The following is a 288,358-nucleotide window of genomic DNA, read 5'->3' as shown; positions in this document are numbered from 1 at the left end:
CCACTCGGTACTTCGAAAAATTCTTCTCAGTAACCACTTCACACACCTTCCCTGGCACATGAGCAATCTCCAACCCCATGCTCAACTGCTTGCTCAAATTCTTCTCCACAATCTCTATCCCAAGCCTCCTCGCAAGGGATTAGTGCCAAGAAAAATCTCTCTCCTCCTCTACGCAATTTTCTGCTCTACTCCGATAAATTGGTCCAACATCATCTTTGCCCACTTTATTCGCTATAAAAAATTCTAGCATCTTCTTTTTGGGTGTTTTATAACTCCCATTTTAAAATTCTTCAAGGTCCCCCTTCAAAATGAAGTTATCCTCTATCTCAAGCAGATCCTCAATACTACTTCCTTCAATCCAAGGTCCCTGCACACTGCCAACCACGGCTCTGACGAAGCAGATCCCTCATCCGAATTCGATTACCTTTCTGCAATCATGGATGTCCAACAAACTCAGGATCTTATACTTCGGAATCAAGCCTCGATGCAGCAGACCCTACAAACCCTCCAGCAGGATCATGACGCCCGAACACCAATCATCTCCACCTTCGGAGTAAACTTATTATTTTGGAATGTAATAACTTTATATTATTTTGGCCTGTAATAACTCTGCTTACTCTGATCCCCTTCTTTTTGTCCATGACAAAGGGGGAGAAACATTTGTCTCCATTATTGGAGAACAATACTCTCTTTGACATTTTTCAATAATTTTATGATATTATGCATAATGTCTTTTTGACAGGGGGAGCATATTTTGTCATCATCAAAAAGGGGGAGAATGTTGAGAAACTACATTTTGATGACACATAATATGATACACTGTCATATTTGATTTTATATGATATGATAATATGTCTTCTTGAAAAATGTTATATTATGACTGGATATGTTTTGTCATAAATCTAACGAGTATTTGATGCAAAGATATCTCACCCAAAAAGGATGAAGACCTCCTCTTCAAGTACAACCGTGGTGCAATCATACTCCTTGAAGAAAAAGCTTGATGAGCCATGCATTCCTAAAGATCATCTAAAGAGATCGGCTTCCTCAAGATGAAGATTTTTTTCTTCTTTAGAGTCATATGTAACAGAACCTTCAGAAGCATGCATATTGCATATTACATAAAAGTCTCTCATTCTCAAAATCTATATTTCATAAAAGTATACGATAGTTTCAAAAAGCTCCTTTTTGAAAACAAATAATTGTACCTTCTTACAACCCTTTATGAAAAAGGTATTTTGACATGATTTCAAAAAGTAATAATTGTACCTTCTATCATATACAAGACAACTTGAAAAGTAATGATTTTAAATAAGTACGAAAAAGACAAAACATGGAAATCGGCTAGACAAAGAAAAACAAATGTAATATGTTTTGAAAAGACTTTAGTTACCTTTTTACAACTCAAAGATGTCGACTTACTTGAAGTCATCATTCTCTTTGTAAAACATTAAATACCTCCTCTAAAGATCTTTTTAAATAACTAGTTTAATCCTACTCAAGAATGTCGACTTGCTTAGAGTCTTCATTCTCTCTGTAGACATTGAAAAACACATCATAAATAAAACTCTTGATATGACTATGTACAAATAAAGATCTCAAAGCATTTATTGTACTTACACTCATTTAAGTAAAGAAGTGACAATTTTTAAATAAAATACTTTAGTACTACAAAACATTAATTAGTATAAAGACAAAACTACATGATGGCCTACAAATCCAACGTTCAATGTACTATTGTAAGAAATAGACTTTTTACATAAAATATATCATACCTAAGAGGTTACAACGACTAGTGTACCCCAAATATTACTTTTATGGAAAGAAGACTTTTTCGTAAATCCATAAAGATGTTTTTTGAAATGACTTGACATCTCACATCCCAAAAAGACTATAATTTCAAAAAGGCAACGACTATTTTTCTAAAGGCTATATAAACACAAATCAAATAACTTATTTGACATAGATATGTGAGCTTACAACGAGAAAAATTCCTATTCGATATTTGAAAGAGAGCCTAGAAAAAGAAAGAGAAAAAGTCAAGAATAGCTCTTTGACAAAGATTATCTTCTGAGTGAAAAGAACAGAACATTCTGAGAATCCTTCATTCATGCATTCATATCATTCTGAAGGTTCTATAGGAAGTATTGTAACTTTCTGTTATTCACTGTATTTCTTCTTTGTTGAAAGAAGTAGACCTCTGAGAAAGAGGGTGTTGTCCTTCTCTGTTGAGAGAAGAAGACCTCTGTGAAAGAGGGTGTTTCCCTTCTCTGTTGAGAGAAGAAGACCTCTGTGGAAGAGGGTGTGCCCCTTCTCTGTTGAGAGAAGAAGACCTCTGAGGAAGAGGGTGTTGTACTATTTATCCGGTAACTCGGATGTTATAGTGGAAAGCCTAAGTGATTTGCTTGGGGACTGGATGTAGGTCAGGGTTTTGACCGAACCAGTATAAATTCTGTGTTTATGTGTTGTGCCTTTATCGCATTATATTTTTAATTTATCGATCTATTTAGTATTTCACTATTCACCCGCCCTCTAGTGGAATTTCAATAGTGCCCCAGGCCTAAAAGATTTCCTTTGTTTTTTCAGAAATACTGAGATATAATTGGAAAGGATGTATGCACAACAGTTACAATTTTTCAAAATAAAAAAAAAATGCTTAAAAGAGATTCTCAAGGTAAAAGGGAGCCAACAAATTCTCCCAATTCAGACCGATAAGTATATGTAACTTCGTGTATAAGGTCATATAGGATGCGAGAGACCTTGGAGAGGATAATAAGCTGAAATCAATGGCCCTTTTTTAAAGGGAGGCCTATCCAGGACAACATCCTTCTTATATATTGGACGAGTTGTTTCCATCTTTCCAGTAATACAATTTAAGAAGTAGACAGCAATCAACAGGTTCTTATGAAATAAAGACAAGTCTCACAAGCGATCACATCTTCAAAACTGAAATTAAGTTTACAAATAGGGATGGCAGTGGACCGGGGGAAAGCGGGGCTCCGCCCCACCTCGCCCCGTTTGGACCGGGGATGAAGGGTATGAAATGAGGATGAAGGCGGGGACGAAGGTTAAAATCCATCCCCGTTTGGGGATGGAGGCAGGGATGGACTTAGACTTTTCCCTGCCCCGCCCCGCCCCATCCCGGTTAAAAAAATTACTAACTTACTAAGTTACTAACCCTAAATCATGTGCAGCAGTAGCATCACGTTCGTCTGCCCTCTCTCTCTCTCCACCATCGATGACCATCATCGTCGAAGTCCGTCGAGGGATGAGGGAAGCGATGTCAGACAGTAGCAAGAAGGCGTTGCTTTTGAGGATAGAGGACGATCGCGACTGCAAGGAGTTGCCGACTTCCACTTTGTCCGTCGACAGTGGCAATGGCCACCAATCACCATGTCCCGAAACGGGTGCCACCATTCTAGAGACTCGTTCTTGGGCGTTTCGATCGTGGCCCGGCGATGCGAGCTCCAATGAAAATCACCCTGCCCTAATGACATCTACGATGACACCTCTCGACAAATCCTACCCACCGGCACCTGGTAAAAGGGAAACTAAAAAAGGGTAATCTCTATTTTTTTTAATATTAGAAACAGAAATACAGACGGGATGGTACAAGGATAATTTGTTTGAGACGGGGCGGGGGTGGAGACCTTGTCCCCCGCCCCGATCCACTGCCATCCCTATTTACAAACCAAAGGCAGCGGAAACATCCTGTGGGTGGAAAGGTGTGCCTTGGCATTAAGAGAAGGGATAACATGAGCTATTGGAGAAGGAAAAATTATAGAATTTTGGTTTGATTGATGGATGTCTCGTGGACTTCTGATTCTACAACTACCCTTCAATTCTCAGTAGGTATTTTACCATACCTTTCGCAACATTCAACTCATGGATGTCATTGACAAGTCTCTCACCTTCATATCTATATAGTTGGTGTGACAATACATCTTTTTAAGGAAAGTGCGAGGGAAATTGAGATGCAATAGTGGCAACCTGAGGAAGACAATAAGCTTCAGTGGATGCCAACGAAAGAATACTCCATGAAAAGTGTCTAGGATCTCATAAGAGAAAAGGGTCTACAAGACAAACTATTCAAATAGGTCTGGAACAACAAAACCCTCCAAAAATAGTAATTACCCTACGGTTTGTTATTGGAGGAAAGCTGCTCACTCAAAGCAGAGTACAAAAACTGGGTTTTCAAATGCCAAGTAGGTATGAACTGTATAAACATTAAGAAGAAACAAATGCTCACCTATTCCTAATGTGTACTTGGGCTACCCACATATGAAAATCAGTATCCAGTTTTTTTGGAAAGGTCTGAAAACCAACTATCAATTTAAAGGACAACTTGGTCACGTGAACATAAAGAAATTAAAAAAAAAGGGATATTCAAACAAGCTGGAAAATAGCCTGTCATGTGGTAATTTCAATGATATGGTGGAAAATAAATACGGCTATTTTTAAAAAGGTTGCCAAAACCTTGTAAGAGGTAACGAGGGATATGATTCAAGGAGTGCAAGAGTAGGTGATGTGCACTCTCAAGCACTTAGAACACCTCGTGACTGCACGATGGAGGCATCTACAACATTGGGATCCCCTTCAAGGGGGTGGGTAAAGCTCAACATTGAAGCATATTCTAAGATAAATTGTATATGGGATACAAGGTGCACACTCAAGCAAGTTATATAGTGGGCAATCCTACAAATGTGAGAGGGGAAATGACCAAGACTTGTAAAGATCACCCCCCAAGACACCCATTGACAGAAGGGTGAATTTTTTTGGTGTACAAATCTCCGTAAGTGTTGCATCAATGAAGAGGTAGGGGTCTGCCTAAACCTAGCTTGACTATAAAAAAAGAGCCTGTTGTGAAATTAGTCATGTTCAAGTCACTAATCATGTCATGCTAGGCCTTTGATCAATCAACTTAAGCTTAAGTCAGTTGACTTATCAGATTAAATTTGGCTTCCTAATTGAGATCACGACAGCAAAGAGAATAGTGAATTAAGTGACTTACAACCAATTGCTTTTTTTTATTAGTCGACCTAGCCCACATTTATTCAATAACATTTCCAAAAGAATTCAAAGATTAAGACCCATAGATGCGCGCAAGGGCTTTTCCTACCTAGTTATGATGCAGAGCATCGAGAAGATCCAAACCTTGAATATGAATTAAATCCAAATCCAATTCATCAGACCTGATCCAATATGCGATCTGTTGCAGATCCAATCATGGAAGACTATCCGAGTCCAATTAAATCTTTGAGCGAAATCCATTTTGATTATTGTATTTTAATTTCTGAGATTTTTGTGTTTACCTTCTAAAAAATTGCATTTTGTAGTGTCGATTCTATTTTGTCAAAGTAAGGAATCATATTAGATATTTTATTATTTTATTATTTTATTATTTTATTTTTTTTAGGTACCGAATTCTACAAATCCAGATAGTTCTAGTGCCTTGTAGGATCTTTTTGTGGTACTAGAGGGTGCATGGGGTTTAAAGGTAGTTTTTATTTTTTTTGCATTTTAATTTTTAATGCATTTTTGCCTATGGGTCTGGAGCTTTAAACGTTGTTTGGATCTTGCCCAAGATCCAAACTACTATTGAACCCCCCATGGGTGGCGCCACCTTGTGTAAGACCTGCAATTTTTCAGACAAGTTCTGAATAAAATTCATGAGGCATTTTCATCTGGAAACAACATATTCAATTGATATGTGAATCGAATCAATTTCAACGAACCAGATATACTTAGAATATTCGTCGCTTCACAAATATATGCTCAAACACTCTGAAAGTCATAACTTCCTACCTGAACGAAATAAAAAAAAATCTCACGAGCCAACTTTCTTAGTCACGTCGATACGAAGAGAATGGCGTATTAAAAAATTTTCAGAAAAAAAATTACCGAAAACTCAAAATTTTTGTGGGACCCGCGGGAATCTTGGTGGGACCCACGAAAATATTCCTCAGAAAATATCTAAAGAATATTCCACAACATATTTCATACAATATTCCTTTTGAAAAAGCATATTCTATGAAATATTTCTTTTGAAAAGGGCAAAATAGTAAAAAGGGAAACTTGGGGCTCAAGTTTCATGGGCTATAAATAGAGGTGCCCTCTCTCTCTCCTTTTATAAAAATTGCCCCCCCCTCTCTCTGGAACCTCTCTCAGTGAGCCTAGCCCACCTGACTTGGTCTGAGCCTGCCTGACCTGGTCTGAGCCTGCTTGACCTGGTCATAGCCTACCTGACCTGGTCTGAACCCACTTGACCTGGTTCAAACTCAGTTGACTTGACTTAAACCTAGTGGGTTTAAAGTCAAAGTCAAAGTCCATTTTTGTCCTGAATCTTGGTTTGATTTTTTAAACCCAGACCTAACCTGCTTGGGCTAAGTCTGAACCTACTGAACCTAGTTGACTTGGACCAAACCCAGTTTGGTTCAAACCACTTGGGTTGAGCAGCTTGACCTGCTCTACCTCTTTCTCAACTAAGTCAACCTCATCTGACCTAGTTTGACCGTTCGAAAGGAGGATCAAAGCCTTCAAAGCAGTTAGAACCTTTCAGAGTCATTTCTTCCACGATATGAAGTAAGTTCGCTTCATTGATCTATCTTTCTCAAGTATTTCCTTGTTTGTATATAGCATATACTTTCTAAAGTAGTATTTGATCCTAATTCTTGGTTGAGCCCTTTGGGACACTTCGGTGTTCAACCGCTCGCCTCGTAACTATCGTCGGATATATATGTTGAATACGCAGTATATGTGTTCTTAAAAATGGTATCTCACCCTAGTTTTTGGTTGAGCCCTTTAGGACACTTTGGTGTTCACTCGCTCACCTTATAACTATCGTTGGATATCAAACTTTGTATATATCATCTGAAAATGATCATCGCGTCTTATATCGTCAAGGCTCGTATAATTTATCATTTGTCATTGCGTTGTATGATGCCAAGGCTCCCTGTTTTTTGTAATTTTTGATTATGCACTTCCAATTACGCATTTAACTTACGCCATCGCGTTGAATGACGCCAAGGCTCCTGCTTTCTGCAAATATATATGTAGAATATTTTATTCGGTTACACACCCCAAACAATAAGTATATGCATTTCCTTTATGCCGCCGCCATATAAAGCACAAGCTTCTGCTTATATTACATATATGGCACGTAAATGAGCGTTCAAATGAAGATCAATTCCAAATCACCGATGTGATTCCCTTACCGCTCCTCGATCAAGAATTTGCTTGACAAATGAAGCCCTTATTGGAAAGGTTTTGTTTTTGCGCAAAACTATTTTTTTGTAAAGACTAAGTTATTTGCGTATGGCCTGGCTATGGCTCAAGGTTCCAATCAACCTTGATAGATGTAGGGTAAACACGTTGGTGTGTATCCATCCTCGAGTTAAGCGTAGCGATTTTTCCGCCAAAGAGGGGAGATGCCGCTGAAATTGTTAAAAGAAACACACGCTTTATCCATCAAAGAGAGAAAGTGCTGCTGAAATTTCTGAAGAAGCTAGAAATAGCCCAGAAAGAACGTAGCAGGTTACTCTGTCATACAGAGGAGTTGCTACCCAATTCATTGAATACTTTCTACAACGTAGAAATGATCGTCGTACTTTTGCCGTTGAAGCAAAGAAGGTGCTGGCGAAATGGTTGGCAAAAGAGCTGTCGAAATCAGTTAAATGGCACAACGATGCCCGTTGTTGGAACAATACCAGAATGACTCATCTCCCTGATACCTGTAAGAGCACCTTACTCGTAAGGGCCACTGCGTCAGAGTAGTGGATGCGCCTTGACTAAGTTATGAGCTCGTTGCGTAAAAATACACTGAGCGGCGGATCTATGGAGATCGAGTCATATACATGCTCATTGAGAACTGTTATGCAACCATACTCGTAAGGGCCATAGAGCTAGAGTGTGTTGTTTCCACCCGAAAGAGGTAAGATACTCGTGATGGTCGTAGTGTCGAGAGTAGAGTTAAGCATGCATATGAATAAAACTTAAGGTTGCATATACCCTACGGTTGATGATCATGTTAGGGGTATCCCCCTCGGTTGATGACCATGATTGGGGCATACTGAATGGGGTCGGGTACATATCTCTATAGTGCTGAGGCACAGGCTGCCTAAAATGGCATGCAATATTTGACCAAGTAATCGTAAGACGGACAGACCCCTTCAGGAATTATGCTCACTGTGGAATGACAGTGATGGTACAGCCTTGAGTAACACGTATTGACTTTGGACCTGATAGAGTCCACGATGGCCTCAGTCACTCATGGGTTTTGAGGTTGTGGTTATCCTTAAGATCTAAGGATTGAAGCCAACTACTGCAAGTAGAGGATGCATTCGAATATGGGCCTAGTAGGGTTCCCCCGGTACGAGAATACCGCCCTACTATGGATAGGGTCAATAGACCTCTGAGGTATCTAAAATACATGGAATAATCAACCCCCAGAACATCGAGTTGATGCTCGGACAATGCTTCACCCATGTACCAAGGGTGGTAGAAGTTAAATATCGAAACAATGTATTAGCTCTAGGTTCAACGATGCTTGAATGTATGAGTAGATGGACATTGTTAAATCAAGTCTTGCATAACCTTTGTGAAGGTATCATGATCGGTATACGACTGGACCGACTGTGCAAAGACCCGTGTTGTATTCGCACGACTAAGCGAAGCTCGAGAAGTTGTCCTTAGATGCATGAGGTACGGATGTACCAAGTATAAAGACTTGAGCACGACATTCAGCTAGAAAAAGGCTTGCGCTAAGTCATGAAGACTTGAGCGAGAGATTCAAATCACAACCGTGAAGAGGCTTGCGCTAAGTCATGAAGACTCGAGCGGATGTTTAACTCATAGCCCTAAGGAGGCTCTTGCGATATACGCTAAGTCATGGAGACTTGAGCATCGTTATTGTGAACTACGACCCTGAGTGGTCAACACATTTACTTGAATTGAATAGATGTTTGATTGCTTGCTTACCAGACCATCAGTGGTTTTGACCCCGTTTTATGGAGATTTCAGGTGTTGGACCTGCATTGCGATATACGAAGCAAGACGACATTGAGTCCCAGGGTTTCTCTAGACAGAGTTATAATTCTTCCTTTTATTGAACCTATATTGCTTTCTCAAGCAGTGATGTTGTAATAAACATGTGGTTTTCGATAAAATAGAACACTTTGGTGGTCAATGAGTTGCTTGGCCACATACCTGTAATGTGCCTAGAGTTTTCTAAAACTGACGACTCATTATCATCTGATTCCGCTGTTAAAAGCTTTCTAAAGTTTTGCTGCAAAGAAAAAAAAAAGAAATTCATGAAAATTTTAACGTAGCTTTGTTTTGAAAATTTTGGGGCGTTACAGAATTGGTATCAGAGCATGTGTTTAAAGAACCTGGTTCAAGATCCATCATGTTCACGGTATCTCACTGTAAGTATAAATTTTATACTTTTTCTAATCTGGGTGCATCTTTGTATAGATGGCAACTCACGACTCGCGCGGTTATTGCTATCGTTGCAAGTTTATGCACGATGAGTGGATATGCCCGTATGAGGTCCAAAACTGCCAGTATTGTGGCAAAGATGGGCATTCCACCAACGAATGCTAAAGGAGATATACTGTCAATATGGGTCGGCGAAGATCGAATGGTCTTAAGGATGAGACCTCACACATCAGTGGACCACATTACTCAAGTATTAGGAGTAACAGTACCCCTAACAACTTCTGATGGATCACCAAGTCTGAGAGACTTTGATTTGAACTTCTTTGGAGAATTCAATCGCTCACCAAGCTACCACCCGGCATCACATACGCTGAGCTTGTATGATCCGAATGAAAGAGGGGATTCCTTTCATTCACCAATCATGATTTCAGACTCTCTGAGTCATAGTGCTATTATTTGAGAGAATGAAGCGGCATCACAAACATCGAGCCTGAATGGTCAGGGAGAGGGATACAACTCCTATTATCCCAGTATGATCTCGAACTCCCTGAGTCATAATGCTACTATGTGGGATAGTGGACTGGCATCACTGATCTATCCACAGGATTCGCTTGAGAGTGCGGAAGTGTCACCCAAGCCAACTCTAGTTGTGCCTAAGCCAAGGTAATGTGACACTCGACGATATTTTGGGTTGTTTGCGTCGAAAAAGAAATCAAGTTCTTAGGAAGCTGGTGGTGCTTTGAAGTTAATAGACTCATGTATATAGTTTCCCGCCGTCTATGTCTGTCGGTGCGGTATGACACTTATATATAATGGTGATGCTTGTGTAATAAATGTATATAAGTAAATAAAGTTTTACTTCTCCATATACATTGAGAAACTAAAACAAGTGCTTATGTGTAAATAGATAAATGGCTCCTATGACGAGGAGAATCATGTCATGCGAGGAGTCTCATACACAGGGGTTCCTACTAGAGACACTCAACAACCTAGTGACAGCCATCTGTGAGACGAGGCCATAACCAGTCGCTTCACGAAACAAGAACCTTGGAGGAGTAACTTATGAGAAGTTTCTCAAACTTGACCCACAAGTTTTCATCAGAAGAGCTGATCCAGAACTCGCAGAAAGCTGGATCAAAGAGATAGAACGTGCCTTCCTGGTATTGGGGGTATCAGAGAAGAAAAAGACAAATTTTGGCACGTACAGACTGAAGGACAATGCACGGAAGTGGTGGGATAGCACTAAGTTGATCCAGTTTTCACAAATCAAAGTCATCTCATGGACTGACTTTCAGAAAACTTTTATAGATAACTACTTTCCGTTGCACTCCAGAAATAAAAAAAGATAGAATTTCTGGAATTGGAATAGGGTGGTATGAGTCTTACCGACTATACTACCAAATTTCAAAATCTTGAGTGGTATTGCTCCTGATTGTTTAAGACAGACTAGGAAAGGGCCGACAAGTACGTAAATGGTCTACGAAAAAGGAATTTGAATAACTCTGCCTATCTAATGTGGATACCACACTCGGCTTGAAGCTCCCTGTTTAAGTGAAACAACATGTGCAGGCACCAAACAAGCCAAAGCCCTTCATGGACAGCATGTGTTGTTCATTTGTTGTTCATATGTAAAGATAGAATATACTACAAAATGAAAACCCTATTCTAGCTCAAAAAAATGGAAATCAGAACTCAACCGCAAGATGGTCACCCTTCTGATGCACTTTAATAAATCAAATACCCTCACTTTCCCAACCAGTCCGACCACCTCATCAAAAACATATCCAAATGGATCACTGACCAGAATTTTAAGGTGAGCAGTGGCATATGTTGCTCAACCATTGCCATAAAATCAGGCATAACAATTCGTTTTCAATCAACCGTCTCCTAAAACCTTTTCACCCAAAAGGATGGCCACAAAGTGGTGGCCATGGTGCCAAGGAAAGATGGCAATGCAAAGCCACATCCCTGCAACCACCATGTGCAAAATGAAGGAGAGAATACACTGTGGTCATGTTTCACTCTACTGCTTCCTTTAGAAGGAAGACAATTGGTATGAAAAGTTTCAGTTGACAGCAATCAGTGCTCAACTAAAATGCACCAGGGAAAGCTCATACTCCCCTCGTAGCAAAGAGGGCCGTAGTTGATGGTGAAAACCGTAAGAGAATGTTCCCAAGTGGCCAAGGTTCACGACAACCCTTTCGAAAGAGGAAATTTCAAGGTGGGAACAAAACTCAACAAGTCATGAGGCCAAGGCAGAACACGACTCCGAATAGTCAGCAGTCCAATTTTAGCTGCCCGAAATGTCGTGTGAACCACCCTAGGAGACCATGTCCTCGTGACATTGGTGGTTTCCTTTATTGTGGCAAAGTGGGCTACTTTGTAAGGGATTGCACCAAGAAGGCTGCAGATGAGCAGAGGGGAAATACCGGATCTGTTGGACCCTCTCAACAAGCGCCACAACGTCCACAGTTTCAACGACCACCCCATAGAGTAGAACAAAGGCCTGCAGCAGGTCGTGTATATGCTGTAACCACTGAAGAAGTAAAAAATGGTGACCTAATTCAAGGCACCGTACCTGTTAATGGACATGTTGCTTACATCTTGTTTGATTATGGTGCTACTTATACCTTTATCTCCAATGATTTTACCAAACAACTCCACGTTTTGGTACAACCAATTGATAAAATGATTGAAGTATACAATCTGTTGGGTTCACGCACCAAATCTATTCGGTGTGTGAAGAACCTGGATATAGAAATAGCAGGGCAACACTTTCCTACTGATGCCATCCTAATCGATATGGTGCAGTACGATATCATTCTGAGGATGAATTGGTTGGCCCAGAACAATGTCAGAATTTTATGCCGCGAGGGTAGGGTGATTCTATCTCGACTGGGATTGCCTAAGGTGGAATACCAGTTATCCAAACCTGTCCTGCAGAAATGGCTCATATCAGCTCTTAAGGAAGAAAAAAACCTTAGAATGGGTTGTGTAGCCTTCCTATTGATCCTCTTATTGGAAAATTCAAATATTCAGTCCCTTGAGAGTTTGGAAGTAGTGTGGGAGTTTCTCGATGTGTTTCCTGAGGAATCGCCAAGACTTCTGCCACTTCGTGAGGTTGAATTTGGAATTCAGTCCTTACCTAGAACAACACCAATATCAAAGGCCCCTTATCGAATGACACCAGCTGAGCATGTGAATTACTGGAAAAGTCTGTCGATAGTGCATGTATCGTAACGAGAGTATTTCTCGCAAACGAGAGAAAATGTTTCAAAGGAGCTTTGAACATTTTATGGCATTTGCGAGATTGTGAGGGAATCTGTCATGTTGTGGCAATAATTAATATTTTATATATATATATATATATATTTTGCGAGCATTTTATTGATTAAATCATGTTTTGGGTTGGATCCGAGCAAGGGCGATCCAAACCCATGGGGCGAGTTTCTTTGTGGATGGTTGTGGCCATGAGGACCAGCTGGTCAAGGGCTGACCAGTCCGGGTGGTGGCATGGAGGTAATACTCCAACCTTGTGTGAAGTGTCGGCCATGGGTTGGCCAAGTGAGCGGCAGCCCATGGCACTTTTGTGAATTTCATTATGTGGCTTATATGGCGCACATCGTTTGGCTAGAGTGGGCGGCAGCCTAAGGGCTCCCCACATAAATTAATTAAACTTTGATGGCATTTGTGTAGGCCCTTGAGTGGCATTTTAGAAAGAACTTTAGAAATTTTGAAATGAAGGACATGCATTGGCTGAATGGGGCGGCCATTCATTACTCCTTCAGAGCTTGGTGGGGCGTGTTTGACCCCAACCACCCATCTTTTGAAGCCACGATCCCAGCCTTTGGTTATTTTGAGTCCTTGACTTAAAAGGTTTGAAGTGGAGGAGAGAGAGAGAGAGCTAATGGCGAGTTTGGAGGTCTCTCTCTCACTCCCTTCCTCACTTGCGCCCATCCTCTTCCTCTCGTTCTTTCACTCTCCAGCCATGGATTTCGTTTTGCCACCATTTGCGTGGAGCTAGTGCATCTTAGCCTCACTTCCAACCGAAAGCAAGGTGAAGATAACAACTCCCTTCCTCATTTTTCATGAAGCTGGGCTTATAGATCGAACATGAACCTAAGGGTACCGGATGCATCTAAGGCATGCTCGACTCTTGGGGGATTAGTATGCATGGATGCTAATGAAAGTGCACTAGGATCGAGGCAATGAGCACTAGAGGGGGGGTGAATAGTGCTTTTAAAAATTGTCTGCGGAATATTTAATGATTTTGCAAATCTCAAAGCAAACACACAAAGAACACAAATTTTTATCCTCGTTCGGTCTAACCCGACCTACATCCAGTCCCCAAGCAAAACTCGCTTGAGATATCCACTATCAACCTTGTAAACTACAAGATCACACAAACCATAACTGGTCTCACTTTCAGTAACAACCCTACTGAAAGCAAACAACTCCTTTACACCAAAGAGTCCTTCTTTTTACAGAAAATAAGTAACAACTTACAAAACAACCTATGAGCCTTCATTTTGAATGCAAATGATATGCAATTGGCTTTTGAGGTTGTTGAAATACTCTACTCATGAATTCACTATCTCTCAAAGTGATTTGAGTGAAAATATCATGTGAGTGAGAAAACAAATACTTGAATGAATAGAAGTGAAAAGCAATAAGTAAATGATTCAAATCGATTGAATTCTTGTTGTTTTTTAGTGTACAATGCACTCATATTTATAGTTAAAGTTTTCCATACGTTGAGGGTATGAAAGGGTATCAAAACTGTTCATTTCGAACGATCAAAACGTTTGAAAAATGAAAAGACACGACTTTTTGAAGTTTCAGGAAAACGGCAAAATTAGTCGACTGAAACATCAGTTAGTCGACTAATAGTTAGTTATTAGTAGACTGACAGTTATCGTCAGTCGACTGATCTGTTAATCGAGCTGTTTGAAAATCTGAACTTTTGAAACTTAGTCGACTTGAGAAAAGTTAGTCGACTGATAATATCATCAGTAGACTGAAAAACCTTTTAGTCAACTGCTGCTAAAATCTTCTGTAAAACAAACATTCTGTTCGGTCGACTGCTGCTAATTTTCCAGAAAACAGACATTTTGTCCAGTCGACTGATAAAACCTTCGGTCGACTAATTTGACAAAAATGACTTTTTAGAAAATATGGCGCGAAAGGATTAGTCGACTGGTAAGTCTATTGGTCGACTAATAAACATGAAAATTTAAGAAAAGAGTTTTCTAAAAAGATTTTCATGAGAGTTCTTTTTAGAAAAGTTTTTCTAAAGACTTTTAATGTGAAATACAACCTAAATATGCACTCTAAGTAAGGCTCTTACAAGAATCTAGGACTTTTAATGAATTAAACATTTGCACACTAGTCTTCAAAGATTCTTCATCGAATTCTTCAATTTCTTCCTAGCCTTAACTGAAATGCAGTTGATTCCACTTGCTCATCATCAAAACCTTGTACTTGAAGTATCATGTATGGCTTCATTGTCGTAACAATCTCCCCCTTTTTGATGATGACAAACTTAATCAAAGATGAAGCATTTAGATGCATAGATGGAGATTTTACTCCCCCTATCAATATGCTGCAAAACATTAAAAATTAGCACATTTAAAGCACATATATCACATATTGATTGGTTTGCATTTTCATTCATCATTTCTTCATGCATTTAGAAATACATTCATTCAAAGCTTTTTGTTTCTCTTAATTTTGCATTTCTCATGCAAGATCTCTAGCAATTTCAATGTAATTGCTATCATCTTTTTCTCCCCCTTTGTCAGAATAAAAAAGAGTAAGGGCAGAAATAGCATAAGCAAAATAGAGATACAAGTTTAAAATATTACAACCCATAAAGTATGAAAGTTCAGACAACAAAGATTAGAAAAGTGAGTTGAGCAAATCCTTGATTGAAGTAATCTCTTTCTGAATCGAAGATAGTTGTTAAGTCACATCTTCACGAAAAGTATGTTGATGCAGCTCTAAAGCTTCCAGTCTCTGCATAACTTCATCATGGTCTTGACTTGTCGAAAATTTCTTTCTTTTTGCATGAGATGAAGGTGTCGCAGAAGGTGAAGGTTCAGAAATTGATGGTTCATTAGGATCAGATGGTTCAGTTTGATCAACATTTAAAGGAGGCAGATATTTAATTTTCATTCTTTTAAAAATTGTTTGATCAAAGAACTCTTTTTGCTCAATGTATTTTTCATTTGATAAAGGAACTTTGAAACGTCTAAAAATACGGGTTAAAAGACAACCACAAGGAAGAAATGGTTTTTGTTTCCACAAGTTTGTAAAATACACATTGGCCCAGTTGACAGAAATATTTCCAAATAAAACATAAAGAGTCGTAGATAGATCTGTGGAATAATAATCAAAAGAACCAGTTTTGGGTAGAACGTTGTGGGCAAGGATTCGTCCAGCAATGCGTGCACGAGTTTGAAGATTAGTATTTTTGAAAGGAGGGCAGTGAGGTGCTTCTGGAAGAAGAATTTGTTCAAAAACTCTTTCATCATTCAATTCAATAGTGTTGAAAAGAGTGTCTGAAGGTGGATCTTCAAGAATTTCTCCAAGTAATTTCGAATCAAACTTGATTTCAACATCACGAACAAGAGAGGACAAAACTCCAGTTTCATGATCCATTTGTAAATTCGTGTAAAATAAGTGAATAAGAAACGGATAGTGAAGGGTATCTGCACAAGCATCAAAAAGATGTGAAATTCCAGAAAATAATTCTCTTATTTTGTAACGAGAAAATAAGTGAAATAGAACATTTCGGCCTGGTAAAATAGGTAGTGCAGAAATTGATCCAAAAGTATCGTACAAAAGAGGATTGCGAAGTAATCTTAGTGAAAAACCATGTCTTGAAGTAGGTGTAGGAGGAGGAGAACCTAAACCTTTTGCAGATGTAGACTTCGTACGAGGCATGGTTAAAAAAATAGAGTTACCAAAAACAATGACGACTTCCAAATGATTTCCGGCAGAAGTAGAACGTTGTCCGGCGATGTGAAACAGAACCAGAGGAGGATACAATGGCTAACAGTGAGTGAGAAGTCGGCCACAAGGGGATTCCGGAAATGCACTGTCACACAAGAGGGTTCCAGCGTTTTAAGATCACGGCCAGAAGATTCCAACGTTTCCCTGTCACGGCAAGAAAATCCCGGCAAAAATGAGATCGAACGACACTCCGAGGGTTTTTCGGAAGAGAGAGAGAGGAAAGAGACCAAAAGGGGTTTTCGTTTTTAAGGGTTTCGAAAAGATACAAAAACGAAGTGAAACGATGCTTTATTTTAAAAAAAACAAATGTTTTAAAAATCCAAGGGGTATCGGGTCCCTTCATTTAAAAATTTAAAAAATTTTAGTCGACTAAATCTTTATCGGTCGACTAAGAATGTGCGACTCATTAAAAATATCATCAGTCGACTAGAAATATATCGGTCGACTAATATGGTGCGATACATTCCAAAATTTAAAACACCAGTCGACTAGAATTTTATCGGTCGACTAATATAGTGTGATTTTGAGATTTTGTTCAAAAATCAGCATTTTTATAAATCCAAAAATGAGCAAATACCTAATTCTCTCCTAATTCTCATAAAATTTTCATTTTTAAGAGGTTTAGTGAAGATATCAGCATGTTGTTCTTTAGTGGAAATAAAATTTAACGAAATATCTCCTTTTAACACATGATCTCTTAAAAAATGACGTCTAACTTCAATATGCTTAGTTCTTGAGTGCTGAATAGGATTTTTCGAAAGATTTATAGCACTAGTGTTATCACAATAAGTAGTTGTTGTGAAGTAATTCAAACCAAAATCTTTTAAGGTCTGTTTCATCCAAAGTACTTGTGAACATGCTAAACTAGCCGCTATATATTCTGCTTCAGTTGTTGAGAGTGATACTGAATTTTGCTTTTTACTAAACCAAGAGACTAAGGAATTTCCTAAGAAATGACAAGTTTCACTAGTACTCTTGCGATCAGATTTACTTCCTGCAAAATCTACATCACTATATAAAACCAAATCAAAGGAAGATGATTTTGGGTAAAACAATCCGAAATCTGAAGTATCTTTCAAATAACGAAGAATTTGTTTTACTGCAGTTAAATGAGATTCCTTTGGATTAGCTTGAAATCTTGCACACATGCAAACACTAAACATAATATCAGGTCGACTAGCAGTTAAGTATAATAGAGATCCGATCATACCTCTGTAGAGCTTAATATCTACATTTTTACCATTTTCATCTTTATCAAGAGAAGTAGTTGTACTCATAGGATTCCTTCTTGATTTCGATGAGTCCATCCCAAATCTCTTGAGAAGTTCTTTTGTATACTTAGCCTGATTGATGAAGATTCCTTCTTCAGTTTGCTTTATTTGAAGTCCAAGGAAGTAGTTTAATTCGCCCATCAAGCTCATTTCAAACTCTTCTTGCATAGCTTTAGCAAATTCTTTACAGAGAGAATCATTAGTAGAACCAAATATTATGTCATCAACATAAATTTGCACAATAAGAATATCTGAATTAAGATTTTTAATAAATAAAGTGGAGTCTACCCGACCAATGGAAAAACCAGATTGTTCTAGAAAATTTCGTAGTCTTTCATACCACGCTCTTGGTGCTTGTTTGATTCCATACAAAGATCTTTTCAATTTGTAGACTTTTTCTGGATATTTCTCATTTTCAAAGCCTGGAGGTTGCTCTACATAAACTTCTTCATTGATGTGTCCATTTAAGAATGCACTCTTCACATCAATTTGATATAACTTGAAGTTCATGTAACTAGCAAAAGCAAGCATCATTCGAATTGACTCTAATCGAGCCACTGGTGCATAGGTTTCATCAAAATCTATGCCTTCTTGATTATAACCTTGTGCCACTAGCCTTGCTTTGTTACGAATGACTTCACCATTTTCATCCAGCTTATTTTGGAAGACCCATCTTGTTCCAATTACCGGATGATCCTTTGGTCTATCAACTAGATCCCAAACATCATTCTTAGTAAATTGGTTAAGTTCTTCATACATGGCCAAAAGCCAAAATTCATCAACACAAGCCTCATTGATATTCTTTGATTCTAATTTAGATATGAAAGCAACATTTGCAATATATTTTTCTAACTGCCTTCTAGTTTGGACACCACTCTTTATTTCACCAATAACTTGTTCATGTGGATGATTAGGAACTTCTTTCCAAACCGGTTGAAGAGGAATATTTTCTTGAGAAGTACTCTCTATCAAGGGTTCTTCTTGAAGTATTACTTCTTCTCCTTCGCTTAGAGGTATAACCTGCTCACAATTCTCATCAAATGCAACATGTAAAGATTCTTCAATACAAGATGTTCTTTTATTGAAAATACGATATACTTTACTTCTAAAAGAATATCCAAGAAATATTGATTCATCTGATTTTGAATCAAACTTATCAAGATTATCTTTGGTATTTAACAAGAAACATTTACTACCAAAATTTTTGAAATATGAGATCTTTGGTATACGATCATAATACAATTCAAAACATGTTTTATGTAAAATTGGTCGAATAAGAACACGATTTAAGACATAACATGCTGTATTAATTGCTTCAGCCCAAAAGTATTTTGGTAAATTTTTATCTTGAAGCATGGTTCTAGCACATTCTTGCAAAGTTCTATTCTTTCTTTCAACAACTCCATTTTGTGGAGCCGCTCTAGGAAAAGCAAAGTTGTGAGATATACCATGTAAATCACAAAACTTTAGAAAAGATTCATTTTCAAATTCACCACCATGATCACTACGAATTTTAATAATAGATGTAGATTTTTCATTTGTAATTCTTCTACAAAGTTTAGAAAATTTTGAAAAAGCATCATTTTTGCTTTTTAGAAAAATCACCCATGTAAACCGAGAATAATCATCTACTATAACAAAAGCATACTTGCTACCATTCAAACTTTGAATTCTAGATGGTCCAAATAGATCTAAATATAAAAGTTCAAGAGGACGTTTTGTTGAAACTATATCTTTTGCTTTAAAAGAACTCTTGATTTGTTTACCCCTTTGACAAGCATCACATAAGTGATCCTTTTTATATGGTATTCTAGGTAGGCCTCTTACAAGATCATTCTTGGATAACTTTGAAATAATTTTAAAGTTAACATGTCTAAGTCTCTTGTGCCATAACCATTGAATTTCATTTGAAACAATAAGACATTTTTCATTAAAAGAGGGTAATTCATCTAGATATAGTTCATACACATTGTTTCTTCTTTTACCTTTAAAAATGATCTTTTTAGATTGAAAATAAAAAATTAAGCATAAATCATTTTCAAAAAAAACATGAAAACCTTTATCACATAATTGACTGATAGATATTAAATTATGCATTAAACCATCTACTAAAAGAACATTTTCTATCAAGGGAAATTTTGGATTACCAATATTACCAATACCTATCACTTTTCCCTTGTTATTGTCACCAAAGGTGATGGTTCCTCCATCCTTATTTTGGAGGGTGGAAAATAACTCTGGCCTTCCAGTCATATGTTTGGAACAGCCGCTGTCCAATATCCATTTGCTCCTTATGTTGTGTACCTACAACAAAATCAGAAAACAGAGCATTTGACCCCTTTCTATTTTCGGGTCCATGAGAGTTAGTCTTAGGAACCCATATCCATTTGGATTTTGGTTTCCTTTGATAATAAATATTCTTTCTATAAAAGGATTTAGAATAAACATGTCTAGAATAATCATATCTAGATGCATTTCTATTAGAATTAGAAAGTTTAGTTCTATGAACAAAAGGTTGAGAATAATGTCTTTGATTTTTCACCACATAGTTTGGTCTATTTTGAGTATCAAAGAAGCTATATCCCAATCCAGTTTTATTAACCGAGCATCTTTGAGAACCAAAAAGTTTTTCTAGATTCTCTTGACCATTTGTGAATTTGGTCACTATAGAAAGAAGATCATTTGACTTTTCTTTAAGACTAAATATTTCTTTTTGTAAGAGATTGGTTCTAACTCCAATTTCTTTTATCTCAATTGCTTGGCAAGAATTTTCCTTCTTGAAATCTTCTATTTCTTGAAGTAACACTTTATTTTGAGAGTCAAGAGTTAAATTTTCAGTTTTAACTCTTTATTTTTAGAACTAAGACTCTTAAATTTAGCATATAAATCATTAAATGCTTCAAATAACTCATCATAGTCAAATTGACTTACCGAATCCTCTTGTGCTACAAAACACATGTTGACGACTTCTTCATTTGATTCTTCATCAGAAGAGCAGTCACTATCATCCCAACATGCTTGAAATGCTTTTTTCTTCTTGAATTGGTCCTTGGGCTTGAATTTGAGAAGAGGACAATCTTTCTTGATATGTCCTGCCTTTTTGCAGTTAAAGCACTTTACTTCATTGGGAATGAAAGAATCTGCTTTCTTTGCCTTTCTTTGAAATCTTTCCTTTTTGATGAATCTTCTGAATTGCCTTATGATGAGGGCAATATCTTCATCTTCATCTTCTTCTGAATTTTCTGAGTGAGAAGTAGCCTTAAAAGCAAGAGATTTCTTCTTAGGCTCTTCTTCTTGTCTGTCTTGAAGTTGGACCTCATATGCCATTAGGTTACCAACTAAGTCTTCAAGAGTAAGAGTATTGAGATCATTTGCTTCTTCAATAGCAGTGGTTTTTCTCTCCCATTCAGGAGTTAAACACCTTAGAATCTTTCTGACTAAATCCACTTGTGAATATTCTTTTCTAAGGGATTTCAAAGTGTTAGTTATATCGGTCATTCTAGTTACCATGTCCGATATAGATTCATTTTGCTTCATTTTGAACAATTCAAATTTATGAACTAAAGAAGCAATTTTAGATTCCTTTACCTTTGACGTACCTTCGTGAGTTACCTGAAGAGTATGCCAAATTTCATTTGCTATAGAGCATTGAGAGATGCGATTGAATTCTACCTTGTCAACGCTACAATATAATGCATTCATGGCTTTGGCATTCAGTGAAGCAGTCTTCTTTTCATCATCGGTCCATCGGCTGAAATCAGTTGATGGAGTTTGGTACTTTTCTGAAACAACTCTCCAGATATTGAGATCCATGGATTGCAAAAATATTGTCATTCTTACTTTCCAGTATCCATAGTTTGTTCCGTCGAAGAGAGGAGGACGAACATAGGAGCTTCTTTCTTTGTGCTGAGATGTTGTAGTTTCCATGCTAGATGATGGTCAAATCAAAGTAATAGCAAACCTGTGCTCTAATACCAAATGAAAGTGCACTAGGATCGAGGCAACGAGCACTAGAGGGGGGGTGAATAGTGCTTTTAAAAATTGTCTGCGGAATATTTAATGATTTTGCAAATCTCAAAGCAAACACACAAAGAACACAATATTTTATCCTGGTTCGGTCTAACCTGACCTACATCTAGTCCCCAAGCAAAACCCACTTGAGATATCCACTATCAACCCTGTAAACTACAAGATCACACAGACCATAACTGGTCCCACTTTCAGTAACAACCCTACTGAAAGCAAACAACTCATTTACACCAAGGAGTCCTTTTTTTTACAGAAAATAAGTAACAACTTACAAAACAACCTATGAGCCTTCCTTTTGAATGCAAATGAGATGCAATTGACTTTTGAGGTTGTTGAAATACTCTACTCACGAATTCACTATCTCTCAAAGTGATTTGAGTGAAAAACTGAAGTGAAAATATCACGTGAGTGAGAAAACAAATACTTGAATGAATAGGAGTGAAAAGCAATAAGTAAATGATTCAAATCGATTGAATTCTTCTTGTTTTTGAGTGTACAATGCACTCATATTTATAGTTAAAGTTTTCCATACGTTGAGGGTATGAAAGGGTATCAAAACTGTTCATTTCGAACGATCAAAACGTTTGAAAAATGAAAAGACACGCTTTTTTGAAGTTTCAGGAAAACGGCAAAATTAGTCGACTGAAACATCAGTTAGTCGACTAATAGTTAGTTATTAGTAGACTGACAGTTATCGTCAGTCGACTGATCTGTTAATCGAGCTGTTTGAAAATCTGAACTTTTGAAACTTAGTCGACTTGAGAAAAGTTAGTCGACTGATAATATCATCAGTAGACTGAAAAACCTTTTAGTCGACTGCTGCTAAAATCTTCTGTAAAACAAACATTCTGTTCGGTCGACTGATAAAAAGCATTAGTCGACTGCTGCTAATTTTCCAGAAAACAGACATTCTGTCCAGTCGACTGATAAAACCTTCGGTCGACTAATTTGACAAAAATGACTTTTTAGAAAATATGGCGCGAAAGGATTAGTCGACTGGTAAGTCTATTGGTCGACTAATAAACATGAAAATTTAAGAAAAGAGTTTTCTAAAAAGATTTTCATGAGGGTTCTTTTTAGAAAAGTTTTTCTAAAGACTTTTAATGTGAAATACAACCTAAATATGCACTCTAAGTAAGGCTCTTACAAGAATCTAAGACTTTTAATGAATTAAACATTTGCACACTAGTCTTCAAAGATTCTTCATCGAATTCTTTAATTTCTTCATAGCCTTAGCTAAAATGCAGTTGATTCCACTTGCTCATCATCAAAACCTTGTACTTGAAGTATCATGTATGGCTTCATTGTCGTAACAGCTAATCTTTTTTTTTCATACATATTATCTAGTTAATTTGGCTCATTTCATATTTCGGTATGGTATCATGTTATCTTGCAAAAAAAAAAGGAGAAAGAACATTGTTTTCTTTTCTTACGTTTTTCCTCTTTTCATTTTCGGTTGGCCTTCTCTCTTGCATGCATGAGCAAACCATGTTGGGTGTTCATGCCATGGCCTCAGCCCCTCCCATAGTCATGGGGATGGCTGAGGTGCTTCTTGAGCCTTTGGGTGAGTCCGGATTAGGCGCACCCATAGCCAAGTATAGGCGTTGCAACCCCTTTCTCATATTCGTTTCCTTCCAACCCCTTTATGTAGTTAATCTTTCATTTATGTAAGTTTTTTTTTAGTACCTTTCGATTGGCCTGTCCACCTGTTGAGACAGACCCGACCAGGTGCACCCAGTCACCTTCGCCCTTTTCTCTTGTGGCGCGCCAGTCGTCGAGTGTTGGACACACTCGGGTAGCCCAACCGGGCTAAGCGCCCAGCCGGGCTAAGCGCCCAGCCGGGCTAAGCGCCCAGCCCTGGTCACTGTCACACGATAGTGCCTGGTCTGAACCAAGGGTTCAGACCAGGTTGTCTTGTTGGGACGAATGGCCTGGTCCATGGGACCAGAGTCGAGGCCCAACTCTGTCTGTTCTGGCCTTAGCACTTAACAGACCAACGGGTGCTAGGCACACCTGGGTCACTTCATTCCGGGACCAATGTCCCCTTATCCTGAATGTCTAGACTGAACCATGGGCTCAGTCCAGAGCCTACCCAGATGCTTATGGCCTGGTCTAGGGGACCAGACCCATGGCCCATTTCGTTTCTGTTGGCCATAGCGCCATGGTGGTTGTCGGGCGTTATCTGTACCCGGGTAACCTCGTTTCGAGCCACCATATTTGCATGCCTGGTCTGAACCGTGGGTTCAGACCAGTGTCTTGGCAGAGCTGCATGGTCTGACCCAGAAGACCAGACCCATGCATTTTCCCTTTTTGTTTGGCCTGGGTTCCATTGTGGTCGTCGGGTATTAGGCATAACCGGGTAACCTTTGGACACACTGTTTTACAATGGTATGACTGATCTAAACTGTGGGTTCAGACCAGATTTGTTATCAGACATTGAGGTCTGGTATGGAGGACCAAACCTGTGCATTCTCGCCCTGGCCATTGGCCCTTAGGGCAAGGTGTTGTCGAGTGTTAGCCCCACCCGAGCATATTAGCTTTTGGGTGCCTCTTTGTGGCTGTCTCCATGGTCAATTTCTTGGTCTGATTGTAAGGTTCAAACCAGGATTTGGCAGTTCCTTTGCAGGTCTGGTCCAAGGGACCAAACCACAACCCTTGTTGGGTTGTTTTAGGTCGGTTCGGGGTACTGAGAGATGGTGTACACCGGGCAGCTTCGCTAAGCCAGTATGCTCCCTGTACCAGGTGGCACACTGGGCTGAACCTAGTGCTCTTGAGGCGACCTAAGGTCTCGATCACTATGATATGTGTTGAAATCTTATATAAGAAATCTCCATGTTTATGCTTGGTAACGGATAGGAATTTCCGCGATTTATTAGGGCATCAAACCTAGTGTCGGTCAATTTGGTAAGTTCGGGTTCACTGACCGACAGTCCCTTTTTGCCTTACGGCAGGCACTGAAGGAGTGTGTATGGAGTGGCCTCGTGGCCATAGTCGGGTATTTTAAGCACAGTGGCACTTTATGCCTTGATGCTCTGAATTTTTGGATGACCGATTGTGGGGTGAGCCCACAGTAGTCCCTGTAGTACCCTGTTGCCTTTTGGGTAAATTCGCGATGGATTTTTTGCGAGTAATATGTCACTTGGTTACGTCGACTTTTCCACCAACGTAGGGTTTGGCTATAGTTGGTGTTGTTGATCTGTGGTGCGCGGTGCCCAAAACCATGGAAATGCTATTGTTATTCCCATAAGTTGGGAATATCCTAGATTCCATCCTTGACACGTAAGTGTGTCAAACTACGTAACCTAGAAAGGTGAAATGCTTACACCTATCCTTCGTGACTTTAAATACATTGGTTCTCCTGCAAGAGCGGCGACACACCGTGTGCGATAAGGTGATTCATATACGTATGGGAATCACTTATATTTCCATCTCAGCACTTGAATGGACGAAGATCGTGAAATTTTTTGATGTGAGTGGCCTCTCTGCGTAAGAATTGCCAAAATTATGACATCGTAGTTCTGACTACTTAAATGGTAAAGGCTTGCAATACCTTTTCCAACTTAATGAACCTGTAAATATGTTCACATTATGTAATTATGGAATTGTACACTCACACACACATTATCATGTAATTGCATCATGTTTTGCAGTTATGCAGTTGTATCATGCCTTTGTTTCTTATATTGTGCAATTGACTTAAAAGCATGTGGTACCTAGTTGCACCTCGCACGTAACACATCTTGACACTCATACTGTTTAGTGTATACCCTGACTGGTACATTGTGAGACTCGTGCTTGAGGCATTGATGAGTGCATGAAGTGCACCTTATTCATGTAATGAAAAGATTGACACACAAAAACTTGAACACCATTGGGTATGAGTAGCACTGTTATGGTTTGGACTCTGTCGGAGTCTCTGGGCGATGGCCCCTTGTTCGTGAGTGAACTCACTTATGACTATACCCTAATTATGAAAGAAAATAATATGGTGTTATGATCGCTTTCATGAGCTATGTGCTTCTGTTAGTCGTGTGAGGCTGAGCACGTGGATGGGCAGGCTAAGTCCTCTTTTGCGTACCCCGTGGGGACCACGAGGCATAAATACCTCGAAAGGAGGTATGACTGAATTATGAGCCTAAGAAAGATAAACCTGCTTCGCCCCATTCACAGACGGTTCACCTTGGAAAGGGTGGATGGTACAACCCTGAGTGACTTGTTGTTACTACGACACTTGTTTTGATAGGAGCTGTAGCGTCTTTTGACCTCTAGTCACTCGGAGTCAGGGAGGTCGAGGTTACCTTTTCAGGACCTCACTACTACAGTAGTACGGATTGCAATCCTTACCTATGCGAGAATCTCTCTTAGTTGCATGCTACTCGCATAAGGTTTACTTGGTTTGTAGCATCCCCGGTTACCACCTTATAATTTGAATAACAGACGCCAGGTGCATGACTCACAGAATGCGAGGTTCTTTCACATACCTGAAGGAGTAATAAGAAGAACTTAAAGACTAACCAATCACAACTGACGTACTGTACTTGTTGCTTTACTTGTTTTACTGTTTCAGTACCTGTTACATTCCTTTACTTTCCCTTAGCTGCTTATGTTTAGTAGTTGTTCAGTTCTGTTCGTTGTTTTACCTTGTTATCACTTGTTACATGTGCACTTACTTGACACAGACACATATATCTATTGCTCACCTGTTTCCTATTCTTGCTTCTTGTTTTTCCTTGAGATATATGAAATGTTGTTGATTCTTTACCACCTCGCAAGAGTGTTGACCCCGTTTTATGGGGATGCAGGTGATGAATAGGTACAACAGCGATGCGACGGCACACGGTGGAGGCTTGGGGATCAACACTTAGATGCAGATCCTGCTCCTGTTTGGTTTTGGGTTTTTGAGGGGGATATTCTCCCTATTTTTGAGACTGACGAACTTGTAGCACCTTTCTCATTTTGGAATTTTTAAACTGATGGGTTGTATACCCCTTTAAACTTGAGTTTTGTACCCTTCCTTAGTATAGTAGACATGTATGCTTTACTCACCTGTGGTCCGCTCAGACTTGCGACCTTGTTACCTAGCTACCCTTTTCCTTGCTTTTCGCTGTTTATTGTAAAACCATTTCAAAAAAAAAATCCATGAAAATTCAAAGGTTTTTCCAAGGTTGGGGTTTGGGGCGCCACAGATGTGGGGTAAGCACGATGGTGTGGATCCATCCTTGAGTTAAGCGTAGCGATTTTCCTGCAAAAGTGGGGAGATGTCGCTAAAATGGTTAAAAGAAACATATGTTTTTTCCATCAAAGAGAGGAAGTGCTGCTGAAATTTCTGAAGAAGCTAGAAATAGCCCAGAAAGAATGTAGCAGGTTACTTCGTCATACAGAGGAGTTGCTACCCAGTTCATTGAATACTTTCTACAATGTAGAAAGGATCGTCGCACTCTTGCCGTTGGAGCAGGGGAGGTGCTGGCGAAATGGTTGGCAGAAGATTTGCCAAAATTGGTTAAACGACACAACGATGCCCATTGTTGGAACAATACCAGAATAGCTCGTCTCCCTGATACCTGTAAGGGCACCTTACTCGTAATGGCCGTTGCACCAGAGTAGTGGTTGTGCCTTGACTAGGTTATGAGCTCGTTGCATAAAAATACGTCGAGCGGCCGATTTGTGGAGATCGAGTCATATGCATGCTCATTGAGAACTGTTATGCAACCAGACTCGTAAGGGCTGCAGAGCCAGAGTGTGTTGTTTCCACCTGGAAGAGATGAGATGTTCCTGATGGTCGCAGTGCCGAGAGCAGAGTTAAGCATGCATATGAATAAAACTTAAGGTCGCATATACCCAGCGGTTCATGATCGTATTAGGGGTATCCCCCTCGGTTGATGACCATAATTGGAGCATACTAAATGGGGTCGGGTACATATCTCCATAGTGTCGAGGCACGAGCTGCCTAAAATGGCATGCAATATCTGACCAAGTAATTGTAAGACTGACAGACCCCTTCAGGAATTATGCTCACTATAGAATGACAGTGATGGTACAGCCTTGAGTGACACGTATTGACTTTGGATCTGATAGAGTCAACGATGGCCTTAGTCACTCATGGGTTTTGAGGTCGTGGTTATCCTTAAGATCTAAGGATTGAAGCCAACTACTGCAAGTAGAGGATGCATCCAAATATGGGCCTAGTAGAGTTCTCCTGGTACGAGAATACCGCCCTACTATGGATAGGGTCAACAGGCCTTTGGGGTATCTAAAATACATGGAATAATCAACCTCCAGAACATCGAGTTGATGTTCGGATAATGCTTCGCTCGCGTACCAAGGGTGGAAGAGGTTAAATATCAAAAAATGCATTAGCTCTAGGTTCAGCGATGCTTAAATGTATGAGTAGATGGACGTTGTTGAGTCAAGTCCTGCATAACCTTTGTGAAGGTGTCATGATCGATATACGATTGGACCAACTAGGCAAAGACCCGTGTTGTATCCGTATGACTAAGCGAAGCTCGAGGAGCTGTCCTTAGATGTGTGGGGTACATATGTGCCAAGTATAAAGACTTGAGCATGGCATTCAGCCCGAAAGTGGCTTGCGCTAAGTCATGAAGACTTGAGCAGATGTTCAACTCATAGCCCTGAGGAGGCTCTTGCGATATACGTTAAGTCATGGAGACTTGAGCATCGTTATTGCGAACTACGACCCTGAGTGGTCAACTCATTTACTTGAGTTGAATGGATGTCTAATTGCTTGCTTACCAGACCATCAGTGGTTCTGACCCCATTTTATGGGGATTTCAGGTGTTAGACCTACGTTGCAATATACGGAGCAAGGCGGCATCGAGCCCTAGGGTTTCTCTAGACAAAGTTGTACTGTTTTCTTTTATTAAACCTATACTACTTTCCCAAGCAGTGATGTTGTAATAAACATGTGGTTTTTGATAAAACATAACACTTTTGTGGTCAATAAGTTGCTTGGCCACATACTTGTAATGTGCCTGGAGTTTTCTAAAACTGACGGCTCATTATCGTCTGATTCCGCTGCTAAAAGCTTTCTAAAGTTCCGCTGCAAAGAAAAAGAAAAATAAATTCATGAAAATTTTAACGTAGCTTTGTTTTGGAAAATCTAGGGCGTTACACCTAGTGTGGATATCCATGTCCATTGATTTGAATTCTATTTGACTCAAACTCAAATACAGTTGTTGGAAGGGCTTTAATATCTTTTGTGTTATTTTTGGCTTAGTCAAGCCTTGGAAGAGCCATTGCTTGAGGAAAGGGATTTCTCTCTTTAATGAGACCCCTTTCCCATATGTGTTAAAGAGGGTAGGTCGACCATGGTGGAGGAGACTTGCTTTTGATTCCAGAAAAATTGTCATTTTAAAAGAATGTGGTTCTTGCTGTGTGTTTCCGTCATTTTTTGGCATTCTGGACTGTTAGACACAGTCTCAGTATTTGGGTTGTATCGCTCAAGATACAAGGCCAATTGATGCGAGCTTTGGATCATTGAAAATCCAAGACACCAATATACAACTTTTTTGTTGAATATTTGACCGAAATCCATGCCTGAGAGTTGTTCTTGTTGTGTGAGGAAGAGAGAGACACTTGTTTATGAGGTGTGAGGATTCATTTGGAGAAGAAAGGCTTGTGTGTTGGTTCAAGGTTCTCGTCGGTGAACATCTGTTGGTTGATCTTTCATTGGTGTTTTCGTTTGCCTTGGTGAAGGCTGTTGAACATCATCTTCACTGTGCTTGTTGTTGCAAACTAGATAACATCTTTCAACTTGTTGTCTTTGGTTATTTTGTGTATTGCATAGTTGTTGGTCTTTGTATGATAGATTGCTTGTTAAGGTTTATGAGATTATTTCTCAGAATATTAGTGAAATTGTTCTTGTGATTCTGTTATTCCAAATCTCATTTTTGGCTGATGCATGTTTGCATTTTGATTGAACCTCGTTTCTGCGGAAGAAACTCATTTTTGTACTCGGGTCTGTCTGATACAGTCCCAGTGTTTGGGCTGTATCTCCCTTGATACTTGGCCAAATCATGTGATCTTTGACTTGTTGAAAAGATAAGATCTTATCCTACAACATTTCTATTTACGTTTTTTTGTGAATCATCCTTATTTTCTCATGAAAATTATTAGAAAATCCCTGTCAGTTGAACAAGACTCGAGTCATGTCGTGTGCAACATATCTGTGTTACTGTTCTATACTTTCATCATATCTTTTTTATTAGTAAATAAAAAATTGTCAATCATATTTTGTTGGAAAGATAACTCTCTGATCTACATCTTTTATGTTTATGAATTTTCCTAAATCAAATCCATTGATAGCCTAAAATAGCCGACAATCTCTGCTTGCCAATTGCTATTTATGAACTAACCTGTCTGTTCTTTGCTTGAAAGCCTAGCATATTGATTATGTATCTTCATCTTGCATGCTTAGTTTTTCAAATCGAAACCTGATCTAAAAAGATAGTTGTTTGCTTGAGAATATTCATGTTTTGAGTTTTTGTTGATTCAATCGTCTGATATATCGAAAAGTTGCTTGTTAGTTTTATGTTTATTTTCCTATTCTGCAATTTGAAACCATTAGAATAGAAAATACACCAACTTCAAATATACGTAGAAATCGATTTACTAAATCAAAATTCACAAATTTTAGTTCTTTGGAAAATAGATAGACTAAGCTATAGATTTCCCATTTGAAGTTTTCCCAAACTTTTTCGTTTGAGGGCTTGAAAACCCTCTCAAAGACGACTGACTATTTTTGAGTCAGCCTGTCGATGACCAGTCTTACTAGTCAAGAGATCCATTCGTAAATTGGATAATCCATATTTGATTTCTATGATTTTACCTTCGCTGAAAACGCGTGTCTGTCACGCATATTTTCGGTGTTTATTATTTCTAACGAAACAGAGGTTTACTACCTCAAATCACTCTTTGACTGAGTCCATATTTAGACTCAACTGTCATCATTTTTAGCTTTCGTGTGTGGAGATCCATTTGGATCTCAGATCATGGATCGGCTACAATGCCGACACCGCCATCATTTTGGTATCAAAACAAGGTTGTTGGATTTTTTAATCTGACACGGTCTCTAAATTTTGACTGTCATTAGGATTTTTTTTTAGGGTGTTGTTTCATCATGGCTGGGAGAATGAGCGATAAAGGTCGAAACGAATTTAACTTTGAAAATGAAAAGTGTGATCTTAGGTACAAAAATTGAGATATACAATATCAACTCAAAGAGTCTAATAGGAGAATAGAATATTTAAATCGAAGGATGAAAGATCTTAACAGAAATTGGGAGAGACAATCCAAAGACAGTTGGCACGGATCTTGAGGACATCACAAATTGAAGACCTATGATTTTGATAGTGAATTTGAGTCGTATAGGCAGGGTTAGGATAATAGAGATTTTCATCAGCCTAGGAGATCTCATTAGGATTCTGGGTTGCGATTTGAAATCCTTGAATTCAAGGGAATAGAAACTTCTGAGAAATTCCTGGACTGGATTAGCGAAGTTTGAGAGATCCTTGAGTTTAAGGAAGTCCCTGAAGATCGTCGAGTGGGGTTAATCTCCCTAAAGCTTAAGGTCGAGCTGCAGCCTAGTGGCACCAGCTCAAGCAGACACGTAAACATTAAGGACGTGCTCTGATTGAGCAATGGGAGCACATGGAGCAGAAATTATGTGCTTAATTTATATCTTTGAACTATCACTGAGAGTTATATCAGAAATATCAGAATTTGAGGCAAAGAACCAAGTCGATGGATCAGTACACCAAAGAATTTCATGACTTAATTGCACAAAACAACATTCGTGAGAGCGAAGAGCAATTGGTGTCAAAGTATATTGGGGGATTAAACTTTCAATTACAGGATATGCTAAACTTCATTGAGTGTTGGACTGTGTCCGAGGCTCATCAGAAAGTGTGCCAATGAGAAAGGTCTACTCAGCAAAAGACCTTAATTAAATCTAGTCAGACTAGTAGACCCCCAAATGTGGCGCCCCAAACCCCAACCTTGGGAAAACCTTGAAATTTTTTGAGGAATTCATAGTATTCCCATACGTATGGGAATTACATTTGCATTACCTAGGGTGGATCGCCGCACTTGCAGGAAAATGCTATAAATATGTCACGAGGACAAAAATACGTATATGCGTCACTGGGTTACTAATATTCGCAAAACATCTAGCTCTAAGGCTGGTGAAGTGGAACCAGTTCCATACAGGGATTCATGATTTTGACACACTTACGTGACGAGGATGAAATCTAGGATATTCCCAACTTATAGGAATAACATTAGCATTACCACGGTTTCGGGCGCCATGCCTGCAAAACCTGATAATGTTATGACGAAAATTTCAAGTCTTATAATAGATAAAAAGGCTTTAGGTATGAGTGGTTGGCACAAGGCTTTCCCGACTCATCGTACCAAATCATCCATACGGAAATCAAGGAGGGTACGAGGTTCACTACGTGTTCATATTCACATTGGGTTATCCGACTGTACAAGTACAAGGTACAAAACACCTATGTGACAAAAACTCCAATTTGAGTCTAAGGGATTACAGTTGGAACATTTGGGCTAGGCATAAGAGTGCCATGTGTTCGACTAGGTTCATCTAGGCAGCGGACCTACGATGTTTGTCACACACACACACACACACACACACACACACACACACACATATATATATATATATATATATATATATATATATATATATATGCACAAAATTCTGGGTCTGAACTCTGGGTTCAGACCTGACACAGCTATCACCGGACAGCGTGTCCAGGGTATGGAACTGACCTGGGTGCGGCTAGCACCCGATGGCCAAACAAGGGCCGGACTCAAACTGGCGGGTCTGGTCCTTTGGAGCAGACCACTAAGGTCTGCTTGAGAAAACTGGTCTGGACCCAAGGTCCAGACCGGTCATACTGCCGTAAAATGGTGGGTCATACGACTAACCCAGAGCAGCCAATACTTGGTTGCTACCATGGCGCCATGGCCATAACAGGGTGGAATGGGTCTAGTCCTCTGGACCAGACCACGCGTGTCCAAGAAGGCTCTGGACTGAACCCAGGGTTCAGTCCAGACATGCAAGACAACCCAAAAAGAAAGGGTCAGTGGTCCCGGAACCGGGTGATTTGAGTGTGTCTAAGACTCGATGGGTCGTTATGCGCTTAGGCTAAATAGTTGGGCTGAGACATGGGTCTGGTCTTTTGAGCCAGACCACTCGGTCTAATCAGACATCCTGGTCTGAACCCTTGGCTCAGACCAGGCACCATCATGAGACGGTGGCCAGGATTGGGCGCTCGGCCCGGTTGGGCCACCCGAGTGTGGCTAACACCCAACGCCTTAGCACGCCAAGAGGGAGGAGTGCAAAACTGACCAGGTGCGCCAGGCCGAGCTCTGCTCGGACCCGGATGCACCTGGTCGGGTCTGTCCCAGTAGGTGAATAGGCCGACCAAAACACCCTGCAACAGAAAAAAAATCAGAAGCATGCAGAAGAACAAAGTGGAAAAGAAATAAGGGGAAATAATGGGTCATTCCCAGCGAGAAAAAAAATAAACAATGACATGACAAAACGCAAGGCTTTCACAAATTCGAGCCTTTTTCCAAAACTGCAACGCATAGACCAAGTGCAACAAGAGGGGAAAGAATTTGCTTAAACCATATGTAAAATAACAAAAAAAAAAGACAAATGAAACGCGCAAAATAACGATCAACTCGTTTGGAGCACCCTCTTGTTTCCATGCGTCGAGAATTGAGGAGGCACTTGACCAATCTAAAAAAAAAATAGGAAGAAGAAGAACACCACTAAATCCACTGGTAAAACTTGCATACACGGATGCATTGGCTTCACAGATTCGTGGTTCGATTACATGTAATTTCTAAGAGAAGTAAAACAAGGTAAATATTATCGAGTCTTCACCTTGACACGGTAGGGAGAGGGACTTGGATGCACGAGCTTCACAAGGGTGGTGGCTGAGCCACAGTCCATGGCTAGAGGAGACTGAAGAGAGTGAGAGAAAGTGGGAGTGAGAGAGAGAGAGTCTAAAAAAAAGTCGCCCTCTTGGGCTTCTCATTTTTTTCCAAGAGGCTTAAGTAGGTAGGTGAGGTGGAATGGATTGCTGGGATTACTCCAGAAGGATGAAGGGCTGAGAGTGAATCACGACTTCCCACAACCGCCCAGCCCTCCACTAAAAAATCGAGATTCAAAAGGTCTTAGGGATATTGCAAAGGTGCCATGGGGCTGCCGCCTCATGCACCTAATGAGGCATTGAGACCTCCCATTGTGGCTCTTCCTTGGAAAGAGCCATAGGGATCTCATGAATCCCAAGGTTCACAGCCCCCTCCCCCAAACGTCATGATGGTGCCCCACTTGCACCATTCATGAAAAGAAATATGGACTTTTATTTTTTTTTCTATATATTTTTTTTGTTGTGGGTAGGGCCAATCGTGGCCCTCCCTTTAAAATTCGGCCCACATATATTACAAACATGCCATTACCCCAGCTGGTCAACTTGACCAACTGGTTTTATGGCCAAAATCGTCTCATAGCAGCCTAGAGTGGTCGACCAAGGGCTTGGTCGACCCTTGACTAACTATCTCAAGGAAAGAAAGAAAAAAAATGTTTTATAATCCATTCATTAATTTTGTTAAGTAGGATCAAAATGTACCATGCCATATATATTCATTTTATTTTAATTTTCCAATACAATTATCTTTCCAAAGCCTATCCAAGAGGAAAATTCCCTCTTCTTATGAAATGGCTCTCGTGTAGGCCCTTATTCCATTGCTATGTGATCTCCCATAAATCACATGCACTGATGGGATTTTTCCATTGTCTGGATCCCAATTTTGGGGACAAACCAAAAATACAAACTTACCCTTAAAATTTCAAAGGTTAATCCGTCATGGATTTCTCTCAAATGTCGTTTACATTCTACCTACGTGATTTTCAACTTCGTATATTCACAAAGGTACAAAATGAAAAGCTCGTGAATCACACAAGAAATTTCCATACGATGTATCACTTCGCATAATATTACCTTAAAAATATTATGGACCTTACACCCAATGCGGGCCCCCTAGTCCCAAGTGCTAAAGTTGACCCACCCTATCGACATCCCAATGCGACTAAGATAATAAAGATTTTGGAGAAAGAAGTGAAGATGAGGAGACTGTGGAAGATTTGTTGCCCAATAAAGGAGATGCACTCATCTCAAGAAGAGTGTGTTTAGCCCCGCGATAAGAGGCGAGTGACAAATGGCTTAGGACCCACATCTTTGAGTCTGCTTGTACTATTAGTGGAAAGGTGTGTAGGTTTACCCATCGATTCTGGTTATTGCGAAAATGTTATATCCGTCAAAGCCATGACCAAATTGAACCTGAGTTGTAGGGCATACCCCCGTCCTTACCAGATGTCATGGCTCCAAAAGTGCATTGACGTCCACGTTGACCGACAGTGTTTGGTCAAAAATTTTATTAGAAACATATATTTTGACCAAGTGTGGTGTGATGTACTCCCTATGGATGAGAGCCATTTGATTTTGGGTAGACCCTAGCAGTATGATAGAAATGTTATGCATAATGGTAAGACCAACGTTTATTCTTTCACTTTTGAGGGCAGAAAGATAAAGTTTCTTCCTTCAAAAGATCTACCACTGTTATCTTCTGCATCATTATCCATTGTTCAATCCACTGTTACACCTCTATCTCCATATGTTATCCCCATTTCTTCTCATGCTTTCCTTAAGATTGCAGCATCTTAGATAAAAGGGTCTGGTGCATTCATCACCAGACAAGAACTTCAGAATCAACAAAAATCTAATATTGTCATGAAGGAATCTCTAGAAGACCCTTCTTCTGCAATCTGTGATGATCCAATATTCATCGGGGCCAATGAAGAAAATAAAGAGGAACCCATCATCGATAGAGAGTCTGATGAGTTATCTGACATTTCTTCACTTTCTGATAGAATATCGTGAAGAATTGTCTCATCTCATTTTTGACAACCCTTTGTTTGTTGAAAATCTCGAAGGTTGTCTATCCTTGTTTGAGGACAAATTCATCTTTGACAATCCGATTTATCAAGATGTTGATGAAAACATTGAAGATGAAGAATCAGTTGTCTGTGAGGATGTCGGCAATGACCTCACATGTTTTTTAATAATCTCATCTTCGAGGAAAATGTCCAGATAGAAAAGTCCTCCCAAAGTATTAAAAATTCTACTGAAATGCATGTCAATGAGCGCTAAGACATTAAACATTCTCTTGTTGAATCGCTTGAGATTTTAGAGACTCATTCTAGTCTAAAAAAATGAGTCGACCACATTAGGTTTAGTTAGCATTAAAGCCCCAAATCTTATTTGTATCCATAGGGGTTAACTTATCATCTTACCCATACTTCTTTGAATAATCCTCATAGTAAGTTTAATATGTTACTATATTGTATTGCTTATGAATTACCTTGTGATTGTCAACATCGTAGTGCAAAATTTAAAATTTTGAGGTATATGATACATGATCAATTGTTATATGTTTCTCACTTGCATTTTGTTGCAATCAATAGAACTCTAATGCAAGGTAAAGTTGTTAAATACAATGTTTTAGATGCTTTTGAGCTTCAATCATATTATTCTGAATTACATTTTGTAAAGAATGATGATTTGCATTGCGTAAATTACTATTTCCGTTCTTATATCAAGTTGACTACCTTGCTTAACCTATTTCTTATCCCTGTGGACAAATATTGCGTTGATTTTATTTTGAATTTTTGCAGGAATTATGGAGTTTTATATAAAAAGAAGGCTCCAAGGACGAAGCCTTTCGACCCAGAGGGGAATGATGCAGAGCATCCTGAAGATCTGAACCTTAAAGATGAATTGGATCCAAATCCAATTCACTAAACCCGATCTAGGATGTGATCCATTGCAGATCCAATCATGCAAAACTATCTGAGTCCAATTAGATCTTTGAGTGAAATCCATTTTGATTATTGTATTTTAATTTATGAGATTTTTGCATTTACCTTATCAGAAATTATATTTTGTAGTGTCGATTCCATTTTGTCAAAGGAATCATATTACATATTTTATTTTTTTATTTTTTTTAGGTGCTAGATTCTATGGATCCAGATAATTCTAGTGCTCTGTAGAATCTTTTTGTGGTACTAGAGGGTACATGGGGTTTAAGGATAGTTTTTTTCTTTTTGTATTTTAATTTTTAATGCAATTTTGCCTATGGGTTTGGAGCTTTAAACGTTGTTTGGATCTTACCCAAGATCCAAACTACTATTGGACCCCCCATGGGTGGCACCACCTAGTGTGGACAGCCATGTCCATTGATTTGAATTCTATTTGACTCAAAGTCAAATAAAGTTGTTGGAAGGGCTTTAATATCTCTTGTGCTATTTTTGGCTTAGTCGAGCCTTGGAAGAGCCATTGCTTGGGAAAAGGGTTTTCTCTCTTTAATGAGACCCCTTTCTCATATGTGTTAAAGAGGGGAGGTCAACCATGGTGGAGGAGGCATGCTTTTGATTCCAGAAAAATCATCATTTTGAAATAATGTGGTTCTTGTTGTGTGTTTCCATCATTTTTTGGTATTCTGGATTGTTAGACATAGTCTTAGTATTTGGGCTGTATCTCTCAAGATACAAAGCCGATTAATGCAAACTTTAGCTTGTTGGAAAGCAAAGACACCAAGCTACAAGTTTGTTCTTGGATGTTTGACCAGAATCTTTGCTTGAGAGTGGTTAAAATTCCTAGTTGTTCTTGTTGTGTGAGGAAGAGAGAGACACTTGTTTCTGAGGTGTGAGGATTCATTTGTGAAATTAAGGCTTGTGCGCAGATTTGAGGTTCTCGCCAGTGAACATCCGTTGGTTGATCTTTCATTGGTGCTTTTGTTTTCCTTGGTGAAGGTTGATGAACACCATCTTTGTCGAGCTTGTTGTTGCAAACTAGATAACATCTTTCAACTTGTTGTCTTTAGTTATTTCGTGTATTGCATAGTTGTTGGTCTTCGTATGATAGATTGCTTGTTAATGTTTATGAGATTATTTTTTAAAATATTAGTGAAATTGTTCTTATGATTCTGTTATTCCAAATCTCATTTTTGGCTTATGCATGTTTGTGTTTTGATTGAACCTCATTTCTGCAGTTAGATCTGTCTGATATAGTCTCAGTGTTCGAACGGTATCTCCCTAGATACTTGGCCAAATTGTGTGATCTTTAGCTTGTTGAAAAGCTAAGATCTTATCCTACAACTTTGTTGTTTACGGTTTTTTGTAAATAATCCTTATTGTCCAATGAAAATTACTATAAAATCCATGTCAGTCAGACAAGACTCGAGTCCTATCCTGTGCAACATATCTGTGTTACTGTTCTGTATTTTCAGCATATCCTTTTTATTACTAAATAAAAAATTGCCAATCATATCTTGTTGGAAAGATAACTATCTGATCTATATCTTCCATGTTTATGAATTTTCCTAAAGTGAATCCATTGATAGCTTAAAATAGTCGACAATCTCTGCTTGCCAATAGCTATTTATGAACTGACCTGTTTGTTCTTTGCTTGAAAGCCTGCCGTATTGGTTATGTATCTTCATCTTGCATGCTTAGTTTTTCAAATCAAAACTTGATATGAAAAGATAGTTGTTTGCTTGAGAATATTCATGTTCTGAGTTTTTGTTGATTCAATCGTCTGATATATCGAAAAGTTGCTTGTTAGTTGCATGTTTATTTTCTCATTATGCAATTTGAAACCATTAGAACAGAAAATACACCAATTTTAAATAGGCATAGAAATTGATTTACTAAATCAAAATTCACAAATTTTAGTTCTTTAGAAACTAGACAGACTAAGCTACAGATTTCCTGTTTGGAGTTTTCCCAAACTCCTTCGTCCGAGGGCTTGAAAACCCTCTCGAAGATGACTGACTGTTTTCCAGTCAGCCTGTCGATGACCAGTCTGACTAGTCTAGAGATTCATTCGTAAATTGGATAATCCATATTCATTTTTTGTGATGTTATCTTCGTTGAAAACACATGTCTGTCATGCATATTTCTTGTGTTTATCATTTCTGACGAAACAGAGGTATGTTACCTCAAACCACTCTTTGACTTAGTCTATGTTCAGACTCAATTGTCAACCTTTTTAGCTTCCGCGTTTGAAGATTCATTTTGATCTCGGATCATGGATCGGCTCTAGTGCCGACTCCGCCATCAGGTTAGCTGGGTCGAATTTAAACCTCCAAGTTTGTACAAGGTTGAGAGTTCGATACTTGAGATGTATGTCTTTTGCCACAATACTTCACTGTCAATGTGACACCTCCCGCCCCATAATGGGACGTCCAAACCCATAGCCGTGTTTCTTCATGCTAATAAAAAAAATGTGGAACTCTACATTCTTTTTTTCATGAACTCTCGTCAAAGCAAGGAAAACCTCGGGTTGGGCCCCACGACCACTACCTTACTTGGCCTACCTCTCAAAGCTTATATTCATTGTTTTTTATCCTTGTTAATGATCATCTATTGTAGCCATGGGTGTTGTAAACACCCCAAAATTTCACTCACATCCCCGACACTTTCACCAGTCACCATGACCTGTCCTCTAAGATCACCAGAGGGCAAAATGGTCATTTTCTGAGCCTAGACCCCGCAAGAGTCCAGATTTCACCCCTAATTCTCAAAATTTTCCTATTTTGGCCAGGAATTCACCTCTAGTTGCGAATTTTAAAGTCCTATTCGTATCAGGAGATTGAAATCCCCAATTCTCCATGCAGCATTGAATTCTCTGAGACATGTCATTGCATATCATCACATAAGCATTTCATATCATTTCACTGCACAACATGTCATTTCGAGTTCCAAAACTCTTGATTTTCAAAACTTTTAATCTAGATTCGAGTTTTTAACTCTTTCAAAATTGATTTCAAACCCCTGGGTATTCAAATTGCCAATTTCTCTCATTTTAACCCTCAGGACCCCGGATTTCAAAAAAGTTCTCTCAGGAAAAACAATTTGGATACTTTTTAAATTTGATTTTTTTCAAATTTTATCAACTGGACCGGCTCTGCCTGAAAAAGGGAACGAAGCTTTGAATTTAGAAATTTTATCTCAGATTTTGCAAAATGACTTTGAATTTTATAAAATCTCTTTATTTTATCCTTTCATCGGCAATTTCAATATCATTTTTACAAAATTGCTCTGAAGGGACACCTCTTTTCAAGATTTTCGTAATTAGGCCAAGTTTTATTTCTTATTTGCCAGTTCGCATAGGTTTTTATAAAAAAATTCCAAAAAGAGGTCTTACTTTTTTACTTTTAAGACTTCAAATTTGCTTTTATTTCAATAAAAAGTAATGTGGGACCCACCCTGAGGTGGCGCCACACCTGAATTTTCCTTTATTTCCTTTAGTTAGTATTTTTATTCACGTGGGGTCCACCTAAGGTGGCGCCACACAAAATTAAACATTTATTCCATTTTGAAAAACCAGAAATATAGCAACAGCCCCCTGAGATGGCGTCATCTGGCGCTTCTCAACCTTCTTTAGCCACATGGCAGTGTGGGGTCACCCTGAGGTAGCATCACATGTGCCCTTCTGTAGAAAAGTTTGAAATTCAAAATCCCAGAAATTAGGAGCCTTGCCCCTGAGGTGGCATCATCTGGTGCTCCTCACCTTCACTAGCCACATGGCAATGTGGGGCCACCCTGAGGTGGTGCCACATATGCTCTCTTCAAGAAAAAAAAGCAAATGTAATGTTTGAATTTCAAATCACTCAGAGAGAAGAAGGGGCACCCCACACTAAGGTGGCGTCATTCTGGAAGTTCCTTAAAAGTAGCCCTGTGGCTTGATTTTAGGAAAAGCAAAAGAAACAAGAATTTGAAAATTTTCAAATCCCCCCCCCCTCTGAGGTGGCGCCTCTCTAGAGCACCTTTTTATTTTTTTATTTTTGTTTTATTAAATAAAAAATGTGACTCACCATGAGGTGGCACCACATTTGGAGCCTCTTTAGAAAAAGTAAAAATAAAAAAAATCAAAAATCAAATCTCCCCTTTTGCCTTTCCTACAAATTAGGAAAAGCAAACTTACCTTTGGCTTTTCCTAAGTTTTAGCTCCTTCTCTTTAAAAAACCCTCACACGCCCCTAGAGGGGGCTATCTATCATTTCTTTTGAAGTCTCTTTAGCCATTGACCAGCCACTATCCATCCATCATTTTGCAAACCTTCTAGTTGTTCCCTTGGGAGCATCCAAATCTCACCTTTGCCAACTCTCTCTCTTGACCCCTCCACCACACGCCATCCTCTAAAGAAACCAACATCCGCTTCCTTCATCTTTCATCTTTCATCCTACACCTCCTGCTACATCCCTGAGGAGCGGCTCGAAGACCAAGTAAAGTCGTTCGTTGCACCTTCCAAGTTGCGTGTCCCGAAGCTCCAAAATAGTCAGAAGAATACAAGGTGAGTCTGCATATGAACTACTTTCATTACTTCATTTGAGATCTCATATGCAATATGAAATCATATTCATGTGCATATTATGATTCTAAGAATGCCATATGATTATGTTATATCGCCATTTTAAAGGAACGATTCATCCGATCGATGGACTGAATCCCTCTCGTAAATGGCACATAGCAAATGGTCAATCAACTTCCTTGATTTATTTTCTATATCATTCCATTTAAATATGCATTTCTTAGGTTTGATGCATATTTCATTTCATTAGTAATAATTTTTCATGATTTAGTTTGATATATCATGCATTTTACATAATTCTGTTTCATTTTTGTAGTTCTCTGTTTTTAGCAGTCAGTCCACACATCATTTCATGTTCATATTTTCTTCGTAAAATTCTAAAAAATTTATATTACATGTGCATAGATCTCCCCAACATCCTTCAAAAATTTTGGGTCATTTTAATTTGTTTGCTATAATTTAAAATTCAAATACAGAGATGGATTTTTAGCTCTGTTAGGCACTCTGGATCTCAGAGCCCAATTTGTAAAATCGATATCTCCCTCATGAGAGATCCAATTACTGATCCAAAAAATGCAGTGGTCTTAAGATTTAATCTAATATTTAACCTGATTTAATCAGATTTTTCTGAAATGTTTTACTGCATTCCAAAAATCCGAGACCAGATGACACATGTCAGAGCCTGATACAAGCTCTTGAGACTCTGGATCAACTTGAGTCGATTGTTTCTCTCTGGGTATAGCTCAAAATCTAGGCTTGTAAAAAATGAATTTCATGTTCGGAATGTCCCCTGTTTGGGTTTTAAATTTCATAATTTTTGAAACAGATTTAATCCCTTTTTCATAATTTTAGAATAAATCTGTAATTTTTGGACTCATACCTGTCTCTCTGATCTGTGTGCCTTTTAGAGTATTTTAATTCTTCTGCCAGTGGGTCAAATGCCAAATATATAAACATGAAAGTTATTCATTTGCATGTCAGTAGTTTTCTTTTTAAATTTTGGAAATTTTGGTGGCATATTATTGGTTTCCTTCATTTTTATAGAAATTCCTATTGAATTCTTGTGTGTCAGAATTGGATCTCTGCTACCGAATTCATCATAGATCAAATTCTGGGGCTGTAAAAGCCAAAGTTGTTCATTTTTATGTCTGTCAGTAGCCTGCAAAATATCAAACATTTCTAAGGTGTATTGTTTTGCTATTATGTCTAAATACTATATTTGGTTCGCGCCCGCAGGCAAAATTTGCATGTTTTAGGATTTTATTCAAAATTTTGCATTTAGATGATATCATTTCATGCATTTTTTTAGTCTGTTCTGTTTTTAAAAGTAGAGGGACATTCCATGTTGAATTTGGCATGATTTAAAGATCATTTGATATTCGGTTTAACCATATCATCAAAACAGGGCTCCCATAGGACCCTGACCCAGGCCAGAAATAAGTGAAATTCACTATTGCGGCCAAAATTTCAAAATTATTTCTAATTTTATAGTCCCATCATGGTTAGCATCATGTCATCATACTTCTTTAATTTTATCAGCATTTGATTTCATTTGAATTTCAAAATTCCTAAATTTTATCAAAATTTCCTTTAAAAACCCTAATTTCAAAGCTATAACTTTGTTATTAAGAGCATTTTGGTAAATTTAACCCCAATCCCGAATTTCAAACTCTTTATTATCCTATTTTTCTGCATTTGCATCATTTCAAATCATTTTTGTATCAAGGAAGCATAAGATTAGGTTTATATCCAGTTAAATCCAATGATTTCAAGATATTGTTGGAAATTCTGGAAAAACCTACATGCTTGAGCTAACCCAATTTCAAGCTTTTACAGGGATATTCAAATGGAGGAGCTCAGTCTGCTTGCTTTCCTTTTTTCCTTTATTTTATTTATGTTATTGATAAAAAAAAAATCAATGTAAATTTAGAATAAGAGTTAATTTTCTGCTTAGTTTAGGAAGCATTGCATATAGTTTACATTTTTATATTATCTTGATATTGGTTCACGCATTTTATTGGAAAATCACATGGACACGAATAGCACATGCACCAGCTCTTAGGGAGTTGAAAAACTTGGTGGAGTCTGTATTTATGGCCATAGTCGGAATATGGACAAGACCCAGATTTGTCATCTCCCTACTAGTCACACTGAACCTACATGCTTAGGATATTTTCCCAAAATTCACAATATATTCTCCATTTTATAAAATATTTTAGAATTAACTAAGTAAATTATAAGCATATTTACGGTCATAGTCAGAATATGTGGTAATTTTGCCTTAGTCTCATTCTAAAAATGCATATTTTTCTCAAAATATCTTCATAAAAGGGCATTCATTCATCCAGGATAGCTTGCATCATTTCTTTTTGACAAAAAAAAAATCAAGAAAATCTCATTTCAAGAAAATCAATTTCTCAAGGATACACCAAAAACTTTCCAAAATTCGATTTTCTCAAGATTTTGAAATCTTCCTTCTTAAAAGGCTTTCTTTCTAATTTCCCACGATTTTCCTGGAAAATATCCCGTTCTTAGAATTCAATTTCAATTTTTCAAAGGAAGTTTTTCATCATTTTCAAAAGTCAAAATCGATTTTCAACTCCTCAAGGCTAGGATTCTCAGAATTTTAATTTCTTAAGATTTGATTTCCTTTCTTAAAAGAGTTTTCCTATGAATTTTTAATCATTTTCCAAACATAATTTTCAAAGTTGGAGTTTTCCTGACAAGTATTGTCCCTTCAAGTGCTTGTCTTTTCTCAAAAATTCATTCTATTTTCCAAGGGATTTCATGTTAGTCCAACCTTGTGAAAAAATGGATTTCAGAAAAGAGATCTCAAGCCTAGAGGCACGTTCTTAAGATCGCTATCTTTAGAACTTCAATCGCCCCACTCCGAGAAGTCCAAAGAAGCGAAAAGGGCTTTGTTGCGACTGAGTTCCCAGGATACAACTAGGCTTGAACCTCAAGAGAGTCATTGCTTCCCAAGGACAGATGATCTCTACCACACTTGTACTCAGCAAGCCAAATCAAGAAGAAGGAAGAAGAAGATTGGAGAGTCAGAAAATTCTTGTGTTTTCAAAAGACGAAAATAGAAGATATTTATAGACTTTTAGAGAGGCCAAAACGTTTTGCGATAAATGAGATTAATGGCCATAAATCTGACGGTTTAAAAATAGGATGAAAAGGTACCTGAACGGTCACCCACCTTTGACTGTCAATTAAAGGCCTTCAAAATCGTCCAACGGTCACAATGCAACATTAACTCGATATACATGCAACTTAAAGCCTTTCAAACGGCCAGATAACTCAAAATCGAAAAGTCAAAACGGACATTTGCACCTCACACCGTTGTAAGCATGCGAAGTGCGCCATCAAAATGCCACATTGCGCCTCAAGCGCCCTTGCGCACACACACACGTGCGCGTGCGTGCGTGCACGCGAACGGCGTGTTCGTTGTTGCACGATGCACAACAACGTTCGCAAGCCACCCAAAGACTCAAGGCTTACCAAAGTAAAGAATAGAGAACAAAGCCTGTATTTAAACCACTAGAAAAACTGATTTCTCTTATATATGGGACTAAACCTTTTAAAGTACTTTTGGTGGAAAGAAATCACCAATTTTAAAACTTTCCTAACAATCCCCCACTAGTTTTAAAATATATTTGGCTTACATAGAAACTTATGCATCAGTGAGAGTGTTTGCATGACTTGAACCCCCACTATTTGAAAGAAAACCTAAATTAACCAAGGTGCTAAGTGGACTTACCTTGAACTTAGCTCCTTATATTGTTAACGGAGTTTTCAATCATACATAGGTTTCCAAAAGTTCGATTTTGTGGATTTCATGTTGGCACATTTAGAGCCTTGTGCTTTCCTGGATTCATGAGTGCTCTAGAGAATTGCCAATTCTCATAAGAAACGGCTCATGTTTCTACACTCATATAGGTGAGTTTGTCTAGGTGTACTGTAACACACACCCTAGCCTTAAGGCCTACAAACTCATTAAGAGCTATTAGCTCAACCCTCATATTAGTTACAGCTCATGAGCACACATCAGTAACGAGCTTACATAAATATGCTCAATATCTGTCATTTACCAATTTGTTTCTCATTAAACCTATGCATGTGAGAACTCCAGCGCTCTAGGTTGGGTATCCATAGGCGATGACTTAATTGGCTTAATTTCCATTCCCCTCGATGTTTTATTGATGACATCTCTCGAAAGGCCTTTCGTAAATGGGTCTGCCAAATTTTGACATGACTTCACATATTTCAATGAAATAATATTGTCATCAATCATTTGTCTTATAAAACTGTGTCTTAGACTAATATGTCTAGACTTCCCATTGTATTTCATATTACCTGCTTTACATATAGCTGATTGGCTATCACAAAACATTGAAATAGCATGTATAGGCTTCTCACCTAATGGAATATCCACTAGCATATTCTTAATCCATTCAGCTTCTCTACAAGCAGATGCCAAAGCAATAAACTCAAATTCCATTGTAGAATGAGTTATACAAGTCTGTTTCTTAGACCCCCATGCAACTGCTCCTCTACTAAGGGTAAAAACCCAACCACTCGTAGACTTGGAATCTTCAAAGTCGGTATTCCAACTTGCATCACTATACCTTTCAATAATAGCAGGAAACTCGGTATAGTGAATTCCATAGTCTAAAGTATGTTTTAGATATCTAAGAATCATGTTCACTGCATTCTAGTGTTGATGACTAGGATTATTAGTGTATCTACACACTTTACTCATTGCACAGGCAATATCAGGCCTTGTGCAATTCATTGCATACATAAGGTTACCTACAACACTGACATATTTTAATTGTTGAACACTTGCACCAACATTAGGAGTGAATTTCATATTTGGATCATATGGAGTGCATGCCAGTGAACTATTCATATATCCATACTTTGTAAGAATTTTTTCAATATAATGTGATTGACATAGTGCAATGCTATTATTATTTCTTACAATTTTGATTCCTAAAATAACATCTGCCACACCCAAATCTTTCATACAAAACACTGAAGATAAAATTCTTTTTGTTTGATTTATGCATTCACTATTGGAACCCAAAATAAGCATATCATCAACATATAAACAAATAATGATAATTGAGTTACAATCTACTTTACTGTAAACACATTTATTAGCATTATGAATTTTAAAACCATTATGTACCAGAGAACTATCAAATTTTTTATGCCATTGCTTAGGGGCTTGCTTTAATCTATATAAGGATTTCTCAAGTTTGCAAACTTTGCGCTCTTGCCCTAGCACTACAAAACCTTCAGGTTGCTCCATATATATCTCTTCATCTAATTCTCCATTCAAAAAGGTCATTTTCACGTCCATTTGATGGATTTGAAGCTTATATATGGCAATCATGGTAATCAGAATTCTAATAGTAGATATTTTGGTTACAAGAGCAAAAGTATTAAAATAATCAATACCTTCTTTTTGTTTAAAGCCTTTTGCAACCAAACGAGCTTTAAATTTATCAATTGTACCATCAACTTTTAATTTCTTTTTGAAAATCCATTTGCAGTCAATAGTTTTGCAACCAATAGGTAAATCCACTAATTTTCAAACATTGTTAGACATAATTGATTCTATTTCATCATTAATAGCTTCTCTCCAAAAGGCAGCATCTTGAGAAGACATTGCCTCTTGAGAAGACATTGCCTCTTGAAAAGACACAGAATCATTCTCAATTAGAAATGTATAAAAGTTAGAACCAAAATTAATTGGTTTTCTAATGCGTTTATTGTGTCTAACTTCAGTTTCTGGTTCATAAACATAATCATTAGAATATTCAATCATGTCATTAACAGGATGTTCATCTACTGTAATGCGATTGCCATCAAGAAGAGAAACAAATGCATTTTTATGTTCTATAAAAGATGCATCTCTAGATTCTATAATAACATCATTGACAATGTTCATAAATCTATATGCTTTACTATGTTCAGCATACCCAACAAAAGCATATTTTATTGCTTTAGGTCCAACCTTCTTCCTTTTATTTTCTGGAATTTTAACATATGCTAAACAACCCCAAACACGAAAATAACTAAGATTAGGTTTCTTACCAAAACATAATTCATAAGGTGATTTTTCAGATTTGGAATAAAGAACTCAGTTAAGAATATAACAAGCAGAAAGTATAGCCTCTCCCCATAAGTTGGAATGCAAACCCGTATTAAGAAGCATAGCATTCATCATTTCTACAAGTGTTCTATTTTTCCTTTCTGCTACTCCATTTTGTTCAAGAGTTCTAGGTGCTAAAGTTTGATGAATAATACCATTATCTCCACAGAATTTATCAAATTCTCCTCCTAAGTATTCACCTCCTCTATCTGTTCTTAAATGCACAATCTTTGTTTTAAACCTATTTTGTACTTAAGCAAGATAAAGAAGAAATTTGGAAAATGCTTCAGATTTATGTTTCAACAAATAAACATAACAGAATTTCGAGTAATCATCTATAAAGGTAATAAAGTACCTATTGCCACCACGACTTAAAACATTATCCATCGTACACACATCAGAATGCACTAATTCAAGCAATTTATAATTCTTTTCTACACTAGGAAACGAGAGTCTAGTTAGCTTAGTTTGAATGCATGTCTCACACTTATGTTTATGTTTTATTCTAACATGATAAAGAAGAAGATCAAAGTTATTCATATTATGAATGCAACGAGAATTTATATGTCCTAATCTTGAATGCCAAAGAAAATAGGAGTCAACCATATAAACAGAAGTAGTAACTTCATTTATGCTCATCTTGAACATACCACCAGTGGCAAACCCTTTTCCTACAAAGATTTTTCCTTTGGTCACAGTTACAATCCCAGACTCAATAGCAATCTTAAAACCATTTCGTGACAGGAGATCTGCAGAGATTAAATTTTTCCGAACTTCTGGAGCATAGTGGACATTCTTAAGTGTTAGGACTTTCCTGAAGGTGAACTTAATTTCCACACTCCCTTTTCTCAGCACTTTAGTTGAGGAAGAGTTTCTCATAAAGAGATTGCATCCCTCCCCCACTACTTCATACGACTTGAACAAGTTCCTGTCGTTTGCCACATGAACAGTGCTTCCAGTATCCAGGTACCAGTCCTTATTTTCAGTCACCATAAAGGTTTCAGAGATTACAGCAACAAGCCTCTCTTCTGACTCATTTGGCTTAGGACCAGTCCTCTTTCGTTCTCTGCATTCTCTAGCAAAATGGCCAAACTTGCTACAAACATAGCAACTAATTTTCTTTTTATCAGTTGGCTCTTTCCCTTTCACGAAATTCTTTTTGATTTTCTGGGTTTTCATGATTTTGCCACCCTTGTTACTAACAAAGTTCATTTTAGGATAACTTTCTTTAGGACTCGAATTCTTTTTGTCACGAAGACGAGTCTCCTCCTCAATTCGGATGTCCTTAAGAAGACCATCTAAAGTGATTTTCTCATTTTTATGTTTTAGGTGATTCCTATATTTTTTCAGGAATCTGGTAGTTTCCCAATGATGACAACAACTTGGAAGTCATCATCAAGATACATACCTTCTCATTTGATCTTATAGGCCAAAATTTGCATCTCATGAATTTGAGCAAGTATAGGCTTATCATCAATAATAGAAAAATTAACATACTGATCTACGATAAACCTTTTATTACCAGCATCTTCTGCATTGTACTTGATCTCGAGAGCATTCCATAACTCTCCAGCCGACTCCAATGGTGAATACAGGTCAAAGAGAGAATTGGCTAAAGTGTCCAGGATATGCCCTTTGCATCGGTAGTTGTCGGTATGCCACTTCTCTCGCTCTTTCTTCTGTTCTTCTGTCTCAACTTCTCCACCAACAACAGTGGGACAGGGCTTTTTGAGGACATAGTCGATATGCAGCTCGGACAACAAGAAAGAGACCTTTGATTGCCACCGCTTGAAGTTTGACCCATCAAATCGATCAAGTTTTTCAAGGTCACGGCTAAGCAGATTGATGGAGTTGGATGTCGAACCAGAGGCCATATTGAAGTTCTAAAATTGTTATTCCAACCTTGTGAAAAATGGATTTCAGAAAAGAGATCTCAAGCCTACAGGCACGTTCTTAAGATCTCTATCTTTAGAACTTCAATCGCCCCACTCCAGGAAGTCCGAAGAAGCGAAAAGGGGTTTGTTGTGACTGAGTTCCCAGGATACAACTAGGCTTGAACCTCAAGAGAGTCACTGCTTCACAAGGACAGATGATCTCTACCACACTTGTACTCAACAAGCCAAATCGAGAAGAAGGAAGAAGAAGATTGGAGAGTCAAAAAATTCTTGTGTTTTCAAAAGACGAAAATAGAAGATATTTATAGACTTTTAGAGAGGCCAAAATGTTTTGCGATAAATGAGATTAATGGCCATAAATCTGACGGTTTGAAAATAGGATGAAAAGGTACCTGAACGGTCACCCACCTTTGACTGTCAATCAAAGGCCTTCAAAATCGTCCAACAGTCACAATGCAACATTAACTTAATATACATGCAACTTAAAGCCTTTCAAACAACCAGATAACTCAAAACCGAAAAGTCAAAATGGACATTTGCACCTCGCACCGCTGCGAGCATGCGAAGTGCGCCATCAAAATGCCACATTGCGCCTCAAGCGCCCTTGCGCATACACACATGTTGAGAAACTACATTTTGATGACACATAATATGATACACTGTCATATTTGATTTTATATGATATGATGATATGTCTTCTTGAAAAATATTATATTATGACTGGATATGTTTTGCCATAAATCTAACGAGTATTTGATGCAAGAATATCTCACCCAAAAAGGATGGAGACATCCTGTTCAAGTACAACCGTGGTGCAATCATACTCCTTGAAGAAAAAGCTTGATGAGCCATGCATTCCTAAAGATCATCTAAAGAGATCGGCTTCCTCAAGATGAAGATTTTTTTCTTCTTTAGAGTCATATGTAACAGAACCTTCAGAAGCATGCATGTTGTATATTACATAAAAGTCACTCATTCTCAAAATCTATATTTCATAAAAGTATATGATAGTTTCAAAAAGCTCCTTTTTTAAAACAAATAATTGTACCTTCTTACAACCCTTTATGAAAAACGTATTTTGACATGATTTCAAAAAGTAATAATTGTACCTTCTATCATATACAAGACAACTTGAAAAGTAATGATTTTAAATAAGTAGGAAAAAGACAAAACATGGAAATCGGCTAGACAAAGAAAAACAAATGTAATATGTTTTGAAAAGACTTTAGTTACATTTTTACAACTCAAAGATGTCGACTTACTTGAAGTCATCATTCTCTTTGTAAAACATTAAATACCTCCTCTAAAGATCTTTTTAAATAACTAGTTTAATCCTACTCAAGAATGTCGACTTGCTTAGAGTCTTCATTCTCTCTGTAGACATTGAAAAACACATCATAAAGAAAACTCTTGATATGACTATGTACAAATAAAGATCTCAAAGCATTTATTGTACTTACACTCATTTAAGTAAAGAAGTGACAATTTCTAAATAAAATACTTTAGTACTACAAAACATTAATTAGTATAAAGACAAAACTACATGATGGCCTACAAATCCAATGTTCAATGTACTATTGTAAGAAATAGACTTTTTATATAAAATATATCATACCTAAGAGGTTACAACGACTAGTGTACCCCAAATATTACTTTTATGGAAAGAAGACTTTTTCGTAAATCCATAAAGATGTTTTTTGAAATGACTTGACATCTCACATCCCAAAAAGACTATCATTTCAAAAAGGCAATGACTATTTTTCTAAAGGCTATATAAACACAAATCAAATAACTTATTTGACATGGATATGTGAGCTTACAACGAGAAAATTCCTATTCGATATTTGAAAGAGAGCCTAGAAAAAGAAAGAGAAAAAATCAAGAATAGCTCTTTGACAAAGAGTATCTTCTGAGTGAAAAGAACAGAACATTCTGAGAATCCTTCATTCGTGCATTCATATCATTCTGAAGGTTCTATAGGAAGTATTGTAACTTTCTGTTATTCACTGTATTCCTTCTTTGTTGAAAGAAGTAGACCTCTGAGAAAGAGGGTGTTGTCCTTCTCTGTTGAGAGAAGAAGACCTCTGTGAAAGAGGGTGTTCTCCTTCTCTGTTGAGAGAAGAAGACCTTTGTGGAAGAGGGTGTGCCCCTTCTCTGTTGAGAGAAGAAGACCTCTGAGGAAGAGGTGTTGTACTATTTATCCGGTAACTCGGATGTTATAGTGGAAAGCCTAAGTGGTTTGCTTGGGTACTGGATGTAGGTCAGGGTTTTGACCGAACCAGTATAAATTCTGTGTTTATGTGTTATGCCTTTATCGCATTATATTTTTAATTTATCGATCTATTTAGTATTTCACTATTCACCCCCCTCTAGTGGAATTTCATTTGGTATCAGAGCAGGTTTGCTGGTTTCGACATAACAAGTCTTCCTGCATAAATGGCATCTACCTCTTAGACTCGTGATATTGAAAGTCAACACGCATCTCGTCCTCCTTTCTTCAACGACTCCAACTATGGATACTGGAAATGCAGAATGACTATATTTCTCAAATCCATAGATTTTGCTGTATGAAAAATTGTTGAGCATCCATACACATCTCCATCCACAGACTATAGCTTATGGTTTGATGAAGAAAAGAAAATGGCAAATCTAAATGCAAAGGCTATGAATGCCTTATATTGTGCCATTGATCAAAATGAATTCAATAGAATATCTATATGTGAATCTGCATATGACATTTGGCATTCTCTGGAGGTTATTCATGAAGGAACCAACAAAGTGAAAGAAGCCAAAATCTTATCTCTTGTTAGAAAATATGAGTTGTTCAAAATGAACAAAGATGAACCCATCACAGATATGTTCACCAGATTCACCAACATCACCAACGATCTGAAATCTCTGGGTGTAACTCATTCTGAGACAGATAAGGTGAAGAAAATCTTGAGATCTCTCACAACTGATTGGGAGAAAAAGACTACTGCTATTGAAGAAGCTCAAGATTTATCCAAGCTGACCCTGAATGACTTAATAGGCAATCTTATGGCCTATGAAGTCCATATGAAGGAAAGAAGGGAAGAGGAACAACCTTTAAAGAAAACTCTAGCCTTCCCAGCTCTTTCTGAGAATGAGGACTCAGAAAAAGAAACTGAAATTGCGCTACTCACCAGAAAATTCCAGCGCTTCATGAGAAGGAACCGGCTTCCAAATAAGCACAAGGAAAGAAAAGACCCTAAGGAAGATTCCATGTGCTATCAGTGTAATAAGCCAGGTCACTTGAGATGTGACTGTCCTCTTCTCAAAAGAAAATCCAAGACTGAGGAACCAAAGAAGAAGTTCTTCAAGAAAAAGGCTTTGCATGCTCAATGGGATGATTCAGAACCATCCACAAGTGAAGAGTCAAGCGATGATGAAGCAGAAATTGCCAACATGTGCTTCATGGCAGAAAGCTCTGTAAGTGAATCCCTTGATTTCTCCTTTGAAGAACTTCAAAATGCTTTTCAGGAACTTTTTGAAGAATCAAGGAAAACGATTCTCAAAACTAGACATTTGAAATCTGAAAATCTAGAGCTTATCTTAAAAAATGAAAAACTCAGTATTGAAAATTCTGAGTTACAAAAGAAAAATTTTCTGATTACTTCTGAAATCTCCTCTACTAGCTCCAAGACTAAAAATCTGCAAGTAGAAATTTCAGAATTAAAAAGTAAAACTGAGAACCTTATGAAAACGGTTTTCAAGTTTACTAAAGGAAAAGAGAACTTGGATAAACTCCTATCCTCTCAAAAAGTCTCTTTCTACAAGAATGGTATTGGCTACTCTCATTTCAACAAACCTTCTTGTATGAATCAAAAGACCACTTTTGTCAAAGGTTCTTCTGAACCTAAAAAGGAGTATTATATTTTTAATTCCTTAAACTCCTCTTAGACAAACCCAAATCCAAATTGACATGGGTTCCAAAGTCTAACAAAAAGGGACCCGACTGGGTACCAAAAAGAAGTTTTACTTAATGTTTTGCAGGCTTCAAAAAAGAAGAACAGATGGATACTAGACAGTGGATGTTAAAAACACATGACAGGACATCCAGACCTTTTTGCTGTTCTTCATCATAAAGAAGGAGGAACTGTCACCTTTGGAGATAACAACAAAGGTTTGATAATCGGTATTGGTAATATTGGCAATATTGATAAACCTCTTATCAAAAACGTTCTCCTTGTTAAAGGCTTAAAACATAACCTTCTAAGTATTAGTCAAATGTGTGACACAGGTTATAATGTTAGCTTTAATCATGATGCATGCCTCATAGCAGACACTAACGAAAACATCATCTTAAAAGGTATAAGAAGAAATAATATATATGAATTATACCTAGAAAACATTACTGAACATTGCCTTATAGCTAATAATGACACTCAACATTTATGGCACATGAGAATGGGTCATGTCAACTCCAAATACATGTCTAAATTAGCTAAAAACAAGTTAGTATGTGGGTTACCTAAAATATCTTTTAAAAAAGCTTATTTTTGTGATGCATGTCAACTAGGAAAACTGTCTAAATCATCTTTCAAATCAAAAAATATCATTTCAAGTAAAAGACCTTTAGAGCTTCTCCACCTGGATCTTTTTGGTCCTTCTAGAGTATCAAGTCTTAATCATAATAAATATGCTTTTGTCATTGTAGATGATTACTCAAGATTTACTTGGGTAATATTCTTGAAAAACAAAAGTGACACGTTTTATCAATTTGAAATTTTATGTAAACAATTATAAAATGAAAAATCTTGTTCTATTGTGAAAATCCGTAGTGACCATGGAGGAGAATTTGATAATGAACTTTTTGTAAATTTCTGTAACTTGCATGGCATTTCTCATAACTTTGCCTTTCCTAGAGCTGCACCTCAAAATGGTGTTGTGGAAAGAAAAAAAAGAACCCTACAGGAATCTGCTAGAACTATGCTCCAACATAATAATCTTGCTAAATCTTTTTGGGCAGAAGCTGTTAATACTGCATGCTATATAACAAATAGAGTTCTTATCAGACCCTTATTAAATAAAACTCCCTATGAATTATTCTATGACAGGACTCCAAGAATAGACTATTTTAAAGTCTTTGGATGTAAATGCTTTATCCTTAACACAAAAGATAGCCTGGATAAATTTGATGTTAAATCTATTGAAGGCATATTCTTAGGATATTCAAGTTATAGTAAAGCATACAGAGTTTTTAATAAGAGTTCATATACTATTGAAGAATCTATGCATGTCAGTTTTTGTGAATCTATTGATCAATCTATTCTTAAGCAGACTAACGATGATGATGTTGAAAGTACAGATTTATTCCTAGATAACATAGCTAAACCTAATGAAGATGATCATCAAAGAACATTTGTTGAAATCAGAGATCATCCTCAAAAGCAGATTTTGAGAGACCTGACCAAGGGGGTTCAGACTAGAGCTCAGCTGGAACGTATTGCAAACATGGCATTCATTTCTCAACTTGAACCAAAGAAAATTGATGAAGCCATCATTGACGAGTTCTGGATGCTAGCCATGACTGAAAAACTAAATCAGTTCCAAAGAAATGATGTGTGGGATCTTGTACCGAGACCAAAAGATCATCAAATCATTGGGACAAGATGGATCTTCATAAACAAGCTGGATGAAACAGGTAATGTCATAAGAAACAAAGCAAGGCTATTGGCTCAAGGATACAACCAGGATGAAGGTATTGATTTTGATGAAACATTTGCTCATGTTGCTAGACTTGAATCTATTAGGATGTTTTTAGCATATGCAAGCTATATGGATTTTAAACTGTATCAAATGGATGTTAAAAGTGCCTTTCTAAATGGTTTTATAAATGAAGAAGTTTATGTAAAACAACCTCCAGGCTTTGAAAATGAACAATATCCAGATCATGTTTTCAAACTAAAACATGCCTTATATGGATTAAAACAAGCTCCTCGTGCTTGGTATGATAGACTCAAAACCTTTTTATTAAAAACTGGTTTTTCTGTAGGCAAAGCAGACTCTACTCTATTTGTGAAAATAGTGAAAAATCATACCTTAATTGTTCAAATTTATGTGGACGATATCATCTTTGGATCTACTAACAACACTCTCTGTGAAGAATTTTCTAAGTCCATGCAGAAAGAATTTGAAATGAGTATGATGGGAGAACTCACCTACTTTCTTGGACTGCATATTAAGCAAACCAAGGATGGAGTTTTCATCAATCAATCCAAGTATGCTCATGAACTTCTAAAGAGGTTCAACATGAACTCAACTGCTTCAAAAAATACTCCTATGAGCACAACTACTGTTTTGGACAAAAATGAAGATGGTAAGTCTGTAGACACAAAGGTATACCGAGGTATGATAGGATCACTACTCTATTTAACTGCTAGCCGTCCAGATATTATGTTCAGTGTTTGCTTGTGTGCTAGATTTCAGTCAAATCCAAAAGAATCACATCTTAAAGCTGTAAAAAGAATAATGAGATATTTAAAAGACACAGTTGATTTTGGATTATTCTATTCAAAATCTTCTACATTTGATCTAATCTCATACAGCGATGCTGACTTTGCTTGAAGTAAATCTGACAGAAAAAGCACAAGTGGAACATGTCATATGCTAGGGCACTCACTAGTTTCATGGTTCAGTAATAAACAAAATTGTGTATCCTTATCTACTACTGAAGTTGAATACATAGCTGCTAGCCTAGCATGCACTCAAGTCATCTGGATGAAACAAACTTTAAAAGACTTCGGTTTAAATTTTGAAAATACAACTATTTTCTGTGATAATACTAGTGCTATAAATCTATCTAAAAATCTTATTTTACACTCACGAACTAAGCATATTCAAATAAGACACCACCTTCTTCAAAAGTTAAGTTGTTATATTTCACGTATAGTTTTACTATATCATCTGTTACATCATATCTTAAGTACAATCTATTTTTATCTTGTCATCCTTCACACCTTTTTATAAAAAAATTATTATAACAACTCTTTTTCAAAAACTTGTCCTCCATTCTTTCTTTTTCTCTCTCTCCATCTAATTCGAAGTGAGCCTCCATCCGTGACCACTACATATTTTAAGCTTATGTACTCCCTCTATTAAAACTATGTCCTCTAAACAAAACATCAAGTCATATCAATCATAACTTTACTTTATGTCATACATCAAGTGATTGTTGTCCTTTATGACCTCTATGATCTCTCTCTACAAATTCGTATATTAGATCACCCTTCTTTATGACTATTCACACTCCTTCCACCCATACTTATAAAAATACTTCTTAAATAAGAAATTATTGCTTTTCACTCATATGTCCTTGTTTGTCTTATTCACATCTCATTCTTCACGTATTTAGAATGCTTTTTCATAAAGTAAAATTTTGTATAAAAAGTTGCTTGTTTTATTAGGCCATTATTTTTTTCACTCCATAACTATTCTTACATCTCTTCACTTCACGAAAATCTTTAAAGTATTCACCTTCTTGACTTTATTCATTCATCACACGTGAAGTCCAATAGGACACTCCATACTCAATACATGACACATCTCACAATTCGATAACTTCTCCCATAGAAAAGTTTTTCTCTTTATAGAAAAGTTATTCAAAACTATGTCCTTCTTACACTAATATAATACACTATCTTCCAAAATTTGATTTGATTTATCATTCACAAGCTTCTCAATCCACAACTCACGTATTTCTTTATTCAACTACAATCTAAAAATCATTCACTTCAATTGTCATTCATTTCTTATCACAATTATTTCCTTCCTTCTATTTAATAGATTGGTTCACCCCTCACCAAATTCCCTACGAATTTCTCTATCTTCTTACAAAGTACTACTCCTTCCAAGCTCTTCTTTCTTAGTCTCTTTTTCCTAAAGCTCTTGTAATGGCTTCTTCCTCAAACTATGTGATCACTGCCGCCGATCTAAGGTTTCCAGATCTATTTCATCACTACAACTCACTTTGCTCACGTCCAATTCATGAAGGTGAATTGGTTCACTACGAAGACTTCGCATCATTTGACCTCGAAAGATCTCTCCCCGAATTTAAACACTTACAAGGATCTTCATCCCAAGCTGCCTACTATCCCGAACTTGTTCGACTCTTCTACACAAATCTTTCCACCAATCATAACCAAACTACCATCACCACCAAAGTCCGAGGACGCATGATTTTCTTCAATGCTTCCTCACTAGGCAACATTCTCAACCTTCCTTCCACCGGCACAGATCTAACTAACATAGTATCACTCGACCACTCGGTACTTCGAAAAAATATTCTCTGTAACCACTTCACACACCTTCACTAGCACATGAGCAATCTCCAACCCCATGCTCAACTGCTTGCTTAAATTCTTCTCCACAATCTCTATCCCAAGCCTCCTCGCAAGGGATTAGTGCCAAGAAAAATCTCTCTCATCCTCTATGCAATTTTCTGCTCTACTCCGATAAATTGGTCCAACATCATCTTCGCCCACTTTATTCGCTATCAAAAATTCCAGCATCTTCTTTTCGAGTGTTTTATAACTCCCATTTTAAAATTCTTCAAGGTCCCCCTTCAAAATGAAGTTATCCTCTATCCCAAGCAGATCCTCAATACTACTTCCTTCAATCCAAGGTCCCCGCACACTGCCAACCACGGCTCTGACGAAGCAGATCCCTCATCCGAATTTGATTACCTTTCTGCAATCATGGATGTCCAGCAAACTCAAGATCTTATACTTCGGAATCAAGCCTCGATGCAGCAGACCCTACAAACCCTCCAGCAGGATCACGATGCCTGAACACCTCAATCATCTCCACCTTCGGAGTAAACTTATTATTTTGGAATGTAATAACTTTATATTATTTTGGCCTGTAATAACTCTGCTTACTCTGATCCCCTCCTTTTTGTCCATGACAAAGGGGGAGAAACATCTATCTCCATTATTGGAGAACAATACTCTCTTTGACATTTTTCAATAATTTTATGATATTATGCATAATGTCTTTTTGACAAGGGGAGCATATTTTGTCATCATCAAAAAGGGGGAGAATGTTGAGAAACTATATTTTGATGACACATAATATGATACACTGTCATATTTGATTTTATATGATATGATAATATGTCTTCTTGAAAAATGTTATATTATGACTGGATATGTTTTTCCATAAATCTAACGAGTATTTGATGAAAGGATATCTCACCCAAAAAGGATGGAGACCTCCTGTTCAAGTACAACCGTGGTGCAATCATATTCCTTGAAGAAAAAGCTTGATGAGCCATGCATTCCTAAAGATCATCTAAAGAGATCGGCTTCCTCAAGATGAAGATTTTTTTCTTCTTTAGAGTCATATGTAACAGAACCTTTAGAAGCATGCATATTGCATATTACATAAAAGTCACTCATTCTCAAAAACTATATTTCATAAAAGTATACGATAGTTTCAAAAAGCTCCTTTTTGAAAACAAATAATTGTACCTTCTTACAACCCTTTATGAAAAAGGTATTTTGACATGATTTCAAAAAGTAATAATTGTACCTTCTATCATATACAAGACAACTTGAAAAGTAATGATTTTAAATAAGTAGGAAAAAGACAAAACATGGAAATCGGCTAGACAAAGAAAAACAAATGTAATATGTTTTGAAAAGACTTTAGTTACCTTTTTACAACTCAAAGATGTCGACTTACTTGAAGTCATCATTCTCTTTGTAAAACATTAAATACCTCATCTAAAGATCTTTTTAAATAACTAGTTTAATCCTACTCAAGAATGTCGACTTGCTTAGAGTCTTCATTCTCTCTGTAGACAATGAAAAACACATCATAAAGAAAACTCTTGATATGACTATGTACAAATAAAGATCTCAAAGCATTTATTGTACTTACACTCATTTAAGTAAAGAAGTGACAATTTCTAAATAAAATACTTTAGTACTACAAAACATTAATTAGTATAAAGACAAAACTACATGATGGCCTACAAATCCAACGTTCAATGTACTATTGTAAGAAATATACTTTTTACATAAAATATATCATACCTAAGAGGTTACAACGACTAGTGTACCCCAAATATTACTTTTATGAAAAGAAGACTTTTTCGTAAATCCATAAAGATGTTTTTTGAAATGACTTGACATCTCACATCCCAAAAAGACTATCATTTCAAAAAGGCAACGACTATTTTTCTAAAGGCTATATAAATACAAATCAAATAACTTATTTGACATGGATATGTGAGCTTACAACGAGAAAAATTCTTATTCGATATTTGAAAGAGAGCCTAAAAAAAGAAAGAGAAAAAGTCAAGAATAGCTCTTTGACAAAGAGTATCTTCTGAGTGAAAAGAACAGAACATTATGAGAATCCTTCATTCGTGCATTCATATCATTCTGAAGGTTCTATAAGAAGTATTGTAACTTTCTGTTATTCATTGTATTCCTTCTTTGTTGAAAGAAGTAGAGCTCTGAGAAAGAGGGTGTTGTCCTTCTCTGTTGAGAGAAGAAGACCTCTGTGAAAGAGGGTGTTGTCCTTCTCTGTTGAGAGAAGAAGACCTCTGTGAAAGAGGGTGTTTCCCTTCTCTGTTGAGAGAAGAAGACCTCTGTGGAAGAGGGTGTGCCCCTTCTCTGTTGAGAGAAGAAGACCTCTGAGGAAGAGGGTGTTGTATTATTTATCCGGTAACTCGGATGTTATAGTGGAAAGTCTAAGTGGTTTGCTTGGGGACTGGATGTAGGTCAGGGTTTTGACCGAACCAGTATAAATTTTGTGTTTATGTGTTGTGCCTTTATCGCATTATATTTTTAATTTATCGATCTATTTAGTATTTCACTATTCACCCCCCCCCCCCGCTCTAGTGGAATTTCAACACACGTGCGCGTGCGCGCGTGCACGCGAACGGCGCGTTCGTTGTTGCACGATGCACAACAATGTCCGCAAGCCACCCAAAGACTCAAGGCTTACCAAAGTAAAGAATAGAGAACAAAGCCTGTATTTAAACCACTAGAAAAACTGATTTCTCTTAGATATGGGACTAAACCTTTTAAAGTACTTTTGGTGGAAAGAAATCACCAATTTTAAAACTTTCCTAACAATCCCCCACTAGTTTTAAAATATATTTGGCTTGCATAGAAACTTATGCATCAGTGAGAGTGTCTACATGACTTGAACCCCCACTATTTGAAAGAAAACCTAAATTAACCAAGGTGCTAAGTGGACTTACCTTGAACTTAGCTCCTTATATTGTTAACAGAGTTTTCAATCATACATAGGTTTCCAAAAGTTCGATTTTGTGGATTTCATGTTGGCACATTTAGAGCATTGTGCTTTCCTGGATTCATGAGTGCTCATTCATGATTTTTCCAAATCTTTAGAAACTTTCATCCAGGTTTTCCTGAGAAATCGATTTCTATCTTTGCCTTAGAAACATTTTCTATTCCAAGACATTTTCAAAGCATACATCATGTTTTCCAACCTGCATTTTACAAAATTTCATAGCATAGGCCTGAATTCTCTATGCATTTAGGATGAAATATGAATTTTGATAATTTAGCTAAGCTAGGCACACATTTGACCCTTAGTTCGATCACCCCTGGTAAAGGCGCCATGAACGGTCGAACCTCGTACCGACAGGTCGAGTCCCACTCTACGGAATTTTTCCGCTATTTTCAAAATGGAGGCGAGTTATTTCAAAACAATTTTCAAACTTAAGTCGAGTTTGACTCGCGGAATGTTTCCCCTCTCTCCCGCAGGGAAGGAAAAATTTTTGCGACGATAACAATGCATCCCTTGGAGCAATGTCCCCCAGTGGGTAGGGTACCTCAAGGGTTTTACCTACCGGAGGCCAGCCAATGTGCGGTCCATGATGGGAGACTTTTCCCTTTAGGCCAGCCAAATTCATTGCCATCCCTAGCGGTCAGGTGCAGCACTAGGCTTTTGATGTGGAATGTGAATGCACGTAATCTGCGCTCCCCAAGTTGGCGAGAATCTAAATTGAATTGTTCCCATCAACTGGGCAAACGGGGGCCTTGGTTTAAGTTTGGAAATTAGCGAATGCATCAGGTTTGGCAGTATGTGGCCAAATGAATGAAAACTCTGGTCAAACCTGGTCTGGACCCAGGTAGGACAAAGTCCAGGTCTGAGGGTAATACAAAAATCGTGTGCTGCTAAGCATAGCGGTGGAATACTGCACCCAAGATGGCAAGAGTCTAAACTGAATTGTTCCCATCACATGGGCAAATGAAGGGATTGGTCTCGCCATTTGGAAATTAGTGGTCTATCAGGTTCAGCAGTATGCGGCTGAATCACTGAAAACATTGGTCAAACCTGGCCTAGACCCAGGTGGGCCCTGGTCCAGGTCTGATCAGATCTACTATGGTCAGATAGATCCATGTCTGGGCTGGGACTGAATCAAGACATATTAAGTAAATCTAACATTCAGTAAAATTTTGCTGCTTTTAGATATGTGCCAGGTCAGATATGCAAAGAGCAGGTTCTGCAATCCAGTGAAGAAACAACAAGATCGACTTGGGTTGGTCCAAATCCGGATGCTGCTCAGCTCAGAGGGTTGTGTATGTTCGCCCCCGATGATTCACTGAATCCCACGTCCGTGTTCGGGGGATCGAATGAGCGCCACGTATTCATGCACATGGGGCTCGTATTCCCGTGTATGTTGACATAACTTTGCATCGGACTCTGGTGCTGTTGCAAAGACTTAATCACCCTTACTTGCTTTTCTTGCCCTGAAATGACGGTTCGAGGAAATGACAAAAATATCCTCCATTCAAAAGTTGTGAAACGACGGGTGGGGAAAAGGACAAAAAAGTCCTCCATCCAGAAAGTTTGATGTTAACCATTTAAAGTGGAGACGTTCGCCTACGCCATCTGCTGTAACAGTTGCTCCCATTATCAACGCAAACTTTGCCTTTGTCTCCAGTCGAGCTTTTCGCCTTGTTTTTTATCCTGTTGTACAACACATTGTCGCCTTCTCGTGCCTGCCTTGTGTTACAAAACATTCCAGTGTCTTCTCTTCATTTCTGCTGTCGTTAGGCATCATGGAAGAAAGCAATGATTTACAAACATTCCAACTAGTGCCATTAAGGCACCGTGAGTAGCTTTTCATCTCATCATGCTATCGATGAAGAAGGCATGTCGTCTTGTGTGCCATTAAGGCATTGTTTGGTTATTGCAGGTAGATCTTGTTATTACGAAGGTTGGAAACTTATCGATATTTGTAAGACGCTGAGACCTGTTGACAAGAACGCTTGTTTGCAGATGCTAGGAAGGGCCTCTACCCCATCAGGTATCCTACAGTCACTCATCATATGCATTGTATCTCAAACCGCTGTATTAGTAACAGACTCTCATTTTTGTGAGATACATTTTTGTTAGTTAATATCGATTTGTTTGCTATTATGTTCAAGTTCTTCCTTATCGATTTGTAATTTATTGTGCGATATATTTATCGACCTTTTAGATAGTATGTTTTTGTATCGTCGAGTTATAAGTTATAAATACTGAACTGCCGTATCGATTTTCAATATCTGACAAATCGCTATACATATCATTTTGTAAGATATTATATGTTTTATAATATGTATTTGTAAGATATTTGTACACAGACTTTGAAAACGTTTGTGTGCAGAAACACATCTTGACACGCATGGCATATCGTTGCTCTCTCAGCGACTTCTATTGAACTCGCTTTAGAGCCTCGTGGATATTATGAGAGCGTTATCGTCAACACACATGTACGACATGTTTATTTTATTGGCATGGTAAGCGACACGTCAATGCTCAACATAAGCAAACATCAAACCACACTTGCTTTGATACTTTCATTCATTAAATCATTGCTTTGACTTGCGTAACCCTAGTGGTATCCGTTCTTATATGCATCCTGATTAAATCGTAGTAAACCTATGCCGCTTGCTAACGGAAATTGATATATTGCTTACAAAACATTTCACTGTCTTCTTTTATTTGTCGTTGTTGTTAGGCATTAAGGAAGAAAGCAATGATGCACAAACATTCCAACCAGTTCCATCAAGGCGGCGTGAGTAGCTTCCCAGCATCATGCTATCGATGAAGAAGGCATGTCGTCTTGTGTGTCATTAAGGCTTTGTTTGGTTATTGCAGGTAGATCTTGTTCTTACGAAGGTTGTAAACTTATCGATATTTGTAAGACGCTGGGACCTGTTGACAGGAATGCTTGTTTGCAGATGCTAGAAAGGGCCTCTACCCCATCAGGTATCCTACATTCACTCATCATATGCATTGTATCTCAAACTGCTGTATTAGTAACAGACTCTCATTTTTATGAGATAATATCGACTTGTTTGCCATGTTGCTGCAAACACAAATTGATATATTGCTTAAAACATTATTGTGCTTATCATCAGGTTGTAATAAAGACGATGTAGCTCAATCAATAGAAAGATCTGGAGAATTGAATATCTATACTTATGACCCAACTGAAGAATTTAACATCTGCACTAATGATGCACATGAAAAGAAGGGTGCAGGCATTAGACCCACTATTGACTTGAATGTTCCAGTGGAAGAATTGCAATTTAATGATGAGGTAGACTACCATGACAGCGCACATAATAAAAGTGTATGCACCGGGAATGTACACGGAAGTACACCTGACTTCAATGTTCCAGGAGAAGAAATGCAATTCAATAATGATCCTGATTTTGATGTCAGTACACTTAATAAAACCGTAGGAACTGAGAATGTACATAGAATTGCACTTGACTATGTTCCTGTAGAAGGAATGCATTTTAATAACGAAGAAGATGCATATAAATTTTACAATGATTATGCCTTAAAAGTTGGCTTCAGTGTGAGAAGGTTTTCTTGGTCAAAAAATGCACAAGGTGTCTTGGTTAGAAAGACATATGTCTGTTCCAAGCAAGGTTGGAAGAAATCAATGGGAAATCCAACTAGGAGCACGCCAGAATCAAGATGTGGATGTCAGGTGAGATTGGTTTTGAGAAGACATCCGAATGGGAAATTTGTCGTGCGTACTTTAATCAGTGATCATAATCATGATTTATCTGCATCATTTATGACTCCTATGCTAAGGTCACATCGTAAAGTAACTGTAGCTCATGCTGCAATGGCTGAAATAGCCGATAGCGCCGGCATTGCACCAAGGAAGACATACAATTTGTTTACCCGCATAGATGGTGGTCGCGAAAATGTGTCATTCACACCTTTGGATCTTAGAAACCACTTGAGCAGGAAGAGGACAGATAACATGAAGAACGGAGAAATATGTTGTTTGGTTCGTTACTTACAGAATAAATCAAGCAATGAACATGGTTTCTTTAGTGCAATGCAAGTGGACGCAGATGGATATGCCGTGAATATGTTTTGGTCAGATTCAAGGTCTAGATTAGATTATGAATGCTTCAATGATGTGCTTGTGTTTGATACTACAGTAAAGATTAACACTGAACAGTGGCCATTTGCGCAGTTTGTAGGAGTGAACCATCACGCACAGAGTTGTATATTAGGCGGTGCTTTTGTGTATGACCAGACCAAGGAAACCTTTGAGTGGTTGTTCAGAGTATTTACACAGGCAATGAACGGGAAGCATCCTGAAACTGTACTTACAGATGGTGATCACGCAATTGCGGCTGCAGTGCTTCATGTGTGGCCAGATGCACATCATCGCCTGTGTTTGTGGCATATCTTTCAAAATGCAGCAAAGAACATAGGACACATATTTAATCAAAATACAGGGTTTGACAAACATTTTACAAGGTGTGTACTTCATAGCGTAAACGAGGTCACCTTTAAGTCAGATTGGGACAAAATGATTAAGACATACGACCTTGCTGATTGTCTGTGGTTACAAAATTTATATGCAGAAAAAGAGAAGTGGGCATTGGCATATGGAAGACAATACTTTTGTGCAGGTATGATAAGCACACAAAGAGCCGAATCTATGCATGCCACGCTGAAGAAAACCCTATATTCATGTTTAACAATGTTTCGTTTCATGGAACAATATGAATTATTTGTAGACGGTCTAAGACATAATGAGCTTGAACAAGACGTGAAATGCTTCAATACACGACCTCTAACTTTTGGCATGAAAATATTGATGCGACCTGCAGCTCTGTATACACTAACTGTATTTGAATGGATCAAGAAAGAGGTGTTGCATGTCATGAATTGCAAAATAGAAGAACTGGTGCAAACCGAGAATATGCACAAATACCATATTTTTTGTCAGGGCGAAAAGCATCAGGAAAGGCAAGAAGCGCATGTCACGTACAATGTCGATAACGGAAGGGTAGAATGTTCGTGCAAAATGTATGAATTCAAAGGTATCCTATGCTGTCATGCATTAAAGGCACTCAATCAAGAGAAGATACAAGAAATACCTGAGTCTTACGTAATGCGAAGATGGACGAGACGCGTGAAGATTGAAATGCTCGTTATAGACAATACAAGTAAATATGGTGTTGACGAGAAGTGCCACATAGCCTCCCGTTACCAACAACTGTGTAGGTCATTCATGCATGTTGTTGATTTGGCATCGAGAAGCGAAGAAGGCTATGCATGTGTGAGAAAAGCTGCAACGAAGTTACTTGAAAACGTGGAGTTAATTCACATTAAGTCTGTTGCAGCGAATGAATACCAGCCGAAGATAATGGGATCGAACAACGTAGGTCAAAATCATGTCTCGCTTGATACTCCCGAGAAGTTACGCCGAAGCGTAAACATTATCTTCAACAAGTCAGTAGTGAACGTTGTTGATTATGATGGACATATTCATGAAGCGCAGGGTATCAAAAGAAAACTTGCCTCTGATCGCAGTCGTCGGAGGGCAAAGGGTGCACTAGAATTGGTTGGCAAGAAAAGGACTAAGAAACAACCAACCTGTAATAAAAAACAACAAAGCCCTTCGAATGAACAGGTATGTAAAACATTATATTGCTTCCCATTGCGTGAAGCTTGTCAAATAGCTAACTCGTGTAATGTCCATCATGCAGCAATACCCTGCAGAAGTACCGGCAAACGTTCAAACCTACATTCCTCCCGACCAGATTTCCGGCAACGATCGCTACAGTTTTACAAGGCTTTTGGTATGTAATCGATGTTGCGAGGAGGTATGCATTTCTTGTGAAACTTAATTCAGTGTCTAATATTTTCTCTTTCATGACAGGCTATGATGCAGTCGACAGATAGGTTTGGGACACAGGAATCTCGTGTGTGCTATTAAATTAGTTGTCATGCCTCTTTGCATGACCCGATCTCCACAATGCCGAATTTTTTGAGAGTTTATAGTCGTTTGTCATTGACGACTTGCGGTTCGTGGTTGAATTTGTTCAAATCGATAGATAGCGTGTTTTTGCTTCTGCAGGAAGGCGAATGATGACATCACTGTATGGCGATTTGTGGTTATCGTTGAATAGCGATATGTGGCATCGCAGCGTAGAACGTTGTTGATTATTGTTGGACTGTCAATCTTAGCGTGATGCGAAGGATTGTTCAAGTGTGCTGCGATGTGTGGCATCGCAGCGTAGGACTGTCAATCACTGTGCTGCGATGCCACAGATCGCTATTCAACGATAACCACAAATCGCCATACACCTCCAGTCAACTTCTTCTCCAGCAAATCTTTCGCGTTCCCGACACCTCCACTTGCCTTTTGAAATCATTATTGTTATCTTGTGAAAAGTTGTATCCATATATTATAAATAAAAGGCTACTCAATGTGTATTTTCCAACGGATACCCATAAATGTTTGAGTTGTCGTACAGTATTCATTGATCATGTTGGTTGAGCAGTACATCTTTTAGGTCATAAATAGTCGCACAAGCACTGGAAGGTGTGTTTGTCTTCTACTTCGTGAACCAGCAACAACCAAACCGACGGTTCCTTCATAAACCTGGAGATCCGCCCTCGAACATAGAAAATTATAGTCGGTGAGGCAGACGAAGACAGCTACACGACCAACAATGGCGAATCATGGGTATATTGTCTACACATAGTCTACATGTTCAGCAAAATCCGTCTCTTTCATGCGTTTTTTGCGATTTGTTTTTGTGTACTATATAATGTAATTTAAATGTCGGTCGTTGCAATGTCCGCATTCATTTCAGTCGAACATCCACCGACAAAGTTGGGCGAAAACTTAGTCAATCACTCCTGGAGGACATCAACCGAATGCGCAGTGAATTCGCACAATGCAACATGATCAGTAATTTTGTTAGTATGAAACTAGTAGTAGTTGTCTATAAACGTAAGCCATGTGTACGTATGATCAATACAACACCATATTTCAGCCCATATTTTATGGTATATCGGTTGTATTTTATGTTGCTTTTCATTATTGATTTAGTCCAATTGATTCGTATGTTAACATTGGTGTTAGCAATGTTTCTTTCGGTTTGCAGACTATATTACGCCGTTTGCCATACTCCAGTGGATTTCAAGATGGCAAACCTTATTGGGTTAACGGTAATCACTGCAGAGACCTTATGACAAGTGAAAAGGTAAGCAAACAAACCTACAGTGCAATATTACAGCGTGACAGTGGTAACAACATTTTTTCGATCTATTTGCAGATATTGATTCCTACACTCTGACAGTCTGAAAAGCATTGGGTCTTATACGTGATGGATTTATGCGAAAAACAACTCTGGTGTTACAATTCGTTGGAAGTTGACAGTGGTTTACGGCTAGACATTTCCCATCTCGTAAGATTTCATCTATATGAGTATCGTGTAGTGTACTGGGGTCATGAATTTACTTTCGGTCGCATTATTCTCAGATCGGTTTCCTCATAGCCATTTTGGGAGTCGATGTCAGCGAGTGGATCTATCGCACGGCATACCATGCTCCTTTACAAGATAATGGCGTTGATTGCGGCGTATTTGTAATGAAGTACATTGAAGCGATATACAATGGTGCAGAACCCTGTTTCGACGCTGTATGCCATTCATTGGCCTCTGTTATTGGGAATTAAGGGCATGTCTATTGCTTCTAGTTTACAATCTGTTTTTGCAAGTTGATATACCCGGATTCCGCGAAGAACTCTGCAAAAAGTTGACGTCCTTTCTAATTTCGGAGGAGAAACTGACGGAGGCGAGGATCTAAAAGGCTTGTAATTGATAAAAGATGTGCGCTCAACCCGCGTGATTGACAGTCGCAGGGTGAGACTGCGATGTGTGCAATGAACAAAGACTTCTAATCTTCGAAATGATAATATTCAACATCGCTATGAAATGTTATATGCTTAAACATCGCTTTAATGTCGCGTTCGTATTTTACGAATAGTACAAAGCGATACGCTTGGTGGTCTAACGTCAAACTACACTGCTACAACCATGAAAACATGTGTCAGCATTTGAAAATTGCTTGAATTTTAAACGACGGTTTCTTCAATTATGATCTTACAGACCTATGAAAAAAGGTATAGACGGATACGACAACTGCGTCGAAGCCGCCTATGCACTCGATTCAAGAATAAGTCATTTATGCAGGAATTGTCGATTATGTCGGTTCCTTATTCGCGAAGCAAAGTGGAACTGTGTGTTGTGTCATTCAAATATTAATGAAAAGTCCTATCACCCTCCGTCAGTTTTCGAGTATATACGTCAGTTTCATTAAACCAAAAGCAAATCTTAAATAAAAAAACACTCCGCATTAATGAAAACAATGTCATGCCAGAGGGCTATTCTGAATCGTAGTCAATGCGATTGGACCGAATCTTTGGGTCTCAAATAAATCCACAAGTACGTCTCAAGAAATCGCCTTAGGTGTACATTACCGTCGGTTCATCAATACAGCGATTTCTAAGAACAAACATTTCTTATTGATAAGTTCACGTAATGCGATATTTAGAAATATCTTTCGTCGTACAGTATTCTTCATTGCTTAAGAACAACTTTACCAGCATTGGTTATGCGTATACAACACAAAACTATTTCTGAATACAATTTACTTTTCATAGAACACCCGTCACCGGAACGAGATGAACACCCATCACCGGAACGACAAATCCGCTTAGACCTCGCTAGGGAGAGGAAGAGGACTTGGCGGAGCTCTTGCTGGCCACCCTCAGCGCGACTGCACCGACTGGGTTGCTGTCGAGGAGGACGGCGAGAATGGTGATAGAGGGGCTCGTTAGGTTGTACAGACAGAGCAATCGATAGGTTTCACTTTATACTATTCTGTCTGTCGTTCGTTTTAAACTCAATCAATTTTCCGCATATTTCGTCGCGTATTACCGGCATATGTTCCTGCAACAAAACAGGTAATGTGAAACCAATATATAACAGGAATACCTAATAACATTGGATACGAAGCTCATACAGCGTGGAAACAAGGTTCTTCTCCATTGTATATTGCTTCAATATGCTTCATTACGAATATGCCACAATCGACCCCATTACTTTGTAACGGAGCATCGTCAGCACAGAGCAACATCCACTTACCAATGTCGACACCCATTTGCCCGTTAAGGAATCCCGCCTGTGAAAAAGGAATAATATATTACAGTCCGGTCCACCTCAAATAACTACTTCACTTTTGGGTACAAGCTTACCAAATGCATAGCATCGCGTTCTACGCCACTGTGGCAGTCCAATGAGTTGTAGCACCACAGTTGTTTTAGCTGAAAATTCATCTCGTATAGGACCCAATGGTCTGGATGTTGCTAGAGTGTAGGAAGTAAAATCTGCGAATCGATAAAATCATTTTTCGTTCTAGAGACTTATCGTGATGGGGATGTTACGAATAAACCTTGGATAAGAGGTTTGTTCACTTACCTTTCCAAATTTCGAAATGTCTACGCACTCATCATCGTTGTTCCAACAAGGTAGTGCATCTTCGAATCTTATGCCGTATGGCTTTCGCCGGACGTACATCTGTTGCATGAAATAGCAAGGTTTAACCACCAAGAAACGTGAGTACGTCATGAAAGCAAACAGAACAACAGCGGCCCAGACATACCATGAAATACGGGCTGATGATGCGTACTGTATTGCTCGTTGGGTTGCTCTGAATGTAATTGACAAAATCATACATTGTCTGGTTGCACAAAGTTACGAACTTCAGAACATGCAAACCGATGACCTAGAAATTGATAGTGGACAAATACTTACAAAATTACTGATAGTGTTCCCATCTGCAAATTCATCTTGCATCTGCTCGATGTCATCTACGAACTCGTCAGGGCGTTGCCGCCCACCCGAGACTGTGGATGTTGCACTGAGTGCACCATGAGCGTGGTATTCAGGATTGGACATTGAAATTATTGTCTACAGTAAACAACACTAGTCCAAATACGACATGAAAAGGCAAATGTTCACTAAACCGCTCAGGCGTTTCAAAAAATATACCTCTTAAGCGCTAGTCCTGGTACTGTGGATGTGGTTGTTTTCTTGTTCAGGGTCGTGCGTGGCCGTTTTGCTCTTATCGTCCACTCCATTGGCGCCGTGCCTGGTCGTTTAGCTCTCATCCTCCTATCCGTTTGCTCTGTGCCTGGTCGTTTTTCTCCCCTCGTCCACTCCTCTGGCGCCGTGCCTGGTCGTTTTGCTACCATAGTCCTCTCCGTTGCCGCCGTGCCCGGTCGTAGTGCTCCCATCGTCTTTGGCGTCGTGCCGGGTCGTATTGCTCCACTCGTCCTCTTCTTGTCCACCATGGCTGGTCGTACTGCTCCGATTGTCCCCTTCTTTGGCGCCATGCCTGGACGAAGATATCGATGGCACCTTTGCAACGCAGATACTGAAACGCCGTCCTCACCTACAAAGGTAAAGTCCTTTAACGTGCAGCCATTTTTTGAAAACAGCCCGCTAATTAATTGATTGCGTTTAAAAAAAATATAAATACGGCTTTTCGCATGCCGCCTTTTTTTTATAACCGCCGCCAAATTAAATGCTTGCGTTCGAAGTATTCAAAAATACGTCTTTCCATGCCGCTCATTAAGTTTTAAATATTCAAAAATACGTTTTCCACGTGTGATTTGACATTCGAACAATACCCACAAATCACTATGCTGCGATGCCACAGATCGCTCTCCGACTCAAAGCACGAAGTATCCAGCGATGGCAACAAATCCTTTCCTTATCTATTGATTATTTAACACAAATACCTTTTCACGATTATCGTATATGGATACAAACCTTTGTGCCGTCAGAACTCGTTAAATTATTATTCATGGCTTAGATCGCCAATACTTTGTGCGCTATTCTTTCGAGGCAAAGACAAATACAGCGATTGCTAAACAGAAATGCTATATCTTAGCGATGCCAAAGAGGTTAGGCAATGCCACGATTTCTGAAGAAACATCTATTTTCGTTTAAAGTTTATTTATTACCGAGACCCAAAGTCGGAAAGATGTAATAATAAAGAATTAAACAGTAAAAGAATTTCACGTTACCGCAACTCATTATACAATTACAACAAATGTATAGCGTGATAAAAATGAAAATCTAGGATTTATTCCGAGTCACTGGACGAATCTGATGAAATTTCATAGACTTGTCTCTCACTTTTTATTGGTGGACTGTCTATCCTAGGTGGCCTCTTCGTTGCGAAACCTTGCCTAAGAAGACTGGTCATCATGTTCACCACTGCATTCAATTGAATGCCCATAGTGCTTACTTCTGTCCTTAATTTCTTATTCTCCCTCTCAATAAGTTCGAACCTTGCGGCAGAGACAGTCTTCTCTTTTGGAGCAAGTGTTCGGTCTTCCTCGTGATTTGTTACTGATGGACTAGTCGTATTAACCAGAGCGAAACGATGTTTTGGTTGTAGAGGCTGGGCTACAACATGAGAAGGGACAGTTGGGAGGCATGGGTTGACAATTTTCTCAATCTTCCGATTTTGCCGCATTGGTTCCCAATAGCTTTCGAAATAGAAGGGATCAAATTGTCGTTCTTCATGATCATACGGTACGGCAGGGAAACCACCCGAGTTCCAATTTAATAATTCGTCCCTGTAGCGATCGCTCCAATTCACGTGCCTGCCCCCACCAATATTCATCTTCCTTCTCACCTCCAAAGGCTTATTTGGGATAGACTGCCCCAAGCCAGATTGTAGGAGAACTCGACTACCTTGCTGCAACTTGGCTTCAAAATTGCAGAATAGCCACAAATCGCGGTCAGACAATCTGGCAGCCTCCGCAACAACGTCTTCATCATCGCCCCCATCTCCATAAGGTCTCCACAAAACCTGTACATTAGTAATTCTTTTTAATAACGAATGACAAATATATTAAAATTTATTTACGCATGATATGGCAACAACGATATGCACTACGGAAGACAATCCTGCAGCGATGTATACTTAAGAATGCTGAACATTACAACGATTTATAATACTCAATGGTAAATGCTGACGCGATTGTAAACAATTTTAGAACGTTTACCTCGTTTAATTGCAGCCCATCTAAAATGGACTTAGCATTATAAACTGCGACGTTTATTCTGGCCCAGCGACCGATCTTTGGAAAACCACAAATCGGAGGGCCACACCGTGGACGCAATGGGATAATATGTTTCAACGCCCAGGCCTAACAAAAAAAAAATTATTAGCAACGCCACAGACCGCAATGAGATTTGTCTACAAATACTAAGTATGTAATCAACAAATACCTGAACAAATGGCCAAAATCCGCCAACTATTTTCGTACCATTACTCGCACGGTGGAGTTGACTGTACAGGTGTGCGAGCATAGCAGCACCCCAGGCATAGTTGTCGACTTCGTCTAAGTCTGTCAGGTACTGCAGCCACATGGAACTTATTCTTGAACCAGAACAATCGGAAAATAATGTAAGAGCAAAAAAATATAGAAGGAAGCCGCGCAACTTTTGGTCAGCTGTTTCAGATGCACAAGTAGCGGAGTGGCCTTCCCATTTATTACGAAAAACTGAGACCTTCATTGATGTGGAATTGCTTCCACCAGAAATACATTGACTCCATTCGTCCATCGACATTCCTAGAAGGGCAGTGCAGTTTTCCCTTGCGTTATAGTTTGAATGTCGTAATAGGACAGCACTGTCATCGCACTTAAGGCCAGTGATCCTCGCCACATCTTCTAGAGTCATGGTGATCTCAAAAGAATCAAACTGGAATGTGTTAGTCTTATCATTCCACTTATTTACCAGGTGAGTCATGGTATTCCAGCAAGTTTCAAAATATTGCTGGTCCAAAAGACCACCGAAGTGCATATTTCGTAGTCGGTCCTTCTGATATGCACTCAGTTGACCATACCAAGACAGAACTACAGGCCATTGACAACGACCTCCGAGCTTTTCACCTGGTGCTCTACTTCTCCTGTGACCTCCCTGTAACACAAAATAACATATTATTCCTATAAATTATAAATTACTTTCATTTGTACTTATAAATACTATTCTACTAACCGCTATAAATAATATCGGTTGCAGACATACTATCGCAGTAATCACTATAAATATCAATACCTAACACAGTAATCGCTATACCAAAATCGCTAAACATATTATTAAATCTTCAAAGATAGGACGGATATATTTACCTTGGTCGCTATTTTCTGTTGTTCTCCCTCCAACCTGGGACTTTCTGGTGGGTCCACTGCCTCCAACTGCCTTTCGATCTCCATCTCTACCGGCTCCACCGTCGCATGCCTTTCTCTCGCCTTTCTTTCTCTCGCCTTCCTTTTCTCATCCTCCTTCTGCTTCCTTTCTCTGTCCCTATTCTCCTCCTCCTCCTTCTGCTTCCTTTCTCTCTCCTTTTCCGCCTGCTCCTTCTGATTCCTTTCTCTCTCGCGTTTCTCCTCCTCTTTCTCTCTCCCTTTTCTCCTCCTCCTCCTTCTGCTTCCTTTCTCTCTGCCTTTTCTCCTCCTCCTTCTCCTTCCTTTCTCTCTCCCTTTTCTCCTCCTCCTCCTTCTGCTTCCTTTCTCTCTGCCTTTTCTCCTCCTCCTTCTCCTTTCTTTCTCTCTCCCTTTTCTCCTCCTGCATCCTTTCTCTCTCCTTTTTCGCATCCTCCTCCTTCTCCTTCCTTTCTCTCTCCTTTATCTCCTCCTCCTTCTGCTTCCTTTGTCTCTCCCTTTTCGCCTCTTCCTTCTGCTTCTTCCTTTCCCTTTCCCTTTCCTTTTCTTCCTCCTCCTTCTCCTTCAGCCGCCTTTCTTTCTCTTCGATTTCTTGTTTCCTTCTTTGCCGCAGTTCTTCCACCTGCTTCTTCCTTTCCCTTTCCTTTTCTTCCTCCTCCTTCCGCCGCCTTTCTTTCTCTTGCAGTTGCTGTTTCTTTCTTTCCTGCAATTCTTCCTCCTGCTTTTTCCTTTCTCTTTCCATCTCTACCTCCTCCTCCTTCTCCTTTCGTTGCCTTTCCTTCTTTTCCTCATTCTCCTTCTGCTGCCTTTGCATTTTCTTAGCTTCCTCAAACTCCAACTTCCTCCTTCGCCTTTCCTTTTCTTCCTCAAACTGAGGAATATTCTGTTCCTTCTCTTCCTCCTCCTTATTCATTTGCCTTCGCCTCTCCTCCGCCTCCTTCAGTAGCCTTGCCTTGTGTCGCATTGCTCTACTCTCCAAGTTTCTCCTATGAGCCTACGCCAGCATATTGCTAACATCCCTTTCTCACTCCTCCGCCTTCTTCTTCCTCTTTTCCATCTGCTGTGCGTTAATCCTCCGCCTTCTATTTATATTCTCATCAATATTTCTGGCCTTTGCCTTCTCTTCATCATCCTTGTTCTGTATCTTTCGTTCTTCAGAGTTCTTCCTTTGGTCCGCAGCCTCGATATCTGATGGATAATCCTCCGCATAATACGATTCCAAGGCTTTTTCCCTGTCTTCATCGTTCTCAATCTTAAGTATATTTTGGTATCTTTCAAAAACTTTAGATAGATGGGACTGGCGGATCACTTCTCTAATAGACAACCCATAGAACGACGGGGTATCTCTAATCTGATGAGGCGCAGACATTGCTAACCTGCACAACACAATACACGATCATCATCATTAGAAATCGTCGGAATATTTGGGTTCATAATACAAATCCTTGTATAAGAACCAATCTTCAGATTGAAGAAAGAAAACTTACACGAAACTCACCGAAACGATGGGAATTTGGATATTCCAACTGTAGAGTAAGCAACAGTAACAACTAATACGCAACAGAAGGTGGCAACGATGCTGCGACTGCGCGTAAGACGGAAACAGATGCTCTGGTAAAAAGGAAAGGATGCTCCGGCAACTCGAGATGAAAGCAAAGAATCTCCGGTAGAGTGCTTAGAGCGAGAAAGGATTTTTTTGAACTATTTGTATCATACAACATAACGCTTGCTACATACGCAAACTCTGCGAAACGTTTTCCCGCGATATCGATGGAGGGCAGTTTTGTCATTTTCACGAACCGACGATTCAGTTTTCTAGAAGGAGGGCATTTATGTCCGTCCGAGGAAGAGGAACCGACGATTCAGTTTTCTAGAAGGAGGGCATTTATTTCTGTAAATTTTCAGTGATTTCTATTGTCATTTCATTCCCCATTTTAACTTCAACGATACATTACAACCACAATCATCAAAAGAAAGATTGCCCAAGCTAAGAGTCTTGAGAGAGTAGAGGAGGGCCTCACCACCCACCGAATAACAAAAAATACAACGACTCAACTTCAAGTACAGTAAGGACCCAGAGTCAAATAAATTTAGAGGCAGCTCATCAGTAAGGACCCACAACAGTCAATGTGCAGGTCAGTCGGTGCTTGATGGAGCAATATAGGATCTTGTGATGGATGTGCACAGAAGCAGAAATAGAAGGGAGAGAGAGCGAGAGAGGGTTGATGAGCCCCCGAACCCCCCTCCTGTAAGGGCAAAAGGCCATGAACACGCTGGGAGGAGCCCTCAGACCCCCCTTCTATAAGGGTAAAAGCTCTGAATCAGACTACATAACTCTTCAAGTTGAATGATGCTACCCACACTGAGAGGAGCCCCCAGACCCTCCTCCTGTAAGGGTAAAAACTCTGAATCAGGCTCCACAACAGTAAATGTGCAGGTCAGTCGGTGCTTGATGGAGCAATGTATGATCTTCTAATGGATGTGCACAGAAGCAGAAATAGAAGGGAGAGAGAGAGAGTAAGAGGGTTGATGTTCATGGCCTCCTCCAGGGGAGATTTCTTTCTCGGATAATCCTGCAGTGCAGAGACTGGGTCTTAAATAATCATCTTCGGGGCACTTAAGTCTTTACAACCACTCCTTTTCAAGAACCGTCATTTTTTTTGCACCAATGGAGGAGAGGGTACTTAAGTCTTTGCAATCGCATCAAACTCCAACGCTAATTAATGCTGACAAACATGGGGATACGATACACACATGCTTAGATACGTGGTGCTCTTTGGGACCTCCGATCATGAGATGTAGCTAACTGCCCTGTTCGGGGGGGGGGGGGAACATATAACCTGCTTCGGGAATTCTGAACCACTGACATGATGGCATCCAGCTCTAAGTGGCTCGCCACTAAACTCAAAACACCATGATTAGTGCCTCATGAGCCATGCCACAAAAGATACGGGCACGACTCAACTTGTGACACGAGTTCAACAAGTGAGTTCGATTTTTTTTTTGTGAAACAGGACATGCGGAATCAATTTTTAATATTTATTTTTATTAAAATATTTTTAAAATCATCAAAAATTATTAAATAGTATTAAAACAATATCTATGCGTTTTAGCGTCTGAGTGTCATAGGAACACGCAGCCAAAATGTTGTGTCCATGTGGGAAAGCCCGTGAAATGGCAAATAATGGCGACCAAATTCTCGTGATTAATTCAAGATTTCTATTTTTTTTGTATTTTTATGAAAAAAGTGAATTAATTAAAAAAAATATGTTTGTATGAAAATGATACATAAATTTTCTGTTAAATAGCAGATATAATGGTAAAATTTTCCATAAAATCATGACATATTAGTATAAACAATAATATTCCGATGTCCTGAAAATACCACAATGTTTTAGCCGCTTCAAATAACATGTCTTTTTCTCAGATAATTTCAAAATAACACCAATATTTGTCACATGCTCATGAGCCCAACCATGAGGGCTGTGCCATTTGATAGAATGGCTCAAGAAGGTCCTCATAATTTTGATAGGGCACCACCATTGGAAACATGGCGCTGTTAATGGGATGTGCGAAGAGCAGCATTTCCCTGGTGCCCTCGTATAGCAGATAGGCAGTGAAGTTGGATCTGGATATAAGGAACTTGTTGATCAGTTCCTCTTTTTTTTTGGGATAATCCAAGGAAAAACCCTAATCACCTGCCGCACCTTGGCTGGTGGCTGGCCTCCTATTAGTAACATCTTGGTCACATTCAAAAGTCGCCCGTACCAGATGAGCGGGGAGCCATTGTGAGCCCTTTTTTTTCTACTATACCTCTCTTTTTTTCTCTCTTGAGTGTACTTTGGATTCCATCAAGGTTATGGTTAAATAAAGAGCTAGTGAAGTCAAGCTTACGGCCTGAGATTTTAAATAAGAAATGGAGATGACCCACGGTTAACCTAGGCCAAGTCTGACACATACCTCAAATCGAAATCTAATTAGGGAAGGTTGCTCCAAATTTGGCTCATTCACATAATCCTAGCTCTTAACAGAAATGCAGGTCATGGGTCGGTATGACCAATTTGGACCCATTTTAGATGATTAAAAGTGTTGTTAACTCATGCATAAATCTATCAATTTTTTCCTTTGAAGAGGTTTCCAATAATTAGCCATTTTATTGTTCATTAATGCAAATTATACATGGTAGAGAAAGTTGAACTTATCTGTTCCATCTGAGGCCTTGCCCGTTTTTTCATTCTGAATCGAGTTTTGTAGAAGCTATGCATCTCTCTCTCTCTCTCTCTCTCTCTCATTGTTTATTGTAGGCACGGTGTAGACGTAAATTAGACCAATGATATTTTTGGGACACCCTTTTAGTGCCACCTTTTGCTTTGTCTTTGTTCATATTCTGCTAATCTTAGCACCCAGAATTTTATGGTTTTATGGCAGTACCTAGACCCATAATTAGCAACCATATCTCAAAGGAGTGTTTGAATGTCTCTCTCACATATGCATGAAATTGTGTACTACCATGCCCATGATACTGTCATACATTACATGTATACAAAAATGCAGCTATAGCTTGACGCAGAATGCATTATTCATCATGTGAATGCATGCATGTCATCGTATGCTGATTTTTTTTTTTGAGAAAACATTGTACGCTGATAATTAGATCACTATGTTCAAGCTTGAAGACTCCCTGGGGTCGAGGGGTAAGCCCTCACAGTTTTACTGCTGACAGGACAACGGCAGTAAGTATGGAAGGCTAAGCCAACGTGGCTAGGTCTCTTCGCATGGAGCGAATTTTCTGAGTAAAAATTAAAAAAAAAAATAGATCACTATGTTCATTTTGGCTTGAGATTCAATCTCCGAGCTATGTCACATGTAAAGTATTGGCCATAAAAGGACCGTTGGGATAATTTATACTAGGATACGGTTACAGAGATTTGTCTCTTGGGCTAAAGGGATTTTTCTTAAGGATGTGTCCCAAAATCAATCCCTTACAGATTTTAAAAAAGGGCTCTCTGAATCTAAGATTGTAAATGAAAATCATATGATAATCAAGATAGTGCAAAGACATTGAGTTCTCTGGATTCACAAAGAATTACTGTACAATGTAAGAGGGTGAAAGACTGACCATCCATGGCGATTCTGAGCGTAATTGTGCACCCTTCAGCCCATAAAATATATACTTCAGCATAAGCAAGTCCCTAGGTATCAGAGCTAGGCGGTTCCCTCTTGCGGCGGTGAATGCATGCACAAAAAAATTAACCTTGCCAAAACAAACAGGGATTTTAAGCGAAAAGAGGTCAATCACTTTCTAATTTTTGCGTTGACAAACAGTGAACAGAAATAAAAATCACTTCGTAAAAACAGAAAAAAAGGGATTTGGGTACGACACACACCCGGTTTTCGGTGGCCGGCAACCTTCGGTGACCACCACTAGAAAAGTTTGGTGAAGAAACATTTCCCGACGACCGGTGTTCAATTTTTTCCTACAAACAAAACCTAAAACAAACAAGCATGGAAGTGCGAAAAGAAAAAATAAAATAAAATAAATAACATAAATATATAGTGATCGCCGGAGGCCGCCGTGAATACCCGACATGCAAAACCTCCAAACACTACTCTAAGGCAGTGAGAATCACTGGAAAACAACCCTAAAAATCCGAACAGGGTTCATCTGTCCAAAAGAAGAAAACCCTCTGAAACAGAGAGAAAGAAATCCGAGAAGAGGGTCAAGCGCATAGCTGCCTCCGACGTGTCAGGGGTGGTTAAATCCCTCGATAGAAACCGTCCTCCGACCGAAGCTGTAGCATTCCCATGTCTCGCCGAAAAAATCTTTTTCCCATAGTTGGAAAACAGCGGAGGAGGCGCAATAAACCCGAACTGAGTTGTGATGACGCCATTCTCCACTTTCTCGAAAGTGCGCCACCGCCGAACAGACGGAGTTCTATCGCCGGAAAAGGGAAGTCGAAAAAATCGTCCTCTTCCATTGCAGGTGTAGGGCTTGGTCGTCCATTTTGCTGCGGGTGAAGATAACACCGCCACCAGTTCCTTTCGTTGCTCGGTTGGACTTCGCGATCAGCCGCCAGAATAGTCGCTTTCCCAGAAAAGAGAGAAAGAGGGACGGGTTTAGGTGTTTCCCATTTTTCGGTTTTTGGAAGAAGAAGGTTCGAGACCCTTTTTCGGTTTCTTTAAATTGTTTATAAACATTTATTTAATTTATATATTATAATCTGTTTCTTTTCATTTTAAGTTCACATAATTATGATAATTTCATTTTAATAACCTTGTATACTTCAAAACAGAAAACAGAGGTTCTATTTCTGAAAATTCCAAAAACAAAATTATACACTGAATTTTGCCTAGACATGGTCGTTGTCTGTCATTTTTCTAGAAACTACTTACTATTTTTATAAAATTACAAAAAAATCTTTGAACTTTTTGTTTAACTCGAAAAGATTCAAAAATTATGTTTCAAGGGTTCTATTTTAATTTTTACTCCAAACAAGCTTTTGACTTTTTTGATATTGCAGAAAAGTAATTTTATCTTGCAAAAAGCCTCTTATTCAATGTATTGAGTTAATATTGCTTAAAAATTGCATGTTCTAAAACTATTCTTGCACATTTTGTGATAGAATTGCATGCTAAACTAGTTTAGAAAGAATGAAACTAGTTACACTTACAAATATTAGTTGGGAAAAAATATTAATTTTATTATTTGTTTATGATTAAGCTAATAGCAAAACAAATAGTCATGTCTGAGTTATCTAAAATTGAAAAACATAGTGAAATGAATTTTGGAATGTGAAGGAGGAAGATAAAGAACACGACTTTGCATGTGTTAATAAAAATAAAACCTTCACTAATTGATAAATCTAGTGAAGAAAAAAAGAAAGCATGTAATAAGTTTGTAGAAGACGATCAACTTTCTTAATCTACTCTCCTCACATTCATGAAAGATGACTTCATATGGGTATTTGAAGACTATAACACTGCCAAGAAGATGATGAAGATAGTTAAGAAATACGATATGACTTCAAAAACTCATATCTGGCTTCTCCTCGAGCAGTATAATTCATGCAGGATGAAGGAGTTGAATAACATAATTGACCATGTCAATCACATGCTGGTAATAGTCAAAGATCTGGCCATAGCTAGAAATGATATTCCTCAACGAATACAAATCTCCACCATACTAAATATGTAAGGCTCACAAATTTTCTGAGAAAATTTAATACATAATGAGAACTTTTAGATATTTTGAATACCTACGTGAACCTTGCATACTCACATATATATATATATATATATATATATATATACATGTGAAACCCTAGTACGAACATATATATATATGTGTATATATATATATTGAAACAAATGCATATGTATGCATATTGTAATGCATTTTTCATCAAAACCCTAAGTTTTATTCAAATTGCATAAGATCAATCAAATTGCAAATCAAGAAGTTAAACCCCTTTAATTGTACGTAATTCAGAAAAAAATGTATTTCAAAGAAGTATGAGTCTTACCGAAATTGAAACAAAGCACTTCAAATATATATATATATATATATATATATATATATATATATATATATATATATATATATATATATATATATATATATATATATATATATATAAACACTAAGTTTAAAATGCTAATGAAAAAAAAATTGTTTATTTTGTTTAAGGGTTTGGTTGGGCTCGACCAAAGGGTTAAACCTAGCCCTGGCTCGACCTCATTGGGCATCACTCTGGTGAGGAGGACCAGCTGGTCATGTTTGACCATGCTGGGCGGTGGCAAGAAGGTAAGAAATGAGGAAGATTTTGAAAAAAAAGGATCTGATTGGCCATAGAGGTGGCAACCCTATGGCACCCTTGTAATTTACAAGGGGGTGATTATGAGGGAGGTAAGCTCCCATTGGGTGCATGGGGCGGCAGCCCCATGGCACTTTTGAAATGCTAAAAAGGAAATTTAAATAGAGGTTAACTATTGGGGGTGTGGGCGGCCATGCAAGAATATTGCATTCTTGCCCATGCCTAGAGGGGTGTGAAACACACCATGGCCCTTGGATCATCCGAATTCATCCTAGCCCTTCATCTACCATGCATCCATATAAAAGATTTTAGAAAAAAAGAGAGAGCCCAAAATAGATGTTTTTGGAGCTCTCTCTCTCTCTCTCTCTCTCTCTCTCTCTCTCTCTCTCTCTCTCTCTCTCTCTCTCCTCTACTCTCTCTACCGAATTTTTGGTTGGTGTTAGTGGTTGTGTGTGTGCGGTTGAGCATTCGTTGCAAGAAAGAGAATAACATCTTCTTCTCCTTCCTTCATCCAATCAAGGTGAGATTCTCCTTTCCTTTTTCCATTTGTTTTCTTTCAGAAAATATAGGTAAGCATTTGTCTTGAAGGCTTGCATTTCTATTATCACCATCGTTTTCGAGCATTCATACACTCATTTGTTAGTGTAGATGCATTTCTCATCCGCGGTTTCTTGTTTCTTGTTGAAAATGGGTTCATTTTGATTTTCGAAATGGTTAGAATCCGGAACCCCCTTCTTTCATTTCGTGAATACAAGGGGTTCTAGGAAATCCATGATGGAAGGCCATTTTCTTTTATGCATATAGTGGAACCTCATTTTCTCCTTATGTTATATTCGTTCTTGCAAGCATTTAAGTTTTCGTTTTTATTTCTTCTCCTTTCTTTAATTTTTTCTTTCGGTTTACACTCTTTTGAAGGGAATAGGGTGGATGCATGCATGACCGAACTGGGCTCACTCACAGCCCAGCCCAATCACTATCTTCTTTTCTCCCCCCTCGCAATTGAGCTATAGCAACCCTCGGTTCAGGGCTCTGCTGTAGCTCCTCGGCCTCTGATCTGGCTGATCTAAACCATTCTGGTTCAGACCCTGCCAGGGGCTCCCCGTCGTGAAGCCTTGCAAAGGTTGGTAACCGGGTGTAGGCTGCACCCGGGTCTTGGTGTTGGTTGTGTGCCTTCCCAACGCAGGCCACAACCTGTAATAGTAGAGCCTGGTCTGAACCACCCTGGTTCAGACCAGGGTCTCCCCGTCTCATTTTTGGCCAACGAGGTCTGGTCCCACATGGACCGGACCCGGCTGGTGTGTGTGGCATTGGAGCGCCCGGACTGACGCAATCTGGGGCTGCTGACCTTGGGTTGTACCGCACCCCTCTGGTCTGAACCACCCTGGTTCAAACTAGGGCGTCAATGTGGTTCAAGCTGGTCTGGTCCTGCATATACCAGACTCTTTTTCATTGGCGTTAGAGCTTGGACGCCCAGACTAACGCAGTCCGCGGCAAGCTGGCCTTATAGCCTTGACCTTTGTTGTTGTCGGCGTCAGTAGCAGGGCTGCTTTTGGTCGTTCCCTAGTGTGCGTGCAGGGCCGCAGCCTTGCCGCGTTAGTAGTGTGTATGTTGTTATGTGTCGTAGTCTCGTGGACTGACGCGATGGGTGGCTCAAGGAAATGGGTTGCGAGCTACCTTGGGACCCTTTTCCCTTGCACACTCGCGCTATGTGCATGGTTGTTGAATGCAGTCCCTTATTTCCAGCATTTCAGTGTTGAGTCATGGTGGTTTCATAGTTTTCCCTTGTGTGCGATAATGCAAGCAAAGCCGTATGTGTGTAAGCACTCGTCATAGCATGATAGTTGTTGATAACTCCTTGGTGAATTGGTTTCAAAATATCACATGCATATATGTATATTCATGTTTTAAATGTTTAGAACATCGCACACCACTCACACATGAAAACGTGCATGGAATTGTTACAATAAAATGTGTTTAGTGTCATAGTTGCAAGAAAATCGGTGAAATCACATATTTGATTCGTGTATCGCATATGGTTGCCAAATTACACCTCACACTTGAACATGATTGCACATTGTAATGTGGATTGAATGTGATAATATAGATGGAATGTGATATGCGTAATTGCCTTTGCAGATATATGTGTGAAAATATGGAAAATATGATATATGCCTTTGCACTCGCACTTTGGCACACCAAGATACTAAACTAGATCGTCTTTTGTTTATATCGAGTGTCGTATTTAGGTTTTGTGCACTATCACTACACTGATGCATTATCGCGCACTACGCACTTGATGTATCCCAACAAAAGGTTGGAAAGTTAGCACCACATAGGGTATTGGCACAATTTGCTAGTTGAGGTTATGCGACTCCATCGGAGTCATGTTGGGCGATGGTCCCATGTTCGTAAGAGAGCTCACGTGTTGTGATACCCTAAGAATAAAATGGTGTTGTAACGCCTTCACAGGTGATGTACTCTTTCTTTGGCCGTGTGAGGCTCGAGCACATGAATAGGCGAGCAAATATCTCATATGTGTGACCCTGCGGGGACCATGAGGTATGTGTGCCAAAATGCCTCGGAAGGAGATGTGTTGTCAAACCAGCTTAAGAAAGATAAACCGCCTGGTTACCCATTCACAAGACGGTTCACCTTGGAGAGGGTGGATGGTACAAATCTTGAGTGACAGGTTGTTACTATGATACATTAATAGGAGCAAAGGCGTCCTCTTGGCCTCCAGTCACTCGGAGTTAGGGAGGTTGAGGTTACCTTTTGAGGTACCACCACTACTGTAGTAATGAGGATTACAATCCATTACCTATACGTGGTTTCTCTCAGCCTTGGGTTGTCATGATGCATGAAATACACATCATGTTATTAATATATTTATGCATTTTTAGATGATTTTAAGGTTTAGAACCCATGATTGGATGCATTTTGACATAAAGGAGTCATGGTTCGAATTTCAGAAAAATCGAAGTTAAATTGAGTGAGATATGGCCATTTTAGTGTTTGGACACGGATTTCAAGGTGATTCGGATCAAGATCCAACCCAAGTAGACCTTTTTGGACATTGGATCAATGTTTAAAACATCATAATTCATATCTAACGTGACCCAAGAACCATTTAGAAAAAGTTTTCAGAAAACCCCTTCAAAAGAGGCGCCTAGGAATAATTTTTTTTATAAACCTCTTTCTGAAATGAGCCTTAAGTATAAAATCAAGTTTTCTGAAAGCCCTAGATGTTTTTGCCAAGGGATTTGTGCCTCCTCTTCTGAGTCTTGCTCCATCCATCTCCTTCCTCAACCATTCCACGCCATTACCATCGTTCCTTTGGGTTTTGCTTGAGATTCAAGCATTGCTCTTTGTTATCTCTCATTGGTTTCACATCTATCGTTTATTTCTTCTCATCCTTGCTGGTTGCTGAACATATTTGTTGTATTTTGTAGGTGTAGCAGAGGTTGAAGACACTCTTCTTGCGTGGGGTGCCATCTACTCTAACAAGAAAGATCGGCCTTACCTCCATCCGATCCTCTACTCCACCCGATCGCGAATCGGTTCACTTTCTGCCCTCGATGTACTTCAAACGTGGTGCAGCTGCAAGAGAGAGTTCTATTGTGACGTTCCAGCATCCTTGAAGAAGAAGAAACACATCTCCATAGGCTGATTCCGCTTTTTCCACCCCCACAGTCGTAGGATCGCCCTTGAGGTAGGTCTTGCCTTTCTCCCTTCTTTTAGATAAAGTCATGTCCACCTATAGTCGTCTCCCTTATCTTCAGCCCATTTTCTGAGTTTTCTCTTTCTTTGACAGCAAACCACTGTCATATTTAAGTCTTTGTGATATTTAAAGGTTGAGTCTAGTCATAGGTGTCGTTAAGTCTTGTTCTAAAAATTAGTTTTAGCCAAAAAGTTAAAATTGGCTAGATTTATTCTAGCCGATTTCAACGTTTTATCATCTTTTGTTTTCTGGATTTTTGTAGCAGTAAATGGTGTTAAAAGAGTTTTGTTTCCAGTAGTTGAGGTTTAAATTAGTTTGCTTTCACGTTGAATGTATGATCGAGTGTCCTATGCGTCATCTTGTGTCAATCGGCTAGTGTGAGTCTAGTTCAATTTTAGCGATTTTTGAGATTCCAATTTAGATTAGTTATTTAATTTTTAGTTGTAATTCAGTAGCTGGGCATTATTTACTGTGCGTTTAGTGGATATTAGGTTGAATTTGCATTTGCACTTTGCTTGAAAGTCGTTTCAAAAAGAAAAAGAAAAAGAAAAAGAAAAAAAAATTATCGTTTTTTATAGTTTATGTAATGTCAATTTTTTTTAGTGTAGTGTGGCTTTCTTCTCCAAAGGGACGTCTGCCATTAAAGTGCAGCTTAGTTTTAGATTTCATTTGGTAGGTTATTAGGATTAGGTAGATTAGTTAAAGTGTCTACATTCAACGAATTAGGAGTTAATGTCCAAAAACGTTTTAGTGTACTTGTTTAGGTAGTTTTGATTTTTGGTTTATTGTCTAATTTAGTTCTTTTCAAAAATCATGATTTATATGTCATTCATACCCCTGGTATTAGTTGTGTAGGCTAGATTAGTTAGGTTAAGTTAATTAATTAAGTAGTGTTGAATTTTAGAAGAAGGGCATTAGAGTAATTGTAGTTGCAAAACGATTTTGGTATGATTGGACTCCTTCAATTTCGTGAGACCCCTTTAAGGAAAGCTTTGAATTTTTGATCCAGCCAAGAGGGAAAGATTTCTCTCATTTACACGTTTGGAAACAAAGTTTAATTTTCAAATCCATTTCCAAAATCGTGTTTTGGGAAAAAATTTCAAAAAGGATCTCTTGTTGTTAATGCAAAACCAAAAACGTGTGGGACACCCCAGCTCGACGGTTTCACCTTCTCAAGCTTTCTAATTTGGTTTCTAAGACAATTATGGAGAATGGTCTTCCTTCCAAATTCGTTAATTTTCATTTATGAACCCTTTTTTCTAACTTTCTATCTTGACCTAGCATAAGTTTAGGATTAATTATTTTAGTAAGTTTGAATTAGCCTTAGGTTTTAGTAAGTGATTCCTCACTTAGGTAGCCTTCATTAGTGTAATTAACTCTCATTTAGGCGTGTACTTAATTAGATTCATTTAAATAATTTTTCTTAATTTTCGGTTTTACATAATTAGTTTTAACTTCTTAGGTTTCTATTTTTATTAATTTTCTAATTTAGCCAAACTAGTGTGTGCATAGGGTGGCATGAACCTAAGTCAAAGTCCATCTTACACCGTCCCCCTTATTAACCCTAGTTCCCTCCTAACCCTCTCTAGTCAATAACCCTAGTTAAATTACTTAGTTAATTTTGAGTTAATATCTTGTTCTTACTAACGATTAATTTAATTTTTGGATTGACATTCGTGTTGATTAGTTAATTGTTAATTTATATTCAGATTAGTTATTAGAATTAGTCCATTAATATAGGTCTTTTACTTAGTGAATGCATCTTAATTTACAATGGTCTAAGTGTAGTATCAATTAGATTGAATTACGAAGTAGGTTGTTTAGCTCATTCATAAGTTGGTGTAATTACTTTAAGTGTTTTTATTTCTGTTGTTTTTGTTAGTTTAATAGTCAATTATCAGTGTGTAGAACTGTATTTACAGAGCATTTAATACTATAGTGCAACTAGATGATTTTCCCAAGTGAATAGTGCATTGATTCTAAAACTCGATTTTTCCCATATCTTGCACTCGTCATTTTATGTGCAAATTTTTAGAGTTTTTCAAGAATTTTTGTTCTATTCTCTTCATCAAAGTGTTCACTATCAGCGGACCAAAAATCGGCTCATTTCGAGTTGATTTGGTCTGATTTTTAAGCGTTTTCCAAAATCAGTTTTTTCGGGTTTTTCAATTTCGGGACCTGCGATTTCCAGAATTTTCACAAATTTGAAACACTTATATCTGAAGTTTCAGAATGAATTTTTCAAATCCGTAAAGTCTGTCAGATTTTTGAATCTATCAAAAACAGAACAGAAGAAATTTTGTGAAACTTGAACTTTGTTTGCCCCTTCAAACTCTCTGTTTGCGAAAAGCTATCAGAATCCACTTTTGCACTAGTTAGGGGTAAAACAGTCATTTCACTGGTAAATTAATTTTCGGTAGTTTTCAGTATTTTCTGCATTTTAGTTAGTGTATCTGCATCAATTAATGTAGTTAGACATAGCCTAATTAGTAGTAGAATTAACTTTGATATTTTAGTTGATTTTTAGTTTTAATTAGAATTTAATTTAGTTAATTTTTGTAGAATTAGGTTTAACATGAATTCTAGATTTATTTATTATAACTGTATACTGACTTGTTATCTTTTTGTGCTTTAGGTTGATAAAGTTTCCAGTAGATCATCAGGTTGATTCAGAAAAAAATTGCTCTTGCAACTGTGGTGAAAAGACGATATTGCCCCTAGCGATCTAGAGGAGATTTTAGAAATTTGTTTGTTAGTTGCTTATAATTTAAAGTTTGTTTATTCTTACAAGTTGTGTTATTTAACTTTGATATTAATAAATTGAAGTGTTTAGAAATAATTTGGATATTTCCCGTTCCCTGTGGATTCGACTCGTACTTGCCACATCTATGGAAAGTCGGTTTTATTACTTTTGGTTGACAATTTTCCAACTGTTTTCCTGAAAAATATCTTTTAAAAATATCATTACAAAAACTCAACCAAATTTTGGCACTGTTGTCGGGGAACGGCGAATATATTCTGTTATTTCTTAAATTTCAGTTTATTAATCTGTGTTTAGTGTAATTAGCTGTTCTTATTTTTTCTAGTTAGTAGGATTAACATAGTTAGTAAACATAGGATTCACTTACTGTTTTTCTAGGATTCACTGAATTACATTATGCAAGGAACGATTAGACAAGTGGGTTTTAGAGAACATAGTTTGTGATTTCCTGCATTTCTTTTTGTTAGTAATTTAGATTAGATTTTGTTCTGTTATTTCATTTAGCATAGTTAGTTAATTCTGGCATAGTTAACTTAATATTATTAGTTATTCTTTACTTTTGTCATTTGCATTGTAGTATTTAGCTTAGTTTAGTTTAGATTTAGGTCGTTCCATACATCTGGTCTTAGTACCAGTGTATGCAGGGGCGAAGAGCTTTGGGCACCCCATTGCATCCGTTTGTTGACAACCCAGAGAGAATTTTACATTCTCCTTGAAGTTCGACAACAGTGGGTGATATGGATCCTCCACCGCCAGCTCCAGTTCCTTCACGTGCTCTGAGGGAGTACTTCACTCTCACAAACTATGTTCAGGCATCTTGCATTTGGAGACCCGATGTAGGAGCGCTTCATTACGAGATTAAGGCCAGTATCATTCAGATGCTTCCATCATTCTATGGTCTTAGTCACGAGGATCCCTATAAGCATTTAGATGAATTCCTCGAAATCTGTTCTATAGTAAAGATACAGAATTTTGATGATGATGCATTGAGATTGACCCTGTTCCCATTCTCATTGAAGGACAAGGCTAAGTATTGGCTAAAGTCCTTAGATTCAGTAGAAATAGGGTTTTGGGATCAGTTACAGCAGGAGTTTCTGAGGAAATACTTTCCCGTCGATAGGAAGAACCGGTATAGGCGAGCCATCACTAGCTTTTCAGAGCTAGATGGTGAGCAGTTTCATGAGACTTGGGAGAGGATGAAGGATCTCCTGAAGAAGTGTCCCCATTATCAGGTGCCGAGATGGCAGCTGGTGCAGAGCTTCTACGATGGATTGTCTGACAGAAATCGTCAGATGATTGATTCTTCATGCGGAGGAACCTTCATGTTGAAGAGCGAAGATGAAGCATGGAGACTGTTTGACACGTTAGTAGAAAATTCTCTCCATCATGCTTCTAGTTCTCATTCAGATAGAACCATACCTAGCATTCGGAAGAAGGGTGGTGTCCTCGAGTTTGGTCCATCTACTGCATTACAATGCAAGGTGGATATGATTGCTTAGAAGTTGGATCAACTTCTCACGGGCACATCTACCAGTCAGCAGGTGTGTACTCTCTATGCCAGTCTGGCACATGCGATCACTGAGTGCCCTTCGGCAGCTCAGTATCCTGAATTTGTGCAAGAGCAAGTTCAGGCTGCTCAGGGTTACGTCAGACCCCTAAATAATCCATATTCACCAACATATAATCCGGGGTGGCGTAACCATCCTAATTTTTCATGGAAGAATCCTCAGCCTTCCACTCAGATTCCATCTTCTCAGCGTGCTCGGCCGCCATCATTCACTCAGACATTTCAGAGGCCGAGCTATCTTCAGAACACTTCTTCTTTTCCTCATCCGATCTCACAAGAGTCTGCCCCACAGACCTCTTTCGAGGAGAGACTTCTCCAAGCATTCCAAGAGGTGAAAATCTCTAATCAGAATGCTTTCGAGAAGTGTAGTCAGATTTTGAGCTCGCATACCCAGTCCATTGCGAAGTTGGAATCACAGATGGAACAATTAGCAGAAGCGATCAGTAGGAGACCTGAGGGTAGTTTGCCGAGTCAGGCAGTGATGAACCCGAAGGGCAATGAACAAATGACGGAAGGCCTGTACGTTACTGAGTCACAGCAACAAGCCAAATCTGTTATGACCCTTAGGAGTGGACGTGAGTATCACATCGAGAGTAGAGAGAGTAGATCGATGAGCCAGATTCGAGTATATCATCTTCTGCGGCTCAATCATCCCCCACCCCAGTTCATGAGCAGGATAGGAGTGAGCCTTCTCACAAAGAGGAGGACCCCCAGATGTATATCCCCAAACCACCATATCCCAAAGTGTTAGAATCTCTCAGTGTTAAGAGGAAAGCAAGGCACGAAGGTCCAGGACATGCTTGAGATCTTCAAGCATGTGCAGATCAACCTACCTCTGCTAGATGTCATTCAGCAGGTGTCGGCTTATGCCAAATTCCTGAAGGAACTATGTACCCAAAAGAGGAAATCTAGAGGAAAAGTTCCTACCAAGGTTCATCTAACTGAGCAGGTGAGTTCAATGATTCAGCATCAGACCCCACCAAAGCTCAAGGACCCTGGAGCCTCTATCATTGCATGTACCATAGGAAACATTCGGATAGAACGCGCTTTGCTCGACCTTGGAGCAAGCGTGAACATTCTGCCTGGATATTTCTATGATTCATTTGGACTAAGAAAAATGAGATCGACTCCGATTACACTTTAGTTAGCAGATCGTTTTGTCAAGGTACCGAGAGGTGTCTTGGAAGACGTGCTAGTTAAAGTGGATGAGTTCTACTTTTCAGTTGATTTCATTATCCTCGATATGGAAGGAGTGGATAGCCAGCACCAGACTCCGATCATTTTGGGCAGACCATTCTTGGTGACTGCCAATGCGTGCATCAATTATAGAACCGGAGCTATGGACTTGTCATTCGGCAATAGAAAAGTCAGGCTGAACATTTTCAAAGCCGCGATGGGTCCAGTGAGAGATATGGAGTGCTTCCAGATTGATATAGCACAGAATTTAGTGGAAGCACAACCAGAGTTGTACATGACAGAGGATTCCCTAGATTTGTATCATACAAGAGAGGATAGTTGTAGAGTTAGTGTAGATGTGTCTGTAGTTTCGTCAGGATTCCCTCCTTGGAGAGGAAACATTGAGCCTCTTCCACCATTTGCTGAGACCCCCGCCAAATCATCGATAGAGTCTCCACCGAAACTTGAGCTGAAACCCTTACTGGATTCACTCAAGTATGTATATCTCGGAGTTGGTGAGACTCTGTCTGTGATCATCTCATCATTGCTCACAAAGGAGAAGGAGCAGAGACTGCTTGACATTTTATGAGAGTGATCATGCATATATTTTAGGGATATTTCATATAAAAATATGCATGATTTCATGAGAAAATGATTTAAAAACCCAATTTTATGTTAGTTTCGAGTAAATGTGCTAAAATGATTTAAAAATAGAAAATGCATGAAAAATAGTTTTATTTTACATTTTAATGCCTAATTTAGTGATTGACATAATTGTAGTAGTTTAGTTTTTGAAAATCATAAAAAATTAGAGTTAAAATAGACTTAGTTTTGTATTTTCTAAAACATAGTCATTTTGAGTTGTTTTGTAAATAATTTTTTGAAGAGAGGTTTTTGAAATGCAATTTTACAAAGAAGAGGGACTTATGGAGAAAAGTTAAAAATTATAAATATCATACGTAGGGGGAAGAGAGGCTTGTCTTCTCTCTTTTGTCCAAGCCCTCTCTTCTTCCCCTTCTTCTCCACCTCTTCTTACCTCTTCTTCTCCTTCTCCCTATTTTTCCCTCTTTTTCTCATCCTCTTTCCGGTGGAGAATTCCGACAACGGTTGAAGCAAGAGAGAGGATTCCAACCTCTCTTCTAACCCTTCCAATTCGGTAAGTTCTTTTTCTTCTCCTTCTTCTTCTCCTTCTTTTCTTCTTCTTCTTCTTCTTCTTCTTCTTCTTCTTCTTCTTTTTCTTTTTCTGAAATTTTCATTTTAATTTCTGTTAAGCATTCATAACTCATGATTAAAGAAATTTGAGTTGATTTCCTGTTTTTGTTTCAGTAATCGTTAGAATAGATTTTAATTGTAGTTCATATAGATCGTATTATTTTTTTTCTGTTTTAATAAAAATAAAAAGATGTTAAAACATCAAATGTTTTTTTTCATCGATCGGATGTTTGATCAACTTCCATTGTTGTGATGTTAACATCAGAGATCAGAGAAAAAATCATATATCTGGATCAAGCACTTTATCCTATTGATTATCGTAATGAAATTTGAGTATCGGGAATTAATTTTTTCCACAGCAGATCGATACTGATTATTTCAATCCGATTGGAGGCTTGGATCGATTTCAACTTATCAGAATCCTGTGAGGCTGTGATCTGAATGAATTGAATCAGATACTTCTGAATCAATCATCCGATCGGATATCATTTGACTCCCGACGATTGAAGCGTGGTCTGTATGAGTCGTCCGGTGATTATTGATGATTTGTTTTTTTTTTTCCGGCGACTAAATATGAAAATCTGATTGATTGATCGATCAGATGCCTAATTTTGATCCACTGAATGACTAAATCAATTCCAGTTTGCTAGAATTGTGTTGAGGCTTGATTTAGCTGAAGATCATTGGAAGTTCAATCAATTGAAATCAAATTATCGGATATCTTAGTGTTTATCGGCTGTTTACAGATCTCCGGCAAGTTTTGTGATTGTTTTGATTTCCGGTGAGAGATACATACTGTTTTCCAGCAATGATCTAAATCATCTAGATCATCTGGATATGCAGTAAACAGTTTTTTTTTAACTGACCGGAATCTATTTCAAAATATCTGGAATCATTTACTGATTCTGATATTTACTCGCCGGAAAATTCTTCGTTAAAGAGGAAACCTGTTTCACGGTGGAACAAGATCTGATTGATCGATTTTTTTTTTTAAGTTCCTAGTTTGATTAATATCTCTGGAAATTTCATTATCCGGCAGCATAACTCCACCTGAACTTTAAGTTCACCTGAATTTCATTATCCGGTAGAGTCAAATGAGCGGAATTGGATATTCCGGCTGAGTCATTTGAACCGAAATTGAAAATTCTGTTATATATCCAGTGAATGTCAATTGAAATAATAATTTTTCTGGATTCATCAGAAACTGAAATATTATCTGAATGTGAATCAATTTGACATCCGATATTGAATGAGCCATGATTTGATTCTATTGAATAATATCATGAATCCATATTTTTCATCGGATTGACAATGTGATTTCTGAATTGACAAATGAATTTTACAGTTAATTGGATATCTGGATCTGGTTTGAGATGTCAAATTATCGGATGATAATGCTTTGCTGAATTTTTTTAGATATTACTTAATACTTAGATTACTTAGTGTTTTGATATTAGATCACTTAGTTAATTGATTAACTGATTCGTTGATATTAGTAATAGTTGCTAGTCATTTTGATATTAAAAATAGTTTAGCTAAGGAAGATAATCGGAGTTGTTAATTACTTTGCAATTAGTTAGTTAGATGTAATAAAAGAAAAAAAATATATATCATTTGCATTTAAAATTGTCATTTAGATTTCTTTAATGATTTCTTTCATATTCTTAGCCTTTAGTTAGTATTTTTTTTAGTACATTCTATTTCTTCTTTCTTTGGTACTGCTTGTGTTCATTTGATTTGTGCAGGATTGCACGAGATTGGAGCAGAAGAGACTACGTGACACGAAGTACGAAGATAGAAGATTTTTACTTTTCAGTTTAGACTTAGAATTTTAATTGGGTTTGTAAATATTGCACTTTACGCCCTCTGCGAAGGGTATTCATTTGTTGTAATAGCTAGTTGTTTTTACTTTTCTGAACATTTTATATTTCAATAATTCGGCAATAAAGATTAGTTTAGATTTGTGTGCTTGAATACGATATATTCCCGTTCCCTGAGTTCGACCCGGTCTCATCCACTAGTGAGAACCGGTTTTTATTATTTGATGTCTGGTTTTCACATGTTTTACACTTAAAAATCTTTTCAAAATTTACAACGATTGCAAAAAGACATCAAATTTTTGGCGCCGTTGCCGGGGAACGGCGTAATATTAGTATTCGCTTTATTGCCTAGTGTTTGTGTTGCATTTAGGTTTAGAACCACGTATGTGCATAGCTTAGAGAAGAGCTTACTTTTCTGCACAGCCCACCTATTAGGATCCCCTTAGAGGTGACTGTGTACGATTGGTACCGTACACATAGATTTTATATTTCTTTGCATCATCTATGTTATGTTTACTTGCGTGGTGATTGTTTAGTTTTTGTTGTTTTTAGTTTACTCGCTTTGTGGTTTGCGTGGTTTGGCCGCTTAGTGCGTTAGTTAGGTAGAAAACCCAAAAGTTAGGACGTGTGCTACACCGGTCTATTCCAAGGTGTATGCAATGTCTGACGATCATCATTTGATCCGTCCTTTGAGGGAGTACTTCATGCCAAATACGTATACTCCCACCTCCTGCATCACGAGACCTGATGTAGGAGCGAGCCATTGAGATTAAGGCCAGTGTAATTCAAATGTTACCCTCGTTTTATGGCCTTAGCAATGAAGACCCATATCGTCATCTCGACGAATTCCGTGAGATTTGCTCGATTGTGCGAATCAATAACTTTGGAGATGATGTTATGAGGTTAACTTTGTTTCCGTTCTCTCTCAAAGATAAAGCAAGCACTGGTTAAAATCTCTTGAGACAGTTCGTATTACTACTTGGGAAGGAATGCAAAAAGAATTTTTAAAAAAATATTTCCCAATTGGTAAGACGAACCAGTTTCGTAAAGCTCTAACCAGTTTTTCTCAAATTGAGGGAGAACAATTTCACGAGTCTTGGGAGAGATTGAAAGATCTTCTCCGCAAGTGTCCCCATCACCAAGTGCCTCATTGGCAGTTGGTGCAGTATTTTTATGACGGGCTTACTGAAAAGCATCGTCAAATGGTTGATTCGTCTTGCGGGGGCACTTTTATGCTCAAAAGTGAGGACGAGGCATGGTCTCTATTCGAGACCTTAAGTGAAAACACGATGCATCATACCTTGTCTTCACGGCTCGATAGGACTACATCTCTGTCTAGTGGTCCTAGGAAGGTTGGGATTTTCGAAGTTGGGTCCGAATTAGAATTGCGTACCAAGGTTGACCAGTTGACTAGGAAGTTATATCAATTCCTAGCCAATTCTTCGAGAAATCAAGTAGAAAGAGTGTGCGAGATATGTGCTAGCCCTGCACACTGTGTTTCAAATTGTCCGGCAGCACCATTATATCCTGAATTCGTTCAGGAGCAGGTGAATGCTGCCCAAGGTTTCGCTACACCCATGCCCGATTCATTTACATCTTCATATAACCCAGGTTGGCGAAACCAGTCTATTTCCCCATCCCATCAGCCCTCTCAGACACAGTATAGACCCAGTAACCCTTCACAAGGTTACTCGCACCCCATTTTTTCACAGGTTCATCCCCCAGCCCAACCTGCTTATACTCAACCCCATCCTCATGAGCCTTCATTTAGTCAATCCTTCCAAGATAGGATATTACAAGTTTTGAGCTCCCATACGCAGTTAATAGCCAAGCTAGAGACTCAAATGGGACAATTGGTTGAGACCTTCAGTAGGCAAAGAGAGGGGAACCCATCTAGTCAGTCTGTTGTCACATCCAAGGGAGAGGATTCCATGTTATTTGACTTGCAACCTACTTCACATCATGAGCCAGTCAAATCTGTTACATCCCTTCAGTATGGGAAGGCGTGTCACTCTACTCAGGAATCGACTCATGAACCTCATATCATTTCTACTGACGAGTCGATCTCCATGATACCTCAGCAGAAGGGGCCTGACCTACAACATGCATTATCATATAGAGCCCCATTTTCTCAGCCTTTAGGATCACCAATTTTTAGTAAGCAAGAGGTACAGATGCAGAAGGTGCTTGACCAAGTCAAGCCTGATCATATTCACCACTTGTCTGAAGTAGCATTCATTGGTACTCGGTCGGTCCTAGACTCTCATTTCCTGAACAGTCTCTCACATGAGTCTAATCTCAGTTCTTCATGTCAAGAGAGTCATGATACTACATTTAGAGGTAGAAGGGATGGAAACACAGTGCGTAGTGTCACAGATGACACTCTTTTCTTCATAGAGCCCGGTTGAGTCTGACTTCATGTCCATTGATCTCATGGACGATGAAGGATTTTTCCAGGGATCCGTCTGGCTGGGGACGTGAAACTTAGCGCTTTATGGGAGGCAACCCATATTTTGTACAGTATTACAGTTGTTGTTAGGATTTGTAGATTTCATTTGGTTTTATTTTTCGTTTTCTATCTTTTCTATGAGTTTCATGTTTTGTCATGTATACATTGCATTCATTACATTCATTACATTTATAGAACGTGTATTTTTAATTCATGTCAGGTTATTCTACTCTTTTCCCTCATTTATTTCTCTCATGTGCATTCACTTAGTTTCATTCAAGCATGGGGGAGTGCCACTGGGACAGTGTCATTCAAGCATAGGGGAGGGTGTAGTTTGCACACATTGATATTTCTGTTTACGTTCTTGCACATGTTTACACATCTCTCATGAAAAGTAGATTTTCAAAGAAAGAGTTTGAACTTATATGAATGTTATTTCAAATCTAATGTTTTTAGAGGATTTTTAAGCCCCACGAAAATTTTTTCTGACATAGATCTAAAAATTATGGTTGTTTATGCGGATTTCGAAGAAATGATGATAGATACATGTTAGAATTTATTTTGAATCATAAATATGAATATGCACAGTGCTATTTTTGAAAAACTAAGCAAATGAACAAAAGCGTAAAAAATGAGCTCAAAAGAAAAAATATAGCATGCGTTAGGTTGTTTGGATAATTCCACAATCCTTAGTAGATGGAACTTAGATGTAAGTTGAAACTTTTAATTCCATTTTCGAAAAGGAGAATGGAAAACTTTGTGATCCTAAGTAACTGAGAACAGATACAAGTTGAAATATTTGACTCTCATGTTATAAGGGTGAATGAAGGAAGTCACTTTTATGTCTTAGTTGATATCTTTTGGTATGTATTGAAAAAGTATAGAAGATATTAACATTGCACAAGGCATAAAAGCAGACCACACGCAAGCTATAAGAGAAAAATAAGTACGCAAAAAGAAAAAGCGTGAAAAAAATGAAAAAATCGAGAAAAGAGCTGAAAAAGAGAGAAAAGTTCAGTGCTTAGAAGTGTGATTGAGAAAACCTGTGCAGAAAACATATGAGTGAGGATAAGTAAATAATAATATGTTTTTATTGGATTTTCTAAGAATAAAACATAAATAATTGTGATTTTTAGAAAAGTGAAAGAAATTCTTTTTCTGTGGTGGTATATAAAAGATTCTAATTATATTGTGATTTTGAAATAACAAGAAATATTTGCGAAAATAAAGTCTTTGATTATCTACTGATTGTGAGGATGTGTAATATTATGCATACATGACAGAGATGTTTGTGGGTAGCATCACTGCAAACCCTCACGAGACCTTACTCGTCCACTGGGGTAACCCAGGGGTTGAAAGGGCTTGTTGCATGAGCTAAATGCAACCGTGATTCCTACGAAAGTGAGTTAGGTGATAGTTTGATTTCGTGCATTTTTCTAGTTTGCTCGAGGACTAGCAAAACATAAGCATGGGGGTATTTGATCATGCATATATTTTAGGGATATTTCATATAAAAATATGCATGATTTCATGAGAAAATGATTTAAAAACCCAATTTTATGTTAGTTTCGAGTAAATGTGCTAAAATGATTTAAAAATAGAAAATGCATGAAAAATAGTTTTATTTTACATTTTAATGCCTAATTTAGTGATTGACATAATTGTAGTAGTTTAGTTTTTGAAAATCATAAAAAATTAGAGTTAAAATAGACTTAGTTTTGTATTTTCTAAAACATAGTCATTTTGAGTTGTTTTGTAAATAATTTTTTGAAGAGAGGTTTTTGAAATACAATTTTACAAAGAAGAGGGACTTATAGAGAAAAGTTAAAAATTATAAATATCATACGTAGGGGGAAGAGAGGCTTGTCTTCTCTCTTTTGTCCAAGCCCTCTCTTCTTCCCCTTCTTCTCCACCTCTTCTTACCTCTTCTTCTCCTTCTCCCTATTTTCCCCTCTTTTTCTCATCCTCTTTCCGGTGGAGAATTCCGACAACGGTTGAAGCAAGAAAGAGGATTCCAACCTCTCTTCTAACCCTTCCAATTCAGTAAGTTCTTTTTCTTCTCCTTCTTCTTCTCCTTCTTTTCTTCTTCTTCTTCTTCTTCTTCTTCTTCTTCTTCTTCTTCTTTTTCTTTTTCTGAAATTTTCATTTTAATTTCTGTTAAGCATTCATAACTCATGATTAAAGAAATTTGAGTTGATTTCCTGTTTTTGTTTCAGTAATCGTTAGAATAGATTTTAATTGTAGTTCATATAGATCGTATTATTTTTTTTCTATTTTAATAAAAATAAAAAGATGTTAAAACATCAAATGTTTTTTTTCATCGATCGGATGTTTGATCAACTTTCATTGTTGTGATGTTAACATCAGAGATCAGAGAAAAAATCATATATCTGGATCAAGCACTTTATCCTATTGATTATCGTAATGAAATTTGAGTATCGGGAATTAATTTTTTCCACAGCAAATCGATACTGATTATTTCAATCCGATTGGAGGCTTGGATCGATTTCAACTTATCAGAATCCTGTGAGGCTGTGATCTGAATGAATTGAATCAGATACTTCTGAATCAATCATCCGATCGGATATCATTTGACTCCCGACGATTGAAGCGTGGTCTGTATGAGTCGTCCGGTGATTATTGACGATTTGTTTTTTTTTTCGGCGACTAAATATGAAAATCTGATTGATTGATCGATCGGATGCCTAATTTTGATCCACTGAATGACTAAATCAATTCCAGTTTGCTAGAATTGTGTTGAGGCTTGATTTAGCTGAAGATCATTGGAAGTTCGATCAATTGAAATCAAATTATCGGATATCTTAGTGTTCATCGGCTGTTTACAGATCTCCGGCAAGTTTTGTGATTGTTTTGATTTCCGGTGAGAGATACATACTGTTTTCCAGCAATGATCTAAATCATCTAGATCATCTGGATATGCAGTAAACAGTTTTTTTTTAACTGACCAGAATCTATTTCAAAATATCTGGAATCATTTACTGATTCTGATATTTACTCGCCGGAAAATTCTTCGTTAAAGAGGAAACCTGTTTCACGGTGGAACAAGATCTGATTGATCGATTTTTTTTTTAAGTTCCTAGTTTGATTAATATCTCTAGAAATTTCATTATCCGGCAGCATAACTCCACCTGAACTTTAAGTTCACCTGAATTTCATTATCCGGTAGAGTCAAATGAGCGGAATTGGATATTCCGGCTGAGTCATTTGAACCGAAATTGAAAATTCTGTTATATATCCAGTGAATGTCAATTGAAATAATAATTTTTCTGGATTCATCAGAAACTGAAATATTATCTGAATGTGAATCAATTTGACATCCGATATTGAATGAGCCATGATTTGATTCTATTGAATAATATCATGAATCCATATTTTTCATCGGATTGACAATGTGATTTCTGAATTGACAAATGAATTTTACAGTTAATTGGATATCTGGATTTGGTTTGAGATGTTGAATTATCGGATGATAATGCTTTGCTGAATTTTTTTAGATATTACTTAATACTTAGATTACTTAGTGTTTTGATATTAGATCACTTAGTTAATTGATTAACTGATTCGTTGATATTAGAAATAGTTGCTAGTCATTTTGATATTAAAAATAGTTTAGCTAAGGAAGATAATCAGAGTTGTTAATTACTTTGCAATTAGTTAGTTAGATGTAATAAAAGAAAAAAAATATATATCATTTGCATTTAAAATTGTCATTTAGATTTCTTTAATGATTTCTTTCATATTCTTAGCCTTTAGTTAGTATTTTTTTTAGTACATTCTATTTCTTCTTTCTTTGGTACTGCTTGTGTTCATTTGATTTGTGCAGGATTGCACGAGGTTGGAGCAGAAGAGACTACGTGACACGAAGTACGAAGATAGAAGATTTTTACTTTTCAGTTTAGACTTAGAATTTTAATTGGGTTTGTAAATATTGCACTTTACGCCCTCTGCGAAGGGTATTCATTTGTTGTAATAGCTAGTTGTTTTTACTTTTCTGAACATTTTATATTTCAATAATTCGGCAATAAAGATTAGTTTAGATTTGTGTGCTTGAATACGATATATTCCCGTTCCCTGAGTTCGGCCCGGTCTCATCCACTAGTGAGAACCGTTTTTTATTATTTGATGTCTGGTTTTCACATGTTTTACACTTAAAAATCTTTTCAAAATTTACAACGATTGCAAAAAGACATCAGAGAGCACAAGGCAGCGATTGGTTGGGGGGTTGCTGATTTGAAAGGGATTGATCCTTCATTTTGCATGAACATGATTCATTGTGATGAAGAAGTCAAGCCGGTGCGTGACATGCAGAGAAGATTAAATCCCAACATGAAAGAGGTGGTGAAAAATGAGGTGGTCAAGTGGTTAGATACTGGAATCATATACCCCATTTCTGATAGCCAGTGGGTTAGTCCAATTCAGGTTGTGCCAAAGAAATCTGGACTCACTGTTGTGGAGAATGAAAAGGGGAAATTATTCCGATGAGGACCACCACAGGGTGGCGAGTCTGCATTGATTATAGGAAGTTGAATGTGACAACATGGAAGGATCACTTCCCGTTTTCATTCATTGATCAGATTTTGGAAAGACTCGCAGGACAGATCTACTACCGTTTCTTGGACGAATATTCAGGATATAATCAAGTAGTTGTCCATCCTGACGATCAGGAGAAGACCACATTTACATGTCCATATGGCACTTTCACGTTCAGACGTATGTCGTTCGGGCTCTACAATGCCCCAACAACTTTTCAGAGGTGCATGTTATCTATCTTCTCTGACATGGTGGATGATGTCATGGATGATTTTTCGGTGTATGGCTCTTCATTTGAGGATTGCCTTCAAAAACTTACTCGAGTACTTAGTAGGTGTATGAAGACAAACCTGGTATTGAGTTGGGAAAAGAGTCATTTTATGGTCCAGGAGGGGATTGTGCTGGGACACATTGTGTCCAAGAGGGGGATAGAGGTTGATAGAGCGAAGGTGGAATCTATTTCTCGATTGACTCCACCCATCACTGTTAGGCAGGTTCGGTCATTCTTAGGGCATGCTGAATTTTATAGGCGGTTTATCAAGAATTTTAGCAAAATCTCTCAACCGCTTGGCTCATTATTGGAGAAAGATCAGCCCTTTGATTTTGGTGATGATTGCATGAAGGCCTTTGAGATACTCAAAGAGGCCTTGACTACTGCGCCCATTTTAAGACCTCCGGATTAGACGCTTTCATTCGAGATTATGTGTGATGCTTTTGACTATGCTATGGGGGTCATTTTAGGACAAAGGATTCAAAAGAAGCCCTATGTGATATACTATGCAAGTAAAACTATGTTCGATGCTCAAATGAATTATACCACGATAGATAAGGAACTACTTGCAGTCGTATTTGCATTGGATAAGTTTAGGTCCTATCTTCTTGGTTCGAAGGTGGTTGTCTATTCTGATCATGCTGCATTGAAGTATCTTCTCAGCAAGAAAGACACCAAACCGAGACTCATCCGATGGGTCCTGCTACTACAAGAGTTTGATCTCAAGATTCGAGATAAGAAGGGAAGTGAGAACGTAGTAGCAGACCATCTTTCGAGACTGATCGTGGAGACCACTCAGGATAAAAAACCGATCAATGATTCTTTCCCCGATGAGCAGATTATGGCAGTTGGAACATCACAATTACCTTGGTTTGTAGATATTGTGAATTATCTGGTTTCGAGACAGATCCCTGAGCATTGGAATAAGAATGAGCGAGAGTGATTCTTATCACTGGTAAGACAGCATTATTGGGATGAACCAGAGTTGTTCAAATATTATGCAGACCAGATCATTAGAAGATGCATCCCGGAGGAGGAGTATGAGTCCATCCTCAGTTTTTGTCATTCATTAGCCTGTGGAGGGCATTTCAGTAGTAGGAAGATAGCTGCAAAGGTTTTGCAGTCTGGATTTTTTTGGCCCACACTCCACAGGGATGCGCATGAGTTCTGCAGGAGATGTATTTGATGTCAGCAGACAGGGAACATGTCCAAGAGGGACATGATGCCCTTTCTCCCGATTTTGATTGTTGAGATTTTTGATGTGTGGGGCATAGATTTTATGGGCCCATTTCCGCCATCATTCGGTAATTTGTATATCTTAGTGGTGGTCGATTATGTTTCCAAATGGGTCGAGGCTGTGGCAACCAAGACCAATGATCATAGAGTGGTGCTTAAGTTCATTAAACACAATATTTTCAGTCGTTTTGGTGTGCCACGTGCGATGATAAGTGATGGTGGCAAGCATTTCAGGAATGTACAGATAGCTTCTCTTCTGATAAGGTATTCTGTCAATCATAGATTCACCACTCCTTATCATCCGCAGACCAGTGGACATGTCGACGTTTCTAATAGGGAAATAAAGCGGATTTTAGAAAAGACAGTTCGTCCAGACCGCAAGGATTGGTCCTAATGCTTAGATGATGCACTTTGGGCATATAGGACTGCATTTAAGACTCTCATTGGCATGTCCCCGTATCGTCTTGGTTTTGGTAAAGCATGTCACCTCCCTGTCGAGCTGGAGCACAAAGCATATTGGGCAATCAAGAAGTTTAATTTTGACCTCACCCAGGCTGGCAAAGAAAGATCATTGCAGCTCAACGAGTTAGAATAACTCAGGAATGATGCATATGAGAATGCCAAATTATATAAAGCTCGCACTAAGGCCTTTCATGATAAGCACTAGTGTGATTTTTGAAAACTGCTTTTTAAAACAATATTTTTAATAAAAACAGTGTCAAAACCAAACACCAAATAATAAAAACCGGCTCACACAAGTGGTGAAGTCTGGGTTGATCTCAGGGAACGAGAAATACTTGTATTCAAACATACAAGCTAAACTACTCTTTATTGCCAAAATAAAAAGAATTAATTAAATAACTAACTAACTAACTAAGAGAGTACGACCCTACGCAAAGGGCTTAAACAAAATAATTAAATGGTTTTATTACACACCCAATTAATAAAATGAAATAACACCCTAATATAAAAAGAAAAGAAAAGGCTTCAGTGCTTCGAGTCTTCTTGTCCCTTCTTGAGGTAATGTATGTTTTCTTAAACTTTTGCTTTTCTGAGGGCTCCCTAAGGGCACTTCTGAGAGTCAAAATCGCTTTTCTCGCACGTTTACCCGCTTCTCTGCAAAACACAAAACAAACGCGAAGCAGAAACAAGAAATCTACGAAAAATATCAATAGGACATATGCCAAAAATCACAAAAATATAAATGAATAACACAAACTAACTATAATACTAATTATAACAACTACCCTAAAAGACACAATGGAAGAGCAAATTAAACGTTACCTACAGCAACATAAAGAAGTTAACAGTGAACCTATATGGTGGAAACACTAAACGTTTGGGGAAATCACTCACGACTAATGAATAGGAAAATGACTTACTAGGAATATGACTATATTTACGTGACTCTGTATGCTAATAGTACTAAGTTAGAAAACTAATCAAATTTACATCTAATGCAATGAGATGACTAACGTCTAACTACAGTGAGTGAACTAACTAGGATAATAAGTAGTTAATGAAATATATGTGGACTATTAACCAAAACTTAACAACTTAATCAAATTGACAACTAAGTCTAATGCCATATGCTACTAAAAATTTAATACACTAAGATTAATGCAAACAAAATAAACGCTAAATGCAATGAGTTGTGAAACTGATATGTCGAACAACGACTAACTAACACATAAATACCAAAGCAAAGGACGTTGATTCAAGAAAACTAAAACAATTTAAGATCCTATATGCAAAGACCGACTAATAATAATCAAAATTTTATTAACAAAAACAATGCTACATGTAAAAGACTACACCATCTGAACAAAGAAATAAAAAAATGTAACATGCGTCTATCACGTTGATTGTCAACAATGGTGGACAGGAGCACTAACCCAATGTACTAATAAATAACTAATGCCTTTAGCAAATAATGAACTAACATAATAATGAATCAATAAAATGAATCCAGAAAAAAAACTAATGCAACATTTAAACAATGACTAACTAATGCAGCTACGTCAATGCAATAAAACAAAACAGAACAACTAATGTATGCCCAGCACAGAAATCAAATAACGATGTTGTATGTCCAGCAATGTCAATCACACGTTGTATGTGTGGTTGACGCTGTTAGGTAAACAAGTTTTTTTTCTACAGCTTGAAACGCTGTAATTTTTCTTTTGTAAAAAACTAGACCTCTACTAGATCATGAACGACTCAAATAAACCTATGAAAAAAAAATATGTAGCAATTGGTTGAACAAAGTAACGACAAAAATGCAGAACATCACTAAGAAAATCTATTCTTTTCATCTACCATCTAAAACGATAAAAGAAAAATTAAACACAAGAACACTCTACGCTACGGAAATGGAGGAAAAGAAGTTTACCTGAGCAGTTGGATGGGTTGAGGAAAGAGCGGCCTCTCACGATCTATGCCCGTCATGCTGCACCCCTTGATGATAGACGATGAAGAAGATGCCGGTGAAGAAAAAGGGTAGAGGAAGGAAGGAAAGACGTAGAATAAAGAAGAAGAAGAAGAAGAAAAAGGGAAAAAGAAACTGGCTGGAAGGAGAGAGAGAGAGAGAGAGAGAGAGAGAGAGAGAGAGAGAAGGAGGGGGCATGAGTTTCAAAGGGTGAGACCCCTTTCTTCTCTCAAACATCTAATTTATAATGTTTTAATTAGGTTTTGGAAAAAAATTTTAAAAGGAGTTTGTATATTTTTCAAATATTTCAAACAACTTCATTTTTTTGAAAGTATTTTCCAAAAACTTAATTAATTTCTCAAAAAGGCTCAGAAAGGGTTCACATTGCTCAATTTAATATCTGATAAAAAAAACTTTGAAAACCTTCACAAACAAGCATTTTTTAAGCAATTAATGACATGATCATGCATGAAAAATATATGATTTTATGTGTAGAAATTGTGCATGATCAAATACCCCCATGCTTATCGTTTGCTAGTCCTCGAGCAAACTGAAGCAAAAATAAAAAGGATAAACTAACAAAAACAAAAACACTAAACTAGAAACAATAAGAAAACTAACTCACTTTCGTAGGAATCACGGTTGCATTTAGTATATGCAACAAGCTCTTTCAACCCCTGGGTTACCCCAGTGGACAAGTAAGGTCTCGTGAGGGTTTGCAATGATGCTACCTACAAACATCTGTGTCAAGTATGCATAAGAATTTTAAAACACAAAGCATTAGGCAGTCAAGGAGTTCGTTTTCACAAATATGTCATGCCATTGCATCATCAAAACATGATTAGAGTCTTCTACTTGCCACCACAAAATAAAATATTTTCTTTCACTTTTCTAAATAGCATAATCATTTATGTTTCATCCTCAGAAATTCAAATACATACATATCATTATTTACTTATCCTCACTCATATGTGTTCTGCACAAGTTTTCTCAATATTTGAAGCAATGAACTTTTCTCTTTTACGCTCTTTTCTCTTTCTTGATTTTCAATTTTCCACATTTTTCAATTTTTTTTTCTAAGCACTATACCCAATTTCTAGTTTTTGTGACCCATGTAACGAGCTTTGAGTCAGTGACTCCCAGGCCAGACGACCTTAGGGCACCAGATACAAAGTATCCCTCAGACTTAATTGCTCGAATCACTAGACCTTCAATTTTCTATAGTTTACGTATAGTCTACTTCTCTGTCATGTGCATTGTCAATATCTATTAGGCTCTCTATAAAGTCCATGTAACGAGCTTTCGAGCCGATGGCTCCCAAACCATTTTTTTTTCTTTTAATCCCAGCTGCTGTGGACACCACTACTTCAAGGGAGGGGGGCAGAACACTATGAGATACCTAAAAGGTGTCCCACTAGACGCAGAACACCATGTAGCAAGCCGCTTGCGTTGGACGCAAACAGCAGTTACCCATGGAAGTTGCTGTCTGTGCAACCAAACGCCCCCAAAGTATTGAACACAATTCTCATAACCCATGGTTACCGTGATCCCATGCATACCCAATCGGGTCCTTTTTTGTTAGACTTTGGAACCCATATCCATTTGGATTTGGGTTTGTCTATATCTTTAGAGGAGTTAAAAAGATCATCATAATAATACTCTTTATTTGGTTCAGATGAACTTTTCACAAACGTGGTCTTTTGATTCATACAAGAAGGTTTTTTGAAATGAGAGTAGCCAATACCATTCTTGTAAAAAGAGACCTTCTGAGAGGATAAGAGTTTATCCAAGTTCTCTTTACCTTTAGTAAACGTGAAAACCGTTTTCATGAGGTTCTCAGTTTTACTTTTTAGCTCTGAAACTTCTACTTGCATATTTTTAGTTTTGGAGCTAGTAGAAGAAATTTCAGACATAAGCATAAGATTTTCCTTTTTCAACTCAGAATTTTCACTGTTGAGTTTTTCATTCTCTTAGGAAAGCTTTAAATTTTCAGATTTTAAATCTTTATTTTTGAAACTCAATTTTCTAGATTCTTTAAATAGTTCTTGAAAAGCATCTAGAAGTTCTTCAAAGGAAAAATCAGAGATTTCACTTACCGAACTTTCGTTTGCCATGAAGCACATATTTGCAGTTTCGACTTCATCATCACTTGACTCTTCACTAGTGGATAGTTCTGAATCATCCCATTGAGCATGCAGAGCCTTTTTCTTGAAGAACCTCTTCTTTGGTTCCTCAGTCTTGGACTTTCTTTTGAGAAGGGGACAGTCACGTTTTAAGTGGCCTGGCTTATTACACTGAAAGCACATGGGATCTTCTTTAGGATCTTTTCTTTCCTTGTGCCTGTTTGGAAGCCGGTTCCTTCTCATGAAGCGCTGGAATTTTCTGGTGAGTAGCGCAATTTCTGATTCTTTATCTGAGTCTTCATTCTCAGATAGGGCTGGAAAAGCTAGAGTTTTCTTTACTGGTTGCTCTTATTCCCTTCTTTCTTTCATGTGGACTTCATAGTCCATAAGATTGCCTATTAAGTCGTCCAAAGTAAGCTTAGATAAATCTTGAGCTTCTTCAATAGCAGTAGTCTTTTTCTCCCAATCAATTGTGAGAGATCTCAAGATTTTCTTCACCTTTTCAGTCTGGGAATATGTTACACTCAGAGATTTCAGATCATTGGTGATGTTGGTGAATCTGGTAAACATCTCTGTGATGGGTTCATCTTTGTTCATTTTGAACAACTCATATTTTCTAACAAGAGATGAAATTTTGGCTTCTTTCACTTTGTTGGTTCCTTCATGAATAACTTCCAAAGAATGCCAAATATCATATGCAGATTCACATATAGATATTCTATTGAATTCGTTTTGATCAATGGCACAATATAAGGCATTCATAGCCTTTGCATTTAGGTTTGCCATTTTCTTTTCTTTATCAGACCATAAGCTATAGTCTGCGGATGGAGATGTGTATGGATGCTCAACAATTTTCCATACAGCAAAATCTATGGATTTGAGAAATATAGCCATTTTGCACTTCCAGTATCCATAGTTGGAGCCATTGAAGAAAGGAGGACGAGATGCGTGTTGACCTTCAATATCACGAGCATAGGAAGTAGATGCCATTTGTGCTGGAAGACTTGTTACGTCGAAACCAGCAAACCTGCTCTGATACCAAATGAAATTCCACTAGAGGGGGGGTGAATAGTGAAATATGATAATGATCGATAAAATAAAATAATTAAGCAATAAGGCATAACACATAAAAAATAGAATTTATACTGGTTCGGTCAGTATCCAGACCTACATCCAGTCCCCAAGCAAACCACTTGAGCTTTCTACTATAACATCCGAGTCACCGGATAAATAGTACAACACCCTCTTCCCTAGAGGTCTTCTTCTCTCAACAGAGAAGGACAACACCCTCTTTCACAGAGGTCTTCTTCTCTCAACAGAGAAGGGCAACACCCTCTTTCACAGAGGTCTACTTCTTTTAACAAAGAAGGAATACAGTGAATAACAGAGTTACAATACTTCCTATAGAACCTTCAGAATGATATGAATGCACGAATGAAGGATTCTCAGAATGTTCTGTTTGTCACTCAGAGGATACTCTTTGTCAAAGAGCTGGACTTGACTTTTTCTCTTTTCTTTCTTTCCTTTTTCTCTTTCTTTTTCAAGGCTCTCTTTTCAAATATCGAATAGAAATTTTTCTCGTTGTAAGCTCACACGTCTATTCCATTCCATGTTTGAATAGTTTATTTGAGTGTGTTTATATAGCTTTTAAAAAGTAGTCGTTACATTTTTGGAATTATAACTTTTTGAAATGTGAAATGTTATGTCATTTTAAAAAATATCTTTTAGATAAATTCGAGAATGCCTTTTTCCATAAAAGTAGAATAGAGGGTACACTAGTCGTTGTAATATTTTAGGTAATACATATTTTATGTAAAAAGTCTATTTCTTACAATAGTACATTGAACGTTGGGTTGTAGTTTTGTCTTTATTCTAATTAATGATTTGAGGTACATTAGTACTTCTTTACTTTAAATGAGTGTAAGTACAATGAGTGCTTTGAGATATTTATTTGTACATAGTTATGTCAAGTGTTTTCTTTATGTTGTGTATTTCAAAGTCTCCAGAGAGAATGAGGACCAAAAAAAGGTCGACATTCTTTGAGAAGGATATTAACAAGGATTTGTTACAGGAGGCATTTAATGCTTTGTAAAGAGAATGATGACTTCAAGTAAGTCGACATTCTATGGTTATAAAAAAAGTAACTAGAGTCCTTTCAAAAACATATCTTATTTGTTTTTCTTTTGTGTAGTCGATTTATGTTTTTGTCTTCTTCTTATAAAAAACATTTCTTTAAAGAAGGTAACTAAAGTCTTTTAAAAACATATTTTATTTGTTTTTCTTTTGTAGTCGATTTTATGTTTTTGTCTTCTTCTTATATTAAAAATATTTCTTTAAAGAGGGAAACTAGAGTCTTTTCAAAAACATATTATATTTGTTTTCTCCATGTAGCCGATTTTATGTTTTTGTCTTTTTCCTACATTCCTTTTTTTATGTTGTCTTGTATAGTGTAAGGTACAATTATTACATGACAAAATATCTTTTTCCTAAAAGGTTGTAAGAAGGTACAATTATTGGTTTTCAAAAAGGAGCTTTTTGAAACTATCTTATACTTTTATGATATAGTGTTTATGAATGAGTATGTAATATGCAATATGCAAGTTCCTGAAGGTTCTGTTACATATGACTCTAAAGAAGAAAAAAGTCTTCATCTTGAGGTAGCCGATCTCTTCATGTGAACTTTAGGAATGCATGGCTCATCAAGCTTTTTCTTCAAGGAGTATGATTGCACCATAGTTGTACTTGAACAGGAAGTCTCCATCCTTATTGGGTGAGATATCCTTGCATCAAATACACGTTAGATTTATGGCAAAGCATATTCAGTCATGATATAACATTATTTCAAGAGGACATATTATCATATCATATAAAATCAAATGAGACAGTGTATCATATTATGTGACATCAAAACCGAGTTTCTCAACAAAATTTTCATGATTTTTTTGTCACTGTTTGATATTTTTCCTCTGTCAGAAAGTCAGATCCATGTTTTAAAATGCGTTAAGATTTACTAAACCCCTAATTCAACTTGTGTTGATCATAGATCCTTAACCGTAGATCAGATTCATAATCTTTAAAAAAAAAAGTTCATTATTTATATGTCTATTATTCACTGATGAAATATCAAATTTTGTTTATGAAGTCTGCTATTTTTTTCTGTATTTGCAACTGGAAGTACCTATTTTAATCAATTTTATATTCATTAAATTTAAGTCCAGATTGCCGGAATGATATCTCCCTAACCGGAGATGATTTTTCCAATCTGTAAATAGGAGATTCTTTATTTTTATGTCCACTATTGCTCTGTAAATTTCAAAAAATTTCATGGTGAATTGACTCCTAATTCAGGTCTGACACTGAAATGGGTATGTGCCCGTGGTTAAAAATAGCATATTTTAGGGTTTTAATGCAATTTTTGAATTGGAATAATGTCAAAAATATATTTTTATAATTCCAATATAATTTTAGGGTGATAATAAGTGCAGGTATCGAGTTTTATGAATTTTGGATCGCATTTGATGCTTGAATGGATTAAATTACAAAACAGGGTGTCCGCAGGATCCCGAAACACTGCCAAAATCATGATTTTTGTGATATTTTTAGTTTTTTTTGCATACGTTTATGTTTTAGGGTTTTTTCATGTTTAGAATCATATTAGGACACTTAATGGTCGATTTGTTTGCTATTTGATTTTATTTAAACCTTAAACCCCAAGTTTTTACCAAAATATTTTCTGAAAACCCTGATTTCAAGGCCATAGTCTTGCTATCGGGGGTAATTTGGTCATTTGACCTCATTTTCGAAATTTCTAACTTGCGTTTTCTTATTTTTAATCATACCATATCACTTTATGTTTGATTTATTCTCATTTGAATTTCAAAATTCGCATTCGCATTTTTTACAAAATATCTTTTTGAAAAACCCTGGTTTCACGGCCATAGTCTTGCTATTAGGGGTGTTTTGGTCATTTTGACCCCAATTTTGAAATTTTCAAATCTCATTTTCATATTTCTTCAATTTTATTTTCTATTTCATTATGTTTATCTCAGAGAATCATGAAAAAAGGCTTATATCTAGCAAAATCCAGTAATTCCTAGATATTACTGGATAAATCTAGAAAAGCCAACATATCTTCACTAACAAGTTCTCTAGTTTTGCAGGGATATTTCAAGGCTGTATTTTTCTTTATTTTTATTTATTTAAATTTAATTAGTGGTGTAAATTAAATGTAAACTTTGGAATAAGAATTTCAATTTCTGCTTAGATTAGGATTTACATTGCATATAGTTTAAACTTTGATATATAACTGTTATGCTTGTCATTCATATGCATGTTTTTACAAATCCATCATGGTCTACACGAATGGCACGTGCACAAGCTCTTAGGGAGTTGACAAACTCGATGGAATTAGTATTTATGGTCATAGTCAGAATACGAATGAGACACAAATTTGTGATCTTCGTATTAACCACATTCAACCTACACTCTTAGGCTAACTTCAAAAATGCACTGCATTTCTCAAAAATACAAAAGAATTTTCTTAATTCTTCAAAACAATATCTTTCAAATCCATATTCATTTATTTCATTCAATTTGCAAATTCCAATTCCAATTCAGAGAAATCGATTTTCTCAAAATTTCCTAAGTCTTTCTCAGAAATCGATTTTCTCAAAACTCTAAACTTTCAAATGATATTTCATGTATTTCTTAAGTTCAAAATTCGGTTTTCCAAGTTATATTCTTTATTTCAAAGTCTGAATTCAGAAAAATCAAAGTTTTCCAAAGTTATTTGAAACTCTTTAAAAATCGATTTTCACAAAACACTTGTATTTCTTCAAAAATCGATTTTCATTTTCTTAGGAAATATTTTCTCAACAAGGCTCACAATTTTCAAAGTATTATCTTTTCCAATAATTCTCTTAGTATTTTTCAAATATTCAAAGCAAACATCATGTTTTCAATCTGTATTTTCAGAAAATTCATAACACATGCGTGATTCTTTGTGCATTTAGGAAATAGAACAAGATTTAGACAAGTTGAGAAAAGCTAAGCACACTTTTGATCCTTAGTTCGATTACCCCTGGTAAAGGCGCCAGGGACGGTTGAACCTCGTACCGACAGGCGAGTCCCATTCTTCAGAATTGTCTCGCATTTTAAAACGGATGCGAGTTATTTTCAAAAACTTTTTCAAAGGTCAGTTTGACTTGCAAAAGTAAAATTTTGCGATGATAACAATGTACCAGTACGAGCATTGGATTTTTGAAGAGCACTGAAAAAAAAATGTCCCAGTACGAGCACTGGATTTTTGGAAAATGCTGACACTATTTTCCAATTTAAATTTTGAAAGGAGGCCGATATTCTCAAGATATTTGGAAATCGAGGCAGGAATGATTGCTGGGTTTTTCAGGATTATCCCTTATCCTGAAGGGGAAGAAGGAAATAAATTGACAAAATTGATAAAAGTTGATGAAGAATAAAATTGATAAAAATTAATAAAGAAAAGATTGATAAAGATTGACGAAGCATCAATAAAATTGATAAAAATTGACAAAGAATAAAAATTGATAAAGACTGACGAAAGTCTGGTGAAAAATTGGTAAAAATTGATGGAAAATTGAAAGATGATAAAAGATTTCAGAATTATCCCTTATCCTGAAGGGGAAAAAGAAATGCCTCGGCGAATGAGGTTCAGGTTCATCCCTTAATCTGAGAGGGAAATTCAGGTTTGTCCCTTAACTTGAGTGGGGAAGAAGGAGATACCTCAAAGGCCGAGGTTCAGGTTTATCCCTTAACCTGAAAGGGAGAAAGAATACCTCAAAGGACAAGGTTCAGGTTTATCCCTTAACCTAAAAAGGAAAAAGAATAGAATTTGAGGAGACTTAATGAAGAGAAATTGATAGAAATTTACAAAATAAATATCAATAAAACTTGTCTTGTAAAAGAATTCTCATAGGTAGCATTATTGCTCCTATGAGGGGTCTCAGGATTATCCTTTATCCTGAATGGGAAAGAAGAAAATATCTCGAAGGCCGAGGTTTATGTTTATCCCTTAACCTGAAAGGGAAAAAGAGGAAAGGAATACCTCATGGGAAAGAGGCATCAGGTTTATCCCTTAACCTGAAATGGTGGAAGGAATAAAGATTGATAAAATTTAATAAAATTGTTGAAAACTTGATAAAACTTGATAAAATTGATAGTAAATTGATGAAAAAATAAAAAATGGATGAAATTAATAAAGATAACAAGATTAACTGAAAATTAATAAGATTTGAGGAAAAGAGTTTGTCTCATCCTTCCTGCACATGGGATCTTTTAAAATGAGAGGAGAATGCTCATCTAAAAGACAAGTGAGAAATCATTTTGGGAAGAAGGTCAACCGCAAGGTTGATTTCGAAGAATGATCAACGCGAGAGCCGATCTTTGAAGAAGGATCAACACGAGGGTTGATTTCGAAGAGGGATCAACACGAGGGTTGATTTTGAAGAGAAATCAACACGAGGGTTGATTTCGAAGAGGGATCAACACGAGGGTTGATTTTGAAGAGAAATCAACACGAGGGTTGATTTTGAAGAGAGATCAACATGAGGGTTGATTTTGAAGACGAATGGTTTGAAACCAATTTTGGAAAAGAAGATCAACACAATGGTTGATTTTGAAGATAATGGTTTGAAAACCAATTTTGAAAAAGAAGATCAACATGAGGGCTGATTTTTGAAGACAATGGTTCAAGATCACTTTTGAAAAATAAGATCAACACAAGGGTTGATTTTTGAAGATAATGGTTCGAAACCAATTTTGGAAAATAAGATCAACACAAGGGTTGATTTTGAAGACGAATGGTTTGAAACCAATTTTGGAAAAAAAGATCAACATGAAGGCTGATTTTTTAAGACAATGGTTTGAGACCACTTTTGGAAAATAAGATCAACACAATGGTTGATTTTTGAAGACAATGGTTCAAATCAATTTAGGAAAAGAAGATCACCGCGATGGTTGATTTTTGAAAAAGATTGGACCAAAATATTGAACCCTTGGTGATCATAACGAAGATTTTTTTGCAGAAATTTTCAAAATTTTGCGATTTTGAAAAACCCTCATAGATAATTTCATTTCTCTTATGAATGATGTCGGGATTGTCCCTCATTCTGAAAAGAATAAGAATTTAATGTGGCCTACTAGAAGCCGATGGCAAAGAAGATTCCTGAAATGGAAATATAATTTTTCAAAAATAAAATGCCTCAGTGTGGCAAAGGAAAGAAGTATTTGATATCAAAGATTTGAAGAAAATTGACATTTCATTGATAAGCAAAGTTGATAACAAAAGACTGCATATTTATAAGTACTTGACCAAAGGTCACAAAAAGGACTGAGGCTGACCTGCCCCTACAAGGTGATTGGCAAAAATGGAAGAAAGTAGAAAACTTTAGCATCATTAATTTTCTGAATGGTCTGGAAAAGGCTTGGTCATGATGGCCAACTTGTCTTCGTCTTCTTCTTCATCTTCAACGAGGAGACTTTTGTCAATGCAGTCCTGGACAATGTTTTTGAAGACGAAACAATGATCGGTGTCATGCCCCACTGCCTGATGGAACTTGCAGAACTGATTCATGAACCTTCCCATGATTGTGGGAGGATTTATGGCCTTTGGGAGCTTCACTAATCCCTTGGTCAACATGAATTTAAGGGCTTCTTTGAGCATTTGTTTAAGAGGAGTGAACGCACAATCATTACTCTAACCTTCGCGTTTTATCTTTTCCTTTTGCGGAATGTTGGCCTGAGACAACTTGCTATTCTGCTCGGAAGACTTTTTCCCTTGAGCTGTACTGTGGTTCTGGCCACTTTTACTATTATTTTTGTTTCTCCTACTGCTGCTGCCATGATTATTGTTGGAGGTATCAGCTGAGTGAGTGAACTGTGCCTTTTTCTTCTGATCTTGTATATTTTTTACCAGAGTCATGCCCTCATAGAGTCCATTCTCAATTTCTATCTCGAGCCATTCAGCTCGCTCAATCAGTTTGTTGAAGGATTTTGCCGGAGATGTGGCAATGAGACTCCTCAGAGGTTGGGAAAAGTTATTGAGGATTATCTGCAGTGCATGTTCCTCTGGAATGGAGATTTTCATTTTATTACAGGTGCTTCTCCACCTGTGGATGAATTCTCCAGCTTTTTCATTTTCATTCTGTATCAGGTTGTAAAGGTGATTGAGCGTAGGTGAAGCCTCAGTGTTAAATAAGAAGCGCTCAATGAATAGATTTATCACTTTATCGAACTCTCGTAGTTCGATAGGATTGATGTGGTCCGCATACCATCTGGATGTTGTTCCTTCCAAGCTGCGAGGAAAGCAGATGAACAAGACCCTATTATCTTTCCTGAAACGGCTGCACTCTACATAAAATGTGGCTAGATGAGCCTTTGGATTACCAGTTTCATCAAACTTGAGGAATTTACGAGAAAGGTTCTCTAGATTATCATCCCCGTCTAGGCCATCATATAAATCTTCGCCTGAATAGGTTTGCTTGCCCTTGCTCTTGGCTTGAATGTCCTTGACTACATGCGTTACTTCCCTTAATTGCTCGTGCATCGGGTCCTCTGCTGGGATCCCATATTTAGGCTTGTTCACAGATTCAGGTTCTTCAGTGATCTTCATGTACTGTCGTGGAGGATTCTGACTGAAGACAAACTGTTCTTCCTCTTCCGATTCTTCTTCCTCTGTTGACTTAGTGCTCTCAAAAGTACTATCCGGCTGGACCTTCTTTCTGATGACTTTGACCTATTTTTTCACAGCCTTCTTCTTCAGTTTGCTCTTAGGAACTACCTTTTTCAGACTAGCCTCAGTTTGCTCTGACATCATCTTGGTCATCATCTTCTGAAATAGACCATACATAACGGGATCAACATCATCTCCCTTGTTTTGACTTTGTCCTCTAGATGCCTGGGGAGAATCCATTCCTTCTATCTCACTGTCACTGTATTGCTGAGCAGTGTCCTTTCCTGTCTTCGTCTAAACCATATTTTTCTGCAGAGTAAAGGGAGAGTTTAGACTGAAGAATTTTTTGGGAGAAGTTTTTAACGAGAGAAGGAATCAGGTTAATAGAGTTGAAAATGATATCCCATTACTAGGGATTGAGTCGTTAGAGATTTTGTGACAATTGCGTTGTTACTCTATAAGGAGGAATAAACAACTGAAAATATGAAGAACAAATGCTATTTTTTTTTAAAAGATATCCTTGACAAAAAGAGACTTTTTTTGTAAAAGGTGAAAGAATTATTAGAATAGAATCAGAAGATACGTTGAAAAGATAGGAGAAAAAAAAGAGTTTGAAAATAGATGGCAAGGATTTAAAATTTAAAAAATTGTACGCAGGATAAAAAAAATGAAGAAATCAGAAGAAAAGAAAAATACACCTGGGTTTTGAAAATAAAAAGGAAATTTTGAATAATATACCCAGGGTTTTTAGAAAATATAAGGTAATATATAAGAAGTAAATAAACATCACAAAATCACAGCTATAGAAACAAGGATGCACAAATAGCACTCCCTAAAGCTGACTCTAAATGCAATATTTTGAAATGGTTGGTAGGACCTTAATCCTAACTCTTTGGTTCAGATCATCTGATTCCCATCAAGGTACACCGATATACTCAGGTTGAAGCTCGAAGTACGTGGCATAGAAATATTTTTCCAGTTTTAAGGTAATGGCTTCCTAACATCCTTGAGCACCTACCGATATACTTCAGAGTATGGCCCTTAAGTACGTGGTAGGGGGGCGTTAACCCAAATAAGTGGTTCAGTTGTGAGGCTCTCTCCCAAACCATGATTCAGTGAGACAGACCAGCAACGTGAAGACCGAGACAACATAGGTAAGGATGTTTTTGAAAACATGTTCAACATGCAATAAACCATATGGCTCTAATGCAAGTCCTAAAAGAGATAGAATTTAAATGAAGAGAAGCATACACTTGCATACATTGTTTCCATTCAATCCCTAGAATTGAGGAGAGTTGTATTTCAAACCTAAGTCTAAGTGAGCATGGAATAATCTCTTTAATATGGTCCTACCAAACCATACTTAAATCCTATATGCATTGTGTCAGCTATGACAGAATCTAGGCTCCTAAGGTTTGCATGAAAATGAAGCTGACATTTGTAGAATAAAGACTTAGATAATATCAAAGCAAAGCAAAGGCATAAATCCGACCGGACGAAGACGAGTCCCATCACGGTTGACAACTCTATGGTTCATTACAAAATTTTTCCTCTGGTTTTCCTCTTTTTCTTCTATTTTCCTTTCTAGCTTCTATTCCCTTTTTAAAGGGGAATAAAAAGATAGAAAAGAAGATAGAAGAGAAAGAGAGGAACTCTTTTGCAAAGGTCTCACTTGACCTTAATTTTGAAAATGTTTTGAAATTACTCGCCTCCGTTTTGAAAATTTATGGGAAAATGGAGAGATGGGAATCGCTCGTTGGTACGAGGTTCGACCGTTCCTGGCACCTTTACCAGGGGTAATCGAAACAAGGATCAAACTTATGCCTTTTGCTTTGCCTAAATATTATCTAAGAATTTATTCTAAGTCTAAAATGCACAAAGAATCATGTTTGTGCAATGCAAATGCAAGGGTGTATGCTTTTGAGAAAATAATTTAGAAATTTTAGGATTTTTCAAGTGATTTTGAGATAATTTGAAGATACCTGAAGAAATGCTTCAAAGAGTTGAAATTGGTTTGAACAAGTAAGACTTTTTAATCTAACTCAGAACTTGAAAATGGATCTAGAAGAAGAGACTTCTAAGTCTTGGAATAATCAGAGTTTTGAAAAATAAATCTTGGATGAAGAGGAAGGGAGAATTGGAATTTAGAATTTTTGAAGTAAGAATGAAATTTCAAAGTCAAGATGTACTTTGAATTTTGAATTTGATTCTCAAAAATTGATTTTGGAAAGAGATCTTTGATCTTGAGTTTTAAATTCAGAACCTGAAATAGGAATCTGAATTTTGGAAATTGAATTTAGACTTGGAAAAATAGATTTAAAAGTGGTTTTGGAAAATAGAAATTGAAATTGGGATCTTGAAATCCATATGAGATTTGAAAAATAGAATTGAGTTTGGAATTGGAATTGGAAATGGAACTGGATTTGAAATCTGGAATCCTAGATGAAATTTAATCCGAAATCTGGAATCCTAGATGGAATTGGATCCGAAATCAGAAATTCTTGATGAAATTGAATCCATAATCTGGAATCCTAAATGGAATTGGATTTGGAAATCTGAATCCAAGGTGGGATTGGAAGATGGATCTGGATTTTGGGAATCCGAATTAAATTTGTTTTTAGAGGTGGATATGAGAAATCCAAGTGGAATCCAAAAATGTAGAGTTGAAATTTAGCACTAATCCTAATTTCAAAGTGATTTGAAGGTTAAAAACTCAGAGGATTTCAAAAGAACTTGGGGATTTGGGAATTGAAGCGAAGAAGAGGAAATAAACTTGGTTTAAAACTTAAATTTTTGAAATCAGGTGATGAATCTGGGATTTCAAAGTTGAATTGAACTTTGAAATTCTATCTGAAATATTGAATTTGAACTTGAAATTGAATCCTGAAAATGAATTTGATACTTCAAAGTTGAATTGAACTTTAAAATTTGATTTAAATTAAAATTTTGAATTTAGAAAGGAATTTGAAATTTCAAAGTCAAATTGGACTTTGAAATTGGAGTTTGAATTTTGATAGAAAGATGAATTTGAATTTATAAATAAGAATTGAAGATTGATTTGAGAAATGAAGAAGAATCATCTCAAAATCACTTGGATTTTGAAAAGGAATTTGAAAATATAATATAATTCTATCCTAAATGATGAATGAATTAAAGAATTTTGAAAATTCGATATTGAAAAGCATATTTCATTCTTTAAATGAATTGAAATAAGATTGAAAATATAATACACCTTTGACTATGGTCATAAAATGTATTATAAGATAATCTATATTTAAATTCAAATGAAGAATAAAACACATTTTGGTGCCTTTATAGAGTTTGAAATGAAGTTAACTCTCAATATATCCTGACTATGGTCATTGATATATATTTTGAGTAAATTTTAAGTAAAACTCTGATAAAGGAAGAAAATATTTAGAAAAATATGATGATTTTTGAAAGGGATCCAGTGTGGATCCAAAGTTATTCCATAAAAGATGAAAACCCTAAGTTTTGTTTATATTTTGACTATGGCCATAAATGCAAATCGTCAACTTAAGATTTAATCACCTCTTATTAGAATGGTGCACGTGCCATTTGTGTTCCCATTCGTGAATTTTTGAGAGAAAAAAGCAAAATGATATGAAACACATAATTCTAGAAATAATGCATGCTCATACATTCTAATCTAGTGCAGGAAATAGAAATTTCTCATTATAATCTAGCTATTACAATTCTGAGATTGAAAGTTACAATTTCTGAACCAAGAAAAGAAATGACATTTTCTCTATATTTCCTGCAAAATAGAGTTGGCATATGGTAAAAGAAGCGAAAAGAAGTGTCATATCATATTTAAGATGCAATATAGTATATATACTATATACAAGGCATGAGGAACAATTGGTATATTATGAAAGTGGCAAAGAATGAACATTATTGTAATGTAGTGAAAGTATATGCATGCTGGAAGTATAGCCGTAGATAGCTATGATGATGCAATGAGTAGGTATTGGAAGAGCTGGGAGTTGAGGGCAGTGTAGATACTGAGGATCGAAAGGGTGATAATGTACAGGTGAAGGTAGGTTATAAGTGGTAATGAAGGTGACGAGTGGGTATTGGTAATAGGTGTTGGGATATGGTGTTAGTGCAGATGGTGGCAAAGCTGTAAAAATGTAGTGATAAGTGTAGGCTATGTGGAGTGTAAAAGGCTATTACAGGTGCTGTGTGTGAATAAAAATGCAAATGCAATAGATCAAGGTATAGTCCATACTGTGCATAATGTGAGTATACAAGATTACGACTGGTGCGGGTGATGGTTGATAATGGCAAATAGATCTGTTGATGGTATAAGAGTTAAAGTTTCCTGCTGCTGAGCAACAGGGGACTTTATAGCACCATTAGAACTCTGAACTAGGGAGGGGCATTTTGCCCTGGCATTATTAGATGAAACAAGCTCAAACTATTGTTGCAATGGTACATAGGTGGATGCTGTAACTAGGAATGCACTTTTAATTCTAGACGACTGTGAAAAATTGTTGAAAAGAATCCAATGTAATCCATCCTTCAATGCTTAAGGATGAAACAATTGGAAGTTTTTGCTTAGAAGAAGCAAAAGAAAATTGCCATTGTGTGACAGTGGCAAATAGATCACTAGATGTGGTGGATGGTGAATTACTGAGATATGACGTTAGGTAGTGAGGGTGAACACAAGTATAGGACAACTATGAATGCGGAAGTCGCTGTAGCAGGGATGACAGGGAACGTTATTATGAGAACAATAGGTAATGGCTAAAGAGGATGTAGCTGGACAATAAAGGTGTTGTACACAGGAAAGTGCAGGTGCCGCTGGGGGTTGTTGGGTGCTGACAGTGAAGTGGAAAGATGGGAATGAAGGGTACAGTTAGTGCTGAATGCTGGAGTGTGAATAGTACTGTTGTGAGTTACAGCAGGTATTAAAGTTAATGCCTATATTGGGTTGGGGCTAATATAGTTAGATGCATATGATGAATAATGCTATTTACAGGAAAACACAAGTGTATGGCAGGTTAAGTGGGTGATGGCAATGTGCAAGACATATGTGTTGTAGATGAATGAATGCATGAGTATGCAATGTGGATGGAAGCTGAATGTGGAAGTGATGATGTATAGGCTGCGGTGACATGGAGGTAATATGGTAAATGAAGCTTGTGAGTGGAACCATGTTTTAGCAGGGGTGCAAAGTGAGATATGGATATGAAAGTGGAGTGGGTAGATGCAACAGGTGGCTGATAGATGGATGAAGTGGTAAGTGATATGACAGACGATGTGTGTCTGTGATGGTGAAATGCAATAGATGCAGATAAGTGGCTAAAAGCAAATTGATTCTCTATATAACACGATAGAATTGCATGTTTGATAAGATCAACTTCAGCCACAAAACAACATTTCGGGTAGTAGAAGCAAAATTCTGGAACAACAATTATCAGCTTACAGCAAGATTGAAATGCCATACCAGTCAACCAGATACTGAGCCCCCAAAAGTTGTGCTTAACAAACCATGCAGTGTTAAAGCTAATCAGGAAAAACATGCGTGAGACATGATATTAAGATCTTCTTTACATAATAAAAAAAAGAAAAGAAAAAAAACATAGATCAAGCACTATAAATTGTATTCCCTTATACTAATATGTTAACTTTTAGGACATCTCTGGACATTTCTTAGACTTCTAACCTCTCATTCCTTACTAATTCATCCCTTATTCCACATCCATTATTGTTCTGATGTGATAAGATTTCACGACAAGGTAACTCTGGACCAGATCACATGGCTATGGTTCAGCACAAAATCTGAATATTCTTCTTCTTGTTGTCTGAGAATACGTAGTGTTCCACTATCAAAGTCATATACATGTAAGAAGAGGGGAAATTCAGATCTAAACAAAACAAACACAAACAGACAAATCCATGGTGATATAATGAAAAATAAATAAAGTATAAATTAGAAATTAACACACAGAGAAGAAGGGAAAAGGTAGAATAAGAGTAACACAGAGGATTTGGGGATTAAAACACGATCAATTTAACTGAAGACAAAGATAATAACTAAAAAAAATAAGAATCGAACATCATAAGAGAAAACAGAATGTAAACAAAAGATTGAAACTAGGAAAGAAAATGAACTACATACAGGGAATTGAGTATCAAAAGGAATTCAGAACTGGAGAGGAAAAAGTAAAACTAACTCTGAAGTAAGTTGCAATTCAAAAAAAAAAAAAAAAGAGCTCAGGTGAACCGGCGATGTCATTGCAAGGCATCGCCGGTTGTCAACATGTAACAAGATAAAACACCGAGTGTCCAATGCAAATCGGAAATTAAAATAATCAGGGGAAATCAAATGCCAAGGAAGGATTATGTATAAACAGACAATGAAAATGAAAATGGGGAATCGAGTTACAAACATCCATTCAAAATCTGTGAGAATTACACAAATTCATGAATAAATTGTAAAATAATAAAATGAAAAAAGGGTGTCAGAACACATGTATTCCATTGTTGTAGCCATAGATGGATCGATCCTGCTATATGCAGGTCGACCTCATCATTGGCGCCTTATATAAAAAAAATGAAGAAGCATGATAAAAAGTGAAGAGATACTGTAAAAGGAGAGTTACACAGACAATCCGTGAGGGGGAGGAAGATGATCACTCACCCGATGGCAAGGCTTCAACTGAAGAGGGAATGGCATCAACTGTTGTAGTATGAAATCGATCGATTTGATCGATCGGGTGGTATTTCCTCCAGATTCGTCGTTGTAGGGGCTCAATGAAGTTGTGCAGAAGAGGACTCTTTCCTTTGAACACCGGATGGATTTGACTCCTTCCAACAAGGGAATGAAGGAAGGGGAAACGGAGGGGTCTTCTTTAGAAACTCAGAAGAGAGCAAAGAGAAAGGGGAGAAGAACCGAGAAGGATGTGCAAGGGTGAAAACAAATCGTGAAATGGCGAGGTGGGAACGGATGGGGAAAAGGAGGCTTGCGGATTATGTTTTATAACAGAAGGCCATTAGGCCTTCTTCGAATTTGGTCCTTTCAATTTTCTAAAATTTTCAGAATAAGGTTTCTTGAAAAGAAGTCTTTTCAAAAGGGTGGTTTTCACTAAAAGAATAACTTTCAAAAAGGGGCTTTCTAAACTTTTTTTTTTTGTATTTTTCTTTTTCTATTTTGATTTTTTTTGTTCTTTTCTTGGCATTTTTTTACATTTTTTTTTGTATTTTGAAATAAAATTCTAAAACTATGGAAAAATAAGGGATTTAAAACTATTTTTTTGTGTTTTTGAGAAATATTTACAAAAAGAAGGTTTTTCTAAGAATTCGGGTTTAAACCTTGGAAATTTTCTCAGAAAATGGGTTTGGATCTGAGTTTTGAGGAAATATTCGAGTTTTGGATTTCAAATCAAGGAATATAGAACAGTGGGTCCAAACTGGATGTCGGATGGACTGTTTGAGCCTTTCAGAAATTATTTTTGGTATTTTTGTAAATTTAACTTAAAAGTTGGATAACGAGGCTCAGATTTAGATTTTAATAACAGATCGAGATCTGAAATCGAGTCAGATATAGAAAATGGATTTAAATTCCAGTAAATTTGAGAAATAAACTAGAATTTTGATTGAAATCGACTCAATTTATGCAGAAAATAAGGACTAGGGGCAAAAAGGGAATATTTATAAGATTTTGAAATTTTTGGGGTGTTCACATTAGCCTAAAACAAATCCAAATGTGTCACCACCTATTGTAGGCCCACATTTGATTTTAAAAGCCCTAATTTCAAGTTTTAAAAACAATGTTTTAAAAAGTAGAAATAAAGGTTATGTTTTAAAATCGATTTTGACCTTTTTGAACTTCTAATTCAATCAGGATACTAACTAAACTTGAACTAACCTAGACTCTTTCAAATGTGGCACCACCTTTAGTGGGCCCCATTTAATTTTTCAGAAAACGATTTTAAAATTTTGAAAATAAAGGAGTTAAAAACAAGGTTTTCAAAAAGAGTTTGGAACAAAAGGTAAAAATCAAAGTTCTAAATCAACTAGAGTTCTAGATGAATTGAAAATCTCTTGAATGTGGCACCAGGTGTGTGGGCCTCACATTTGAGTTTTTGAAAAGGTTAGAATAAAGGTTAAAAAGAGTTTTTAAAATAGATGAAAATAAAAGCAAAGAATAAATTCAAGAAAATTTGTGACCCCCCAAACCCCGACCTTGTGAAAACCATTGGTTTTTGAGCAATTCTTTTTTATAATAAGAATTTAAAACAAGTAGCGAAAGTGCAAAAGAGAAAGGGGTAAACAAAGGCCGCAAGTCTGAGCGGGCCACAGTAAGTAGTACAAACCACAAGTCCAGTCCAAATATATACTTCATCAGAGTTTTACAAAATGAGACTTAAAACACTCGTACAACCAGTTTCTCTCAAAATGAGAGGAAAACTCCCCACAAACCCCAAAACAAGAAAGAGGTCAAGATCTGCAGCTAAGTGTGGGTCTCAAGTCTTCAACCGTGTGTCGTCGCACTGCCACTGCATCTACTCATCACCTATACCCCCATAAAACGGGGTCAGAATTCTTGCGAGTTGGTGAAGAACAACAACATTATATATCCATTTTATCAAGGAGAAAGCACATAGCATGAAAGAAGTAAAGTGACAGATATATGTGCAAGTGTCAGGTAAGTGCTCGTGCTAAAAGACTGTGTAACCACAAGTAAGTAGCAAGTACAACAACTATAAAAACAACACGAGAACTAAGCAACAAAGTACGACAGTGAAACAAAAGTAAGAGCAGTATCAAGCTAAGCAACTACATTATGTCAGTCTGTTTGGTTAGTCATTATGTTCTTCTGATTACTCCTTCGGGTACGCGAAGGAAACCTCGTATCCTGTGAGACATGCACCAGGCGTCTATTACTCAATTTCTAGTGTGGTAATTGGGGATGCTACAGGCTGAGCAACCTCATGCGGGCAGCACACAGTTGAGAGAAAACCTCGCATAGGCAATGGATTGCAATCCGTACTACTGCAGTAGTAAGGTACCTAAAAGGGTCACCTCGACCTCCTTAACTCTGAGTGACTAGAGGTCCAAGGACACCTCAGCTCCTACAAAAATGTGTCGTAGTAACGACGTGTCACTCAGGGTTGTACCATCCACACTCTCTAAGGTAAACCATTTTGTGAATGGGGCGCGATCAGTTTAACTTATTTAGGCTGGTTTGACACTCACACCTCATTCTGAGGTGTATATGCCTCGTGGTCCCCACGGGGTATGCAAACGAGGACTTGGCCTACCCATTCATACTCGGCCTCACACGGCCATAGAAGAGCACATTGTCTGTGAAGACGATCACAACACCATTTTTATTTTTATGCCTAGGGTATCACAATGCGTGAGCTCACTCACGAACATAGGGCTATCACCCAAAGACTCCAGCGGAGTCGAAAACCTCATCAGATAATCTGTGTTATACCCTTATGGTGTTTTCAGTTTTCAAGTGTATGTCACATTGAGTGTGTAGCACGCCTTTGGTGCATAATATATTCATTAATTTTCATGCCAGAGCTAACAACAAGTGCACTCGATAATCCAAACTAGTGACATACGTGTAAGGATGTGCCAAAGTGCACGTGCAAAACCAAAAGCTATATTTTTAAGCTTTTCACACATATATCCAAACGAAAGCAGTGATACAACACATATGTATAAAAAGGCACATTTCAATATTTTTAAGTGATACGAGGCTTAAAATGCATATTCCATCACGATTGCACATGCAATGAGTGTCCAAAACTTCGAATACAAATTTCTCAAGTACGCGTATTTCACACACCATACGTTGGCTCATTACGCGTAGCGAGGCAATTCACTTAGGGAATTTGTGATGTCAACACCCACAAATGTTGGGAATGGATTTTAGCATAATCCCATGTGTATGAGAATTACGTCAGCACATCCAGGATGTGTCGCCATGCTCGCAGAACTCCAAAATGCCAAAATGATGGTTTTTGACAAAACATCGAAAAAACCCAATACGTAAGAGTCATGTATTGACACGTGGGCAGCATACCGCTTGCCACACTAAACATCTCAATGCTGCCAAGACAGGGGCAGCGAAGGTCATGGTGGCCATTTTGGACCGATCACGTGATATGCGAAAGTAAAACAGCGTAACAAGTGCAATGTGTCTGAAACTCTAACCGCATCTTGTAGGGCCATAAATGCAGTCCCGTACCTTGCACCTTCGGTGCCAAGGGTGCTATATGGGGCTATTTGGACACCACGCATAATCACACAATTTACATATTTACCCTTTTCTTTCATTTTGCTTTTATTTGACATTTTTGCACATTTTGGGTTACAACGAACCAGGGCTACAAAGATCGAAGATTCGGGTCCTCGTACTAGGCCATTAAGTCTGACATGACCTCGAAAGTGAGCCCACTAGGCTTGCTTCAAGCACGGCAGCCTGGGTGCAGCGCGAACCAACGCTGCTCGGTTGCACTTATCACCCTGCACCGACTATGGCACTCAAAACGGAGGAGTTGGAAGGTCTGGTACGTAGGACCAGACATGGCACTGCCCCAGGTCTGACCCATGTGTCAGATCGGGACTGCCAATAGGGGCAGTAGCCTGCTCACAATGCCACTTAGTGGCCATCTACGTCGCCCGGGTGCACTTAGCGGTTGTCATGTCGCAAGTTGGTGAAACCTGATGGGAAGGGAGGTTTGGTTCGCTGGACCAGACCTCGTCTAACCCCTCCTCCTTACCCCTGGTCTGATCCACGTGTCAGATCGGGCTGCTATAGGGGCTGCAGCCCGCAATGGGGCCACACGCAACCTGCACCATGGGGTGCGGTTAAGGCGCAGCTGGAGGTAAGTTGGCTAGCGACCAGCTGGTCTGGTCCACGCCGGACCAGACCCTGCTGGGTCTAAAAAAAGGGGTGTGTGTACCCCTGAGTCCAGCAGGCTGCAGCCTGCTAGGATGCCTACCGAAGGGTGCACCAAGTTGGGAGTGACCCGGGTGCAGCGTGCACCCGGTTTCTTTAGGAGCATGGGGCAACCCACGTGGTGCCCTACCCCAATGGTTGGGGAAGACAAGCCTGGGTGGGTCTGCACCCCTAGGTGGGTCTGCACCCCTAGGTGGGTCAGACTACCCTGCTAAACGTGGTGGTTGCAACATTTTGTGCGAAGGCACAGCGGGTCCCTTCCATACATTTTTTTTATTTATAGTTAAATGCATTTTTTACGCAGCGACCAAAAGATGGCTGGTTTTGGGGTTTGTACGTGCTGAATCAAGGAAAGTTCCAAACACAAATATCATATATTTATTTGTTAGCTTCGCACAGAGTCGAAGAATGCAGAATTCCGGCCAGCGGTCTGGGAGGTGCCACAGGATTACCAGACAGTGTCCGGGACCTTCTGGACTGCTGACAGAGATCTGACAATCTGCTAAAATGGAACTTTTTGAAAGGTTTGCAGACCGAATCAGGGAAAATCGATAACTCCAAGGTTGGAGGGTATTGTCTCGGCTTTTCAAAAAGTCCAAAAAATGCCTCAATCCGACCGGTATCCAATGAGATATGGTCATTTTAGCATAGGCATCTTTGGCGTTCGAGAATTTCGAAAACGCCAAAATGCGACCCTTTTTGCAGAAAACCCCTGGTGAGTGTGTGTACATGCCAAAGTGACTCCTACTGAACCAACACTAGCATGGAGCATGCAAATCATGAGTAAAAATCAACTCAAACACCCTACCCTCAATGTTACATGGATTTTCCAAAAAAAAACGGAAGTAAAATGTAGAAGCCTTCACCTTGGGTCTTCCGGCATGGAAATGGAAATGGAGATAAAGGAAGTAATGTCTGGTTGAGCTTACCACGTGCACATTACCCTCTTATGCCTTACTCCTTTACACAAGCCTCACACTCTCACTCAAGACACCCTCGCTCACCTTCACCCTCACACTCCCTCAAGAGAACCTCACACTTAGGAAAATGGAGGGGAGCCAACGTTGGAGGAGGAGAAGAGAATGGAATTTTCTCTCTCCTCATCCTCTTCAGCCCCTTTTATAGGCCTTAACCCATGATGGAGGGCTGTGATTTGGGAGGAGGAGATGGACGGTCTTCCCATCTCACCCCCCCCCCCCCCCCCTCTAAGCCCTCTCTAGCTCACTCTAAGTGGCTAGGTCCAAGGAGTTGACCCTCTCCTTAATGAGCCTACTCCAAGGGTCCAGCCACCCTTCAAAGTAGCCCCCAACAAGTCCCCTTAAAATAAAAGGAGCTTGTTCCCTTGACTCCACTTTTTGACCAAGGGTGAAAGCTTTTTCAAATGCTCCCTTTGAAAAATTCATTTTGTTTTTTTTTTTTTGTATTAAATGGATTGGGCTACACCCCTCAGGGGTGCCCAACCTAGGTGGTATACGTTGGCCTATGCCAACAACTACTTGAAATTCCAACAACCACCCCAAACTATGCCTTTTTCAAACTTTTCAAAAATTCCTTATTAAATGCTCCTTTTTGAATTTTTGTATATTTTTTTTTAAGGTAGCATGGGCTGAGCTCATGCTCACATAGGCCCCATACTAACCACCTTTTGAAAATTCCAAATCACTCTTTTTGAAAAAAGCTCACTTTGGTTTTACAAAATTCCATTTCGAGTCTTTTTAAAAACCTTGGTCATTTCTCATTTAAAAGCTCGGTTTCAATGGTTCCAATAATTCATTTCAAACTTACATTTTATGCATTAAAACCTAAGTTTTAAATTTATTTATTTAGATTTTTAATTCAGACAAAATTTGCTCTTGTTGTGACTCGTATCTCGTCGATACTTGTTTACCAATAATTCACATGAAATAATGAGGTTTTTCCCTCGTTTAGGTTCCAAATTCACGGAGCGACTAATTACATGTAAATCTAATTTAGAAATATTAGAATTTAATTTTTCGTGGTTTGCCCTTAATCGCCTCGTACATCTCAATTACGTGATTTAGGATCTCATATAATTAATAGTGCATACGTACAGACGATGTTACAAAAATTTCTCGTAATCAAACAAGAAATTCCTTTTCATAGAAGTACATCACACATTACATTATTTCAGAAATTTTGTACGCTTTATATCCTTCCCTCCTTAAAAAAGATTTCATCCTTGAAATCATGAACACTAGGCCACAAAAAGATCAGGGTATTTCTCTCTCATGCTTTCTTCTGACTCCCAGGTGCATTCTTTGATGCCATGGTGTTGCCATCGTACCTTAACCAACAAAATGGTTTTAGTATGCAAAACTTGATCTCGATGATCAATGATCTCAACAGGCTCTTCAGCTATAGTCAAGTCTTCTTGTACTTCCACATCTTCGTATCGGCTGACGTGTGATGGGTTAGGAATGTACTTCCTCAACATCGACACGTAAAAAATATTATGAATTTGAGCACACTGATGCGGTAGCTCAATCCGATAGGCTGCTCCTCCGATCCTCTCAAGAATCTTGAACGGCCCAACATATTTAGGACTCAACTTTCCTTTCTTTCCGAAATGAAAGATGCTCTTTGTCGATGATACCTTCACAAAAACCATGTCATTAACATCTAATTGGAGTTCTCGCTGCCTCTTGTCGGCGTAACTCTTTTGTCTATCTTGAGTTGCCTTTAAACGCTCTCGAATCTTCTGCACCTGCTGAGTGTAGTGCTGAAGAACAATCAGCGATTCACTGAGTCTATCGCTGATATCATCCCAATACGATGGTGATCGGCAATGTCTTCCGTACAAAGCTTCGTACAGAGCTATCCCGATACTAGCGTGAAAACTGTTATTGTAGGCAAACTCAACTAAACATACATGTGAATCCCATTCACCCTTCCAATTGAGCATGCAAGCTCGCAACATATCTTCTAATGTCTGAATCGTTCTCTCTGACTGACCATCAGTCTGAGGGTGAAAAGCGGTACTGAACTTCAACTTTGTACCCAAAGCTGATTGCAACTGTCCCCACAGTCGCGACGTGAATCTGGGATCATGATCCAAAATAATGGACATCGGTATAGCATGTAACCGTACAATCTCTCGGATGTACAAGTCTGATAAGCTTTCAAGCGACTGACTAATCCGAGTAGGTAAGAAATGATCAGACTTGGTGAGTTTGTCCACAATTACCCATATCGCATCGTGCTTACGTCTGGTTCGCAATAAACCTACTAAGAAATCCATCGTGATATCTTCCCATTTCCACTAAGGAATCTTGATCCTCTGTATGGAACCTCCGGGACGTTGATGCTCGATCTTGATTTGCTGACAAGTTAAACATCTTGATACGTATGATGCTACTTCTCGCTTCATCCCGTTTCACCAATACTGTCGCTGAAGGTCTTTGAACATCTTACTACCACCAGAATGAACGATGTACTTTGATAGGTGTGCCTCATCAAGAATCTCTTTTCTCAACTAAGGGTCGTCTGGTACTGTTCTCATCACAAAAATTTTTCCCCTCACTCTGCGAGAGTGAGAGAAACGATTCTGCTAGTCAAACTCGACCAAAGTTTTGAAAATTACTCGCCTCCGTTTTGAAAATTTGCAAAAAAAATTCGTGGAATGGGATCCGCCTATCGGTACGAGGTTCAACCACATCTGGTACCTTTACCAGGGGTAATCGAACCAATGATCAAATGTGCTCTTTGACAAAGTTAAATTATCTAAATTATGCTCTATTTTCCTAGAATGCACAGAGAATCAGGCATGTGCTATGGATATTTTAAAGAGATGCAAGTTTGAAAAATATGATGTTTGCCTTGGAAAATTGAGATATACTTGGAAAATGATTGGAAAAGTGCTTGCAAATGGAATTTCTGGGAAAATCATTGAATTTTATTGGAAATCAGAAATTTACATTGGAAAATGGATTATCAGGAAAACTTGGACTTTGGGAAAATCGATTTTGAGATTTGGATTACTTTTCTGAGGAAATGGATTTGAGAATCTTGAGAAAATTAGGAAGTTCATTGGAAAATGAATTTTGAAATGGAAAATGGATTCTCAGGAAAATGATAAATCTGAGAAAATCGATTTTTGGAATTTGGGTTTGAAATAAAAATCAACTTTTGAGGAAGATTTGAGAATTCTGAGAAACCAACTTCTGAAATAATTCAAGGAACTTTGGAAAATCGATTTTGGGATTTGAAAATGAGATTGAGAATGTAGAAATCTTGGGAAATCCTGATTTGAACTTAAAAAATACTTTGAAATCTGATTTGAAAATTCAGAGTTATTGAGAAAATCAAATCCTGAGAAAGACTTAGAAGATTTTGAGAAAATCGATTTCTCTGAAATAGAATTGGAAAATAATTTTGAAAATGATGCAATTTGAATGAAATGAATGAATGAACATAAATTTGAAAGCAAATTTTTTGAGGAATTGGGAAAATCCTTTTGAATTTTTGAGAAATGTAGTGCATTTTTGAAGTTAGCCTAAGAGTGTAGGCTGAATGTTGCTAATACGAAGATCATAAATCTTGGTTTTCTTCGTATTCTGACTATGGCCATAAATACGAATCTCACCAAATTCGTGAAGTCCCTAAGAGCTTGTGCATGTGCCATTCGTGTCAACCATAGTGATTTTGGAAAATATGCATATGCATCAAACATCAGATATTGAAAATTGCATAAATTAAACTATATGCAATGTAGTCCTATTCTAAGCTGAAAAGTAACTCATATTCCAAATTATTACAACTTGATATTACATTGAATTGAAATAAAAGAAAATAAAAGTCTTCTTTCTGGATATTCCTGCAAAACTAGAAAACTATGTTAGCACAAAAATGTAGGTTTTTTCTGAATTTATCCAAAAATATTGGAAATTATCAGATATTATTCAGATATAAACCCAAATTCATACCCCATTTGATATAAACATGATAAATAAGTAATATAATTTGAAAATAAACTTGGAAATTCGAAATTGGAGTAAAAATGATGAAAATGCCCCTGATGACCTTGAAATCGGGGTTTTCTGAAAGAATTTTTATAAATTTTGGAAATTTGAAAATCAAATGAAATAAAATCAAACATAATATGATGAAATATAATTATATGCATGAAAATTTGGAAAATTGAAGTTTGGAATTTCAAAATTTATGTCAAAATGACCAAAATGCCCCTGATAACAAGACTATGGCCTTGAAACTATGGTTTTCTGAAATAAATTTTGCAAAAATGGGAAATGTAAAATGCAAATGTCATTGAAATTAACCCTAATATGAAATGACATGCTTATTTACATGATAAAAACCCTAAAATGGCAAAAATATCACAAAATATCAAATTTGACTTGATTTTCGCATCTAAATTTAAAAGTAAATTAACATACAAAGCAAATGAACTTGGAATTGATCCAAATTTGGCATGGACACCTAGACTAACCCTAAAAACAGAATGAAGCTTAAAAATCTATCTTTTTGTTATTTTTTTAATGTAGAAAATAATTAAAAATCTTAAAAATCAAGATTTTGCCTAAAATGTTGATCCTAAATTGGATTTTGGATACTAAACTTTCATACAAATTTCCCAAATTTTATGGGGTGACAAAGGACAGTAAGGCAAATATTTTTATTTTTACAAATTCTGGTTTTGACCTATGGTCGGAGCTTCACAGTTCTGGCAAGTTGGATCAGAATTCGGCGACTCTAGGACTTAGGGCAGACAAACAAGTTTCGGGAAACATTATGGAAAAAATAGCAGACAGATGAGAAAATAGCTGAGATTCTGGGAAAATGTCCTAGACAAATAGAGGAAGGTTTTCTTTTTTTACATCATTGGGATTCGGATTGATAGAGAGTAGAGGGTTATCAGAGACCTGGATCTCTGAAATTCTCAGACATGAGAATCTGACAGACAGAGAATTTAATTCTAAGAAAAATACTTAGGTTATACTAAAAATTTCCAAATTTTGGGAAATGACTAAGGGAAGGGTTTGGAACAACTTTCATGTTGGAAGTTTTAGCATTTGGACTACAGGTTGAGGCATCACAGCAGGTTAAGGTCGGTCTAGACCCTGACAAGGAAAAAGTGAGATTTTCCCAGGGGTCTGGGAAAATTGATTTTTAGCATAACCTAAATCTCACTGGAAAAATCTAAAAATTTATTGGGAAAAAGTAGACTCTAATAGGGACTCACTGTATTTTTTTTAGGGAAATTCAGATCGTCCATCTAGGATATCTCGGAGGTTCTTGTTTGCTAAAACAAAAATTGGAATTTCTGGAGGGTTCAAAACCCAACTCGGTTTTGGATTTATTTAATGGAGTTTCAAAACCTAAATTAATCCAGATTTTTGTAGAAAATTATAGACGAACAAAGACATTCTTCCTAAAAAAAATCCAGATTTTTTGATGAAGAATTATGCATAAAATGACGATTGGACGACATACACAAATTAAAACCTATAGATCTTTAGGTAAACATTAAGGAAGCTAATAAAAATTTTCTATAAAATAATAAAACTAGTTAAATCAAACACATAAAATATGTGATTTACATGAAAATGATGCTTAAAATAAAAAAGAAAAGAAAAGAAAACAAGGAGATACGAAATTGATTAATGTTGGCTATTGGTGAGTGGGATCCGATCCATCCATCAGACGGATCCTCTCACTTGCATAGCATTAAACATGAACAACCATCTTTTCATATCATTTAAAACCCATAAAAAAAATCATGAATCCAGTTATAAACTGGATTCATCTTAGATCTATCAAAATATGAAAGCCTTCATTACCCCATGCGACAAAGAAAATTTTTCTTTTTCTTTTTTTTTTTCCATGGAAGAGGCTTGCACCAGTAGCTGGAGGTGGTAGCACCAATGGAGGTTACTGTCACCAACATTTGAAGGAGGGGCTGCACCAGTAGCTGCTGTAGTGGAGCTGCCAAGGTTGAAGGAGGTAGTGTTGCGGCTGGAGGAGATAAACCAATGGAGAAGGCTGCTGCACCACTTGTTGTTGTGGATGCTACCAAGGTTGAAGGAGGTAGAGGGTGTGCGGCTGTAGTGAGAAGGCTGAAAGAATGGCTGGAGGTGTGGCTGCAAGGGAGGAGAACTAATGGGGGCTGGCATGAGATGGGGCTGCAAAGGGGAATCCAAAGAGAAGGAAGAGGAAAGAAGAGGAGGAAGAAGGGAAGAAAATAGGGGAATAGGGTTGTACGTGAGTGGGCTGGACAAAGGAGAGAGGGAAGAAAGGAAGAAAGAAAAGAAAAAAAGAGAGGAAAGAAGAAGAAAGGAAAGAAAGAAGGAAAGGAAAAAAGGAAAAGGGAAAGAAAGAAAAGAAGAAAAGAAAGAGGAGGAAGAGAAGAAAAAGGGAGAAAGGAAAGAAAAGGAGGGAAGAAAAAGAAAAGAGGGGGGGGGGGGTCCCACTGTTGTGGGTCCCATATCTCAAAAAAATAAAAGAAAATAAAAATATAAAAGAAAAACAAATAAAATAAAAAGATTTTTTTTTTATTAAAAGGAAATGCAATAGGTGAAGCCATCTCAGAGTGGGCCCACTTCTTTCAATTTTGAAATTCATTTTGAGAATCATAGGGGTAGAATAGTCTTTTTAGAAAATTTTCGGATGAAACGAGCTATTTTTGGCAATTTTTTAAACGTGCTCAGAATTTGAAGTTTCATACCCTGTTGCAAAGCAAATCCAGTTTAGAATTTGAAAATTTGAGTTTGAAAGCAATATAGATTGTTTTTCTCGAGAAAATATTTCCAAATTTAGAATCCTGGGGGTAAAAATGTTAATTTTGGAAACCCAGGGTTTGAAATTGATTTCTGAAAACTTTTAAAACTCAATCTGGATTGAAATTTATAAAACTGGAGTTCTGGACTTCAAAAATGAAATGAAATGTGATGAAATGTTATGAAATGCTGAGAAATGATATAAAATGATGAAAATGATATGAAATGCCATGTGAAATGCTAACTCTGAATGAAGAAATTTGAATATTAGACCCTGATTAACAGTTATACCAGTTCAAAAAGTGTCAAAATTGATAAAATTTGTAAAATGATTCAAGAAATGGTTTTCGGGCTCTACCGAACTGGAGTGACACTGAAAATTGGGGTTTGAACTAATTTAAACTGAAATGAACTGGATTGAGTTGGGTTTTAGGGTTTCAGGACTCAAGTGAATTGACAAGACACTGACTCAAATAAATTCCCGGACTAAATTGTGAAGAAAAGTTGTCATTCTTAGAGAAATGGTGAGAAATGGTCACTAGAGTGAAGTGAATTACGGACCAGAGCTGGGTTTGAGCTGGAAAAAAAATCAATAATACTGAGATGAACTAAAATTGAATCTCGAACACTAGCTCAATTGACTGGACTCAGCTCAATTTCAGCTGAAAGAGCTGAAATGGGCTAAAATGGGCTCTTGGACACTTGAAAGTGGATCTGAGCTGAAACTGGAGCACTTGAACTCCTGGTGAGCTCAAGCTAGACTCAAGAGAATATGACTGACTCAGAGACAATTGACTTGGATTTAAGTAAGAAATGATCCCATTTTGGCAGGAATGGTCAGAAATGAAAACAGTTTGTTCATTGTGAGCTCAAGTGAGCTAGAAATGACTGTCAATCTAACTATTCTGAACTGACCAATGAGCTTGGTTGACTCCGATTGACCAGGGGTCTGGGATGACTTAGGGGTAAAATGGTAATTTTCCTAATAAAAATGAGTAAAGTGGTGATTTTCTAAAACAGAGTCAGGGTTTGACTCCTACACTGACCTACCAGGGTTGGCACTGCACGAGGGGGATATTTGAAAATGGATGAGGAAAATTTTGGGTGTTTACAGATGCCCCTCTTTGCTACTAAGTTGGTTTAGGGCCGAGCTTAGTGGCAAAGAAAAACACACCAAATTTGGGCTATAAAAATGCCCCAGTTAGAAGGATCTGACTGGATATGAAAATTAGCGCTGATGATAATGGTAGATATAAAAAGGAGAATGAAGAAAAATGATTTATTTCCAAGAAGTGAGATTCAGATTTTGCTATTAACCTGGATGGGATGAGAAATACCTCGTATAGAAACGAGGCTCAGGTTTGACCCTTAACCTGACTGTAAAAATGAAATACCTTATCAAAATGAGGCTCAGGTTTAACCCTTAACCTGACCGGGAATGAAATACCTCATCAAAATGAGGCTCAGGTTTAACCCTTAACCTGACCGGGAATGAAATACCTCATCAAAATGAGGCTTAGGTTTAACCCTTAACCTGACCAAGAATGAAATACCTCATCAGAATGAGGCTCAGGTTTAACCCCTTAACCTGACCGAGAAATGAAATACCTCATCAGAATGAGGCTCAGGTTTAACCCTTAACCTAACCGGGAAATGAAAATGATGGGATTCTCGAAAGAAGAACCCATGATGGAACCTTCGGACTTCTGCACGATGAATCCGATAGGAGTTTTGTAAAAGGATAAAATTGGGGTCCCTAAAGCTTGAAAAGGGGTTTGATTTTGGGCACCTCATTGCTGAAATTAAATAACTTTTGAAATTGATGACCTTTTGCGAGAAAATGATTTGTGGCTTAACCTCAAGCCGAAATTGGACTGTCTATGGTGGGACAGTGGGGACACAAGGAAGTGTGCGAATCTGAGAACCCAGGTGCTCATATTATACCAAAGAAGGGAAGGAATCTTGAAAACTCCCGTTATCAAGTCCTAAAATGGATAACAAATGATGTCAAAATGCACCAAAGATGAACAACAAGCTCTCGCTTCACGCTATGATAGCTAGAAAATATTGTCAAAATGTTGAAAAATTGTTGTTGATTCAAAATAATTGGAAATGATACACATTGGTGCAAAAATATTTTCTCTTTTCTACCTAAAGTGTTACCTCTGATTGGGCTTAACTCCGTAGAATCAAGATTCGAATTCAAATTGCTTGCAATTGACTTTCTTTCAAGGAAGCTATCAATTTCCTTGATATGAACAGAAAATAGAGTATTTTTTATATTGTGAAAGCAATTGGTGAAAGAATATTGATAACAAAATTTCACAAAATTTAAAGAGGGTTCTTGGCATATTTGGCAGTTTGATATCCTGGGATTCTTTTCTCATGATGATCTTTCTGCACTCATTTTCTTTTTTTCTTTTTGGCAGAATTGGAGCTCTCTTGGGTTTTTGGGAATTACATCATCCTTCATTTTGGAGATGTTCTGACTTTTCTTTCTTTTTTTGGAAAGGGTACGTCACAAACTTCTTCATCTCAGAGATGTTTCGATCCTTCTTTGCCTCAGGGATTATCTTTGACGATATTGGCTCATTGGTTGGAAATATCTTGATGATAGCAGAAATTAAATACCCTTTAGGGTTTGTCGGGAGGTTCATCGTAGTCGCCTTCATCTTGACGGTGATCTAAACTTTTCCTAGAAGGATCTGTCACAAACTCCTTCATCTTGGAGATGATCCAAATCTTCTTTGGCCCCGGGGGTCTAACTCGCATAATTCGTCTTCATCTTGACTACAATTGAGAGATCCCTTTTGCATATATTTAATTGCAGCTTAAATGATTGAGGAGATATGGAAATTGAATGGATTTTTCTGTATCACCCAGGATATTTCGACTACCTTATTTTCCAAGAATAATCTTTAAAAATGTGTCATTGACTGCGATCAATATCGATCACTTATGGCTTTGCAACAACATTGAATTTTCTTTGCTAGCCATATCGAAGATTTATTCTTTATCCTTTTGGTTGGCCAATAGAAAGATTTTAAATTTTGAAACCTTCTTCGTGAAAGCTTTGTCCTTTCGAAAGTAATACTGAAGGTATTCTGAGGTAATAATTTTTGTAATAAAGATTTTGAAATCAACAAATATTTAATAACAAATTGGCAAACTGTTCTTGAAATCCTTTGTGAAAGCGAGCATTTGAAGCGTGACTCAACGCATCTCTAACAAAAAATTTCATCTCCTTTCCCCAAAGGAGAAGATTTAGAAATGGGAAATAAAAATTACTCCTCTCTTCCCTGAAGAGGAGGTGTTTGCAAAATGAACTTTCGAAGAGAAATTAAGCTTTCCTCAAAACTTCCTAACATTAGGCTTCTCTTATGGAAAGAGGGTCGGTAATGGTGAGGTCGGTAAATTGGTCATGAAGGAACGAGTCCATCACACTCTCCCTGAAAAGAGGGTCCTCCATGATGAAATGGCCTAGTATGAAACAGGGGCAACAAGGAAAACGAACTTCCGTCAAAGTTCTCCCTGAACTAAGGGTTCCTTGTATGAATTTGGAATTTTGTTTTGCAAACGGTTCACAAAGACACGAGTCCCTTCAAACTCTCCCTAAAAAGGGGCTAAGTGAACAAAGGATAGCATGCGAAAAGAACGAGCTCCCTCGAACTCTCCCTGTAAAAAGGGTCTCTTGCAAGAGAAAGTGATTGAAATTGGTATTGAGTGATAAAAAAGGTTGAAATTGGAAATTGGAGATTGGAAATTTGGAAATTTGGAAATTGGAATTTAGAATTTAGAAATTGGAAATTAGAAATTAGAAATTAGAAATTTGGAAATTGATTGACCCGAAGGTCAAAATTGGAAATTGATTGACTCGAAGGTCGAAATTAGAAATTGAAAATTAGAATTTGGAAATTAGAATTTGGAAATTGGAATTTGAATGACCTGAAGATCAAATTTGGAAGTTGATTGACCCAAAGGTCGAAATTGGAAATTGATTAACCCGAAGGTCAAAATTGGAATTGAAAATTGGAAATTAAAAACTGAAATTTAGAAATTGGGTGACCCAAAGGTCGAAATTGAAAATTGGGTGGCCTGGGGGCCGAAATTGGTACAAAACTTGAATTATGATGGATGATCAACACGATAACTGAACCCAAGAGGTCAACTAATACGGCCGTCCAGTGAGACACTAACTCGAGTGCTTGATTTTGAAAGCACACCAGTATGAATACCGAATTTTGAAAATATGTCCATATAGACATTGAATTTTGAAAATGTACCAGTTCGAGCACTGGGTTTTGAAAATGTATCAATATAGACATTGAATTTTGAAAATATACTCGTTAAAGCACTGGGTTTTGAAAATGTACCAGTTCGAGCACTGGGTTTTGAAAAATATACCAGTTCGAGCACTAGACTTTGAAAATGTACCAGTTCGAGCACTGAATTTTGAAAAATAACCAATTTTGAAAAGCACACCAGTATGAATACCGAATTTTTAGACACTAACTCGAGTGCTTGATTTTGAAAGCACACCAGTATGAATACCGAATTTTGAAAATATGTCCATATAGACATTGAATTTTGAAAATGTACCAGTTCGAGCACTGGGTTTTGAAAATGTATCAATATAGACATTGAATTTTGAAAATATACTCGTTAAAGCACTGGGTTTTGAAAATGTACCAGTTCGAGCACTGGGTTTTGAAAAATATACCAGTTCGAGCACTGAATTTTGAAAAATAACCAGTTTTAGCACTGGATTTTGGGAATGCACCAGTTTGAGCACTAGATTTTGAAAGAGTACCAGCACGAGCACTGGATTTTGAAAAAGTACCAGCATGGATACTGGATTTTGAAAAATTACCAGTACGAACATTGAATTTTGAAGAAAAATTACCAGTACGAACACTGAATTTTAAAAAATTATCAGCACGAACACTGGATTTTGAAAAATTACCAATTGATTCTGATGGAAGATTTTCAGTCTTCACCCTTACGATGACTTGGACAACTGTCGGGGCCTCAGGATTTATCCCTTATCCTGAATGGGCAACTCAGGTTTATCCCTTAACCTGAAGGGGAGATGAATTTGATACATATGGATGCAAATGAATGTGATTGAATGCATGCAAATGAATGCAAAATGATGTAAATGGATGCACATGCATGCAAAATGAGAGATTTATTTGATCTTGTCTGCATAGAGGATGTTTTGAAGACAATTTTCAAAATAATGCCCCAGTAAAATTGGAGAGTGAGAGGTCAGATGAAAGGATAAGTAATTGATATTTCAAGAATGCTTTCTAACTTTTGATTGATTCTGGAGGGAATTTGAAGAGGTCATTTCTTGTGAGAGATATCTTGCAAGAGAAACAAGGCAAATTGATGTTTTATTGATGTACTGGAAAAATAAACTGATAGAAGAATTGGGGCTACATCTTCTTTTCAAAATGACAAAAGTAAGATGGAAAGGATGAGAGCATTTGTATCATCATTCTTCTTTGTGTTAAGGTAAGATAGTTGATTGATCTTCTGACTCAACCCTTACAAGCAATCCTTTGTCGATGCAATCTTGCACGATGTTCTTGAAGTCAAAGCAATGTTCTATGTCATGCCCCAATGCTCGGTGATATTTGCAGAATTTATTCTTCCATTTATCTTAAGTTACAACAAGATCGGCAGCCTTTAGAAGTCTGACCATATTTTTGGCCAACATATACTCGAGCATGCTCTCGAGTGTCTGATCTAATGGGGTGAATTGGCGATCACATCTCCAACCTTCATGTTTTGGCTTCTTTTGAGTTTTGCCTTCTGCTGGGAGCATGATTGAAGGGATTTGAACAGGATAGTCGGCAGATCTGCTATTTTGTTTTCCCCTAGAATATTCTTATCAACGCGGTCCTGGACAATGTTCTTGAGGATGAAACAATTTTCTGTGTCATGTTCTATTGCACGATGAAACTTGCAAAATTGTTCTTTGAACCTACCTATGATTGTCGGGGGATCGGTGACTTATGGTAAATGAACCATGTCTTTTGCGAGCAAATTTTCTAGAACAGTCTCGAGCTTCTGGTCCAGAGGGGTGAACTTTCGATCAGTGCTCTAATCTTTGTGTTTTGGTTTCTCCAGATCTTTCTCTTTATGCTGAGGACTAGATTGAAGAGGCTTATCATTGTTGGAGATCTTTTTTTTTTGTCCTCAGATCCCTCTGAATGGTCATCATGATTTTTCTGGTTACCCTTGCTATTGTTGGCAAAAAGAGTGAAGTACGCCTTCAGAGATCTGACCATATCTTTTGTGAGCATGTATTCCAAGAAACTCTCGAGTATTTGATCCAATGGAGCCATCTTGCGGTCCTGGATCCGATTGTCATGTTGTACCTCTTGCTGAGTGTTTGATTTCTGCTAAGACTTGGCCGAAACAACTGATTGGCATTCTTTCTCATCCTCAATGAAGAAATTTTTATCGATATAGTCTTGGATAATGTTCTTGAAGACAAAACAGTGGTCGGTATAATGCCCTACTGCCCGATGAAATTTGCAGAACTAGTCCATGAATCTTCCCATGATTTATGGGAGGATTTGTGACTCTTGGGAGCTTTACTAATTCTTTGGCCAACATATATTCAAAGATTTCATCAAGAGACTGCTCGAGAGGAGTAAACTGGCTATCGTAACCCCAACCGTCCTGCTTTATCTTTTCTTTTTGCTAAGATTTTTGGTGAGGGTCTGACGAGAAGGGCTTGTTGTCTTGTTTGAAGGCTTCTCCCTTTTTGCCTCCATTGCTGCTTCTGCTGGACTTAGAACTTTTTTGCGTTGCTTCTCTTGCCAATGATATTCTAGGAGAATGAGACAAATGTCTTTTCCTTGAGGGGAGCTTTTCCAAGATTGTCTCCAGCTTGCTCAGACATCATCTTGATCATCATCTTCTTGAACATTTGATATGCAGCAGGATCGATGTCATCCCCGTCAGTTTGACTCTGTCCTCTAACAGTTCTGGAGAATTTATCTCTTTTTGCTTGATGCTTTAAAAATCATTGATGCACTTGAAATAGCAGTGTCATCTTATCTGATCTGGACCACTTGGGAATACTGATATTCTTTACAGAATGAGATGGATGATTAAATTTTGATGATGAAGATTCAGGATAGAAATGAATATAGGAAAAATATTTGATGAGAATTTGGTAGATAATTGGAAGAACATCCCATTACTAGGGATTGGGTTGCCGCTGGAGTCACGATAATTGTGTTGTCATTCTTTGCGAGGAGAACGAACAACTGCAAATATGTCTTGTCACCTAGGCGAGGTCGTCAAACCATGATAGAATGAAAATTGAAGGATTTTTTTATTGAAGGAAAAATATGATTACATCAATAGTAGACTTGAGAAAGAGGGGGCATATAGATAGTCTGCCACCACTCTTGATGATCAGCAGAGACACAAGGACCAGAGAAAAGAGTGAGAGTGACGAAAGAATCTCATCCATATCTGGCAGAATAGTATGTTCCGGACCACAGCGCTGGTGCGAGATCGAACTCTAGCATGATCTATGAAAGTAGTCGAGCTTCTATGCGCTTCTATCTCTGAGAAAATTGCCTGACGCATTGCTCTGGATAGTAGTAGGTACAGGAAAATGCACCAAGTAGCTTGAACTGCTTGCCATACACATGTATATCTGGGAAGAAAGCGAGCCCTTCAGTGCATACGACCATCGCATACTGAATTCTTTCTCGAGCTATTCTGGATAATGGGCTGACTTCTACAAATGCCCCATACTGTCGGTAGATCTCGATCAGGTTCACATATTCATTTCCATTTTCCTCAATCAGTGGCCAAGACTTACGCCCTGTCATGCGAGCTAAAGCATCTCGGGGGTCCAAACCCTTGACATTGATAAAAAATTGTTGCTCCAATGGATCTCCAGGCTAATCGGCTGGCTCGGGCAATCCCATGATCTCTAAAAACTCATCCATTAGTAGGGTCATCTCTCTCCATGGGAACCAGAAGGTACAAGTGCGCGGGTACCACCGCTCTGCCAGTGCATGGATCAGATTGTCGTTGATTGTCTGCTTTCCCATTGCGGATGCCAGTTCCAACCCGTAATCACTCAAGTGGCCCAGAAACATACGAAAGAAGTTCTTAAACCAAGTATAGTACCACCGGGGAAAGAAAGGTCTGGTGCTGAGAGCTCGATGCTCGGGAAGACTTTGTTGCACCTCGTAGGAGATGTGACCCTTAGGAAAAACAGAGTCGAGCTGACTGGGTGCCATTGGACTGAAAGATAGAAAGATTGGAATTAGACTTAGGAAAAATACAAAAAATTTGAAAATTGCAGGCAGGTTAAAATGGAAATGCTTGAAATTCAAAGTCCAGTGGAACGGAAGAATGGAAAATCACCTGGAGTTTTGAAGAAAAAGTGGATAATTTGGAAAAAATAGTCCAGGGTTTTTAAGAAAAAGGAGATATTTCACAAGAGATTAAAAATGAGATATTTTAGAAAATTATCCAGTATTTTGGAAAAATTGGGAAAAATATGAGAAAATAAAGAGAAAAATGAATATAATACACTCAATCACATTCTACACAAACAATTATGCACACACAACATTCCCTAAGAAGCTGACTCTAAATGCATCAATTTTGAAAGAGCTTTAGGATCTTAATCTTGACTCTAGGCTCTGATCAACTGTGTCCAATCATGCTATGCTGATATACTCGAGCCGAGACTCGATGTACGTGGCATAAAAATTCATCTCCAGTTCTAGGCTTGTGTTTTCCCAACATCCTTGAGAACCTGCCGATATACGTTGGACTATGACCCTTGGTACGTGGCAGGGGGGCGTTAGCCCAAATAAGTGGGCAAGTTGTGAGGCTCTGTCCCAAACTATGGTTTTGGAGGAGAGCCCAACAACGTGAAGACCAGGTAGACATAGGTGGGGTAGTTTTCGAAAACATGAGCACATGCAGACAAACAGAGGGCTCTAAGTCCTAAAGAGATAGAGGTTTTGAAAATTTTAAAGAAGCAAACATTGTTTTCATACAAATCCTAGATTAAGGAGTGTTGTATTTCAGACCTAGGTCTATGTGAGTATGAATAATTCTCCTCAATTGGTCCTACCAAACCATGCCTAGTCTACGTGTAATCCATGTCACTTGGGTTCAAGCCTAGGCTCCTAGGTTCACATGATATCAGAAAATGAAAGCTGACAGTTCATAGAACACGATTTTGATAATTGAGCTAAGTCAAAGCACACAGTTGATCAGACGAAGACAGGTCTCATCACGGTCGCCAAACCTGTTCTTATCTCAAAATTTTTCCCCCTCCCTCTGAGAGAGTGAGAGAAACGATTCTACGAGTCAAACTCAACCAAAGTTTTGAAAATTGGTTTTGAAAATTACTCGCCTCCGTATTAAAAATTTGCAGGAAAATTTTGTGGAATGGGATCCGCCTGTTGGTACGATGTTCAATCGTTCCTGGAGCCTTTACCATGGGTAATCGAACCAAGGATCAAATGTGTACTTTGACTAAGTTAAATTATCTAAATTATGCTCTATTTTCCTAGAATGCACAGAGAATCAGGCATGTGCTATAGAATTTTGAAGAGATGCAAGTTTGAGAAATATGATGTTTGCCTTGGAAAATTGAGAGGTACTTGGAAAATGATTGAAAAAGTGCTTGCAAATGGAATTCTTGGGAAAATAAAAAATTTACATTGGAAAATGGATTCTCAGGAAAACTTGGACTTTGGGAAAATCGATTTTGAGATTTGGATTGCTTTTTTGAGGAAATGGATTTGAGAATCTTGAGAAAATCAGGAAGTTCATTGGAAAATGAATTTTGAAATGGAAAATGGATTCTCAGGAAAATGAGAAATCTGAGAAAATCGATTTTTGGAATTTGGGTTTGAAATAAAAATCAACTTCTGAAGGAGATTTGAGAATTCTGAGAAACCAACTTTTAAAATAATTCAAGGAACTTTGGAAAATCAGTTTTGGGATTTGAAAATGAGATTGAGAATATAGAAATCTTGGGAAATCCTGATTTGAACTTGGGAAATACTTTGAAATCTCATTTGAAAATTCAGAGTTATTGAGAAAATCAAATCCTGAGAAAGACTTAGAAGATTTTGAGAAAATTGATTTCTCTGAAATAGAATTAGAAAATAATTTTGAAAATGATGCAATTTGAATGAAATGAATGAATGAACATAAATTTGAAAGCAAATTCTTTAAGAAATTGGGAAAATCCTTTTGAAATTTTGAGAAATGCAGTGCATTTTTTAAATTAGCCTAAGAGTGTAGGCTGAATGTTGTTAATACGAAGATCATAAATCTTGATTTTCTTCGTATTCTGACTATGGCCATAAATACAAATCTCACCAAATTCGTGAAGTCCCTAAGAGCTTGTGCATGTGCCATTCGTGTCAACCATAGTGATTTTGGAAAATATGCATATGCATCAAACATCAGATATTAGAAATTGTATAAATTAAACTATATGCAATGCAGTCCTATTCTAAGCTAAAAAGTAACTCTTATTCCAAATCATTACAACTTGATATTAAATTGAATTGAAATAAAAGAAAATAAAAGTCTTCTTCCTGGATATTCCTGCAAAACTAGAAAACAATGTTAGAACAAAAATGTAGGCTTTTCTGAATTTATCTGAAAATATTGGAAATTATCGAATATTATTCAGATATAAACCCAAATTCATACCCCCTTTGATATAAACATGATAAAAAAATAATATAATTTGAAAATAAACTTGGAAATTCGAAATTGGAGTAAAAATGATGAAAATGCCCCTGATGACCTTGAAATTAGGGTTTTCTGAAAGAATTTTTGTAAATTTTGGAAATTTGAAAATCAAATAAAATAAAATCAAACATAATATGATAAAATATGATGATATGCATGAAAATTTGGAAAATTGAAGTTTGGAATTTTGAAATTTAGGTCAAAATGACCAAAATGACCCTGATAACAAGACTATGGCCTTGAAACTAGGGTTTTCTGAAATAAATTTTATAAAAATGGGAAATATGAAATGAAAATGTCATTAAAATTAACCCTAATATGACATGACATGCTTATTTACATGATATAAACCCTAAAATGGCAAAAATATCACAAAATATCAAATTTGACTTGATTTTCGCTTCTAAATTTAAAAGTAAACTAACATACAAAGCAAATTAATTTGGAATTGATCCAAATTTGGCATGGAAACCTAGACTAAACCTAAAAATAAAATGAAGCTCGAAAATCTATTTTTTTGTTATTTTTTTAATGTGGAAAATAACTAAAAATCTTAAAAATCAAGATTTTGCCTAAAATGTTGATCCTAAATGAGATTTTGGATACTAAACTTCCATAAAAATTTCCCAAATTTTATGGGGTGACAGAGGATAGTTAGGCAAATATTTTTTCCTTTTATAGATTCTAGTTTTGACCAATGGTTGGAGCTTGACAGCTCTGGCAAGTTGGATCGAAATCTGGCGACTCTAGGACTTAGGGAAGACATATAGGTTTTGGGAAAAATTATGGGAAAAATAGCAGACAGATGAGAAAATGGATGGGATTCTGGGAAAATGTCCTTGACAAACACAGGAAGGTTTCCTATTTTTACAACATTGGTATTAGTATTATGGTTTGAGAGAGAGAAGAGGGTTATCAGAGACCTGGATCTCTGAAATTCTCAGACATGGGAATCTAATAGATAGGGAAATTAATTCTGGAAAAAATACTTAGGTTATTCTAAAAATTCCCAAATTTAGGATATGACTAAGGGAAAGGTGAGGAACAACTTTTATGTTGGAAGTTTTAGCATTTGGACTACAGGTTGAGGCATCACAGTAGGTTAGGTTCGGTCTAGACCCTGACAAGGAAAAAGTGAGTTTTTCCTAGGGGTCTGGGAAAATTGATTTTTTAGCAGAACCTAAATCTCACTGGAAAAATCTAAAAATTTACTAGGAAACAGTAGACTCTAATAAAGACTCACTGTATTTTTTTTGAGGGAAATTTGGATCGTTCATCTAGGAGATCTCGGAGGTTCTTGTCTGCTAAAACAGAAATTGGAATTTCTGGAGGGTTCAAAACCCAACTCGGTTTTGGATTTATTTAATGGAGTTTCAAAACCTAAATTAATCCATATTTTTGCAGACAATTATAGACGAACAAAGGCATTCTTCCTAAAAAAAATCTAGATTTATTGATGATGAATTATGCATAAAATGACGACTAGACGACATACACAAATTAAAATCTATAGATCTTTAGGTAAACGTTAAGGAAGCTAATAAAATTTTTCTATAAAACAATAAAACTAGTTAAATCAAACACATAAAATATGCGATTTACATGAAAATGATGCTTAAAATAAAAAAGAAAAGAAGAAAAGAAAACAGGGAGATACAAAATTGATTGATGTTGGCTATTGGTGAGTGAGATCTGATCCATCCATCGAACGGATCCTCTCACTTGCATAGCATTAAATATGAACGACCATCTTTTCATATCATTTAAAACCCATAAAGAAAATTTTGAATCCAGTTCTAAACTTGATTCACCTTAGATCTATCAAAATATGAAAGCCTTCATTACCCCATGCGACAAAGAAATTTTTTCTTTTTCTTTTACCTTGGAAGAAGCTTGCACCAGTAGCTGGAGGTGGTAGCACCAATGGGGGTTATTGTCACCAACGTTTGAAGGAGCGGTTGCACTGGTAGTTGCTGTAGTGGAGCCGCCAAGGTTGAAGGAGGTAGTGTTGTGGCTGGAGGAGCTAAACCAATGGAGAAGGTCGCTGCACCACTTGCTGTTGTGGCTGCTACCAAGGTTGAAGGAGGTAGAGGGTGTGCGACTGTAGTGAGAAGGCTGAAACAATGGCTGGAGGTGTGGTTGCAAGGGAGGAGAACTAATGGGGGCTGGCGTGAGATGGGGCTGCAAAGTGGAATCCAAAGAGAAGGAAGAGGAAAGAAGAGGAGGAAGAAGGAAAGAAAATAGGGGAATAGGGTTGTACGTGAGTGGACTTGACCAAGGAGAGAGGGAAGGAAGGAAGAAAGAAAAGAAGAAAAAAGAGGGAAGAAGAAGAAATGAAAGAAAGATGGAAAGGGAAAAAGGAAAAGGGAAATAAAGAAAAGAAGAAAAGAAAGAGGAGGAAGAGAAGAAAAGGGGAGAAAGGAAAGAAAAGGAGGGAAGAAAAAGGAAAGAGGGGGGGTCCCACTCTTGTGGGTCTTACATCTCAAAAAAATAAAAGAAAATAAAAATATAAAAGAAAAACAAATAAAATAAAAAGATTTTTTTTATTAAAAGGAAATGCAAATGGTGAAGTCATCTCAGAGTGGGCCCACTTCTTTCAATTTTGAAATTCATTTTGAGGATCATAGGGGTAGAATAGTCTTGTTAAAAAAAATTTGGACGAAACGAGTTATTTTTGGCAGTTTTTGAAATGAGCTCAGAATTTGAAGTTTGATACCCTGTTGCGAAGCAAATCCGGTTTAGAATTTGAAAATTTGAGTTTGAATGCAATCCAGATTGTTTTTCTCGAGAAAATATTTCCAAATTTAGAATCCTGGGGGTAAAAATGTTAATTTTGGAAACCCAGGGTTTGAAATTGATTTCTGAAAACTTTTAAAACTCAATCTGGATTGAAATTTATAAAACTGGAGTTCTGGACTTCAAAAATGAAATGAAATATGATGAAATGTTATGAAATGCTGAGAAATGATATGAAATAATTAGAAATTATATGAAATGCCATGTGAAATGCTAACCCTGAATGAAAAAATTTGAATATTAGACCCTGATTAACAGTTATACCAGTTCAAAAAGTGTCAAAATTGATAAAATTTGTAGAAGGATTCAAAAAATGGTTTTCGGGCTCTACCGAGCCAGAGTGACACTGAAAATTGCTGTTTGAACTAATTTAAACTGAAATGAACTGGATTGAGCTGGGTTTTAGGGTTTCAGGACTCAAGTGAATTGACAAGACACTGCCTCAAATGAACTCCCGGGCTGAATTGTCAAGAAAAGCTGTCATTCTTAGAGAAATGGTGAGAAATGGTCACTGGAGTGAAGTGAACTACAGACCGGAGCTGGGTTTGAGCTGAGACAAAGATCAGTAATACTGAGATGAACTAAAATTAAAGTTCGAACACTAGATCAATTGATTGGACTCAGCTCAATTTTAGCTGAAAGAGCTGAAATGGGCTAAAATTGTCTCTTGGACACTTGAAAGTGGATTTGAGCTGAAACTGGAGCACTTGAACTCCTGGTGAGCTCAAGCTAGACTCAGGGGAATATGACTGACTGAGAATGACTGACTTAGAGACAATTGGCTTGGATTTAAGTGAGAAATGAGCTCATTTCTGAAGAAATGATCCCATTTTGGCAGGAATGGTCAGAAATGAAAATGGTTTGTTCATTGTGAACTCAGGTGAGCTAGAAATGATTGTCAATCTAACTGTTCTGAACTGGACAATGAGCTTGGTTGACTCTGACTGACCAGGGGTCTAGGATGATGTAGGGGTAAAATGGTAATTTTCCTAATGAAAATAAGTAAAGTGGTGGTTTTCTAAAACAGACTTAGGGTTTGACTCCTACACTGACCTACCAGGGTTGGCACTGCACGAGGGAGATATTTGAAAATGCATGAGGAAAATTTGGGGTGTTTAAGGTACCCAAAGTTGATGCTTCATACGGATACAACCATCGTCATCAACATGAAAGACTAAGCCCTCTTCACGAGCTTGATCTACGAACTTCTTGTAATGAGTGTTTTGCTTCTGTGCCTCAATAATCTTAGGCAAAAGCTCTGATCGAATGGTCAGACCAGGCAATTTGATCGTTCTGCCTTCAATTATTAATGGCTTCCAAGCCACAAAATCTTCAATCAATTTTTGGCTCCACACAAGACTAGCCAGAATTTTGTTCGATTTGTGACTAAGTGCATCTGCTACGATGTTCGCCTTACCAGGATGGTAGGTCAACATAAACTCATAATCCTTGATAAACTCGAGCCAACGATGTTGTCTTATATTTAATTTCTTTTGGAAAAATAAATATTTGAGACTCTTATGGTCTGAGAAGACCTCAAATGTATCACCATACAGATAATGTTGTCATGTCTTCATGGCAAACACTACAACTGCTAACTCCAAGTAATGAGTTGGATAATTCCTTTCATGAATCTTCAGTTGTGGCGATGCATACGCAATGACTCGGTCATGCTGCATTAGCACACATCCCAAGCCTGTTCTTGAGGCGTCGGTGTACACCACAAAACTGCCTCTACCAGAAGGTAAAGCTAACACTGGAGAAGTAGTCAGCTTCATCTTCAGGATCTGGAAGCTCTCTTCACAAGAGTCAATCCACTAAAACTTGACTCCTTTACACAAAAGCTTTGTTAACGGAAGGGCAATTCTGGAGAAATCCTAAATGAAACGTCGATAGTAACCAGCTAAACCGAGAAAACTTCGGATATCAGTAACAGACTGAGGCTGCTTTCAATCCAACACTGCTTCAACTTTTGCTGGATCAACTAACATCCCATCCCTGGATATCACGTGACCCAAAAACATGACTTGCTCGAGCCAAAACTCACATTTGGAGAACTTGGCGAACAACCTGTGCCCCCAAAGTACTCCCAAAACAATACACAAATGTTTTCGATGCTGCTCAGGACTCTCTGAGTAGATCAAGATATCATCAATGAATACAATCACGAAGGTATCCACATATGGACGGAAGATCCGATTCATCAAGTCCATAAATGTTGTTGGTGCATTTGTGAGCCCAAATGGCATCATAACGAACTCACACAACCCGTATCTAGTTTGAAATATTGTCTTTGAGATATCTTGCTCTATGATTCAGAGCTGATGATAACCCGATATGAGGTCGATCTTTGAGAATATCTTGGCTCTCTGTAACTGATCAAAGAGATCTTCGATTCTCGGTAATGGATATTTGTTCTTTATCGTAGCCTGGTTGAGTATTCTGTAGTCAATGCATAACCTCATGGATCTGTCTTTCTTCTTCACGAACAAAATAAGTGCACCCCACGGAGATGCATTGTTTCTGATAAACCCTTGCTCCATTAACTCTTCTAACCGATGCTTCAGTTCTTTGAGTTCCGCTGGAGCCATATGATACGGTGCCTTTGAAATTAGAGTCGTTCTTGGTACCAACTCGATACAAAACTCAATCTCACGCTTGGAGGATAATCTAGGTAGTTCTTCTAGAAACACATCAGGAAATTTCTGAACTACGTCTAGATCCTCGATAGGAACTGTCTCCTGCTGACTTGGGGTGATACTGACCAAGAACACAGTACCCCCGTGCGAACACCCCAAATTTTCTAAAAAATCCAAAAAAAAATCCTTTTTGCCCCTGGGCCCATTCTCTAAATAAACTGGGTCAATTTCTGATCAAATTTTCATTCATTTCTCGGATTCACTGGAATCCAGACTCAATTTTCATCTCTAACCCAATTTTTGATACAAATCGGATATCCAGATCCAATTCTGATCCCGGGTCTTTTATTTTTTGAAAAAAATCAAAAAAATCAATTTCTTCGAGGTTTCATCTAGATCTAATCATAATTTGAGATCCAAACCCAATATTTTATAAAAATCTTGGATCCAGATCCATCTCGGGTTTTATTTTCCAAAATTAACCCTATTTTTTTCAAAAACCTCATTTCAGAAAATCTTGAATATTTCAAAACAAATATTTTACAAAAACCTTTCAAAAACCTCATTTTGGAAATCCTTATATCTCGAAACAAAAGTTTTTGCAAAGACACTTCAAAATCTCAGTTAGGTCCCATTTCTCCAAAATTTTCCTTTTATTTTTAGAACATTTCTCTCAAAGCATAAAAATTCCAAAAAATGTAGTCTTTTTCCCTCTTTTTAAAAAAATCTTGTTAAAGAGCCCCCTTTTTATAAAATTTTAAAAATGAGAGGGATCGATCCTGAAGAAGGCCTAACGACCTTCTATTATAAAACATAAGCCGATGGCCTCTTCCCCTTCATCCATTTTTCACCTCAGTACCCCAATTCCTTCACGATCCATCGTGTTTCACCCCTCTCCTTCATTCCCTCTTCTTCTTCCCCTTCTATTTTCTCTTATCAAGATCCTTTCTCAATCGATTGAAGGGAAAAATTAACCTCACACCACAAAAGTGCATTGTTCCTTTCTTCAGTCAAAGCCTAGCCATCAGGTAGGGATTTTCTTTCCCCTCTTCTTTCTATTCTCCATCAATCTTTGAGATACCCTGCATTGTTTAAAACTACCAACCACATATGTAAGGCCGATCTGCATATAGCAGTATCGGCCTACATTTGGCAAAATCAAAGGAATGTATCAATTCCAACATTGTATTTCTCTTCTTTCCTGTAATTTTATTTCTGAATTTCTCTCTGATTGTCGCATGTTGTGAATATCTGTTTATGTATAATTTTCTGTTTACTTTTTAATTGTCCATTACGTATTTGTTTGATTTCCCAGGTTCGCTCTGTTCGCAAATTCACCTTTGATTCCCCTTTTTTATATATATATATATAGCATCATCATCAGCATTTACTGCGATCATCTCGCATCACGTTAGCCATGTTAGTATAGGTCTCGGCATCTGGTTTTGAAACAATATTCCTTGTGAAGGCACAAGCTTAATCCGCTTATATCCCACCATGAATCAAATGTAATTCATGGTGAGATTCACTGTGGTTTACTTATAGACCCTGCATCTTCATTCCATCATCTGTGTCATCCTCTTTTATCACCTGCATCATCCTTTACATCAACCCTGTTACATCGTATCTTCATCGCCTGACAGAAACCTCAACCGTTAGGCATTGATCCCTGGTATAAGCTGAGCCCCTATGCAGATCAATTCACGGTAGGCTAATAAACGGAATCTCGCATGGTAATTTCCACCACTTGAAGCAACGTCTATTTTGATGTCGTTAAAAAACATGCTTTGTTCTGATTCATAATTGTATTCTTCGTTTAATTATTTACATGATCATGTTTCCCCCCTTTTATTTCATTTTTTTCATTAATTTTTGACCTGAGATGGGTTCCCATGGCATATAAATCATTGCAGTGTGGATTTATGCTTCATCATAGCATAAACCTATGCTCTTGTGTTTCTCGAGCTCTTACTATAGTGTAGGTTTGCACTTAGGTGTGATAGAAATTTGCTTTTCCTGAATGATGTTATGATCTGAGTTTATGCCTCATCACGGGATAAACACCTGTTTTGTTCCCAATACTGCACTCTGTACTAATGACTCCCCACCTTTTTTTTTCTTTTGACCAACTGTATATCTTTCGGCAATACGATGCTGAAGCGCCTTGGGAGGGAGGTATCGATGGATATAATATTTGATGTATACATATCTTGCCAGATGAAATTAGTGATGTCGGTTGAAATATATCTACCTGACTGGATCCTCCTTCTAACATATAGTGCAATAAATGTGTGTTGTTGCTTCTAGCATCTGTTAGGTGAGTGGAATCCCATTGTTATTTCATATATCTCCTTACGTTTCTCTCTGGTTATCTGTTATAGTGAATCTTCCATCATTCTGAGAAAATTGCCCTGTTGAATCTCAGCAAGGAATATTGAACCATTTTACTGATATTGATTTGTGATTTGAATGTGAATTTGAGATATCAAACCTCTGTGTGATTGACTCACAACAGAGGTCATCTGTGTGGCTTGATTCAGTGGAACTGGATCATTATTGTGAGTGAGGATGTGGATGTTAGCAGAGTAATCATTTCTTTTGCTAATGAACCCTTCAGAGATATATCTGACTCGAAGTGTCAACAGCTTGATGCAACACTTCCATAGATACAACAGGGGTTAGTCCGTAGAGTAAGTGACAATTTGGTTACCCCTCGATAACCCCTGGGAAAGATTAGCTAACAAGACAATGAGGCTGGACAATTTAGCCCTAATTCTCATTCACCTCTGGTCGATTAACCTGGTTACCTTTATCCAACCATGTGATTTTCGTCTGCAGAAAGAATCGTCACCAGCTCAGCTACTGATGAAATCAGCTTCTTGTAGCAACTAGTAATTCTTGTTCCGATATAACTACTGAAAAGCAAGACTTGAATGGGACAACACTGTCGATTCTATGAGAAACCTTTCTTGAGGATAATAGGAGGGTCACGGGCGTTTGAATTTTGGAGGTACTCTTTGCAGCTGTGATAACCCCAGTATCCTATACACATCATTTTCCTCCCATGTTCACTGCTGTTATAGGTACGACACACTCGACACCCACTTGCACCCCTGCTGTAACACATGTTAGCATCATTTGCAACTCAGCAGTTATATTGCCTCTACGGATTTTCCTATACCTTGCATATATCCTGATCATTCCATCCAACAAACCCACCTGTTGCACTGCATCTCACGTCTATACCCTTCACAGCACAAACCATCCACCTAACTCCCACCTGCTATAGTTCCCTTTGCAGCAGTACCATTCCACTGCTATAACTCCATCCCTTTTACTAAGCACCCCTTTATCACCTGCCATCTTCCACTTTCATTCCTTACTGTTGATCCCCACTCCCTTTACATCTATCACATGCCTGTTGCATTGCTAACAGTGCCTTCATTACTCAAGTGTTCATCCACTTCATCAACATCTTATTGATTGCTACTTACCCACTGCTATCACTACCTACAACAGTATCCCTTACACTCATTGCCATCCATCTATGTTGCTATATACCCCTAGTGCATTTTTCATGTTAATACCCACACATCCTTATGCCACCCACTCACTTCACTTCCCTACCTCACACAACCATATCAATTCCCCACTTACATCATTCATAGCACCCAGCCTTATCAATCTCTTGTGCCTCAATACAACATGCTGCATTAGTCATTCTATCACCTGTATGACTGCTACCACACACAGTAACACCTACTATTTTTTGCAACACTCTAGTCCACTTACCTGTTGTAACTATCTACTATCTTCACCCAGCTTTACACTGTCACCAACACAGCCACCAGCACCTATCTACCTGTTGTACATCACAATCCCATACTTACACCTCATAGTTAAAAGTGCAGTAGGATCGAGGCAACAAGCACTAGAGGGGGGTGAATAGTGCTTTTAAATATCGTCTTTGGAATTTTGACGAATTTTGAAAATTCACAAAGCAATCACACAAAGAACACAATAATTTATCCTGGTTTGGTCTTTCCCGACCTACATCCAGTCGCCAAGCAAAACTCGCTTGAGATTTCCACTATCAACCTTTTGTACATACAAGATCATACAGACCAAATCCGGTCCCACTTTCAGTAACACACCTACTGAAAGCAAACAACTCCTTTAAACCAAGGAGTCCTTCCTTTTACAGAAAATTGAAATAAGTAACAACTTACAAAACAACCTATGAGCCCTTCTTATGAATGCAAATGAGATGCAATTGGCTTTTGAGGTTGTTGAAATACTCAACTCACAAATTCATTGTCTCTCAAAGAAATTTGAGTGAAAAACTGAAGTGAAAAATATCAAGTGAGTGAGAAACTGAATATGAGTGAAAAGCAAAGAGTAATTCAATGTAATTTGATTCAAATTGATTACTTTTGAGTGTGGAATGCACTCATATTTATAGTTAAAAGATTTCATACGTTGAGGGTATGAAAGAGTGTCAAAACAGTCCATTTTAAACGATCAAAACGTTTGAAAAATGAAAAGACACGCCTTTTAAAAGTTTCAGAAAAAAATGGCAAAATTAGTCGACTGGAACAGTAGTTAGTCAACTGATAATTAGCTATTAGTAGACTGACAGTTATTGTCGGTCTACTGATCTGTTTATCAAGCCGTTTGAAAATCTGAAGTTTTGAAACTTAGTCGACTAGAGAAAAAGTTAGTCGACTGATAATATCATCAGTAGACTGAAAAATCTTTCAGTCGACTGCTGCTATATTTTTCTGAAAATACATGTTTTGTCCAGTCAACTGATAAAATCATTAGTCGACTGCTGCTAAATTTTCAGAAAACAGACATTCTGTCCGGTCGACTGATAAAACCTTCGGTCGACTAATTTGACAAAAATGACATTTTGTTTAGAAAATTTGGCGCGAAAGGATTAGTTGACTGGTGAGTCTATTGGTCGACGAATAAACATGAAAAATTAAATAAAGAGTTTTCTAAAAAGATTTTCATGAAGGGTTCTTTTAGAAAAGTTTTTCTAAAGACTTTTTAGGTGAAATGCAACCGAAATATGCACTCTACGTAAGGCTCTTACAAGAATCTAAGACTTTTAATGAATTTAACAATTGCACACTAGTCTTCAAAGATTCTTCATCAAATTCTTCAATGCTTGTCATCTTACTTTATTGCCTTAGCTGAAATGCAGTTGATTCACTTGTTCATCATCAAAACCTTGTACTTGAAGTATCATGCACGACTTCATTGTCGTAACAATCTCCCCCTTTTTTATGATGACAAACTAATCAAAGATGAAAGATTTAGATGCATAGATGGAGATTTTACTCCCCCTATCAATATGGTGCAAAACATTAGAAGTTAGTACATTCAAAGCACATATATCACATATTGATTGGTTTGCATTTCCATCATTACTTCATGCATTTTTAAAACTTTTTCATAAATTCAATTTTCAATGCTTTTATATTATGTAATTTCCATGTCATGATGCAATATGCAATTTCTATCTTTTTCTCTTAATTTCTCATGCAAGTTCTATCTTTTTCTCTTTTCCATGTGATGCAATTTCTCATGTAATTTTCGTCTTTTTCTCCCCCTTTGTCATAATAAAAAAGAGTAAGGGCAGAAGTAGCATAAGCAAAATGCAAATTCAAGTTCAAAATATTACAACCCATAAAGTATCAAAGTTCAGTAAGGACATTAATAAAAAATCAAGAGAAGTGTTGTTTGATCATCTCCTTGAGTTCAGCAATATCTTTCTGAATTGAAGAAAGTTGTTGAGTCACATCTTCACGAAAAGTGTGTTGATGGAGCTCCAAAGCTTCCATTCGCTGCAAAACTTCATCATTGTCTTGACTAGTAGAGAATTTCTTTCATTTTGCTTGAGATGAAGGTATCACAGAAGATGGTGAGGGTTCAGAGAGTGATGGTTCAGATAGTTTAGTTTGATTAAAGTTTAAAGGAGGCAAATATTTGATTTTCATACATTTAAAAATAGTTTGATCAAAGAAATCCTTTTGTTCAATATATTTTTCATTGGTTAAAGGTACTTTGAAATATCTGAAAATACGAGTAAGAAGACATCCATATGGAAGAAAAGGTTTTTGTTTCCACAAATTAGTAAAATATACGTTGGCCCAATTTACAGAAATATTTCCAAATAAGACATAAAAAGCCGTAGAGAGATCTGTGGAATAATAATCAAAAGAACCAATTTTAGGTAAAACATTGTGGGCAAAAATTTGTCCAGCAATGCGTGCACGAGTTTGAAGATTGGTATTTTTGAAAGGAGGACAATGAGGTGCACCGGGAAGAAGAATTTGTTCAAAAATTCTTTCATCATTAAGTTCAATAGTATTAAAAAGAGTTTCTGAAGGTGGAATATCTAGGATTTGTCCAAGCAGTTTAGAATCAAACTCAATTTCAACATCGCAAACAAGAGAGGAAAGAATTCCAATTTCATGATCAATTTGTAAATTTGTGTAAAACAAGTGGATCAGAAAAGGATAATGAAGAGGGTCTGCACCGGCATCAAAAAGATGTGAAATACCTGGAAATAATTCTCTGATTTTGTAACGAGAAAACAAATGAAACAGGACATTTCGGCCTGGTAAAATAAGAAGTGTAGAAATCGATCCAAAAGTATCATATAAAAGAGGATTTCTGAGTAGTCTGAGAGAAAATCCATGACGTGCTTGTGATGTAGTTGGAGGAGAACCTTGTGCGGATGCAGTCTTCTGACGAGCCATGGTTGATAAGGAATGAAACAGATTCACCTGAAAAAAAAATTATAGTTGTAGAGAGTGATTGATCAACACAGTCGTTGAGAAGAACAGTTGAAGATGGTGTTGTTGTCGGTTTCCAAATGCTTTAAAAATGACGTCCGGCGGAAGGAAGATGTTGTCCGACGTTGTGGTGGAGAACCAATACAACAAAAACAGTGAAGAGGCGAGGAGGAGTCCGTCTGCTACAAAACTAGAAGATGATGCGGTGGATGACGACAGGTAAGAGAAGGCTTCCACAAGCGGATTCCGGTGAGAACTGAAGATGCACCGGTCACAACAATCGGATTCTGGTGAGAAGGGGTTCAAATGGCACTCTGAGGGATTTTTGAAAGAGAAAGAAGAGAGAGAGAGAGAGGGTATCGTTTAAGAAAAATGAAATGGGCGTAAAAAATGAAACGGTGCCCTTAAAAAAAATGGGTGTAAAAAAAAATGATTTAAAAATCCAAGGGCTGTCGGGTCCCTTCAGTTGAAATTTAAAAAAAATATCAGTCGACTAGAATTTTATTGGTCGACTAATAAGGTGCGATTCCTTTAGTAAAAATTTTTTAAAACATCAGTCGACTAGAAGTTTATCGGTCGACTAATATGGTGCGATTTTGAGATTTTGTTCAAAAAATCAGCATTTTATAAATCTAAAAATAAGCAAATGCCTAATTCTCTCCTAATTCTCATAAAATCTTCATTTTTAAGTGGTTTAGTGAAGATATCGGCATGTTGTTCATTAGTGGATATAAAATTTAACGAAATATCTCCTTTTAACACATGAACTCTTAAGAAATGATGTCTAACTTCAATATGCTTAGTTCTTGAGTGCTGAACAGGATTTTTTGAAAGATTTATAGCACTAGTGTTATCACAATAAATAGTTGTTGTGGAGTAATTCAAACCAAAATCTTTTGAGGTATGTTTCATCCAAAGTACTTGTGAACACGCTAAACTAGCCGCTATATATTCTGCTTCAGTTGTTGAGAGTGACACTGAATTTTGCTTTTTACTAAACCAAAAGACTGAGGAATTTCTTAAGAAATGACAAGTTCTGCTAGTACTCTTGCGATCAGATTTACTTTCTGCAAAATCTGCATCACTATATGAAACTAAATCAAAGGAAGATGATTTTGGGTAAAACAAACTAAAATCTGAAGTATCTTTCAAGTAACGAAGAATTTGTTTTACTGCAGTTAAATGAGATTTCTTTGGATTAGCTTGAAATCTAGAACACATACAAACACTAAACATAATATCAGGTCGACTGGCAGTTAAGTATAATAGAGATCCGAACATACCTCTGTAGAGCTTAGTATCTACATTTTTACCATTTTCATCTTTATCAAGAGAAGTAGTTGTACTCATAGGATTTCTTCTTGATTTTGATGAGTCTATCCCAAACCTCTTGAGAAGTTCTTTTGTATACTTAACCTGGTTGATGAAGATTCCTTCTTCAGTTTGCTTTATTTAAAGTCTAAGGAAGTAGTTTAATTTGCCCATCAAGCTCATTTCAAACTCTTCCTGCATAGCTTTAGCAAATTCTATACAAAGAGAATCATTAGTAGAACCAAATATTATGTCATCAACATAAATTTGCACAATAAGAATATCTGAATTAAGATTTTTAATAAATAAAGTGGAGTCTACCTGACCAATGGAAAAACCAGATTGTTCTAGAAAATTTCGTAGTCTTTCATACCATGCTCTTGGTGTTTGTTTAAGTCCGTACAAAGCTCTTTTTAATTTGTAGACTTTTTATGGATATTTCTCATTTTCAAAGCCTGGAGGTTGCTCTACATAAACTTCTTCATTGATGTGTCCATTTAAGAATGCACTCTTAACATCAATTTGATATAACTTAAAATTCATGTAACTAGCAAAAGCAAGCATCATTCGAATTGACTCCAATCGAGCCACTGGTGCATAGGTTTCATCAAAATCTATGCCTTCTTCTTGATTATAGCCTTGTGCTACTAGTCTTGCTTTGTTTTGAATGACTTCGCCATTTTCATCCAACTTATTTCGGAAGACCCATCTTGTTCCAATTACTGGATGATCCTTTGGTCTTTCAACTAGATCTCATACATCATTCCTAGTAAATTGGTTAAGTTCTTCAGACATGGCCAAAAGCCAAAATTCATCATCACAAGCCTCATTGATATTCTTTGGTTCTATTTTAGATATGAAAGCAATATTTGCAATATATTGCAATTGCCTTCTAGTTTGGACACCACTCTTTATTTCTTTAATAACTTGTTCATGTGGATGATTGGAAACTTCTTTCCAAACCGGTTGAAGAGGAATATTTTCTTGAGAAGTATTCTCTATCAAAGGTTCTTCTTGAAGTATCACTTCTTCTCCTTCGCTTAGAGGTATAACCTGCTTATAATTCTCATCAAATGCAACATGTAAGGATTCTTCAATACAAGATGTTCTTTTATTAAAAACACGATAAGCTTTACTTCTAGAAGAATATCCAAGAAATATTGATTCATCTGATTTTGAATCAAATTTATCAAGATTATCTTTGGTATTTAACAAGAAGCATTTACTACCAAAAATTTTGAAATATGAGATCTTTGGTATACAATTATAATACAATTCAAAACACGTTTTATGTAAAATTAGTCGAATAAGAACACGATTTAAAACATAACATGTTGTATTTATTGATCCATCCCAAAAATATTTTGGTAAATTTTTATCTTGAAGCATGGTTCTAGCACATTCTTGCAAAGTTCTATTTTTTCTTTCAACAACTCCATTTTGTGTTGCCGCTCTAGGAAAAGCAAAGTTGTGAGATATACCATGTAAATCACAATACTTTAGAAAAGATTCATTTTTAAATTCACCACCATGATCACTACGAATCTTAATAATAGATATAGATTTTTCATTTGTAATTCTTCTACAAAGTTTGGAAAATTTAGAAAAAGCATCATTTTTGCTTTTTAGAAAAATTACCCATGTAAATCGAGAATAATCATCTACTATAACAAAAGCATACTTGCTACCGTTCAAACTTTGAATTCTAGATGGTCCAAATATATCTAAATGTAAAAGTTCAAGAGGACGTTTTGTTGAAACTATATCTTTTGCTTTAAAAGAACTCTTGATTTGTTTTCCCATTTGACAAGCATCACATAAGTGATCCTTCTTATATGGTATTCTAGGTAGGCCTCTAACAAGATCATTCTTGGATAACTTGGAAATAATTTTAAAGTTAACATGTCCAAGTTTCTTGTGACATAACCATTGAATTTCATTTGAAACAATAAGACATTTTTCATTAAAAGTGGGTAACTCATCTAGATAAAGTTCATACACATTGTTCCTTCTTTTACCTTTAAAAATGATCTTTTTAGATTGAAAATCAGAAATTAAGCATAAATCATGTTCAAAAGAAACAAGAAAACCTTTATCACATAATTGACTAATGGATAATAAATTATGCATTAAACCATCTACTAAAAGAACATTTTCTATCAAGGAAAATTTTGGATTACCAATGTTACCAATACCGATTACTTTTCCCTTGTTATTGTCACCAAAGGTGACGGTTCCTCCATCTTTACTTTGGAGGGTGGAAAATAACTCTGGCCTTCCAGTCATATGTTTGGAACAACCACTGTCCAATATCTATTTGCTCCTTATGTTGTGTACCTACAACAAAATTAGAAGACAAAGCATTTGACCCCTTTCTATTTTTGGGTCCATAAGAGTTAGTCTTAGGAACCCATATCCATTTGGATTTTGGTTTCCTTTGATAAAAAGATTTAGCATTTCTAGAGTAATCATGAGTAGGCTTATAAGCACTATAAGTTCCATGATTAGATGTATTTCTATTATAACTAGAAAATTTAGTTCTTTGAACAAATGGTTGTGAATATTGTCTTTGATTCTTCACCACATAGTTTGGTCTATTTTGAGTATCAAAGAAGCTATATCCCAATCTAGTTTTATTAATCGAGTATCTTTGAGAACCAAGAAGTCTTTCTAGATTCCCTTGACCATTTGTGAATTTGGTCACTATAGAAAGAAGATCATTTGATTTTTCTTTTAGACTAGTTATTTCTTTTTGTAAGAGATTGGTTCTAATTCCAATTTCTTTTATCTCAAATGCTTGACAAGAGTTTTCCTTCTTGAGATCTTCTATCTCATGAAGTAACACTTTGTTTTGAGAGTCAAGAATTGAATTTTCAGTTTTTAACTCTTTGTTTTTAGAACTTAGACTCTTAAATTTAGCATATAAATCATTAAATGATTCTAATAAATCATCATACTCAAATTGACTTACCAAGTCTTCTTGAGCTACAAAACACTAGTTGGCGACTTCTTTATTTGATTCTTCATCAGAAGAGGAGTCACTATCATCCCAACATGCTTGAAATGCCTTTTTCTTCTTGAATTGGTCCTTGGGCTTGATTTTGAGAAGAGGACAATCTTTCTTGATGTGTCCTGCCTTTTTGCAGTTAAAACACTTGACTTCATTAGGATTGGAAGAATCCAATTTCTTTACCTTTCTTTGAAATCTTCCTTTTTAATGAATCTTTTGAATTGCCTTGTGATGAGGGCAATATCTTCATCTTCATCTTCATCTTCATCTTCATCTTCTTCTTCTTCTGAATTTTCAGAGTCAGAAGTAGCCTTAAAAGCAAGAGATTTCTTCTTGGGTTCTTCTTCTTGTCTGTCTTGAAGTTGGACTTCATATGCCATTAAGTTACCAATCAAATCTTCAAGAGTGAGAGTGTTTAAATCATTTGCTTCCTCAATAGCTGTGGTTTTTCTCTCCCATTGAGGAGTTAAACACCTTAGGATTTTTCTAACTAAATCCACTTGTGAATACTCTCTTCCAAGGGATTTTAGAGTGTTAGTGATATCGGTCATTCTTGTTACTATGTTCGATATAGATTCATTTTACTTCATTTTAAACAATTCAAATTTATGAACTAAAGAAGCAATTTTAGATTCCTTTACCTTTGACGTACCTTCGTGAGTCACGAGAAGAGTATGCCAGATTTCATTTGTTGTAGAGCATTGAGAGATGCGATTGAACTCTACCTTGTCAACGACACAATACAATGCATTCATAGCTTTGGCATTAAGTGAAGCAGTCTTCTTTTCTTCATCGGTCCATTGACTGAAATCAGTTGATGGCATTTGGTACTTTTCTGAAACAACTCTCCAAATTTCGAGATCCATGGATTGTAAGAATATTGTCATTCTCACTTTTCAGTATCCATAGTTTGTTCCGTCGAATAGAGGAGGACGAACAGAGGAGCATCCTTCTTTATGCTGAGATGATGTTGTTGCCATACTAGATGATGGTCAAATCAAAATAATAGCAAACCTGCTCTGATACCAAATGAAAGTGCAGTAGGATCGAGGCAACGAGCACTAGAGGGGGGTGAATAGTGCTTTTAAATATCGTCTTCGGAATTTTGACGGATTTTGAAAATTCACAAAGAAATCACACAAAGAACACAATAATTTATCCTGGTTCGGTCTTTCCCGACCTACATCCAGTCCCCAAGCAAAACCCGCTTGAGATTTTCACTATCAACCTTGTGTACATACAAGATCATACAGACCAAATCCGGTCCCACTTTCAGTAACACACCTACTGAAAGCAAACAACTCCTTTAAACCAAGGAGTCCTTCCTTTTACAGAAAATTGAAATAAGTAATAACTTACAAAACAACCTATGAGCCATTCTTATGAATGCAAATGAGATGCAATTGGCTTTTGAGGTTGTTGAAATACTCAACTCATGAATTCACTGTCTCTCAAAAGAATTTGAGTGAAAAACTGAAGTGAAAAATATCAAGTGAGTGAGAAACTGAATATGAGTGAAAAGCAAAGAGTAACTCAATGTAATTCGATTCAAATTGATTACTTTTGAGTGTGGAATGCACTCATATTTATAGTTAAAAGATTTCATACATTGAGGGTATGAAAGGGTGTCAAAATAGTCCATTTTGAACGATCAAAATGTTTGAAAAATGAAAAGACATGCCTTTTAAAAGTTTCAGGAAAAATAACAAAATTAGTCGACTGGAACAATAGTTAGTTGACTGATAATTAGCTATTAGTAGACTGACAGTTATCGTCGGTCGACTGATCTGTTTATCAAGCCGTTTGAAAATCTGTAGTTTTGAAACTTAGTCGACTAGAGAAAAAGTTAGTCAACTGATAATATCATCAGTAGACTGAAAAATCTTTCAGTCGACTGCTGCTAAATTTCCAGAAAACAGACATTCTGTCCGGTCGACTGATAAAACCTTCGGTCGACTAATTTGACTAAAATGACATTTTGTTTAGAAAATTTGGCGCGAAAGGATTAGTCGAATGGTGAGTCTATTGGTCGACTAATAAACACGAAAAATTAAATGAAGAGTTTTCTAAAAAGATTTTCATGAAGGGTTCTTTTATAAAAGTTTTTCTAAAGACTTTTTAGGTGAAATGCAACCGAAATATGCACTCTAAGTAAGGCTCTTACAAGAATCTAAGACTTTTAATGAATTTAACAATTGCACACTAGTCTTCAAAGATTCTTCATCGAATTCTTCAATGCTTGTTATCTTTCTTCATTGCCTTAGCTGAAATGCAGTTGATTCACTTGTTCATCATCAAAACCTTGTACTTGAAGTATCATGTACGACTTCATTGTCGTAACAATAGTTACAATCCCCTTCAGAAATGTACACCATGTTCACCTTCTCACATCACCATCATCTTCACCAGCCCTGTTGTAGCTCACGGCACCTTCATTACATTGCTAACCTATTGTTGTGCATACTCATACAACATCATCCCTTCACTTCTCACATTACTTAGCATTTGTTAGGTACCTTGCCTGTTAGCTACACATTCCTTTGGGTACACCTCACTTTCACAAATGCACAGTGTATGCACAAAGCACCACCTTTCTTCACTTACTACCCCCACCATTGGCTACAACCCCATATATTATTCGTCACCCTTTTCCTTGCTACATTACCATGTCAACACCCACTTCCTTCACTAGATTTCACATCACATCTCTGCATTGTGGCTGAAAATTTTCTCACACTCCAACACATGTTTTTCTCATCATAATGTATAGCATATACATTTTCCTGTATGTTTCCTCACTAACATTTATATATCATCACATACATTCTAGTCTTAATGTGATCTCTGAATTTCTTCTCATGCTTTATGTTTTGCTTTGTACTAACCCTATTTTGGAGGAAATACATGTAAAATGTTGATCTCCTTCTTAGATTAGGGATATTAACTTCGAATTTCAATTTCAAAGTTGTAATAGCTAGATATTGATGAGAATCTTTGCTTTCTAGTTTGGAATAGATTGTATAGCATGTGAATATCATAAAATATTTGTTTCATATCATTCTCTTGCTCTTATTTAAAAAAAAAATCACGAATGGGAACACGAATGACACGTGCACCATTCTAATAAGAGGTAATAAATCTTAAGCAAATGATTCACATTGATGGCGATAGTCAAAATGTGGACAATGCTTAGGATTTTTATCTTTTATGGAATAACATTGGATCCACACTGGATCTCTTTCAAAATTTATCATATTTTCTGAATTTTTCTTCCTTTATCAGAGTTTAACTTGAAATTAACTCAAAATATATATCAATGGCCATAGTCAGGATATATTGAGATTTAATTTTATTTCAAACTCTATAAAGGCACAAAAATATGTTTTATTCTTCATTTGAATTTAAATATAAATTATCTTATAATACATTTTATGACCATAGTCAGAGATGTATTATATCTTCAATCTTGTTTCAATTCACTTAAAGAATGAAATATGCTTCTCAAAAACTCAATTTCAAAATCTTTTAGTTCATTCATCATTTAGGATAGAATTACATCATATTTTCAATTTTTTTTTTAAATCCAAGTGAATTTGAGATAATTCTTCAAATACCTTATTCACTTCTCAAATCAATCTTCAATTCTTATAAATTCTAATTCTTCTTTCTATTCTCAAATTCTATCTTATTTCAAAACTTCAATTTCAAAGTCCAATTTGACTTTGAAATTTCAAATTCATTTTTTATCTTCAAAATTCAATTTCCAATTCAAATCAAATTTCAGAGTTCAATTCAACTTTGAAATTCCAAATTCATTTTCAGGATCGAGATTCAATTTCAAATTCGATTCAATATTCAAAATAAAATTTTAAAGTTCCATTTCAACTTTGAAATTTCTAGATTCATCTCCTGATTTCAAAATTTTAAGTTTAAAATCAAGTATATTCTCTATTCTTCACTTCAAAATTCCCAAATCCCTAAGTTCTTTTGAAATCTTTTAAGTTTTAATCTTTAAATCACTTTAAAATCAAGGATCAAAGTTCTAAGATTAATCCTAAATTCAAATCGATTTTTAAATTTCATGTGATTTTCTCAAATCCAAATCCATCTTCAAGTTCTATCTGGATCTCTTGAATCCAATTTCAAATCCAATTCCATCTTGAATTCCAGATTTCAAATCCAATTCCATCTGGGATTCAGATTTTTAAATCCAATTCCATTTTTCAGTTTGATTTTCAAATTCCAAACTCAACTCCCTTTTTCAAATCTCATCTGGATTTCAAGATTCCCATTTCAGTTCCTATCTCCAAAATCATTTTTCAAATTTATTTCTCAAGTCTAAATTTAAATTCAATTCTTGTTTTAGGTTCTGAATTCAAAATTTCTTTTTCAAAATCGATTCTTGAAAATTGATCCAAATTCAAAGTTCATCTTGACTTTGAAATTTCATTCTTACTTCAAAATTCTAAATTCAAAAATCCAATTTCCCTCTTCATCTTCTTCCATTTCAAAATCCATTTTCCAAACTCTGATTATTCCAAGACTTGGAATTTCAAGTCTCTTCTTTCAGATCTATTTCAAGTTCTGAGTTAGATTCAAAATCTAACTTTTTTATACCAATTTTCAGTCCTTTGAATCATTTTTTACTACATTATCAAATTTATTTCAGAATCACTTGGATAATCCCAAAAAGTTCTAAAATTATCTTCAAAAGAGCAAACATCTTTGCACTCGCACAAGCATGATTCTTTGAGCATTCTAAACTTAGAATAAATTCTTAGACAATATTTAGGCAAAGCAAAAGGCATAAATTCGACCCTTGGTTCGATTACCCCTGGTAAAGGCGCCAGGAACGGCCGAACCTCGTACTGACGAGCGAACCCCGTCTCTCCATTTTTTTCACAAATATTTCAAAACAGAGGCGAGTAATTTTTAAAATCTTTTCAAAATTAAGGTCAACTGAGACCTTCGCAAAAGAGTTTCTCTCTCTTTCTTTTCTTTTCTTTTCTTTTCTTTTCTCTCTTTTTTTCTATCTTTTATTTTCCCCTTCAAAAAGGGAAATAAAGGCTAGAAAGGAAAAGAGAAAGAAAGAGAGAGAATCAAAGAGGAAAATTTTTGCGATGATCACAGAAGTTGGCGACCGAGATGGGACTCGTCTTCGTCTGGTCAAATTTGTGTCTTTTGCTTTGCTTTGATATTATCTAAGTCTTTATTCTACAAATGTCAACTTCATTTCCATGCAAACCATAGGAGCCTAGACTTTGTCCTAGCTAACATGATGCATATAGAATCTAAGTATGGTTTGGTAGGACCATATTGAGGAGATTATTCCATACTCACTTAGACTTAAGTTTGAAATTCAACTCTTCTCAATTCTAGCGATTGAATGCAAACAATGTATGCAAGTGTATGCTTCTCTTCATTTAAATTCTATTTCTTTAGGACTTGCATTAGAAACATCTAGTTTTATTGCATGTTGAACATGTTTTCAAAACATCCCTACCTATATTGTCCCGGTCTTCACGTTGCTGGGATGTCTCACTGAACCATAGTTTGGGAGAGAGCCTCATAATTGAACCACTTATTTGGGTTAACACCTTCTTACCACGCACTTAAGGGCCATAGTCTGAAGTATATCGGTAGGTGCTCAAGGATGTTGGGAAGCCATTACCTTAAAGCCGGAGAAATATTTTTATGGCACGTACTTCGAACTTTAGCTTGAGTATATCGGCATACCTTGATTGGAATCAGATGATCTGAACCATAGAGTTAGGATTAAGGTCCTACAATCCCTTTCAAAATATTGCATCTAGAGTCAGCTTCTAGGGACTGTTGTTCTGTGTATCATTGCTTGTATAGTTTGGCTTCTTTTGTGGATATTATCTTGTAAATTATTATTTACTTCATCTTATCAAAACCCTGGATATTTGTTTCAAAATTTTCTCTATTTTTCAAAATCCAGGATTGTATATTTCTCATTCTTTATTCTTTCATAAATTTTTAAACCTTGGACATTCTTTTAAGACTTCCTCTACATTTCAAAAGTCTAGGTGTATTTTTCTTTTTCTCTTCTGATTTATTCAATTCTTTTGATCCTGCCTGCAATTTTTCAAAATATTCAAGGTCTTGTCATCCATATTCAAATATGTCTTCAAAATTTTATTTTCTCATCTAAGATCTCTTTTATCAGGAGATCTCTTCTCAAATCCCTTTAATATATCTCCTTTCTCGTCTCTCTTTTTTCCAAAAATTCCTCAAGGTCTAAACCCTTTCTTTATTCTACAGAAAACATCAGGCTTTCCATCATGGTTCAAACGAGAGTAGGAAGGAGAGTAGCTTGTAACACAATGACAGTGAAGTGGAGGAAGTGAACTCTCCCAGATTGTCCCGAAGACATGATTCAGAGGAGGATGATGTTGACCCAACAATGTACAAGATATTCCAAAAGATGATGGCAAAAATGATGTCCGAATAGGCTAGGGCAGGTTCAAAGAAAACATCTTCTAAAAACAAGATCAAGAAAAAGCCAGTGAAGAAGCATGTCAGGATCAGCAAGAAGAGGATCCAACAGGACAACACCTCTAAGGGTACAAAATCGACAGAAGAGGACTGTGAAGAAGAGCAATTTGTGTTCGTCCTAAGACATCTGCGACAACCCAAGAAGGTGGCAGAAGAGCCTGAATCAGTAAAAAAGCCTAGAGATGGGGTCCCAATAGAAGATTCAATCCAAGCATTAACTAAGATAGTCAAAGATCTACAAATCCGAGACAAGGGGAAGAAAGCATACACCAGGCAAGACTTCTATCTAGGGTTGGAGGGGGACAAAAGCTTGGAAGACCTCTTCAGAAAGTTCATTAAATTTGATGGATCCGGCAACCCAAAGGCCCATCTTGCAATATTTTTTGTGGAGTGTGCCAGATTCAGTAAAGATAACCGTGCTCTTTTCTTGTGCTTCCCATGCAGTCTAGAAGGCATAGCAGCAAAGTGGTATGTAGAGCACATCAACCTCGTTGAGCTGCGAGATTTTGACAAGGTTGTTAATTTGTTTGTAGAACGATTCATGTTCAACACTGAGGCACTGCCAACTCTCAATCACTTATAATCTGAAGCAAGAGGACAAAAAAAAGGCCATAGATTTCATTCGGAGGTGGAGAGATATCTGAAACAAAATGAGAACCCCCATCTCAGAGGAGCATGCGCTCTAGGTTATTTTGAACAATTTCTCTCAACCTCTCAGGAGCCTTATTTTCACCTACCCGTCAAAATCATTCATCGAACTTATTGAACGAGCTGAGTGGCTCGAGATGGGATTGGACAATGGAATGTATGAGGGCATCACTCTCATCAAGAGCAGTCAAGATTCCAAAAAAAAGGTGAATTTTACCTTCTCAGCCAACTCTGGGGGCAGTAGCAACAAAGATGGCAAGAACAAGCAGGCAGGTCAGCGAGATGAACTCTTCAAGCAGAATGATAACCCGATCCTGGCCAAACAGAAGAAAAAGGTAAAACATGATGGTTGGGGTTATGACCACCAATTCACTACTCTGGAACAATCCCTTGAACAGGTCCATGAATACATGTTGAGCAAAGGGATGGTTAAACTTTTGAGAGTTGTTGATCCCCCGGTCTGCTTGAGAAAATGGAAAGACATATTTTGCAAGTTCCACCGAGCAGTGGGGCACGATACCGAACATTGCTTTGTTCTCAAAAACATCATCCAGGACTGCATCGATAAAAACCTTCTGATAGAGGATGAATACGAAGAGCAGCCTGCTGTCTTGACAAAGCCTTTTCCAGATCACTCAAAAAACTAATGATGCCATAATTTTTTCCTCCTTTTCTTTTACCAATCATTTTGTAGGTGCAAGTTAGCCCTAGTCTTTTGTGATCTTTTGGTCACGTACTTGTAAATATTCAAGTTTTTGTTTTCAGTTTTTGCTTATCAATAAAATGTCAAATTTCCTTCATATCTTTGGTATTCAATTCTTTCTTTTGCCATACTGGGGCATCTTTTATTGTTAAAATAATTTACGATTAAAAAAAAACTTTTTTTTCCATCAGCTTCTATTAAAATCCTATTCTATTCAGGATAAGGAGCAATTCTGACATCATTCATGAGAGAAATGAAATTACCTATGAGGGTTTTCCAAAATCGTGAAATTTTCTGTGAAATCTTCGTCATGATCGCCAAAAGTTCAATATTTTGGTCCAATCTTTTTCAAAATCAACCATAGCGTTGATCTTTCTTTTCCAAAAGTGGTTTCGAACCGTTGTCCAAAAATCAACCCTCGTGTTGATCTTCTTTTCCAAAATTGGTTTTTGAACCATTGTCTTCAAAAAACAACCCTCATCTTGATCTCTCTTCAAAATCAACCTTCGTGTTGATTCTTCTTCAAAGATCAGCTCTCGTGTTGATCATTCTTCAAAATCAACCTTGCAGTTGATCCTCTTCACAAAAATGATTTTCTCATTTATCTTTCGAATGAACATTCTCATCTCACTTTAAAGATCCCGTATGCTGACAGGATCAAACAAACTCTTTTTCATTAATTTTTCATTAATCTTTTGTCAATCTTTATTAGTTTTATCAATTTTTATTCATCTTTATCCATTTTTTATCAATTTTTATTGATTTATTGTTAATCTATCAATTTCTGTCAATCTTTATTTTTCCACTCAAGTTAAGGGATAAACCTGAATTTTCCCACTCAGGTTAAGGGATAAACCTGAACCTCATCCAACGAGGTCCTTCTTCCTTCAGAATAAGGGATAATCCTGAAGTTTTTTCATCATCTTTCAAGTGTCATCAATTTTTCGGCAAATTTGCCAATTTTCATCATGTCTTTGTCAATTCTTTATAAAAAATTTATTCTTCATTATTTTTTATCAATTTTATTTCTTTATCAATTTTTATCAATTCTTTTAATTCGTTATTAACTTTTTATCAATTTTGTCAATTTTATTCTTTTCCCGCTCAGGTTAAGGGATAAACCTGAACCTCGTCCTGCGAGGTCCTTCTTCCTTCAGCATAAGAGATAATCCTGAAGTCTTTCATCATTTTTCAAGCGTCATCAATTTTTCTCCAAATTTTACCAATTCTTACTAGATTTTTTGTCCGTCCTTGTCAATTCTTAATCAGTTTTATCAATTCTATTGATTCTTTATCGATCTTTATTAATTCTTTTGATTTATCAACTTTTAATCAATTTTGTCAATTTTTATTCTTTTCTCTTTCAGGTTAAGGGATAAACCTGAATCATTTTCCATAATTTCTTCAATTCTCATCAATTCTATTCGAATTTTCTTTTATCTTTTATTTTGAAGATCTGAGTTCCGACTCGGGTTTTCCGCTTTTATCTTTCGTTTGAAGTTTCGAGTTCCAACTCGGACTTCCTTTTGGATCCAATGCTTGTGTTGGAACCAATCGTTTCTTCAAAAATTTGAGTTTTCAAAACTTGAGTTTTTCCTTTATCTTTTATTTTGTAGATCTGAGTTCCGACTTGGGTTTTCCCCTTTTATCTTTCGTTTAAAGTTTTGAGTTCTGACTCAGACTTCCTTTTAGATCCAATGCTCGTGTTGGAACCAATCTTTGCTTCAAAAATTTGAGTTTTCAAACTCAGGTTTTTCTTTTATCTTTTATTTTAAAGATCTGAGTTCCGACTCGGGTTTTCCCCTTTCATCTTTCGTTTGAAGTTCCGAGTTTCGACTCGGACTTCCTTTTGGATCCAATGCTCGTGTTGGAACCAATCGTTGCTTCAAAAATTCAAAATTTTAAACTCGGGTTTTTCTTTTATCTTTTATTTTGAAGCTCTGAATTCTGACTTGGGTATTCCCCTTTTATCTTTCGTTTGAAGTTCCGGGTTCCAACTCGGACTTTCTTTTGGATCCAATGCTCGTGTTGGACCAATCGTTTCTTTAAAGGTTCGAGTTCCAAACTCGGGCTTTCCCTTTTTATCTTTTTCTTTTGAAGTCCCAGGTTTCAACTCGGACTTCCCTTTTAGATCTAATGCTCGAGTTGGACTATTCTTCTTTTTTTGAAAATTCGGATTCTGACTCGGGTTTTTCTTCCCCATCCAGGATAAGGGGTTAATCCTGAAATCAGACCACCTACAATTAACTATGATGGTCTTCTTCATTGCAAGTCAAATAATTTAGTCCTTGAAATGGTTATTCTTAAAACTCTCGATCCTAAATCGGGTCCTCGCACTAACAAATTTTCAAAATTCAATCTTCTAATTAAAGCTCTCTTTTAAAAAACCCGAGTTTCGACTCGGATTTCCTTCTCTCTTTTTAGAAAACCCAACTCTCAGGTTGGTCCATCTTTCTTTTTAAGTATCCGAGTTCCGACTTGGATTCTTTTCTTTTTCAAAAATCCAACTCTCAGGTTGGTCCATCTTTCATTTTAAAATATCTGAGTTTCGACTCAGACCCTTTTCTTTTTCAAAAACCCAACTGTCAGGTTGGACCTTCTTCAAAAAATCTAGCCTTCGGGCTAATCCCTTCCAAATTTCAAGCTTCAGGTTTATTCTCTTCAAAATTCATTCTTTCCCCTTCAGGTTAAGGGATAATCCTGAAACCATTTATAGAAGAAGTGTAGTCTTCTATAATGGTCCTTTCAAATCCAGTCTAACATTGGTCCTTCACCAAATCCAATTCTCACATTGGTCCTTCCAAATCCAGTCTAACACTGGTCCTTCACCAAATCCAATTCTCACGTTGGTCCTTCCAAATCTAGTCTAACACTGGTCCTTCACCAAATCCAATTCTCACGTTGGTTGTTCCAAATCCAGTCTAACACTGGTCTTTCATCAAATCCAATTCTCATGTTGGTCCTTCCAAATCCAGTTTAACACTGGTCCTTCATCAAATCCAATTCTCACATTGGTCCTTCCAAATCCAGTCTAACACTGATCCTTCGTCAAATCCAATTCTCACATTGGTTCTTCCAAATCCAGTTTAACACTGGTCCTTCATCAAATCCAATTCTCACATTGGTCCTTCCAAATCCAGTTTAACGCTGGTCCTTCATCAAAATCCAATTCTCACCTTGGTCCTTTAAAATCCAGTTTAACACTAATCCTTCATCAAATCCAATTCTCACGTTGGTCCTTCCAAACCCAGTTTAACACTGGTCCTTCATCAAAATCCAATTCTCATGTTGGTCCTTCAAATTCCAGTTTTTACACTGGTCCTTCAAATTCCAATGTTTACATTGGTCCTTCAAAATTCCAATTTTCTCAAATTGGTCCTTCAAAATTCCAGTTTTACATTGGTTCTTCAAATTCGAATGTTTATATTGGTCCTTCAAAATTCCAATTTTCACAAATTAGTCCTCCAAATTCTAGTTTTTACACTGGTCCTTAAAAACTTCCAATGTTTACATTGGTCCTTCAAAATTTCAGTTTTACACTGGTCCTTTAAATCCCAATTGTCCCTTCAAAATTCCAATGTTTACATTGGTCCTTCAAAATTCCAATTTTCTCAAATTGGTCCTTCAAATTCTAGTTTTTTTTTACTGGTCCTTCAAAATTCCAATGTTTACATTGGTCCTTTAAAATTCTAATTTTCTCAAATTGGTCCTTCAAAATTTCAGTGTTTATATTGGTCCTTCAAAATTCTAATTTTCTCAAATTGGTCCTTCAAATTCCATTTTTTACACTGGTCTTTCAAAATTCTAATATTTACATTGGTCCTTCAAAATTCTAATTTTCTCAAATTGATTTGTCAAACTCCAGTTTAACACTGGTCCTTTACCAAAACCCTTTTTACCCAAATCCATTTAGTTGGTCCTGCCAAATCCAGTTTTTACTGGTCAAGTTTTTCAAAGTCTAAAATTCTTACATTATTTCTTCCGAGTTTCAACCCAAGGTCCTATCAAAATCTATATTGAGTGATTATTTCACAAAAGATTCTCGAAAACTTTGCCAATTTGCTAAAAATATGTGTTGATCCCAATATTTTACTGCACAAAAGAATCACCTCAGATTACCTCTAGTATTCTTTTTAAAAGGGTGAAGCTTTTTGCGAAAAAAAGTAAAAATTCAAATCTTCTCTCTGTTGATCAACCAAAAGGATGTAAGAAATATCCTTGGTATGATTATCGAAAGAAATATTCAATGATGTTGAAAAGCTAGAAGCAAATTGATATTGATCATAGTTATGGCGCATGTTTTAAGATGACTTTCTGGCAATCAGGCAGTGAAAATATCCTAAGTGGTAAAAAGAATTCACTCAATCCATATCTCCTCATTCATTTAAGTTGTAAATCAAATATCTGCAAAAGGGATCTCTTAATTGTTGTCAAGTTGAAGACGAATATGCGAGTTAGACCCTCGGGGCCAAAGAAGATTTGGATCATCTCCGAGATGAAGGAGTTTGTGATGGATCCTTTCAGGGAAAGTTCAGATTTCTGTCGAGATGAAGGCTAATGTGATGAACCTTCCAACAAACCCTAAAAGATATTTGATTTCTGCTATCATCTATAGATTTTTGACCAATGAGTCGATATCATCAGTATAATTCCTGAGAAAAAGAAGGATCGGAGCATCTCCAAGATGAAGGAGTTTGTGACGTACCCTTCCCAGAAAAAAAAAAAAAGTCAAGACATCTCCAAAATGAAGGATGATGTAATAAACTCCTCGCCAAAAACCCAAGAAAGCTCAATGTCTCAAAAAGAGTGCTAGAAAGATCATTATAGGAAAAGCCCGAGTGTATCAAACTGCCAAAATTGCCACAAATCATCTTTTCTTATGCAAAATCATTTCATCAATATATTTTCACTGCTTGCTTTTATGAAATTAAGAGTATTTCTTCTCTATTCATATCAAGGAAATGAATAACTTCCTTGAAGAAACTCAACAACATAAAAATTTGAATCTGACTCTGGAATCCGAGAAGTTAACCTCATTTTGGAGGAAATACTCTAGGTAAAAAGAGGGAATATCTTTCGCACATACAGGCACATTCTTCAAGAATTTGAATCAATTATAATTTCATCTTATTGGCAAAATTTTCTGGTTATCCCAAAATGAAATAAATACTCAATATCTATTTTGATGCAACCTAGTGTTGTTTGCATTTTTTTCAAAAGAGTCGTCTCATTCTGGTGAGTTATTTCTCCCAGTCCCATCATGGTTTTCCCCATCAAAGAATTCATGCTTTGTATATTCATTCAAATAACCTGAACCTTGTCTCATGAGGTATTTTTCAAAAATGTCCCAACATGATTTTTCAAATATCTTCGTCCCATCCAAGTTAAGGGCTAAACTGAGTCTTTTAAAAAATTATTATTTTTGTCTCAACCATGAGACTTTTTCAAAATCTCTCCTTTTTACCATTTCAAGATATTCATCCCGAAGTCCCATCACGATTTCCTCATTTTCTTCTGTCCAAATTATTTTCATTCTCGAGGATTTTGTTCTTCTCAAAACCTTTCAGGATAAGGTATCAAACCTAAAAATAATGTTTTACAAAAACAATTCTTTCACACCCAGTTCAGACCTTCTAACTGGGGCATTTTTAGAAAATTTGGTATGTCTTCTTTGCCGCTAAGCTCGGCTTACAACCGGCTTAGCAGCAAAGAGGGGCATCTGTGAACACCCCAAATTTTCCAAAAAATCCAAAAAATCCCTTTTTGCCCCTGGGCCTGTTCTCTAAATAAACTGGGTCAATTTCTGATCAAATTTCCATTCATTTCTCAGATTCACTAGAATCCAGACTCAATTTTCATCTCTGACCCAATTTCAGATCCAAATCGGATATCCGGGTCCAATTCTGATCTCGGATCTCTTAATTTTTAAAAAAAATAAAAAAAAATCAAATTTTTCGAGGTTTCATATGGATCTAATCAAAATTTGAGATCCAAACCCAATATTTTCTAAAAATCTTGGATCCAGATCCATCTCAGGTTTATTTTCAAAAATTAACCCTATTTTTCTCAAAAACCTCATTTCAGAAAATTTTGAATATTTCAAAACAAATATTTTACAAAAAACCTTTCAAAAACCTCATTTTGGAAATCCTTATATCTTGAAACAAAAGTTTTTGCAAAAATACTTCAAAATCTTGTTTAGGTCCCATTTTCCAAAAAATTTCCTTTTATTTTTAAAACATTTCTCTCAAAACATAATAATTCCAAAAAATATAACCTTTTTCCCTCTTTTTGAAAAAATCTTGTTAAAGAGCCCCCTTTTTATAAAATTTTAAAAATGAGAGGGATCGATCCTGAAGAAGGCCTAACGACCTTCTGTTATAAAACAGAAGCCGATGGCATCTTCCCCTTCATTCATTTTTCACCTCAACACCCTGATTCTTTCACGATCCATCGCGTTTCACCCCTCTCCTTTATTCCCTCTTCTTCTTCCCCTTCTGTTTTCTCTTATCACGATCCTTTCTCAATCGATTGAAGGGAAAAATTAACCTCACACCACAAAAGTGCATTGTTCCTTTCTTCAGTCGAAGCCCAGCCATCAGGTAGGGATTTTCTTTCCCCTCTTCTTTCCATTCTTCATCAATCTTTGAGATACCCTGCATTGTTTAAAACTACCAGCCACATATGTAAGGCCGATCTGCATATAGTAGTATCGGCCTACATTTGGCAAAATCAATGGAATGTATCAATTCCAACATTGTATCTCTCTTCTTTCCTATAATTTTATTTCTGAATTTCTCTCTGATTGTCGCATGTTGTGAATATCTATTTATGTATAATTTTTTGTTTACTTTTTAATTGTCCATTACGTATCTGTTTGATTTCCCAGGTTCGCTCTGCTCACAAATTAACCTTTGATTCCCCTTTTATATATATATATATATATATATATATAGCATCATCATCAGCATTTACTGCGATCATCTCGCATCACGTTAGCCATGTTAGTATAGGTCTCGGCATCTGGTTTTGAAACAATATTCCTTGTGAAGGCACAAGCTTAATCCGCTTATATCCCACCATGAATCAAATGTAATTCATGGTGAGATTCACTGTGGTTTACTTATAGACCCTGCATCTTCATTCCATCATCTGTGTCATCCTCTTTTATCACCTGCATCATCCTTTACATCAACCCTGTTACATCGTATCTTCATCGCCTGACAGAAACCTCAACCGTTAGGCATTGATCCATGGTATAAGCTGAGCCCCTATGCAGATCAATTCACGGTAGGCTAATAAACGGAATCTGGCGTGGTAATTTCCATCACTTGATGCAACGTCCATTTTGATGCTGTTGGGTTTACATTTTCCCTTTGTTAAGAAAGATGCTTTGTTCTGATTCATAATCGTATTCTTCGTTCAATTATTTACATGATCATGTTCCCCCCCTTTTATTTCATTTTTTTCATTAATTTTTGACCTGAGATGGGTTCCCATGGCATATAATTCATTGCAGTGTGGATTTATGCTTCATCATAGCATAAACCTATGCTCTTGTGTTTCTCGAGCTCTTACTATAGTGTAGGTTTGCACTTAGGTGTGATAGAAATTTGCTTTTCTTGAATGATGTTATGATCTGAGTTCATGCCTCATCACGGGATAAACACCTGTTTTGTCCCCAATACCGCACAATGTACTAATGACTCCCCACCTTTTTTTTTCTTTTGACCAACTGTATATCTTTCGGTAATACGATGCTGAGGTGCCTTGGGAGGGAGGTATCGATGGATATAATATTTGATGTATACATATCTTGTCAGATAAAATTAGTGATGTTGGTTGAAATATATTTACCTGACTGGATCCTCCTTCTAACATATAGTGCAATAAATGCGTGTTGTTGTTTTTAGCATCTTTGAGGTGATTGGAATACCATTGTTATTTCATATATCTCCTTATGTTTCCCTCTGGTTATCGGTTATAGTGAATCTTCCATCATCCTGAGAAAATTGCCCTGTTGAATCTCAGCAAGGAATGTTGAACCATTTTACTGATATTGAATTGTAATTTGAATGTGAATTTGAGATATCAAACCCCTGTGTGATCAACTCACAACAGAGGTCATCTGTGTGGCTTGATTCAATGGAACTGAATCATTATTGTGAGTGAGGATGTGGATGTTAGCAGAGTAATCATTTCTTTTGCTAATGAACCCTTCAGAGATATATCTGACTCGAAGTGTCAACAGCTTGAAGCAACACTTCCATAGATACAGCAGGGGTTAGTTCGTAGAGTACGTGACAATTTGGTTACCCCTCGATAACCCCTGGGAAAGATTAGCTAATAAGACAATGAGGCTGGACAATTTAGCCCTAATTGTCATTGACCTCTGGTTGATTAACCTGGTTACCTTTGTCCAGCCATGTGATTTTCACCTGCAAAAAGGATCATCACCAGCTCAGCTACTGATGAAATCAGCTTCTTGTAGCAACTAGTAATTCTTGTTCCGATATAACTACTGAGAAGCAAGACTTGAATGGGACAACACTTTCGATTCTATGAGAAACCTTTCTTGAGGATAATAGGAGGGTGACGGGCGTCTGGATTTTGGAAGTACTCTTTGCAGCTGTGATAACCCCAGTATCTTATACACATAATTTTCCTCCCTTGTTCACTGCTGCTACGGATACGACACACTCGACACCCAATTGCACCCCTGTTGTAACACATGTTAGCATCATTTGCAACTCAGCAGTTATATTGCCTCTACGGATTTTCCTATACCTTGCATATATCCTAATCATTCCATCCAACAAACCCACCTGTTGCACTTCACCTCACATCCATACCCTTCACAACACAAACCATCCACCTAACTCCTACCTGCTATAGTTCCCTTTGCAGCAGTACCATTCCACTGCTATAACTCCATCCCTTTTACTAAGCACCCCTTTATCACCTGCCATCTTCCACTTCTATTCCTTACTGTTCATCCCCACTCCCTTTACATCTATCACATGCTTGTTGCATTGCTAACAATGCCTTCATTACTCAAGTGTTCATCAACTTCATCAACATCTTATTGATTGCTACTTACCCACTGCTATCACTACCTACAACAGTATCCCTTACACTCATTGCCATCCATCTATGCTGCTATATACCCCTGGTGTATTTTTCCTGTTAATACCCACACATCCTTATGCCACCCACTCACTTCACTTCCCTACCTCACACAGCCACATCACATCCCCACTTACATCATTCACAGCACCCACTGTATGACTGTTATCACACACAGTAACACCTACTATTTCTTTCAACACTCCACTCCACTTACATGTTGTAACTATCTACTATCTCCACCCAACTTTACACTGTCACCAACACAGCCACCAGCACCTATCTACCTGTTGTACATCACAGTCCCATACTTACACCTTCTAGTTACAATCCCCTTCACAAATGTACACCATGTTCACCGTCTCACATCACCATCACCTTCACCAACCCTGCTGTAGCTCGCAACACCTTCATTACATTGCTAACCTGCTATTGTGCATACTCATACAGTATCATCCCTTCACTTCTCTCATTACTTAGCATCTGTTAGGTACCTTCCCTATTAGCTACACATTCCTTTGGGTACACCTCACTTTCACAAATGCACATTGTATGCACAGAGCACCACCTTTCTTCACTTACTACCACCACCATTGGCTACAACCCCATATATTATCTGTCACCCTTTTCCCTGCTACATTACCATGTCAACACCCACTTCCTTCACCAGATTTTACATCACATCTTTGCATTGTGGCTGCAAATTTTCTCATACTCCAACACATGTTTTTCTCATCATAATGTATAGCATATGCATTTTAGTGTATGTTTCCCCACTAACATTTATATATCATCACATACATTCTAATCTTAATGTGATCTCTGAATTTCTTCTCATGCTTTATCTTTTGCTTTATACTAACCCTATTTTGCAAGAAATACATGTAAAATGTTGATCTTCTTCTTAGATTAGGGATATTAACTTTGAATTTCAATTTCAAAGTTGTAATAGCTAGATATTAATAAAAATCTTTGCTTTCTAGTTTGGAATAGATTGTATAGCATGTGAATATCATAAAATATTTGTTTCATATCATTCTCTTGCTCTTATTTAAAAAAAAAAAATTCATGAATGGGAACATGAATGGCACATGCACCATTCTAATAAGAGGTAATAAATCTTAAGCAAATGATTTACATTAATGGCCATAGTCAAAATGTAGACAATGCTTAGGATTTTTATCTTTTATGAAATAACATTGGATCCACACTAGATCTCTTTCAAAATTTATCATATTTTCTGAATTTTTCTTCCTTTATCAGAGTTTAACTTGAAATTAACTCAAAATATATATCAATGGCCATAGTCAGGATATATTGAGATTTAATTTTATTTCAAACTCTATAAAGGCACAAAAATATGTTTTATTCTTCATTTGAATTTAAATATAAATTATCTTATAATACATTTTATGACCATAGTCAGAGATGTATTATATCTTCAATCTTGTTTCAATTCACTTAAAGAATGAAATATGCTTCTCAAAAACTCAATTTCAAAATCTTTTAGTTCATTCATCATTTAGGATAGAATTACATCATATTTTCAATTTTTTTTTTAAATCCAAGTGATTTTGAGATAATTCTTCAAATACCTTCTTCACTTCTCAAATCAATCTTCAATTCTTATAAATTCTAATTCTTCTTTCTATTCTCAAATTCTATCTTATTTCAAAACTTCAATTTCAAAGTCCAATTTGACTTTGAAATTTCAAATTCATTTTTTATCTTCAAAATTCAATTTCCAATTCAAATCAAATTTCAGAGTTCAATTCAACTTTGAAATTCCAAATTCATTTTCAGGATCGAGATTCAATTTCAAATTCGATTCAATATTCAAAATAAAATTTTAAAGTTCCATTTCAACTTTGAAATTTCTAGATTCATCTCCTGATTTCAAAATTTTAAGTTTAAAATCAAGTATATTCTCTATTCTTCACTTCAAAATTCCCAAATCCCTAAGTTCTTTTGAAATCTTTTAAGTTTTAATCTTTAAATCACTTTAAAATCAAGGATCAAAGTTCTAAGATTAATCCTAAATTCAAATCTATTTTTAAAATTAATGTGGATTTCTCAAATCCAAATCCATCTTTAAGTTCTATCTGGATCTCTTGAATCCAATTTCAAATTCAATTCTATCTTAAATTCCAGATTTCAAATCCAATTCCATCTGGGCTTCAGATTTTCAAATCCAATTCTATTTTTCAGTTTGATTTTCAAATTCCAAACTCAACTCCCTTTTTCAAATCTCATATGGATTTCAAGATTCCCATTTCAGTTCCTATCTCCAAAACCATTTTTCAAATCTATTTCTCAAGTCTAAATTCAAATTCAATTCCTTTTTTAGGTTCTGAATTCAAAAACTTCTTTTTCAAAATCGATTCTTGAAAATCGATCCAAATTCAAAGTTCATCTTGACTTTGAAATTTCATTCTTACTTCAAAATTCTAAATTCAAAAATCCAATTTTCCTCTTCATCTTCTTCCATTTCAAAATCTGTTTTCCAAACTCTGATTATTCCAAGACTTGGAATTTCAAGTCTCTTCTTCCAGATCTATTTCAAGTTCTGAGTTAGATTCAAAATCTAACTTTTTCATACCAATTTTCAGTCCTTTGAATCATTTCTTCACTACATTATCAAATTTATTTTAGAATCACTTGGATAATCCAAAAAAGTTCTAAAAATATCTTCAAAAGAGCATACATCTTTACACTTGCACAAGCATGATTGTTTGAGCATTCTAAACTTAGAATAAATTCTTAGACATTATTTAGGCAAAGCAAAAGGCATAAATTCGACCCTTGGTTTGATTACCCCTGGTAAAGGCGCCAAGAATGGTCGAACCTTATACCGACGAGTGAACCCCGTCTCTCCATTTTTCCCACAAATATTTCAAAACGGAGGTGAGTAATTTTCAAAATCTTTTCAAAATTAATGTCAAGTGAGACCTTCGCAAAAGAGTTCCTCTCTCTTTCTTTTCTTTTCTTTTCTTTTCTCTCTTCTTTTCTATCTTTTATTTTCTCCTTCAAAAAGGGAAATAGAGGCTCGAAAGGAAGAGAGAGAATCAAAGAGGAAAAATTTTGTGATGATCACACCCCATTCCACAAATATTTCTGAGCCTTGAATGATGAAATCAAACGGCTGTCTCGAATAGATCTAGAGAGGCTGATTTTCAAAATCGGACGATCAGAAGGGTATAAAACTACCTTGACTTCTCTACACACAACTTGAGCATGATACTCAAACAACCAATCCATGCCTAGAATGACATCAAATTCGGTCATGTCTAGCAGAATCACGTCAGCTGGCAAGTTTTGTCCTGCCACTGACACCTTAATGCTTAAAATCTATGATACGCACAAAGACTGATCACCAGTCGGAGTACGAACCTCCAACGGATAATTCAATGGCTCAACATTCATAGTCAAAGTTCTAGCAAATCTAACCGCAATAAACGAATGAGAAGCACCACAGTCAAATAGAGTGAGAGTCGCTTGTCCAGCGACTAGAATAGTACCTTGGACCAACTCTCCTTTGGTCACTTGTTCCACAGTGGCTGCATAGGCTCTCCCTGCCACTGTCTTCTGGTTACCCTCCTTTTGCTGATAGGTTTGCTACTGCGGATAAGCTTGTTGTTGAGGTGGTCGTTGCGGTGCCGGTTGCGATGTTCTAGGTGTGTTCCTCTTTAGATCATTTGATTGCTTCTTACGGCAGTCCTTGATATATCGGCCCATCTTGCCACAATACAGACATTCGTCGGTGTCGCGAGGACACGGTCGGCCAGGATTATCAGCACGACACTTCGGGCAACTCGGTGTCGCTGCTATCTGCTTTCGCTGCTACTGCTGATACGGCTGGTTCTGACATTTTTGGTATTGATTGTTATTTCCTTGACGTCTATTCTTCTTCATTGGTGGAGTGAATTTCTTTCCACCAGAATTCTTCTGAAATGATCTCTTCTTAGGCCAACTCTTTTGGCCAGAATGTTGGTTCCCTCTAAAAGATTGTGTCTGCTAGGACTCCGACCAATCTTGTTCGAGAAGTGTAGCTGTCTTCAATGCTTTATCGAGAGTCTTAGGAGCACTAGTATACAACTTTGTGCGTAGCGCAGGCTTCAAACCATGAGCAAACTTCATTGCTCGCTCCTTCTCTGCAACGTAGACATTGGGGCAATAACGCTTCAGGCTTCAGAATCTCGTAACGTACTCAGCCAAAGTAGAACTCCCTTGTTGAAGATCAAGGAACTCCTATATCTTACGGCTTCGCTCATGCTTTGGAAAGTTGTAAACACCCCAAATTTTCACTCACCTCCCCAACATTTCCACCAAGCATCATCATCCAGCCTTCAAAATTGCCGGAGGGCAAAATGGTCATTTTCTAAGCCTGGAATCCGCATAAGTCCAAAATTTCATCTGCAACTCTTAAAATTTCTCTATTTTAGCTCAGATGTTCAAAATTCTAATCCTGACAGGAGACGGGAATCTCCAAATCCCGGTTCAGGATTACATTTCATAAGGCATATCATTGCATAAGCATTTCATATCACTGCACTGCACATGTCATTTCGAGGTCCAGAACTCTCGATTTCAAAATTTTCAATCCAGATTCGAATTTCAACTCTTTTCAAAATTGATTTCAAAACCTTGGGTCTTCAAAATTGTCAATTCTTCTCATTTTACCCCCAGGACTCCGAATTTCAAAATATTTTCTCAGGAAAACAATCTGGATATTTTCAATAAAGATGTTTAGCTTTTGATTTTAGCAACTTTATCTCAGATCTTGCCCTTTTGTTAGCAATTTCAACTATCATTCTTTTGCAAAATCACCCTATAGGGGCCAACTCCTTTCAAAATGTCTGTTTTGCCAATTAGTCTAGATTTTATGAAAATTCTAAAAAAGAGGTCTAATGTCTTCAATAAAGAAGCAATGTGGGACCCACCCTGAGGTGGTGTCACATAGGCTTTTCTTTTGAAAAAACCTGAATTTTGAAAAACCCAAAAATATAAGAGCCTTGTCCCTGGATTGGCGCCACTTGTCTTTTTCTCTCTCCTCCCATTTCCCTGCCATGTGTCAGCGTGGGGTTCACCTAGAGGTGGCGCCACATGTTATTTTCTCTCTCTTTCCATTTCTTTCCCAAGTGTCAGTGTGGGACCTCTTTAAGATGGCGCCACATGTCCACCATCTTCACTCTGTGCCATGTATCATTCCAAGGTCACCATGAGATGCCAAGTGTCATGTGTTGCCCTGTTTAGAAAATGTAAAGTTTGTCTCCTCTGAGGTGGCGCCATTTGAAGTATGTCTCCTGCAGAGGACACGTGTCAATCTCTCCCTTCTTCAGAAAAAGCAGACTAACACATGTCTCTCCTTACTTTTCTCAGAAAAGTAAGTGACACATGTCACTCTTAGCTTCCTTTAGAAAAAGTAGAGGACACATGTCACTTTTGGCCTTCTTCAGAAAAAGCAACCATTCAAAAAATTTCAAACAAGGCCTAGGTGGCGCAAATGTTGATTTTCCTGCATAAATTCATCTTTATTTTATTTTATTTTTGATTTGGTGCCATAGGGTTCTTCCCCTCCTTCTCTCCCCTTTCGCCATGTGTCACTGCAGGATACCCCCAGAGGTGCTGCCACATGTCCACCCTCCAGTCCTCCAGAACCAACCATATTTGAATTTCAAAACTCCTCAAAGGTGGCGCCATTTGAGTCCATTATTCTGTTCTTCTAACAAGTGTTAGTGTGGAGCCACCCTAATGTGGCACCACATGGCATGCTCCTATTCCTTCTAGAGTCAAACCTCAAACTCCCTTTTGAGGTGGCGCCATTCCAGAACCCCCACTTGGCTTCATTTTTTTATTTACTTTATTTTTTTTTAATAAAAGTAGACCCATGAGGTGGTGCCATATGAGAAGCTTCAGAAAAGCAGATTTCAAATTTAAAAACTCCCAAGCAACCCCCTCTGAGGTGGCGCCATTTGGGAGGCTCATGTAGAGAAAATCAAGCTAAGCTTAAAAATTTTTAAAATCCCCTGCTGAGGTGTCTCACCCACAAAATTCTCATTTTTTATTTTCTCAAAAATCTAAGTGACATGCCCTGAGATGGCGCCACATGGAGGACTCAGATTAAGCCTGTTTGAAATTCAAAAATCTCAAAAAATGCTACAAATACAAGGGCCCATGGCCAGCTGAAGGAGATCTCCCTTTGGATTTAGCATTTTCACTCAGAGTTTCCCTACTACTCGATTTTGAAATTCTAAATTCATGCCCCCCCCCCCCTTGGGCTCAATTGAGAGGGTGCATTGAAGCACCAACCTTGCTCGCATCACTTCCAATTCGATCTAGGCGTGGATCGATTTTCGTGAACTTTCGGAAGCCCGGATCGAAGGATGAAAGAAGTCGTTCATTTTGAAAGTTCCAAAGCTGCAGGAAAACACAAGGTGCACTTCTATCCCTATTGATTTCATTATAGTAATATTCTTACTCGATTTGTATTGTCGTTTTGAAGAAAGAGCTCATCCGAGGGATGGATTGAGCTATTCTCGTAAAATGACACATATCAAAAGATGTTTTCATGCTTTCTTGATTAGATTTTCGTATTCCATCATGTTCATGGATTAAAATAAATTAGATTTACATTTTATTTCATTAAAATAGTATGCTTCATGAATTTATTTAATATTTCATGCATTCAGCTTCATTCAGGTAACTTCCTATTTTTGTCAGTCAGTCCACACATCATTCCATGCATTTATTTTTCGTTAAAAATGCTGAGAAAATGATAGTATGCGCCCTTAGGTGTATCTAACAATCTTCAAAAAAATTGGAATGATTTGAGTTTGTTTACGGTGGTAAAAGTTCAAAATGGTAGGTCGGGTTTTGTTACCCGGGATACATTTTGAAAAACTATTTCCGCCTTGTAAAATTGAGATCTCTCTCATATGAGGTTCGCTTTTCGATCCGAAAAATGTCATGCACTTGGAATGATGTCTAGTATTTAATCTGATTTTCTCAGATTTTTATGAATTTCTTTGACATCTGAAAAAAATCTGAGAGTTTAGGACACGTGTCAGAGCTTGATTTGAGTCTCTGAGACTCTGGATCGACTTAGGTCGATGGGTTCTCTTTGGGTATTGCTCAAAATATGAATCCATAAAAAGTGAATGTCATTTTATGGGTGTCTTTGGTTTGAATCTGAAATTTTATGATTTTTCGAATAGTCTTACTATCAGTTTTAGATTTTTCTTGTCAGTCTCCTGTTTTACTATATTTATCTATTCTGTTGATTTAGGCAAGTAATATCATAATTTTATCTCTGTTTATGTTGATCAAATGCTAAAATCATAATCATAAAAGTTGTTCCCGCATCTGTCATTAGTTTCTTCTTTAAATATCAGAAATTTCCATGGTCGGCTGCTATTTTTCATGCAATTTTACATCAGATCAGGTCGATTTTACCTCCGTCCGAGCCAAATTCCCGATACCGAACTCACCGTAGTTCAAATTCCGGAGCTGTAAAATCCAAAAGTGTTCAATTTCATGTCCTTTAGCCGTCTGAAAAATATCAGATGTTTCTATGGTGAAATTTTCGCATTATCACATTTAGTGTTACATTTGGTTTGGGTCCGTAGGCGAAATTCGCCCATTTTAGGATTTTCTATAAATTTTTGCATCCAAACCATGTCATTTCATGAGTTTTAGCATTCTAGGCTGTTTATAAGGGCAGAGATATGTTTAATACCGAATTTGGTATGATTCGGAATTCGTTTGATGCTCGGTTTAGCCGTATTATCAAAACAAGGCCCCGCGGGACCCTGACCCAAGCGAAAAACCAGCGAAATTCATTAATTTGGATGAATGGCAGCATGTCAAAATTCTTATTCTACACTCCTAATGTGTTTAGCAGCATGTCATCATGCCTCATACTGCATTTTATCATCATTTGGTTCGATTCGATTTCAAAATCTCAATTTTACCTTCAAAAACCTTGATTTTAAAGGTGTAACTTCAATATTAGGGGTATTTTGGTTATTTTGACCATAATTTCGAATTTCAAACTATTTCTTACTGAATTTCTTGCATTTATATCATTTCAAATATCAAGAAAGCATGAAAATATGGTTTATATCGAACTAAGTTCAATAATTTCATAATATTATTGGAAAATCTTGGAAAAACCCACATATTTGAACTAACCTCATTTCAAGTTTGGCAGGGACTTTCAAAAGAAGGAGCTGAAGTCTGCAATTTCTTTTTATTTCATTTAATTAGTAATGTAATAATGTAAATTTTGGAATAAGAGGTTTAATTTTCTGCTAAGACTAGGATGCATATCATATAGTTTGAATTCATGCAATATCCTGTTTATGTGATTCATGCATATTATTTCAAAAGCACTATGGATGTACACGAATGAAACATGCACCAACTCTTAGGGAGTTGATGAACTCGGTGGAATCCATATTTACGGCCCTAGTCGGAATATGGACGAGACCCAGATCCATCATCTTTCTATCAGTCACACTGAGCCTACACTCTTAGGCTATCTTCCAAAATTCCACTGCATATTTCCAATTCTACAAAATATTTTAGAATGGACTAAGTAAATTATAAACATATTCACGGCCATAGTCGGAATATGTGACAATTCCACTTAGTTTAATCCTAAAATAGCATATTTTCTGAAAAGAGACTTTTACAAAATGACATTCATTCATAACATCTGCATCATGAAATCACTGGTTTTTCTCGTGATTTTCTCAAGAAAATTTCATTCTCAAGAAAATCGATTTCTCAAGAAACTCTGAAAACTTTCAAAGTTGGATTTTCCAAATCAAGTTTCCCATGATCTTCCTTGGAAAATATTCCTTGCTTAAAATCCATTTGCAAAAGAAATTTCTCATCTTTCTCAAAATCGATTTTCAAGTGTTCCAAGGATAAGATTCTCAGGATTTCAGTTTCCCGAGTGTTGATTTTCCATCTCCAAAGAATTTTCCAATGAATCTCAACCATTTTCCAAAGAAAGCTTTCAAAACTTGAAGCTTTTCCTGACAAGCATCTTCCCTTCAAATGTTTACCCCTTTTCTCAAGAATTCTTTCCATTTTCTCAGGATTTTTATCCATTCATGATTTTCCCACACCTTTATGAACTTTCTCGTGATTTCAAAACCCTTTCATCTGAGTTTCCTGAGAGGTGGACTTTCATCCTTTTCCTGAGAAATGCTTATCCAACTCAAAAAGTATTTTCCAAGCATACATCATGTTTTCCAACTTGCCTTTTCCAAAATCTCATAGCACCAGCCTGAATTCTCTGTGCATTTAGGATAGAACATGATTTTGACAATTTAACTAAGTCAAGCACAATTTTGGTCCTTGGTTTGATTACCCCTGTTAAAGGCGGCAGGAACGGTCGAACCTCGTACCGACAGGTCGAGCCCCATCCTATGGATTTTCCCGCTATTTTAAAAAACGGAGGCGAGTATTTCAAAAACAATTTCCAAAACTCTGGTCAAAAGTCTGACTCGCGAAAGCGATCTCTTCCTCATCCTCTCCTGCAAGGGAAGGGAAGACGGGGAGAAAATTTTTGCGACGATGACAAAAGTATGTTGCGTAAAACACTTCCACAAATTGTTCCCAAGTGACTGATCTGTTGCAAACTTAACTTATAAGGTAGTCGCCCACCACCTTTCAAGATCGTTTCAGAGTCGATACGTTCCAAAATCGACTTTCTGGTCGTCACTGACCTGCAGAACGCGAAAGATCCTCTCGATCTCTCGAGCCTAATCCTCTGTTGCTTTGGGGTTAGACCTTTCATCGAAGGATGGAGGGTTCATGCTCATGAACTGCTTATAGGGTACTGTTGCAATTAGAGCTAGTGTAGGTGTAGGAGTTTCACGTCTCTGGGTGGCTTAAAGATTCTCACCCATAGCACGCATAGCCTCAGCTTGTCGAGCTACAACCTGTGCCAGGTTGTTAAGGGTATCCATGATATTATTGCAACGTTCTCGCCAAGCCATCTTAAACAAAAGAAAGGCTCATATAAGAAAAAAAAAACAAGTCCCAAAACAGAATTTCATTACGTGAAAACAAAGCGGGATACACGTATTTTCATTCATAACAAGCCAAAAATACCCTTCTATAACAGGGTTACAAAACACATTCCTCTACAAAAAAAATGAACACTGACTCAGTGTTCCAGCCAAAATATTCACATCAGTGCGACTGTCCTCACTCCCTACTAGTGTAGAGGTCGTGGTAGCTGTTCTGATTTCCACACCTTCTCCGCTTCGGACATAGAGGAGATGCTGGTGTGTACTCAGAGGAACTCAGAGCCTGAGACAATAGAGGTGACGCTAGCACGTACTGTGGAAAAACAAAACGTGAATAGGAAGCTGGCGTGTACTCGGGAGAATCCGACGAAGTATGTGAATCTCCTATTGGGTCAACTGGTAACGATGCCTAACCAATCTCGGAAGCCAGATCTTCCAGTCTACACTGGCAGTCAGCCTCGATATGCCCTCTAAGGCCACAGTAAGGGCAATGACACCATTCATGTGGACAAATTTGTCCCTCATGACAGATTTTACACCTCGCACACAAAGGTGCCAAATGTTCCATCATTTGAACACCTCGAGCCAAATGTTGCACAGCTCGATCTAAGGATCTTACGCCTTGACTTAGGTCATGTAGGGCTTCAAGGATCATCTCAAATTTCACGTTTGATGACATCTATCAAACCATATCGCTAAGTATGCATGTATGAACTAAGTAAAGCAGTAAACAACAATAATCAACAAAATTAACTACATGGAACATACTTACAGTATGATGAACTATGCACGCAAAAGTCTTGGACCACACTTAGCACTGCTCTGATACCAATCTCTGTGATGCCTCAAACCCCGACCTTGTGAAAACCTTTGGTTTTTGAGCAAAAAAAAAACATTTTTTTTTATAATAAGGATTTAAAACAAGTAGCGGAAGTGCAAAAGAGAAAGGGGTAAACAAAGGCCACAAGTATGAGCGAGCCACAGTAAGTAGTACAAACCAGAAGTCCAGTCCAAATATATACATCATCAGAGTTTTACAAAATGAGACTTAAAACACTCGTACAACCAGTCTCTCTCAAAATGAGAGGAAAACTCCCCTCAAAGCCCAAAACAAGAAAGAGGCCAAGATCTACAGCTAAGTGTGGGTCTCAAGTCTCCAACCGTGCACCGTCGCACCACCACTGTGTCTACTCATCACCTATACCCCCATAAAATGGGGTCAGAACTCTTGCGAGTTGGTGAAGAACAATAACATTATATATCCATTTTATCACGGAGAAAGCACATAGCATGAAACAGGTAAAGTGACAGATTATGTGCAAGTGTCAGGTAAGTGCTCGTGCTAAAAGACTGTGCAACCACAAGTAAGTAGCAAGTACAACAACTATACAAACAACACGAGAACTAAGCAACAAAGTATGATAGCGAAACAGAAGTAAGAGCAGTACCAAGCTAAGCAAGTACGGTATGTCAGTTTGTTTGGTTAGTCATTATGTTCTTCTGATTATTCCTTTGGGTACGTGAAAGAAACCTCGCATCCTGTGAGACATGCACCCGACATCTGTTATTCAATTTCTAGTGTTGTAACCGGGGATGCTACAGGTCGAGCAACCTCATGCGGGCAGCACACAGCTGAGAGAAAACCTCTCATAGGCAATGGATTGCAATTCGTACTACTGCAGTAGTGAGGTACCTAAAAGGGTCACCTCAACCTCCCTAACTCTGAGTGACTGGAGGTCCAAGGACGCCTCAGCTCCTACAAAAATGTGTCGTAGTAACGACGTGTCACTCAGGGTTGTACCATCCACCCTCTCTAAGGTAACCCATTTTGTGAATGGGGTGTGACCGGATTATCTTATTTAGGCTGGTTTGACACTTACACCTCCTTTCGAGGTGTATATGCCTTGTGGTCCTCGCGGTGTACGCAAACGAGGACTTGGCCTGCCCATTCACGTGTTCGGCCTCACACGGCCATAAAAGAGCACATCGTCTGTGAAGACGATCACAACACCATTTTCATTTTTATGCCTAAGGTGTCATAATGCATGAGCTCACTCACGAACATAGGGCCATCGCCCAAAGACTCCAGCCGAGTAGAAAACTTCAACAAGTAATCTATGCTATACCCTTATGGTGTTTCTAGTTTTTAAGTGTATGTCACATCGAGTATTTAGCACACCTTTGGTTCATAATACATTCATCAATTTTCATGTCAGAGCTAACGACAAGTGCACTCGATAAGCCAAACCAGTGACATACAGGTCAGGATGTGCCAAAGTGCACATGCAAAACCAAAAGCTATATTTTCAAGCTTTTCGCACAAATATCCAAACGAAAGCGGTGACACAACACATATGTTAAAAAAGACACATTTCAATATTTTTGAGCGATACGAGGCTCAAAATGCATATTCCATCATGATTGCACATGCAACGAGTGTCCAAAACTTTGAATACGAATTTCCCAAGTACGCATATTTCACACGCCATAGGTCGGCTCATTACGCGTAGCGAGGCCATTTGCTTAGGGAATTTATGATGTCAACACCCACAAATGTTAGGAATGGATCTTAGCATAATCCCATGTGTATGAGAATTACGTTAGCACATCCACGATGTGTCACCGTGCTCACGGAACTCAAAAATGCCAAAATGATGGTTTTTGATGAAAAGTCAAAAAAAACCAATACGTAAGAGTCATGTATTGACCCATGGGCAGCGTACCGCTCACCACACTAAACATCTCAATACTGCCAAGACATGAGCAACGAAGGTCATAGTGGTCATCTCGGACCGACCACGCGATATGCGAAAGTAAAACGGCGTAACAAGTGCCAATGTGTCTGAAACTCTAACCACGTCTTGTAGGGCCATAAATGCAGTCCCGTACCTTACACCATCGGTGCCAAGGGCGCTATATGGGGCTATTTGAATAGTGTTCACAATCACACAATTTTCATTTTTACCTTTTCTTTCATTTTGCTTTTATTTGCTCATTTTTGCACATTTTGGATTACGACAAACGGAGGCCACAAAGACTAGAGATTCAGGTCCTTGTACCGAGCCATTAGGTCTGACACTACCTTGAAAGTGAGCCCACTAGGCTTGTTTCAAGCACGACAGCTTGGGTGTAGTGAAAACCAATGCCACCTAGTGGCTAGCAACGCTGCCCGGGTGCGCTTAGCACCCGGCGCCGGCTATGGCACTCAAAACGAAGGAGTTGAAAGGTCTGGTCCGTAGGACTAGACATGGCATTGCCCCAGGTCTGACCCATGCGTCAGACCAGGACTTCCAATAGGGGAAGTAGCCCGCTCATAATGCCACTTAGTGACCATCTACGTCGCTTGGGTGCACTTAGCACCCGACGCTGGTTGTCGTGCCGCGAGTTGGTGAAACCCGATGGGAAGGGAGGTCTGGTTTGCTGGACTAGACCTCATCTATCCCCTTCCCCTTACCCCTGGTCTGATCCACGTGTCAGACCGGGCTGCTAGAGGGGTTGCATCCCACAGCGGGGCCACATGCAGCCTGCACCATGGGGTGCGGCTAAGGCGCAACTGGAGGTAAGCTGGCCAGCGACCAGTTGGTCTGGTCCATGCCGGACCAGACCCTGCTGGGTCTAAAAAAAAAGGGGGGGTGTGTACCTTCTAGGATGCCTACCGAAGGGTGCACCAAGTTGGGAGTGACTCTGGTGCAGCGTGCACCCAGTTTCCTTAGGAGCGTGGGGCAACCCACGTGGTGCCCTACCCCAATGGTTGGGGAAGACAAGCCTGGGTGGGTCTCAACCTCTAGGTGGGTCAAACCACCCTGCTAAACGTGGTGGTTGCAGCGTTTTGTGCGAAGGCACAGCGGGTGCCTTCCATACACTTTTTTTATTTATAGTTAAATGCATTTCTCAGGCAGTGATCAAAGGATAGGCAGTTTTGGGGTTCGTATGTGCCAAATCAGTGAAAGTATTGAACACAATTATCGTAGATCTACTTATTAGCTTCGCACAGAGTCTGAGAACGCAGGATTCTTGCTAGCGGTCTGGGAGGTGCCGCAGGATTACCAGACAGTGTCTGGGACCTCCTGGACTGCTGACGGAGATCTGATAGTCTGCCAAAATGGAACTTTTGAAAGGTTTGCAGACCGAATCAGGGAAAATCTTCAACATCAAGGTTGGAGGGTATCATCTCAGCTTTTCGAAAAGTTTAAAAATGCCTCAATCCGACTGGTATTCAGTGAGATACGGTCATTTTAGCAGAGGCATCTCTCGCATTCCAGAATTCCAGAAATGCCAAAATGAGGCCTTTTTTTGTAAAAAACCCCCGGTGAGTGTGTGTACATGCCAAAGTGACATCCTACTGAACCAACACTAGCATGGAGCATGCAATTCACAAGTAAAAATCAACTCAAACACCCTACCCTCCATGTTACATAGATTTTCCAAAAGAAAACGGAAGTAAAATGTAGAAGCCTTCACCTTGGGGTCTTCCGGCACGAAAACAGAAATGGAGATGGAGGAAGTGACGTCTTGTTGAGCTTATCATGTGCACACGACCCTCTTATGCCTTACTCCTTTACACAAGCCTCACACTCTCACTCAAGACACCTCACTCACCTTCACCCTCACACTCCCTCAAGAGCACCTCACACTTAGGAAAATGGAGGGGAGCCAACGTTGGAGGAGGAGAAGAGAATGGAATTTTCTCTCTCCTCACCCCCATCAGCCCCCTTTTATAGGCCTTAACCCATGATGGAGGGTTGTGATTTGGGAGGAGGAGATGGACGGTCCTCCCATCTCACCCCCCCTTTTAAGCCCTCTCTAGCTCACTTTAAGTGGCTAGGTCCAAGGAGTTGACCCTCTCCTTAATGAGACTACTCCAAGGGTCCAGCCACCCATCAGGGTAGCCCCCAACAACTCCCCTTAAAATAAGGGGAGCTTGTCCCCTTGACTCCACTTTTTGACCAAGGGTCAAAGCTTTTCCAAATGCTCCCTTTGAAAAATTCATTTTTTTTCTTTTGGTTTTTTTTTGTATTAAATGGATTGGGCTACACCCCTAAGGGGCGCCCAACCTAGGTGGTATACGTTGCCCTATGCCAACAACTACCTGAAATTCTGAAAACTACCCCAAACTATGCCTTTTCAAACTTTTCAAAAATTCCTTGTTAAATGCTCTTTTTTGAATTTTCGTATATTTTTTTTTTCATGGTAGCATGGGATGAGCTCATGCTCATGTGGGCCCCATGCTAACCACCTTTTGAAAATTTCAAATCACTCCTTTTGAAAATTTTGAAAAAGCTCACTTTGGTTTTACAAAATTCCATTTCGAGTCCTTTTAAAAACCTTGGTCATTTCTCATTTGAAAGCTAGGTTTCAATGATTTCAATAATTCATTTCAAACTTACATTTTATGCATTAAAACTTAAGTTTTAAATTTATTCATTTAGATTTTTAATTTCGACAAAATTCACTCTCGTTGCGACTCGTATCTCGTCAATACTCGTTTATCGATAATTCAAATGAAATAATGAGGTTTTTCCCTCATTTAGGTTCCAAATTCGAGGAGCAACTAATTAGATGTATTATAAATCTAATTTAGGAATATTATAATTTAATTTTTCGTGGTTTGCCCTTAATCATCTCGTACATCTCAATTACGCAATTTAGGACCTCGCATAATTAATAGTGCATACGTACACACGATGTTACGAAAATTTCTCGTAATCAAACAGGAAATTCCTTTTCACAGAAGTACATCACACATTACATTATTTCAGAAATTTCATAGGCCTTACAAAATTAGAATCCTGAACCAACTGAAACTTCTGACTAGAGTCCTAAAATTTTGAAACTCTGATTTTTGGGTTTTTGAGAGACAAACGAAGAGGTTTTGAGAGATCTTCTCAGAGATTAGTGAAAATAAACAAAAAAATGAAATCAGGGTTAGAGTCCTAATCAACTGGAACTCTAGAATAGAGTCCTAAAATTTTGAAACTCTGAGAATTGGATCTATTTTTGAAAATCAAGTAAAATAAAAGTAAAAAATTAAATTAGAGTAGAGTTCTGAACTGACTGAAACTCTAGGGCAGAGTCCTAAAATTTTGTGACTCTAAAATAAAGTTCTAGAATTTTGAAATTTGATTTTTTAAAAGATAAATGAAAAAGTTTTTGAAAGATTTTTTTAAAAAATGAAGTCAGGATTAGAGTCTTAATCTAACTGTAACTCTGAAACAGAGTCCTGATATGACTAAAACTCTAAAATTCTGATTTCTTTCGAAAGATTTTGAAATATTTTCTTAAAAACAGGTAAAAATAGAAATGAAAGGTAGAGTCCTAGTCTGACTGAAACTTTGGGATAGAGTCTAGTCCGACTTAAACTCTAAAATTTTGGTTTATTTTGAAATATTTTAAAAGATTTTCTTAAAAATAGGTAAAAATAGAAATGAAAGGTAGAGTCCTAATCTGACTGAAACTCCAAGATAGAGTCTTAGTTCGACTGAAACTCTAAATTTTTGGCCAAAATGAAAGAGATGGGCAAGGGGTAAGGCTACCTTTGATTTAAAACCAAAATGAAATTTTGAAAAGGTTTAAAAAGGTGAAAAGGCAGAGTTCTAAATCAACTAAAACTATGAAATTTGAGAAATCTAGATAAAAGAAGTGATCCAGAAGTGACACCACCTAAATGGGTCCCATCCAAGAATTGAGATCAGTTAAAAATTGAGTTTAAAATGAATCCAGATCGCTTTCTAAGGAAAATGTTTTGAAACAAAGAAATATAAGATCTCAGGGGTTGATAAATGACAAATATCAATCTAAAACCAAGGTTTTTGAAATTGATTTTGAAAGAAAAGTTTTAAAATTGAATCTGGATTTGAAGATTTTAGAAAACCAGAATACTGAATCTCGAGAATGACATGCAATGACATGAAATGGCATGAAATGATATGAAATGATATGAAATGATACGAAATGATACAAAATGGTATGAAATGAGATGCAAGCCCTAGATGAGGGATTTAAAGTCCTAGACCCATAGGAGAAACAAAGAATTGAACATTCCTATTTGGGGATGAAAATTGATAATTGGATATCAAACTCGTTGTTTGATCCCATCCAAATGTGAATTGAGTTTCAGATATGGCTAAAATTTCCAAGAAAGAAACTGAGTCGAGCTTCGATTAGTGGTTATACTAGCTGGGGGAATAATAAAATAAAGTTTTGAACAGAAATGATCGAGAAATGATTTTGCCCCTGCAGGGCATAGAGTGACACTGGAAACAATGTTTGAACTGGTCTTGACTAGTTTTCACTGAATCCTAGGGTTTCTAAACTCAGAAGAACTAACAAGACACTAACTCGACAAAACTGCTATGTTTGATGAACGAGAAATGGTACAATTCTCAGAGAAATTGTGAGAAATGAACACTGGAGTTGAATGGACCACAAAAATGCACCATGTTTGAGCTAGAATGAAGGTTAGTAATACTGAGATAAACTAAATTTGAAGCTCAAACACTAGCTCAACTAACAAGGGTCAGCTCAATTTCAGCTGAAATGAGCTGAAATAGGCTAAAATGGGCTCCTAGACTATGAAAAATGGGATTGAACTAAAACAGGACCACTTAAACTTTTGGTGAGCTCAAGCTAGACTCAAGGAAATAGGGTCGACTAGAATTAACTGGCTCAAAGACAATTGACTACAATTCGAGCTAGAATTGAGCTCATTTCTGAGGAAATGAACCAATTTTAGCTGAAATGGTAAAAAATGAATAGGGTTCGCTTATCGTGAGCTCAGATGAGCTAGAAATGACAAACATTCTAACTGTTCTGAACTTGAAAATGAGCTTGGTCGACTCTGACTGGCAGTAATCTAAGGTGACCTAGGGGTAAAATGATAATTTTTTGACAAAATAGGGTGAAATGACACCTAAACATAGATTGGACTCCTACACTGACATGCAGAGGTTGACATCTGCTGAAAGGGGGTATCTGAAATGTATGGCAAAATTTTTTGGTGTTTACAAGATTGGACTTTTGTCTAAGCCCATCTATAAATATAGGCCCTCATGAGGAGGATTAACATGGTTAGTTCTCTCTCCCTCTCTCATTCTCATTAGAATTCTCCATCTTCTTCTTCCTTCTTTGAGCTTTTCTATCATCTATTGAAGCTCCTCTAAGGTTCAAAGATGGAAAACAAAAGTCGATCGACATTCAAGAATCTGATTAAGGTAGGATTCAACCTACGCGTCGCATAGATCTAATGCAAACGCATAAACTGCATGACTTACCGATTTCTACGGTCTAATCCATGGTGGATCAGATCTGAAATAGGTTTAAAAAAGGTTTTGAAAGTATTTTTAATTCATTACCATGCTTTAAAACAAATTTACAAAATCATTTTTTTAAATCTATGCCTAAGTGTGTACTCTTAAGGAAATAAAAAAAAGAAAAACAATGCATTAGATTAGGTTCACTAGTGGTTAAATGATTCATTGAATATTGACATAAATTTTTATGCATGTCATGTGTAATTTCTATTTTCTGCATATGTTGGCATACATGAACCCTTTTATTATTGTTTATTGAGTAATAATTATACAGGTACATCACTTTATAGTAAGATTGAACTATTGTGAAATATTGCATGATTAAATTATTAGTGTTGTGATCTTTAACTGTGTTGAGTTTATACGATATGACATGCTATGATTTGAGTATATTGGGAAAGATGTATGTTTTGTGAATTTGTGTTATTTCTATTCTTATGTGTAGGGTATTTTCCTACTGGGGCTGTGGCTAATGCTCCTATATTTTAATATTTCAAGTAACAAATAAGATGGAGGGCGATGACAAGAGGTTGGGATGGTTTCAAGAGACTCGCATTCCTTTAGGCTTGTTGGGGGAACTAAATGAATTTATTTACTTTATTATTTTTCTTTAATTCTGTAAACTCTGATGTTTGAAATACTCATATTTGATTTATTGTAATTTAATTAATGATTTGGTTTAATCATTTAGTCTTTTGAGTGTGTGTTGGTAACTGTAACCCGCCAAGGTTTGAACCGAATCTAAAAACAGTTTCTATTGTGTTCTTAAAAATCATGTAAAGGGATTTAAAAAAAAAATGCTAAAATTTTCGGTTTCAAAAATTAGGGCATTACAGATATACCTGCTCTACAAGGTTTATGGTTCATGCTACATCCTGATCTGTTTAGAGTCCTAATTACTATGTGAAACATAGTCCCAAGGATGTATTTAACAACTCATTGATTTCCCACATGAACTACCTCAAGTTCACTATTTTTTTTGTAACGTAGCTAAGTTTTTGTAACGACTCCAACTCATCATCGTTGAAAAGTAAAAATTTGTTTTTTTTTAAACAATTATGGAAACCAAAACCCAAGGATCCAGAGCCTCACAGACTTAACAACATTCTAAACCACAAGGGATCTCTACATTGAACCAACCAATCAAATAACCAACTTTATTAAGCAATAATCAAAGTCTAAGAATATAATTAAATTAAAGTATAAAAATCTCAATGTCACACTATCCAAGAATAACAAAAGTAAGTTACGCAATCTCATAGGCTCTTTGTGGCAGTCATACTCATCAGTGAGCTTCAGGTCCTAAGAAAAACATTGAAAATACTAGGTAAGAATCAAAGATTCTTTGTATGAATTTCTCTAAAAATCTAAATAGGCAAGAAAAAGCATAAATCAAATTCATAAAAGTATTCAGAAAAAATATAACAACAACAATTACATAAACCATTTACTATTCAAGCATTTGAAAGCAGTTATCATGCAATGACAATTTCTCACATAAAACATAAACAAGTAAGAATGCTTGAAGTAACGTAGAACAATAAATATGTACGATTTCAATGCACATGCATGAATAACTTTTTAAGTTATTATCAGAGTTCTCTTTTGCATGCATGTCTCTATTAAATTCACACAAGTTTAGTTCCACTTTTTATTAAACCCGCGGATACTCAAAACAGGTACAAGAGTTCTCGAAGTTCAAGTTAGGTTCTTTGTGGTAGCTTACACACAATTTATATTTTATTACTGAGTTCCCCACGTGTTCCTAAATCAATATCAGGAATCAACATCATCCATCGAAACATTAGAAATTAACATGTAATGTCGGGACACCTGGAAAATCAACATCCACTGATACCCCTTTCTTGGTGTACCAATAACAACAATTGTGTCTAGAACACCATGCTCAGACAAAGTGGCTGAAAACTTCATAAAACCATGGCTGGGAGGTGAACCACCCTATCAGGTTCAGAAGCACAAACACACACAAAGTTTTAGTATCATCACAGTTTTCCCAAAATCACCATCCAGGATTCCTACACTATGGAAGGGACATCTAGAAAGAAAAATATTAATTATATTATTTATCTTTTTTTAACAAAAGTCAAATTTTGTACATGAGAATCATTTTGCAAATCAACATGCAAAATACAACACAGGACTTAGCCTGATATAATCTATCAGTGCAATTAAATTAGAAAGCCAATAATTTCAGAATGGATTTTTCAATGTATACACACAATCTTAGAGCAACACATGCTCCTGGCCCACATGGCCTACAATGGTTTACTTCTTTCCACCGATGCATCTTATGCAAAATCCTTAGTGAACATGTAACCCACAATTATCCAAACATGTCCACAATATACATTCATTCACAAATAACAAGAATATATATATATAAAATAAATTACATATGCAATGAACAAATGCTTGCAACATACACTTTTCATGATCCTTCATATGTATAGACTCTCAAATAAGCACATGATCATATTCATGCATGTTATAAATTTCATAAGTTTCCATGCATAAGACATAAGCATGATAATCTAATGCATGTCGTAACAAATAACTACTTTTGCCATTCACATGCAACCAAGCTCGGCATGCTCAAGATACAAAATATAAGCATAGATTCATAGCTATGTTGCCACAATGTACAGGACATCATTAGCATGTTGTTGGCAACATGTTCCTCATGCGAAAGCATGCAGCCAAAAATAGTGGAAAACGGACAATGCTGCACCTAAATGTGCAACATTGGTCTACCCTACAACAACCCAACGAAACCTGGATAATTCACATATTTAGTGCACATATATGTAAGAGAATAACATGTTGAAAATATACTCTATTGATGCATGCTTACGCAAAGAACTCACATGCTCGAAGATACATGACTATGCACAGTCATACCAGCTACTAAATGCAGAATACATCATGTTGGGAATACATGACCGTGCACAGTTCTAATAGTTTGGAAATGTCTAGAATCAAAACATAATTTTAACGGATCATGTATCGATGTACAAGCCAGATTCAAACAGCCTAATACAGTCTAATATAGCTTTAATATAACACAAGCATGATAGTCATGAAACATTAAAAGTGTTGGAAAGAAATATGTAATATACGCTATTATATCTCATAACAGAAAATCGGTTTCACTTCTTTCCTTTTCACGACCAACAATTTTTAACACCTGTACATATGCATTTATAACAGTTTTGATAAAATAGTTATGATGGTCGCACAACACAATATTATGGAACCTATGATCATACTAGAAAAAAGTAAATCTGCTATACATCATACCAGAAATTCAGGTCTTCAAAAGTTCTATTAACAACCAATGAGTTCTAGCACATGTAAATATGTCTTAACGACAATTTTAAAACATAATGTTTCAACTTTTATTAATAGCAGTTTGGAACTACGACAAGTCTGATTTGGATAAGATCTGATCCCAAATCAGACCTCGAAGGGCTAAATATATCCCTATCTGGTCCCCCCCCCCCCCCCCCCACACACACACACACATATATATATATATATATATATATATATATATATATATATATATATATATATATATATACATAGGGCCATATGGCAGGCCTGGTTTGCTTGCATGAAAAAAAAATCTGCAAATCTAGACTAGATTTGTGCACCTATGAAAACCTACAGATCTGTTCACATACACATTAGGACAGACCTGTCCAGATCTGTCTGTATGCGCACTTAGACAGATCTGTCCACTTGCACAGTCAGACAGATTTGTCCACTTGCACAGTCGTTCAGATCTGTCCACAAGTATAGTGGCAAATCAAATTGTTTTTTAAGTTTATAAAAATATACAAAACTAAAAAATATGCAAAAAGATAACACGCTGAACAGATTCAGCTTTAAAATAGGAAAACTATAAGAACAAAATAAAAAATTGTGTATATGCCAAAATGAAAATCAATGAATGATTTAACATCATATATATATATATATATATATATATATATATATATATATATATATATATATATACAGGCTGAAAAGAATAAAAGGAAAATAAAATAAAGAAAAAAATTGACCCACGTATATGTATTCTAGTTTAGATGGAAATATACCTTCTATTGGAGAAGGACCCATGTATATGTATTGTGTTTGAATCAAGAGAAGGACCTATACCTTCTATTGGAGATGGAAATAGAGTGAAAATTTTTGTCGGATGCCCAAAACGGAAGGAGATCTTTCTTCTCCTTCTTCTTTCCTTTCTTTTTTCTCTCTCTTTCTTTTCCCTTTTTCCTTATCTCTCTATCTCTAGAAAACGAAATCTAGAGAGGGGCGATGTTATCATCGCAAAATTTTTCCCCTCCCTTGCGAGAGAGAAATGAATTTCGCGAGTCAAACTCGACCAAAGTTTTAAAATGGTTTTGAAAATTAACTCGCCTCCGTTTTGAAAATTTGCGGGAAAATTCCGTGGAATGGGATCCGCCTGTCGGTACGAGGTTCAACCGTTCCTGGCGCCTTTACCAGGGGTAATTGAACCAAGGATTAATTATGTGCTTTAATTTGACTCAAATATCTAAATTATGCTCTATTTTCCTAGAATGCACAAAGAATCAGGCTTGTGCTATAAAATTTTGAAAATAATGCAAGTTTGAGAAACATGATGTTTGCTTTGGAAAATTGAAATATGCTTGAAAATTGATTGAAAAAGTACTTGAAAATTGAATTCTCGAGAAAATCATTGAATTTCATTGGAAATCAGAGATTTGCATTGGAAAGTAATTTCTCAGGAAAACTTAGACTTTGGAAAATCGATTTTGAATTTTTAGATTGCTTTTCTGAGGAAATGGATTTGAGAATTCTGAGAAAATCAGGAAGTTCATTGGAAAATGTCTTTTGAAAAGGAAAATGGATTCTCAGGAAACTGGGTTCTCAAGAAAATGGGAAATCTGAGAAAATCAATTTCTGAAAATTTGGGATTTTGAAATTTGAGGATTTTAAAACATTGGAAAATCTTGGTTTGAACTTAGGAAATATTTTGAAATGTCATTTGAAAACTTAGAATTTTGAGAAAATCAGATCTTGAGAAAGACTTAGAAATTCTTGAGAAAAACTGAATTTTCTGAAATTGAAATTGGAAAATGAATTTGAAAATAATGCAATTTGAATAATATGAATGAATGAATATGAATTTGAAAAGGGAACTTCATTGAGGAATTGGGAAATCCTTTTAAAACTTTGAGAAATGCAGTGCATTTTTGAAGTTAGCCTAAGAGCGTAAGCTGAATGTGGCTAATACGAAGATCATAAATCTTGGTTTTCTTCGTATTCTGACTATGGCCATAAATACGATTCCCACCGAGTTTATAAACTTCATAAGAGATTGTGCACGTGCCATTTGTTTCAACCATAGTGAATTTGGAATAAATGCATGAATGATACATCAGATATTAAAAATTTTGCAGAAATTAAACTATATGCAATGCAGCCCTATTCTAAGCAGAAATGTAACTCTTATTCCAAATATTACATTGCTTTTTACATTGAATTGAATAAAATAAAGAAATAAAATAACTAAGTCTTCTTCTTGAATATTCCTGCAAAACTGGGAAACAGTGTTAGCACAGAAATGTAGGTTTTTCTGAATTTATCCGAAAATATAGGAAATTATCGGATATTATTCAGATATAAACGCAAATTCATACCCCCTTTGATATAAACATGATAAATAATGAATAAATTTCGAAAGTAAACTTGAAAATTCAAAATTGGGGTCAAAATGACCAAAATACCCCTGATGACCTTGAAATAAGGGTTTTCTGAAAGAATTTTTGTAAATTTTGGAATTTTGAAAATCAAATGAAATAAATCAAACATAATATGACAAAATATGATGATATGCATGAAATTTTGGAGAATTAGAAATTGAAATTTCGAAATTTAGGTCAAAATTACCAAAATACCCCTGACAACAAGACTATGGCCTTGAAACCAGGGTTTTCTGAAATCAATTTTACAAAATTGAAAAATATGAAATGTAAATGAGATGAAAATTAACCCTAATATGATTCTACATGCTCATGTACATGATAAAAACCCTAAAATGGCGAAAATATCATAAAATATCAAATTTAACTTGATTTTCGCCTGATTTTCGCTTCTGAATTTAAAGATAAACTAACATTTAAAGCAGATGAACTTGGAATTAAGCCAAATTTGGCATGGACACCTAAAATAACCCTAAAAACAGAATGAAGCTCGAAAATCTATTTTTTTTGTATTTTTAAATATGGAAATTCAAGTAAAAACCCTAAATTTTGTGATTTTTGCCTAAAATGTTGATTCTAAAGGGGATTTAGGATATCAAATTTCCATAAAAATTTCCCAAATTTTATGGGGTGACAGAGGACAGTAAGAAAAGGATTTTGACCTTTTACACTTTCTGGTTTTGACCTATGGTCTGAGCTGTGCCACTCCGGAAAGTCGGATCGGAATCCGGCGACTCTAGGAAATGAAGGAAACAGACAGGTTTCGGTATAAAATATGGACAAAATAATAAACAGATGGGAAAAAGGCTGAAATTGTAGGAAAATGTCCATGACAAACAGATAGAAATTTTATATTTTGACACCATTGGGATTCGGGTTACGGTTTGGAACAGGGCACACTGTTATCAGACACCTAAATCTCTAAAATTTCGAGATATTGAAATCTGTCAGACAGAAAATAAATTTTTGGTAAAAATACTGAAACAGTTCCAAAAATTCCCAAATTTTGGGTAATGACAGAACAATATGTGAGAAACAACTTTCATGTTGAAAGTTTTTGCAGACGAGCTATGGATTGAACGAACTTGATATATTAGGGTCTGTCCATACCCTGACAAAGAAAAATCGAGATTTTCCCAGAGGTCTGGGAAATTTGATTTTTTACAGAGGTTAAAACTAATTGGAAAACCTTCAAAATTTCCAGATCATCAGTAGATTCGATTATTAATACACTGTGATTTTTAGAGGACGATCCGGATCTCCCACAAGGGTGGTGCCGGAGGTTCGTTTCTGCTAAAGCGCAAACTGGAAGTTCAAAAAGACAGAAAACCCGGTGTAGGGTTTGATTAGTTTAAGTGGGTTCCAAAACCCAAATTGAATCAAATTTTCGACAGTAAAACAAAGACATGTAAACCTAGTTACTCTAAAATTTACAGAATTTTTAAATGTAAAAACTTATATAAAATGATGCATGGACTTCGCACAAAGTTGCAGTTCTATGGATTCTAAATCAATCATTAATAAAACTATGTAAAATGCACAATGAAATTGAATTAAATGCAATTTTTAGATATGAAATTATCTAAAACATGAAAATAAAATCAAAATCATCATAAAGGGGGCGCAAGACCTATTTTGATATTGGCTTTCAAAACGAGAGATTCAATCCAATAGATGGATGAATCTCGGCGTTTATTTAGCCTAAAGAATGTAAAAAGAAATCCTATCATAAATGAATCATGCATCCATACAATTACTAATTCAGTTTTTTTTATTTTATTTAATTCCATGACATCCATACAAAAAAAGAAAGATAAAATAAAAACTTCAAATCCATGGACGATAAAGACGAAGTGTATAGGGGTTTCATTGAGAACGAGAAGATATGAAATAAAGGGACGATGTGCTCACCTTGGAGGGTTCGACTACTATGAATGGAATTGAGGCAGCAAGGAGGCTGTAAGGGAAGTTTGGAGTGGATGATGCTGGTTGTTTGAAGAAGGTGAGACTACTCCGATAGCTGCGGCTATGTAGTGCCAAGGGATGATGAAGCTGGATATGTGCCGCTACCAAGAGGAGTTGGCGTTGATCCAGGTGAGTGGCTGCTTCCGCAAGGAGCAGCTGGAGAAGCTGAAGAAGGCTGATGTCTGATGTTGGTTGATGTTGAAGCTTGCTGGAGGTGTAGCCTTAATGGTGTCAAAGGGCGAGCTGGAGGTTGCAGCAATGGAGCTGGTCCGCTGGAGGCTGTGGTAGCAGTGAGCTTGGAGGTGGGCTGCAACAAGAATGGTGGCTGGAATGGAGAGCTGGCTGCAAGGATGAAGATGGCTGGAGCTGAAGCTTGAAGACGTGGCTGGGCTCTTGCTGCACCAAAGGAGGTTGTCCTGAAGGAGAGAGGGTGTTGTGGGACTTCAAAGGGGAGAGAAAGAGAGAGTTCAAGGGAGAGAGAGAGAGAGAGAGTTCGTTGGAGAGAAGGAGGCGTGAATTCCTTTCAGCCGTAAGTGGCTTCTTTTTTCTTTTGTATGGAACTTAGGTTTTGATTTTCATCAAAACCTAAGTTTCTATTATTATCTAAAGAGCCATACGTGAATGGCTATGGCTGGGAAAAAGAAGGAAGGAAGGGGAGAAAGAAGGAAGAAGAAAAGGAAGAAAAAGAAAGAAAAAGGAAAAAGAAAGGAAAGAAAGAAAAGGAGGGAAAAAGGAAAAGGGAAAGAAAATGAGAAAAAAAATGGAAAGTGGGGCTGGAGGTTTGGGTGACCACCTCGTGGGTCCCACCTTAAGAAGAATAACATAATAAAAATAAATAAATAAATAAAATAAAATAAAACAAACAACAAAAAATAAAGAAAAAGATAATTTTTTTTTTCTTTTCTTATAAATTAAAACAAGAGAATGCAAATGGATGGGCCATCTCAGAGCGGGTCCAAATTTTGATTTTGAAATTCATTTTGACGATTAGAGGGGTAAAATAGTCTTTTCAGAAAGTTTCCAGACGAAACGAGCTATTTTTGGCCGTTTTTGAAACGAGCTCGGATTTTGAAGTTCAATACTCCGTTGCGAAGCAAATCCAGTGTAGAATTTGAAAATTTGATTTTAAAAGAAATTCAGATTATTTTTCTCGAGAAAATATTTCCAAACGAAACGAGCTATTTTTGGCAATTTTTGAAACGAGCTCGGATTTTGAAGTTCAATACTCTGTTGCGAAGCAAATCTAGTGTAGAATTTGAAAATTTGATTTTAAAAGAAATCCAGATTGTTTTTCTCGAGAAAATATTTCCAAACGAAACGAGCTATTTTTGGCAGTTTTTGAAACGAGCTCGGATTTTGAAGTTCAATACTCCGTTGCGAAGCAAATCCAGTGTAGAATTTGAAAATTTGATTTTAAAAGAAATCCAGATTGTTTTTCTCGAGAAAATATTTCCAAGTTTAGACTCCCGGGGTGAAAATGTCAATTTTGGAAACCCGAGGTTTGAAATTGATTTCTGAAAACTTTTAAAACTCAATCTGGATTGAAATTTATAAAACTAGAGTTCTGGACTTTGAAAATGAAATGAAATGTGATGAAATGTTATGAAATGTTGAGAAATGATATGAAATGATGAGAAATGACATGAAATGTTATGCGAAATGCTAACCTTGAATAAAGAATTTTGGATGTCAGACCCCGATTGACACTTGTATCAGTTTAAAAAGCATTAAAATTGATAAAATTTGCAAAATAGCTCAAGAAATGGTTTTTGGGACTCTACTAGGTCACAATGACACTGAAAATTGGGGTTCGAGCTGGATTGAACTGAGATGAGCTAGATTGAGTTGGGTTTTAGAGTTTCAGAACTCAAATGAACTGACCAGGCACTGACTCAACTGACCTTTCCGACTGAATTTTCAAGAAAAGCTGTCATTTTTAGAGAAATGGTACAGAATGGTCACTGGAGTGAAGTGAATTATGAACTTGAGCTGGCTTTGAGCTGAAACAAAGGTCAGTAATACTGAGGTGAACTAAAATCGAGGCTCAAACACTAGCTCAACTGACTAAACTTGGCTCAATTTCAGCTAGAAGAGCTGAAATGGACTAAAATGGGCTCCTGGACACTTAGAAATGATTTCGAACTGAAACTGGAGCGCTTGAACTCCTGGTGAGCTCAAGTTAGACTCTGAGGAATATGACTGACTATGAATGACTGACTCAGAGACAATTGACTTGGATTTGAGTGAGAAATGAGCTCATTTCTGAAGAAATGATCCCATTTTGGCAGGAATGGTCAGAAATGAAAATGGTTTATTCATTATGAGCTTAGATGAGCTTGAGATGACTGATATTCTAACTGTCTTGAACTGACCAATGAGCTTGGTTGACTCCGACTGACTGGGGTCCGGGATGACCTAGGGGTAAAATGGTAATTTTCCTAATGAAAATGGGTAAAATGGTGATTTTCTGAAACTGACTCGGGGTTTGACTCCTACACTGACCTAACAGAGTTGGCACTACACGAGGAGGGTTGTTTGAGAATGGATGAGGAAAATTTGGGGTGTTTACAGATGCCCCTCTTTGCTACTAAGCCGGCTTGTGGACGAGCTTAGTGGCAAAGAAAAATACACCAAATTTGGGCTATAAAAATGCACCAGTTAGAAGAATCTGACTGGATATGAAGAGATTTAGCCCTGATGAAAATGGTAGATATGAAATGGAGAATAAAGAAGAGAAATTTACTTCAACAAAAGTAAGATTCAGGTTTTGCCCTTAACCTGGATGGGACGGAAAATACCTCGTGTAGAAACGAAGCTCAAGTTTAACCCTTAACCTGACAGGGAAATGAAATACTTCATCAAAGGAAGCTCAGGTTTGTACCCTTATCCTGATTGGGAGGAAAATGAAATACCTCATCAAAGGAGGCTCAGGTTTGTACCCTTATCCTGATTGGGCGGAAAATGAAATGGATTCCTCGAAGGAAGAAACCATGATGGAACCTTCGGATTTCCGCACAATGAATCCGATAGGGGGTTTTGCAAAAGGATGGAATTGGGGTCCCTAAAGCTTGAAAAGGGGTTTGATTTTGGGTGCCTCATTGCTGAGACTAAATAACTTTTGAAATTGGTGACCTTTTGCGAGAAAATGATTGGTGGCTTAACCTCAAGTCGAAAGTAGACTGTCTATGGTGGGACAGTGGGGACACAGGGAAGTGTGCGAATCTGAGAGCCCAGGCGCTCAGATTATACCAACAGAAGGGAAGGAATCTTGAAAACTCCCGTTATCAAGTCCTTAAAAGGGATAACAACTGATGTCAGGATGCGCCAAAGATGAACCTCAAGCTCTCGCTTCGCACCAGGATAGCTAAAAAATATTGTCAAAATATTAAAAATTATTGTTGATTCAAAATAATTTAAAATGATGCACATTGTTTTGAAAATATTCCCTCTTTTCTACCTGAAGTATTACCTCCGACTGGGCGTAACTTCGTAGAATCCAAATTCGAATTCAAGTTTCTTGCAATTGACTTTCTTTCAAGGAGGCTATCAATTTCCTTGATATGAATAGAAAAGAGAGTATTCTTGATATTGTGAAAGCAATTGGTGAAGGAATATTGATAATAGAATTTCACAAATCTTAAAGAAGATTCTTGACAGATTCGGCAGTCTGATATCCTGGGATTCTTTTCTCAAGATGATCTTTCTGCCCACTTTTTTTTTCTTTTTTTTTTTTGGCAGAATTAGAGCTCTCTTAGGCTTTTGGGGATTTTATTACATCATCCTTCATTTTGGAGATGTCCTGACTTTTCTCTCTCTCTTTTTTTTTTGGAAGGGTACGTCACAAACTCCTTCATCTTGGAGATGTTTCAATCCTTCTTTTTCTCTCAGGGATTATATCGACGGTTATTGGCTCATTGTTGGAAATCTCTTGATGATAGCGGAAATTAAATATCTTTTAGGGTTTGTCGGGAGGCTCATCGCAGTCGCCTTCATCTTGACGATGCTCTGAACTTTCCCTGGAAGGATCCATCACAAACTCCGTCATCTTGGAGATGATTCAAATCTTCTTTGGCCCCGGGGGTCTACTCGCCTAATTTGCCTTCATCTTGACGACAGTTGAGAGATCCCTTTTGCAGATATTTAATTACAGCTTTAGGTGATTGAGGAGATATGAAGATTGAGTAGATTTTTCTGTATCACCCGGGATATTTCGACTGCTTTATTTTCCAAGAATGATCATTAAAAGTGTGTCATTGACTGCGATCAATACCAATCACTTATGGCTTTGCAACAATATTGAATTTCCTTTGTTGGCCATATCGAGGATTTATTCTTCATCCTTTTGGTCGGCCAATAGAAAGATTCTGAATTTTAAATCCTTTTTCGCGAAAGCTTTGTCCTTTCAAAAGTAATACTGAAGGTATTCTGAGGTAATGTTTTTGTGCAATAAAGATTTTGAAATCAACAAATATTTAATGACAAATTGGCAAAATTTTCTTAAAATCCTTGGTGAGAGCGAGCATTTGAAGCACAACGCAACGCATCCATGACAGAAATTTTCTTCTCCTTTCCCCAAAGGAGAAGATTCAGAAATTGGAAATAGGAATTACTCCTCTCTTCCCTGAAGAGGAGGTGTTTGCAAAACAAACTTTCGAAGAGAAATTAAGCTTTCGTCAAAACTTCCTAACATTAGGCTTCTCTTATGGAAAGGGGGCCGGTAATGGTGAGGTCGGTGAATTCGTCATGAAGGAACGAGTCCATCACACTCTCCCTAAAAAGAGGGTCCTTCATGATGAAATGACCTAGTATGAAATTGTGGTCACAAGGAACGCGAACTTCCGTCGAAGATCTCCCTGAACTAAGGGTTCCTTATATGAAATTGGAATTTTGTTTTGCAAACGGTTCACAAAGACACGAGTTCCTTCAAACTCTCCCTGAAAAGGGGCTTGGTGAATAGAGGATAGCATGCGAAAAGAACGAGCTCCCTTGAACTCTCCCTGTACAAAGGGTCTCTCGCAAGAGAAAATGATTTAAATTGGTATGGGGTGACCAAAAGGTCGAAATTGGAATTTGGAAAATTTGAAATTTTGAAATTTGAAATTTGATATTTGATATTTGAAATTGGAAATTTGGAATTTGGAAATTGATTGACCCGAAGGTCAAAATTGGAATTGATTGACCCAAAGGTCGAAATTGAAATTGGTTGACTCAAAGGTCAAAATTAGAAATTTGGAATTTGAAAATTGGAAATTGGAAATTAGGAAATTGATTGACCCGAAGATCAAAATTGGAAATTTGGAATTTGGTTGACCTGAAGGTCAAAATTGGAATCTTGGAAATTGGGTGGCCTGAGGGCCGAAATTGGTAATTGGAATTTGAACTTTGATGAATGATCAACACAAAGACTGAACCCGAGAGGTTGACTGATATGACCCACCAGTGAGACACAAACACAAGTGCTCAATCTTGAATGAACACCAGCATGAATACCGGATTTTGAAAATATGTCAACATAGACATTGGATTTTAAAAATATATCAGTTCGAGCACTGGATTTTGGAAGTGTACCAGTTTGAGCACTGGATTTCAAAATTGTATCAGTTCAAGCACTGAGTTTTGAAAATATACCTTGTTTTTAATTTGAAATTTGAATTTTTAAAAGAGACCTATGCTCTTTAAGTATTTGGGAATTGTAACAAGAATGATTGTCGGGGTCTCAGGATTATCCCTTATCCTGAATGGGTAGCGAACTTGATGCAAATGCATGCCACTGAATGCAGATGTATGCAAATATGAAAATGATATAAATGAATGCACATGCGTGCAAAATGAGAGATTTGTTTATCCTGCCTGCATACAGGATATTTGTAGATAAAAACAAAATTTTAAAAATGCCCCAGTATAACTGGGAAAGGAGAGTTTAACCATTATTGAACAAAATTTGGAGGAATTACAAAGAATAAGACATGGTTTAAGTATAGAATTTTTTCAAATGCCGAGCATTGATGGGATCTGGTAATTCCATTCCGTCGGCATTGATGAGTCAATATGAATTACGAGGTAGTGCCTCTTTGACAACATAGGGACCTTCCCAATTTGGTGACCACTTTCCATCTGGGCGGTGCTTGAGATAAGCCATTGATCTGAGCACTAGATCATTGACTCGAAATTTTCTTTCAATGACTGATTTTGCATATTGTCTGGCTATCCTCTGACAATATGATTGAGCGTACTCTGCTGCTCTGAGTCTTCTTTCATCTAGCAAATCAAGCTGTACTAGCCGCTGTTGCTGATACTGATCAAGAGGTAATTCGAGAAGTGATGCAAATTTCAGAGCAGGTTTCTGAACATGTAGAGGCAATACTACTTTGGTTCCGTAGACAAGTTCTGACGGAGTAGCATTAGTTGGAGTTCGAATGGTGGTTCGATACGCCCACAATGCATCATGAATCTTCTCATGCCAGTCACGGTCTGTTTCCAAAGTTCGCTCCAGGATTCGAATCAAAACCTTATTGGTGGCCTCTGCTTGGCCATTTCCTTGAGGATAATAAGGAGCGGAGAAATGATGATGAATTTTGAACTTCAAACAGAAAGTCCTCATTCTCTCATTCTTGAAATGACTGCCATTATCTGACACAATATCATGTGGTATGCCAAAACGACATAGGATATTCTTATGGATGAATGAGACCACATGTCGACCTTCTACTGTGCATAGAGTGACTGCTTCTACCCATTTAGTAAAATATTCTGTTGCGGCAAGAAAATATTTGTGGCCATTTGAAGCAGAAGGAGTAATAGGGCCTACAACATCAAAAGCCCACATAGAAAATGGTCATGGCGAAACGACAGATTGCAAATATGTCACTGGCGCATGAATGGAAGGTGCATGCATCTGGCATTGAACGCACTTCTTTACAAAACGATAACAATCTTGTTGCATAGTTCTCCAGTAATAGCCTGCTCGGATGATTTGTTTGACAAGAGTTTGGTAGCCAACATGACCACCGCAGATACCTTCATGTGCTTCTTGCACAACTTCTTTGGCTTCTTCTTTGTCCAAACATCTGGAATATTCAGAGCTGAATCCACGACGATAAAGGACGTCAGCAAGAATAAAATATCGAGCAGACATGCGCTGAATTGCTCGCCGCTCTTTCTTTGAGAGTTATGGAGGAAATTCGCCAGTTTCAATGAAATTCTTGATGTCATGATACCAGGGCTTCTTCTTTTACTCAGCTTGGTTTATCTGCTCTACTGGGACGAAAGCAGGTTGATCTAGTCTGCCAATTTCAAAGGAGCGACAAGATTCTCCGCTCTTGAAAGACATGATGGATCCCAGATTGGCTAAATTGTCTGCAATTTGATTGAAGTCTCTCTTGACATGGAAAAGTTGGAATTCTTCAAAATTGTTAACAAGAGCTGAGACGATCTTCTAATAAGGAAGTAACTTCTGATCCTTCACTTGCCATTCAGCTAAGACTTGATTGACGACGAGCAAAGAGTCGCCATAAGCATGCACTTTTTTGACATTGAAGTCTTGTAGAATTTTCAGACCTTGTATCAAAGCTTCATACTCGGCCATATTATGAGTGCACTGAAAATCTAATTTGAGAGAAAAGGGGATCATCTCCTTCTCAGGTGTGATCAACAGAATCCCGATTCCTATGCCTGCCATATTCTTGGAACCGTCAAAGAATAAATTCCAAATTGGAAATTATTGAATATTACAGATCCGCTCATCGGGGAAATCATCCTCGACTTTAACATCCTCTGCTAGAGGAAAATCTGCTAATTGATCTGCAATTGCTTGGCCCTTGATAGATTGCTGAGAGACATATTTGAAATCGTATTGCATCAATAGAACCTGCCATTTGGCAATCTGTCCACTGAGGAAGGGTTGCTCTAGAATATACTTGAGAGGATTTAATTTGGATAGGATCTTGACTTCAGATGTCAACAGATAGTGTCTCAATTTCTGACACATCCAAACCAGAGCTAGACATGTCTTCTCTATCTGAGAGTATTTCTTCTCATAATCAATGAAGGTTTTGCTCACATAGTAAATGGCATGCTCTATCAGACTGCCTTCTTCGTATTGCGCCAAGAATTCGCCACAAGCAACTTGATTAACTGAAATGTATAGTAGTAGGGGTTTCTCCAATTCTGGCGGCTTTAAAACAGGAGGATTGAGCAAATATTTCTTGATGCGTTCGAACGATTGCTGACACTCTGGTCCCCATTCGAATTTCACTCCTTTCCTAAGCAAATGATTGAAAGGCTCACATCTCATGGCCAAATTGGATATGAATCGCCGAATTGATTGCATGCGTCCCTGAAGGCTACGCAATTCTTTCAAATTAGTCGGGGGAGACATGTCAATGATAGCTTTGGCCTTAGCGGGATCAACTTCTATCCCCTTTTTGCTGACTAGAAAGCCTAACAATTTGCCAGATTCGACTCCAAAAACACATTTTTGTGGATTGAGTCTTAGCTTGTAAAGAATGAGCCGCTTGAAAACTTGATTGAGAGCTTCGATGTGGTCTTCCTCTTCTTTGGACTTTACCAGAATATCATCGACATAGGCATTCATGATTTTGTGCATCTGATCATGGAAAATGACGGCCATAGCACGCTGATAAGTGGCTCCAGCATTCTTAAGCCCAAATGGCATGACTGTATAACAAAAAGTGCCCCAAGGAGTAGTGAAAGATGTCTTGGACTGATCACGAGCGGCCAACTTGATCTGATTATATCCGGAATATCCATCCATAAAAGAGAACATAGCGTGACCTGCTGTGCTATCAATCAAAAGATCAATATTAGGAAGTGGATAATCATCCTTAGTAGTCACTTTATTGAGATCTCTGAAGTCGATGCAAATTCAAACTTTACCATTTTTCTTGGGAACAACAACAATATTTGCTAGCCAATCTGGATAGTCAATGGTTCGAATGAACCCTGCTTTGAGTAGGTCTTCTAGACCTTCCTTAACTTGTTGTTCCACTCGAGGATTCATCTTTCTCAGTTTTTGCTTAACCGGCTTGACATTTGGTTTTAGGATAAGACGATGCTCAACCAATTTGGTATCTAGACCTGGCATGTCCTCATACGTCCACGCGAACACTTCTTCATGTTGCTTGAGAAAACGGGTGAGCCTTTCTTTCTCTTCCGGGCTCAAACTGCTGCCAATCTTGAGAATTTTAGGATCATCTTCTGATCCAATATTGATATCCTCAGTCGGATCCTGAACTAAGGATGATGGCTCATCTTGTTTCTGAATTGCTGCAAATTCTGGTAATTCTTGAAGAGCTGAATCAAATTCTGCAGGTTCTTCTGACTGCTTTGTAATCTGACTACATTCTGCTCTTATTTTAACCTGATGAATCACTGTTGGCTTTGAAAAGGCCTCTGGATTAAGAACGAGCTTCTTGATAGATCGGGAAGACATTCTGAAAATTGGAGAATAAATCGATTCAGGAAAATCGCCTATCATAAAATAAATTACTTTTGTTAAGAAAATAATTTGAAAGATAAAAGAGCAAAATAATGGCAAATTTTCGAAGATTTGATAACGAGAAGTAAAGAGACAAATGGCATCCAGATAGACAAAGGAAATTTGCAACTTTATTGAAAGATTGAATTGAGAACAATGATTGAAATGAAACGGGATATCATCCTAAATGTGAAAACAAAAGAATAGAAATGAAAGACAAGCAGATGCCCTTAGTGCGTCCCTTTGATAAAGATAGTACCCTTCTGAGATCTTCTGCCACTAAAGCCCAATCCGGCCCTCTGAGGATAGTGCTGAGGAATTACTGGCTCGAGACGACCATTCCCATTTTTTCCCAGGCCTTGAAAAGGCTGATAACCATGCTTTACTAACAGATCAAATCCCTTTTTGGCCTTCATAAATTGGGAGAACAGTGGATGATCTTTGAATGTACTATAGTCAATTCGTCCTCCAATCTTGAAAAACTGTGGGCCTCTCCATCGAGTCATGGCCACTGTATGTGCTGGCTGTTCAGCCGTCTGCAGTATTCCCGAATTTTCTTCAAAGCTGACCTCATCAATGCCCCTAATGCTAGGGATATCAGTAGTGAAAGTGGGCCTAGGAACCATGGGTTGTGCAAGCCTCTTCTCCGGATCCTCGCCCAAGACTGTTGTGATCATTCCACCTTTTGACCACTTGACACACTGATGCAGAGTAGACGGCACCGCGTTCGTGTTGTGAATCCACGGTCGTCCCAACAACAGATTATACGTTGGGGGTACATTGACCACATCAAAGAGGACAGAGTGGACCGAGTAGTCAATGAAAATTTCCAAGAAAATTTTCCCTTTAGCTGTCTGGCCATGATTATCAAACCCGTAGATGGTGATCGGGTCCGGGATATATTCCTCTTCTTTGATGCCCAAAGCTTTGGCTGTCATTTCTGGGCATATATTGAGGCTGCTGCCTCCATCTATCAGCACATGAGGAACAGTCATTCCTCTGGTTCGAATCACAACATACAAAGCGTTGTTGTGAAACACATGCAGCTTGGAAAGATCTTCATCTGAGAAAGTGATTGGAGCATTTGTCATGGCCTGATTGACTATCTGGGCCATGTCTTCAGGAGTTATGCTCGGTTTCACTTTGATTTTCCGCAACAGATCATTCAACACCTGCTGGTGTTTGGTGGAGGCTTGAGCTAAGTCCAAAATTGAGACATTGGATAATGCAGTTATCGGCTGTGGTGTGGATGTCTCATTTTTCTCCGGGGCGGGCTTAATAAAGTGTTTGGGGAGCCATGGCATTCTTTTAGCCACCTCAGGAGATACCCCAGCGGATTTGTCAGATACTTTCATTTTTCCAAAGGCTGCAATGAGGTCCATCTTCTGAGCTTTGGACTGAGCCTGCTGCAGCACAAAGACCTGATGTTGGACTTGTATATCCTTTTTAGAGCATGGCTTGATATGCTCCTGTGGCTGAAAAGGCTGTTCAGAAATGACCGTTGTAGAATGATGGGGAAAGGGTTTCTTCAGAATATCCATATTTTCATCTTCGACACCCTCTACCAGAAGATTCTTATCGATGAGATCCTGAACAATATTCTTGAGAATGAAGCAGTTCTCAGTATTATGTCCCACTGTTCTGTGAAATTTACAGAACTGATCTTTGAATTTTCCCATGGGAACAGGGGGATCGGCCAGCCTAGGCAGTTTGACCATCTCCTTGGTCAACATATACTCGAGCACAGTCTCGAGGGATTGGTCTAGTGGAGTGAATTTCCTGTCATAACTCCACCCTTCATGCTTTACTTTTTCTCTGGGCTTCGGTCCCTGTTCTAATTGAAGTGGCTTATTGTATTGAGGCACTGACTTGCCTTTCTGATTGTTCTTGTTGGAACTTCCTGCCCCACAACAGAAATCTTTGTTCTGCCCCTTACAGTGGTTCCAATTATTATTTCTGACAGAATGAGTGAAGTGAGTCTTCTTCTTCTGCTCATTCTGGCCGTTGTTCTTGGTGAAAGTGAAGCCTTCGTAGAAACCATTTTCCATGCTCAACTCGAGCCATTCGGCTCGCTCTGTCAGTTCAATGAATGTCCTTGATGGTGCAGTAGAGATGAGGCCTCTCAGAGGCTGTGAGAAGTTGCTTAGAATTAAGGATAGAGCATGCCCCTCTGATATGGGGTCTCTCATTTTGTTGCAAGATGACCTTCAGCGGTGAATGAAATCTCTTGCCTTTTCGTTTTCTCTCTGTTTGAGGCCACAGAGATGACTGAGGGTGGGAAGTGCCTCAGCATTAAAGAGGAATCGCTCGATGAACATGTTCACCACTTTATCAAATTCTTTCAATTCAATTGGATTTACATGCTCCGAGTACCATTTAGCTGCGGTTCCCTCCAGACTGCGAGGGAAACATAGAAAAAGTGCCCGGTTGTCTCGCTTGAATCTGGAGCATTCAGCGAAGAACATGGCGAGATGAGCTTTGGGATCGCCAGAACCATCGAATTTGATAAACTTTCTGGGGAGATTCTCGAGATTGTCATCCCCATCCAAACCATCATAGAAGTCTTCGCTGGTGAAGACTTTCTTGCCCTTGTCGCGGGCCTGCAGGTCTCGAAGCATTCTGACCATATCTTTGAACTGCGGCTGGTCAGAGTCATTGACAGACTGCTCTTTGAATTTGTGGGTTGACCCCTGCCCCTGAGTAGATTTGCGGAATGCCTGATGGGTCTCAAACTCTTCATCTGTGCCTTCTGTTGATCCTTCTTCATCAGTTGTATCAACATGTTGGACATGTTTCTTAGACATTTTCACCTGCTTCTTGACTGCATGACCCTTAGCCTTTGGCTTGACTTGGGTCTTCTTTATACTAGCTTCTGCTTGCTCTGCCAACATTTTGGTCATCATCTTCTTAAACATGGCATACATTTGAGGATCAATGTCATCCTCAACCTGTTGCCCCTGATTTTTGCCTGAGCGCGGGGAATCCATTTCTTCGTCTGAAGCTGTCGAATATGTGATTCCCTCGACTGGTGCAGTCTTCTTCCCTGACCTTGTTTGAACCATTGACTGTCGCAAATGCTCTCTGCAGGGCAAAATCGATGGTTAGGCTTTTGAGAGAGATTTTGATTGGAAGAAAATATTCGCTGAGAATTTTGGTAGACAATTTAAAAGAATATCCCATTACTAGGGATTGAGTCGTTGCTGGGATTACGACAATTGCGTTGTCATTCCTTTGCAAAGAAAATAAACAACTAAAAATTAAGCCTTGTTACCTAGGCGAGGTCGTCAAACCAAGAATTGAAGAATTTGCAAGATTTTTATTTATTGAAAGAAAACATGATTGCATCAATAATAAACTTGAGAAAGAGGGGGCAGACAGACAATTTGCCACCACTCTTTATAACTAGCAGAGACACGAAGACCAGGAAAAAGCGGAAGAGTAACGAAAGAGTCCCAGCCATATTTGGCAGAATGGTATGCTCTGGACCACTGTGCTGATGTAAGGTCGAACTCTGGCACGACTCTTGATAGCAGCCGCATCTCTATGTGCTTCTGTCTCTGAGAAAACTGTCGAACACACCGCTCCGGATGATAGTAAGCACAGAAGAATGGACCAAGCAACTTGAATCTCTTGCCATATGCATAGGTGTATCTGGGAGGCGATAATTCTCGATCAAAATAGTCCCACACCACTTCTTCTTCCTGCAGATAGTCGATCAGGAATCGGTACCGCGCAACTGGAAGGAGCTCCTTGCCGTTGTATCTGAATGAACTAGCTCTGGTCGGTACATGCTGAAGGAACCAAGATTGAAGAGCATAAGTACATCCCTCGACTAAGATGGACTCTCCAAGTGTGAAGCGGGTCAGTCCTCTGTATAGAAAAGCAAGCGCGACCATGGCTATTGAGAGACGGCTGGTCTGTCGACTTCCCCATCTTCTCAAAAGTTGAACTATTCTGACATCTACATAATTTTGTCCATCTGGAAAGAAAGCAAGTCCCACAGTACACAAAACTATCGCATGCTGAATTCTCTCTCGAGCTGTCCTGGACAACGAGCTGACTTCTGCAAATTCTCTATACTGTCGGTAGATCTCAATCAGACTCACGTATTCATTCCCATTTTCTTCAATCAGTGGCCAAGACTTGCGCCCTGTCATGCGAGCTACGGCATCTTTGGGGTCCAGACCCTTGACATTGATCAGAAACTGCTGCTCTAACGGATCTCCAGGCTGACCGGCTGGCTCAGGCAGTCCCATAATCTCTAAAAATTCATCCATCAGTAGTGTCATCTCGCCCCACGGGAACCAGAACGTGCAAGTGCGCGGATTCCACCGCTCTGCCAGTGCATGAATCAGATTGCCGTTGACTGTCAACTTTCCCACTGCAGATGTCAATTCCAACCCGCAATCGCTCAAGTGGTCCGGAAACATACGAGAGAAGTTTTTGAACCAGACATAGTACCACCGGAGGAAGAAGGGTCCGGTGCTAAGAGATCGATGCTCAGGAAGACTTTGTCGCACCTCATAGGAGATGTGACCCTCAGGAAAAACAGAATCGAGCTGACTGGATGCCATTGGACTGAAAGACAAGAAGACTGAATTAGACTTTAGAAAAATACAAGAAATTTGAAAATTGCAGGCAGGATAAAATGAAAGTTGGAAATTCGAAGTCCAGAGGAACGAAAGAATGGAAAACCTCCTGGAGTTTTGAAGAAAAGGTGGATAATTTGGAAAAATTGTCCAGGGTTTTTGAGAGATATTTCATAAAAGATGAAAAATGAGGTATTTTGGAAAATTGTTCGGTATTTTGGAAAAACTGAAAAAAATAAGGCGAAAATGAATATCATACATTCAATTACAAACAATTATGCACATACAGCAATCCCTAAGAAGCCAACTCTAAATGCATTGATTTTGAAAGAGCTTTAGGACCCTAATCCTGACTCTAGGCTCAGATCAATTGTGTCCAATCATGCTATGCCGATATACTCGAGCCTAGGCTCGATATACGTGGCATAAAACTCATCTCCGGGTCTAGGCTTGTGTTTTCCCAACATCCTTGAGCGCCTACCGATATACGTTGGACTATGGCCCTTGGTACGTGGCAGGGGGGCGTTAGCCCAAATAAGTGGCCCAGTTGTGAGGCTCTGTTCCGAACTATGGTTCTGGAAGAGAGCCCAGCAACGTGAAGACCGAGTAGACATAGGTGGGGTGGTTTTTGAAATATGATCACATGCAGGCAAACAGAGGGCTCTAAGTCCTAAAGAGATAGAATTTTGAAATTTTTTGAAGAAGCAAACATTGTTTTCATACAAGTCCTAGATTGAGGAGTGTTGTATTTCAGACCTAAGTCTAAGTGAGCATGCATAATTCTCCTCAATATGGTCCTACCAAACCATGCCTAGTCTACATGCAATCCATGTCAGCTGGGTTCAAGTCTAGGCTCCTAGGTTCACATGATATCAGGAATTAAAGCTGACATTCCATAGAACATAATTTTGACAATTGGGCTAAGTTAAAGCACATAATTGATCAGGCGAGGACAGGTCCCATCTCGGTCGCCAAACCTGTTATCATCGCAAAATTTTTCCCCTCCCTTGCGAGAGAGAAACGAATTTCGCGAGTCAAACTCGACCAAAGTTTTAAAATGGTTTTGAAAATTAACTCGCCTCCGTTTTGAAAATTTGCGGGAAAATTCCGTGGAATGGGATCCGCCTGTCGGTACGAGGTTCAACCGTTCCTGGCGCCTTTACCAGGGGTAATTGAACCAAGGATTAATTATGTGCTTTAATTTGACTCAAATATCTAAATTATGCTCTATTTTCCTAGAATGCACAAAGAATCAGGCTTGTGCTATGAAATTTTGAAAATAATGCAAGTTTGAGAAACATGATGTTTGCTTTGGAAAATTGAAATATGCTTGAAAATTGATTGGAAAAGTACTTGAAAATTGAATTCTCGAGAAAATCATTGAATTTCATTGGAAATCAGAGATTTGCATTGGAAAGTAATTTCTTAGAAAAACTTAGACTTTGGAAAATCGATTTTGAATTTTTAGATTGCTTTTCTGAGGAAATGGATTTGAGAATTCTGAGAAAATCAGGAAGTTCATTGGAAAATGTCTTTTGAAATGGAAAATGGATTCTCAGGAAACTGGGTTCTCAAGAAAATGGGAAATCTGAGAAAATCAATTTCTGAAAAATTGGGATTTTGAAATTTGAGGATTTTAAAACATTGGAAAATCTTGGTTTGAACTTAGGAAATACTTTGAAATGTCATTTGAAAACTTAGAATTTTGAGAAAATCAGATCTTGAGAAAGACTTAGAAATTCTTGAGAAAAACTGAATTTTCTAAAATTGAAATTGGAAAATGAATTTGAAAATAATGCAATTTGAATAATATGAATGAATGAATATGAATTTGAAAAGGGAACTTCATTGAGGAATTGGGAAATCCTTTTAAAACATTGAGAAATGCAGTGCATTTTTGAAGTTAGCCTAAGAGTGTAAGCTGAATGTTGCTAATACGAAGATCATAAATCTTGGTTTTCTTCGTATTCTGACTATGGCCATAAATACGATTCCCACCAAGTTTATAAACTTCATAAGAGCTTGTGCACGTGCCTGTTCTCGTCGTGAAATTTTTCCCCCGTCTTCCCCTTCCTTGCGGAAGAGAGAAAGAGGAAACGCTTTCGCGATTCAAACTTGACCGGATTTTGGAAATTGTTTTGAAATACTCGCCTCCTTTTTGAAAATTGCGGGAAAATCCATGGGATGGGGCTCGACCTGTCGGTACGAGGTTCGACCGTTCCTGCCGCCTTTAACAGGGGTAATCGAACCAAGGACCAAAATTGTGCTTGACTTAGTTAAATCATCGAAATTATGTTTTATCCTAAATGCATGGAGAATTCAGGCATGTGCTATGAGATTTTGGAAAATGGAAGTTGGAAAACATGATGTATGATTGGAAAATATTTGGAGTGGCAAAGCATTTCTCAAGAAAAAGGTCAATTTCTCAGGAAACTCAGAGGAAAAAGGGTTTTTGAAATCACGGGAAAGTTCATGAAGTTGTGGGAAAATCATGAATGGTTGAAAATCCTGGGGAAATGGAAGTGATTCTTGAAAAAAGGTGAACCTTTGAAAAGGGAAACACTTCTTAGGAAAACTTGGACTTTGAGAGTTTTCTTAGGAAAATGATGGAAAATTTATAGGAAAACTCATTGGAGAAGGAAATTCAAAACTTGAGGAAACGAAATCCTGGGAATTTTACCTTTGAAATACTTGGAAATCGATTTTGGATCTTGGAGAAAGATTGAAAAACTTTTTTGAATCTCTTAAGAAAATATCATTTTCCAGAGAAAACTGTGGAAAAACTTGTCTTTGGAAAACCGATTTTTGGAAAAACTTTAGAGTTTCTTGAGAAATCGATTTTTTGAAGATGACATTTTCTTAAGAAGATCATGAGAAAACCAAGGATTTCATGATGCAAGTGATATGAGTGAATGAATGCATCTTGGAAGATTTTCTAAGAAATTTGTTGGAAAATGTGCATTAAGTCAAAATAAATCCTTCACATATTCTGACTGTGGCCATGAATATGTTCAGGGTTCGATTGATTTAATGCACGATGCTTTGAAAACATTGGAAATATGATGTGCATGTTAAGATAGCCTAAGAGTGTAGGCTCAATGTGACTAATAGAAAGATGATGGATCTGGGTCTCATCTATACTCCGACTAGGGCCGTAAATATGGATTCCACCGAGTTCATCAACTCCCTAAGAGTTGGTGCATGTGCCATTCGTGAACATCCATAGTGTTTTTGGAATAAAATGCATGAATCATATAATCAGGATATTGCATAAATTCAAACTATATGATATGCATCCTAGTCTAAGCAGGAAATTAACTCTCTTATTCCAAAATTTACATTATTACATCACTAAATAAAGGAAGTAAAAGAAATTTGCAGACTTCAGCTCCTTCTTTTGATTGTTCCTGCCAAACTTGAAATAGGGTTAGCTCAACCATGTGGGTTTTTCCAAGATTTTCCAATAATATTATGAAATTATTGGATTTAAATAGATATAAACCCTAACCTCATGTTTCCTTGATATTTGAAATGATGAAAATACAGGAAACTCAGTAAGGAATAATTTGAAATTCGGAATTGGGGTTAAAATGACCAAAATACCCCTAAAATCAAAGTTATACCTTTAAAATCAGGGTTTTTGAAGGAAATTTTGATAAAATTGAGATTTTGAAATTCAAATTAAATCAAATGATGATAAAATGCAGTAAGAGACATAATGAAATGCTTCTAAACACATTAAGACTGTAAAATCAGAATTTGACATATTGCAATTTATCCAAAATAACGAATTTCGCTTGTTTTTCGCTTGGATCCGGGTCCTGCGGGACCCTGTTTTGGTATTATGGCTAATCCGAACCTCAAATGGATTCCAAATTGCACCAAATTCGGTATGAAGAATCTACTTACTCTGATAAACAGCCTAGAATGCTAAAAATCACGAAATGAAATGATTTAAATGCTAAACTTTAAAGAAAATCCTAAAATGATGGATTTTGCCTATGGATTCGACCCAAATGCAATGCTTAACATGATAATGCAAGATTTACACCATGAAAACTTCTGATATTTTGCAGACTGTTAAAGAACCCGAAATGGAACATTTTTGGTTTTTACAGCCTCGGGATTTGAGCCATGGTGAGTTCAGAAACAGGGATTTAGTTCTGACAGAGGTAAAAATCACACTAATCTGATGTAAAACGCTAAACAAATATCAAACGGCCATGGAAATTTATGAAATTAATCAGAGCTACTCACGACACCTACATGAACAACTTTCATGTTTATGAATTTGGCATTTGATCAACATAGACACAGATAAAAATGTAACTATTTCTGCCTAAATCAACAGAACAGACAAATGTAGCAAAACAAGGGACTGACAAGAAAAATTTGAAGCAGGTATCAACACTATTCTAAAAATCTCAGGTTTTTAGATGCAAACAGAGGACACCTCGGACATAACTTTCACTTTTTACAGTTTTGGATTTGGAGCAATACACAAAGAGAAACCATAGCCCTAAGTCGATCCAAGATCTCAGAGGCCCAAATTAGGCTATGGCACATGTCCCGAACTCTCGGATTTTTGTCAGACATTAAAAAATTCAGAAAAATCGGAGAAAATTATATTAAAAACTATACATTCTCCCGAGTTCAGAACATCTTTCGGATCAAAAATCAGATCTCCCATGAGTGATATCTCGATTTTACAAGTCGGCAAATGATTTTCAAAACGCATCCTAGGTAACAAAAGCCGACTTGCCATTTTGAATGTTTACCACAGTAAACAAATTCAAATGCCTCCAAATTTTTGGCAAAATTTCAGGGACACCTAAGGGAGAATTCCGTGATTTGTTTGAGATTTTTAATAAAAAATAAATGCATTAAATGACGTGTGGACTGACTGACAAAAACAGAGACCTACTGAAAATAAGCAGAATTGAAATAAATGCTAAATTAATCCTAATTAATTCATGAAATATGATAAATGAATGAAATAAAATGCAAATTAAACCTAGCTAACTACATGCATGTTAAAAATCATCAAGGAAGCATAATGAAACATTTTTATATATGTCATTTTATGAGAATAGCTCAATCCATCCCTCGGATGAGCTCTTTCTTCAAACGACTCCCGATTCGAATTATGGAATCAAATCAATGGGAAAAGAAGTGCACCTTGTTTTGTTACGCAGCGTAGGAGCTCTTGAAAGGGGCGGCTATCACAAGCTTCCTTCGTTCTTTGCTCCGGGCTTCAGATGGTTCACCAAAATCGACCTCTGTTGGAATCGAATTGGCCACTGCACGAGCTTTATTCCACTTTCTCCAATGAGCCAAAGGGGGCACGATTTTTAAAGTTCAAAAACAGATTTTAGGGAGGCTAGGTTGGATTTTCAAGTTCACAAAAATGGTCTCCAAAGATCTCCCTTCTCCTGGGCGTGGAGCCTTGTTTTTATAGATTTTCTGAAAAATTTTGAATTTCAAACAGGCTCAATCTGAGCCCTCCATGTGGCGCCATCTCAGGGGGTGCTATCTGGGGGTTTGAAATTCGAATTTGGCTTTTGCAGGGAGCCCTCAGGTGGCGCCACCTCATGAGGCTATTTTGATTTTTGAGAAAAATAAAAAAAATGGAAATTTTGTGGGTGAGACACCTCAGCAGGGGAATTTGGAATTTTTTCAAAAGCTTGCTTGATTCTCTCTGCAGGGAACTCCCAGATGGCGCCACCTCAGAGGGTGCTCTCTTGGAATTTGAAATTCAAGCTCACCTTTTGTAGGGAGTCCTCAGGTGGCGCCACCTCATGGTGGGCTACTTTTATTAAAAATAAAATAAAAATCAAAAACGAGCCAAGTGGAATCCTGGAATGGCGCCACCTCAAAAGGAGTTCTGAGGTGTAAAGTTGGAACAGTAGGGGCATGCCATGTGGCGCCACCTCTGGGGAGTTCAAATGTTTGAAATTTTGCTTTTTCTGTAGAAAAGGAGAGGATGACATGTGGCATTTTCTCAGAGTGGCTCCTACGATGCCATGTGGCAGGAGAACATGAAGGGAGGAAGCAAAATGCGCCACCTCATAGGGGGTTTTTTCTACTTTTTCTGATGCAGGGAGGTCGGGACATGTGGCGGACAAGTGTCAGCTGTCTGGAGAGGCCTTCTCAAATGGCGCCACCTCAGAGGAGAATTTTGATTTTCAAATGGAGGTTGGCCCTGGAGGAATGGAGGGTGGACATGTGGTGCCACCTCAGGGTGGCTCCTACAATGCCATGTGGCAAGAGGGAGGGAAAGGACATGTGGCGCCCTCATAGGCCATCTGGAAAAATCATGGCTCAGGATTTGCGCCACCTAGGCCCTGTTTGAACATTTTAATGGTTTGCTTTTTCTGAAGAAAGCCAGGAGTGACATGTGTCTCCTACTTTTCTGAGAAAAGTAGGGAGAAGACATGTGTCCTCTACTTTTTCTGAAGGAGTTAGAAGGAGACATTTGTCACCTTGCTTTTTCTGAAAGAAGCAGAAGATGACACGTGGCAGAGGGTAGAGAAGGAGGGCCAGGCCATGTGGCGCCATCTCAGACAACATGGAAAAGGTAGAAGTTCAGGATTTGCGCCACCTATGAGGAGATTTGAATGTTTGAATTCTAGTTTTTCTGGAGAGAGCAGGAAATGACACATGGCATTTGCTTTTTCTGAGGAAATGAGAGCTTGACATGTGTCCTCTGCAGGAGACACACTCCAAATGGCGTCACCTCAGAGGAGACAAGCTTACATTTTTTGGAGGAAGCTAGGAGTGACACATGTCTCCTACTTTTCTGAGAAAAGTAGGGAGAGACATGTGTCAGACTACTTTTCTAGAAGGAGGGAGGGGTTGACACGTGTCCCCTGCAGGAGACACACTTCAAGTGGCGCCACCTCAGAGGAGACAAGCTCCACTTTTTCTAGACAGGACAACCTATGACACTTGGCATCTCCTGGTAATCTTGGATTGACACATGGCGCAGGATGGATAGGGTGACACATGGTAGATAAATGGGATGACATGTGGCGGCTTCTTAGGGTAGCCCCACACTGACACTTGGCATGTAGATGAGAGGAGAGAGAAAGGACAAGTGGCACCAATCCAGGGGGCAAGGCTCCTATATTTTTGGGTTTTTCAAAATTCAAATTTTTCAAAAGGAAAGCCTGTGTGACACCACCTCAGTGTGGGTCCCACATTGCTTCTTTACTGAAATAAGGATAAAACAACAACCTCTTTTTGGAATTTTCATAAAAATTTGGACTAATTGGTAAAACAGGAATTTTTGGAAAGAGTTGGCCCCTGTAGGGCAATTTTGTAAAAGGAAGACATTTTGAAATTGTCAAAAGGGCAAAATCTGAGGTGAAGTGGCTGAAATTCATATTGAAAACTATCCGGATCGTTTTCCTGAGAAAATATTTTGAAATTCAGAGTCCTGGGGGTAAAATGGGAAGAATTGATAATTTTGAAGACCCAGGGTTTTGAAATCAATTTTGAAAAGAGTTGAAATTCTAATCTGGATTGAAAATTTTGAAATCAAAAGTTCTGGACCTCGAAATGACATGTTGTGCAGTGCAATGATTTGAAATGCTCATGCAATGATATGCAATGTCATGTCTTATGAAATGCAATCTTGAACCAAGACTTGGAGCTGTCTGTCTCCTGTCAGGAATAAATTTTTGAACATCTGAGTTAAAATTAGAGAAATTTTGAAAGTTTCAGATGAAATTTGGACTTTTGCAAGGTCCGGGCTCAGAAAATGACCATTTTGCCCTCCAGCGATTTCAGAGGCTGGATGATGATGCTTGGTGGAACTGTCGGGGAGGTGAGTGAAAAATTGGGATGTTTACAGATGCCCCTCTTTGCTACTAAGCCGGCTCATGGTCGAGCTTAGTGGCAAAGAAAAACACACCAAATTTGGGCTATACATAAAAAAAATGCCCCAGCTAGAAGGATCTGACTGGGTGTGAAGAAATTAGCCCGAGGAAGATGGTAGATATGAAATGGAGAATGAAGAGGAAAGATTTGCTCTATGAGAGCGAAGTTCAGGTTTATGCCCTTGACCTAGATGGCACAAAAATACCTCGCATGGAACGAAGCTCAGGTTTGACCCTTAACCTGATTGGGGAATGGAATATCTCATCGAAATGAGACTCAGGTTTGTACCCTTATCCTGATCGGGCGGAAAATGAAATACCTCTTTGGATGAGGCTCAGGTTTGTACCCTTATCCTGATCGGGCGGAAAATGAAATATCTCTTTGGATGAGGCTCAGGTTTGTACCCTTATCCTGATCGGACGGAAAATGAAATACCTCTTTGGTTGAGGCTCAGTTTATACCCTTATCCTGATTGGGCGGAAAATGAAATACCTCTTTGGATGAGGCTCAGGTTTGTACCCTTATCCTGATCGGGCGGAAAATGAAATACCTCTTTGGATGAGGCTCAAGTTTGTACCCTTATCCTGATCGGGCGGAAAATGAAATACCTCTTTGGATGAGGCTCAGGTTTGTACCCTTATCCTGATCGGGCGGAAAATGAAATACCTCTTCGATGGAGGCTCAGGTTTGTACCCTTATCCTGATCGGGCGGAAAATGAAATACCTCTTCGATGGAAGCTCAGGTTTGTACCCTTATCCTGATCGGGCGGAAAATGAAATACCTCTTCGTTGGAGGCTCAGGTTTGTACCCTTATCCTGATCGGGCAGAAAATGAAATGGAATCCTCGAAGGAAGAGACCATGATGGAACCTTCGGATTTTGCACAGTAAATCCGATAGGAGTTTTGCAAAAGGAAGTAAAATGGGGTCCCTAAAGCTTGAAAAGGGATTGGTTTTGGGCGTCTCATTGCTGAGACTAAAATCAACTTTTGAAATTGCCTTTTGCGAGAAAATGATTGGTGGTTCGACCTCGAACCGAAATGGGACTGTCTATGGTGGGACAGTGGGGACACAGGGAAGTGTGCAAATCTGAGAGTTCATGCTCTCAAAGAAGGGAAGGAATCAAGTCCTTAGGAGGGATTTAAAATTTGTGTCAGGATGCATCGAAAACGAACATCAAGCTCTCACTTCATGTCAAGATAGCTAGAAAATATTGTCAAAATGTTGGAAATTTTGTTGTTGATTCAAAATTTTTGAAAATGTTGCATGTTGTTGTAAAGATATTCCTTATTTTCTACCCAAAGCATTACCTCCAATCAAGGTTCACTTTGTAGAATCGAGACTTGAAATCCAAATTGCTCGCAATTGACCTTCTTCAAAGAAGTTATCAATTTCCTTGATATGAGCAAGAAAGAGAATTTGATATTATGAAAGCAATTGATTAAAGAGTATTGATAATAGAATTTCACAAAGTTAAAGAGGATTCTTGATAGATCTGGCAGTTTGATATCCTGAGAGCTTCTCTTATGATAGTCTTTCTGCACTCTTTTGGCTCTCTTTGAGTTTTTTGGCTATATTCTCCTTCATTTTGGAGATGCTCTTACTTTTTCTCTCTTTCTTTTTCCTCTCTTTCTCTCTTTTGGGAAGGGTACGTCACAAACTCCTTCATCTTGGAGATGTTTCGATCCTTCTTGGACGATGGGTTTGGAGATCTTTGGGTGATAGCTGAAATTAAATATCTTTTAGGGATTGTCGAGAGGTTCATCGCATCTGCCTTCATCTCGACAGTGCTTTGGACTTTCCCTGGAAGGATCCGTCGCAAACTCCGTCATCTTGGAGATGTTTCGAATCTTCTTTGTCCCCGGGGGTCTACTCGCCTAATTCGCCTTCATCTTGACGACAGGTGAGAGATCCCTTTGTGGATATTTAATTGCAGCTTAGGTGATTTGGAGGAGACAAGGCTTGGGTAAATGCTCTCTTTTCTAGCGCTCAGGATATTTCCACTGCCTTGTCTTTACAAGAATAATCCTTAAAGATGTGCCATAACTGCGATCAATATCAATCATCTACGATTTTTCAATAACATTGAATCTTCTTTTCTGGCCATATCGAGGACTTATCCTTCATCCTTTTGGTTGGCCAATAGAAAGAATTTGAGTTTTGAATCCCTTTTCGCAAAAGCTTCACTCTTTTGGAAGTAATGCTGAAGGTAAACTGATTAGTGCAATAAAGATTCTGAAATCAACAAATGCTTTGATTGACAAAATTTTCTTGAAATCCTTGGTGAAAATGAGTATTTGAAATCCGGCTCAACACATCCGTGACGAAAATTCTCCTCTCTTTTTCCCCAAAAAGAGAGACTCAGGCTTAGCCCTTACCTGAATGGGAAATGGGAAATACTCCTCTCTTCCCTGAAGAGGAGGTGTTTGCAAAACGAACTTTCAAAGAGAAATTAAGCTTTCGTCAAAGCTCCCTAATATTAGGCTTCTCTTATGGAAAGGGGGCCGGAAATAGTGAGGTCTGAAAATTGGGTCATGAAAGGAATGAGTCCATCATACTCTCCCTGCAAAGAGGGTCCTTCATGATGAAGATGGCCTAGTATGAAATTGGGGGGTCACAAGAAAAACGAGTCTCCGTCGAGCCTCTCCCTATCAAAAGGGTTCCTCGTGTGAAATTGGAAATTGTTTTGCAAATGGTTCACAAAGACACGAGTCCCTTCAAACTCTCCCTGAAAAGGGGCTAAGTGAACAAATTGGATAGCATGCGAAAGAATGAGCTCCCTCGAACTCTCCCTAAAAAGAGTCTTTCGCAAGAGGAAATGATTGAAATTGGATATTGAGATTGATTGACCCGAAGGTCGAAATTGGAAATCGGAAAATTGGTTGTTGAGAATTGAATGACCCGAAGGTCGAAATTGGATGACCTGACGGTCGAGATTGAGAATTGATTTGACCAAAAAGGTCGGAATTGAGAATTGGTTGACCGAAAGGTCGAAATTGTGTGACCCGAAGGTCGAAATTGAGAATTGATTGACCTAAAGGTCGAAATTTGGAAATTGATTGACCCGAAGGTCGAAAATTGGAAATTGGAAATTGAGGTTGAGAATTGGAAATTGGGTGACCCAGAGGTCGAAATTGGAGAATTGCCTGATTTGAAGATTTAAATTGGAATTTGGAGGTCAAAATGTCAAATTTGAGCAATCGACAGACCCTGAGGATCAAAATGACTTGTATCAACAAGGGAGAATGATGAGTTCGAGTCAGAGCTCGAATAAAATAGAGATCACGAGTTGGAACCCGGATCAACAAAAGAAAATGAAGTGCTCGAGTCAAGGCTCGAGTAACTAAAGAGATCTCGAGTCGGAACTCGGATCAACAAAAGAAAAATGAAGAGCTCGAGTCAGGGCTCGAGTAAGGTAATGAGATCACGAGTCGGAACCCGGATCAACAAAAGAACATGATTTGAATAAAAAACCCGAGTCGGAACTCGGTTTTCTGAAAAATTGGGATTTTGAAAATGTGCCAGTTTGAGTACTGGATTTTGAAATAATACAAGTTCGAGCGCTGGGTTTTGGTTCAGTATTGGTGATGACCTTTCGATTTTGAATTATTTAGGAATCGTGATGGGACTGTTTGTTGAAATCTCAATACTGACCAGATGGTTGTTAATGTGGTTGAATGCAAATGAATGTGAATTGATGCTTATGAATGCACATGTGCATGAAATAAGGAATTTGTTTATCCTGCCTGCATATAGAACAAAATTTTAAAATGCCCCAGTGTAACTGGGAAAGAAAGTTGGATCATTATTTGAAGGAAACAGGAAGGATTACAAGAGAAGGATAAATGTTTCAAGTATAAAACTTTTTCAAGTGTCGAGCATTAATAGGATCTGGCAATTCTACCCCATCGGCATTGATGAGCCGATATGAGTTGCGGGGTAATGCTTCTTTGACAACATAGGTACCTTCCCAATTTGGCGACCATTTGCCGCCGGGACGATGCTTGAGATAAGCTGTGGATCGAAGTACTAAGTCATTGACTTTGAATCTTCTTTCGATGATAGACTTCGCATATTGCCTGACTACTCTCTGGCGATAGGATTGAGCATGCTCTGCTGCTTTTAGCCTTCTCTCGTCGAGTAAGTCTAGCTGCACTAGTCGCTGCTGGTGGTATTGATCAAGAGGTAATTGCAGTAGTGAAGCAAATTTCAAAGCGGGCTTCTGAACATGTAGCGGCAATACTACTTTTGTCCCATAGACCAGTTCTGATGGGGTAGCATTCGTTGGTGTGCGAATGGTGGTCCGATAGGCCCATAGTGCATCGTGGATCTTCTCATGCCAGTCACGGCCTGTTTCCACAGTTCGCTCCAAGATACGAATTAAAATCTTGTTGGTGGCCTCTGCCTGACCATTCCCTTGAGGATAATATGGAGTGGAAAAATGGTGATAGATCTTGAATTTTGAACAGAATGTCTTCATCTTTTCATTCTTGAAATGACTGCCGTTGTCTGACACAATGTCATGCGGGATGCCGAAACGGCAAAGGATGTTCTTGTGAATAAAAGAGACCATGTGTCGGCCTTCTACTGTGCGGAGACTGATGGCTTCTACCCACTTGGTGAAATATTCTGTTGCGGCAAGGAAGTATTTGTGGCCATTTGAAGCTGAAGGAGTGATGGGACCTACGACATCGAAGGCCCACATAGAAAATGGCCATGGAGACACAACAGACTGTAAATAAGTTGCCGGAGCATGGATAGAAGGTGCGTGTATCTGACACTGCACACACTTCTTCACATAATGATAATAGTCTTGTTGCATAGTCTTCCAGTAGTAACCTGCTATGATGATTTGCTTGACAAGGGTTTGGTAGCCAACGTGGCCACCACAGATGCCTTCGTGTGCTTCTCGCACGACTTCTTTGGCTTCGTCTTCATCTAAACATCTGGAATACTCTGAACTGAATCCACGACGATAGAGGACATTGGCCAGAATGAAGTATCGAGTGGACATACGCTGGATTGCTCGTTGCTCTTTCTTTGAGAGTTCTGGAGGAAATTCACCAGTTTCTATGACAGTTTTGATATTGTAATACCAAGGCTTCTTCCTTTGCTCAACCTGGTTTACCTGTTCTGCTGGAATGAAAGCAGGTTGGTCAAGTCTGCCAATTTCAAAAGAGCGACAAGATTCTCCATTCTTGAATGCCATAATGGAGCCTAAACTGGCTAGGCTATCGGCCACTTGATTGAAATCTCTCTTGATGTGGAATAACTGAAATTCTTCAAACTTGCTGACAAGAGCTTAAACAATTTTCTGATAGGGAAATAGCTTCTGATCTTTGACCTGCCATTCGGCTCGAACTTGATTAACAACGAGTAATGAGTCACCGTAGGCATGTACTCTCTTGACATTGAAGTCTAGCAGAATCTTTAGACCTTGAATCAGGGCTTCATATTCAGCCATATTGTGGGTACATTGAAAATCTAACTTGAGAGAAAATGGAATCATCTCCTTCTCAGGAGTGATTAATAGGATTCCGATGCCTATTCCAGCCATATTCTTGGAACCGTCGAAAAACAAATTCCAGATCGGGTATCGCTGGATGTTGCATATTTGCTCATCAGGGAAGTCATCTTCGGCTTTCACTTCTTCTGCCAGAGGAAAATCCGCCAATTGATCCGCAATTGCTTGGCCTTTGATCGATTGTTGCGAGACATATTCTAAGTCATACTGCATCAATAAGACTTGCCATTTGGTGACTCGTCCGCTGAGGAAAGGTTGCTCTAAGATATACTTGAGGGGATTGAGTTTAGACAAAATTTTGACTTCTGACTCCAGTAGGTTGTGTCTTAGCTTCTGGCACATCCATACCATAGCTAGGCAGGTCTTCTCTATTTGAGAGTATCTCTTCTCATAATCTATGAAAGTCTTACTTACGTAATAAATGGCATGCTCTATCAAGCTGCCTTCTTTGTATTGCGCCAAGAATCCATCGCATGCGACTTGATTAACTGAGATGTATAATAAAAGAGGTTTTCCCAATTCTGGCGGCTTCAGGATGGGAGGATTAAGAAGATACTTCTTGATTCGATCGAACGATTGCTGGCATTTTGGCCCCCATTCGAACTTCACTCCTTTTCTGAGTAAGTGGTTGAAGGGCTCACACCTCATCGCCAAATTGGAAATGAATCGCCGGATTGACTGCATACATCCTTGAAGGCTACGTAGTTCTTTGAGGTTCTTTGGGGGTGGCATATCAATGATAGCCTTTGCTTTGGCTGGGTCAACTTCAATTCCCTTTTTGCTGACCAGAAAACCCAACAGTTTGCCTGATTCGACTCCAAAGACACACTTTTGCGGGTTAAGCCTTAACTTATAAAGGATGAGTCTCTTAAAGACTTGATCAAGTGCTTCGAGGTGATCTTCTTCCTCTTTAGATTTCACGAGGATATCATCAACATACGCATCCATGATTTTGCGCATCTGATCGTGAAAGATGACAGCCATTGCTCGTTGATACGTTGCTCCAGCATTCTTGAGCCCAAAAGGCATAACTGTATAGCAGAAAGTGCCCCAAGGCATAGTAAAGGAAGTTTTTGATTGGTCACGGGCGGCCAACTTAATCTGATTGTAGCTGGAATATCCGTCCATGAAAGAGAACGTGGCATGTTCTGCCGTGCTATCGACTAGAAGATCGATGCTTGGAAGTGGATAGTCATCCTTCGGAGTTGCCTTATTGAGGTCTCTGAAGTCTATGCAAATCCTCACTTTGCCGCTTTTCTTTGGGACAACGACGATATTGGCTAACCAATCTGGGTAGTCAATAGCTCGAATAAATCCTGCTTTGAGCAGATCTTCAAGTCCTTCCTTGACTTGTTGTTCTATTCTGGGATCCATTTTTCTCAGCTTCTGCTTGACTGGCTTAGCATCCGGCTTTAAGACAAGACGATGTTCGACTAATTTGGGGTCTAAGCCTGGCATGTCTTCATATGTCCATGCGAACACTTCTTCATGCCGCTTGAGAAAATCTGTAAGCCTTTTCTTTTCTTCCAGACTCAGACTGGTTCCGATCTGGAGAATTTTTGGATCTTCCTCTGAACCGATATTGACACCTTCAGTTGGATCTTGTACTAGAGGAGATGGTTCGTCCTGCTTCTGAACTGCGGCGAACTCCGGTAATTCCTGAAGAGACTGATCGTATTCTGCATAATCATCTGACTGCTTTGCAATCTTATCATTTCCGGTGCTTGCTTTGATTCTGTGAATTGCTGTAGACTTCTGAAAGGCCTTGGGATTGAGAACGAGCTTCTTGATTGTCCGAGAAGTCATTCTGAAATTTTGGAGAAGAAATCTGGTTCAGACAAATCGGCCTATAGTAAAACAAGCAATCATTTGAAGAGAACCATGCATAAAATGGCATTGAGTTATAAAATGATGAGACAGATAGAAAGGGAGTAGATGGCATCCGGATAGACAAAGAAACTTGGAATTTTATTGATTGAATTGATCAATGACATGGGTAAAATGAGACATTTATTTGGAAAAGAATAGAAAGAAAATAACAAATGGTCTTCATTGTGCTCCTTTGACAAAAACAGTCTTCCTTGATGAGCTTCCTCCGGAGAACCCTAGTCCTGCTCTGTGGGGACGATGTTTCTGGATCATTTGCTCGATGCGGCCATCTTCGTTATTGCCGAGTCCCTTGAAGGGTTGATAGCCATGCTTCAGGAGTAAATCAAATCCCTTTTTTGACTTCATAAATTGCGGAAACAATGGGTGATTCTTAATGGTGCTGTAGTCGATTCGACCTCCAACCTTGAAGAATTGAGGACCTTTCCATCGTGTCGTGGCTACTGTGTGCAGAGATGTCTCTGATGATGCCCGAAGTATTTCTCGATTTTCTCCGTGACTGATCTCTTCACTTTTCCTGATGCTGGGAATGTCCGCATTGAACGATGGCCGGGGAATCATGGGCTGCGGGAGCCTTTCTTCTGGGTCTTCTCCCAATATTGTGGTAATCATCCCACCTTTTGACCACTTCACACATTGATGGAGAGTGGAAGGCACTGCATTAGCATTATGAATCCACGTCCTTCCGAGCAGCAAGTTGTAGGTTGGTGGTACCTTAACCACATGGAAAAGGACGGAGTGCACCAAATAGTTGATAAACACTTCCAGAAATATCTTGCCCTTGGCCGTTTGACCATGATTGCCAAACCCATAGATAGTGATGGGATCCGGAATATATTCTTCATCCTTGATCCCTAATGCTTTTGCGGTTATCTCTGGGCAAATATTGAGGTTGCTGCCTCCATCGACCAACACATGCGGTACTGTCATTTCTCTGACCCGAACGACAATGTAAAGAGCATTATTATGAAAGGAATGAGGCTTTGGAAGGTCCTCATCCGAAAAAGTGATTGGTGCATTGGTCATGGCAGAGTTCACAATCTGTGCCATGTCTTCTGGAGTGGTACTGGGCTTAACTTTGATTTTCCTGAGTAAATCATCCAGTACTTGTCGGTGCTTGCTAGAATTCTTGGCCAAGTCAAGGATGGAGACATTGGATAAAGTGGTCAGAGGCTTCTGACTTGACCTTTCTGGCCTAGGTTTAACGATTTGCTTAAAGAAGTCAGGAGTTCCTTTTGATTTGGGAACTGACTTCACAGGTGCTTCCGAAACTTTCATTTTATCGAATGCCGAAATTAAGTCCATCTTCTTAGAATCTGGAGTTGCTTGTCGTAGCACCGTCACCTGATGCTGAACTTGTAGGTCTTGCGCAGAACATGACTTGATATGCTCATGCGGTAGAAATGGTTGTGCAGACACTACCGCTGTGGTGTGTGAAGGGAAGGGGTGATTGAGAATGTCCATTTTCTCTTCTTCTTCTCCTTCTACCAATAGATTCTTTTCAATGAGATCTTGTACGATGTTTTTGAGAACAAAGCAGTTCTCAGTGTTGTGTCCCACTGTCCTGTGGAACTTGTAGAACTGATCTTTCCATTTCCCCATGGGCACAGGGGAATCGGCCAATCTGGGCAACTTAACCATCTCTTTTGATAGCATGTACTCGAGCACATCCTCGAGTGATTGGTCAAGAGGAGTAAACTTTCTATCGTAACTCCATCCTTCATGTTTGGTCTTCTCACGCAGTTTCGGCCCTTGATCCTGCTGAGAAGGCTTGCTGTACTGAGGAGCAGGCTTTGCTTTCTGGTCCTTGTTGTTCGAACTGCCTGTGCCATAGCAGTAATCTTTCTTCTGCCCTTTGTATCGATTTTGGCCTTTGTTGTTATTGCTGGCAGAATAAGTGAAGTGAGCTTTCTTCTTCTGCTCACCATGGGAGTTGTTCTTGGAAAAGGTGAAGCCTTCATAGACTCCATTTTCCACACTTAGTTCGAGTCATTCGGCTCGTTCAGTCAACTCAATGAAGGTCCTGGATGGCGCTATGGAGATCAATCCTCTTAACGGCTGCGAAAAATTGTTGAGGATCAGGGAAAATGCATGCCTTTCCGAGATAGGATCTCTCATCTTGTTACAGGCTGATCTCCATCTGTGAATGAAGTCCCGTGCTTTTTCATTCTCATTCTGCCTCAAATTGCAGAGATGACTTAATGTGGAAAGCGCCTCTGTGTTGAACAAGAAGCGTTCAATAAAGAGATTCACAACTTTGTCAAACTCCTTGAGCTCGATGGGGTTGATATGTTCAGCATACCACGTAGCTGCAACTCCTTCCAAGCTGCGGGGGAAGCATAGAAACAATGCTCGGTTATCCCTCTTAAACCGAGAGCATTCAGCAAAGAAGGTGGCGAGATGAGCTTTTGGGTCGCCAGAACCATCAAACTTGATGAATTTTCGGGGAAGATTCTCCAGATCATCATCCCCTTCTAAGCCGTCATAGAAGTCCTCACTGGTGAAGACTTTCTTGCCCTTGTCGCGGGCTTGAAGATCCTTGACAACTCGGGCCATTTCTTTAAACTGCGCTTGCAAAGGCTCTTCTTTATCTCTGCTTTTTGATCTGCGGCTTTTACTTTGGCCACGCTTCTGAAATGCCGGAGGCACCTCATATTCTTCATCAGTATTTTCAGTGGAATCTGATTCATCTGACATCTCTTTTGGCTGGATCTGCTTCTTGGGAGCCTTCTTGCCCCTGCGACCATGGAACCTTTCTCTGAATGGGTTCCTTTCTGAGCTGGTCCCGGGCTGCTCATTCATCATCTTATTCATCATCTTTCTGAACATGGCATACATTTGAGGGTCTATGCCGTCATCTTCTTGCTGCTGTTCCTGACTCTTCTCAGATCGAGGGGAACACATTTCTTCTTCCGAGGCTGACGAGTACTGGGATGCCGTGGTTCTTTTGCCTGATCTTGTCTCAACCATCAAATGGTATGGATGCTCTCTGCAGGACAAAGACCTGATTAGATTATGAAGGAATTAGCTTTTGGAAGAAATATTTGCTGAAAATATGGTAGACAATTTGGAAAAGATGTCCCATTACTAGGGACTGAGTCGTCGTGGGAATCACGACAATTGTGTTGTCATTCCTTCTGCAAAAGAAATAAACAACGAAAATATGCCTTGTTACCTAGGCGAGGTCGTCAAACCACAATGGAAAGAGAAAGAAAATTTTATTGAAATAAGGAAAATATGATTTTATTGATCTTGACAAAAAGGAGGAGGACAGACGATTTGCCACCATTCACGATAGTCGGCAGACACTCTAGGACCGGGAAAGATTTTAAGAGAAACAAAGGAATCCCAGCTGTAACGGGCAGAATGATATGCCCCAGACCATTGTGCAGAAGTGAGATCAAACTCTGCCATAACTCCTGATAACAAGCGGGCTTCAACGTACTGCTGCCTTTGAGAGAACTGCCGAACACATCTCTCTGGTTGGTAATAAGTGCAAAAGAAAGGTCCCAGCAGCTTAAACCGCTTGCCATAAGCGTACGTATATCTGGGAGGAGACAGTTGCCGATCAAAATAGTCTCAGACTACGTCATCCTCTTGAATGTTGTTGATCATAGACCGGTACTGCGACACTGAGAGAAGTTCTTAACCAATGTATCTGAAAGAGCTTGCTCGGGTTGGAACGTGCTGGAAAAACCAGGACTGAAGTGCGTAGATGCATCCTTCAACTAAAATGGATTCTCCAAGTGAGAATCGAGTCAGACCTCGATATAGGAAGGCGAGCGCTGCCATGGCTATAGAGAGGCGATTGGTTTGCCGACTTCCCCATCTTCTCATAAGCTGGATTATTCTGATGACCATGTAGTTTTGTCCATCTGGGAAGAGGGATAATCCTACAGTGCATAGAACCATTGCATTCTGAATCCTTTCTTTGGCTGTTCTTGAAAGCGAGCTGACTTCGACAAAGGTCCCGTACTGGCGGTACAACTCAAGTAGATCAACATATTCATTTCCTTCTAATTGGATCAGGGGCCAGGATCGGCGGCCTGTCATACGAGCTAAGGAGTCTCGGGGGTCCAAACCCTTGACATTGATAAAGAATTGATGCTCTAGTGGGTCTCCTGGTTGACCGGCTGGTTCTGGTAACCCCATGATTTAGGAAAATTCATCCATTAAGACAGTCATTTCTCCCCATGGGAACCAGAAGGTACACGTCCGAGGATTCCATTGCTCCGCCATTACATGGATTAGGTTGCCATTGATGGTCTGCTTTCCGACTGCTGATGCCAGCTCTAATCCGCACTCGCTCAAATGGTCCGGGAACATTCGGGAAAAGCTCTTTAGCTAGGAATAATAGCACTAGGGAATGAAAGTTCCGGTGCTGAGGGCTCGATGTTCAGGACGACCTTGTCGCACCTCGAAGGAGATGTGACCTTCAGAAAAGATAGGATCGACTTGACTGGATGCCATCGAACTGAAAACAGAGGAAGACTCAGAATGAGACTTAGGAAAATCTGAGAAATTTTGAAAAATTTTGCAGGCAGGATAAAAATGCAGCTAGAAATTCGAGATCCAGTAGAAAGGTAAAATGTAAAATCGCCTGGAGTTTTGGAAGAAATGGGATATTTGAAAAAATCATCCAGGGTTTGAGAAAACATCTTGTGGAAAATGAGGATGTTTTGAAAAAGGCCTAAGAAGTTGGAAAACATTGGGAAATATAAGAAATTAAGGAAATCATACACATACAATCACATCCTGCACAAACATTCATGCACATTCAGCACTCCCTAAAAGGCTGACTCTAGATGCATCAAATTGAAAACAGCTGTAGGAGCTTAATCCTAACTCTAAGTTCAGATCATCTTTGTCCAATCCAGTTATGCCGATATACCCGAATCGAAATCCGAGGTACGTGGCATAGAGTTTCAACTCCGGTTCTAAGGTAAGGTTTTCCAACATCCTTGAGCGCCTACCGATATACTTCGGACTATGGCCCGCGGTACGTGGTAGGGGGGTGTTAACCCAAATAATTGGCCCAGTTGTGAGGCTCTGTCCCGAACTATGGTTCTGGAAGAGAGCCCAGCAACGTGAAGACCGGGTAATGATAGGTAATTGGATATTTGAAAAAAATGATCACATGCAAGAAATAGAGGGCTCTGAATCCTAGAGAGATAGATTTTGAAAATTTTGAAGAAGCATACATTGTTTGCATTCAGATCCTAAATTGAGGAGGGTTGTATTTAGACCTAAGTCTATGTGAGCATGAAAATTTTTCCTCAATATGGTCCTACCAAACCATGCCTAAGCTATATGCAATCAATGTCAGCTAGGTCAGAATCTAGGCTCCTAGGCTCACATGGTATTGAAAGTAAAAGAGCTGACATTTTGTGAACATAATTTTGATAATTAAACTAAGTCAAGCATAATTTAGGTCAGACAAGGACAGGTCCCATCACGGTCTCCAAACTTGTTCTCGTCGCGAAATTTTTCCCCCGTCTTCTCCTTCCTTGCGGAAGAGAGAAAGAGGAAACGCTTTCGCGATTTAAACTTGACCGGATTTTGGAAATTGTTATGAAATACTCGCCTCCGTTTTGAAAATTGCGGGAAAATCCATGGGATGGGGCTCGACCTGTCGGTAGAAGGTTAGACCGTTCCTGCCGCCTTTAACAGGGGTAATCAAACCAAGGACCAAAATTGTGCTTGACTTAGTTAAATCATCGAAATTATGTTCTATCCTAAATGCATGGAGAATTCAGGCATGTGCTATGAGATTTTGGAAAATGGAAGTTGGAAAACATGATGTATGATTGGAAAATATTTGGAGTGGCAAAGCATTTCTCAGGAAAAAGGTCAATTTCTCAGGAAACTCAGAGGAAAAAGGGTTTTTGAAATCACGGAAAAGTTCATGAAGTTGTGGGAAAATCATGAATGGTTGAAAATCCTGGGAAAATGGAAGTGATTCTTGAAAAAAGGTGAACCTTTGAAAAGGGAAACACTTTTTAGGAAAACTTGGACTTTGAGAGTTTTCTTAGGAAAATGATGGAAAATTTATAGGAAAACTCATTGGAGAAGGAAATTCAAAACTTGAGGAATCGAAATCCTGGGAATTTTACCTTTGAAATACTTGGAAATCGATTTTGGATCTTGGAGAAAGATTGAAAAACTTTTTTGAATCTCTTAAGAAAATATCATTTTCCAGGGAAAACTGTGGAAAAACTTGTCTTTGGAAAACCGATTTTTGGAAAAACTTTAGAGTTTCTTGAGAAATCGATTTTTTGAAGATGACATTTTCTTAAGAAGATCATGAGAAAACCAAGGATTTCATGATGCAAGTGATATGAGTGAATGAATGCATCTTGGAAGATTTTCTAAGAAATTTGTTGGAAAATGTGCATTAAGTCAAAATATATCCTTCACATATTCTGACTGTGGCCATGAATATGTTCAGGGTTCGATTGATTTAATGCACAATGCTTTGAAAACATTGGAAATATGATGTGCATGTTAAGATAGCCTAAGAGTGTAGGCTCAATGTGACTAATAGAAAGATGATGGATCTGGGTCTCATCCATACTCCGACTAGGGCCGTAAATATGGATTCCACCGAGTTCATCAACTCCCTAAGAGTTGGTGCACGTGCCATTCGTGAACATCCATAGTGTTTTTGGAATAAAATGCATGAATCATATAATCAGGATATTGCATAAATTCAAACTATATGATATGCATCCTAGTCTAAGCAGGAAATTAACTCTCTTATTCCAAAATTTATATTATTACATCACTAAATAAAGGAAGTAAAAGAAATTTGCAGACTTCAGCTCCTTCTTTTGATTGTTCCTGCCAAACTTGAAATAGGGTTAGCTCAACTATGTGGGTTTTTCCAAGATTTTTCAATAATATTATGAAATTATTGGATTTAAATGGATATAAACCCTAACCTCATGCTTCCTTGATATTTGAAATGATGAAAATACAGGAAACTCAGTAAGGAATAATTTGAAATTCGGAATTGGGGTTAAAATGACCAAAATACCCCTAAAATCAAAGTTATACCTTTAAAATCAGGGTTTTTGAAGGAAATTTTGATAAAATTGAGATTTTGAAATTCAAATTAAATCAAATGATGATAAAATGCAGTAAGAAACATGATGAAATGCTGCTAAACACATTAAGACTGTAAAATCAGAATTTGACATATTGCAATTTATCCAAAATAACGAATTTCGCTTGTTTTTCGCTTGGATCCGGGTCCTGCCAAATTCGGTATGAAGCATCTACTTACTCTGATAAATAGCCTAGAATGCTAAAAATCACGAAATGATATGATTTAAATGCTAAACTTTAAAGAAAATCCTAAAATGATGGATTTTGCCTATGGATTCGAACCAAATGCAATGCTTAACATGATAATGCAAGATTTACACCATGAAAACTTCTGATATTTTGCAGACTGTTAAAGAACCCGAAATGGAACATTTTTGGTTTTTACAGCCTCGGGATTTGAGCCATGGTGAGTTCAGAAACCGGGATTTAGTTCTGATAGAGGTAAAAATCACACTAATCTGATGTAAAACGCTAAACAAACATCAAACAGCCATGGAAATTTATGAAATTAATCAGAGATACTCAAGACACCTACATGAACAACTTTCATGTTTATGACTTCGGCATTTGATCAACATAGACACAGATAAAAATGTAACTATTTCTGCCTAAATCAACAGAACAGACAAATGTAGCAAAACAGGGGACTGACAAGAAAAATTCGAAGCAGGTATCAAAACTATTCTAAAAATCTCAGGTTTTTATATGCAAACAGAGGACACCTCGGACATAACTTTCACTTTTTACAGTTTTGGATTTGGAGCAATACACAAAGAGAAACCATAGCCCTAAGTCGATCCAAGATCTCAGAGGACCAAATTAGGCTCTGACACGTGTCCCGAACTCTCGGATTTTTGTCAGACATTAAAAAATTCAGAAAAATCTTAGAAAATTATATTAAAAACTATACATTCTCCCGAGTTCCGAACATCTTTCGGATCAAAAATTGGATCTCCCAAGAGGGATATCTCGATTTTACAAGTCGGCAAATGATTTTCAAAACGCATCCCGGGTAACAAAATCCGACTTGCCATTTTGAATGTTTACGGCAGTAAACAAATTCAAATGCCTCCGAATTTTTGGCAAAATTTCAGGGACACCTAAGGGAGCATTCCGTGATTTTTTTGGGATTTTTAATAAAAACTAAATGCATTAAATGACGTGTGGACTGACTGACAAAAACAGATACCTACTGAAAATAAGCAGAATTGAAATAAATGCTAAATTAATCCTAATTAATTCATGAAATATGCTAAATGAATGAAATAAAATGCAAATTAAACCTAGCTAACTACATGCATGTTAAAAATCATCAAGGAAGCATAATGAAACATTTTTATATATGTCATTTTATGAGAATAGCTCAATCCATCCCTCGGATGAGCTCTTTCTTCAAACGACTCCTGATTTGAATTATGGAATCAAATCAATGGGAAAAGAAGTGCACCTTGTTTCGTTATGCAGCGTAGGAGATCTTGAAAGGGGTGGCTATCACGAGCTTCCTTCGTTCTTCGCTCCGGGCTTCAGATGGTTCACCAAAATCGACCTCTGTTGGAATCGAATTGGCCACTGCACGAGCTTTATTCCACCTTCTCCAATGAGCCAAAGGGGGCACGATTTTCAAAGTTCAAAATCAGATTTTAGGAAGGCTAGGTCGGATTTTCAAGTTCACAAAAATGGTCTCCAAAGATCTCCCTTCTCCTGGGCGTGGAGCCTTGTTTTTATAGATTTTCTGAAAAAATTTGAATTTCAAACAGGCTCAATCTGAGCCCTCCATGTGGCGCCATCTCAGGGGGTGCTATCTGGGGGTTTGAAATTCGAATTTGGCTTTTGCAGGGAGCCCTCAGGTGGCGCCACCTCATGAGGCTATTTTGATTTTTGAGAAAAATAAAAAAAATGGAAATTTTGTGGGTGAGACACCTCAGCAAGGGAATTTGGAATTTTTTCAAAAGCTTGCTTGATTCTCTCTGCAGGGAACTCCCAGATGGCGCCACCTCAGAGGGTGCTCTCTTGGAATTTGAAATTCAAGCTCACCTTTTGTAGGGAGTCCTCAGGTGGCGCCACCTCATGGTGGGCTACTTTTATTAAAAATAAAATAAAAATCAAAATGGAGCCAAGTGGAGTCCTGGAATGGCGCCACCTCAAAAGGAGTTCTGAGGTGTAAAGTTGGAACAGTAGGGGCATGCCATGTGGCGCCACCTCTGGGGAGTTCAAATGTTTGAAATTTTGCTTTTTCTGTAGAAAAGGAGAGGATGACATGTGGCATTTTCTCAGAGTGGCTCCTACGATGCCATGTGGCAGGAGAACATGAAGGGAGGAAGCAAAATGCGCCACCTCATAGGGGGTTTTTTCTACTTTTTCTGATGCAGGGAGGTCTAGACATGTGGCGGACAAGTGTCAGCTGTCTGGAGAGGCCTTCTCAAATGGCGCCACCTTAGAGGAGAATTTTGAATTTCAAATGGAGGTTGGCCCTGGAGGAATGGAGGGTGGACATGTGTCGCCACCTCAGGATGGCTCCTACAATGCCATGTGGCAAGAGGGAGGAAAAGGAGGGAAAGGACATGTGGCGCCCTCATAGGCCATCTGGAAAAATCATGGCTCAGGATTTGCGCCACCTAGGCCCTGTTTGAACATTTGAATGGTTTGCTTTTTCTGAAGAAAGCCAGGAGTGACATGTGTCTCCTACTTTTCTAAGAAAAGTAGGGAGAAGACATGTGTCCTCTACTTTTTCTGAAGAAGTTAGAAAGAGACATGTGTCACCTTGCTTTTTCTGAAAGAAGTAGAAGATGACACGTGGCAGAGGGTAGAGAAGGAGGCCAGGCCATGTGGCGCCATCTCAGACAACATGGAAAAGGTAGAAGTTCAGGATTTGCGCCACCTATGAGGAGATTTGAATGTTTGAATTGTAGTTTTTCTGGAGAGAGCAGGAAATGACACATGGCATTTGCTTTTTCTGAGGAAATGAGAGCTTGACATGTGTCCTCTGCAGGAGACACACTCCAAATGGCGCCACCTCAGAGGAGACAAGCTTACCTTTTCTGGAGGAAGCTAGGAGTGACACATGTCTCCTACTTTTCTGAGAAAAGTAGGGAGAGACATGTGTCAGACTACTTTTCTAGAAGGAGGGAGGGGTTGACACGTGTCCCCTGCAGGAGACACACTTCAAGTGGCGCCACCTCAGAGGAGACAAGCTCCACTTTTTCTAGACAGGACAACCTATGACACTTGGCATCTCCTGGTAATCTTGGATTGACACATGGCGCAGGATGGATAGGGTGACACATGGTAGATAAATGGGATGACATGTGGCGGCTTCTTATGGTAGCCCCACACTGACACTTGGCATGTAGATGAGAGGAGAGAGAAAGGACAAGTGGCACCAATCCAGGGGGCAAGGCTCCTATATTTTTGGGTTTTTCAAAATTCAAATTTTTCAAAAGGAAAGCCTGTGTGACACCACCTCAGTGTGGGTCCCACATTGCTTCTTTACTGAAATAAGGATAAAACAACAACCTCTTTTTGGAATTTTCATAAAAATTTGGACTAATTGGTAAAACAGGAATTTTTGGAAAGAGTTGGCCCCTGTAGGGCAATTTTGTAAAAGGAAGACATTTTGAAATTGTCAAAAGGGCAAAATCTGAGGTGAATTGGCTGAAATTCATATTGAAAACTATCCGGATCGTTTTCCTGAGAAAATATTTTGAAATTCAGAGTCCTGGGGGTAAAATGGGAAGAATTGATAATTTTGAAGACCCAGGGTTTTGAAATCAATTTTGAAAAGAGTTGAAATTCTAATCTGGATTGAAAATTTTGAAATCAAAAGTTCTGGACCTCGAAATGACATGCTGTGCAGTGCAATGATTTGAAATGCTCATGCAATGATATGCAATGTCATGTCTTATGAAATGCAATCTTGAACCAAGACTTGGAGCTGTCTATCTCCTGTCGGGAATAAATTTTTGAACATCTGAGTTAAAATTAGAGAAATTTTGAGAGTTTCAGATGAAATTTGGACTTTTGCAAGGTCCGGGCTCAAAAAATGACCATTTTACCCTCCAGCGATTTCAGAGGCTGGATGATGATGCTTGGTGGAACTGTCGGGGAGGTGAGTGAAAATTTGGGGTGTTTACAGTGCCATTCGTGTCAACCATAGTGAATTTGAAATAAATGCATGAATGATACATCAGATATTAAAAATTTTGCAGAAATTAAACTATATGGAATGCAGCCCTAGTCTAAGCAGAAATGTAACTCTTATTCCAAATATTACATTGTTTTTTACATTGAATTGAATAAAATAAAGAAATAAAATAACTAAGTCTTCTTCTTGAATATTCCTACAAAACTGGGAAACAGTGTTAGCACAGAAATGTAGGTTTTTCTGAATTTATCCAAAAAATAATGGAAATTATCGGATATTATTCAGATATAAACGCAAATTCATACCCCCTTTGATATAAACATGATAAATAATGAATAAAATTCGAAAATAAACTTGAAAATTCGAAATTGGGGTCAAAATGACCAAAATACCCCTGATGACCTTGAAATCAGGGTTTTCTGAAAGAATTTTTGTAAATTTTGGAATTTTGAAAATCAAATGAAATAAATCAAACATAATATGACAAAATATGATGATATGCATGAAATTTTGGAGAATTAGAAATTGAAATTTCGAACTTTAGGTCAAAATGACCAAAATACCCCCGACAACAAGACTATGGCCTTGAAACCAGGGTTTTCTGAAATAAATTTTACAAAATTGAAAAAAATGAAATGTAAATGAGATGGAAATTAACCCTAATATGATTCTACATGCTCATGTACATGATAAAAACCCTAAAATGGCGAAAATATCATAAAATATCAAATTTAACTTGATTTTCGCCTGATTTTCGCTTCTGAATTTAAAGATAAACTAACATTTAAAGCAGATGAACTTGGAATTAAGCCAAATTTGGCATGGACACCTAAAAAACCCTAAAAACATAATGAAGCTCGAAAATTTATTTTTTTTGTATTTTTAAATATGGAAATTCAAGTAAAAACCCGAAATTTTGTGATTTTTGCCTAAAATGTTGATTCTAAACGGGATTTAGGATATCAAATTTCCATAAAAATTTCCCAAATTTTATGGGGTGACAGAGGACAGTAAGGCAAGGATTTTTTCCTTTTACACTTTCTGGTTTTGACCTATGGTCTGAGCTGTGCCACTCCGGCAAGTCGGATCGGAATCCGGCGACTCTAGGAAATGAAGGAAACAGACAGGTTTCGGTATAAAATATGGAAAAAATAGTAAACAGATGGGAAAAAGGCTGAAATTGTAGGAAAGTGTCCATGACAAACAGATGGAAATTTTATATTTTGACACCATTGGGATTCAAGTTACGGTTTGGAACAGAGCACACTGTTATCAGACACCTAAATCTCTAGAATTTCGAGATATTGAAATCTGTTAGACAGAAAATAAATTTTTGGGAAAAATACTGAAACAGTTCCAAAAATTCCCAAATTTTGGGCAATGACAGAAACATATGTGAGGAACAACGTTCATGTTGAAAGTTTTTGCAGACGGGCTATGGATTGAACGGACTTGATATATTAATGTCTATCCATACCCTGACGAAGAAAAATCAAGATTTTCCCGGGGGTCTGAGAAATCCGATTTTTTACAGAGATTAGAGCTAATTGGAAAACCCTCAAAATTTCCAGATCATCAGTAGATTTGATTAGAAATAAACTGTGATTTTTAGAGGACGATCCGGATCTCCCACGAGGGTGGTGTCGGAGGTTCTTTTCTGCTAAGGCGCAAACTGGAAGTTCAAAAAGACAGAAAACCCGATGTAGGGTTTGATTAGTTTAAGTGGGTTTCAAAACCCGGATTGAATCAAATTTTCGCAGTAAAACAAAGACATGTAAACCTAGTTACTCTAAAATTTACAGAATTTGTAAATGTAAAAACTCATATAAAATGATGCATGGACTTCGCACAAAGTTGCAGTTCTATGGATTCTAAATCAATCATTAATAAAACTATGTAAAATGCACAATGAAATTGAATTAAATGCAATTTTTAGATATGAAATTATCTAAAACATGAAAATAAAATCAAAATCATCATAAAGGGGGCGCATGACCTATTTTGATATTGGCTTTCAAAACGAGAGATTCAATCCAATAGATGGATGAATCTCATCGTTTATTTAGCCTAAAGAATGTAAAAAGAAATCCTATCATAAATGAATCATGCATCCATACAATTACTAATTCAGTTTTTTTTTTTATTTAATTCCATGACATCCATACAAAAAAAGAAAGATAAAATAAAAACTTCAAATCCATGAACGATAAAGACGAAGTGTATAGGGGTTTCATTGAGAACGAGAAGATATGAAATAAAGGGACGATGTGCTCACCTTGGAGGGTTCGACTACTATGAATGGAATTGAGGCAGCAAGGAGGCTGTAAGGGAAGTTTGGAGTGGATGATGCTGGTTGTTTGAAGAAGGTGAGACTACTCCGATAGCTGCGGCTATGTAGTGCCAAGGGATGATGAAGCTGGATATGTGCCACTACCAAGAGGAGTTGGCGTTGATCCAGGTGAGTGGCTGCTTCCGCAAGGAGCAGCTGGAGAAGCTGAAGAAGGCTGCTGTCTGATGTTGGTTGATGTTGAAGCTTGCTGGAGGTATGGCCTTAATGGTGTCAAAGGGCGAGCTGGAGGTTGCAGCAATGGAGCTGGTCCGCTAGAGGCTGTGGTAGCAGTGAGCTTGGAGGTGGGCTGCAGCAAGAATGGTGGCTGGAATGGAGAGCTGGCTGCAAGGATGAAGATGGCTGGAGCTGAAGCTTGAAGACGTGGCTAGGCTCTTGCTGCACCAAAGGAGGCTGTCCTGAAGGAGAGAGGGTGTTGTGGGACTTCAAAGGGGAGAGAAAGAGAGAGTTCAAGAGAGAGAGAGAGAGAGAGAGAGAGAGAGAGAGAGAGAGAGAGAGAGATCGTTGGAGAGGAGGCGTTAATTCCTTTCAGCCGTAAGTGGCTTCTTTTTTCTTTTGTATGGAACTTAGGTTTTGATTTTCATCAAAACCTAAGTTTCTATTATTATCTAAAGAGTCATACGTGAATGGCTATGGCTGGGAAAAAGAAGGAAGGAAGGGGAGAAAGAAGGAAAAAGAAAAGGAAGAAAAAGAAAGAAAAGGAAAAAAGAAAGGAAAGAAAGAAAAGGAGGGAAAAAGGAAAAGGGAAAGAAAATGAGAAAAAAATGGAAAGTGGGGCTGGAGGTTTGGGTGACCACCTCGTGGGTCCCACCTTAGGAAGAATAACATAATAAAAATAAATAAATAAATAAAATAAAATAAAACAAACAACAAAAAATAAAGAAAAAGATAATTTTTTTTTTCTTTTCTTATAAATTAAAACAAGAGAATGCAAATGGATGGGCCATCTCAGAGCGGGTCCAAATTTTGATTTTGAAATTCATTTTGACGATTAGAGGGGTAAAATAGTCTTTTCAGAAAGTTTCCAGACGAAACGAGCTATTTTTGGCAGTTTTTGAAACGAGCTCGGATTTTGAAGTTCAATACTCCGTTGCGAAGCAAATCCAGTGTAGAATTTGAAAATTTGATTTTAAAAGAAATCCAGATTGTTTTTCTCGAGAAAATATTTCCAAACGAAACGAGCTATTTTTGGCAGTTTTTGAAACGAGCTCGGATTTTGAAGTTCAATACTCCGTTGCGAAGCAAATCTAGTGTAGAATTTGAAAATTTGATTTTAAAAGAAATCCAGATTGTTTTTCTCGAGAAAATATTTTCAAACGAAACGAGCTATTTTTGGCAGTTTTTGAAACGAGCTCGGATTTTGAAGTTCAATACTCCGTTGCGAAGCAAATCCAGTGTAGAATTTGAAAATTTGATTTTAAAAGAAATCCAGATTGTTTTTCTCGAGAAAATATTTCCAAGTTTAGACTCTCGGGGTGAAAATGTCAATTTTGGAAACCCGAGGTTTGAAATTGATTTCTGAAAACTTTTAAAACTCAATCTGGATTGAAATTTATAAAACTGGAGTTCTGGACTTCGAAAATGAAATGAAATGTGATGAAATGTTATGAAATATTGAGAAATGATATGAAATGATGAGAAATGACATGAAATGTTATGCGAAATGCTAACCTTGAATAAAGAATTTTGGATGTCAGACCCCGATTGACACTTGTATCAGTTTAAAAAGCATTAAAATTGATAAAATTTGCAAAATAGCTCAAGAAATGGTTTTTGGGACTCTACTGGGTCACAATGACACTGAAAATTGGGGTTCGAGCTGGATTGAACTGAGATGAGCTAGATTGAGCTGGGTTTTAGAGTTTCAGAACTCAAATGAACTGACCAGGCACTGACTCAACTGACCTTTCCGACTGAATTTTCAAGAAAAGCTGTCATTTTTAGAGAAATGGTACAGAATGGGCACTGGAGTGAAGTGAATTATGAACTTAAGCTGGCTTTGAGCTGAAACAAAGGTCAGTAATACTGAGGTGAACTAAAATCGAGGCTCAAACACTAGCTCAACTGACTAAACTTGGCTCAATTTCATCTAGAAGAGCTGAAATGGACTAAAATGGGCTCCTGGACACTTAGAAATGATTTTGAACTGAAACTGGAGCGCTTGAACTCCTGGTGAGCTCAAGTTAGACTCTGAGGAATATGACTGACTATGAATGACTGACTCGAAGACAATTGACTTGGATTTGAGTGAGAAATGAGCTCATTTCTGAAGAAATGATCCCATTTTGGCAGGAATGATCAGAAATGAAAATGGTTTATTCATTATGAGCTCAGATGAGCTTGAGATGACTGATATTCTAACTGTCTTGAACTGACCAATGAGCTTGGTTGACTCCGACTGACTGGGGTCCGGGATGACCTAGGGGTAAAATGGTAATTTTCCTAATGAAAATGGGTAAAATGGTAATTTTCTGAAACTGACTCGGGGTTTGACTCCTACACTGACCTAACAGAGTTGGCACTACCCGAGGAGGGTTGTTTGAGAATGGATGAGGAAAATTTGGGGTGTTTACAGGCGAGTTAGACCCTTTTATAATTTTTTAAGTCTTCAAGAGAGAGGGTGATGTCTAGAGGATAGAGTTCTAAAAAAATGTAAAACTCTATCTCTCTCTAACTACTCCTATTTACTCTCTTATTTTATTTTCTTTCTTTTACTCTTTTACTTTAACCACATTTGGGCTCTTCTAGAGGGTGACACCCCCCCTCTAGAATCTTTGCATAATAGGTAGAGTTCTATAAATGTAGAACTTTGTTATATTCAAAATAAATTTTCAAAATTAATTAATTTTTAACATTTAATTAATTATTTATTGAATAATAATTTTTTAAAAAGTTTCAGAGAGTATTTCACCCCTCTTGGAGTCTTTTTAACATAGAATTTCAACTCAATTTAACTTTTATATTGAATTTAAAACTTTGAATTGGTTCAAACTGAACTTAAGATCTGGATCAAAGATCCAAATCCATGTCTAATATCTATATGGATCTCAAACTGGACCAGATCCTAAATAATATAGGTCTTGGATTGGGTCTAGATCCATATCAACTTGGATCAAACAGATCGGATCCTGATCTGATCCAATCAAGAACTGGTCACATCGAGGCCGACCATTTTTGAAAAAATGTGATTTTCTTGCCAACCGTAGCCCAAATTCAGAAAAACAAAATATCAATGTTTTCAAAATTTTGGGATGCATCTAATGATATATTATATGAATTTTGCCTAAATTTAACCTGAATTCTGCTTTATTTGAATAGTCAAAAATAAAAAGTTTTACCAAATCTTAATTGGCTTGTTTAGGCCTTGTCAATGGGTCCTAGGCCAAGCCCAGACTCAACTGACTGCACCTAAAATTGAGGATTTTATCAACTTTACCAAAATATAGCAAAATTTTTTGAAGTCTCAAAATTAAATATTATAGAAAAATACACGATATTATATCTGTACCCCTTTAAAAGAATTTCGTCCATGAAATTAGAATGTACCAAATGAACATGGGTAGTGGTCATGCATATCGGCCTTGGACTCCCGTGATGTTGCCAATGCACCTTTACAAATAGGATCGTCCTACTCCACAGTTTCTTCTCTTGGCAATCCACAATCTCCACCGGCCTCTCCTCTGTCGTTCAATCGAACTGTACCTCAACCACCTCATAGTGGATCACATGTGAGGGGTCATACAAATACTTTCTCAACATCGAGACGTGGAAGACATTGTGAATTTGGAAAAATTGAGAAGGATGCGCCACACGGTATGCTGACTCACCAACGCACTCGAGGATCTCGAAAGGAAAAACATATCGAGGGCTCAACTTTCTCTTTTTTTAAAATTGGAATACACTCTTTGTAGGTGAGATATGAACAAACACGTGATTGCCGATAGAAAAATTGAGTTCCCTGTGCCGATGATCGGCATAGCTCTTATGTCTGCTCTACGCTGTGATCAACCTCTTCCAGATCAACTGCACATGGTTTGAGTAGTGTTGGATGGCCTCTAGAGACATCACTACTCTCACTCCAACCTCATCCCAATACAATAGAGATCTGCATGGTCTGCCATACAGAGCTTCGTGTAGGGCCATACAAATACTAGCATGGTAACTATTATTATACGAGAATTTTGCAAGCTTCACATGCCTATCTCACTCCTCTACCCAGTCCAGTTCGCACGCTCTAAGAATATCCTTAAGTGTCTGTATCATGCACTTTGTCTGCTCGTCAGTCTGTGGGTGAAAAGACATACTGAATTTCAATGTGGTAACAAGGGCCTTCTGCAATTGGTGTTACAAATGAGATGTTATCATCGCAAAATTTTACTTTTGCAAGTCAAACTGACCTTTGAAAAAGTTTTTGAAAATAACTCGCCTCCGTTTTAAAATGCGAGATAATTCCGAAGAATGGGACTCGCCTTTCGGTACAAGGTTCAACCGTTCCTGGCGCCTTTACCAGGGGTAATCAAACCAAGGATCAAAAGTGTGCTTAGCTTTGCTCAACTTGTCTAAATCGTGTTCTATTTCCTAAATGCACAAAGAATTAGGCATGTGCTATGAATTTTCTGACAATGCAGGTTGAAAACATGATGTTTGCTTTGAGTATTTGAAATACTTGGAAATTTCTTGAAAAATATGACTCTTTGAGAATCGTGAGCCTTGTTGAGAGAACATTTCTGAGGAAAATGAAAATCGATTTTTGAAGAATTCAAGTTGTTTTAGGAAAATCGCTTTTTGAAGAGTTTCAAATAACTTTGAAAAACTTTGATTTTTCTGAATTTAAACTTTGAAATAAAGAATATAACTTGGAAAACCGAATTTTGAACTTAAGAAATACATGAAATATCATTTGAAAGTTCAAAGTTTTGAGAAAATCGATTTCTGAGAAAGACTTAAGAAATTTTGAGAAAATCGATTTCTCTTAATTGGAATTAGAATTTGCAAATTGAATGGAATGAATGAATATGGATTTGAAAGATATTGTTTTGAAGAATTGATAAAATCCTTTTGTATTTTTGAAAAATGCAGTGCATTTTTGAAGTTGAATGTGGCTAATACGAAGATCACAAATCTGGGTCTCATTCGTATTGTGACTATGGCCATGAATACGAATTCCACCGAGTTTGTCAGCTCCCTAAGAGCTTGTGCACGTCTCATTCGTGTAGACCATAGTGGAATTGTAAAAAAAATATGCTTGAATTGGCATACATCAGATATTGAAATTTGCAGAATTAAACTATATGCAATGCATCCTATTCTAAGCAAAAATTGAAATTCTTATTCCAAAGTTTACATTTAATTTACATCACCAATTGAATTTAAATGAAGAAAATTAAAGGAAAGTAAAGTTTTCAATATCCCTGCAAAACTAGAAAACTTGTTAGAGAAAATATGTTAGCTTTTCTAGATTTATCCAATAATATATAGAAATTACTGGATTTTGCTAGATATAAGCCTTTTTCCATGATTTCTTGAGATAAACATAATGAAATAGGAAATCAAATTGAAGAAATATGAAAATAAGATTTGAAAATTTCGAAATTGGGGTCAAAATGATGAAAATACCCCTAATAGCAAGACTATGGCCTTGAAATCAAGGTTTTCAGAAAGATATTTTGTAAAAATGAGGTTTTGGAATTCAAATAAAAATAAATCAAACATAAGGTAATGTGGTATGATTGAAAATAAGAAAATCCAAGTTAGGAATTTCGAAAATGAGGTCAAATAACCAAAATGCCCCCGATAGCAAGACTATGGCCTTGAAATCAAGGTTTTAAGAAAATATTTTGGTAAAAACTTTGGGTTTAGGATTTAAATAAAATCAAATAATAAGAAAATCGACCATGAAGTGTCCTAACATGATTCTAAACATGAACAAACCCTAAAAACATGAACTTATATACAAAAATTCAGAAATATCATGAAAATCATTATTTTGGCAGTGTTTCGGGATCCTACGGGCACCCTGTTTTGCAATTTAATCCATTCAATCATCAAATGAGATCCAAAATTGATAAAATCAACATATGAACTTCTTATAACCCTAAAATTATATTGGAATCATAAAAAAGTATTTTTGACATTATTCCAATTCGAAAATTGCATTAAAACCCTAAAATATTCTATTTTTACCTGTGGGCACGTACTAATTTCAGTGTCAAACCAAAATCAGGGGTCAATCTACCATGTAAATTCATAACATTTTACAGAGTCATAATAGACATAAAAACAAAGAATCTCTTTTTTACATATCAGAAAAATCATCTCCGATTAGGGAGATATTGTTTCGGTAATCTGGACTTAAATTTAACGAATATAAAATTGATCAAACAGGAATTTCTGATTGCAAATACAAGGAAAAATAGCAGACTTCATCAAAAAAAATTGAGATTTCATAAGTGAATAATAGACAAGTAAATAATGAACTTTTTTTTTTATAGATCATGAATCAGATCTACGGTTAAGGATCTATGATCAACACAAGTCGAATTAGGGTTTTGGTAAATCATAACAAGTTTTAAAAAGTTGATCTGATTCTCTGATAGAGGAAAAATATCAAACAGTGACAAAAAATTATGACCATTTTACAATAAATAGAGGACATTAACATGAAGCCACTGCAATTTACGGATCTTGAATCGGATATTGGATGAAAGAAATACCACATTTACAAGTTATACTTGAATTTGAATAATGATTTTAATCAACAAAAATCCTGATTCAACTTTGTATTTTTCTAACACGGTTTCCGAATCCCAAAACCTCTGATTTTTTTACAGAGACTCAATGACACATTCATGGATCACATATAAAAAAACCAAAAATTTCTAACAAAGGTTTAAATATGAAACATCATGATTTCTATCAATCTAAGATCAAAATATGTGAAAATCCAATAAAATACTAAAAAGAAGATGATTTAACAATGAAAAAAAATAAAAAATACCTAAACAGCAAAACGAAATCTATTTTAATATTGAAACATATGCAATAAACACTAATATGCTAAAAAATAAAAAGAAAACAGGGAATCCATGACTGGAATTAATTTTACCTTTGAAATCATGAATTTAACCCATTTAACAGGTAAATCGCATATTTCGTTGGTTAAGAACGTAGAAAATAGCAACTTGAATGACTCTAATAGATTAGAATCCTGAAAATTACCCTCCAACTGAGTTAGATCATCTTCTTGGGTCGATTTTGGAGTTCTTGGAAGAAACTCATGGTTGAAATCCATGAACAAAGAGCGATAATGGTTAAATCCATGATAAAAAGCATAAAAATTTAATAAGAACATGAAAGAAAATATAAAAATCTTACCTTGGGTGGCTGCAGCTTTGTAAACACCCCAAATTTTCACTCACCTCCCCAACATTTCCACCAAGCATCAACATCCAGCCTCTGAAATCGCTGGAGGACAAAATGGTCATTTTCTGAGCCCGGACCTTGCAAAAGTCCAAATTTCATCTGAAACTCTCAAATTTTCTCTATTTTTATCTCAGATGTTCAAGATTTTACTCCTGACAGGAGACAGACATCTCCAGAGTCTTGGTTCAAGATTGCATTTCATAAGACATGACATTGCATATCATTGCATGAGCATTTCAAATCACTGCACTGCACAGCATGTCATTTCGAGGTCCAGAACTCCTGATTTCAAAACTTTCAATCCAGATTAGAATTTCAACTCTTCTCAAAATTGATTTCAAAACCCTGGGTCTTCAAAATTATCAATTCTTCCCATTTTACCCCCAGGACTCTGAATTTCAAAATATTTTCTCAGGAAAATGATCTGGATAGTTTTAATATGGATTTCAGCCACCTTATCTCAGATTTTTCCCTTTTGACAATTTCAAATATCTTCCTTTTACAAAATTGCCCTACAGGGGCCAACTCTTTCCAAAAATTCCTGTTTTACCAATTAGCCCAGATTTTATGAAAATTCCAAAAAGAGGTTGTTGTCTTGTTCTTATTTCAATAAAGAAGCAATGTGGGACCCACACTGAGGTGGTGTCACATAGACTTTTCTTTTGAAAAACCTGAATTTTAAAAAACCCAAAAAAATAGGAACCTTGTCCCCTGGATTGGTGCCACTTGTCATTTCTCTCTCCTCCCATTTCCATGCCAAGTGTCAGTGTAGGGGCTACCCTAAGAAGCCGCCACATGTCATCCCATTTTATCTGCCATGTGTCACCCTATCCATCCTGCGCCATGTGTCATTCCAAGACTGCCAGGAGATGCCAAGTGTCATAGGTTGTCCTGTCTAGAAAAAGTGGAGCTTGCCTCCTCTGAGGTGGCGCCACTTGAAGTGTGTCTCCTGCAGGGGACACGTATCAACCCCTCCTTCCTTCTAGAAAAGTAGCCTGACATATGTCCTCTCCCTATTTTTTTCAGAAAAGTAGGAGACATGTGTCACTCCTAAATTCCTACAAAAAAGGTAGGCTTGTCTCCTCTGAGGTGGCGCCATCTGGAGTGTCTCCTGCAGAGGACACATGGCAATCTCTCAGTTTCTCAGAAAAAGCAAGTGTCAGGTGTCATTTCCTGCTTTCTTCAGAAAAACTAGAATTCAAAAGTTCAAAACTCCTCATAGGTGGCGAAAATCCTGAACTTCTACCTTTTTCATCTTATCTGAGATGGTGCCACATGGCCTGGCCCACTTTCTCTCCCCTCAGCCACGTGTCATTCTCTGCTTCTTTCAGAAAAAGTAGATGACACATGTCCTCTCCCTACTTTTTTTAGAAAAGTAGGAGACACATGTCACTGCCCTCTTTTTCCTCCCTCTTGCCACATGGCATTGTAGGAGCCACCCTGAGGTGGCGCCGCATGTCCACCCTCCATTCCTCCAAGGCCAACCTCCATTTGAATTTCAAACTTCCCCCTGAGGTGGCGCCATTTGAGAAAGCCTCTCCAGCAGGCTGACACTTGAAACCATCTTGGACTGCCACATGTCCAGATCTCCTTTCACCAGAAAAAGCAAAATTCAAATTCCTCTGAGGTGGCGCCTTCTGAGCCCACTGCTCTGACCTTCTGACATGTGTCAAACACCTTTGAGGTGGCACCATTCCAGGACTCCACTTGGCTCCATTTTCATTTTTTATTTTATTTTTAATAAAGGTAGCCCACCATGAAGTGGCGCCACCTGAGGACTCCCTACAAAAAGTGAATTTGAAATTCAAACTCCAAGAGAGCACCCTCTGAGGTGGCGCCTTCTGGAAGCTCCCTGCAGAGAGAATCAAGCAAACTTTTGAAAAATTCCAAATCCCCCCTGCTGAGGTGTCTCACCCACAAAATTTCTATTTTTTTTATTTTTCTCAAAATTTAAAACACCTTTTGAGGTGGCGCCACCTGAGGGCTCCCTGCAAAAAACAAATTCGAATTTCAAACCCCTCAGATGACACCCCCTGAGATGGCGCCACATGGAGGGCTCAGATCCAGCCTGTTTGAATTTCAAAAATTTTCAGAAAATTTATAAAAACAAGGGTTCACGCCCAGCCTGGAAGAGACCATTTTTTTTAGCTCTTGTGAACTTGGAAAATCCGACCTAGCCTTCCTAACATCTGATTTTGAACCTTGGAAATCGTGCCCCCTTTGGCGCATTGAAGAAGGTGGAGTAAAGTTCGTGTCGTGGCCAATCCGATTCCAACAGAGCTCGATTTTGGTGGACCATCCGAAGCTCGGAGCGAAGGACGAAGGAAGCTCGTGATAGCTGCCCCTTTCAAGAGCTCCTACGCTGCGTAACGAAGCAAGGTGCACTTCTTTTCCCCTTGATGTGATTTTATAATCCGAATCGGGAGTCGTTTGAAGAAAGAGCTCATTCGAGGGATGGATTGAGCTATTCTCATAAAACGACATATATAAAACATTTAATTATGCTTCCTTGATGATTTTTAACATTCATATAGTTAGCTAGGTTTAATTTGTATTTTATTTCATTCATTTAGCATATTTCATTAATTAATTAGGATTAATTTAGCCTTTATTTCAATTCTGCTTATTTTCAGTAGGCCTCTGTTTTTGTCAGTCAGTCCACACGTCATTTCATGCATTTTTTTATTATTAAAAATTCCAAAAAAATCACGGAATGTGCCCTTAGGTGTCCCTAAAAGTTTGCCAAAAATTCGAAGCCATTTCAATTTGTTTACAGCAGTAAACTATCAAAATGATAAGTCGGGTTTTATTACCCGGGATACGTTTTGAAAATCATTTTCCGACTTGTAAAACATACATATCCCTCATGGGAGATCCGATTTTCAATCTGAAAGATGTTATGAACTCATGAGAATGTCTAGTTTTTAATATGCTTTTTTCAGATTTTTCTGATTTTTTTTATGTCTGAAAAAAATCCGAGAGTTCGGGACACGTGTCAGAGCCTAATTTGGGCCTCTGAGCTCTTGGATCGACTTAGGGCTATGGTTTCTATTTGTGTGTTGCTCCAAATCCGAAACTGTAAAAAATGAAAGTGGTGTTCGAGATGTCGTATATTTGAATATGAAAGCCTCTAATTTTTAGAACAGTGTTGACCCCTGCTTCGGATTTTTTTTGTCAGTCCCCTGTTTTGCTACATTTGTCTGTTCTGTTAGTTTAGGCAGAAATAGTTATATTTTTATCTGTGTTTCCGTTGATCAAATGCCGAAGTCATAAACATGAAAGTTGTTCATGTAGGTGTCGTGCATAACTCTGATTAATTTCATAAATTTCCATGGCCGTTTTGTATTTCTTTAGCATTTTTCATCAGATTAGTGTGATTTTTACCTCTGTCAGAACTAAATCTCTGTTATTGAACTCACCATGGCTCAAATTCCGAGGCTGTAAAAACCAAAAATGTTCCATTTTGGGTCTTTTAGCAGTCTGCAAAATATCAGAAGTTTTCATGGTGTAAATCTTGCATTATCATGTTAAGCATTGCATTTGGTTCGGGTCCATAGGCAAAATCCATCATTTTAGGACTTCCTTTAAATTTTAGCATTTAAATCATATCATTTCGTGCATTTTAGAATTCTAGGCTGTTTATCAGAGTGTTTAGATGCTTCATACCGAATTTGGTGCAATTTGGAATCCATTTGAGGTTCGGATCATCCATAATACCAAAACAGGGTCCCGTAGGACCCGGATCCAAGCGAAAAACAAGCGAAAATCGTTATTTTTGATAAATTGCAAAATACCAAATTCTGTTTTTACAGTCTTAATGTGTCTAGCAGCATGTCATCATATCTCTTACTGTATTTCATCATCATTTGATTCAAGTTGAAATTCAAAATCTCAATTTTACCAAGTTTTCCTTCAAAAAACCCTGATTTTAAAGGTATAACTTTATAATTAGGGGTATTTTGGTCATTTTGACCACCAATTCCGAATTTCAAACTGTTTTCCACTGAATTCCCTGCATTTACATCATTTCAAAACATCAAGGAAGCATGAGAATATGGTTTATATCCAATTAAATCCAATAATTTCATAATATTATTGGAAAATCTTGGAAAAACCCACATATTTGAGCTAACCCAATTTCAAGTTTGGCAGGAACAATCAAAAGAAGGAGCTGAAGTCTGCAAATTTCTTTTATTTCCTTTATTTAAGTGATGTAATAATGTAAATTTTGGAATAAGAGAGTTAATTTCCTGCTTAGACTAGGATGCATATCATATAGTTTGAATTTATGTAATATCCTGCTTATGTGATTCATGCATTTTATTTCAAAAGCACTATGGATGTTCACGAATGGCACGTGCACCAACTCTTAGGGAGTTGATGGACTCGGTGGGATCCATATTTACGGCCCTAGTCGGAATATGGACGAGACCCAGATCCATCATCTTTCTACTAGTCACATTGAGCCTACACTCTTAGGCTATCTTAAAATGCACATCATATTTCCAAAGTTTTCAAAATCATGTGCATCAAATCAACTAAATTCTGAACATATTCATGGCCACAGTCAGAATATGTGAAGGATTTATCTTGACTTAATGCATATTTTTCCAACAAATCTCTTAGAAAATCTTTTCAAAGTGCATTCATTCACTTATGTCATTTTCATCATAAAATCATTGATTTTCTCAAGATTTTCTCAAGAAAACTTCATTCTCAAGAAATCGATTTCTCAAGAAACTCTAAGGATTTTTCAAAATCGGTTTTCCAAAGACAAGTTTTTCCACAGTTTTTCCTGGAAAATGATATTTTCTTAAGAGATTCAAAAGAGTTTTCCAATCTTTCTCCAAGATCCAAAATCGATTTCCAAGTATTTCAAAAGGTAAAATTCCCAGGATTTCGATTCCCCAAGTTTTGAATTTCCTTCTCCAATGAGTTTTCCTATAAATCTTCCATCATTTTCCTAAGAAAACTCTCAAAGTCCAAGTTTTCCTAAGAAATGTTTCCTTTTTCAAAAGGTTCATCTTTTCTCAAGAATCATTTCCATTTTCCCAGGATTTTCAACCATTCATGATTTTCCCAAGTCTTTATGAACTTTCTCGGGATTTCAAAACCCTTTTTCATCTGAGTTTCCTGAGAAATTGACTTTCATGCTTTTCCTGAGAGAATCTTTTCAACTCCAAATATCTTCCAAGCATACATCATGTTTTCCCAAGCTGCATCTTCCAACATCTCATAGCACATGCCTGAATTCTCTGTGCATTTAGGACAGAACATAATTTTGATGATTTAACTAAGTCAAGCATAGTTTTGGTCCTTGGTTCGATTACCCCTGTTAAAGGCGGCAGGAACGGTCGAACCTTGTACCGACAGGTCGAGCCCCATCCCATGGATTTTCCCGCAATTTTCAAAACGGAGGCGAGTATTTCAAAATAATTTCCAAAAATCCGGTCAAAGTTTGAAGCACGAAAGCGTTTCCTCTTCCTCTCTTCCGCAAGGAAGGGAAGACGGGGAAAAATTTCGCGACGACAACAGGTTTGGCGACCGTGATGGGACCTGTCCTTGTCTGACCTAAATTATGCTTGACTTAGTTCAATTATGAAAATTATGTCCACTAAATGTCAGCTCTTTACTTTCAATATTATGTGAGCCTAGGAGCCTAGATTCTGACCTAGCTGACATTGACTGCATATAGCTTAGGCATGGTTTGGTAGGACCAGATTGAGGAGAAATTTTCATGCTCACATAGACTTAGGTCTAAATACAACTCTCCTCAATTTAGGATCTGAATGCAAACAATGTGTGCTTCTTCAAAGATTTTCAAAAGTCTATCTCTCTAGGATTTAGAGCCCTCTATTTCTTGCATGTGATCATTTTTCAAAACTCTTAATTACCTGTCATTACCCGGTCTTCACGTTGCTGGGCTCTCTTCTACAACCATAGTTCGGGACAGAGCCTCACAACTGGGCCAACTATTTGGGTTAACACCCCCCTACCACGTACCGCGGGCCACAGTCCGAAGTATATCGGTAGGCGCTCAAGGATGTTGGAAAACCTTACCTTAGAACCAGAGTTGAAATTCTATGCCACGTACCTCGGATTTCGATTCGGGTATATCGGCATAACTGGATCAGACAAAGATGATTTGAACCTAGAGTTAGGATTAAGGTCCTACAGTTGTTTTCAAATGGATGCATCTAGAGTCAGCCTTTTAGGGAGTGCTGAATGTGCATGATTGTTTGTGCAGGATGTGATTGTATGTATACGATTTCCTTAATTTCTTATATTTCCCAATGTTTTCCAACTTCTTAGGCCGTTTTCAAAACATCTTTATTTTCCACAAGATGTTTTCTCAAACCCTGGATGATTTTTCCAAATATCCAATTTCTTTCAAAACTCCAGGCGATTTTTTTCATTCTACCTTTCTACTGGATCTCGAATTTCCAGCCGCACTTTATCCTGCCTGCAAAATTTTTCAAAATTTCTCACATTTTCCTAAGTCTCATTCTGAGTCTTTCTCTGTTTTCAGTTCGATGGCATCCAGTCAAGTCGATCCTATCTTTCCTGAAGGTCACATCTCCTTCGAGGTGCGACAAGGTCGTCCTGAACATCGAGCCCTTAGCACCGGAACTTTCATTCCCCGGTGGTATTATTCCTGGCTAAAGAGCTTTTCCCGAATGTTCCCGGACCATTTGAGTGAGTGCGGATTAGAGCTGGCATCAGCAGTCGGGAAGCAGACCATCAATGGAAACCTGATCCATGCAATGGCGGAGCGATGGAATCCTCGAATGTGTACCTTCTGGTTCCCGTGGGGAGAGATGACTGTTTTAATGGATGAATTTTCAGAAATCATGGGGTTGCCAGAACCAGCTGGTCGACCAAGCGACCCATTAGAGCATCAATTCCTTATCAATGTCAAGGGTTTGGACCCCCGAGACTCCTTAGCTCGTATGACAGGCCGCCGATCTTGGCCCCTGATCCAGTTAGAAGGAAATGAATATGTTGACCTACTTGAGTTGTACCGCCAGTACGGGACCTTCGTCGAAGTCAACTCGCTTTCAAGAACAACTAAAGAAAGGATTCAGAATGCAATGGTTCTATGCACTGTAGGATTGTCCCTTTTCCCAGATGGACAGAACTACATGGACATCAGGATAATCCAGCTTATGAGAAGATGGGGAAGTCGACAAACCAATCGCCTCTCTATAGCCATGGCAGCGCTCGCCTTCCTATATCGAGGTCTGACTCGATTCTCACTTGGAGAGTCCATTTTAGTTGAAGGATGCATCTACGCACTTCAGTCCTGGTTTTTCCAGCATGTTCCAGCCCGAGCAACCTCTTTCAGATACAATGGTCAAGAACTCCTTCCAGTGGCGCAGTACCGGTCTATGATCAACAACATTCAAGAGGATGACGTTGTTTGGGACTATTTTGATCGACAAATATCTCCTCCCAGATATACGTACGCTTATGGCAAGCGGTTCAAGTTGCTGGGACCATTCTTCTGCACTTACTACCAACCAAAGAGATGTGTTCGACAGTTCTCCCAGAGGTAGCAGTACGTCGAAGCCCGACTGTTATCAGGAGTTATGGCAGAGTTTGATCTCACTTCCGCACAATGGTCCGGGGCATATCATTCTGCCCGCTACGGCTGGGATTCCTTTGTCTCTCTTAAAATCTTTCCAGGTCCTAGAGTGTCTGCCGACTATCATGAATGGTGGCAAATTGTTTGTCCTCCACCTCTTTGTCAAGATCAATAAAATCTTATTCTTTTCAATAAAATTTTCTTTCTTTCTGTTGTGGTTTGACGACCTCGCCTAGGTAACAAGGCATATTTTCGTTGTTTATTTCTTTTGCAGAAGGAATGACAACACAATTGTCGTAATTTTCACGACGACTCAGTCCCTAGTAATGGGACATCTTTTCCAAATTGTCTACCATATTTTCAGCAAATTTTTCTTCCAAAAACTCAATTTCTACAAAATCTAATCAGGTCTTTGCCCTGCAGAAAGCATCCATACCATTTGATGGTTGAGACAAGATCAGGCAAAAGAACCACAGCATCCCAGTACTCGTCAGCCTCGGAAGAAGAGATGGGTTTCCCTCGATTCGAGAAGAGTCAGGAACAGCAGCCAGAAGATGACGGCATAGACCCTCAAATGTATGCCATGTTCAGAAAAATGATGAACAAAATGATGAATGAGCAGCCCGGGACCAGCTTAGAAAGGAATCCATTCAGAGAAAAGTTTCATGGTCGTAGGAGTAAGAAGGCTCCCAAGAAACAGATCCAACCAGAAGAGATTTCAGATGAATCAGATTCCACTGAAAATACAGATGAAGAATATGAGGTGCCTCCGGCATTTCAGAAGCGTGGCCAAATTAAAAGCCGCAGATCAAAGAGCAGAGATAAAGAAGAGCCTTTGCAAGCGCAGTTTAAAGAAATGGCCCGAGTTGTCAAAGATCTGCAAGCCCGCGACAAGGGCAAGAAAGTCTTCACCAGTGAGGACTTTTACGACGGCTTAGAAGGGGATGATGATCTGGAGAATCTCCCCCATAAATTCATCAAATTCGATGGTTCTGGCGACCCAAAAGCTCATCTCGCCACTTTCTTTGCTGAATGCTCTCGGTTTAAGAGGGATAACCGAGCATTGTTTCTATGCTTCCCCCGTAGCTTAGAAGGAGTTGCAGCCAAGTGGTATGCTGAGCATATCAACCCCATTGAGCTCAAGGAGTTTGACAAAGTTGTGAATCTCTTTATTGAACGCTTCTTGTTCAACACAGAAGCGCTGCCTACACTGAGTCATCTCTGCAACTTAAGGCAGAACAAGAATGAAAAAGCACAGGACTTCATTCACAGATGGAGATCAGCCTGTAATAAGATGAGAGATCCTATCTCGGAAAGACATGCATTGTCCCTGATCCTCAACAATTTTTCGCAGCCATTAAGAGGATTGATCTCCACAGCGCCATCCAGGACCTTCATTGAGTTGACTGAACGAGCCGAATGGCTTGAGCTAAGTGTGGAAAATGGAGTCTATGAAGGCTTCACATTCTCCAAGAACAACTCCCATGGTGAGCAGAAGAAGAAAGCTCACTTCACTTATTCTGCTAACAACAACAACAAAGGTCGAAATCAGCACAAAGGGCAGAAGAAAGATTACTGCTACAGCTCAGGTAGTTCGAACCATAAAGATCAGAAAGCAAAGCCTGCTCCTCAGTACAGCAAGCCTCCACAGCAGGATCAAGGACTGAAGCTGCGCGAAAAAGCTAAACATGAAGGATGGAGTTACGACAGAAAGTTTACTCCTCTTGACCAATCACTCGAGGATGTGCTCGAGTACATGCTATCAAAAGAGATGGTTAAGTTGCCTAGATTGGTCGATCCCCCTGTGCCCATGGGAAAATGGAAAGATCAGTTCTGCAAGTTCCACAGGACAGTGGGACATAACACCGAGAACTGCTTTGTTCTCAAAAACATCGTGCAAGATCTCATTGAAAAGAATCTTCTAGTGGAAGGAGAAGAAGAAGAGAAAATGGACATTCTCAATCACCCCTTCCCTTCGCACACCACAGCAGTAGTGTCTGCACAACCATTTCTACCGCATGAGCATATCAAGCCATGTTCTGCGCAAGATCTCCAAGTTCAGCATCAGGTGACGGTGCTACGACAAGCAGCTCCAGATTCTAAGAGGATGGACTTAATTTCAGCATTCGATAAAATGAAAGTTGCGGAAGCACCTGTGAAGTCAGTTCCCAAATCAAAAGGAACTCCTGACTTCTTCAAGCAAATCGTTAGACCAAGTTCAGAAAGGTCAAGTCAGAAGCCTTTGACTGCTCTATCCAATGTCTCCATCCTTGACTTGGCCAAGAATTCTAGCAAGCACCAGCAAGTACTGGATGATCTGCTCAGAAAAATCAAAGTTAAGCCCAGTACCACTCCAGAAGACATGGCACAGATTGTGAACTCTGCCATGACCAATGCGCCAATCACCTTCTCAGATGAGGACCTTCCAAAGCCTCATTCCTTTCATAATAACGCCTTGTACATCGTCGTTCGGGTCAGAGGAATGACAGTACCGCATGTGCTGGTCGATGGAGGTAGTAGCCTCAACATATGTCCCGAAATGACCGCAAAGGCATTAGGGATCAAGGATGAAGAATATATTCCAGACCCTATCACCATCTATGGGTTTGACAACCATGGTCAAACGGCAAAAGGGAAGATATTCCTGGAGGTGTTCATCAACTATTCAGTGCATTCAGTGCTTTTTCACGTGGTTAATGTACCACCAACCTACAACTTGCTGCTCGGAAGGACATGGATTCACAATGCCAATGCCGTGCCTTCCACTCTACATCAATGTGTGAAGTGGTCAAAAGGTGGAATGATTACCACAATACTGGGAGAAGACCCAGAAGAAAGGCTCCCGCAGCCCATGATTCCCCGGCCATCCTTCAATGCAGATATTCCCAGCATCAGGGAAAGCGAAGAGATCAATCTCGGAGAGAATCGAGAAATACTTCAGGCATCATCAGAGCCATCTCTGCACACAGTAGCCACGACCCGATGGAAAGGTCCTCAATTCTTCAAGGTTGGAGGTCGAATCGACTACAACACCATTAAGGATCATCCCTTGTTTCCTCAATTCATGAAGTCAAGAAAGGGATTTGATTTACTCCTGAAGCATGGCTATCAACCCTTCAAGGGACTCGGCAAGAATGAAGATGGCCGCATCGAGCCAATGATCCAGAAACATCGTCCTCACAGGGCAGGACTGGGGTTCTCCGAAGGAAGCTCATCAAGGAAGATTGTTTTTGTCAAAGGGGCACAATGAAGACCATTTGTTATTTTCTTTCTATTCTTTTCCAGAATGACTTCTCGGACAATCAAGAAGCTCGTTCTCAATCCCAAGGCCTTTCAGAAGTCAACAGCAATTCACAGAATCAAAGCAAGCACCGGAAATGACAAGAGTGCAAAGCAGTCTGATGATTGTGCAGAACACGATCAGTCTCTTCAGGAATTATCGGAGTTCGCCGCAGTTCAGAAGCAGGACGAACCATCTCCTCTAGTACAAGATCCAACTGAAGGTGTCAATATCGGTTCAGAAGAAGATCCAAAATTTCTCCAGATCGGAACCAGTCTAAGTCCAGAAGAAAAGAAAAGGCTTACAGATTTTCTCAAGCGGCATGAAGAAGTGTTCGCATGGACATATGAAGACATGCCGGGCTTAGACCCCAAATTGGTCGAGCACCGACTCATCTTGAAGCCTGACGCTAAGCCAGTCATGCAAAAGCTGAGAAAAATGGATCCCAGAATAGAACAAGTCAAAGAAGGACTTGAAGATCTGCTCAAAGCAGGATTTATTCGAGCTATTGACTACCCAGATTGGTTAGCCAATATCGTCGTCGTCCCAAAGAAAAGTGGCAAAGTAAGAATTTGCATAGACTTCAGAGACCTCAATAAGGCAACTCCGAAGGATGACTATCCACTTCCAAGCATCGATCTTCTAGTCGATAGCATAGCAGGACATGCCATGTTCTCTTTCATGGACGGATATTCCGGCTACAATCAGATTAAGTTGGCCGCCCGCGACCAATCAAAAACTTCCTTCACTACGCCTTGGGGCACTTTCTGCTATACGGTTATGCCTTTTGGGCTCAAGAATGCTGGAGCAACGTATCAACGGGCAATGGCTGTCATCTTTCACGATCAGATGCGCAAAATCATGGATGCGTATGTTGATGATATTCTCGTGAAATCTAAAGAGGGAGAGGATCACCTCGAAGCGCTTGATCAAGTCTTTAAAAGACTTATTCTTTACAAGTTAAGGCTCAACCCGCAAAAGTGTGTCTTTGGAGTCGAATCAGGCAAACTGTTGGGTTTTCTGGTAAGCAAAAAGGGAATTGAAGTTGACCCGGCCAAAGCAAAGGCTATCATTGATATGCCTCCCCCGAAGAATCTCAAAGAACTACGTAGCCTTCAAGGACGTATGCAGTCAATCCGGCGATTCATTTCCAATTTGGCGATGAGATGTGAGCCCTTCAACCACTTACTCAGAAAAGGAGTTAAGTTCGAATGGGGACCAGAGTGCCAGCAATCGTTCGATCGAATCAAGAAGTATCTTCTTAATCCTCCCATCCTGAAGCCGCCAGAATTGGGAAAACCTCTTCTGTTATACATCTCAGTCAATCAAGTCGCATGCAGCGGATTCTTGGCGCAATACAAAGAAGGCAGCCTGATAGAACACGCCATTTATTACGTGAGTAAGACTTTCATAGATTATGAAAAGAGATACTCTCAAATAGAGAAGACCTGCCTAGCTCTGGTATGGATGTGTCAGAAGCTAAGACACTACCTGTTGGCATCAGAGGTCAAAATCTTGTCTAAACTCAATCCTCTCAAGTATATCTTAGAGCAACCTTTCCTCAGCGGACGAGTCACAAAATGGCAAGTCTTACTGATGTAGTATGACTTAGAATACGTCTTGCAGCAATCAATCAAAGGCCAAGCAATTGCAGATCAATTGGCGGATTTTCCTTTGGCTAAAGAGGAGAAAGCCGAAGATGACTTCCCTGACGAGCAAATTTGCAATATCCAGCAATTTCCAGTCTGAAATTTATTTTTCGATGGTTCTAAGAATATGGCGAGAATAGGCATCGGAATCCTATTAATCACTCCTGAGAAGGAGATGATTCCATTTTCTCTCAAGCTAGACTTTCAATGCACTCACAATATGGCTGAATATGAAGCCCTGATTCAAGGTCTAAGGATTCTATTAGACTTTAATGTCAAGAGAGCACATGCCTACGGTGACTCATTACTTGTTGTCAATCAAGTTCGAGCCGAATGGCAGGTCAAAGATCAGAAGTTATTTCCCTATCAGAAAATTATTTCAGCTCTTATCAGCAAGTTTGAAGAATTCCAGCTCTTCCACATCAAGAGAGATTTCAATCAGGTGGCCGATAGCCTAGCCAGTTTAGGCTCCATTATGGCATTCAAGAATGGAGAATCTTGTCGCTCTTTTGAAATTGGCAGACTTGACCAACCTGCTTTCATTCCAGCGGAACAAGTAAACCAAGCTGAGCAAAGGAAGAAGCCTTGGTATTACAACATCAAAACTTTCATAGAAACTGGCGAATTTCCTCCAGAACTCTCAAAGAAAGAGCAACGAGCAATCCAGCGTATGTCTACTCGATACTTCATTTTGGCCAATGTCCTCTATCGTCGTGGATTCAGTTCAGAGTATTCCAGATGTTTAGACGAAGACGAAGCCAAAGAAGTCGTGCGAGAAGCACACGAAGGCATTTGTGGCGGACACGTCGGCTACCAAACCCTTGTCAAGCAAATCATAAGAGCAGGTTACTACTGGAAGACTATGCAACAAGACTGTTATCATTATGTGAAGAAGTGTGTGCAGTGTCAGATACACGCACCTTCTATCCATGCTCCGGCAACTTATTTACAGTCTGTTGTGTCTCCATGGCCGTTCTCCATGTGGGCCTTCGATGTCGTAGGTCCCATCACTCCTTCAGCTTCAAATGGCCACAAATACTTCCTTGCCACAACAGAATATTTCACCAAGTGGGTAGAAGCCATCAGTCTTCGTACAGCAGAAGGCCGACACGTGGTCTCTTTCATTCACAAGAACATCCTTTGTCGTTTCGGCATCCCACATGACATTGTGTTAGACAATGGCAGTCATTTCAAGAATGAAAAGATGAAGACATTCTGCTCAAAATTCAAGATCTATCACCATTTTTTCGCTCCATATTATCCTCAAGGGAATGGTCAGGCAGAGGCCACCAACAAGATTTTAATTCGTATCTTGGAGCGAACTGTGGAAACAGGCCGTGACTGGCATGAGAAGATCCACGATGCACTATGGGCCTATCGGACCACCATTCGTACACCAACGAATGCTAGCCCATCAGAACTAGTCTATGGAACGGAAGTAGTATTGCCGCTACATGTTTAGAAGCCCGCTTTGAAATTTGCTTCACTTCTGCAATTACCTCTTGATCAATACCAGCAGCAGCGACTAGTGCAGCTAGACTTATTCGACGAGAGAAGGCTAAAAGCAGCAGAGCATGCTCAATCCTATCGCCAGAGAGTAGCCAGGCAATATGCGAAGTCTATCATCGAAAGAAGATTCAAAGTCAATGGTTTAGTACTTCGATCCACAGCTTATCTCAAGCATCGTCCCGGCGGCAAATGGTCGCCAAATTGGGAAGGTCCCTATGTTGTCAAAGAAGCATTACCCCGCAACTCATATCGGCTCATCAATGCCGATGGGGTAGAATTGCCAGATCCTATCAATGCTCGACACTTGAAAAAGTTTTATACTTGAAGCATTTATTCTCCTCTTGTAATCCTTCCTGTTTCTTTCAAATAATGATTCAACTTTCTTTCCCAGTTACACTGGGGCATTTTAAAATTTTGTTCTATATGTAGGCAGGATAAACAAATTCCTCATTTCATGCACATGTGCATTCATAATGCATCAATTCATATTCATTTGCATTCAATTGCAATCTGGTCAGTATTGGGATTTCAACAAATAGTCCCATCACAATTCCTAATGATCCAAAGATCATCGCCAATACTGAACCAAAACCCAGCACTCAAACTGGTATTATTTCAAAATCCAGTATTCAAGCTGGTACATTTTCAACTTTTTGGAAAACCGAGTTCCAACTCGGGTTTTTATTCAAATCATTTTCCTTTGTTGATCCGGGTTCCGACTCGTGATCTCTCTACCTTATTTGAGCCTTGACTCAAACTCTTCATTTTCCTTTGTTGATCCGGGTTCCGACTCGTGATCTCTCTACTTTACTCGAGCCTTGACTCGAACTCTTCATTTTCTTTTGTTGATCCGAGTTTCGACTCGTGATCTCTATACCTTATTCGAGCTCAGAATAGAGCTCTTCATTTTCTTTTGTTGATCCGAGTTCCAACTCGTGATCTTTATACCTTGTTCGATCTCAGATTAGAGCTCTTCATTTTCTTTTGTTGATCCGAGTTCCGACTCGTGATCTCTATACCTTGTTCGAGCTCAGATTCGAGCTCTTCATTTTCTTTGTTGATCCGGGTTCCGACTCGAGATCTCTTTATTCATTCGAGCTCATATTCGAGCTCTTCATTTTTCTTTGTTGATCCGGGTTCCGACTCGAGATCTCTTTATTTGTTCAAGCTTCGATTCGAGCTCTTTATTTTCCTTTGTTGATCCGGGTTCCGACTCGAGATCTCTTCGAGCTTGTCATTCTCTTTTGTTGATCCGGGTTCCGACTCGTGATCTCATTACCTTACTCGAACTCTGAATCGAGTTCTTCATTTTCTTTTATTGATCCGGGTTCTGACTCGAGATCTCCTTATCTTATCCAAGCTCTAATTCAAGTCCTTCATTTTCCTTTGTTGATCCGGGTTCCGACTCGTGATCTCATTATCTTATTTGAGTTATGATTCGAGCCTTCCATTTTCCTTTGTTGATTTGAGTTTCGACTCATGATCTATGTATTTTATTCGAGCTCTGACTCGAACTCATCATTCTCCTTTGATTAATCCAAGTCATTTCAATCATTAAAGTCTGTCAATTGCTCGAATTTGACATTTTGCTCTCTAAATTCCAATTTAAATCTTCAAATCAGGCAATTCTCCAATTTCGACCTCTAGGTCACCCAATTTTCAATTTCAATTACCAATCTCAATTTCGACCCTCGGGTCAATCAATTTCCAATTCTCGACCTTCGGGTCAACCAATTTCCAATTTTCGACCTTCGGGTCACTCAATTCTTTAATTTCGACCTTCGGGTCAACCAATTTCCATGTTTCGACCTTCGGGTCATGCAATTTCCAAATTTTGACCTTCAAGTCAATCAATTTCCAATTTTCAACCTTCGGGTCATCCAATTTCCAATTCTCAATTTCAATTTCCAATTTCCAATTTCCAATTTCCAATTTCCAATTTCCAATTTCCAATTTTCGACCTTCGGGTCAATCAATTTCCAAATTTCGACCTTTAGGTCAACCAATTCTCAATTTCGACCTTTTTGGTCAAATCAATTCTCAATTTCGACCGCCAGGTCATCCAAATTTGTGACCTTCGGGTCATTCAATTTTCAGCAACCAATTTTCCAATTTCCAATTTCGACCTTCGGGTCAATCAATCTCAATACCCAATTTCAATCATTTCCTCTTGCGAAAGACCCTTTTTAGGGAGAGTTCGAGGGAGCTCGTTCTTTTCGCATGCTATCCAATTCGTTCACTTAGCCCCTTTTTAGGGAGAGTTTGAAGGGACTCGCGTCTTTGTGAACCGTTTGCAAAACAATTTCCAATTTCACACGAGGAACCCTTTTTAAGGGAGAGGCTCGACGGAGACTCGCTTTTCTTGTGACCCCCCAATTTCATACTAGGCCATTTTCGTCATAAAGGACCCTCTTTGCAGGGAGAGTGTGATGGACTCGTTCCTTTCATGACCCAATTTTCAGACCTCACTATTATCGGCCCCCTTTCCATAAGAGAAGCCTAATATTAGGGAGCTTTGACGAAAGCTTAATTTCTCTTCGAAAGTTCGTTTTGCAAACACCTCCTCTTCAAGGAAGAGAGGAGTATTTCCCATTTCCCATTCAGGTAAGGGCTAAGCCTGAATCTCTCTTTTTGGGGAAAAAGAGAGGAGAATTTTCGTCACGGATGTGTTGAGCCGGATTTCAAATACTCATTTTCACCAAGGATTTCAAGAAAATTTTGTCAATTTGTCAATCAATTGTTGATTTCAGAATCTTTATTGTACAAATCTTTATTTCAGTTTACCGTCAGCATTACTTCCAAAAGAGTGAAGCTTCTGCGAAAAGAGATTCAAAATTCAAATTCTTTTTATTGGCCAACCAAAAGGATGAAGGATAAGTCCTCGATATGGCTAGAAAAGAAGATTCAATGTTATTGAAAATCGTAGATGATTGATATTGATCGCAGTTATGGCACATCTTTAAAGGCTATTCTTGTAAGGACGAGGCAGTGGAAATATCCTGAGTGCTAGAAAAGAGAGAATTCGCCCTAACCCCGTCTCCTCAAAATCACCTAAGCTGCAATTAAGTATCCGCAAAAGGGATCTCTCACCTGTCGTCAAGATGAAGGCGAATTAGGCGAGTAGACCTCCGGGGCCAAAGAAGATTCGAAACATCTCCAAGATGACGGAGTTTGTGACGGATCCTTCCAGAGAAAGTCCAAAGCACTGTCGAGATGAAGGCAGATGCGATGAACCTCTCGACAATCCCTAAAAGGTATTTAATTTCAGCTATCATCCAAAGAATCCCCAGCCAATTAGCCAATATCATCCCCAAACCCATCGCCCAAGAAGGATCGAAACATCTCCAAGTTGAAGGAGTTTGTGACGTACCCTTCCCAAAAGAGAGAAAGAGAGGAAAAAGAAAGAGAGAAAAAGTCAGAACATCTCCAAAATAAAGGAGAATGCAGCCAAAACCCAGAGAACCAAAAGAGTGCAGAAAGATTATCATGAGAGAGGCCCTCAGGATATCAAACTGCCAAATTTATCAAGAATCCTCTTTAACTTTGTGAAATTCTATTATCAATATTCTTTCATCAATTGCTTTCATAATATCAAATTCTCTTTCTTGTTCATATCAAGGAAATTGATAGCTTCCTTGAAGAAGGTCAATTGCAAACAATTTGGGTTTCCAATTTCGATTCTACGAAGTGAACCTTGTTTGGAGGTAATGCTTTGGGTAGAAAAGAAAGAATATCTCTGCAACAATGTGCAACATTTTCAAAAATTTTGAATCAACCGCAGAATTTCCAACATTTTGACAATATTTTCCAGCTATCCTGACATGAAGTGAGAACTTGATGCCCGTCTTTGATACATCCTGACACCAATTTTAAATCCCTCTTAAGGACTTGATTCCTTCCCTTCTTTGAGAGCATGAACTCTCAGAATTGCACACTTCCCTGTGTCCCCACTGTCCCACCATAGACAGTCCCATTTCGGTTCGAGGTCGAACCACCAATCATTTCCCGCAAAAGGCAATTTCAAAAGCTGATTTTAGTCTCAGCAATGAGACGCCCAAAATCAATCCCTTTTCAAGCTTTAGGGACCCCATTTTCCTTCCTTTTGCAAAAACCCTATTGGATTTATTGTGCAAAATCCAAAGGTTCCATCATGGTCTCTTCCTTCGAGGATTCCATCCATTTTCCGCCCGATCAGGATAAGGGTATAAACCTGAGCCTCCTTTGATGAGGTATTCCATTTTCCGCCCGATCAGGATAAGAGTATAAACCTGAGCCTCGATCAAAGAGGTATTCCATTTTTCACCCGATCAGGATAAGGGTACAAACCTGAGCCTCAACCAAAGAGGTATTTCATTTTCCGCCCGATCAGGATAAGGGTACAAACCTGAATCTCATTCCAATGAGATATTTCATTCCCCAATTAGGTCAAGGGTTCAAACCTGAGCTTTGTTCCATGCAAGGTATTTCAGTCCCATCCAGGTTAAGGGCAAAAACCTAAACTTTGCTCTCATAGAGCAAATCTTTCCTCTTCATTCTTCGTTCCATATCTACCATCTTCCTCGGGCTAATTCCTTCACACTCAGTCAGATCCTTCTAACTGGGGCATTTTTTTTATATATAGCCCAAATTTGGTGTGTTTTTCTTTGCCACTAAGCTCGGCCATGAGCTGGCTTAGTAGCAAAGAGGGGCATCTGTAAATACCCCAAATTTTCACTCACCTCCCCAACATTTCCACCAAGCATCAACATCCAGCCTCTGAAATCGCTGGAGGACAAAATGGTCATTTTCTGAGCCCGGACCTTGCAAAAGTCCAAATTTCATCTGAAACTCTCAAATTTTCTCTATTTTTATCTCAGATGTTCAAGATTTTACTCCTGACAGGAGACAGACATCTCCAGAGTCTTGGTTCAAGATTGCATTTCATAAGACATGACATTGCATATCATTGCATGAGCATTTCAAATCACTGCACTACACAGCATGTCATTTCGAGGTCCAGAACTCCTGATTTCAAAACTTTCAATCCAGATTAGAATTTCAACTCTTCTCAAAATTGATTTCAAAACCCTGGGTCTTCAAAATTATCAATTCTTCCCATTTTACCCCCAGGACTCTGAATTTCAAAATATTTTCTCAGGAAAATGATCTGGATAGTTTTAATATGGATTTCAGCCACCTTATCTCAGATTTTGCCCTTTTGACAATTTCAAATATCTTCCTTTTACAAAATTGCCCTACAGGGGCCAACTCTTTCCAAAAATTCCTGTTTTACCAATTAGCCCAGATTTTATGAAAATTCCAAAAAGAGGTTGTTGTCTTGTTCTTATTTCAATAAAGAAGCAATGTGGGACCCACACTGAGGTGGTGTCACATAGACTTTTCTTTTGAAAAACCTGAATTTTGAAAAACCCAAAAAAATAAGAACCTTGTCCCCTGGATTGGTGCCATTTGTCATTTCTCTCTCCTCCCATTTCCATGCCAAGTGTTAGTGTAGGGGCTACCCTAAGAAGCCGCCACATGTCATCCCATTTTATCTGCCATGTGTCACCCTATCCATCCTGCGCCATGTGTCATTCCAAGACTGCCAGGAGATGCCAAGTGTCATAGGTTGTCCTGTCTAGAAAAAGTGGAGCTTGTCTCCTCTGAGGTGGCGCCACTTGAAGTGTGTCTCCTGCAGGGGACACGTGTCAACCCCTCCTTCCTTCTAGAAAAGTAGCCTGACACATGTCCTCTCGCTATTTTTTTCAGAAAAGTAGGAGACATGTGTCACTCCTAAATTCCTACAAAAAAGGTAGGCTTGTCTCCTCTGAGGTGGCGCCATCTGGAGTGTCTCCTGCAGAGGACAGATGGCAATCTCTCAGTTTCTCAGAAAAAGCAAGTGCCAGGTGTCATTTCCTGCTTTCTTCAAAAAAACTAGAATTCAAAAGTTCAAAACTCCTCATAGGTGGCGAAAATCCTGAACTTCTACCTTTTTCATCTTATTTGAGATGGCGCCACATGGCCTGGCCCACTTTCTCTCCCCTCAGCCACGTGTCATTCTCTGCTTCTTTCAGAAAAAGTAGAGGACACATGTCCTCTCCCTACTTTTTTTAGAAAAGTAGGAGACACATGTCACTGCCCTCTTTTTCCTCCCTCTTGCCACATGGCATTGTAGGAGCCACCCTGAGGTGGCGCCACATGTCCACCCTCCATTCCTCCAAGGCCAACCTCCATTTGAATTTCAAACTTCCCCCTGAGGTGGCGCTATTTGAGAAAGCCTCTCCAACAGGCTGACACTTGAAACCATCTTGGACTGCCACATGTCCAGATCTCCTTTCACCAGAAAAAGCAAAATTCAAATTCCTCTGAGGTGGCGCCTTTTGAGCCCACTGCTCTGACCTTCTGACATGTGTCAAACACCTTTGAGGTGGGACCATTCCAGGACTCCACTTGGCTCCATTTTCATTTTTTATTTTATTTTTAATAAAGGTAGCCCACCATGAGGTGGCGCCACCTGAGGACTCCCTACAAAAAGTGAATTTGAAATTCAAACTCCAAGAGAGCACCCTCTGAGGTGGCACCTTCTGGGAGCTCCCTGCAGAGAGAATCAAGCAAACTTTTGAAAAATTCCAAATCCCCCTTGCTGAGGTGTCTCACCCACAAAATTTCTATTTTTTTTATTTTTCTCAAAATTTAAAACACCTTTTGAGGTGGCGCCACCTGAGGGCTCCCTGCAAAAAACAAATTCGAATTTCAAACCCCTCAGATGACACCCCCTGAGATGGCGCCACATGGAGGGCTCAGATCCAGCCTGTTTGAATTTCAAAAATTTTCAGAAAATTTATAAAAGCAAGGGTTCACGCCCAGCCTGGAAGAGACCATTTTTTTTTAGCTCTTGTGAACTTGGAAAATCCGACCTAGCCTTCCTAACATCTGATTTTGAACCTTGGAAATCATGCCCCCTTTGGCGCATTGAAGAAGGTGGAGTAAAGTTCGTGCCGTGGCCAATCCGATTCCAACAGAGCTCGATTTTGGTGGACCATCCGAAGCTCGGAGCGAAGGACGAAGGAAGCTCGTGATAGCTGCCCCTTTCAAGAGCTCCTACGCTGCGTAACGAAGCAAGGTGCACTTCTTTTCCCCTTGATGTGATTTTATAATCCGAATCGGGAGTCGTTTGAAGAAAGAGCTCATCCGAGGGATGGATTGAGCTATTCTCATAAAACGACATATATAAAACATTTAATTATGCTTCATTGATGATTTTTAACATTCATATAGTTAGCTAGGTTTAAGTTGTATTTTATTTCATTCATTTAGCATATTTCATGAATTAATTAGGATTAATTTAGCCTTTATTTTAATTCTGCTTATTTTCAGTAGGCCTCTGTTTTTGTCAGTCAGTCCACACGTCATTTCATGCATTTTTTTTATTATTAAAAATCCCAAAAAAATCACGGAATGCGCCCTTAGGTGTCCCTAAAATTGTGCCAAAAATTCGGAGCCATTTGAATTTGTTTACTGTAGTAAACTATCAAAATGGCAAGTCGGGTTTTATTACCCGGGATACGTTTTGAAAATCATTTGCCGACTTGTAAAAAAGAGATATCCCTCATGGGAGATCCGATTTTCGATCTGAAAGATGTTATGAACTCGTGAGAATGTATAGTTTTTAATATGATTTAATCAGATTTTTCTGATTTTGTTTATGTCTAACAAAAAACCGAGAGTTCGGGACACGTGTCAGAGCCTAATTTGGGCCTCTGAGCTCTTGGATCGACTTAGGGCTATGGTTTCTATTTGTGTGTTGCTCCAAATCCAAAACTGTAAAAAGTGAAAGTGGTGTCCGAGATGTCCTATATTTGAATATGAAAGCCTGTAATTTTTAGAACAGTGTTGACCCCTGCTTCGGATTTTTCTTGTCAGTTCCCTGTTTTGCTACATTTGTCTGTTCTGTTAGTTTGGCAGAAATAGTTATATTTTTATCTGTGTTTCCATTGATCAAATGCCGAAGTCATAAACATGAAAGTTGTTCATGTAAGTGTCGTGCATAACTCTAATTAATTTCATAAATTTCCATGGCCGTTTTGTATTTCTTTAGCATTTTTCATCAGATTAGTGTGATTTTTACCTCTGTCAGAACTAAATCTCTGTTATTGAACTCGCCATGGCTCAAATCCCGAGGCTGTAAAAACCAAAAATGTTCCATTTTGGGTCTTTTAGCAGTATGCAAAATATCAGAAGTTTTCATGGTGTAAATTTTGCATTATCATGTTAAGCATTGCATTTGGTTCGGGTCCATAGGCAAAACCCATCATTTTAGGACTTCCTTTAAATTTTAGCATTTAAATCATATCATTTCGTGCATTTTAGAATTCTAGGCTGTTTATCAGAGTGTTTAGATGCTTCATACCGAATTTGGTGCAATTTGGAATCCATTTGAGGTTCGGATCATCCGTAGGACCCGGATCCAAGCGAAAAACAAGCGAAAATCGTTATTTTTGATAAATTGCAAAATACCAAATTCTGTTTTTACAGTCTTAATGTGTCTAGCAGCATGTCATCATATATCTTACTGCATTTCATCATCATTTGATTCAAGTTGAAATTCAAAATCTCAATTTTACCAAGTTTTCCTTCAAAAAACCTTGATTTTAAAGGTATAACTTTATAATTAGGGGTATTTTGGTCATTTTGACCACCAATTCCGAATTTCAAACTGTTTTCCACTGAATTTCCTGCATTTACATCATTTCAAAACATCAAGGAAGCATGAGAATAGGGTTTATATCCAATTAAATCCAATAATTTCATAATATTATTGGAAAATCTTGGAAAAACCCACATATTTGAGCTAACCGAATTTCAAGTTTGGCAGGAACAATCAAAAGAAGGAGCTGAAGTCTGCAAATTTCTTTTATTTCTTTTATTTAAGTGATGTAATAATGTAAATTTTGGAATAAGAGAGTTAATTTCATGCTTAGACTAGGATGCATATCATATAGTTTGAATTTATGTAATATCCTGCTTATGTGATTCATGCATTTTATTTCAAAAGCACTATGGATGTTCACGAATGGCACGTGCACCAACTCTTAGGGAGTTGATGGACTCGGTGGGATCCATATTTATGGCCCTAGTCGGAATATGGACGAGACCCAGATCCATCATCTTTCTACTAGTCACATTGAGCCTACACTCTTAGGCTATCTTAAAATGCACATCATATTTTCAAAGTTTTCAAAATCATGTGCATCAAATCAACTAAATTCTGAACATATTCATGGCCACAGTCAGAATATGTGAAGGATTTATCTTGACTTAATGCATATTTTTCCAACAAATCTCTTAGAAAATCTTTTCAAAGTGCATTCATTCACTTATGTCATTTGCATCATAAAATCATTGATTTTCTCAAGATTTTCTCAAGAAAACTTCATTCTCAAGAAATCGATTTCTCAAGAAACTCTAAGGATTTTTCAAAATCGGTTTTCCAAAGACAAGTTTTTCCACAGTTTTCCCTGGAAAATGATATTTTCTTAAGAGATTCAAAAGAGTTTTCCAATCTTTCTCCAAGATCCAAAATCGATTTCCAAGTATTTCAAAAGGTAAAATTCTCAGGATTTCGATTCCCCAAGTTTTGAATTTCCTTCTCCAATGAGTTTTCCTATAAATCTTCCATCATTTTCCTAAGAAAACTCTCAAAGTCCAAGTTTTCCTAAGAAATGTTTCCTTTTTCAAAAGGTTCATCTTTTCTCAAGAATCATTTCCATTTTCCCAGGATTTTCAACCATTCATGATTTTCCCAAGTCTTTATGAACTTTCTCGGGATTTCAAAACCCTTTTTCATCTGAGTTTCCTGAGAAATTGACTTTCATGCTTTTCCTGAGAGAATCTTTTCAATTCCAAATATCTTCCAAGCATACATCATGTTTTCCCAAGCTGCATCTTCCAACATCTCATAGCACATGCCTGAATTCTCTGTGCATTTAGGACAGAACATAATTTTGATGATTTAACTAAGTCAAGCATAGTTTTGGTCCTTGGTTCGATTACCCCTGTTAAAGGCGGCAAGAACGGTCGAACCTCGTACCGACAGGTCGAGCCCCATCCCATGGATTTTCCCGCAATTTTCAAAACGGAGGCGAGTATTTCAAAATAATTTCCAAAAATCCGGTCAAAGTTTGAAGCGCGAAAGTGTTTCCTCTTCCTCTCTTCCGCAAGGAAGGGAAGACGGGGAAAAATTTCGCGACGATAACAAGATTCAATAGGGGAAGGAGAGGTGCTGGAGAGAGGAGAGAGACTACTAAAATTTGAGAGGGAAAAGATCCCCCTTTGACCTCTTGAAGTCCCCCTTTTATAGGTTTTCAAAAAGTCACTTAATTAGGGGTAATTAAGAGGTTTTTTCTTTTTTTCAGAACTCTTTCTAATAAATTCACTAAGGAGCAACGATTTTCCTAGAGGATTCTAACCTAACTATAACCCTAATTAGCTAACCCTAATTGACTCTTAATTAGACTCTAAAAAAACCCTAAAAAAAATCTAAATGTAGCGCCACTTGGCGTTTTTCAAAAAACCCTAATTTAAAACTTTAAAATCAAGGTTAAAATCTAAAGTAAAAAAATATGACTTTTAAAATAAAGTTTGGACTCTTCTAGATTCCTAACCTAAGTTGGACATTCACTAACCCTGACTTTATCAAATGTGGCGCCACCCCGAGTGGGCCCCACTTGAATTTTAAAAAAACTATTTTAAAACTTGAAAATGAGCAGCTTTTCAAAAGAGTTTCAAAAGTAAACTTGGAATTGAAAGTTTTGAAATGGCACAGAGTCCAGACTGGGTTAGAACTCTTCCAAATATGATGCCAACTTAGTGGATCCCACATCAAAGTTTTAAAATTCTGAAATAAAGACTGAAAATAGCTTTGAAAAGGGGTTAAAATCAATAAATAAAATTCAAAGGCTTGAAAATAGGGTCCCAATCGAACTGGAACTCTGGACTAGAGTTCTGAAATTTTAGGACTCTGAGATTTTAGGATTTTGAAAGCCAGATGAAAAAGGTTTTTGAAAGATTTTATCAAACTGGTAAAAACAAGTCGAAAATACAGTCAGGGTTAGAGTCCTAACTCAATCAGAACTTTGAAATAGAGTCCTGAATCAACCAGGACTCTGGAAAATGACCTAATTTTTTAAAAGCAAATGGAAAGGAATGAAAACAAAAGTAAAACAAACTTAAGAATAGACTCCTAACTAGATTAGGACTCTAGGACAGAGTCCTGATCGGACAGAAACTCTAGATTTTTTTGATATTTTTTGAAAAACAGATGAAAGAACTTGTGAAAACAGTAAAAATAATGACAAGTATTGAAATCAAAATAGAGTTCTGATCCAACTGGGACTCTTAGGACAAAGTCCTAATTGAACTAGGACTCTCAGAATTTTGGATTTTCTGAGAAAACAAATGAGGGAATATTGAAAAATAGGTAAAAATAAGATAAAATTGAAGTCTGGTTCAGAGTCCTGATCTGATTAGGACTCTGAAGAGGAGTCCTAATTCGACTAGAACTCTGAAATTTTTGGTTTTCTAAGAAGCAAATAGTGAGGTTTAAACAAAACTTTTGAAAACTAGTGAAAATGAAGTGAGACAATAAACTTTGGACAGAGTCTTGATTCGACCAGGACTCTAGGATAGAGTCCTAACTTTATCAGGACTCTGGGGTAAAGTCCCATAATCTTGAAATTCCATGGTAAAGGTGTAATAATTTTGAAATTTAGAAAGATAAATAAAGAGATTTTGGAAAGATTCTCTCAAAAGTGAAATCAGGGACAGAGTCCTGATCCAACTGAGACTCTTCAAACAGAGTCCTGGTTCAACCAAAACTCTGAGTTTTTGACTTCTCTTTGAAAGATTTTGAAAGATTTGGTTTAAAACAAGCAGAATAACGATAAAAGATAGACTTCTAATCTGACTGAAACTCTGGAAAAAGAGTCCTGATCTGGTTAGAACTCTAGAATTTTAGCTAAAATAAAAGATTTTAAAAATCAAATGAGAAGGTTTTGAAAACAAGTGAAGAACATGAGTAACAGATAAAATCAGGATAGAGTCCTGATTCAATTAGAAGTCTGAGAAAGAGTTCTAATTCGACTAGGACTCTAGAATTTTGGCCAAAAACAAAGGATTTTGATAAGCTTTCTCAAAAACAAGTAAAAAGGGTAGTAAAAAATAGAGTTCTGATCCGACTAGGACTCTAAAAAAAGAGTCTTGATCCAACTAGGATTCTCGAAAAAGAGTCCTGATTGGACTGGAATTCTAAAATTTTGGACAAAAATGACGAGAATGGGCAAGGATATGACCACAACTGGTTTAAAATCAGAATGGAGTTTTAAAAAGATTCAAAAAGATGAAAATATAGAGTTCTGATCCAACTAGGGCTCTAAATTTTTTTAAGATTTTTGATAAATAAAGGAATCCAGAAGCAACACCACTTAAATGGGTCTCATCTGAGAATTAAAATCAATTGAAATTGAGTTTAAAATGAATCTAGATTATTTTCTGAGGAAAACATTTCGAAATATAAGATCCGGGGGGTTGGCAAATGGCAAAAATGTTGATTTAAAACCCAGGTTTTGAAATTGATTTTGAAAGAAAAGTTTTAAAAACTCGAATCTAGATTTAATATTTTGAAAACAGGAATTCTAGATCTCCATAATGAGATGAAATGACATGCAATGTTATGCAATGCAATGAAATGATATGCCAAATGCATGCAGTGACCTGCAGTGACACATGAAATGTAAACACTGGATAAGGTTGAAAATTTGGGGTGTTTACAGATGTAAAGCAAGGGTCTCAGTCTGACACGATCGAATGTGGCACCCCATGAAGTCAGACAATCTCATTAATGTAAGGGTCTGCTAGACTCTCCAAGCTCTAATTGATCTTGGTCGAAAGAAAATGGGCACTCTTTGTCAACCTGTCCACTATCACCCAGATAATATTGTGCTGACGACATGTCCTCAACAAACCCATGATGAAGTCCATCGAGATGTCATCCTACTTTTACTTTGGAATGTCTAGCGGCTGAAGAAGTCCACCACATCTCTGATGCTCGGTCTTCACCTGCTGGCAGGTGAGACACTAAGACACAAACTCTACGATATCCCACTTCATCCCGTTCTACCAATAAGTTTGTTGGAGATCCTTGAACATCTTGGTAGAACTAAGGTGAATGAAATACCTTGACCTATGGGCCTCACTCATCAACTCCTCCCACAGTGCCTTCGAAACCCACCATCTGTCTCCGAACATGATAGTCTCATCCTCTTCATGGCAAAACTGTGCATCAGGCTTCTGGGCACTCACACACAACACCTCAAACTCCAGATTGGTCCTCCTCAATACGGTCTATAATCTCAGGTCGCGCCTGCATCCCAACATAAAGGAGGCATCCAGAATCGTCTGCAAATAGCTGCCACCTGACAAACTCCTCTATCAAGTCCCAAGTACACCAGATCAAACTGGCTGTCGTGACTGATGTCTTCTTGTTGAGCATGTCTACTACTATATTCGCCTTACCAGGGTGGTAGATAATAGAGAACTCATAGTCCTTTAGAAACTCTAACCACCTACATTGCCTCAAATTCAAATCATGCTACTTGAATATATACTTGAGGCCCTTGTGATCAGAAAGAACCTCAAACTGCTCCCCATATAGATAGTGATGTCAGATCTTCAATGTGAAGACAACAACTACTAACTCCAAGTCATGCGTGGGGTAGTTCTTCTCATGTACCTTCAATTGTCGAGAAGCGTACGTGATGACCTTCACGTGTTGCATCAAGATACAACCCAATCTGATGCCCGAAGCATCATTGTACACTCTGAACCTACTCGTCTCAGAAGGCAAAGACAACACTGGGGCTGAGGTCAAGCTCTTCTTCAGCTTCTGGAAGCTCTCCTCGCATTGAGGTGACCAAACAAACTTCACCCCCTTCTGTAGAAGCTGAGTCATCAGAGCAGCTATGCATGAGAAGTCTTGTATGAATCAATAGTAGTAGTCTGCCAATCCTAAGAAACTCCTGATCTCTTTAATTGTCTTCGATTGCTCCCAAGACAACACTCTCTCTACCTTGGCTGGATCAACCTTAACGCCCTTCTCTAAGAACACGTGGCCAAGAAACATCACTCTGTCAAGCCAAAACTCACACTTCGAGAACTTAGCATACAACTTGTGTTCTCTCAGTGCTTGTAACATGATACACAGATACTCTTGGTGCTACTCCATGCTCTCAGAATAGATCAGAATGTCATTGATAAACACAATGACAAATGAATCCACCCACAAACTAAAGATCGATTCATTAGATCCATAAATGTTGCAGGGGCATTGGCGAGTCTAAAAGACATCACCAAGAACTCATAGTGCCCATATCTGGATCTAAACGCAGTCTTTGGAACATTCACTATCTTGATCTGCAAGTGATGGTACCCAAAACGAAGATCGATCTTAGAGAACATCCTCTGCCCTGATTAAAAAAGTTATCAATCCTTGGCAAAATGTACTTGTTCTTTACAGTTACTTGATTAAGCATGCGGTAGTCTATGCAGAGTCGCATGGACTCATCCTTCTTCTTGACAAAGAGAATAAGTGTATTCCAAGGGGACATACTCGGCCTGATAAAGCCCTTGTCAAGAACTTCCTCCAACTGCTTCTTCAGCTCAACCAGATCTACAGGTGCCATGCGATATGGCACGGGCAAAATTGTTATCGTGTCAGGCACTAGCTCGACCGAGAACTCGATCTCTGTGTGAGGTGGCAAACCTGGCAAGTCCTCGAAAAAGACATCCAAAAACTTATGAACCACGTCTAACTTCTCCAAAGGTGTCACCTAACTGTCCACTGCCGACACGCTGGCCAAGAACATTATACAACCCTGCTTGTGGTACTTGGAGATCTTCAATGTTGAGACAATCTTTACTTCACTTACTGACCTAGATGCCTGAAACACAAGCACAGACAAGTCGTGGCGCTCCAACAAAACTTTCTTCCCCTGACACTAAAGGGTAGCATTATATCTGGACAAGCAGTTCATACCTAGAATGATATCGTAGAAAGTCATGCCCAATATGATCAGGTCGTCCGACAACTCATGCCCCTCGATGACCACTCAAAATGCAAGAAGATACTTCCCACAATAAGTGGACACATTCATTGGAGACATCACATCGAGAGCCTTCTTTAGGCTAGACGGAACAAGGTCGAGTAAACTTGTAAAAGAAGACAAAATAAAAGAATAAGTAGCACCTGAATCAAACATCATACGAGCAAAGTTGTCAGTGACTATGAAAATATCTTCGATCAGGTTGTCCTAATCGCCCTGCGCGACAGCTGTGGCAGCGTACACTCTCCCATTCATCCTCCATTGTGCCTATTGCAAAGGCCGCTATTGTGGTTGTTGTTGTTGTCCTCCCTTAACTGTCGACTTGTTCGGATAGTAAGTGGTGATGTGTCCAGGCTGCTGACCCTGGTAGCAGACCTCCTTGAAGAGTGGACAAAAGCCCCAAGGATGGCTCTTGTTGCACCTCTGACACATGAACTGACTCTTCCCTTATTGCTACCTTTGTTGGGCTGCCTGTTGGTCCCCCTGTTGGGTCCTCTGCCTCTTTGCGTTGCCCCCCGTGTGCCTTGCCGCCTGCATATAGATTCTTCCTTGCTCTGTCACTAGTACTGCTATTATTGCCGCCTCTCTTCTACTATCCACCCTTGAAACTCCCATTCTTCATTCAATATAGATGCAGACTCAATCGCATCACTGAAAGTTATAGGATGGCTCATCATCATACGAACCCAAACACCATCCTTCAGCCCACGAACGTACTTCATCACCCTCGCCTTTCCATCAGCGAACAAATTCGAGCAGTAGCGCTCCAAGTTTCAGAATTTGGTGGTGTAGTCCACCAACCTTATGCTCCCATGAACTAACTCGAGAAACTACTGCTCCATACACTTTCAGACATAAGCAGGGAAGTATGCATCTAGGAACTCCTCCCTGAACATCTCATAGGGGATGTCCTCAACTCCAGTGTACTTCACCCATTGCAGGGTATCCCACCACTTCTTGGCATTGCCCTTCAACCGGTAAGTGCCAAAATCAGTCTGCCTGTCCTCAGGCACAGGCAAGATGCAGAACGCTATTTCAATCTCCTCGATCCAGCTCCCAACTGCCTCTGGGTCAGCCTTCCTTAAGAAGATTGGCAGAATCAACCTCAAAAACTCCTCAAACACACGTCATCTGTTACACTACCTGCGCTTGGACGTGTATGGTTACCGTTGTTGCCAAAGTGTTCAGGGTATTTACAATGAAATCCTTTTGCTCTTGTCAGTCAGCTGGAGCACCAGAAGTCAAACATCAGGTATGAGCATACATCTAAAATATCAAAAATTATTAGAAAATATACCCTGATCTACCCCTTTAGGATTGATTCTCTTAAAAATCATAACTAGGGGTGGCAATTTCTGACACGACCCGCCAACCCGACCCGCCAACCCGCCTCTTAGGCGGGTTCAGGTTGGGCTTAAGCCAACCCGTTTAATAAACGGGTCGACCCGCGTAACCCGTTTATTAAATAGGTCGGGTTCGGGTTGGGGGTATGCCAACCCGCCAACCCGGTTGACCCGTTTAATAAACGGGTTAGGCGGGTGGGTCAACCTGCCAACCCGACCCGCCAACCCGCCAACCCGTCTGCCCGACTCGCCAACCCGACCCGTCAACCCGACCCGCCAACCTGCCAACCCGATCTGTCAACCTGCCAACCCGACCGGCCAACCTGACCCGCGAACCTGAAAACCCGTTTACCCGACCCAACCCATTTATTAAATGGGTTGGCGGGTCGTGTCGGGTTACCCGTTTATTAAACGGGTTCGGTTCGTGTTTGCCACAGCCGACCTGTTTAATAAACGGGTCGGGTTCGGGTTGAGGTATGTTGACACGCCAACCCGCCAATCCGACCCGATTGCCACCCCTAATCATAACCATACAATCACATCAATTTCTTAATTCACACATAAAAAATTAAATTAAGCTATCCCTTCGGTCCACAACATGGAAATTAAATAATTTCACAACAGTAAATATAAAAATATCAGGTAGCTCTTATCAGTGATTGAGACTGCTTTTGGAGTACGAGTCATGACTTTCTGACAGATTCTGACAGGGCTCAATTACCAAAAAATAATTTGGTACACAAAAATAGTTTAAATAAAAGTTTTTATGGTTTGTTTCTGATAATAACTCTCTAATGACCCCAACTCATCCCCGTTGAAAAGTAAATTTTTTTTTAAACAATTGTGGAAACCAAAACCCAAGGATCTGGGGCCTCACAGACTTAACAACATTACAAACCATAAGGGATCTCTACATTGAACCAACCAATCAAATAACCAACTTTTTTAAGCAATAATCAAAGTCTGATAACATAATTAAATTAAAGTATAAAAATCTCAAAGCCACACAGTCTAAGAATAACAGAAGTAAGTCACGTGATCTCATAGGCTCTTTGTGGCAGTCATCCTCATCACTGAGCTCTAAGTCTTGAGAAAAACATTGAAAATACTAGGTAAGAATCAAATATTCTTTGTACGAATTCTTTTAAAAATTCAAATAGGCAAGAAAAAAAATAATTCAAATTCATACAAGTATTCAGAGAAAATATAACAACAACAATCTCATAAACCATTTACTATTCAAGCATTTAAAAACAGTTATCATGCAATGACAATTTTTCGCATGAAATTAAAACAAGAAAGAATGCATGAACTAATGCATAACAGTAAATATGCATGATTCCAATGCACATGCATGAATAACTTATTAAGCTATTATCAGAGTTCTCTTTTGCATGCATGTCTCTATTAAATACACAAATTTAGATGCACTTTTCATTAAACTCGTTGATACTCAAAATACGTACAAGAGTTCCCAAAGTCCAAGTTAGGTTTCCAATGATAGCTTATACCCAATTTAAATTTTATTACTCAGTTTTACACTTATTCATCTACCGATATCATGAATCAACACCACCCAATCAGAACATTAGAAATCAACATCTAATGTCAAGACATAAGAAAAATCAACATCTACTGATGACACTTTCTTGGTATATCAATAACAACAACTATGTCTATAACACCACCCCCAGGCAAAGTAGTTGAAAACTTCCTAAAATCATGGTCATGAGGTGAATCACCCTATCGAGTTCAGGGGCATAAACGCACACTAAGTTTTAGTATCCTTACAATTTTCTCAAAATTACCATCTAAGATTCTCACACTGTGGGACATCCATAAAGAAAAATATTAATTACACTGTTTATCTCTTTTTAACAAAAGTCAAATTCTCTACATGAGAATCATTTTGCAAACCAACATGCAAAACACAACACGGGATCTAGCCCACTATAATTTAACAGTGCAATTAAATTAGAAAGCCAATAATTTCAGAATAGATTTTGCAATGCATACATACAATTTTAGAGCAACACATGCTCCTGGCCCACATGGCCTATAATGGTTCACTTTTGACTGCCGATGCATCTTATGCAAAATCCTCAGTGAACATGCAACAGATAATTATCCAAACATGTCCACAATGCACATTCATTCACACACAACAAGAATGTACATATAGAACAAATTGCATATGCATACGAATGAATGCTTGCAACATGCATTTTTCATGATCCATCATATGTATAGATTCTCAAATAAGCACATGATCATATTCATGCATGTTATAAATTTCATGAGTTTTCATGCATAAGACATAAGCATGATAATCTAATGCATTTCATAACCAATAACCACTTTTGTCATTCGCAATCTACTAAGTTGGGCATGCTCGGGATACAGAATATAAGCACTGAGTCATAGCTATGTTGCCACAATGCACAGGACAACATTAGCATGTTGTTGGCAGCATGTTCCTCATGTAGAAACATGCAGCCAAAAACAATGGACAGCAGACAATGCTGCACTTAAATGTGTAGCATTGGTCTGCCTTACAACAACTCAACGAAACTCGAATAATTCACATGTTTAGTGCCCATATATGCAAGATAATAACATGCTGAAAATACTATGTTGATGC

Source organism: Nuphar pumila, chromosome 9 (genome assembly GCF_984573655.1).
Source record: "Nuphar pumila chromosome 9, dmNupPumi1.hap1.1, whole genome shotgun sequence".
Lineage (NCBI taxonomy): Eukaryota > Viridiplantae > Streptophyta > Magnoliopsida > Nymphaeales > Nymphaeaceae > Nuphar > Nuphar pumila.
The sequence above is the reverse complement of the archived record's forward strand: the minus strand, read 5'-3'. Positions refer to the sequence as shown.